Below are 249,816 nucleotides of genomic sequence, written 5' to 3' on the forward strand. Positions count from 1 at the left end.
TGGCTTGTACATTGAGTAAAAACAGTAAATCAGGGAGAAAAAAATTTAATCTGATGCGGCACAAAAACTAAAAATGCATATAAGCCAAAGTTTTTACTAATCTTTGACATGCCCAAGACCAATGTGAAAAAAATCCCAATCACTTTTTATATTAAAAAGCAGTAATTTGGTGTGTTTCCCCAAATCGTTGACATCACGTATGAACTTGGCAATTAAAGAGTTAAAATCATAGAATTTTTATAAACATTTGGACTGAAGTTGATTAACAGATTTATGCAAATAATTGAAAACATAAACTTATTTTTTTGTACACAAACAACATGAAAGGGTAGAACATTTGAACAATGCACATAGGTTAAAATGTAATTTTAACTCTGTTTAGTCTGTTTTTTATTCAGAATCGTTTGGTGTGCGATGACACACAGCCCTCTATTGCTTAGTTGATCTGTCGCATGTGCAGCTTTTTTCAAAATTCACCCATACCTAACAAATGGTTCACACAATCCCAACAGGAGAAAACATGACAGTATTCGTAATTAGACGTGCATGTTTTTTGCTTCATAAATCACTTTTAAACAAGCACACTGAGTTAAGAATCATGACAGTGATATAAAGATTAGACCTGAAATTAAGGTGAGACCAAGCCAATTGCTTTGGCTCGGTTACTCGCTTTCAGTATCTACATTAGCACGCTGAAACATCTTAAAACCGTTCATCTTTAAAAGATGTGTAAACCATACAAGCTGTAAAAAAAGGCAAGTATAATGATATAAGTGTAGGACTTTCCCGTCAACCCAAAAAAAACAGCTTTTAACATGTTATAACAAGACACAGAGGCCTTATTATCTACTTACATCTCAAAGCCTTATATGACAAATCTATAAAGCATGTCAAATATAAAAATATCAGAGTATTTGACCCTCCCAAATATTTAGTAAAACATAATTGGAAAATAACTTGTATGAGAACGCCAAAAACAGACTTGCTTTTCAGGTTTCCTTGACTCTTAACTGATGACACACCTTGTGTGCGCATGCAGAAATACTCTGTAATTGACCACTTAAGGTTCATACGCAGTGTTGTTGTTACCCTGCCCAGATACAATTCACCCTGTGCTCACCATAACCGAAACTTCACAGGACTGATACTCATCCGGTACTTATTTCTACTCTTTAATTACATGTGCATCTTGCTTATACTGTATAAATACATGCACTGTCAGGAAAAATGGTCAAAATATGTACCCCAGCTGTTACTGGGGTGGTACCCTTTCAAAAAGTACAGCTTTGGACCTAAAGTGTTCATATTAGTACCTCATATTGATACCTCAATTGTACATATCTGTGCAAATGTATACTGACAGCTGGGGTACATATTTTGACCATTTTTTCTGACAATGTGTGGTTGTAGTGTTTGATCTTTAGGAGTGTGTAATGTTTACAGAATTTAGTCAATTTTTAATTAATTAAAAGCATAAACATTAAAGTTACATTAAATTATATAAAATGCATAACAAATGCTTAACGTTGGCATTAGAACATGTACTGTATTCATATCAGTTATTGTTATATTGTATGCATTCGGCAGCTTGCAGTTGAACCCATTGGCACTGTAGGCACTATGCTTCACCACTTGAGCTACAGTAACACTTAAAGGATGAGATCATGTATGTCTGCTGCTATATATTGCTATATATATAGGGGAGTGTGTCTGTACTGCCTTAAATGTATATAATTATCACACACTTACAAACATCAGACAACAACCAGAGGCACTGTGATCTATCCACTGTAATGCACCTGAGTAACTTGTTTTTAGTTTATCATCTAATTGTGATGAGGTCGTATGCTCTTCTGTATGTGTATGCATTGAATCATGACTAATATACATGTATGTGTATGTACTTACTGAATGATGACTGATGGGTGTGCATTGAAAAGTCTTGCTTTAATGTAAGCTACATGGCTAATAAGTGTTGCAGTGTAATGGATGAGACAATCTTTAATCTTGTTCGAAAGGCTGAACTATTAGAAGTTCGTCTTGTATATTTACTGGATCAATCCTTAATCCCACCAGGAGGCAGATAAAGGCCCCTTCAGACAGCTCTTTATTTCATCTTTTTGACCATCCTCATGATTCACCCGCTTATGGTCGCTTTCATACTGTACCCAAGCAAATCATTTCAAATGTTTGAAAGGGCAGCAGGCAGCTAGTGTTATTTTTACCAAGCTATTTGAGGTTTTGGGTGAGTTCGTTTTAATTTCAGTGGTCAGTGAAGTCATTGAATGAATCTGTCATGGCTCCTGTCTTCACCATGCACTGCTCTAAAGACTGATGTAATGAACCCAGCATTCATATGATCTCCCACTAGAGAGAGACATTCAGCAGAAGTGATGCTGCTCATTTTTAATGTATGCCATTGAAGTGTTCCTGTGAGCATCTATCTGTCTGTCTGTATGTCTGTCTTTCTGTCGATTGGTCAATTTTCTCTCTGTTTGTATCTCTCTTAATCTATCTATATATCTGTCTGTCTGTCTGTCTGTCTATCTTACCATCTATCGATTTTCTCTCTGTCTGTATATCTCTTTTCCGTCCTTCTGTATATCAACCTTCCATCTATCTGTCTGTCTGTCGCTTTTCTCTCTGTCTGTAAATTTCTTTTGCCGTCTGTCTATCTACCTTTCTGTCTATCTATCTGTGTGTATGTCTTTCTGCCAGTCTGTCTGTCTGTCTGTCGATTTTCTGGATATGTCTTTATCCTTTATCCTTTTTATCCTTCTCTATATCACCCTTCTATCTATCTGTCGATTTTCTCTCTGTCTGTATATCTCTTTTGCTGTCTATCTATCTATCTGTCTGTCTGTCTGTCTGTCTATCTATCTATTTATCTAACTGTCTGTTGATTTTCTCTGTCTGTATACGTCTTTTTTATCCTTCTGTATATCACCCTTCTATCTGTCTGTTTGTCTGTCTGTCGATTTTCTCTCTGTCTGTATATCTCTATTTGCATCCTTCTGTATATCACCTATCTGTCTGTCTGTCTGTCTGTCCGTCTGTCCGTCCGTCCGTCCGTCTGTATCTATTTTTTCCATCCTTCTTCATATCACCCTTCTATCTATCTATCTATCTGTCTGTCGATTTTCTCTGTCTGTATATCTCTTTTTTATCCTTCTGTATATCAAACTTCCATCTATCTGTCTGTCTGTCGCTTTTCTCTCTGTCTGTAAATCTCTTTTGCCGTCTGTCTATCTATCTGTCTGTCTGTCTGTCTGTTGATTTTCTCTGTCTGTATATCTCTTTTTCCATCTTTCTGTATATAACCCTTCTATCTATCTATCTGTCTCTCTGTCGATTTTCTCTGTCTGTATATCTCTTTTTTATCCTTCTGTATATCAAACTTCCATCTATCTGTCTGTCTGTCGCTTTTCTCTCTGTCTGTAAATCTCTTTTGCCGTCTGTCTATCTATCTGTCTGTCTGTCTGTCTGTTGATTTTCTCTGTCTGTATATCTCTTTTTCCATCTTTCTGTATATAACCCTTCTATCTATCTATCTGTCTGTCTGTCGATTTTCTCTGTCTGTATATCCCTTTTTTATCCTTCTGTATATCAAACTTCCATCTATCTGTCTGTCTGTCGCTTTTCTCTCTGTCTGTAAATCTCTTTTGCCGTCTGTCTATCTACCTGTCTGTCTGTCTGTCTGTTGATTTTCTCTGTCTGTATATCTCTTTTTCCATCTTTCTGTATATAACCCTTCTATCTATCTGTCTGTCTGTCTGTCTATTGATTTTCTCTGTCTGTATATCTCTTTTTATCCTTCTGTATATCAAACTTCCATCTATCTGTCTGTCTGTCTGTCTGTCGCTTTTCTCTCTGTCTGTATATGTCTTTTGCTGTCTATCTATCTATCTATCTATCTATCTATCTATCTATCTATCTATCTATCTATCTATCTATCTATCTATCTATCTATCTGTCTATCTAACTGTCTGTCTGTCTGTCTGTCGCTTTTCTCTCTGTCTGTATATCTCTTTTGCTGTCTGTCTATCTATCTATCTATCTATCTATCTATCTATCTATCTATCTATCTATCTAACTGTCAGTCGATTTTCTCTGTCTGTATACGTCTTTTTTATCCTTCTGCATATCACCTTTCTATCTATCTGTTTGTCTGTCTGTCGATTTTCTCTCTGTCTGTATATCTCTATTTGCATCCTTCTGTATATCACCTATCTATCTGTCTGTCTGTCCGCCCGTCCGTCTATATCTATTTTTTCCATCCTTCTTCATATCACCCTTCTATCTATCTATCTATCTGTCTGTCTGTCGATTTTTTTCTGTCTGTATATCTCTTTTTTATCCTTCTGTGTATCAAACTTCCATCTATCTGTCTGTCTGTCGCTTTTCTCTCTGTCTGTATATCTCTTTTGCTGTCTATCTATCTATCTATCTATCTATCTATCTATCTATCTATCTATCTATCTATCTATCTATCGCTTTTTTCTTGGTGTGTAAATATATTTTGCTGTCCGTCTATAAGTCTATGTATCTATCTGTCTGTCTATTTTCTCTCTGTATATTTCTTTTTCCATCCTTACCATCCTTCTATCTATCTATCTATCTATCTATCTATCTATCTATCTATCTATCTATCTATCTATCTATCTATCTATCTATCTATCTATCTATCTATCTATCTATCTATCTATCTACCATCCTTCTATCTATCTATCTATCTATCTATCTATCTATCTATCTATCTATCTATCTATCTATCTATCTATCTATCTATCTATCGCTTTTTTCTTTGTGTGTAAATATATTTTGCTGTCCGTCTATAAGTCTATGTATCTATCTGTTTGTCTATTTTCTCTGTATATTTTCCATCCTTACCATCCTTCTATCTATCTATCTATCTATCTATCTATCTATCTATCTATCTATCTATCTATCTATCTATCTATCTATCTATCTATCTATCTATACATAATTTTTGTTCTGTGTCTGTCTGTCTTTCTTTCTGTCGTCTTCTCTATCTATTTCTCCATCTAGAGTATATTAACATTGGGCAAATACCACTAAGTTAATAGTATTCAAATCTTGTTTTCCCAACTCTCTGTGTTCTCACACACACCTATTAAATTTTTGGCCGGCACACAAAGCGCGCAACAGGTATATACCCCATGCACGGGGCAGGTTGAATCTATTGCCCCGATTTCCTGTCACATGATCTGAAATAGGATCCCTACTTTCTTTGCTATCTTCTGTGTGTCTGGGGGCAGCGCTGATCTGCCAGAAGTTCAGACGCTTTTAACGCGACGCTCGTCTACGTTACATTACATTCAACTCTCCACTGCTTCAGACTGCACTGAGAACAGCTCACCTGCGAGAAAAGAAGAAGAGAGGACAACCGAAGTCAAGACAAGAGAAGGAGATCTCCTACAGAACACTACAGAAGAGAGAGATGGATCCTTGGAGAATCGCAGCTTTGCTCCTCGCCTGTCTCACCGCGTCAACTTCTTACGAGTTGGATACGGGTTAGTTTGCAACTTTCATGACTTGTGATAGTCTGCATGCTTACTGCTGTAACACTTAGGACACATTACACCGTTTCATTGTTGCATTGCATCGTCGCGCAGTGTTATATTGTAGCGCGCATCGCGATTACACGGAGTCCCGAGACGAGCATCGGCTTGCACTGTGTTTCTGTCACCTTTTCTCGCCTTGTCTTGCGTTTTGTTTAATGAGCCACACCATCTATTTGACCATAAATAGTTGAAAAAGATATATTTAATATGAAGTTTAGTTGCGTTTTGCTGTTTCTCTCTTGCTTATACCGGACAGGTAGCCTATCACGTTCACAAGTATTGCAACATTTACCACAATTTCAGATAAACACCATGTTGCAACAGTTAATGTTTCTATTATTACTGTTGTAAAAACATTTTGGACGACAGTGTTGGCTATTAAGTTACTAATGTTTTCTTTTATTAACAATAATTAACAAATTCATTTAGTTTACGGTTTTAGCCAAAATAAAACAGTCTATAAAACAGTTTTGACGAAAACTGTTGGTCGCGTTATACCGCAAGGGATCTGTACCTGTTCACAGAGCATGTGTGTCTGAACTGAAGTTCAGTTTTACAACGCTATATCCCTTATCGATATTTAGTTTACTGATATGCAATTTATAGTGTAATTCATGTTTTATTACACATCTCCTTCAACTTTTTTGTTGCGAGAATGCTACAGATTTACAGCACGTTCTCATAGTGATGAGCAATACGGTTCGTCTTTTAGGTTTAGACAGCTAATCCTCTTGTCTTTTATTGGCATCTCGTGTTCTGTCTATCTGATATAGCCTAACATAGAGCAGGCTAGTTGAAAGCCAAATGACAGATTATGTTCGTGCAGAAACCACGAATCTGGAAGCATTTATGGCGCGTTTGAAGCTGGCTATCTCTGTCCACGCGGTGAACTTGAAATCTTTTAGTAGCTGCAGACACCATTCTACTTTAGACTCACTTTACTTATTTATGTTACTCTACATTTAGTCATCATAGCTACGTAACGTGCATTAAAGATCTAAATTTTACCGCCATGCGTATACCCTGGGCCTGGGATTGAACCCATGCCTTTGCGTTGCTTACGCAATGCTCTGCACGAACTCCTCAACACGTCAAGTACCACACAATGAACAGTATTTGGTCTCTAAACGTAATCTAACCCAAATCAATGTTAATTAAATTGCGACCAAAAAAATGAAAGTTCATACATCGTTTGACCCACAACGTTTCAGCAACAGCAGGCAAACGCGCTCCTGACGTCAGCAGCACCCAGTCAATCAAGTGTCTTTAAATCAAAGAAGCTCGCTGTAGCCTACTTTGAACTAAAAGTATGTTTTTATTATTGGCAAAATAGTATTCAAGTACTGGTACCTATGTAACTAAAGTTATATTTTTGATTAGAAGTACATTTTTATTGTTAACAGTCACATACATCAAAAAACAGCTGCTTGCATTTAAGCTTTTCTTATTTCAGTATTTCCTATGTAGTTTAATTCAGTAAAGCATCACTTATTTTATGTATTTATTCATTGTACCATTTCTAAACCCCTCACAATGCATTGTGGGTAATAAGTCATGGGTGCTTATTTCAACATACTACCAGACAGCATACGACTCCAGAGCTGCTGACTTTGGCGCGGATCCGGCCCGTACTCGTCTGCTGTCTGGGTACGATTTGGGACAGGTTTCAGAGACGTTTTAGGATGGATAGTAAGCAGAAAAAGGTGCATACGCTGTCTACACAAAGAATGTGTCAGTGGCGTTGATTGTAATAGGAGCTTTCAAGTTTGTCGATTCGCTAGCGTAAGCTGTCATTTGTGCCGTATTTCAAGTCTCAAAAGCAAATCCCCTGTGCTCTCTTTCAAATTTTGTTTCTTAATTATAGCCTTTGATTTAAATGACGGGTTGGGATATCTGAGTGATGCATAAGCGCTGTCATCTCTACCCATGTATTAGCATTATTTAAGCATGCTTACCAGAATATCACAGCTTAGGTTTGTGACAAAATTGTGACTTGTTCTGACAGGTGTAGTGTTTTGTAAAATCATGGGAGGGCATGAGGTTTGAAGTCACCTCAAGACCTTTTGTTAATCTCAGAATAACATTCATGTCAAAGAAATGTGTCTCCTTCCTAACCCAAATCTTAACCATGGCCCCTATATAACCATAAATAGACTGATGAGAATGGTATACAATCCCTAAACGTAGTCCTAAATGTAAGATTGATTCCAAACCTAATCCAACAATCTGATTAGTTGATTTAAAAACATGCCAGATTTGGTAAAATTGCTCAACTTTATTTAGTACATGGCTCACTGGATTTGGCATTGCAAATCTATAAAAGGTCTACCAAAATCTGCTGAATTTATCCACCCGTTTTTTAGGATCTTGAAAACCCTTTCATGTTACGGCTTTGAATTGGTTTTGCAGACAGACCAATATTTTTTTTTACATTTGTTTTTATGGATAAGTTGGAGCAGGTAGTAAAGGGAAAGCGGCCATCAAGTGTCCAGAATAAAGCAGATGGGAACTCCTACAATAGTTTTTCAAAAGAATTACAGACAAGACTTCATGAAGCTGCTTGAGAAAATGCCCAGATTCTGCAGAGCTGTAATCTAGACGGAGGGTGGCTGCTTTGAAGAACCTAAAATATCCAATTTCATTTGTTGTACATTTTGTGGTCACTACATAATTTCCAAAGTTCCAGTTGTGCTTGTTTTTTAGTTCGATGACTTTATTATTATTAGCCTATATAAAATTGAAAAACTAACGAACAGTAGGGGTGAGAATCGTTTGGACCTTTATGATTTGATTCATGATTTGAATGGATTCTTGATGAACTAATTAGCATATTTGTGACATTACATCGCATTTGAGCTGAAAGTTAGACTAGTGTTGAAACTTTTGGTACAAACTTTTGTTAATCTTGTAGTTTAAAATTAGTCAAACGGGGCTAGATGTATTTGTTTTTTTCTTTCTCTACTGCTCGTGTAAGCTCAACTGTAGGTTCGTGTGTGGTTTGCGCTCACTAAACTATCCGTGTGCTGCACTGCCCCTGCAGTTGACTTCCGGGTCATGTTTTGGGTCACGTTATCATTTGTAAACGAACTTTTAAAAATTGTTTTTTTGACATTAGGAATTCAGAATTGTCCACATCCGCATCAACAAGGTTAGCCAATAGCCAGAACGATGAACAAACATAGACCGGAAGTTTACTTCGGGCCAGGTGCGTAACCGTGACAATGCGTGTGTGTCAGATGAAACCGTCTATACTAGTTATATACAAATATATGTGTGTATGGTTCTCAATCTTGTTCACTTAAAGGCCACAATTATTGTCCACAACAATATTTGAAGGCCTCTCACTTAGGGCTGCCTAACGATTATTCGCGACTAATCGTTTGCAGAATAAAAGTTTTTGTTTACATAATATATGTGGGTGTACTGTGTATAATAATTATGTTTAAATACAAACACATTAAAGAAATATTTGCATGAGTATATAAAATGTTATATTTAATTTATATTATATATAAATATAAATATTTATATAAATATATATATATTTTTTTTTATTATACATCCATGTGTATTTATTTATTCATACATAATTATTATATACAGTTCACCCACATATATTATGTAAACAAAAACTTTTATTCTGCAAACGATTAGTCACAAATAATCGTTAGGCAGCTCTACCCCCACTCACAATTTATACCAAATAAAAGTACTAGAGCTTGACAGACATTCATTACGAATAACCAAACACTAAATAATAACTTATTTTTTTGTTGCTTTATCTTATTATAATTCTTGTTTTGTCCGATTTTGAGTCATCTTGAGGAGCCCTTGATAGTTTGTTGAGCCCCCCAGTGGACCCTGACCCGTTGGTTGAGAAACACTGCAGTCCTTCTTTATCTTCTGCTTTTCTGTAAATGAGTTATTGATATCTGATTAGTGAAAAGCACCTGTTGCTCTTCTCTATGTCTGATGAGATGCGGGAATTGAAACGTGTGAATGATGAAGCCTGCAGCAAACTCACTTTGCAGGATAAATGGAGCTCTGAAATGTTTGAGAGAGAAGGCATGGCTGGCATCTCTCATTTTTCATTAAGTAAGAGAAACGCAATATTGCTGTCCTTTCAAAACCTTCTGTTTTTGATATTGCATGAATTTGCTTCATCTTTAAACCAGTTGTACCATCACCTTTACCAGTTACACATTTGGCAGACCTGTTTATCCAAAGCAACTTACTCTACAAGCGTGTTCAATCTATACATCTTATCAGAATGTGTGTTCCCTGGGAAACAAACTCATGTCCTCGAGCTCACGGATGGTAAAGTGGTTTTTGGGTTCCAGAATTAACATTTAAACATGAACTTTTATTTGGCCGAGGCTTTTATCCAAAGTGACTTACAGTGCATTCAAGTAAAAATTTTTCATCAGTATGTGTGTTCCCTGGGGTTTGAACCCATGACCTTTGTGCTGCTAACTCACTGTAGCTGTTGTGAATGGTTGCCAGGCGGCACTAGGAACTGTTTATGATGTAATGTTTATTTCTGTTATGGATTTAAAAAGTTGTATTAACATTTTTCTAGTTAAAGGTAGACCTGACGATTCTTGTTTTGGTGCATTTGTCTATGAAAACAGAATGACTGGAATGATTTTGGCAAAAGGGCGAACAGACTTCAAAGCATCAGTCATTTTGCTTAAGTTATTAAATCCACGTCATGCCTTGTCTTTCGCAGAATCGTAGAGTTATCTGAAATTAGATCTCTGATCAAAACACAGCGTTTTAAGTTATTTTTAGTCTTGAGTGTGAGTGATAACTTACAACAGCGTTTAATCCAGAGACTCTCAAATGAATCCGTGTATTTGTTAAATTATTATCTTATACATATTAGCTGGATTTAACCTCTCCGATGTTTCCTAATTTCTTTATGGGATGTAGTTAAGGAGCCGTTTTCACCTTATCTAGGGCTGTCACGATTTTGAAATTTGGCTGACGGTTAATTGTTTAATAAATTGTGACAATTAATTGCCTGTTTATTGCTTTGACATTTAATTCTCATACATTTTTTGTTTACGAAAAAATTCATAGATAGTTAGAATTATTTAAATGAAATCTTTTGCAAGGTTTATCCGGCAGTAAATATTTACACACATAACACATTTTTAAAAGTCATCTGATACTGTCTCATTTATACAGGCGCTGCAGCTCCCCCTTGTGTTTTTTAGAGAAATGTGCAATCATCGCGGTGATCTGAAATCATTGCGATGAGGTCAAACAATTGCGATGAGACGGTTATTTAATCATTGTGACAGCCCTAATCTTATCTGACCCCTAAAAATGACTAATGCACTCAAAAATGTATTCAGTCATATCAAATAATATTTTTTGACTCAACTAAAGGCGATTAATATAGATGTTGTCACATGACTCGGATTGCTTAGGTTACCTGACAACACAGTTTTCACAGCACGGGCGAAGATGGAGCAAACCTTTTAGCTGACTTTCAAAATACCGGTTTATATTTCATAAAAACATGCATCAACAAAGTTCGTCACCCTGAGCATCCATCACAGGAAGTGACATCACTGCCAGTCAACCCATGGATAAGTGAGTGTGGTAGAACCGCACAGCATCATGCATCTGTCACCACATCGTGCGGCGCATCAGAGGATGGGGGTGTATTTGCCTCCTGGAGGTTTGTTGCCGGATGTGTTTGACAGATCCTTCATCTGCCTCCACACCAAGCCATTGCCTTTTCTCCTCTTCTCCTCCATCTCCATTATTTCTTCACATTGTCTTTTCTTTTTTCAGCCTCGTCTTGTGTTTTTTGGAAAGCAGCGCCTGCACTGTGTCAAGTGTCTTCCCTCAAAGCGGTTTTGACAGTGAAGTATGGGTTGGGAGGGAAACAGTAGCCAGGTGGTCGGAAACGTGGGCAAGGAAAGAACTTTTGTGTACTTCTTTGTCCGCTCCACCACTTCCTTTTTAATTCTTTCATTCTGTATATACCTGTTGACAAAGTGCTGGCGCGTTCGATTCATTCGGAGTCCATGACTGTGCAGAGACTATTGCAAAAAGGGATTATTTATTTTCTTAGGCATTATAGTTTTGTTTTGCTTTTGTTTGTCTTTGTTGAGCCGCCACATAAATGCTGTCGAGAGCGTTTTGAAGCATCGACCCGTTTTTCTTGTGAAACTTGCTTGTCTTGGCATGTTTACGTTAATGTAAGGCTTTGAATGCACAGTATGTATAGTCCTGCAAACTCATTTCAATAGTTTATAAATACATCCTGCTTATTGTATAGAAAAACATTAATCAAACTCATTTGCTTTTTGTTACGACCAATCGCAAATAAAGTGTACAGTTATCTTATAGAATAGCGTAGAATATATATCACACTTTACAAAAAGGTTTTATTTGTTGACATTAGTAAATGCATTAGAAAACTAACAATGAAGAATATAGTTATTCAGCATTTATTAATCTTTGTTAATGTTATTTAGTGCCAAAAAAAAAAAAATGTTTATGTTAGTTCGTTGTGCATTAACTAATGTTAACAGCAGCCATGTTTTGTTATAGACAAAGTCGAAATACTTAGAAAAATAAAGCAAAATTTGCTGTTTGTTTCCATTTAAATGGTCTTTTTTGATAAAATGGTGTACGTGATGACATCACGAATTATGAAAATGAATGGTCGCATACGTTTTAGTGTATATCGCAAAAAACTAAACCTCTGACCTTAGGTTTAGTTTAAAAATAAACATATCAAAAAAGAAAGTGTCCAACTTGTTAGATGCTGTTGTGCACTTTGAAGGTTGCACGTGATGATGTGACATATCATTTATTTGCGTTAAAGCTATTTTTTCTTTCAACAAAACGTGTTACAAATCTAGTTTTTTTTTTGTGTGACATTTGAGGTATTGACATTACATTTATGCGCTAAACTTAATTGTAAAATCATTTTCTCGACATTTGCCAAATTTAATCGATAATAAGCACTTCCACCAGCTATATCGGTAAACTTTTTGATGCGCTAAAACTTAACACAAATAAAGTCTTGAATGGAAACATGGCTAGTTACAAGCTATTTTGTCAACAAAACGTGTTAACAAACTAGTTTTTTAGCGACATTTGAGGTGTTGACATTGCATTTATTCGCTAAACTTAATGGTAAAATAATTTTCTTAACATTTGCCAATTTTTATCAATAATAAAAATCTCCATAAGCTTTATCGCTAAACTTTTTGATGCACTACAACTTTTTGATGCGTTAAAACTTTATTTGGAAATAAAGCCTTGGATGGAAAGATGGCTAGTTAAGCTATTTTTTCAACAAAATGTTTTACCAAACTAGTTTTTTAGCAACATTTGAGGTATCAACATTGCATTTATGCGCTAAACTTAAATGTAAAACCATTTTCCTCAACATTTGCAAAATAAATCGATTATAAGCATTTCCATCAGCTATATCGGTAAACGTTTTGATGCGCTAAAACTTAACGCAAATAAAGTCTTGAATGGAAACATGGCTAGTTACAAGCTATTTTGTCAACAAAACGTGTTGACATTGCATTTATTTGCTAAATTTAAATGTAAAATAATTTTCTTAACATTTGCTAAATTTAATTGACAATAAGCATTTCCATTAGCTTTATCGCTTAACTTTTTGATGCGCTAAAACTTTTTTAGGAAATAATGCCTTGGATGAAAACATGGCTAGTTACAAGCTATTTTTCAACCAAACGTGTTACCCAACTAGTTTTTTAGCGACATTTCAGTTATCAACATTGCATCAAATAATTTTGTCAACATTTGCTAAATTGAATCGATAATAAGCATATCGCTATATCGCTAAACATTTTGAGGCGTTAAAAATTTTGTATGCGCTTAAACTTTTTGATAAGCTAAAACTTTTTTTGGAAATAAAGCCTTGGATGGAAACATGGATAGTTACAAGCTATTTTTTAAACAAAACATGTTACCAAACTTTTTTTGGTGACATTTTAGGTATCGACATTGCATTTATGCATTAACCTGAAATGTAAAATCATTTTGTCATCATTTAGTAAGTTTAATTGATAATAAGCATTTCCATCAGCTAAATCACTAAACTTTTTGATGCGCTAAAACTTTTTTCAGACATAAAGCCTTGGATGGAAACATGGCTAGTTGCAAGATATTTCTTAAACAAAACGTGTTACCAAATAGTTTTTTAAGCGACATTTGAGGTATCGACATTGCGTTCATGCAATAAACTTAAATGTTAAATCTTTTTGTTGACATTTGCAAAAAGTAGTTTCCTTCAGCTATATCAGTAAACTTTTTGATGAGCTTAAACTTTTTCTGCAAATAAAGCTTGGATGGAAACATGGCTAGTTACAACTTTTGATGTAAATATGTTTTAGTAAATGCTTCATGTAATGCATTAACTAATATAAACAAATATGACATTATTGTAAAGTGTGTACTTTTTACTAGCATGTTGCATTTAATTTGTTAAATCGAAGAAATTGTGATGTGAAATGCATTCATATTAGAATGCTTTAAATGTTTCGGCAAATATAAGCTCATTCTGAAACATTTTTGAGATCTCGTCTGAAAAGGGGTGTCACATGATTCCAGGGTTTTTTCTTAGGAGACAAATCCGAGAAGCAGGTGAAATACAATATGCAGAATTCCCCTCTTTAATATACTTTAATCTCACTTCTGTGTAGGAGAACCAAACGACACTTAATTGACAGTTTTCGTTTCTAAGGGATGTTTTGAAAGTTCGGTGATGACTTTTGCAGCTAAACCTCCCATTGCTTCTCATCCTGCCTGAGCTCTGTGTTCAAATATTTTCATTAACACATGATGTGTAGTTGAGTGAGAGTCAGAAACTGGGATTGATAGGTCAAACCACACAGTCTCCGCGCCTATCCAGAGGAGCAGTACGGCCTGTATTCCTCTGTGTCACCCTTAGTTACAGAGGCATCTTTGTGTTCCATGTTTCTCGGTGGTTGGTTCTGGATCGGATCAGCTGGGTGGGTAATTACAGCCTGTTGTGTGTAAATGTGAGGATATGCTGGCAGGAAATGGGTGGAAGGATTTCTGGGAAATGTAGGGACCAAAGGAATGCCTGTGCCCTCTGAGGCGCTCTGATGTGGGTATTTTTGTCACTAAATTAGAAGAAGAACTCTCGGCTAACCACCTCTTCGCCGCGAACGCAGATAGATGTATATTAGCTGTTTTGATTTATTTATCCATGTTCAACTTTGGCTTAACTTAAGTTTGAAAATGTCATCACGAATGCTGTCAAACATGTCAAAAACCGTCTGTTTCTAACTAACCGAAAGGCTTGTGTTTCATATCACATCAATTTTTTACTCCAAATCTAATAATGTCTGCAGAGGCTGGGTAAAACACATTAAATAACATCTTTTGTATGAAAACTAATTTCTTTAAGGTATGTGTGAGTGTACACACTGTCTTGTGGTTAGGCAGTATGATTCACAATCACTTATGCATTAACATCCTTTCATACATTCAAATCAAATCGTATTAATAATACTAAAAGCAGATACATTGAGTGATGGTTTCCATGTATGGAAATGACGTCATTATGCATTAGGTCAAATAAAAAGTCTGCTTTACATTTCAAATGGAATGTGGGCGTACACAAAAGATTTATGACATCATCTGTGCTTCTCTTTCTGCATCCTTTGATGTTACACCCTGGGTCAAAGGTCAAGCCTAAGGATAGTTAGGTCCTATACCTGTTGCCTGCTCAAACCCACTTAAACCAGTTCACCTTTTTTCCTTTATTTGTGTATTAGCCAAGCATCAATATTATTATTTCTCATATTTGTCATACTATTCGCTTGTTTTTTCTTTCTTTTGTATGTGTTCCTGGAGCTCAACCGGCTCAATTGCATTTGCATTGCCAAAGGTCATGGGCTTGATCCCAGCGAACACACATACAGTACTGATAAAACGTATAGCTTGTAAGTCGCTTTGGATAAAATCATCTGCCACATGCATATGTAAGATTTAAACACAAGTCCCAATCATCCCTAGTGTTAATCATCTGCGACATCAGGGCACCCAAATCGTTTTTTGCATTCATATTCAATCTGCAAGTAGGACAAAGGGCAAACCCGTTCTCAAATCTGCATTTTCATCTCTCGAGCACACTGCACAGCAGTCCTTGTGTTTTGCTAAAGCTATATCTGACACTGTTATTTTCTGGGAAATATGCAATGGTCAGTGAAAGACAGTGGGAGAGAGATTGAGATCTGCCTCTTAACCACCATCGCTACATCCCACGTGCTGAGATATGTCAGATGCCCGGTTCAGAAAAATATCCATATTTATAAACATAGATTTGGAATGGGCTTTTATGAAGTTGGCGAGAGGCGGATACCTCAGTCTCCTCCCATGCTGCAGTTTTCAGTCTGTGGCAGTTTATTCTGGCCGAAATGCCATCCACTCCTCAACTTCCTGTCGACCTCTGTTTGGTGTCTTGTGGAGTCTGTACAGGTCAAAGGGTCGTCCTCCTGTCTGGCAGGGGTGCAGGTCAGAATGGTCGACCTGTTGTCCAACGACTATTGCCGTGATTTATTTCGATTCGTATTTATTTTTGTAGGATACATTTTAAGCAGCATGTTCATGAAGACTGGACACCATGCTGTGCTTTAGTTAGCTAGCTGGATCAGTAACTGGCTGTTGGATGGACAGCATGCTAAAAACGTCCTTCTGGAAAAGAATAAATATGATATTTTATTTATGCTTGCAACCAGTGATGAGGGATAGGGTCTAGTCTTCCCACAGCCATGCGAGGACAAGCGGATTTAAATAATGAATGGATGGATTATAGTGATTATTATTGAGTAATTTGTAAAAGCTATAAACTATAAAGCTATGAAAAGTACATTAAAATTTGTATGTACTGTATGAAGAGTTTGGCGTCAAAACGCAATAAATATATTTAGGTAAAAATGTGTTTTCTATACCAAGACAGTGACAAGATGAAAACCACTATTTTCTGTTAAAAACTTTCACTTAGCATCTTTAGGTTATAATAACATAATAAAATTCAAATGTATAATTTGATTTTTTAAATGTATTATTTAAAAGAGGAACTATATTGTATGGCGGAACAACACTTTTGGGAGTACTTCGACTCGGCGCAGTAACACTCTCCCTCTCCCATTATGAGAGGGAGAAGGGGAGCGGACTTTCAGGCGAGTCGAAGTACTCCCAAAAGTGCTATTACGCCATAAAATATAGTTCCTCTTTTAAATCCGCTTAGAAAAGCGCTACGTTTTATTTTGTCCCACCAAACTTGCTCGTATAACTACTCGTCTTAAATAGGAAAAACGTTGATGTGTTTGGTCACTTCTAACTTTATCTCTGTTTGATACCATTGAATGAATGGGGCTAAGCTAAATGCTATCGAAGTGTCGCAGCGCGCTCCAGTGCTTACGTGCACGCACACAGATAATAGAGGGATGTATCAACAATTCTTAGTTAAGGTAATAACATAGTTTAATATTGAAAATGAGTAGACTATTCCTTTAAGTAAAGATCATGTTCCATAAAGATATTTTGTAAATTACCTGCCGTAAATATATAAAAATGTATTAATCATTAATGTGTGTTGCTAAGGACTTCATCACCCCCAAAAAAATCCCGTTTGCAATCTCACTGTGCCCTAAGAAGCAATGCAATAATTTTTAACAAATCAGTTATATCCAACCTCATTGGTTTGTGCATGTCTCGTAACTAAATGTCATGACCTCATGATGACTCAGTAAGGGTTAAGCTTATTGACCCTATTCTTTAAAATATCATCTTTGTGCTCCCAGAAAACAAAAATCGGGGTGAGAAAATTATGGCAGAAATTCAATTTTGGGGTATTTTTTCCTGATTCATAAAATGCTTTTCGAAGTTCTCCGCATCCCTACTCCCGACTTGACCTCTTGGCACAGCACGTCTTCCTTTGAAAATTCACATCAGTGCACACAGACACACGCATAAAACAGCACGTATGGGTTCGATTACGCCTCTCATTGTTTTTCTTTGTGAAGTGTCGTGTTCCTGTGAGAATTTCAGTGGCTTACTGTTGTTTAATCAATAATATCAGTCAGTCTTAAGCTGTCAGGGAATGATGGCTCAGTGGCTGCAGTACGATAAACCCGAGTGCTGAAGTGAGCAGTTCCTGTCACCTTCTGAATGAACTGATAACACCTGACAGCAGTGATATCTGTGTGAAAAGCACGAGTGGGAAAGAAAACAACACAGAGCAAGGCCTCACAAAGACTCTTGGGATTGTCGTATCAGCCGAACTCAAAGGGACAGACATTGAAACATCAGGCTGTCAGGCAGTCACTGCTGTGTTGGGAAGCGTGTGTGGGAGCGTGGTATTTCATATACTCCTGTGATCATTTTTGAGTGCACTTTTTCACAAAGGAAAGGATGGAAACTATAAGGAAAATAATGCTTGAGGTTGCAATTGTGCTTACAGGTAAAGATTGCATTAATGATCCTTTCAGATACACCTTATGTAAATGTTTAAGGAGTAGACAACACCACAGGGTTCCTGGTGAAATTCCTGCTTCCTGTTCAATGAGTGAATCAAGGTTATACTCCACAAATGAGCGTTCAATGTGTAACTTTTATAAGGATCTCTTGACAGAAATGTAATTTAATATATATAACTATATTATCACTGGTGTATAAAGACCTTACATAATGAACTGTATTGTTTTTATTACCTTAGAATGAGCCGTTTTTATCTCCATACAACTCGGGTCCCCTTAAATTCGCATTTCGCATCACCATGTTTCTACAGTAGCCCTAAACGGACAGACTGCTTTATAGATAGCATTTTGTCACAACGTTGTCTCAGACGATGTCATGTTTGTCCTGTGCCGCTAAAAATCTACACAGTGGACCTTTAAAATCTCTATTTCTATTAGATATCAGTGAGATTAAATGGGGAACAAATGGAAACTTTTGCTTAAAGGGACAATTCACAGAAAAATAAAAATTCTGTCATTATTTATTCACCGTCGTGTTCTTCTAAACCTGTGTGAGTTCATGTTGAACACAAAAGGAGATATTTTGATAAACCTATTGACTTCCATAGTAGGAAAAACAAACACTATGAAAGTCAATGGTGCCTACCATCATTTATCAAAATATTTTCTTTTGTATTTAGAAACTCAAACAGGTTTAACAACTTAAGAGTAAGTAAATTAAACATATTCATTTTTGGATGAACTATCCCTTTAAAGAGCACCATTTATCCGATTCACGATTTTACTTTGGTGTGTAAGTGTGTATTAGTACATGTTAACAATATGCAAAAGGTACAAATCCCAAAGTAAACAATGACGCGAGTTATCGTCTCCAACGTAAATCTCTTTTCTTGGACTACAACAAACACAAGGATTGTAGGCAATAGTTTACTTTCTGGGATTGGTGATGTAGACAAGACCGACATTATCATAATTCCTCCCGCTTCAGACTCACAGCCTGTAAGTGAACTCCTGTTAGCATTGCATTGTGACCGAATCTTTCAAACATGGTAAGGAGCGTCACATTTCCTGCTGATGTCAGAGTATTCACGCCAATCACAACTTACAGATTAGCTGGCCAATCAGTGCGTTTCAGGAAGAGAGTGAAATCTGGAGCTACAAAAATGTAAATACGGTATGTGGAAAATAGCTTGTTTTTTAACCATAATCACATTGAATTATACCAAATACACAAAATAACGTTGTTTTTAGCAATGAAATGGGTGCCCTTTAAGTCTTCTGCATCTCAGAAAAGACCCAGAAACTTCACAAATTTCTCCATTAGAGTTCAGAAGAAATCTCAAGAATGACACAAACCGAGATCAGAGTTTGCCAAGTTTGCAATCGAAAATGAATTCAACCCAAATCCAGATTATTTTACTATGCAATCCACATCCATTTCACAGCTCCATATTTTTGTATTTTAACATTTGTCTCACATTAACATTGTACTTCAGTTCTAGGAAAAATCTGATACTTAAACGAAACACAACTCAGAAATCCATCAGGTCTTTTGAGATATGACAGAGCACTAAAGTTTTTCTCAGTGATTTTCACTAAAAATGTCATGAAGCTGATCCATAAACAATGACGTTAATGGAAAATGAAGTTTAGCAAAGATCAGGATCTTTCAAAGTCTTTAGGGTGTAAGTGCACTAAACTTAAAAACACAAGATCTGCTTCACAACTTTTTCGTTTATTATTTCCCATGCCTCTTCCTTTCTTTTCTCATCAGTCTTTCACCACGTATGCCTCGCTTCCATGGATCGCTGCGATTTTCATCTGCAGACACTTGCGCCTGTGCAATATTCACAAGCTTCTTTGCTTCTCCTTGACATTTGCAAATGCCTGCGGTCGGTGCATGTCACATTGAGTTGTGCTTATTTCACTCTTTCGTTCACGTTCTTCCTTTTACTTTTCTCCATGTATAAGCCTCGCATGCAGACAGAAGCGGATTCTTATCGGGTGGCAAGCAATTGGCGTATAATCGAAATTCTAAGCCGACTCTATTTGCATAGAAAACACCAGACAATCCCTCTAGGAAAAATGCAAAACAGCATACGAAAACATATGAGATAATGACTTCTAAACAAATATTGATTTGTTTAGGCTAAATTCAAAAACATATCTAATGTTGCCGAATTGCTTCGACACAAAACCGCCACCAGCATGCAAACATCTGTCTGTACGCTCGAGGCCATGAGCAGAGTAACCTATGCTGCTGTCCCAGGCAAATGATCTTTAAAAGCAACAGTGTTTTATAATAGCTTATCCCCATGGGGCAGAATAAAATTAAAGACTATTCTAGACGATTCTTTAAATGTCTTAACAAGGCTTTTTATTGTGTCTGGCTGCGTAATGGAATTATATGGAGTGTACTTTTTAAATGCAGGTAAACTTAATAAGGACTCCAAGAGGATACTGCGGGATGATTAAATCTGATAAACTTAAATCTGAGATTAGCTTAAGCCAGGACTAAGCCTTAGTTTAATAAGGAAATATAACTAGTTTTAACAAACATGCCTGACTAAAAACATTACTTGTGTGCATTTTCAGTTTGGACAGCTCTTACATTTATTTTAGTCTAGGACTAGTCTGATCCCTGTCCGGGAAACGGCCCCTCAGTCTTTGGATGATATTTTATAAAGACGGTGTTTACTGTGTAGAATGATGATAGTGATTTATTATAGCTGCTATCCAACTAAACTCCCTTTGCACCTCTATCACCATCTCTGCTTGAAACCAAACATTTTCTTTCAAGAGTTTTGTCTTTACCTGGTTTAACCTCAAATAACATGCCGAGTTAAAGTCAAATTGAAATTATCCATGAAATCTTCCCCGTGGTGAGTTGAGGTGAAGCCCCATATAGTTAGTTTTTTATGTGTATGCGAACGCACGTGCGGAGTCTAATGCGCACAGCCTTGCAAAGCATAGTTTATTTGAATTGTACGTCTACATAGACGTTCGATGCATGCACATTTTGACAAAAAGCAATGCATCTCCTGGCCTACATAATGCATTCAACTGTACGCATGGTTACACAAAATCCGGCGGTGTGCGTACAGTACATACGTCATGCGCACGGTACGCAGACCCTGGTATATGCGTAAAAAGGAAGCTATACTTCTAGCTTTAGGTAGAGAGACAATTTTGAACACTGATTTATATGTGCTTACTCATAATGATTTTTGTTGATTTTTAACCAAAAAAGTTACAGAATAATAAATAACCTGCAATTTTGTGTTTTCAACAGAGATGGCGCAAAAGTTATTTTTGAAAAGCGAATTTGCAGCTTTAAGGCCGGTGACACACTGGATGCGTGGCGTATCTGTTGCGTGTCAGTTGCGTGGCGGCTGCGTCGCGTTTTCTGTGTCTGTACATACCAGAAGCATGCCTGACTCTGCGCTGACGCGTTGCTGTTGCTATAGGTGACATATATTTTGGCTGGAAACGCTTCCAAGACGCTTGCGTGTGGCGTGAAAAATAGGCGTCGGTTCTATTTCTAGCAAGCACGCGTGTCTCATGCAGGCAGTCTGCAAGCTCTAACCTGTTAACATGGAAGCCGAATTAAAAACGGACACGCCACGCAGCAGAGACGCTTACACCACGCATCCAGTGTGTCACCAGCCTAAGGCGGTACGCGGTAAGTGGCAAAATCGCCGCGCGGCTTCAGCTTTTCTCTTGTATTGGAAGCGTTTTGTGCAGCATTTAGTGCAAATATGTTTATCTTCAACGGCGCCTGTCATGAAGTACCATGTCCGGAGAAGGAATAGGATTTTGGGTGCACGAGCAAGGCGTGTGGACCAACTCCGCTTCACCTCTGTAACCGCCCCCGTTTTGCTGCTTTCCGCACGTCTCTTATTGAAAAATAACTTAACACTCGCGGTTGCCGCGTACCGTGTGAAACAGCCTTTAAAGGGACACTTTTTTTAAATAGTCTCATTTTCCAGCTCCCCGAGAGAGAAACATTTGATTTTTACCATTTGAAAAACATTCAGCCGATCTCTGGGTCTGGCGCTAGCACTTTTAGCATAGCTTAGCATAATCAATTGAATCTGATTAGACCATTAGCATTGCAATAAAAATAACCAAATAATTTGTATTCTTAGATCTTCTTCATAAGAGTTAAGTTTTAAATATGGAAAATATCAAAAAAAAAATTGTATTTTTGAGCGCAATGCTAATAGTCTAATCAGATTCAATGGATTATGCTAAGCTATTCTAAAAGTTGTACCGCCAGACCCGGAGATCAGCTGAATGGATTTCAAAACCGTAAATGAATCAAATGTTCAACTCTAGGGGAGCTGGAAAATGAGATTTGTTTGTTTTTAAAGTGGAGTGTCCCTTTAAGTTGCGTGCACCAGCAAAACAGTAAAGGAATAATAAACCGCAAAATTTTATTTATTAAAAAATCATATTTTTCTAAAACATTTTAATACATAAAAATGTATGCCAATACACTTGATACACAACTTTTTTGAGTGATAATGGCAGTAATTCACAATATTGCGTAATTCATTGAAAATATATTGTGAATATTCCCAGTAATTATACTGACCAGCTCTATATTCTGCCAGTTGTGCAACAGCTGGTGTGGTGTTCCTGTAGAGCCCTTGATCTGTAGGAAGTCATCTGACATTCCCACATCTCTGTAGACCAAATCTAAATCTCTTTAAAAAAGGCAAACTTGTACTTATGTGGTGTTTGGTACAGCTCTGATTTTAAGAGCCATAACCAATAACATAATAGTAGGATATTGAATTGCCACAGAGAGGCATGTGACCTGTCCTGTGAACTTCCTCACTTTTAGACCAGCGTTGTCTTTGGTTCTTCACCGCTGGCCAGCGCGTTCTAAAGGAAGACAAATGAGGGAGGAAGAAAAGGCAGAAAATAAAACGGTTTTCCCCGAATCCACTCGCTCGAGTGCCCAGAAAGGCTTTTGTGGCTGAGGAGCAAATTGTCACCTTCTCTTTTCTTTTGGCGGGAAAGTGTGACATGGAACAACAGGAAGATCATTGTGGAGGGTCAGATACTTGTGGCTCGCGTGAAATAACTTGGTGTGTTGCAATTCGAGCAGACGCACAATTAAATGAGATTGACACGGCTCAGAAACTTTCAAGCGTGTTTCATTAAGTTTAGCTTTCGAGGAGTTAAATTCAGTTTGAATATACTAAAGTACTACAATAATCACAAAAGGATGTCCGAGCAACTTATGCAAAAACAACTTATATTTGGAAATGCGTATCATAATTCCCCATTCATTTTGTGCATGGACAGAAATTCACCCTGACCACTCCTTTTGTGGTTCGCATGTAGAAATAACGTGTTGAAATGATCCCAAAACGAAATTTTTGGGTGAGCTATTACTATACCCGAGACAGCCTTGTGGGTTCCTATTATTGTTTGCCCGTGAATATTGAAATGAGTGAGGTTCAGTGTCTGGTTATCTTATCTGGAGTTTGGTTTAGGCTTTTTCTCTGTGTGTTAGGGATGAATGAGGTCTATTCAAGCATGCACCCATAGAGGCCTTCCTTAGGTCCAATTCAAGCAGGTCACTTATAGTGCCATGTAACTAGATCTCCAAGTTCTCAATAGATTCCTGAAACCGATCCCGTTCTCATGGAGGACACAAGGATGCCCTGGTCTTTCTTTCTCACGCTTTCTCTCTCTCGCTTGCTGTCTCTCTCTCCCATCTGTTTCTCCACTCTTTCTGAACCAGGTTTTACCGTCAGACAGCAGTAGAAAGGAAAGAGATGCTGGTGATTGTGTGTCTTGTAAGTCAGCTTTTGTTTGTTTCAGATTGTTTTTTCCTTTCACCGAGGGCTGATACACGTTTCATACTGTGTAGGGCTGCTGTAAGTGGACCTGACCTGCGGTAATAGAGAATAAAAGCAATATCAGGAGTTCATCGGTCCAACAAAAAGAAAGAAGAGGACAAAATGGTGAAATAAAAATCAACATAGCAAAGAACAATGTAGACTTGTGTGCAAGAGCTCAAAAAAAAAAAAAAATGATATATTGTGCAACGAATAAAAAAGCATGCAAAATACTTTGTAAATGCAATTTAAAGAGGACATTTTTCATAAGACTTTTTTAAAAAGTTCAAAAAATCGTTGGTGTTCCCAAGTTACAAAATACCATATAGATATAATTTAGTATAGCATGCTAATATTACCACTTTGTAGGTGTGAGCAAAAATGAACAGTTTTTGGGTGTGTCCTTTAAAATGCAAATGAGCTGATCTCGGCACTAAATGGCAGTGTCGTGGTTGGATAGTGCAGATTAAGGGATGTATTATCCCCTTCTGACATCACAAGGGGAGCCAAAATTCAATTATTTATTTTTTCACATGCTTGCAGAGAATGGTTTACCAAAATTAAGTTACTTGGTTGATACATTTTTTAGGTTGATACAAGCACTGGGGACCCAATTATAGCACTTAAACATGGAAAAAGTCAGATTCTCATGATTTAAATGAATTTCATATTTGATAATATACATAAATGTTTGAATCTATAACTAAATGTAATGTTTTCCATCAGTTTTACATGTATGTCTTTGCAAGGCACTTTAATCCACAGCAACGTTCATTTGCATTTAAGCCATACATTTTTACGTTTTACGTCGTACCACAATATCCTGGCAACACCCTAGCATCATGGCAATGTTTTGCTGCACAAAATCTAGTTTCACTTATTTATTTCTCCATTCCTGAACTTTCTGGTATGAAGCATCTGCTAAACGAGGAACTGTAACCGATGAAGCTCATATCTGTTCTCAGAGCAGCTCTTAGAGACGGCCTTGCATTTTATAGCCTGCGTGAGACATTGGACACAGATGGTACAGATGGTAGATGTTTGTGCAACACGCATGTATGCGCTGATTCCCTCCTGAGGCCAAAGGCGTGAGATTATTGACTTTTTTGGGGTAATGTCTGTACCTGCAGTATGTGGTAACCACTCATCTGCTTTTTACAGAGCCCCATACTACATCCAGTGTAATTAGTTTTAATGAAACCACATGGCTCGCAGCGATTTTCAAACATGTTGGAAAATTAAAACTGAATGAAATGAAATGAAGTATTTCGCCTCGAACCTCCCTGTGCCATGTTTAATTGAAGCTTGAGTTGAGTACGTTAAACACCCCGGAGAACTGACATTCGCTTTAAAGTTTACTGCTGCCGACATTATCAAGAAAATGTTTTTATTTACTTTCATCCTGCGTAATGCTACAAATTGTGTTCTTATGTTGTATAAACATGTTTGAAAATCCATAAATTTCAACATTGCCCAAAACCTCATTGAGTGCGTTTACATGCACAGTCTTACGCTGATTGTGCTTAATAAACTAATAACGTGTGGGGTCATGTAAACGTATCATCTTTTATTGGGGAAAGCTTAAACGGCAGTTTTGTTCATGTGCACATGTCTCCGCTTGTGAAAGATAAAAGTAAATGCAAAGTATAGCTGCATTCAGACTAGCAGTAGCAGCGATGCAATCTCATTGATTTTTTAAATTATGAGTGACTTTTGGGAGAGACTACCAATGAGAATGAAGCAGTGGAGTTCAAGTCATTCGTCTCTCCTCAGTTACTGGAGTGGACGATGCTCGTTTTTTATGACAACCAGATTTAGAAATGCCTCTTTTAAAAGAGACGAGTGACACACAGCGACAAAGTCGCTTATATTGTGAATGTACCCTAATGCATAAATATCTTTGCTCGACTCAAGGAGCTCATGTTACATTTACAGGTTCTGCAGAAATGAGAAGAGATATAACAGTATAGTTTAATACAGCTTTCTTGTGGGCTTTTTGAATGACACTATGTACTATAGGCGGTGACATCACTGCCTGCGAAAAACCTGACAAATGTCCAAATCCAATGTAAACGCTGTTTTCTGCATGGACGATTTATTGATTTGCATGTTTATGCATTATATTTTTTGATAGTTATCCGCTTATTCTGCACATGTAAACACACTCATTCTCAGTTGGCTTCCTATTTGAGGTAATTGGTTCTTAAATGGTAGTCCTAGGGCCCTATTTTAACGATCTGAAACGCAAGTGTGAAGCGCAAAACGCAAGTGACTTTGTGGGCGGATCTTGGTCGCTGTTGCTATTTTCCCGGCGGGAGAAATAATTCTTGCGCCAGGCGCAAATTAATAAGGGGTTGGTCTGAAGTAGGTTCATTATTCATAGGTGTGTTTGGGCGTAACGTTAAATAAACCAATCAGAACGTCATCCAACATTCCCTTTAAACGCAAGGGCGCAAGTTCCATGGCGGGTTGATATTATTATGACGGATTTACCAGGCGTACGCCAGGAGCGGTTCACAGCCGAGGAGACCGACGTTCTTGTAAGAGCAGTCAAAGACAGAGAAGTTGTTTTGTATGGGGATGGGAGAAACCCGCCCAAATCAGCGTAGGTTAAACAGGCGTGGGAGGAAATAGCCACAATTGTCTCATCAGCTGGCATCCCCACCACGTTGCGCCAAGCGCTACAATGATGTCAGGAGACGGGAAATCCCAAGCTTGCCAGCATAAATCGGGCACGCCGTGTAACGGGAGGTGGATCTGCCTCTACACAGACGCCAGCAGAGGACATCGCTGCGTCCACCCTCACCGCTGAAAGGGTTTGGGGGCTTTGAGATCGGACCCAAGAAACGCAAGCAAGGTCCAACCCCAAAGTACTCTTACAAATCAAGTTCATATACATTAAGGTTTCTTATGAAAACATTTTAATTATTATTTACATGAAATAAACGTAATACAGCCACACAACAAACTTATGAAAATATTTTAATCGTTATTTGCATGAGAATTTTTTTACGCAGCCACACAATAAATCAAAACTATCACCACAATGCTCACCACAATGAATTCCCTTATCTCATGTGTTAATATTTTTTATTGTAACAATTTATGATTTGCAAAAATAACTGTTGCATCTGTGTAGATTAGAAAAGCAAAGTGTGTGCGCGTTGTGCACGCTATACATTATGGTCAAGCATGTGCCCTTAAAATAGAATAATGAACAACGCGGCACTGACTTTAGACTAGTTTTTTTCTGGTCAGTGGCGCAATTGTTTTTTGAAACTGGAAAATAGCATCAGGGATGGTTTGCGCTGGAACACGCCTCCTTTTTGCGCTGAACCGCCCAGGGAGCGCAAGTTCATTCCCTAGTTTGCCGACGTGCGTTTGTGCAGGGAAAATCCCGCTGTGCGCCGGTGCAAATACGAATGATACATGCGTCACTGACAAAGTTAATTGCACTGGGTGCAAGATAGGGTCCCTAAAATGAGTTTCAGGTCTTCTTTAAAAAGAGTTTTGGACAGAGGAGAAATCTTTTGAAAAGTAAGAAAATGCATCCGTAATTAGGGGTGCACCGAATTTTCGGCAACCAAAATTATTTAGTCGGAAATAGCAAAAAAACTACTTTTCGGTGTTTGGATGAACAAGTGAAAAGGTTGAATAAATTTTACAGATCATTGAGGTCTTTTATGACACGATCAAATGTAACCAGCGCAGAGTGAGAGACGCGCAAATGCAGCATGTTGGTAAAAGCATTATAAAGTGTCAAAGAAAGACGCGAAAACATACAGCACTACAAATTTTATTTACATTTAAAATCAAGACATCCTGAACACCATGCAGCTTATGAGAAAGACAAGGTGAGGGCATTCCTTGTTATTTGACTGAGAACGAAAGACTTTAACTCTTCATCTCATGTCATAGATCGATGAAGAGCATCGGCAGTATGTAAAGTAAAACCAGTAAAGTCCTACAATTACAAACACACTAAACAGGAAATAAAAAGTTTATTACTAATAAGCTTTTTGTTAGACCGCTTTATTAAGTACTTTTCGCTTTGTCATCTCCAGTCAATTTTGCTACCGTCTTTCTTTCCCTTTAACCGTGCACGCTGGCACACATCAGCTGCTCAACATACAATGCAGTGCTGCATAAGCGTTGTTATAGGTTTATTAAGGCAGAGTAATGAATAGGTTATTTGCATTTTGAGCGGGAATAGAAGATCAGATTAATAACCGTTTAGCCAAGACTCATTTATGTAGTCGAATGTAAATGGAAAATTATATTCGGCTGTACCCAAGAATTTGTCTTTCGGTGCATCCCTATCCTTAATCTTTTAATGACAATGGCAAGATTCAAGATTTAAGTAATTATTCTAATACAGTTGAGTTGTTAAGCTTAGGCATGTAGCTTAACTAGAAGAGCAACACAAACGCCATGTGTTCGTTTCCCAGAGAAAGCATGGAATGATAAAAAGCATATCCCGCATGCACTGGACATTGCTTTGAATAAAAGTGTCTGCCAAGTGCACTAATGTAAATGAAGCAAAACTAGCTGACTGTGTATCTCTTTTATGTTGAAAACCTCTATGTAGAAGCTCATTATGGCTAATAAACAAGACGGAGAAACTAAACCCCGTACAGAGATTAAAAAAGCACCATCCATTATAAATGGACACAATTTGTAGACGTGTACTATAGTATTTTTAAAAGAATATTGGAGTAGCATGTATAGCAAATACCAAGAAGTGGATATGGTCATTATTAAGTACCATATGCATTACAGTGAAGTACCATGGTGTTACCATTGGATACCATTTGTGTACCAATCCCAGACAGCAGACAACTCTGGGCCAGATCTGCACCAGAGCTGCTGATCCAGTGTGGATTCGGTCCAGAGGTGTCTGCTGTCTGGGATATGCATAAAAGGTTTTCGAAATATGAATTTTAAATTAGTGTAAATGAGTGTCTGAAGACCATGAAAACACAGCACTCATTTGTCACCAATGCAATCTCATGGCAATTCGTATGTGTTTTATGAGGTGGCTAATTCGTATCAATTTGTACCACACTTGTACGATTGATTTAACCATTGATTATACGTATATGTTCTTCCCGAAGGAAAGAAATTCATTGGAGGCCAGATGAGGAAATAGTGCTGTATTTCAGTATTGTGAATTAGACAGTTGTTTGTGCTAAGGTAACATGAGACAGAAACTGTGCTGTGTTTGTGGTCTGTAATCACTGTTTCTCAGTATCAGAAAGGCTAACATTGCACACACATGCCCTTCAATGCACCCGCCACATGTCTGCCTGCCTTAAACCGCATATAATTAACATTCTTGCCATACCAATAAACCTGAGCAAAAACAGGGCGATCCAAAACAGGTGTGAGTTAGTGTGTGCGCATGTAATGATACACAGCGTACCTTAAGAGGTGTCTCGGACAGGTGAGACCAAACTTTGATCTGACTCTGTTCTGGACGAAAACGGAGCTTGATCTATCGAATACATCAGTACTCTTAAATAATGGTATCTTTTAGAGATCTTTGCAACAATGCCAATTTTGGTTCTACAAAAATAAAATAAAAATCTAATATAAAAGTAATCTGTAGAACTTTTTGCACTACAAACAAGCTTTTGGGCAACATACAGTAAAGGTTTCGTGGATGTTAAAATTTCTTTATGGAACCATTGAGCATAAACCCAGAGTATCCCTCGCGTACACGTAAAAATTTACCAATCCATACAGCAAAAATAAATTTCTCTGGCCAAAAATATTTTAAAATATATGCTTAATACATTTTGTGAAAAAGTAAAGCTTAATTAAATATATTTTTGAATTTGAAGTTAAAATATTCGCATTTACTTCAAAATGTATTTCAGGGGCAACAAATACATTTCTAATTTTACAACCCATACAGCAGAAAATGTTATAGCATTTGTTTAAAATGAATAAGTATGTATGAAATATAAAATTATAAGTATTTTTGCAGTTGGAAATAGAAAATAGATAAAAAATGTACTTTTCAAACCTGTTATTTGTAACGTACAAAGTTTTTCTTCCAATGTGATATAAATATAAATATATATGTATGTGTGTGTGTGTGTGTGTGTGTGTGTGTGTGTGTGTGTGTGTGTGTGTGTGTGTGTGTGTGTGTGTGTGTGTGTGTGTGTGTGTGTGTGTGTGTGTGTGTGTGTGTGTGTGTGTGTGTTTCAAATATATTTCAAAATATACAAAAAATATTGGTGAAAAATAATTTTTTGTAAACATATTTGAAAATATATTTTTTTGCCGTATGAGATACTTCGGCCTTAATGGTTTGTACACATCAGAAGCAAATTAAATTAGATTACATACAAAGTTAATATAAAGACACAAATAAACATGAATTCGCACAGGGTGATGCCTGAATGGCCGCTATTCGCCTCAAATGTGTCTTCTCAGAAGTTGAATAACAAAAAATAAGCACGTAAGCCAATAAGAAAAGAAAATGTTTGGTTTGGTTCAAAAGGAGTTATATAATCGAAAATTCTATTTTTTTCTTAATATTTTGATATAGAAGATATTAATATACAGTTCTGTGTAAACTCCCTCCAGGTCCAAAAATACTTTTTATTTGAATAAAAACCAGCTTGTTTTGAATTCCTTTGATTTCTAATGTCAGAATTTAACCCAAAGTTATTTTCTTCATAAAGCAACTTATAAAGGCGGGCCAGCAGACTTTAAGGATAGTAGCTAAAGTTTCAGTCTGATTCGCAAAGAGGCTTTTATCAACAATTTGCAGTGCAACTGGATCTGAAGAAAGTGTTTACATAGAAGTCTTAAAGGCACAGCAGCCACAAACTATTTAATCCTGAGGGTCAGAATGAGGGTATGAAAATCTAAAACAGTTTTTGGTGTAAGAAACGTTGGCTAAGATTTTGAGTGAATCTTAAAGTTATAAGGGACCCCTTTAAAACTTCCCAAAGACTAGAATCATTAAACTGGAAAGCGTAGGTTCTGAAATTCCCAGACAACTTGATCTGAGTTTTTTTTTTTTTTTTGGGTTGTAATGCTTAAAATAATCCAGGCTCTATGGCGGATATCCGTCGAGGGGTCTTGGTGTAAGGGAGCGGGTGCAAATGACACTAACATGATGTGGTCCTGGGGGAACAATGAGCTCTACTGTCCTGACAAATCCTACGGCGTGACTGCCGTCTGCAGCCTAAAACTGCTCTCTTTATTCCACTCCGGTAAATGAATGGCAATGAAGATGATGCTGAAAAGAGAGGAATGCTGTGGGAAGAAGCAAATTCATGCCTGTTTTCCTCCCTCATTGCTTGTATCGCTCTGTGTATACCAGCTTCGTAGGAGTCGTTTTACGAAAACATGCTTTTATACAATAAGAATACACCCACATGCGCCACTCGCTTTGTCATTACGGAAAGTAAACCGTTGGGTTCATTTTCATGTTCAATGTTGATGTATGCAGATGCCGACCCCTAGTACGTGCACAAAACACGGCGACCATAGAATCTGTGTCAGTTTGGGACGTTGGGGCTGTTACTCTCTACACCCTTTGGTAATGTTGACAAGTCAGACGGCATATTTCAGCTCTCCGGTGAACATTAGTACAGTCTCGCACACCCTACACATGTCTTAGATTCCCATGTGTTTATATGCTGGCTCATTTGGCAGTTACGCTTGTACTTCAAAGGCTGACTTGCGTCTCGGAAAGGAAACATGACCCTTGTGTGTGCGCTATCTCTTTGTTTTGCTGTTAATTTTATGAGCGCTGACTTTGTGACCCCTTTCATAACAAAAGGACATGTAAATTAAACTGGCTGTTACCTCACAAGCTTAACTCACTTTGGAGGGAAAATGAGGGCACTTGAAGAGAGAAAAACAATAACATTATTGCCTTTCTTTCTCTATCTGACTTTTTTGTGTATGGGCAAGAGAGTTATGATGTTTATCAATTCTGATGTATCTGACAAAAAACATTAATGTACCTTTTGGATCAACTATTTATTGTACCACTTAAGCTATAAGAAGTACCATGGTAATATTAGTGTGTTTTGGGGCACTGGGAGGCTATATAAATACCATGGTATTTGAATATGACAATTATTCAGTAGTGGACAGAATAATAAAAAATTTATAGCACTGTCAGAAAGAAATATCCGAAAATGGTCCCAAGCTGTCAGTGTGGCAGTACCATTTAAAATATGGTTCATTTTTGCGCCTTTAAGGTACTAACATGCACCTTTTGTTACCAAAACATACCTCTGAGGTACTGTTATGAATTCTGCTGTGCAAAGGTGGACTTTTTTGGAAAGGTATTGCCCCAGTGAAAGCTAGGAACCATTGTTTGACCAATTTTGGGTATGCACGTGACGTTATTATGTTATTTGATGATTCCCATATGTATTGCTTTAATAGGAAACAGTGGCGGCTGGTGACTGCTCTTCCGAGGGGTGCAAATTCAAAATATGTGTTCAGAGTGTCATGTGTGTTGCACGTGTTTTCAAAATATGTGTTTGTTGCGTCATTGTCAAAATAAGTGCCTGCTGCACACGCGTCAAAACCGTTTATGATAAAAGAGACGCTCACGTTCACAAAATACACGCAAGACACTCACTTAAGGTAAATTCTGATTATGCATGGGATTATGCGAGTAACTGGCAAATGCGAGCGTTTCTTTTATCATAAACCCTTTAGACGCGTCTGTAGCAGGGGCTTATTTTGACAAAACACGTGATGCACATAGGTTTACTCGATGTGGCGAACACATATTTTGAAATTACGAACCCCACACATGACGGGCTACATGCATATTGTGATGAACTTTGCGTCGAGCGCTCTCGAAAAATGAAGTCACCGGCCGCCACTGATAGGAGATACCACAGTACAGGTTTATATATTAAATAGTCATGTGGAACGCCAAGGCCCTTTTCCCATAAACATTTTACAGGGAATTAAATTATTAGATCCCTTTTTTGGATGGTAATGCATGCAAAGCACAATATAACTATTCATATCAAATGATGGGAAGTCTTAAATTAAAATGCCTGAGTATGTCATGAGTTGTCATGGTTCTGTATTTTTGCGTTTCTCTCTTCGTCTCTTTTATTTAAAATTATTTTGTGTATTTATTAGAATACAATGTGTTCACGTTGTTTATGGTTAAAAACACATTATTTTCCACATATTGTCAATTTTTGTAGCTCCAGATTTCTGTGTCTTCCTGAAACGCACGGATTTTGTACAAAACTGTGCCTGATTGGCCAGCTAACCTGTACGTTGTGATTGGCCTGAATACCTTTGACGTCAGCCGGAAATGTGACGCTCCTAACCATGTTTGAAAGATTCGGTCACAATGCAATGCGTGAGGAATTATGATAATGTCGGTCTTTACTACATCACCAATCCCAGGACGTAAACTGTTGCCTACAATCCGTGTGTTTGTTGTAGTCCAAGAAAAAAGATTTTACTTTGGGGTATGTACATTTTGCATATCGTTTTTTTGCATGTACAAGGAAATGTAAAATCGTGAATGGGACCATTGGTGCTCTTTAAGCAATTCTGCCCACAGATAGTCATATAGCTATGCCGCAGTATCAGCAGAATCTCTTATGGTTTACACAGTTTTACCGTTACACAATCACACTACACAGCTCTAAATGGTGATAATAATATGTTTATTTGGACATGGTAGTGCTGTGCAATTACCTGTATAAGTGTAGATGGTAATCATGCTTTTCTATTGTATACAATGATACCAAAATGGACACTTAAGTGGCTTAAAGCAGTCTGAATGTCATTGATAAATGCATTAGATATATAATACGAAGCCATATGGCATCTGTAAGAGATCTTTTCCCAGAACTAACCTCTTGCAGAGTAACCACAGGTGTAGTTCATCATATTAAGTATGGACTAATGTTCCACTGATGTTAAACAGTCACAAGTGTCTACATATTTCTTAAACAGTGTATCCATTGTTATACAAGAAATGTTTCCTCATTTGCTTAGCCTTTTTTTGTGCACATACCTGTACAGTATGTGCATGTATCTTTAAACTGAATTATGTTTGATATTTTGTGACTGTACATAATGTGCATCTGCACCATGGTACCACCGCAGTACTTTTGTTTGTTTGACTCTCCTCCATGTGTTATTCCCCCAGTGGTTAGTTTGGTTTGGGATGTTGTTAGTGGCATGTGCTAAGTTAGTCCACTGTTCCCATATTTATTTAACCTCTCGTGGTTGACTTTCACATTGCATGTGACCCTTTTGTTCCTGCGTGGGATGCAAAGATGAAAGATGGTAGGGAATTCTTGTGGATTCAGTGACAGGAAAAAAACGCTTCTAAAATGTATCCCGCTGGACGCTGCATGTGCAGATGTAGCTTTAGAGGTTCCCCGCTGCAAGAAAGGATGTCTATGCAAGAAATAAAACATTTTCACAGTGTCAGACATTTGTGTTTGTTGGCCAGCACACCGGCTAAATTCAATACCTTGCTCATATGTGTCCATACAGGAGCTTCTTCTGTTCCTGAGAAACTTCCTGGGTGGTTGAGGAACACCAAAATAGTCTTTTCCCACCTCTAATAAAGACATTTTTGATTAATTGTCACTTATGAGCAAAATTGCAACAAGTTTCATGCCTGTTGGCCACCTATGGTGTTTTTCATTCTATTTATTTAATCCTCAAAGGCAAAGCTTGGTCGCACACCGCTCATTTTTTCATTAGAGGAAACAGGATTGAATAATTCATGGTGTATTAGGAAGCGGTTACAGAAGGTTCAATCCTGTTGACCCTATAAGATTCTGTAATTCTACGGATCTCTATCAGAGTTATTTAACTGTGATGCTGCTTTAAACTCGGCTAAGGTTGTATTATTCCCGGACAGGGATTCGCTTAAACCAGAACTAGGCGTTAGTTTAATAAGGAAATATAACTAGTTTTAACAAACATGCCTGGTGTGAATTTTGAGGGAACCTAATGTTGCAAGTTGTTTTTAGTTTGGACAGCTCTTATATTTATTTTAGTCTAGGACTAGTCTAATCCCTTTTTGAGAAACCACCCGTAAATGTATTATTATTATTACAATGAATTTCATGTTAACACATTGTGAGATTATTAAAACGACAGGCTCTGTAGGAAAACTGATGATTGAAGACATTTTGATGGGTTATGCTCCACCCGAAGCTATTTGTGGTTGGTACATCCAGTTTATCCTTGCTGCAAGTAAGCCTGTATTTAATTTAGCTTGGGCTGTATTTTTTAACTTGTGTCATTTTGTTCATGGTTTCAAGGATGAGGGAATGTCACGCAACCTGTCTATATTGGTATATCAGTCTTCGTACAAATAACAAATAAATTTGCATAAAAGCGCAGTCGATGACTCTTAGGCAGGGGCGTCATGCACTATTTTTTTTTTTTAAAGGAGGACAGTGTGCTCACAGAAATATGTGCATACACAGACATTAGAAGAAATATTATAGAAAATTCACAGTCTTTTCCATGGCACTCCCACTTACATACAATCTGAGCCCCATTGCTTTCATGTAAGAACCACAAAAATAAATGTGTTGTCTAACTTTCATATCAAATACTTTGAATAATGACAAATTGGCATCATTTACGTCTGAAATGGAATTTTTTGTTTATTTACGTTCTGTTTAATGACTTAAATGACTTAATGCATTTGCACAACTATATGCTATAAAATGCTATATAATTAATGTAATTTTAAAGTCACATGATTGACTTTAAAGGTCCCGTACTTTCAGTTTTTTTGAAGCTTTGACATGTGTTCATGTTTCACGTGTAAAAAAAAACGTGGTATTTTTCACACAATTTACTTATCTGCATAGTGCTGTTTTCCCTGTCCTCAAAACGGGCTGATGTCTTCCTTGTTTTCTGGAGTCCCTCCTTCAGAAATACGTAACAAGTTCTGATTGTGTAGCTTGTTTAGTGTGTTGTGATTCGACAGCAGTTTAGCTTGCCGTTAGCTTATTCCTGTGGGCGGAGTTTAGTCGAAAACTGCTCTAGTGACGTCATTAAAGCAGGAAGTAGAGGGCTGTAGTCCAAACCGGGCGTTCGCTGTAGCCTTTGAGAGGTGAATTCTGTTAAAAAATATATCGCCTGGCAGTGAACTTTGAGATTTATCATTTTACTTGTGCTGAGTGCCAATTCGCCTACTTATACTACGACCTAAAAGTATGTAGTGTTTTTGTGAGGAAAACGTACATACTTTTGAGTGTGTAGCAAAAGAGTATGCACGTTCTGGGACATACTTCGATGACGTCATGCAACGAAAACGTAGTTGCCTAGTTACGCACACCACAACTGTTAACAATATTTCATTCATTCTTATAACTTATGTCCAATATAATTTTATTTACTATTCCTATCTTTTTTCTCATCGTTTTTTTTTTCACAATACATTTTACAACGTGTTCTACCAAGTTGAGGAGTGAAGCAGAGCGTCATTAGACCCGAACGCAGGTCGTTTGGGAGGCGGGTGGTTCTGAAGTTCATGTCAATGTGTGTAACGAAAGCTACTTATTTTAAAGTCAAAATATTTAAAGTTTATAGTATAACTATTGTTTAACGTATTGTATACTTAATTTTATACTTATGTATATAACTCAAAAATACCCAGATGAAAATGAACCATGCTTTTACTATAGTAAAAGTGTAGTAACCATGTTTCTTTCATTGGACTAATAAAGTTAACATTTGTACAGCCACCGTATTACTACCAATAAGCAAGAGGGTCAGTGTGGTCCTCCCTCCCGCACGCAATGGGTTGTGGGCAATATTACCCCTTAGAGTGTGCATTCATCTGCACTTCGAATTCTAACCGGAAATAGTAGACCATCCGGGTATCTTTGGGATACTCATTTCAACATACTACGATTTGGAACGTACTAATTCTAGTTTCGAATACTATTTAGGACGGATATTATGCGAATTGGGACTCAGCAAGGGATTATTTATGCTGTAATAGCAATATTACACACTAATTAGGGTTTAAAAAAATCAAAATTCAAAAGTTCACCTCTTGCGAGAGCATCCGTGCCCCTGTGAACACTGGCGTTGTACCAAGACGAATCTAGAAATCTACTAATATAAGGTCAAGTGGAGGTTTCGAGCAGATAGCAAAATGCAGCAGCAAATGCCCCCTTAGTTTGAATGTGCTTAGGTCAACAACAAAAGATGGGATGTGTTTTCCATGCCTTAAAATTTTTTTTTGCACATCCATTTTTAAGTATACTCAACTTGGTTTTACAAGTCATTTCAACTTAATAAATAAAGTTAAAACAACTTTAATATTTGAAGAGTTTTGTTGCAAAACGAGATAACTCAGTTTTTGTAATTTTTCAGAAATCTCGTTTTTTGGTTGTGCATTCCAATTAATATCAATTCAACTGCAGTTGGTTTGTTTTGATTTAAACCTTCATAACTTAAAAATACAGCTAAGTAGCACCATAAATCAAAATAATAACATGATAACATAATAATAAACATGTTTTGACAAAAATGTTAAAAACGGATTTATCTTGTTTTGCAACGAAACTCTTAATTTATTTATAAGCTAATTCGACTTTATTTAAGTTACAGCAATTCATCTCTAGGCAAGATAAAAAGTAAACATTGAAATGACTTGTAAAACCAAGTTGATTATACTTAAAAAAGCAAGTCCAAAAATTAGTTTTTGCTATTCTTACTACCGGTATTTACAGTTTCATACATAGTCAGTAGCATTTAACATTATTTTCTGTCCGTGGCCCTACAGTTGAACTAATAAAAGGTCATAAAGAAATGTTAATATTGTTAATATAATAATGTTAATATAAAATATTATTTTAAGAACCTTTGAAAGATTCTTTGGGAAACCAAAAATGGTTCTTGGCATCGTTGTAAAGTTCCATTTAAGCACCTCTGTTTTTATACTGTAGGTATCAGAATGGACATGTGACCCATTTTAAGGTTGTGTCCCTCTTGTTGTAACTTTTGTCAACACAGGTACATCACTTGTTCCCTTTTACTGGGAACTGCATCTGATAATAGTCATCCTCCCAAAATAAATCTGCAAGGCTTCTGTTTACAGACCCAAAGTGGTTATTTGTTCCTAAAGTTTTTCCAGTAGTTTTCTCCCGTTCGTTTTGTATGTTTACCACCTTAGGCAGACAAGTCTGGGTGAACATTTCATATGAAATGCTGGATGAGCAGATGGTTTGGCACTGTCACTTCTATACATAATAATTTTCTCCGCTTGTCCCGTAGCTCTGTCACGTTCCTCCGCTGTGCCCTGGGCTTACCAAGCTAGTTGGATTGTGAAATTGTTTTAGCCTCTGCCATTGTCTTCTCACTCCATTTAATGTGACAAAGAGTGAGACCCAGGGGATGCACGACGTCCTATTGCATTTTCACACCCTTCCATGTGCCATAGGCATCAAAACACAAAGCCCTTAAGATTTCGAATTTCGGTATGCAAATACGCTTATCCGAAGCGACGTATAGTGCATTCAAGGTTTAATTTTCATTAGCATGTGTTTTTTCCTCTGAGAATCGAACCCAAAACTTTTTTTGAGTTACAGGAACACCATATATGGTTAAAAGGTTAGTTTGGGTGGGATGGAAGTTCTGCTATTTACTCACACATTTGTTTCTTTTTCTTTTTGTCTTAGTTGCTCACATGACTACAAAGTCTGTCTCTGTATATTATAAAGATGAGAGCATCTGCTGCAAACTCAATATGGAAGCAATCAGCAGTGAATCCTTACATGCTGTATATAATAACAGGTCTAGTAGCTCGTTGCAAATAATCCATTTCTGTCCATTTATAAGACCCTCTTGTTTCGTCAGCCTCTTTGTGGGCAGTTCCTCCTTTCCTCCCAATCCGAGCTTCTTTTTCTGTCGATGCGCTCGCGTTTTTATTGAGTTTTTTTCCGCTCGCCCTTTCATGCGGCCGAGACTCTGTTTCTCATCAAGGCCTGTGATCCGACCACAACAAAGGCATGGCGATACTGGGGAAACTTAGCGGCAGAGCGGGGAACAGTCAGAGGTTCTGTTATTACGGCAAGCGAACGGGGAAAGCTCATCCTCCCAAACCTACGAGCGCACGACGTCACGTTTTTTTTCCAAATTCGGTGTTTCTTTGAATGCCGCAGCAAGCCACGCTGGGTTTTGACTACCCATTCATCTCAATGATGGGCCTTCTTATCTGGTTCTTCCTCGTCTATTCGCTGCTTCCCTACGCTGCCGCAACTTAATGATGCCTCCCGACCACATCAAGTTAAGTTGCTGCTAATTGCTACCCTTCCCGGGGCCCTTTCTTATTTCAGCCATCCCGTCTGGAAACCTTTTTTTGCAGAGGTTAGCCACAGCAGCATGATGTCTACCAGCCTGTTGGCCGGCAGCAGAGCCTTACGTCTCGTCACCGGGGCGGGGAATTTGCTCCTGAAGTGACTTTTGTTCTTGCTGTTGTGTGCCGGTGTGCATTAGGAAGCATAAAGAGGAGTAATGAGTCTTGTGCTGTGAGGATAGTGGGTATGAAGGACATCTGTGCCATTAGTAATGCATGGTTTGGCTGACTGTAACTTGGCCTAAAATTACAAAGGAAATCATGATTGCTTTGAGAGATGTGTGACTCACCGATGTGCCGTAAAGTCCCCGGGCTCCGCGCGGTGACAGAAGACATCGACCGACCTCTAATGAATAACAGCATCATCCAGATACGCATTTTTTATTGCCATCTTTTATGAAAGTCTTAATCTGTCACTGAACGTGTCTCTTATTAAAGTGATGGTTTAACATTGACTTACCCTCATGTTTTGGAAAACCCATCGTGATGTTTTATACATAATTAAAGTTACAATGAAATTAAAATGAAAAATGGTTTTGCAATATTGTGGCATTTTTTAACAAATAACTTTTTTTTTAAATAAGGTGCCTTCATAATCTTTAATCAAAAATGCCAATTTTCTTCCGGTCACGGAGTATGGCGTGAGAGCGGCGCTAGGTAAAAAATATGCAGCGATTAGCAAATAGCAACATACCTCAACTTCAACTCCAACGATCCAATTAGTTCTCGATTGACAAATTTAAGTCCCGCCCTACCTTTTCACTCAGATATACGTCACAACAGGGAAAATAAGATAATCACTACTTCCGTTACATTGTGACAAGGGACACTCCACTTTTTTTGAAAATATGCTCATTTTCCAGCTACCCTAGAGTTAAACATTTGATTTTTACCGTTTTGGAATCCATTCAGCTGATCTCCGGGTCTGGCGGTACCACTTTTAGCATAGCTTAGCATAATCAATTGAATCTGATTAGATCATTAGCATCGCGCTCAATAATGACCAAAGAGTTTTGATATTTTCTCCTATTTAAAACTTGACGTTTTTGTAGTTACATCGTATACTAAGACCGACGGAAAATTAAAAGTTGCGATTTTCAGGGCCGATATGGCTAGAAACTATTGAAACTGTTTGGTTATTTTTTAGCACGATGCTAATGGTCTAATCAGATTCAATGGATTATGCTAAGCTTTGCTAAAAGTGGTAGCGCCAGACCCAGAGATCGGCTGAATGGATTCCAAAATGATTTAAAGTTAATCGAGACAGGGTTTGTCCAAAATATATGACGGCCTGAAACAGACCCAAATTCACTGAAAGTCCTTCACAGGTCCTTTTGTGTATTACGGAGAAAGAAAAGTCATACAGATTTACAACCATGTACAGTAAGGGTGAATACATCATGGCATTTCATTTAACTTGTTGACAGACCAATACCACAATTTAATATTGAAACTATATAGGTTAGTCAGAACAAAATGGCCTTCCTAAATCCAGAAATCCTACAAAACTGATGTCACATCAGGTGTTGGTTTTGAGTCCTCTGCATGAGTTTAATTAAAACCTACATGACACCCAAAAAGCAAAGCCGGTGATTTCACGATCTAATAAGACCGGCTTTTCTTTCCTTTATTTCAGCGAGCATGACTTCCACAGTGCTGTCTGGACACTTTCCAGGTATTTTGTGGTTTTGTGTTTTCTGATTGGATACAACTGTTTCAGTTGTGCGGACAAAGCGCAGATGTCCCGTGGCCTATTAAGCTGCACCCAGTGTAAAATGGATCTTTCTGAACCAACAAAAGCCTTTCCCTTTTTAGGCAAATCAAAATGATTATCACTTAGAATTCGTTTGAAGTGGAGGTACGTTAATTGCATTTGATTATTGGCAAATTTGCGTAGGGACGTTTTGTGGTTTTTATCGTTTTTGAATTTGTTGAGTGATGGTTAGTATTCATTCCCTTAAAAACCTCAATCATTGGCACATCCAGTCACTTTTACCTGGAAAATTGAATTTAATAATCACTGTATCTCAGAATCTTCCCAGTCGCTGTAATTCAACGTGTTGACAACTTCTGTAATACTTCATTCACTATAAGGTCGGCATCCCTATAAGTAGGGCTGTAATGATTAATCGTGCAAATGCACGCTTTCTTAATGAATACATTTTAATGAATTACGGTGAAATCCCAGCACACCCAAAAGCCAGGGGGCGCTCTCGTGCAGAAACTCCATTTGTGCCACAGAAGAAGTACCATTACAAAACTATTCCAGGAAATGTCTATAAGAATATTTATATCACTATTCTTAATTTTTTTTTGTATTTTCACAATAATAAATAATATTTTGAATGACTGTGTTAAACGAGTGTTGCTTTTATAAATGCACGATATAAACGACTCAGGCTTATAATGATTTTAAGTTAATAAGGACTTCCTACTAACCAAAACGCTATAGTGCACGCACAAGCTGCGCACGAAACACAGAATCGATTTTAGACAGTTTTTTTTTATGGGACACGCTCTTTATCATTACCACCATACCTATTAGTATTATAGTATGGCATCACCCCTTTTTAACAGTATCCTGCAGCATGACTGTGAGTTGTGCTCGGGCAGACAGCCCTTACGTTTTCTTTAAAATTAAGCTCATTATTATTGATATTCTTATAATAGTAATATGAGAGACATCTTCTCATTTTGTTGGCTCCAGTAAGAAATCTCGGCGAACGATTCTTAGATCAATAATATGCAGATGGGATCAGGAGCCACTGGCTTGGTTTTGAGGGACCCCACATATGAAACCACCTCTTACCACATACCAGATTCTCATTCAAACCAGAAGTCAGTCCAAATTAAACCCTTTGAAGTCTGGCTTAGAGATACTCTTTGATGCAGTAGGCTAGTTATCCTCCTGTTTATTTTGATTCTGCATAAGGTCGTTTTTGGTTCTTTTATCTTCTATAGTATATGGTTACCATCTTTAAAAAGATGGTTTAGATGGTTTTAGAGACTGTCACAGTTATGGAATTAGTTATGAGAGGCACAGTTAGGTCATCCCGCACTCCTTTCTCATGGTGACATGATTCATACTGACACAGCACACTTGCATACATCTGACTGGTATGCTAACAGGCTTATAAACTGACAGATCAGATGCTGCGGGCAGGTCAGTATATGTTTAACAGAAAGTGAAGAGGCGTAGACCCGTGTGTTCATCATCATCACCGTAAGCACATGTCACATTTATAATGTTTATGTCTAGAGATCTGTCTGTGATATAAAGTTTCAAAATGAATTTACTATATCATAACTCTTTAGAGACGTACGAAGAGTTTGATTGTAACAATACATCTTGTGTGTCTTTCAGAGTGCTATACAGCAAACGGAGAGGACTACAGAGGTCGACAGAACCAGACCAGTCTGCAGGGAGGAAAGCCTTGTCTCTTTTGGAACGAGACTGCCCATCATTCTTACAATACCCAAAAATATCCTAATGGAGAAGGGGGTCTTGGGCCACACAACTTCTGCCGGTGAGTCAGCTAGCGCTGGAAATGATATTTATGTTGAATAGTGCATAGAAAGGTAGAAAGATTCAACAAATTTTAGAGACAACATTTTACATGTGCAATTTGGGACTTTGAGCGGCATCTAGCATTTTTTTTTATTTAAAGAGCACCAATGGTCCGATTCATGATTTTACATTTCCTTTGGTGAGTAAGTGTGTATTAGTACATGTTAACGATATGCAAACGGTACAAACCCCAATGTAAACGATAACCAACGTAAATCTCTTTTCTTGGACTACAACAAACACATGGATTGTAGGCAACAGTTTACTTCCTGTGATTGGTGATGTAGACAAGACCGACATTATCATAATTCCTCCCACTTCAGACTGTAAGTTAACTGCTGTTAGCATTGCATTGTGAGCGAATCTTTCAAACATGGTAAGGAGCGTCACATTTCTGGCTGACGTCAGAGGTATTCAGGCCAATCACAACGTACAGATTAGCTGGCCAATCAGGGACACAAAATTTTTTTGTACAAAATCAATGTGTTTCAGTAAGAGAGTGTCTGTAGCTACAAAAATATATGGTATGTGGAAAATAATGTGTTTTTTGAACCATAAACCACGCAAACACATTGTATTAAACCAAATACACAAAATAACGTTGCTTTTTAGCAATGAAATAGGTGCACTTTAAAAAATTTATTACTTTGTGCATTCTGCCTTAGTTATTAATTTTTTTTTAATAATATTTTGGACACAACCCATCTTTATGTGACAGTAATGTTTTTTCTGTATCTGCCCATTAACTTCACCTGGATTGTTTTGAATCAAAATGAATAGATTTTTAGTAATGTGAGAATTTTTCAATTCAAATGTGTTGTCTCCACACTATTATTATTATTATTATTATTATTTTCACATTTCAGATGTGTTATTCACTCTTTCCCTATTTGATTATAAAACATCTTTTATCTCTACAGTATTGCAAAAAGATAGACATTGTTCAGCCTTACCAAATGTCTGAATTCATTTCTAATGCACGTTGTTGAGAAAAGCTCGAAATGTTGCTCAAAAAAGTTGCACTGCAGCATTTGACTGTGGTCCATGTGTGCAGTTTATTTTTTCTTTCCCGCTATTATGTAGACTCAGCAGGGCTTGAAAAGTTTACTTTTGCAAAGTCGCCACAAATCCCTCCGTACCAAAATACATGTAGAGCGTCAACGTGGATGACCGATAGTCCCCTACTGCACTCAGCTAGACAGACACTTCAAATGCTAAGTTATGTTTCTAAAATTCAAAGTGTATAACATCCATACGCTTTGTTCTTTAAGGATGTGGATTTCTAGATGAATTCAAGTGGTAAATGACTCACGTAGCACCAAACCAAACATTACTGTCATAGGCCTGTTTCTGTAGTAAACAAGTTGGTCATCTGATCGATGTTTAATGACAGTTAGATTACAACATGCAGAAGTGTTTGGTTCTTCACACGAGTCGTAATATCGCAATCTGGTAATGTTTATAAAGTCTCTTTAAGAAAAATTGTCCTCTCTTTGGCAGCACTGTGTAGACTGTTTGGAGTTTAACTCATACTGTTATGTCACTCCTCAGATTTGAAGTGGATTCAAAACACAGTTTAGGGGGGTGTTAAATTTATTTCATGCATTCTGACTTATTAACACTGTTTAAGAGTTGGATTCCTCCTCCTAAACATAGGCAAAGTGTCAAAAAAGCAGCTGGACGTGTGACAGAGTATTTCTGTGCCGAGTGTACTTCGCAGTAAAAAGATTTATACGCAACAATCTTGCTTTATTTCTTTTATGGGCAATTTCAGTGCAGGAAGTACAGTGGAAGTCCTTATATGGGCACTTTTAGCGCAATAGTGCGTACGCACACAAACCAAGAGCTGACACGAAATCAACATCACTAAATAAGTGTGTTGTTGTTGTTTGTGAGGGAAATTTAAGCTTCTTTAGCTTCCCAAAGAAACCAGTCTTATGGAAACAATGTATGTAGTTTGTTTATCCGGTGTAACAGGAGTTGTGTTTGTGTGTTTATTGAACACTGGATTTCGTTAAAATAGGGTGGCCCCACAAGGTCATGAGTCACAGGCAGTAAAACTGCATCAAATGTCTGTGTTGTTTTGTAATGTAAAGAACACAAACATGTAGTGAATCATAAGTTATCTTGAGATAGTTGGATAATGTTTTGTGTGTGTATTGTCTGCTTGTGACTTGCTCCGCCCCCAAAACGCAATTATTTGAAAAGACTCTGTACAGCTGATGTGACTTTAATAAATCTGATAAAACTTTAGATATATGAAAACTTTGGCCATCTAAAGGCACATTTTCGTCATGACATGATCATTTTATTGGTCAAACACCAGGAAAAAGTTATCTGGTTAAAACTGTCTAGTTAAATACGCTATCTCTTAAAGAGCACCAATAATCTGATTCACGATTTTACATTTCCTTTGTTGTGTAAGTGTGTATTAATACATGTTAACGATAGGCAAAAGGTACAAACCCCAAAGTAAACGATGACGCGAGTTGTCTTCACCAACGTAAATCTCTTTTCTTGGACTAATACAAACACACGGATTGTAGGCAACAGTTTACTTCCTGGGATTTGTGATGTAGTAAAGACCGACATTATCATAATTCCTTCGGACTTAGCCTGCAAGTTAACTTCTGTTAGCAATGCATTGTGAGGGAATCTTTTAAACATGGTAAGGAGCGTTACATTTCCTGCTGACGTCAGAGGAATTCAGACCAAGCACAATTTACAGATTAGCTGGCCAATCAGGGATACAACGCTTTATAAATCGATGAGTTTTGTACATGAATCAATGCCTTTCAGGAAGAGAGGGAAATCAGGAGCTACAATTAACCATAAACCACGCAAACACATTATATTATACCAAAAACATAAAATAACCTTGTTTTTAGCAATAAAATAGGTGCTCTTTAAGAATAATTTTTGTTTAAAGTAAAGTAGTTTTTATGTTACTTTATGTTTGCTTGAGCCACTAGACATCATCCACGTTTTTTGAAACATGATATTGAGTAGATGATACAGTACCATCTGAGGAAGGTACATTTGAGTGTGTGTCCAGATCCAGCAGACTGTACGATATGGGAAGTGAAAGCCGGATTCATAGCGGCAGACGGAGATTAAGTGAAGAGGGAGAGCTCATGGACAGGAACACCAGTGTTGATTTTAGGCACATGGTTGTGTGGTGTTATGTCTGCTGGGTGTGTATGTAGGAATGTTTTTCTGTGTCATAACAGACTGGAGGATTTGGCTCCAGAAAATCCCGCCAGACCGGCTAATGCAATGTAGACTCTCAAACATAACACTCAGATCTTATAGGATTAATTGTTTATGGATTTACATTTCATCTGTCTGTCAGTCAATCGATTATCTTTCTGTCTTTCTTGCATTCTGTTTGTCTCTCTGTCAATTAGTCGCGTATAATCGTTTGCAGAATAAAAGTTTTTGTTCACATGTGTGTGTATAATAATTATGTATTATAATCATGAGGCAGCACTACTGTCAATTGATCATCTGTCTGGCCTATCCATCTGCCTTTCTGACTGCCTGCCTCCAAGAGGAGGAAGAGGAGACAGGTGTGTATTTTTAAAGAAATTTTATTTGAGTAGTGGTTGGTTTATTTTCCTAGTTATTTGTAAGAGAGGAATAGTATTGAAAATTTGCAAGTATGTGTGTTTCTTTAATGATGTCATAAAGTGTGTTGCCTCCCTTTGTTGGCTTGTCTTCACGCCATTTGACTTGAAAAGAGAAACTGCAGTCTTGGGATGTAGAGCGAGAAAGGGAGACAGAGAGAGAGATTGGGAGAGAAATAGAGGTGCAAGGTCCTAATAGCATTCGCATTTCATCTTTATTGTATGCAGTAAAATAGCTATGAAACATTGAGAGATGGGGCTTAGAGGAAATGCCTTATTAATCGTGAATAAAACACCAATGAATAGCAGAGAGAGTCATGGAGTGAGATCAGCAGCTCCATTGGTTTCTCTGAGATCTGAATCCCATCATGTCCTGATTTTATATCTTATAACCAGATCAATCCACTAAAAATCACTTAACCTCTACCATTAATAATACACAAATTACAAAAGTCTAAATTTATAAATCATATTGCTAGAAATACAAGTTCATGTTATTTGTTTAAGCATACATAACTACTTGACTTTTCATTTACTTTATTACAATAAGGATATTGTAGTAGGAAGAGCCGGGGCGAAAGTAACGCGGGACGAAAGTAACGAAGCGATTTTCTCCGTGCCCTGATACCATTTGCATTCCAAACTATGACAGCATCTTTAGCACACGAACCCTTGCGTTAGCACACGAACAAAAATTGCGTTATTTCCTCACCGTTTTGCACGTGTAGGTCCAGAAAGCTGTTTTCAACCATGAAAGTGCAGTAAATTCCTTAAGAGGTATTTTTTTCCTATAACGCGCTGTGTTTCCGGTTTCATGTGTTTCAATATGGATCAATCTACAGGTTATTTAGTGCTGAACTTTGCCTTCTCAGAGTTTTTCAAAATAAAAGTAAATCAGGTTTATTTTTTATTTTTAACAATTCAAGTTTGTACTTTCAGGTTACTTTTGAAACATTTGATAAAACTAAAATTTAAAATGAAAATATAATTTCATAATTTTTTACAAAGATAAATGGCAAAATATGTTTGCAGTTACATATAAACAAGGTCATAGTCATGTATATTTATTAAAAACAAGTGTAAAACAAAAATCTATCTTGTTCTGTTGTGTTACTTTTGAACCCACCTGTGAGTTACTTTCGTCCCTGTTGTCAGGTTCAAAAGTAACAATTCGCTACTTATGTTCAAAGTGAAATTATACTGAAGTCCTTTTACATTTGTTCAAAATTTCACCTGGTTTTGATAGACCAAACATTAATTTTAAAATGACTTTTTTCTGAAAAATAGTACTTTTGCCCCTGCTCTCCCCTATTGTTTTATTCTTCTTCAAACCCTTATTTATTGTGTACATATAACATCTTTGCTTCTTTTAATCATACAAACAAAACCTGAAAATTACATTAAATCAGTCAATTCCCATCACTTTAACTGGAAGCTATTTAATTTTGACTTCAAATGTTAAGTGATTGTGGTTCAAGTTATGTCTTGTGTTGCCAGATTGTGTGCCGTAATGTTTTATTTGATTACATTTTCAATTTTTCAAGACTTCAGCGTGGGTGCTGGTGACCGTTTAAGCTTTTGCACTGAATGTGTCATTATTAACTTTCAAACGCAAATTCACTGAGGTGGGCTTTGATAATTGTGCTTGTATCGGCACGCAATACCCTCAGTGAATTTGTATGTGACATAGACACAAAAGACTGTGACAGCTGAAGGAGTTTGTCTCAAAGCATCGCATGATATTTCCAAATGATTTCTTAAAACCTTTTGTAGGCGTTTCTATTCAGTCGCAAAGAGTATTTACCATGGCATTGTGTAATATGGTAAATATATATCAGTGTGTATTTACCTGCTTTATTTATACTTTCTGAGCACTTTAATGCTTGGTATTAGCATCGGTCTGTTCTTGAATCTTATTACTATAGTGCATGTTTGCCATGTTGACCGAGCAAAGAGTCTATTAGGCAAGATTTCCTTATGTGTTTGCTTTGGATACTGAAGCAGCTAAAAGTGTGGCAGGGGTCAGTGTTTAGAAAATAAAGACATTTTCAGCTTTGCCCTACTATACATTCTGCACTCTTTTGTTGTGCACAGTGTTCCGTGCCAGATTTTTTTACGTTCATCATAAATTTTGTGATTATGGTGCATGGAAAGCGGTTACAAAAGTAAAGCTTTTGAAAGTAGTCCAGACAAGAACAGCTGGTTCTTGAGAGAGAGAGGGGAAAGAGAGAGGAAAGAGAGAGAAGAGAGGGATAGAGAAAGAGCAGAATTTGCACTTTTGATGTTGAAATAAACCATAACTTTACAACATGTTGTTCTGACACTTTATTCACATTTCTGGAGTCACAAGTTCGAAAAAAATCTGTTTTTAGACAAGAAGTATTATTTTTGTCTATCTGTCTGTCTATCCATCTGTCTTTCGTCTGTCTGCCAATCATTATATCTGTCTGTCTTTCAGTCTGTCTGTCTATCTATTCTTTTGTCTTTCTTTCCGTATGTCTGTTTTTGTCTGTCCATCTGTCTGTCAATCACTCTATCTGTTTGTCTGTCTGTCTGCTTACCTATCTGTCTGTCTGACTATCCATTTGTCTGTCTTTCTGTCTATCCGTCTATCCATCCATCTTTTTGTCTGTCTTTCTGTTTGTTTGTTTGTCTGTCTGTCTATCTGTCCATAAATCAATCAATCTGTTTGTATGTATGTCTATGTGTGTGCTTATCTATCTATCTTTCCATCTGTCTGTTTTTTGTTTGACTGTCTTTCTGTTTGTCTTTCTGTCCGTCCGTGCGTCCGTCTGTCTGTCTGCCGTCTGTCTGCCAATCAATCTATCAGTTTGTCTGTCTATCTATCTGTCAATCACTTTATCTGTCTGCCTGTCTTTCTATCCATCCATCCATCCATCCGTCTGTCTGTCTTTCTGTCTGTCAATCACTATCTGCTTATCTGTCTATCTATCCGTCTATCTATCTATCCATCCATCCGTTTGTATGTCTATCTATCTGTCAATCAAATTGATGATGGCATAAATCTGTCTGTCTGTTTGTCTGTCTGTCTGCCCATCTGCCTGCCCGTCAATCTATCTGTTTGTTTGTTTGTCTTTCTATTCATGTGTGTGCCTGTCTATCTGTCTTTCCATCCCTTTGTCTGTCTGTCTTTTTGCCTTTCTTTCTGCCTGTCTTTCTATCCATCCATCTGTCTGTCTTTCTGTCTGTCAATAACCATCTGCTTGCTTGTCTGTCTATCCATGTGTGTGTGTCTATCTATCTATCTATCTATCTATCTATCTATCTATCTATCTATCTATCTATCTATCTATCTATCTATCTATCTATCAGTTTGTCTGTCTATCCATCCATCCATCTGTCTGTCTTTCTGTCCGTCAATCACTATCTGCTTGTTTGTCTGTCTATCTGTCTTTCCAACCATCCATCCATCTGTCTGTCTTTCTTTTTGTTTGCTTGTTTGCATGTCTGTCTGTCTTTCTGTTTAATATTATACTGTATAATATTTAGTTCTCCTTTTAGTTCTTTTTTTGGGGTTCTTCTTCATCATTTTTATTTTTAAGTCTATTTAAGATCATTTATTTACAGATAAGTCTGTGTTCTGTGATGCCTTATGCGGCACCTGGTTGTTTCGTTTTACCGTTTACAATCAGTATAAAGCTAAAATGACACTAATCCTACTCTTGACTCTGACTGACTCAGATTTTTTTACGGGCAGTTGTAAACCCCCTAGTCATCTCTTTTAAGAATCATAAACCTCTACCTCTCAAAGGGGTAATTCCCCATCCCATTAACCAGCCAGGACAGATGATGTCGTTGTGGTAACACATGAAAGGTGCTGTGATTCTTTGCTTTCATTTTTGGAGAGACTCGACCCCGCAGGCTTATCTGGACACACACACTTATCATCATAAAAATACACACACGTATATGCACGCACATGTCCGCACATTGCAAGGAGACCCCAAGGGTAAAGGGGGCTGTGGTTTTGTGATCAAAGCCACCTATTATATCTGGTCTGGGACTGCACCCCGGTATTCTGCATGGCAGTACTTTTCTCTCACCCTTGGGGGAAGGAGGGCAATGATTAGAGGTTTAAAACAGCAAGATGAATTAAGGTGATCGCCGAACGACCCCAGAGGCAGCCTGAATCAAACGAAGCCATATAGGAACTTGGCACAAGGTTGAAGTATGTCTATGTGTGCGCATAAACGAAAGGGGGGTAAGCGTGCAGTGTGCAAGGTCCTATAACTTACAATGTAATGTTTTCTATTCAACCTCAATTGCCCTGAAGACTTCTAAACAGGTGTCTCTCCTGTAGTGGGGAACGTATTGTTTAAACAGCAATGCAAATCATAATAAAAATCCAGTCAGAATGCAGCTCGATCGTCAAAATAACCCAGAACCCAGACCGGTTTGTTACCAGGACAGTTCTCGTTTACAGAAAAGAAAATCGAGGAAAAATGAATGATGTTTAGCCGACTCCAACCGAGGTTAAGTTTCCCCGGACACAAAAAGCAGCACATGAAAAGGCGCTTCACTCAATACACGTTCCTGTTGTGAAGAGAAGCTAGAAAGTGTTTTTGATAGGGGAAGAAAAGACCGTAGCACGCCCTTTTGATTCCTCCTTACAATGGCTGAAATCAGATAGCTGTCGCCTCGGGGTCGAGTTCGAGATTTTGCATTGTGACTCCTCAAAGACAAGAAGAATAGCTTTCCTCGCAATTATCGTCATTTGTGACGACACGGGAACCTGGCGAGTACGTGACGGGGACTCGGTTGGATTGTATGATGATGGTGAACGGTTAAACTTTATTTTGATAGGTTACTTTAGACACTACTAACTATAAGTTACTTTATCATCTATTTGTCAACTAAATCTCATTCAAGTATTAGTAGACTGTTAGGGATAGGGTTAGTAGTACTTGCAAAATTCTTTTGATGAACCATCCCAATAAATTGTCACTAGATATTAAGCAAACAGTTTACTGATACTCTATGACTGGCAAGTTAACAAGTTATTACTTATGCTGCGTAGACATCAAATGCGAAGCATCGCGTTCCTTAACTTCCGTTAACTTCATGTCATGCTAATTTTTTTCGCTTTGCGCATATTTTCAACTTGCGCAAATACGTGTTTGAGGTGAATAGTGCGTTTTCGTGGAAATTGCGTCGCCCAATTTGCGTCAATCACATTGCCACATACGAGTTCAGGTCTATTTGAGTATTTGCATTGACTTTGTATGTAATCTACATGCAAATTGTTGAATTCGCATTTGGTGTGTACGCCCCATTAGAGTTAGTAAAATATTTAAAGTGGACTAACCCTAAAAAATGCAAGGTTCCCACGGGTCCTTGAAATCCTTGAAAGTTTGTGAATCTGGGGGGAAAATTCAAGGCTCTCTGAAGTTTTTGAAAATATACATACATAGATAAATGGCATTGAAAGTGCTTGAATCTATTTTATGCAAGAAGTTTTCTGGAAAAAATCCATATTATTCCCTGTGTGGTGTAGGATCATATCAAAAATTCTAGACTTACAGCTAAACTGTTTGCTTTAAATGCTTATATCTTCTAAATGCCAATGTTGATTCATACCAAAATGCTTTTTTGCATAGTTGTGTTTGACACATGAAAACTTCTCGGGTTACGTATGTAACTGTTTGGTTCCTGAGAAGGGAACGAGACGTTGCGTCTCCCTTGCCATACTTCCTGCCTCCCAGTAAAGCCGTCTTTGGCAGTATTTCAGATTGCAATATCAGATAGCGAGTCTTTGTTGTTAAGCCTCACCATTGGTTGAATATGATATACACATTCAGACGCACTTACCCCTGGAGGGTCCCCAAAGTGTCACCGCAGTGATGCAGCGCGAGTTCCCTCAAAAGGGAAATGTAACAATGTATCTTAAAAGGTAACACGATGTAACCTTGCTCTCACTTGAAATGTCCCCCCACATTTAGTCCTTGAATTTAAGGGAATCGGATCTGGAAAGTCCTGGAAAGGTTCTTGAATTTAAAGTTAACTAAGGTGTGGGAACCCTATAAATGTGACCAAATGACACTCACGTCTTGCGGTGCATTTGTAACCAATACCCCGCTTTAAGGCATCTTAGGGTTTGGGGGAAGTTTTATAGGACACACCAGAAAGCTTAAAGGGGTTTGAAGCAGACAAAGCCAGGGGTCACTGTCTGGAACGAAACAAAAGCCTTTCCCTGGCTCCTCTCGTAGACATGAAGGTGGACATGCTCGGCTAGGCAGGGCAGGGGTGAGAGGAGGCTTAATAAAGCACATAGGTTTCTGCTGTAGGGGGAATTTTGTCCTGACTGACAACCCATGAAGAGGCTTTATCTTGTGTGACAGTTATGCCTGAAGTAAGTGATCTGGTTTTAACCGCCTGTCTCTCCGCAGGAACCCAGATGGAGATGTTCGTCCGTGGTGTTACATCTCAGATCACGAAGATGGACTCGACTGGAAATACTGTGATATCCCTACCTGTCAGAGTGAGTGTTTTAAAGAAAATTAATGGTGATGAATGATAAGGAGCATGTTCCCATTATCTTCATTTAAGTACTCTAACAACTGCATATTTTAGAAAGAAAAATAACTTTAATTGCTCCACCAGAGATCACACTGTCCCAGCATGCACGGATACTTTTGTGATGCCTGTCATCACTTGATAGTTTTGCATTCTCCACCCAAAAAACATACATAAGTGATTGTGGGTGTTTGAAATGATTTGCATGCACCTTAAACCAATAGTGATTAGATTGGTTATTCATGTGAGTTAACTTCTATTTATCTTTTTCAACATTTCTTTCAGTCCATGCAAAGTACACATTTTGTGTAATTCCTATGAATGTCCTCGGCATTGGTAGTACCAGGCCGTACCTTTTTTACCTTTATTTGGCTGAGTTTTAATGAATAAGTCTTCCTGTGCATGACTCGAGGGCGTATGTGTGTGCATGTGTATACGAGTGCAAACTCATTTACCTGTCAATCTTATTTGTTTAATCCTACTAAGCGTGTTTTCTACTGTACTGGCAGTGAACGAGAGAGAAAGTGTGTATGTAATCTGATCTGGTTGTTCTCTTCGGTTTCACACTTACTGTATCACACCCCATAAACACGCAGTATCACAGACTGGGTTGAGTGTGGACGGCGGAAATTGCATGGGGGTGTAAGATCAGTACCCACCCCATATGAGGGTTGTTTCACCCTAAAATTATCATTACGGTACATTCACACGGGGTGAAAGCGTTAACGGTTCTTATTCACTTTTAATGGGTTAGGTGATGTGCTGCTGAACTCAATTGTGGATCTGTCGCCTTCGCGTCACTGCCGTTGCTCGCGGCAGAAGTTGAACATTTCTCAACTTTTCAAGCATCAACGCGAAAATTGGCGAAAAGCCAATTAGATTGCCTTATGCAAATAACCTAGAGTGAGCCAGCCAATTACGTTTAAGCAAGACCGGAGCATGTGGTGCGGCCACTGTGATTAGCTGTCGGCCACGCTTCAGACAAGCCTTCCGTCAAGCGCTAACGCTTTCGTCCTGTGTAAATGTACTGGTTAAGTTTTTCAGTCGCTTTGGGACATTTCTCGAATCACACTTAAAATGTGCAAAATAGTGCCCAATTTGAAAAAGTGATTTTTTTTTTTAAACAATTTGTATAAACAGCACAACAGAATTCATATTTACACCTTTACTTGTTTCCCATACGCAAATGTGATCACAAAACTATGGATGAGGGCCGGAGTGGGACTCATTTTCAGCCCTGTAGTTTCATGCCTTATACCGGATCACTTTAGTTTATGACTGACTATATTAAAATAATATAATTAAATCCTCAGTAGCTTATATAATAGTGCACTGTTAGCAGCCTTGCAATTCATTGTATTTTTCAAAAATATCATTTTCAAATCAGTTTAAATACAGTAGCCTAAACCATGTTTTTTTTTTTGCCATAATCGTGCAACAAATACCATAAGGTAAACTATTTTAATATGATTAAATTAAACTTATTCAAAAAACTACTGAAAGGGAACAAATGTGTTTGTCTTTTTCTCTCTATTTCTATTGTTTGGAAACCCCTGATATAAATACACAAGCAAGATTTATCAAGTATACAGGGGAAACAGATGGGAAAATCAAAATCCTTATCTTAACTTTTTACTACTTAGATCATGAATATTGCCAAACCTTGTGTCAAAATAACAAATAAATTTTGTTTTACTTGAGAAAACATTATATTCATATGAAACTTACTTTTTTCCAATAAACTGATGAGTTTTGCATCCAATAGATTTTTGTTACTCTTGCAATAGATCTTGAATAATGACTATTTATAGGCAGATTTATTGTTACATCTATGACTTAGATTTGAAAAAGTTATGATTTGTACATTATTTTCCTTTCAGAGGCCGTTCGTATCAAGTTGAGCTCAAGTTCATTGGGAATTGTCCCGGTCCTCCCTATGGCCAAACTGGGCCTGCTATTGACTAAGAATTGAAATCGATCGAAATTAAGACACAACCTCGAACTTTAAAACTCGAATAAAAAAATGAAATCGCAATGCTGCCACGCCCCCATGTCACGTCCGGTCAGCTTGCCAAGCTTTTGTAGTGTAAACATGTGTTTGAATGTGTTCGAACAGCCACAGGAGACCGCCTTCTCTCTGCCCATTTATCTAATCTGAGGTACTGAACACAATGTTTTACGTCTTTTCTGACTTCTGCTGCGAACACACGGTGTACATCGCTATTTTTAGCCTTTTTTATTGATAAAACTAAAGCGGCTGATCTCTACAGTTTCATTTTGCAAGCGTGTGAAAGTTCTTATTTAATAAATTGCGCAGAAAATTCAGAGAAAGCTCTAACATATACATGTACAAAACACTGTGCAGCATGTTTACTTGGAGCCGATTCACACCGGATGTGTGGCGTGAGCGTCTCAGCTGCGTGGCGTGTCCGTTTTTATTTAGGCTCCCATGTTAGCAGGTTTGACCGTGCACACCATCTGCATGACACGTACGTCTCACGCGCGGCTCGAGCTGCGCCGAAAACGCGTGCATGCTAGGAATAAGGCCGACGCCTATTTTTCACGCCACACGCAAGCGTCTTGGAAGCATTTCCAGACAAAATAGAACACAAAAAGTGGTTTATATGTTAATTTGACACGACGTTGTTTGACATAAATGCAGACATGTAAATAAAAACCTATTTCCAACTATTGAATCTGTCAGCAGGCTACAGAACGAAAGTCTTTCGGTAATCAAATCAGTATGTTTAACATGAAGTACACTCTAAAAAAACAAACGGTGCTATATAGCACCAAAACAATTGCTTTGGATCGTAACGATAGAAGAACCATTTTAGTGCCATATAGCACCGGTGAAGAACCAGTGAAGCACCAGTGAAGCACCAGTGAAGCACCAGTGTAGAACCATATAGGGGCCATATAGCACCACATATGGTTCTACATAGCACTATATGGTTCTACACAGGTGTTTCACTGGTGCTTCACTGGTTCTTCACCGGTGCTATATGGCACTAAAAATGGTTCTTCTATCGTTACGATCCAAAGCAACTGTTTTGGTGCTATATAGCACCGTTTGTTTTTTAGAGTGTAGCCTATTGCAGGTAGTTTCCCTACGTCTCCCCATACGTCGAACAAGGGCGATACAAATCATACAAATCACGTCAAAAACCCTTCTGGTAAGCAAGGGCATAGAAACCGCCACGCAGCTGCCATGCAACAGACACGCCACGCATCCGGTGTGAATTAGCCCTTACAACACAAGCAGCGGACTCCAACATAATATTAGTTCACGTCCATATAAACTCGTCATAACTCCCGCTTGCGTTTAAATGACGTTCACATTTCGCATCTAAAACAATGGGAAAAACACAACCTTGCTGCTTCCCCTAATTTTTTTCTAAAACGCTTTCGATGAAAAGCCCACTGCAAAACATTTTTGACATTGAAAAACTGTCTGCAGCGCGGCCACCCCATGAAAAAAAGAGCGTGTTGCGACCGCGTCGCTTTCTATTTGAGCGTGTTTGCCATGAGGCTACATTCAAAATAACGTATTTGCACAGAAAAGATGCAAAATGTTAATTGCAGCCCCTTAAGTAGCACGGGTATATTTGTCGTGCCCAAAATACATTGCATTGCATTATTTGTTTATGCCAAAATTCATTAGGATATTATGCAAAGATATTTTGTCAATTTCCTACCCCAAATATATCAAAACCATCAAAATGTTCTCAATATTTACATTTTTTTGCACCCTCAGATTCTAACAAACATTCTGTGAAAATATAATCTTGACATTTTTAATATTAACTAAGGTCATGTCAAAGATTGAAATCAATGTAAAAAAAATCTAACTTTGTTGTCACTAATCTCATCATTACATTGAGACTTTATCCTGAATTTCACAGACAGGGTCACAATTTTTTGCAGTGGGCTTTTCTTGAGAGCTTGAGTTTATAGCACCCCTCTTTACCTGTGTGACCTCTGCTTTAATTGTCCTTTTCATCTCCACTTTAGCAAACAAGAGACCTGCTCACCAGCCAACACAAATGCACTCACTAACCTATTTCACAAAGGGCACACACGCACACATTCATCTGTATGGATGCCCTGTATTTCTGTGCCTGAAAGCTTTCCCAACAAATGCCCTTCTGGGCTAAGACTGTTCTGAATGGGCAAATTTAGGACAGCTTTTGTCACTGCCAATTTTCTTCTGTGTTAGGCTCACTGATTCGAGTCTGCTTTACCGTAAATGTGTGCATGCGCGCTCTGGTTTGTAACCCATCCGATTGTGACGCGTCCTAGATTCCCGTAAGGTCTCGGGGCATCGCCCATATCAAGTACAACCCTCCGCACGCTCCTGTTTTAGCCTGAATATGTTGGATGGCAGTGAGGTGTCCCTAAACAAGAGTGCCCACAGGGTTGGCATTGAATGCAGGGCGATTTGTTGGCCCTTTAGCTCTCGGGCAGCTGTTATGATGTAAAATCCGAAAGCAGTCGGCGCCATTGTAACCTCACAATTGACACGTGTACATACACCTGAGGCTGTTTTTCATATTTGTTACATTGTACTAAATGATCGCCGAATGAAAGAACTGAACTTGCTCCAGACTTTCTTTGGTTGTTTTGAATGATTTTTCCTTAAGGACAGTGACCTTGCATCAGGTTTCTTTTAGATGTTCATCAATTAGCTCGCAAAAACTCACAATTGTGTTTATAAGCGAGTGCACACTAATAAGCAAAACATGACAAATGTGAACTTTGTGCACTTTACTTTGGCTGAAGATCCCAAAGGATCAATCAAAAGTTATCCATAGTTATTAGTCTTATTTTGCAAGCCAAATTCAGTATGTGATGGATGTTTGTGACCCAGCTAAATTCCTTTATTTTTGTGATTTATTGTTTTCAACATAAATTCATCTTACGAAATGTAAAAAAAGGACATTTTTAAAAAATATAACCTTGATATCTTTAATATTTTTCATTCTTCAAATGTTTTGAGACATTTTCTAAAATGATGCACAGTGTCTGCCAAGTTCTTGTTTAGTGTTTGCTTTTGTAGCTATAAACATTTAATGAAAGCTTTATCTTTTGTGCCGTTTGTTTCCACCTGCAAATCTCATTAAATTAGGAATTTGTCATTACACAGGTGGATGTTATTGTACACTTACGATCAGCTGTTTCTTTGACACGTTCAGAATAACTAAAAGAAGTTTAAGGGTTTAAATATCATTATTATGCACTGCCTTGAATAACACAAAGTGAAAAGCTGAATATTAAATTATTTTTAAAGGTTGGGCGTTAAGATAATAACCTGTCTCGTAACATACCTGTGGATATTTTAAACTAAGGTCGAGTGCCAAATTATTTGTCTGGTTGTAATAGACAGGTGAACCACAAAGATGCAGATGTCTCTCTCTGTCTCTCTCTCTCTCTCTCTCATTGCTTATCATTTGTTTTGTGAACAACAGCACCTGGTAAAGGTGTGAATTTATTGTAGTGGCCCAAAATGATGTCCAACTTTAAACATCTTTGATATCTTTGCTCTTTATTGAAATATTGTATAAAAGATTATAAAGCATTAAAAATGATGAATGAAAACAGATGTGTTAAAAACAACACAATCTGTTTTATTATTGGAACAACTAAGTAAATAAATGTATTTATTTTATTACAAAAAACAGAAACATAAAAATGACACATAATTTGTTACAATTAACACATCTTTTATTATAGTGTATGTTGTATGGGGTGGGCAATACAGCCTCAAAAAAAAAGATTTTTTGCGGTAATGATATTTATGACAGTATAAAATATTCTGGAAAAGGAAAGGCATTTTCCATCCAATGAGCTCTTATTGATGACAGACTTATTTGAAGTGTAAATCCATTGTCATACGTTGGCAGAAGCAGCATTAAAATGCAATAGTAGTGACACGTTAACACAAAATGAGTCAAATGTAAACAAACTACAAAGAAGAGATAAAATGGTATAAACATTTTACATCACTTTGACACTTCCACAGATTTTCTACTGGTTTCCCATACATTCCCAACATATCCCAGTAACTTAAGTCATGAGCCAACAATTTAAAACTTTAAAAAAATGTTTTTACATGTAAGTGCACTTTTGTTCGCATAAATGTCAAATAAATAACATTGATATTAAAGGCGGGGTGCGCAATCTCTGAAAGCCAATGTTGACATTTGAAATCACCTAAAGAAACACACCCCTACCCCAATAGAATCTGGACATTCTTTTGATAGACCCACCCCACACATACGCAATACGTACTCGGCCCGACTCCCAAAGCGTTTTTCAAAAATCGTGCACCCCGCCTTTAATCATGGCATATTTGGGGTTGTAAGATAAATGTTCATCTAGTTGAAATCAAACACAAGTAAATAAATCAGATTTTCATATAAACACAGGAGAAATCAGCAAGTCATCTGTCTGTGTCTATGGTCTGTGTAAATTGGATTTACTTGATTTTCACCTCCATCATATCATAATAATCAACATCCTTTACTTCTTTTCCCAACTCAGCAGATGCTAATAGACACTTGATCACAATGTTTTGGGTGATCAAAGACACATGCTATTTTTGCGTGACCCCGGGCTGGGTTGAGAGATGAGATCTGTAGCGCTCGTGTCATTCTTCATTTGTGTCACTTCTGTCGCCCGCCCTTCGAAAACACTATAATTATTCTGTTTCTATTCCGCACGCCTCCTTCAACCTTTAATTAAGTTTGTATTTGCTCCTCTAATGCTGTGTCAACAAAAGTATTGATCTTGGACAGGCACATGATGGCGAAGTATGCTACAAGTTTACGTGTTAAAATGTGGATCATATTTCTTGCTCTCTGCGTGACGTTCAACATCTCAACAACATGTTTGTAATAACTTTGATACTTCTCCCGCGCATTGTTAATTTCATCCGCCAAATCTGCGAAAGATCCACGGGTCAGAAAAACACAATTAGAAACGCCTTTTGATACACTGTCAAAATTCCCCCAGCAGAAAATAAAAGCGTATTAATAGTCTGCTTTTTATGGAACGGTCCACAACATCAACAAATTAATTTCACCCTGATGCAGATCCAGCTGTCGTAACTGTAAAAAAAAAACTGTAAACCAAAACACATGTACGCCGGGCTGGATAACTGTGTCGGTAATGAAGGGTGGAGGCCAAAACAGGAACGCAATTTATCTGAATGTGAATTAATGACAGACAAGCAGAAAAAGGATGTGAAGGATATTTTTGAATGATTTACAAACAAATAACCAAACCTCAGCTGCTTATTATAGTCCTTTTATAGGTGTATTTAACTAAATGTAGTGTTAAAGTAGGTAATTGCTGGTGTTTTAAAACAATCCTTTACTCAAACTAAACAGCTTTTTGGGGTAAATGTGGTATAAAGTTACTGTTTTAAATACTTTCTACCCTGTCAAAGGGGTGGTACCCTTTCAAAAAGTACACCTTTGCATTTAAGTATCTCAACATTACATATTGCTACCAAATGTGTACCTAATGGTAGATATTAGGACCTTTTTACTGCCCTATTGACAGCTGGGGGCCATATTTTGACTTATTTTTTAACAGTCTACACATCTTTGTACAGTTAATTGAGTTATTGCCATTATGTTGGCCATCAGCCCTCATGCTCTAGATCAGGGGTGTCAAACTCATTTTAGGCTGAGGGCCAGATGGTAAATTACGCCATGAAGTGCGGGCCGGATAATGTTTTTAAACCTTAGTGTGCTGATAATTGTGTTAAAATTAACTTAACAAACCAATCAATTAGTTTGTTTAGCAAGAAAACTAGAGAAACACACAGCTCTGTGAAAACTACATTTCATAAGGTCACACTCATACTGTATATTATACACACAAATTTACATCTGTACAAAACCCACTGGCCTTATAGGTTGAAAAGCTTTAATTTAACTTCTTTTGCCTTAATGCCAAAATTATTTATAAACCATTCACTTTTCTTTGGAATATATTTGTAATGAGAACAATCATTTAGAAAATGAAAATGCTACAGTAGATGGGGCAGTGGCCCAAACCAAAAATGGCACTATGGGGGGTGGTACTATTATTATGGTTTTAATAAAGTATTATAAATATTATGTATTATATTACTAGCATCAACTTAGACAAGTGATTATAATGGGAAATATAATAAGAATTAAAGTGTGACAATCTGCTAAATATTCAATATGATTTACCTGCTGGCTTGATGGAGCTTTGAATCCATGTTTGCAATGTTGAACTGCTGCTAAAAGCCTCTCTTTCTGTTCTCTGTCGTTATTTTGTGAAGGCATTGGTGTTTTTTTATTTTTTGTCTACAAAGTGTGCCAACAACAGCAAATTTAGTGTTTATATTAACTTAGATCTGATCAGGAACATTAAATTGATTAGACAAGCATTGTAACGTTAATAAGAATGTGGATATTTTGTTTTTGTTAGCTTGCTAAGATGTTAGCACTTTTAGAACACTGACAGCAAATCATTACCGGAAGAAATACATAAACATACTTACAAATTACTAATTCTGCGGTTTAACAACTGATAATGTAATGAATCTACCTGTTAAAGGAACGAACTTCGGAAACTGTCGTCTTCGCTCTCCAGGCAGAGAGTGGACACAGAGATGCTGCGGAGCGGGCGAGAAAACACGAAGTGGATCACTGGAATCAGTGGATCTTTAGCGGAGCGGTAACAATAAAACGGCAAGATTTTTGGGCACCGTGTTTAGTCTATGTTCCGCGTTTTGCTGCTTTCTGCAAGTCTCTCATATTAAAAACGAACTAGACACCCGCCTAAAAGGGTTTTTAAAATATGTATTTAATATTTAATAATACTGTATAAATCATCACGCGGGCCGGATTGGACACCTTTGCGGGCCGTATCCGGCCCGCGGGCCGCATGTTTGACACCCCTGCTCTAGATGTTTAAAGTCACATAAATTGTAGGCAATATTTTACATGACATTTACATTTATTCATTCAGCCAACACTTTTTGTCTTAGGTCCCAACAATAAGTGTAGTCTGCAGGAGTTAAAGCTAGGGAAAGATGAGCAATATATTTTTTTAAATCAAAGTTTGACAGTGGAAAGTTTGGGTGTTTTGGAAAACACTGAGAAGTTTGGAGAAGATGAATAATTTGACTGTTGGATTTGTTTTTGCTCACATACGATGACGCAAAACGGGCCAATCCAAGAGAGCAGGATTTATCCCCACCCACCAATAACGTTAAGAAATCCAGCTATAGGAACGCCTGAATACAGGGACTTGGCAAGAAAACGTTCAGCAAGAAGTGTGAATTTGAAGCAGTATGCTAAATGTCGACATGACAGTACACTTTCACAAATAAAGATGCTATAAATGGTTGTTTACAGCGATGCCACAAAAGAACCATTTTTGTTTCCCCTGGGATGGTACCCATTTAGGTACCTTTGAGGTTCCAATATGCACCTTTTAGGTAAAAAAAGTCTACTTTTTGATAAGAACCCTTTTCCACTACAATGAAATGCTTCTTTGGATGTTAAAGGTTCTTTATGGAACCATTTATCCAAAAATGGTTCTTCTGGAGCACCTTTATTTTTAAAGGGGTGGTTTAAAAGTATTTCATGCATTCTGACTTATTAACACAGTTATAGAGTTGTTCTTCATGCTAAATGTAGACAAAGTGTCAAAAAAGCAGTTTGGCGTGTTACAGAGTATTTCTGTGGCGAATGCAAGGGTTCGTACAAGTTTCTGAAAGTTTTTTTTTTCGATTACAGGTCTAGCTGAAGTTTCAGGGTTTTCTATACGTATCACTTATTTTTATTGGCACTTCCACCGGAAAACCCCACCCACCCGTCAATCAACATGAGACGTAGAACTTACAAACATCACATTACACGACAGCTTTGTTTCATTTCAAAACTAACAATGGCACGAAAGAAGAAGTGTGTTTTTGGATGTAGGGAGAAGTAAGCCAGCCTTATGGAAACAATGGATATAGTTTCTTATCCAGGGAAGCATATTATATAAATGATACGAACATGTAGTGAATCATAAGTTAAACAGTGTTGTATAGTGTTGCATGACTCGTACTCGCTCCTCCCGCGGTATAACTCCTCCTTCTTCATTTTTTCGTGAGTTATCGGAAAGAATCGGTAAAGCTAATCTTTCTTTTATAAATCTGATGAAACTAAAGACTCTTTGAAGATATAAAGGATCTAATACTACTCTATAGGTACTCCAGATTAACATCAGAAATGCAGAAACAGCGTGTGTTATTTGAGCTTTAAGAGTGCATACTAAAAGTTTGTTGCAGGCAGCAGTTAGAAGAATGGGTCTGTTTTATAAATCTGATGTTTGTGCTAAGTGTGGTTTTGTGTTTGTGGAGTTCACCAAATTAGACCATTGTTTTCTAGTATGTTTTGGCTTTATTGCTTTGATAAGACTTCATTAGATCAATAAGACAATGAAAGCCGTGTGGGCTTTGGCCTCTTTGATATTGCATTGAGATTCCTGCAGAGAACAATCAGTCTCAAACCCACAGATCTCTTTCATTATATTAAAGAGGACCTCATATAGATTTCCTCTGTTTTTATACCAGGCTAATGATATTTTATTTCTTAACCTAACCCTCCCACACTCTCAGAAAAAAGCTACAAGAAGTTACAAAAGTGGTACCTTTTCAAAAAAGTGCAGTTTGAGGGTGAATTTTGATACCTCAAATGCCGCTTTTCCATTGCATAGTACCCCACGTTTAGGGTCGGGTCAGCTTAATTTTGGAGGCTTTTAAACTGGGTACAGTACTTTTTTTTGTACTACCTCAGTTAGGGTTCCAAGCAAGCTGAGCTGATACTAAACCGTGATGTAAAAACACTGTTGGTCCGAGAGAATCGTCACTACCAGCGTCATCGCTACAATGCAAGATTAGCTTTACCTTCATTTGTGCGCTGCCAGGCAAGCCTGTTGTCATCTGTGCTTTGCTGTAAGTTCCCAAACTCGCTTTTAGCAGTACAAAACTCAACAGGTTGAGAATCAAGGACACCATACCAGTGTTTTTAAGGCTTGCAGTTTGTGGCGGCACATTCGTGACACGCACGTCCGCATGGACCGCATTTTTGCAACTTAAATCAGCGGAGAACGGGGTGTTTGTACAAAAACTGTCATGTGATAGAGAGGTAGTGATAAACGCGATCTATTTGTGGTGGTAAAAAATGAATGTATGAGGATGTATTGCATTCCAACAACGCTCTCACATGTATGATGTCAGTTGGCAGCACTAATACTGTATAACGACACGCCTATAATTCCTCCTACTCTGAAGTGATACTAAACTCGATGGAAAAGCTAACCAATCCAAACTAAGGTAAGCTGACCCCGACCTGACCCGTGGGGTACTATGCAATGGAAAAGCGCCAAAAGGTACATATTGGTTCCGCAAAGGTACATTCTGGTTCCTCAAAGGTACATACTGGTTCCTCCAAAGTACCAAAATGGTACATACCTGTATTGGGACCTTTTTAAAAGGTACACTGTAAAAAATTGCTGTAGTTATGCAGCTGTTGCCAGTAACTTACTGTAGATTAAAATGTATGTAACAGTTTGTTCAAAGTTAAATGAACATTAAACATTAACAAGTCTTTGTCTTAACAGAATAAAACTATAAAATAACAGCATAATGCAAAGCATTCTGGGAACCAGAAATCCTCATCAACCTTTTTTCCTTCAGATTTCGATTCCCATGCTTTTCATGAGGCTGTTTTTTTAGTTTTATTCTGTAAAGACAAAGACTTGTTATTGTTAAATGTTAATTTAACTTTGAACAAACTGTTGAAGCAAGGCCATGGAATAACCATATTTGGTTCCTTTAAAGAACCATTCAATCAATAACCATTAGAAGAACCAATACTTTCATGTGTTTTTATAATCTAAACCTTTTGTGAAACAGACAGGTTCTGCGGATGGTTCTTTATGGAACCATTCAGCCAAAAATGGCTCTTTTATGACATCATGAAGCACTGTTATTTTTAAGCCTATAGATTCAAACATGCGTTGTTTAATTTTTAAAAGGTTTTATTTAAATCATAATGGCGTTTTCTAATAAAAATGTTCCTTTTGAAATCTTAGCTATGTTTACCTTGAAATTAATGAGATCAAAGTGGACTATCTGTAATCAGCCAGAAATGAACCCTTTCAGAAAGACGAGCCGTCTCTTATTAGCAATAACAATCTTTATTATTTCATCTCGCTCGGCTATATCTCAGCACTCGGCTAAAAGTGTTCCTGGCAGAGTCTGCAGGGTGTGGCGCAGAAACGAACTTATGAATGTATTTTGGAGAAAAAAGAAACACCCACAATCCTCTGCAAAAAAGGAGGCGAAAAAGCGTACCCCAGATGTCATCTGAATTTATGTCTCTAATTACCTTATTTTAATAACACACGGAATAAAAGAAAGAACGAAAGAAAGAGAGACAGAGAGAGAGAGAGAGAGGCCCTCAGACACGCTTATCCCCACTTACTGCCAAGTGCTTTGCCAAGAACGTCTGCGTTTGATGTTGTTTTGTTTGTTATCTGGGTGTTTCTTTCCTTCTTCCCCTCTCTCGCGCTCTCTCTCTCTCTCTCTCTCTCTCTCTCGCTCTCTCTCTCTCTCAATGCTATTATGTTTTCCTCTCTGCAACACTGGACTACCCTGCTCTAGCACACTTGCGTCACCCCCGTCGAGCCCTCCAGTAATGACAGTCTGGATTTTGAAAAGCAAAGATGAGTCACTGTAGTCGGGATGATGGGCAATATGAGGTCGGGGATCATCATCGTAGCTCTGGACAATATTATAGCACTAACTCTTAAGCGAACTCAGTGTCATGTGCCACCTCTCGAGAGTTTTCGAGAACGAGCTACTGTACCTCATAAACAGACGGCTATTGGGGACATTTGAGGTTAGGGCTGGCAAGTCAAATTGAATCCATATTAAACACACACTTTGTCATATTGTGATTGATAACGCACGTTATTCCAATGAAAAAAAATGTTTGCCTTTTGTATTGTTTAATCAGTAGAGATAAGCCCTGTTAATTCGTTTAAACACCTGTCATACAGAGACGGTTTGTTTTATCATTTGCCTACGCGGTATCAGATAACATGGTTTATTTTTGTTTACATTTATGCATTTGGTGGACACTTGCATGCAAAGTGACTTACAGTGTATTCAGGATATGGGTTGCCAAGGGATCGAACCCATGATATTTGCATAATGCTTTACCAATCGAGCTACAGGAACACATTTTTTTTTTTAAATAATTTTATGCCTTTACCGTCAACCCTTACATTCTCAACTGTGTTTGATTTTATACCCAAATTCATGCTGAGAGGGCAGCCCCTTAAAAATATATTGTATGTGTGGTTGTACTTTGCATCTTTCTATTGTGTTCGCTTTTCCTGATCTGGATGGATGCCAGTCTAACACAAAACTCGCCAGCCAAGCTCTTTATAAAATCTTCACATTCCAGCGTAGACTTTGAAGTAAGTTGTTTTTCGTTTAAAGCGTGGATATTTGTAGTTACTGCCCTTGTTCGGAACATCTTTACTGCGTGAGGTGGGTTTTCGATAAGCCTTTTGAAGTTTTGTAGGTAAGTTAACTCAAAAAACATGGTGTGGTCAGGCCAGCTGTGTTGTTGAGAGAGATGTGCAGCGGTAGGAAAACCCAGTATGTGATGAGAGGTTGAAGTACACAGTGAAGTACGATCGCTCCGTCGCAGTCTTTAATCTTCCGTGATCCCGAAGAGCAAAACGTTCCGACGCTCCTGTCATTGAAGTGGTAAAGGAGCGGTCCAGAACGTTTCTTTTTCCGTTTCCACTTCTCTCCAGGCATCCGAGTGTGAGAAACGTCTTTCTGTGTGCTTTAAAAGCATAATTAGGGCTTTTGTCCTCGAAAAAATATAATTGCGCTTAGCGTTCCATTTAATTTCCATCCAGACATTCCTCACTGGCAGCAGTGGATCATCTTCAGATGAGGTCCACTCGAGCAGACCCGTGTTTGACTTAACACTCTCATGTAGACATTGTTCTGGATTTATGAGGGAGGAGGAACACACTTCAGTGCCAGTTGTGGTGTGTTTTTGTACTTTTGATTAATGAGAGGAACAGATTGTGAATTATATTGTGTCTGTTTTTAGAGACTAAAGAAAGTTGTGTGACTTTCCTCTTCAGTTTTTGCCTCTTCAGGGTCTGGATAGCAAGGTGCTTTACATTTGTTATTGCCATTATGCATTGTTGTAAAATGGGCCATGTGGTGTAATTAAAAGCATGATTTTCTTTTGATCTTTTAAAATAAAAGTTCAGTGTACTTGCACTTCAAAACATGCTGGGTTGTTTCAACTCATGGTTGGATAACATATGTGACCCTCGACCACAAAATCAGTCATAAGGATGAATTTAACAAAATAATGGTTTGTTAAAGGAATAGTCTACCCTTTTGCCATATTAAACTATGTTATTACCTCAACTTAGACGAATTAATACATATCTATCTTTTTTCAATGCGTGCACTGTACAGCGCGTCTTGAAGGTGTTAGCATTTAGCCTAGCCCCATTCATTCCTATGGTACCAAACGGGGAAGCCAGCAAACACTTCCGTGTTTTCCATATTTAAAGACTGTTACATGAGGAGTTATACCAGTAAGTATGGTGCCACAAAATAAAACTTTTTTTTGGTACCTTAGGAATGAATGGGGCTAGGCTAAATGCTAACACATTCACAACGCGCTGTACAGTGCACGCATTGAAAAAAGATAGGTATGTATTAATTCGTCTAGGTTGAGATAATAACATAGTTTAATATGGCAAAAGGGTAGACTATTCCTTTAAGCTAGGACAATATTTGGCTAAGATACAACTATTTGAAAATCTGGAATCTGAGGGTGCAAAAAATATAAATATTAAAATGGCCTTTTAAGTTCTCAATTTTTAACTCTTTCACCGCCAGCGTTTAAAAAAAAAAGTTGCCAGCCAGCGCCAGCGTTTTTCATGATTTTCACCAAAGTTTAATGCCTTCCAGAAAATGTTCTTCTTTAAATATATAAACATACAATATACCTAATGAAAGAACAGACCCTCTGCTTTCAAACAACAACAAAAAAAAAAAACGTTTCATCCTACATTCAGTGGTTCTTTTGCAATCAGCTTTTGAATATGGGTAGGTTTCTGCAAAAACACCACATTTTGAGCAAAAAGCAGAGATAATTCAATTTTTGTGACGGACTTTTCATAGAGATCCCATTCAGAGCGATCTTTAAAACAGACACGGACATGCAGCCGCTTGCCATAGGGCAATACTTCCGGGTTTAAAAAGTTGCGGAAGGGCGCCACCTGGTGGATAATAGTGGTATTGCGGAAAGACAGAAAATCTCGTCATTGGCGGGAAGCGTTTTCTCTTAATTGACGAGATATCTCATCAGTGGCGGGGAAAGAGTTAAGCAAAACACCCCTGTTTTTCAATATTTTACTATGTTCTTAGCTCAACTTGCATGAATTCATACATACCCATCTTTTTTCAATGTGTGCACTTTTAATCTTTGTATAGCGCTTTGTAATGTAAAGCTGCCTTGAAACAATTACCAATTGTGAAAAGCGCTATATAAAAAAATTTAATTGAATTGAATGTGTTAGCATTTAGCCTAGCCTCATTCATTCCTATGGTTTAAATAGGGAAAACATGGTGTTCACGTATATTTACGACACTTTAAAAATGCTGGGTTGTTTAAAGGGACACCATGAAACTTTTGGCCACTAGGGGGTGCTAGACACGTATTTTTCACTTCTAGCGCCCCTAGAGCCCACAAGCGCCGCAGCACTGTCGCAAAGGAAAGGAACTGGCCAACCTTAAAACTAAACTAAAAACTAAACATTTAAAATGCTAAACGATCAACATTTTGAGACAACAGGGAGAAACGCAGTAATGTTACAACTTTCTGATGAGGAACTCGTCGTGGCAGAAGCCATTTCTCAATCTGAAGGTTGCAGCCTCCGGATGTCGTATTTCTAATACGTCATCAAGACTGTCTTATTTCACAATATTAACAATTACAAAGTTGACTATTATACTTAGTTAATCGTAAATTGTTGCAGTATGCTTATGACTTGCGAATGTAATGCTCAGTTTACCTTAATAACCCAGGCTTGATGACGTGTGCAGCCTGCATATTTGACCTCCGGAGGCTGCAGCCTTCCAATTCAGAAACGACCAGACGTATTTCCTTGCCTTTTTCCAAACAAATATTGTTGCATCCTCTCTCTCTCCCTCGCCACCAGGATTTTCCGCAATGGCGCTCGTTATTCCTCTTTTTTGTGTGAAAATCGCTCCAAATCCAAGTAAACCGATGCGTTTAGGTCTGCCGCTTTGTAATACGTCACGCGAGTGACAGCGGAACGCAGCAAATGAGGAAGAGAGAAGAGAGAAACGCTCGGATCTGATTGGTGAATGAATAGGGTTTGGTTTTACACTGTGAGCAAGTTTGAGTGCTATAGCATCCTGGATTGTAATTTAAATATCATAGACACAGTAAAAAGAAAGGTAAATACGTGAACACAGCATCTGAATACAGGGAACTATATGCAATATAATCGCCGTAATTTATAAAGAACATCGCATTTATGTATGAATCAACAGTTCATATAAAAAATTGCCTTAAAGGGGAATCGAACCCGGGTCGCCCGTGTCATAGGTCCGTGACACTAAAGACTGTGCCACAGAGTCACATATTAGAAACTGCTCTCTACACTCCTTAAGTAGCCTCCAGCAAAATTCACGTTAAAAACAAATTGTGTGGAGGAAGTGACGTATGCCGTAAAGCAGTCGAATTTTGTAGTTTTTTTGTGTGCTCTGGTTACTACCACAAACCCTAAGTTTTAAAATACGAGTAAAAGTGATACAGACCCCGGCAGGCTATGGTAGACATGTCATTCAACCTATTTAAAGTCGATGTACTATCACAAGGGTCTTGAAAATGTATTATGAAGGTTGAAAAATTACATGGTGTCACTTTAAATTCATTGATTTAATCAATCTATGGTTGGGTAATATATGAACAATTCAATTTGCTGGTTTAAATTAACCTAGAAATGTCCATAGGTGAGCGTTAAAACAACGTAAAGGAAAACACACCTATATTTAATATTTTACTATGTTCTTACCTCAACTTAATTAGCCACCAAACACTTCAATGTTCTCCTTTACTTTGTCATTTCATGCTGTCATGAAAGGGTTAAAAATTAAACTGGTCATTATTTACTCACCCACATGTCATTCCAGACCTGTATGAATTTCGTTCTGTAACGGAGAAAACGGTTAATGCTTGCTCTTTGCTTTTTACAATGATAGTGACTCCAGCATGAGGGTGCATAAATGATGATTGATTTCTCATTTTTGGGGGTGCGCTGTCCCTTTAACGCTCACTTTCAGTAGTTTTGTTTGTTAACAAATCTGCTCAGGATCAGTTCATATGGAGATCAATTTCAATCCCTCTGCTTGTGTTTTGACTGACTGTATACATTTTTGTAATTTTACTGTCCATCAAACTTTGCATATCAAGTATTTTTGTAAAGACGCTTTAAAGTTGGGATTGACATCATTACAGAGAGACCATGTGTGTGTGTGTGCGGGTGCATCTGTGGGTGTGTGTGTGGCCCGAGTCAGTCCCAGTGTGTATCTCTTTGAAAACAAAACTTTTCTTTGTATCCAGAGAGAGAAACAAGGCCTGACAAGTAGTGACTTGTGTTGAGATGGATTCTTGGAGTATTTTGGAGTAGATGTCTAAGAGGCTGCCTTTGAATCCTTATCACCAGTCTGCAATCTAACCTTTCTCTTTTTCTGTTTAACATTCACTGTCATTAAGACTTTACATGCGCACAACACATCAAAATCATCGGTTTATTTATTGGATAAAAGGCGGCCATGTGAGTTAAACCTGTATATGCGTTTTCCGGCAAACATTTACACTTTAAAATAATATTTTTTATATATTTTCTAAAGAAAATGAGAGGTCCTCTATGATTTATGCTCCCTATTTAAAACTCAGATCCCCATCAGTATAAGACAAATTTTTTCCCATAAAAGTAAGAAGTAAGAAAAATTTAATTTGTCATTCTTCTCCTTTCTCAGTTTAGATCTTGATTCTTCTTCTTTTTTTTTAGATTATTTTTTATTCAATGTACGAATTCAACTCTTTCCCTGTCTGAGTTTTTTTTTTTTTAAGTTGTCAGCCAGCGCCAGCAATTTTCTTGATTTTCACAAAAGTTTAATGCCTTCGAGAAAATGTTCTTCTTAAAATATATAAACAAACAAAAAATATCAAATGAAAGAACAGACCCTCTGCTTTCAAACAAACAATAAAATGTTTCATCCTACCTTAATTAGTTCATTTTATATCACCTCTTAAATATGGGATATACAGCTGTTTGCCCTAGGACAATATTTCCGGGTTTTATAAGTTGCGGAAGAGTGCCTGGTGGATAATAGAGGTATTGCGGAAAGCCGGAAATACATTGGCAGGGAAGGGCTTTTTCTTAATTTCTCTCAGTGGCGGGGAAATAGTTAATTTTGTACAGTTACACTGCAAAAAATGATTTTCAAGAAAACATTTTTTTAGTATTTTTGTCTTATTTTCAGTAAAAATATCTAAAAAAAAATGCAAAACGACCAAAGAAAATAAGTCTAGTTTTTAAAACAGAAATGAAAAATTTAAGTGATTTTGTGCATAAACCAGCAAAAACATTTCTTGAATTTTTCTATAGTGTTTAAGAATTTTTAAAGATTTTTTGCTTACCCCATTGTTTTGCTTGTTTTATGCACAAAATCACTTAAATTTGATATTTTTGGTTTAAAAACGAGACTTATTTTCTTGGGACGTTTTGCTCATCAAGAAAAAAGCATTTAATGTAAGAATTTTTAGATATTTTTCTAAAAACAAGACAAAAATACTAAGAAAATGTTTTCTTGAAAATCTTTTTTTTGCAGGGTAACCCTCGTGCATTGTTCAATTTATTTATTTATTTTCAATTTTTTTGCATAAATCTATTAATCAACCTCAATACTGATCAAAACTACCAAATGTTTACAAAAATGTCATGATTTTAACTCTTTAATTGGCAGCTTCATAAATGATGTCACTGATTTGGGGGGGGCACACAAAAGGGCAGATTTTCAATATAAAAAGTGATTGTGGAATGAATTTTTTTAACCCCTTTTCACAGTCTTGGGCATGTCAAAAGATTAGTTAAAACATTGGCTTTGATGCATTGTTAGTTTTTGTGCAGCATCAGATTTTACTTCTTTCTCCCTTATTTACTGTTTGTGGTTGTTTTTGCCTCATTAACTTCCATTATAACAACATTTTTTGATTGTAAAGTCATGAAAACTTATATTCATGCATTTTAGGTGGTTTGTGGTTTTTCCATTTACAAAGAGGTAAAATTTGTCATTTTTACTGTTAAACACCATGTGGCACTATTAACCCTTTTGTAGGTCTGTGCAAAAACAAAGCTTCATTTCTGGTTTGTACATTGAGTTATTTTGCAACCATTGACTTTCATAGTAGGAAAAACAAATATGATGGAATTCAATGGCTACCATCAACTGTGTGCTTTTCATCATTTATCACAATACTTACATAATATTGGTTTTCCTACTATGGAAGTCAATGGTTACAATCAATCATTTATCAAAATATCTTCTTTTGTGTTTATCAGAATAAAGAAATTCATACAGGTTTAGAACAACATGAAGATGAGAAAATGATTACAGAATTTTCATTTTTGTGTGAACTATCCCTTTTATCCTAAATATAACCCTAAGTCACGGTGATGTTAACATTCATCAACAGGACCAAACAGCTCCTCTGGGTGGCCTGAAGCAGATTGCGTCTATTATTTAGAAAATTACACGTGCACCACAAAGCGACACGGACAGTTAGACATTTTCTAAATTCCAACACCCTCATGTTTTCTTTCTCTTTCTGACCTCTCTTTCTCTCATCCTGAGACCTTTCATTTTTACAATTAACAAAATTCCCAAAATGCATCTGTGCATTCCCTTCCGATGAGGTGTAGTGTCATACAGCGCTCGTTCAGAGCTCACTGCTCACGATGTGGTACGTGTGTGTGTGCTGTTTTATTCATAGTTCATAAAACACGTTTCCAGACGATTTACCGGCAGATGGAAGTTAATGATTTGCAAATGCGTCCGTGTTACCAGATTTATTACTGACTGATGTTTCTACCCCCCAATGTTTTCTTCCAACAAAATGCTTTCACTTTTTTGCAACAAAGTCATTATTTTCTCTCTTTCTCTATTAGTGCCTGGTAATCTGGGATGTTTTAAGGACAACGGCGATCCGACACCGTTATCTGGAGGCTACCAGACCTCCACTGCACTCACAATTCAAAGCTGCATCAGTTTCTGTCGCAACCAAAGATTCAAGGTGTGAACCTTTAGGCCGATTCGGTCATTCTTGTTATTCTTTACACTGGAACTGTGATTTTGTCCTAACTTGTCTTTCGTATTTTTCAAAACAATTTAATAAAAAAATCTATACTTGTTTTAGAAGTGATCACCTGCATTTGTTTGTGGGAAAAGGAATCAATATGTATCGCATTTCGCTTGCTTTACTGATTACCCAAAGTCTCGGATTTAACCTGGCTTTAGTAAATCATGACATTCCTGATCATTCCTGAATTCTTGTGTGTTTTCCCTTTAGCTTGCCGGTATGGAATCAGGCTATGCTTGTTTCTGTGGTAACGACCTTGATTATCATCGTCACGGTGAAGCACCGAGCACAGAGTGTAACCATGTGTGTTTCGGAGACCACACCCAGCCCTGTGGAGGAGATGGTCGTGTCATAGTTTTTGACAGTAAGTTTTAAGAGTATCGCCAATGATATTGGATATAACAAGATTGGGCACTGCTATTAAGAAGAAGTCCCGCCTTCTATTGGTTTAAAGAACCAATTATAAACCAATTGGGGAGGGGCTTTGTACAAAGTTGCATGAGGCGCCACCAGTAGCCAGAGCGACCTTGAAAAATATGTTTTAAGCTTAAGAAATAAAAGTTATGGTACAGTTAATGTCAGGTTAAATTGTAGGTCAGAAATATAGAATTTAATTGTGACATTAGCAAGATAATTTCGATATATCTGTCCTTTGCAATTCAAGTAGATAGGACTTTAGTCCTGCCTGACTGAAATAACTGCATGGATGCATTGCAAACATGCCTGCCTGCCTAGTACAGCTTTTCTCATAGACCTGCATATCTCAGCTCCAACCGTAATTAAACTCCCCTCAACCAGTAAATTAAGATTTGCACTAGCTGTTTAATTACGGTTATTAACCGGTTGAAAATTATTCGTGAGTGAATTAGTCTTAATATTAATGATTTTTAATAACCCTTATCCAGCAGGCACACAAGATTGAAAGGTCATTGAAACCCAAGCACCTTTTTATTTTAATAAGCAATAAAAACTTGAATGTTACTGTGTAGATTTTGTTATTCAACAGATAGCTGAACCCATCACTCTTTACTTACAGCAAAAGTAGGAGCATGTGGAGGAAATTACTCTGCGTCCTCTGGAGTGATCTACTCCCCCGACTTCCCAGACAAATACCGAGCTGGCAGGGTCTGCTACTGGACCATTCAGGTACATTTAATGCTTTTAATATCTTAATGGAGAAAGATCTGCCAGAGCCAAACCACAGCAAGAGCGGAAATATATTTATGTGGCATAATGGCTGCCAAAAGCACTCATATCTCGGTTATTTTGATCTTCAGGTTCCTGGCGCATCCGTCATTCTGTTCAATTTCACCTTTTTTAAAATTGTGGATCAGACGGATATGGTGGAACTACTGGATGGTTATTCCAATCAGGTGGTGGCGCGATTCGACAGGCGCAATCCACCACGGGACGTCGTGAACGTCACTGGAGACTTCGTCATTGTGTACTTTTACTCGGACAGGACGAATGAAGCGCAAGGCTTTTCGGTTCTTTATCATGGTGAGGATACTTGCGTGCTTAAGCACAATTTTACATTCGTGCATTTGGCAGGCTTATAGTGCATTTCGTCTGTACATGCATGACCTTTGTGTTGCTAATGCAATGCTCTACCAGCTGAGCGACAGGCAAACAATATTGTGAAATCTAGGTTTGTCTCATAACCGAATTATGACATTGGGAGCATCATAGTTTGATTTCAATCATTGATTCCAATCTTTGACATGATGGTCGATATTCAATATATCAAGGTTATATTTTCACAGAAAGTTTTTATGTGGTCTGATTAGGGCTGGGCGATAATTCGATAACGATAATTTTACCGATATAAACTTTTTCGATAAAACAATAAGGACAGTTCGATAAGTGATCGATAATGTTTACACACTGTTGCGTGAGCGCTTCCGGATGCGGCATGCGCTCTTGGTTTACAATCACAGTGACAGTTAGACTTGAAGGAGTGGAAGATGAGGCAAGTTATTCATTTATTAGTAGAGACCTATGATTTTCGCGATGCGGATAACGCGGACGGAATCACGGAATCCAAATGCGCGGAAAAATTTTCTTGTGTGTAATGTTGGACGCACAAACAGGGTTCGTCAAACACAGCAGACACAATAGGTGCAGTATACTCATTCAGCATCCGCCTTGCGCACCCACACGTCCGCACAGCTTTAAAAGTATATTTACAGGACATTCACAAATTCAGGAAACTGAGGAAAAGCAGCAGATCCACCACTGCAGTGAATATAGTGTTTGCGTATGTGCGCTCCCACAGCAACGTGACACTCTTGACATCCATTTATCAGCGTGTATAGCTCGTATATGTATAACACACGCGTGATCACTGAACTAAGTTTTCTTTCTTGTTTAAGTGAACATAAACAGCTGTTACTCAGTATATTGAAACTTAAAGCAGTCTGTCTTGGGTCTTAAAGTGACAGTAGTCTGCTGCTTTTGTGTCAGAATTGTGTTGATTTCATAACAAATAGATTAACATTTAATACAGATGCATTAAATCAAGATTTTAGTATTTGTATTTGTCATGTTCTGAATAAAAAGTAGTTTAAAACCATTATTAACTGTCTGGTTTTTACAATTTTCATTCAGGAGCAAAAATCTGCCTTTAAATTTGACAGGAGTAAAGATTTGTTTTTATCATGATAATTATCGATATCGACTGATATGGAAAACATTTTCTCGATAATTTTTTGGGTCATATCGCCCAGCCCTAGGTCTGATTTTATATAGAAAGCATAAATCACAAAATATGACTCTAGCTGGGTTTCACAGGCATGGCCAAATATAATGAAAATGTAATAAGCAAAAACTGTATAAAATAAATATTTTAGACTTTTGTACCACAGTTTATATATATAGGTTATATATATATATAAACTGTGGTACAAAAGTCTAAAATATTTATTTTATACAGTTTTTGCTTATTACATTTTCATTATATTTGGCCATATATATATATATATATATATATATATATATATATATATATATATATATATATATATATATATATATATATATATATATATATATATATATATATATATATATATATATATATATATATGCATGTGATTGTACTTAAAGGTATACTCCAGCAACATATTAAAATTATCACATGATGTACTCACCCTCAAGCAATCCGATATATATGTCTCCATCATCTTTCAGACAAAGACATTTGGAGTTAGTTTAGTAAATGTCATTGCTCTTCTAAACTTTATAATGGTGAAAAACAGGGATCAGTGAACAACTTCTGACTTTAAACCTAAAAAGTGCATCCATCCTTTACAGACGTTATCCACACGGCTCCAAAGGGTTAATAAAGTTATAAAATATGAGTTGTTCTCATAAAATCACATTGATTACCCACTGAAGACTTTTATTAACCCCTTGGAGTCGTGTGGATTACTTCTGTAAAGGGTGAATGCACCTTTTGGGGTTTAAAGTCAGAAGTTGTTTCCTATAATCCCTGTTTTTTACCATTATAAAGCTTGGAAGAGCCAGGACATTTACTAAAATAACTCCAAATGTGTTCGTCTGAAAGAAGATAGACACACTTATCTCAGATGGCTTGAGTTTAAGTAAATCATGGGGTAATTTTGATATTTGGCTGAAGTATCCCTTTAAGTCTATTCAAAACGATCCATTAAGCATTATAAATTACTAATTGAAATTTATTTTGAATGCAAAAATGGATTTTTACCGTATTGGAATCCATTCAGCTGATCTCCTGGTCTTGTGCTACCACTTTTAGCATAGCGTAGCATAATCCATTTAATCTGATTAGATCATTAGCATCGTGCTCAAAAATAACCAAAGTGTTTCGATAATTTTCCTATTTAAAACTTGACTCTTCTGTAGTTACATTGTGTACTAAGACCGACAGAAAATTAAAAGTTGCGATTTTCTAGGCAGATATGGCTAGGAACTATACTCTCATTCTGGCGTAATAATCAAGGACTTTGCTGCTGTAACATGGCGGCAGCAGGCGCAATGATATCATGCAGTGCCCGAAAATAGTCCCCTGCTATTAAAAGATACTAATTAACTTTAAATTTTCTGTCGGCCTTAGTACACGATGAAACTACAGAAGAGTCAAGTTTAAAATAGGAAAAATATCAGAACTCTTTGGTTATTTTTACGCGATGCTAATGGTCTAACCAGATTTAATGGATTATGCTAAGCTATGCTAAAAGTGCTAGCGCCAGACCCAGAGATCAGCTGAATGGATTTCAAAAAGGTAAAAATCAAATCTTTAACTCTAGGGGAGCTGGAAAATTAGCATATTTTTAAAAAAGTGGACTGTCCCTTTAATAAAACCCATTATTACTGTAGGTGCTATCCTTTTATTCGTTAGTATAGACATGGCTTAAATAAAAATGGATTGAACCCTACTATGCAAAACACTCGATGTGCAGTGTCCTGATGTTGGTTTTAGGGCATTGAAACTAAAAGCTCATTACAATGAGGTGCAACATGTAGTGCGGGTGATTTACATCTGCAGGTGATGCTTTCTGACTTTATTCCATCTTTGCACCTGCAGCCCAGTGGCTTATGGGTAATTGATGGAGAATTTACCAGGCGGGAGAAAAAAGAGGGGTTGATCAGTATGTGCACTGTATACACATTCCCCTAATTACGGTTGCTTGGAAACATGCAGTTTTGTTCTGCTTAAAGATACATTTGATAATTCGCGGCTCTAGTCCCCATCAGGAGGCAATAACTTTCTCCGTCTTCTTAATCTGAATGCATTACAGTAACAAAAATGAGACTGATCAAAATCGATGCATCAAAATGTGGTGTCATTTCAAACACGCTCACTCAGTGTATTAATATTTATGAGATTTCCGCTGTCAGAAGCAAATATGAGTAAACACTGAACTGCTTAATAGCTTTCTCTTTGTTTTATTGCACTCGGGACGCTCTGAACAGTTTTGTCAGATCTTTACGATTGTAAGACACGCTGTCACTTTTTGTTATGTGGTTTTGGGATGCAGAGTTCAGTAACCGCAATCTGGGGAGGAATAATACAGAATGGGAAGCATCAAATGGAAAAAAATGTTTTGCTGAAAGTAAAGGTCAGCGAAACAAATTGGCTTTCACTATCCACTGAGCTTTTCCTCCTGCGGGGGGTTTGATTTAAACTCCATATACTGCTGTTATATCAGCCCTCAGTGTTGAATAACTGCGATGATGTTTTTTCGAACAAGGTGAAAAATCTCTCCCATCTCAGGGGTTCAGAGGTGCGAAAAACCACGGATGATAGCTGGAGAAAAGAGATTTTAAATACAGATATAAGCTCAGAATTGGGAAGATTCGCATGAAATATATATTTCAAAAGATATAGACAGACAGACAGACTGACACACAGATAGATAGACAGATAGATAGATATATTTTATATTTTTATGTTTTATATATATGTGATTTATACACTTTATAATAGTTTTTTTTAATAATTTGTATGTTTTATAGACAGACAGACAGACAGACAGACAGACAGACACAGACAGACAGACAGACAGACAGACAGACAGACAGACAGACAGATAGATAAAATAGATTTTTTTTTTAATGTTTTATATATATATATATATATATATATATATATATATATATATATATATATATATATATATATATGTGTGTGTGTGATTCATACACTGCAAAAAATGACATTTTTACTTAGTATTTTTGTCTTGTTTTCAGTAGAAACATCTAAAACTCTTAAATCAAGATGTATTTTCTTGATGAGCAAAATTACCTAAGAAAATAATACGACAAAAAATATACAATTTAAGTGAATTTGTGCTTAAAACAAGTAAAAACATCTGCCAATGGGGTGAGAAAATTTTACTTGAATTAAGTGTTTAAGAAAAAAGAAATCTTATTTCACAATTTTTTTTCTCACCCCATTGGCAGATAATTTTGCTTATTTTAAGGACAATTTCACTTAAATTGTATATTATTTGTCTAAAAACTAGACTTATTTACTAAGGTCATTTAGCTCATCAAGAAAAAGCATCTTTATTTAATAATTTTTAGATATTTCTACTGAAAAACAGACAAAAATATTAAGTAAGAAAGTCATTTTTTGCAGTGTAACTGTTTTTTTCCATAATTATTATATTGTGCCAAACCTGCCAGACTTTCTTTCTTTGTGAAACAAAATCAGTTTTGTTCTTTCAGGTGCCCTGATCCTTGAAATTAATGTGAATATGGATACTGTCAAGCATTGTCAATCTATGTAATGTTTTAGTTTGTGGGTGTTGGGTAGTTGTAGAGGTGTTTTGCCAGATGCACTGCTAACAAGGAAAATACTATTATTGCTATTTTATGCACAAGATTTCACATCGCAGAACTTTGCTTCTCTCCCCACAGCTTTGAGAAATCAAGGAGTCAGTCCAACTAAAGAGGATGAGGATGGTGACGAAGGACACAGCACAGTGAGGCCAAATACAGGAAGCACCACAGCAAAATCCAATACCAGTCAAAGCGGAAAATCCTCCCTCCTCTACTATGTAATCACATCAAGTCCTGCAAACATGCCAGGTCAGTGGCATGGATCGGGTCGGACCACGGGCCACAGCACCAGTATGTGTCCAGTTCTTTTCATTACGCTTCACAAACATTCAGCTTACTCTTCGCCCTCCCTTACCTTACCTCATGCTGTCATTACCAATATGACATGGAAAATATGTAACGATTCGCTTGGAAACAATGGTGATGTAACACTTTAGTTGTAATAACATTAACATTCTGCTGGAATACTATGGTTTATACAATAGCTGGGTAATATCGCAAACTAAATTTTAGCTATGGGGCGATTAAATATTTGTTTCTCAAATGCCGCTTTTCTATTGCATAGTATCCCACAGCTCAGGTCAGGTCAGTTCCCTTCATTCTTTATCTTGGTTAGCTTTTCCATCAGTTTAGTAACACTTCATAGTGGGAGAGATTATAGGCGTGTCGTTACATTTGCGCTGCCTACTGCTGTGACATCATACAAGTGAGAGCGTTGTTGGAATGCTATACGTTACGTTCCCATACATTCATTTATTTGTCAGTCCGCAACAAAAACAAAAATGATTACCACAGATAAATGTTTGCACATCGCGTTTATTACTACCTCTGTCTCACATAACACAAAAAATGTGTACAAACACCCATGGCGTCAGTCGATGCGCTCCGCTTAGCCTCATTTAAGTTGCAAAAATGCCGGGAATGTGAACATTCGCATCGCGAATGTGTGGCCACAAACAGCAAGTCTGGAAAACACTGTTATGGTGTTCCTGATTCTCAACCAGTGGATATTTTTTACCGCTAAAGGGAGTTTGGGAACTTAACTAACAAAGCACAGATGACAGCGCAAAAACGAAGTAAAGCTAATCTTGAGTTTAGCATGACGCTCGTCACGATTCTCTCAGACCAATCGGTGATCTTCAGTGTTTTCACGTCACGGTTTAGTATCAGCTAGGCTCGCTTGGAAGACGTTAAGGAAATGACTTAAACTGCAATTCATCGACTGGCCGCTAGAGGCTGGCTCCAAAAGGGAGTCAATTCCCATAGACCTCCAGGTTAAAATGCCCATCTTTAGAGCAGATCATTTCATCGGACGCACGTGATACACGTCTGGATCCGAACCTTACTTCCGGTTTCGTTTTTTTAATGGTCTGACTAGTTACTAAACTGATCTCTTGAACGAATGCCTCGTCGAAAATAACAAATGTTTTTGTTTCCTAGGTAATCTATGTGTTGTTTTTTTGCTTGTTATATAAATAAACTACATTTAAAGAACTTTGTTGTTATTTATTCTTAGCGGAGTTTACCGAAAGTTACGTGCGGACCGCGACAGCCGCTTGTTTATGTTGTTACTGCTGAAACGTTCTATATAGCTAATTTTGCCATTCATGTCAACTGTGGGGGGGTGAATTTTTTTGTAACTTTTCCATTTAAATTATATTAAGCCTGAAAGTTCTGCATAATTAAGGGCGTGGCCACTTGAGTGACCAGCCACTGCTGTCACTAGAGTCGAGCTAAGAGGGCGTGGTTTTAGCAACCAGCCACCTCAGCTTCGTCCACGTCCCGCCTCATTTTCGCATATCCGCGAGTGATGAGCGGTGACGTGTGGGCAAGACGTGTGGCGACGGCAGGCACCGCCTACTTTAAGCTTCAAAAATCAATGTGTGAAGTCACGGACACCACGTCCATATTTTTGTACAGTCTATAGGTGGGGCTAAAACAAACTATCGGGTACTACATACCGTACCCAGTTGAAACAAACAAACAAAAGTAATCCGACCCAAACCGTGGGGTACTATGCAATGAAAAAGCGCCCAAAATGTATTGGTTTGTATGTGTTTGCTATCGTTGATTTACTTTACAATCAGAGGACCACCATTCCAACCCTTACGAAAATTAACCATGTTTATTTTGGGGTAAAAATGTAGTAACCATGATTTTCTGGTGTATTGATTAGTATTAGCAAAACCATGTGTTACTACAGTAACCACAGTTTAAGTATGGTTTTTAAAAAATCATAGTTATTTTGTGGTAACTATAGTTGGTTTTTTTTTACTGTAGTAAAACCATGGTTAATTTCCGTTTGGGCAAGCAAGCAGCCTTTAAGTGAAAATGTTTATTGTAAGAAATAAAACTGTAAATATCTTGTTAAAAAGAATCAAGACATGTTTTCACACTATGAACGGTTTTGCAAGTGATAATATATCTGTACATTTGTAATTTTGTGAGTCTGTATTATTTGTACTGTTAGTAATAAATTTTATGTTTTACAGTGTGGACCATCTACGCATTAGCTGCCCTGCTAACGCTAACAGTCGTAGCCATGGTAGCAAAGCTGCTTCTGCATCTGACTGTAAAGTAAGTACACATGAAAACAAAATTTTGTTTTTAAACGCTCATTATTAGGATGTAAAGTAAAACAGCGAATGCAAAGCAGATGATTGAATATATTTAGTAGTTTATCTTTCCTATAAAGAGTTTTTATTACGTTACATTAGATGTCACCATTATCAGCAGTTTAATTTATTTTCTCCATTGTACTGTCAGTGGACATTCCCTGGAGATTTTGCATACAATTTGTTTTTTACACACTGAACTGAAGCATGCATAAAAGTTTTATTATCTGGAATTTACTCCTCCCCTCCTTTGTTTCTCAGATCACCGTCCATTCCCTCAATCAGCGGTTCGGATTCGTGCGCCCAAAGCACCACGTCTGAACCTTGGATCATCTTCTACAGACCTTCGACCATCTCTCTGTTTAAAAAGAAACTCAAGAATCATCACGGAGACCTCAGTCCTCTTGTGGGAAACTAATCTTGATGCCTCCGACCTCTACGGCTGCTACTTACTAGCCCCACGTAATGAATGCACACACTGTACGCAAATTGGGCTATGAAACGGGAACATACCGCTCCCCAATTAACTTAAAATAACCATCGCAAGTCGATTGTTGGGACCACGTACATGCGGCCAAAATGAATGGACTGAGCTTGATGCCGATGCGTTGAATCTCAATTTGCATCTCGACCAATCATGAACTGCGTGACAGGTGCACAAATAAACAGATTGATTTGATTTGCAAAGGAACGAGATGTTTTTTCGCCATGGCAGAGCAACAAATCTTTTCGGGGTGGTTTTTCGGGCTGAGACACTAAAAGACAAAACCACTGTGCCCAACCAGACCCTCTGGAGGAGAGATTCGGAGATCCCTTTCCATCCCTCTACGATCGCCTCATAGGTCACTTCTTGTTGGGGAGTACAGAACTCTTTTTTTTTTTACCAGGGTAATAGAACTGCCTGTACAGGTAAAGGATTGATGTCACAAAATGTATCGGACATTCAGGATTGAAATCACCAGGAAAAAAAATCTTGATAGTGTTGGACTGCAGCTGAGCGCCAAAGCCTGCATTTGCTACAAGATGGCCCTCTCCGACTGTCTTTTGTTATATTTGGTCTGTTGATCGTTCTGCCTTTAAGTGCCTTCAGGACTGAGAAAAGCCTTTTTTTCTTGTACGTTGTCACAATGTCTGGATGATGTAAACAAGCGTTGATCTTCCAGAGCTTTGAATTGCAAATAAGAATAAGCACTGGGTAAATGTAGTCATGTGGGTGTCATTGGGCCGTATTGTTTGTCGCGTTAAGCAAGGGACGCATTGTGAACTTTGTGTAATTCTGTGTGGGACCGATCAAACACCATTTGGTTTTCCCCCAATTCTTTCAAAACTATTTGCTCTTTCTCCCCGTTTACCTCAGATGTTGAAACACTTCTGCAGTTGGCCAAATCCATGCAGATCACGCTAAACTTCCAGGTGCGAGGAGTGAGGTCATTCCTTCAAGGAAACATGGGAATTTTGTTTGAAGCACCTGCAAAACTATTAGTCAGAAGATTACAGAAGAATCATTTTGTACTCAATGTGCTCATGTTACTGTACATTTTAGAGATAGGGTCATTTTAATGTTCGCTGGAGTACATTTGGTAACTAAACAGACAGAAAATGGGCCATCAGCTTTAAATAATTTGTGGGTCATTATTACCGCACTTGCCGACTAAACAATTTAAAGGGCCAGTGCACTCAAAATCAAAAATTGGTCATTATGTTGTTTCGAAGATGCATACTTTTTTAAATCTAGTACACAGCCTTTTTCCATGCAATGCCATTCCTGTCAATAACCAAAATGTCTTTTCCATCGAAAATTTACACTATTTGAAACAACAGTAGGGATAGTCATTTTATTTTGGGTTGAAATATTCCTAAAGTCTCTACATTATGCACTTTAACTTATTACTGAAGTACTTATCTTGTGTAATGTTTTATGAACAACCAAAAGCATTTGTACTCAAAATATTTTATTTCAACATACCCCTTCATCAAAGCAAATTGTGAAATACTGTTTAACGATCTGTAGTAAGACCTCAGTTGAGCAAGCCACCCACCCAACGTGTCAAGTTCCTGTTCTTCCTCAGTCCAAATGTGTTTGGCTGACCTGATGCTGTATTTGGGTTGCGTTCTCATATGCACTCTGTGTTAATTACCGCTTAAATACTTCATAACCAAAGTTCTGCCCATGCATAATAAAGTGTCACCCTTCACAGATGAGAGAGAGAGAGGCTGTCAAATCACAGAGAGAGACAAATCCAAAGTGACATTAAACTTCAAACAAGTTCATTTATGTCTGGAAAGACCGGTGAATAATACAGAATCCATGCAGGCATCCTAAAATACAGCGAGGCCTGAATGCACTTTTAGCAGTGGAAAAAAAGTGTCACATTTTTCTGTGGTTTATTAAAACGTCATTGGGCTTTCCTTCGGAGAAACCACGATAGGTTTTTGGGGAGAGAATACTTCCAGGGATAATGAAAAGATGTTTTCATGGAATTGTAAATAAAATAGTGAGAATTTTAATTTATACCATAAATTATTGTTACTTTGGAAGTAAAATGGGATATATTCTATCTTTTGTATAAGTACCTTTGTAGTTTTTATTTAATGTGTCCTGAGTGCAAAAATAAATATGCATGTTTCTAATGCTGGTTGTGTCTGATTGTTTTTAAGGAATTGTCACTATTGCCATTTTTAATCATGAAAACTGCAGAGAGAGAGAAAGAGAATTTACAATGCAAATCAGATCCTTCAGGGCACTCCAACATTTGCTTGCGAGATGACCGTAGTATCTGCAGCATTTCATTAAACAGACGACGTATGCAAACAAACATGCATTAGAAATCTATACAGACCTCCAAAGAACCAACATCTGCTGTAGACTTGAAAAGAAGAAAGCAAAGGAAGGAAGAAATTCGGCTCTGATGTTTTCTGTGTTGCTGTACAGCTTATCAGATAAAATGACTACCAGACGCAGAGTGGATGCACAAACAAAGCCTGTAATACAGGCCCCATGTGTAACCCATTAACCCTTCTGTGTGTGTTTGTGCGTGTGGATGTGTGTGTACTGCCCACCTGCAGATGTTCATGAAACTTGAGGTGAGCACAATCACAATCTGAATTATGTAATATTAATAAATGAGTTTAATATGATTAATAAAAGTAATATAACCAAAAATGCTTATTATTAAGGGAGTTCCAAGACTAATAAATGAATCTGAATGAATCTCCATAAACCAGTCAGCCTTTACTCATTAAGTAACCACATATGATAAAAAGCAACAAGCTGATTATCATTAATTTACAATATGACAGAAGTAATTTATAATATGATCAATATACAAAAAAGTATATAAAAAAGTTACACTATAAGTAAGAAGACCTGCAAGGTTGTATTATAAATCCTAGAGTGACCCCTGCTGGTGGGGCTTGCTAAATGCACACTTGTGTGTTAGAAAAGGCTAGTTCCCTTACGAAAATTAACCATGATTTTACTATAGTAAAAATACTTTAGTAAAACATAGTTTTACTTATAGTAATCAATAAACCAAAAACATGGTTACTAGCAACACTTTTAACACAAAACATTTTCGTAAGGGATAGAGAGTTAATATTTAAAATAGAAGTAGTCGACGTTAAATTCACAAGGAAATCTACAGAAAGTATGGCATATAACTGGTTTTGATAAGACTTGAAAGTAACAATGATGTGAAAACTACTCAAATTTTGGGCAATTCTTGGTGTGGCAAAAGACAGGTAGAAATTGTAAAAATGCTTGTTTGTTTTCTTTTAATAAAATTTTTTGTTTTGCATTTAAAATTAGTTTAATATGCTATCCATTAAAGCTGAAACTTAATAACATTTTTAATTTTAAATAATTTTCTGTTGTGTTAATATATGAATTTTGTTCTCTTTATTGCATATTTGAAGTACTGTAAAAGACAGTAACACCAAAGACAAATTAGCCTAAATCCAGTAGCCTATTTTCTAAAATGAGGGCTGCATGATGATTTCAAGATCAGGGGACATTTAGGAAATATTAATAACTATGAATTTATCCAAATTTTGATTAAAATATCTCAAATTTGCAAGTTATAAACACAATACCAAAGAAACTAATAAAGTCCCAGACAGCACGTTCAGTCTTACCAACGTTGGCAATTGGAGGGCACCAGCGGCAAAGTATCGGCGTGTGGCATGAAATTGTTAGAAATTTTGCTAACTTTAAGAAAATTAATTATAAAGAAAGCACTCACCATGTACCTCTCAGATCAACCAGCACCATGACCTTTACACACAGGGAGTAGTCCAAATAGATTTCCTTTTCTTAAAGAGGCGACATCCATTGCTGTAAGAGAGCACAATAATTTTGTCTTAAATATTACAAAATATATCTATTTTAAAACAATTTAATAAAATTGTAAATGTTAAATAAAATCTTTATTCACAATATAACCACTTCATTTGTGTTAAAAATGTAATATTGTTGCAATTACAATCCATGATACCTCTCTGAGGTATGGCGGGAACACGAATGCAATCTCTCAAACGCAATTAAATATGTATTTTAAAATAAAAAGTTTAATAGTTAATAGTGTACAAATTGTGTTTATCCTACAGAATACAAACATAGAAACATTTTATAATTTAATTTAAACACGCAATCTACGAATTTAATGAAACTCTTAATTTAAATTCATTCATGTCGAGTGAGCCATTAATATTTGGCCCGTGCGCGCGCAGTTCTCTTTAAATAATAAAAGTCAGAATACGAGATTATTGTGCACAGTTAAAACTGATTATTTGGCTAAAATATAGCGGAAATCTAAATATTATTCAGTAAAATTTGTAAAAAACAAAAAAAAAACTAAACTTAACACTATAAAATAACATAAGTACTTAAAATAATAAGTGCCATTACAAGTGATTTTTGCAATATAAAAATGAGCCAGATATTGAAATAAGTACACACATCTCTTTACGTGTCAGATTAATGCGCTATATAATGTGACATAATAATTATCTGTATGTTTTGACAAATTATTAGCTAGAAAACTTTTTCTCACAACGCAAAGTTTGTAGTCCATTTAAGACGTGCGAAAACTACAACGCGTCGCATAGTTATGACACACTGCTTTCGCAACGGAACTTGAGCGCAACATGGCTGCCTCCGTGAGGACACTTGCCCTCAGAGCTCTCTGTGAATCCAGACGAAATATTAATCGTGTTTCAGGGAGTCGAATTAAACATTCGTGTTGTGGTGCTTGGTTTACACTATGTCGCGGGTACAGTGATGGATCAGAAGGGAAAAGTACACACTTTGGTTTCGAAACAGTGCCAGAGGAGGAGAAAGCAGACAGAGGTAAGTTAAAATCACTTTCAATCAGTGGTTCAAATACATCAGTTTATATGGCTATGCTTACTATAACAGTCAAAAGTCTTACTCTTTATAGTACGAGGCAGACTTCAGCTCTCGATTCAAGCATTTTCAATTAAGCTCGACAGACATCCAAGATAGTATGCAGTCTACAGTTTTATTGTTTTATGTGTGCATTATATACTTTTACTTATGTTTTCTACTTATAAACTTTGAGCAATTGTGTATGCATAAATTAAATTGTCTAATTTCATACCTCGTTTCTGTATAGCTCAGTGCAGTAACATTGCATTAACAGTGGCTTAAGGTTTAAACTCGGGGAACACGTATACTAATAAAAATGAATATTTTTTTAATGCACTGTAAGTTGCTTTGGATAAAGGCGGCTGATAAATGCAAATCTCACACTTTTATACCTCCTTCATTTTTCCCAGTGTATAAAGTGTTTGAAAGTGTGGCCAAGAAGTATGACGTGATGAATGATGCCATGAGTTTGGGAATACACCGCCTTTGGAAAGACTCGCTGTTGCACGCGATGAACCCTCAGCCTGGACTACGGCTACTAGACACTGCTGGTGGCACTGGTACATCACAAATTTGGATTTTTCAAACACACAACATCCCTTTATGAACAAGCATGCATACTATATTTAGGTTGATATATAATCAAGCATGCAAGGCTGACACTAAATTGCATTGGCATCTAATTCATCTGCTGCTGAATCACAACCATGCTGATACAAATCTAAAAAGACATTACTATCTGTGTTGTGCTTCAGGTGACATCTCTTTCCGCTTCCTGGAATACACGCGTTCAATGTATGAACACCAACAGCGGCAAAAAGTTCGATCCAGTCAGACGCCGTCATGGAGGGACATCGCTGAACATTATGCATCAAACAAGTCAGGCCTTCCACAATCCCGGGCGGTGGTGTGTGATATCAACAAAGAAATGCTTAAAGTTGGTAAACAGAGGGCAGAGAAAGCAGGAATCGGCACAGGTACAGTCACCTATAACCTAAACCCAGCTTTTATTGAGAAATGCGCAGGTTACGGTCTCATCATCAGCTTTTGCAGATCTTTCGTGGGTCGTGGGTGATGCAGAAGAGCTCCCATTTGATGACAATCAGTTTGATTTATACACTATTGCATTTGGTATCAGAAATGTCACGCACATAGAGCAGGTAAAGACACTACATGACATTACAAGTACAAGTACAAGTATTTGACCCTGCACCACAAAACTAGTCATAAGTCGCACAGGTTTATTAAGTATTGCTCTTATGAAGATGTTTTATAAATTTACTACAATAATATATATAAAAAATGTATTTATCATTATTAATATGTGTTGCTAAAGACTTCATTTGGACAACTTTAAAGACGATTTTCTCAATATTAGATTTTTTGCACCCTAAGATTTCAGTTTTTTAAATAGTTGCATCTCGGTATCAACGGAAAGCTTATTTATTCAGATGGTGTATAAATCTCAATTTCAATAATGACCCTTATGACCAGTTTTGTGATCCAGGGTCACATTTCTTTAGGCTCATTGTAAACATAATGATTGAATTTTTGTTACGGTCTGTAGGCCCTGCAAGAAGCGCAACGTGTCCTTAAACCGGGCGGACGATTCTTGTGTCTTGAATTCAGCAAAGTGTCCAACCCTGTGCTTGCAAGGTTACTACATGCATTTAGAAACGGATTAGTCAATTTTCTTTAAAAAAAATCCAGATAATTTACTCACCACCATGTCATCCAAAATGTTGATGCATTTCTTTGTTCAGTCGAGAAGGAATTATGTTTTTTGGGGAAAACATTCCAGGATTTTTCTCATTTTAATGGACCCCAACACTTATTAGTTTTAATGCAGTTTAAAATTGCAGTTTCAAAGGACTCTAAACGATCCCAAACGAGGCATAAGGGTCTTATCTAGCGAAACGATTGTCATTTTTGGCAAAAGGGTCTTATCTAGCGAAACGATTGTCATTTTTGGCAAGAACAATAAAAAATATGCACTTTTAAACCACAACTTCTCGTCTTCCTCAGGTCCTGTGACGCGCTAGCGCGACCTCACGTAATATGTCGTCATGTCAAGAGGTCACAGATGACATATGCGAAACTACGCCCCAGACTAATTAATGTCTTTGTGTCAGTTTATTGTTTAAAATGGTCCCCAAAGGTGCGTTTCATATATGTAACACGTGACTTTTCCACGTCATTATGCAATTACGTGAGGTCGCACAGACGGAGGAAGACGAGAAGTTGTGGTTTAAAAGTGCATTTTTTTTCTTGACAAAAATGAAACTCGTTTCACTAGATAAAACCCTTATGCTTCGTTTGAGATCGTTTAGAGTCCTTTGAAACTGCAATTTTAAACTGCATCAAAACTAATAAGTGTTGGGGTCCATTAAAGTCCATTAAAATGAGAAAAATTGAATGTTTTCTAAAAAAATCTCGACTGAACAAACAAAGACATCAACATTTTGGGTGACATGGTGGTGAGTAAATTATCAGGATTTTTTTTTTTTTTTTAAATTGACGAATCCTTTAATTGATTTAGATATATCTGACTGTCATGTTAGCCATCTTAAAAATACTTAAAATATATTAACCTATTCAATCGTCTTTTTGCAGGCTTTACGATGCATATAGTTTTCAGATGATCCCTGTGTTGGGGGAAGTGATCGCAGGAGACTGGAAGTCATATCAGTATCTGGTGGAAAGCATCAGAAAATTTCCAGACCAGGTAACAAATCTATGGTTTGGTGTTGGACATAAGTGTTCTTGAAATTCTACAGTATTATAATATATGCTAATACAATGAACATTTTTAAGTATATATACAGTGTTTATAAGAAGATTAACTGTGTGTCTTCCACAGGAAACATTTAAGGAAATGATCGAGGATGCTGGCTTCTTCTGTGTCCAGTACTTCAACTTGACAGGAGGAATTGTTGCTATTCATTCAGGCTTCAAGCTCTGAGTGTCTGCCTCATTTCGAAATTCTTTAAATGAACTCTGACAAGAGACAAATGCTGTTCTTCAAGCAACAAGAGTGTTTAAAACAGGGCATCTGACAAAACCGTGCGGGTCAGTGTGTCACTTGGCTGATGTATGTATGTCCTGTTTCCTATATGGATACACTTTTCACTATGTGAAGTGAAAAATCAGTCAAAATGTTTGAAATTTGGGTTTGATTCAGTACATGCAATGCAGAAAACAGCCTACTCTTTTAATGTCTTATTTAAAGACACTGGGCAGTGTGGTTTGGTTCTTGGCATTGGAGAAGCGCACATTGACATTAATAAATTAAAATGATTTTTGTTGGCCACTACATAATGCTGTTGATGAATAGTGAATTCATAATGACCCATCAATTCCCAGTTGATCCCAAAGATGATTTAGAATTGAGAAGCTTAGATGCAAAAGCCGCTAAACGCAATCTCCGTCAAAAATGAGATCATGTATTAAAGGGCACCTATTGTCCGATTCAGGATTTTACATTTCCTCCACGCATACGCATTTTTGATAAATGATCGTACGATCAAATCATAGACTGTAAAAAAAGATGGACGACGCCTGTTCGCTCCCTTCCATTGGTGAAAAGTGAAGCCGCCAGTGTCCCGATATGGCGCAGACATCTTGGGTCTTGAGTCTGCGCAGTAATGATTTTGGGACCAGTCATGCGCAGTAGTGAGCAGGAAGTAAAGCTGCGAAATCAAAACCCGCTCTCGCAGAATGCGCATATCACACGATATCACAGCTGTCAATCATGACGTGACACCACCATTTTTATATCATTAAATAACTAACTAAACACAAACTTATTTTAAAAACAAACATTTGAATTTACATCAGTGTGATTAAAAACTACAATAAATGACAGAAACCAGGTTCGGAAAAAAGATAATTGAAGTGTAATTAATTTTTTAGTTGGTCTCAAGTCCCATTGAATAACATGGGGAGGCGGGGTTTATGACCTATACTGGGACCAGTCACTGGGGGGCGATCGAGACGTTTTGGCTTCACTTTTCAGGGCTTGTGCGGCACGCTTGGATCAAATGTAGTATGGTGTCTATGCAGCATTCAATGGAGTTACAAAAATGTATTTGGAAAATAATGTTTTTTTTTTAAATAAACCATGCGAACACACATTGTATTCTACCAAATACACAAAATAACATTGTTTTAGCAATAAAATGGGTGCCCTTTCAACAAATGCTCTTGGCGCGTATTATACGTTCATCAAATACTTTGCTTAAAAATCTGTTTAATCCTGGCCTTGGGTTTTGCATCTGAACTCTTTTATCCCTTATGCTTCGCTATTGATATAAACAAGTATGTTTGAGCAATTTTTTCAAATGTTTTACTGTTCTGTACTGTCTTTCTGAAGGGAAAATACTAGTATAGTCAGTATTACACAACAGTATTTACTACAATTGATCAATTTACTATAGTTAATACTACAGATTATACAATATATGTTTGCAAAATGAAGTCATTACTATAAGACTACAGTATTGTATAATTTACTACACAATTTTTTTTTCATGTGGGCTAACCAAACTGATCAGAAGCCCCATTGACATCCATAGTAGGAAAAAAGAATACTATTGAAGTCAATGTGGCTTATAATCGGTTTAGTTACCAACATTCCTCAAAATCTTCCTTTGTGTTCATCAGAACAAAGACATTTACAAAGGTTTGTAACATCATGAGTTTTCATTTTTGGATGAACTATCCCTTTTAATATCTGTGTGATTGTATGATACTGGCAGGTTCCACAAACAAACCTTAAGTGTTTATTTGTAGCAGAGATGCCTGTTGATTACGTAAAAAAATATATATAGAACAAATATTTTTCGAATGATGAAGCCAGAAAGCGTTACTTTGTGCCCCGCTCTCCCCCACTTAAAGTGTATTTTAGTGCACTTTTTTTACCTGGGTTTAGCCCCTCTGATTTATTATATTTGTATTAAAGAGCTTACCAGCTCCTCAGCTCGTTACACTGGCAACTATAAATAGATAAAAAAAAAAATCACACAATATTGTTTATGAATCCCTCGATGGCCTAGGACCCAAACACTGCAGATTTCCTTATGGAAGATTGCTCGGATCATTAAGATCAAGTCAGTAAGAAATACCAAGGGTTCACTAAAAACAAGGCAAGTCGGCGTTTAGCTTTAAACCACCCGTAACTGGAACAATTTACCAGAAGTCAGATGGGCAACGTTCAGTTTTCAGACTATTAAACGCATCTGCTTAGCTGTGCATTTATTGACCACACTGTATCATTTTATTTCAGCTTTAATACATTTTACAATAAATTTTATTGCAATCATTTCTCTGAAAAGCACTTTGACTTTTTATCATTTTATACAATTTAATTACCCTGTGTATGAGATGCTACACTGCCAGATAGGGCTACCTCTACAATACTAATATTAACTCTTTAGGTGTACTTTTTAAATGGGTACCGTCCCAGTGACATCTAGGGATCATTTTTTTTCCTGACAACATATATAAATAAGCTTGCCTTGTGTTTGTGAAAGACAAATGAACTTCAAAGAAAGATTTACCCAGGGTTCCCACACCTTAGTTAACTTTTAATTCAATACCATCAAATTCAAGGACTAAATGTGGGTACAAATTTCAAGTGAGAGCAAGGTTACATCGAGTTACCTTTTAAGATACATTATTACAGTTCCCCTTCAAGGGAACTTGTGCTGTGTTACTGCGGTGACACATTGGGGAAGCCTCCAGAGGTAAGTGCGTCTGAATGTGTATATAAAATCCAACCAATGATGAGGCTTAAGGACAAAAACAGGGTGACGCGGGAGCCAGGACGTATATCGCTATCTGAAATATTGCCAAAGACGGCGTTACAGGGATGCAGGAAGTATGGCAAGGGAGACGCAGCGTCTCGTTCCCTTCTCAGGGAACAACAGTTACATACGTAACCCGAGACGTTTTCATGTGTCAAACACAATTATGCAAAAAAGCATTTTGGTATGAATCAACATTCGCATACAGAAGATATAAGCATTTAAAGCGAACAGTTTATCACGTGTGCTTATAAAGTCTAGAATTTTTGGAATATTATCCTACACTACACAGGGAATAATGTGGATGTGAATAAATTTTTTGCATAAAATAGATTCAAGCACTTTCAATGACCTGTATCTATATATATATGTATATTTTCAACAACTTCCCAGGGCCTTGAATTATTTCCTCCAGATTCACAAACTTTCAAGGACCTGTGGGAACCCTGTTTGCCGTATAACTGGAAAATGAAACTCTCAAATGAATGTGTTCACTTTAATAAAACCATATATTTTTAAGCTCTTTGTACACTTTGTTACAAAACTGCACTAAAATTTCTAAATCAGTTTTGGTCAGAGAATATTTAATCGGCTTGTGTGCAATTACCATGTATTTACAAAGTCTCTTATTAGTGATCTTGAAAAAAATTAAATGAAAACAAAAAACCTCACAGACACTCTGAACATAAGACATGGCTTAAAGATAAATATATTAGTCAATAAATATTCAGAGAACATATTTCCATTTATGAAATGTGCTGCTATACAGATACAGAAATATACACAGATCAAGCTCTAACCTTTAACATTTGTAAAATGATAATGGAGAAAATAATTATATCTTTAAAAAAATTTAAAAATATTAATTTTTGTACACATTTTCTTTTATACAATCTTAAGTGCTACAAACATACGAAACATTAAATAGTGACTCGAGTACCCCCAGAAAAAATGCTATATTTGCAGTACATATCTCTATGCAAGGCAAGAGTAGATTCTCATGTTACGGCACTGTTATAGTCTATGTATAAACAAAGTTACTTTAAAATGAACGCCCGTGTAAGCTGTATGGGTACATTTCATAGAAACAGTATAAAATACTCTGTATAAACAGAAATGCATGATGATATGATGGTGAATATCTGTAAAAGCACAGGTGCAAGTGTGTAGTGGGTAATTATTAAAGGCAATTACTTATGTTTCTGCCCTTGACACACACAAACTCTCAAAACCATTATACTTTGGTGTCTTGTTGACAAACTGTTAGCTTGTATACACACAAACACATACATACATGTATGTATGATGAACTTCAGGGGTCAAATACTAGAAGTTTTGCAACTTTAACACTAGAGTAGTCTGGAGCTAAACCTACCAGTGGTGTTGGACTGAACCCTGGAGACAAACAAAATTTTGGTGTTAAGTACATACAGCTCAGTAGTCTCCAATGATAACAACTATATGGATAAAAAACTAGGTCTTGGTCTGCACTAAAACGATTAAGGCCCTGAGAAAATCAGAAAGAGGGAGGTAAGGTTTTAACCTTGTTAAGTGTTCAATAAATTACCTCAGCACCTGTCCTGCGCTCCCTCCACATGCTCCATTTTGGTTTTGATTGAGATGTTTGATTTCATACTGCTCGCATGCATGCAATTTTATTAAAATAAGTTTAAAAAGAGCATTTAAATCGTGATGGTTAACACCTTGGAACTCAAAATTAGCCATTTCCATTTACAAACGTTTCCCTGGTCCTAGTCCGATAAAGAGAGAAGCATGCATATAATGATGCTCCGCCCTCTACGTATGACACATTACTTTTGCTGTGTAGCATGTGGAAAAAATCTAGCTTTGTACTTTCATAATTTGTTAATGCTTAAACTGTTGTCTTCTTGACAAAATTTGAAGGCCACAGGAATGAACAAGATAAGCACTCAAAAAATAAAATAAAAAAATTGTAAAATCTTGATTTGAAACTCAAACCCTTTACGATAAGTACACTCCAGAGTTTTGACAACACAACTATTACATTTATTGATTTTCAAGAGCCTGTGCTGTGTTTCAGGGCTTGCCATCAGAGCCCCGACCCATCGAAAGATGCTTTGCCGCCCCCTAGTGTGTCAGTCACGCCATTGCACTGAGGGGGAAACAGCACTCTGGTCTCTTCATCTTGTGGCTGCTGATAAGTTTGACCTCTACATTGTCCTGAGGTGTAAAACAAATCACAAGTCTCCTCAGAAGTCCTCTCCTCACTTTCTAAGGTAAGTCTAGGAGGAAGAAGACTTGTTTGTGATTCTGGACCCAAGCCTAATTCACAGTCTGTATCCTCGGGAATTATGGGTATCCGCTGCGAGAGATCGCAGCAGCCCTGTCCTATGCAGCTGTCGCTGTCCGTAGGGGCGTACTGAACGTTAACCGAACAGTCTTCGGCGTAATGATTAGTACTTCCACGATGTACGGTCATCTCCGTGTAGAAGCAGCACGGCAGTCCGTCGTAGCCAACGTGATCTGGAGAAGGCAGCTGCTCGGTGCTCACGCTATAAAAGTTCTGCAGAGACCCAAGCGCGAGAGCTTGAGATTCGACGCCCCACCTGCAATGTCCCTCCCCGTCCTGCCCTATACGTTCCAAATTTAGTTTCGGTACCTCAAAGCAGCAGCTGCACGCAACCCCTTGCTCTCCGCAATGCTTCACGGGGCTTGTTTCTGCCGCAGCGCTCTCCGAGAGTCCAGCTGAGGTAGTGCTAGTTAGTTCCCTGGTTTCGGCCGAAGAGTGGCCACTACAGCTGGGCTCCAGGCTGCAGTTGGATAGCTGGTCCCCAGAACCGTAACAAGCTCCTACGGGAGCCTGAAGACAGTCCATCGTCCCCGATACAGGGGCTGGCGAATCCTCGGCTGTGGCTGAGAACACGGTCCCTGGCTCTCCGGCGGAGCCCCGGCATGGACTCTTACTGCGGTATACGTACGGGTCGTAATCGCTGCTCAGCGAGCTACGAAACGTCGAACAGCTTCCGTACACGCCCTGGTTGCTAACTTCTGTGCAATCTAACATGGAGTCGCTCGAGGAACAGTGGCACTGACCCGAGCTACTGCTGCTGTCGCTTCCAGGACAATCCGCCAGGTAACCGCTGCACACGGAGCGATGCCCGTGGTAACAACTGAGTCCCGAAGTGCTTCCCGAGTCCCCTAAGCGAGAAGAGGAAGCTGGTGCCATGTGCACCACGGCTGGATACAAAAGTCCAGGTTGGTAAGGTCGATTGTGACCTTTGTGAAGTCCGTTACCGGGCTGACCTTCAGGCTGTGGAAATGTCAAGCCCTGAAAGTAATAGTGCTGGTACATAGTCTCGTACTGCGAAAAGCAGGCGGCACGGGAAAAGTTACGTCCGTGGAATTTGGGCCGTTTAAAAGTTTGTGGGTAACCGGGGGCACGATGCTCCAGACCACAATGGTGAGGGTTTAGACTGTGGTCTAGGTGGAGGGCGGGGTATCCCCGTATGAAGGAGGACTGGGATGGATAGAGGCTCTGCTCAGGGTGCTGGTCCACTGTTAGAACAGTGATGGGGTTTCCATGGGGATCCATAGTGGTACGGGTAGGGTAGGCCGTCACCTGTCCGGCTCGGTGCACCCTTCCTGGGTAATGAACGGGGAGGATGACTCGCTGCTGACGGCTATGCACTGGGTTTCCAGGATCGAGACAAACAGCACCCGGATTTCCCTTTTTTTGCTCTGGGTAGGAAACCAAAACGAAGATTAGAAGCAAAACAAACTCTGGAGCATTAAAGGGATACTCCAGCCAAATATCAAAATTACCCCATGATTTTGGACTTATGTTATTGCTCTTCCAAGCTTTATAATGGTATAAAAACAGGGATCAGGGAACAACTTCTGACTTTAAACCACAAAAAAAAAATGCATTCTAACCCATTGGAGCCGTGTGGATTATCTCTGTGAAGGATGAATGCACTTTTTGGCCTTTAAAGTCAGAAGTTTTTCCCTGATCGGTTTTCTCCCATTATAAGCTTGGAAAAGCAAGGACATTTACTAATTTAACCCACATGTTTTTGTCTGAAAGATGATGGACATATGTATCTCGGATTGCTTGAGGATGAGTACATCATAGGGTAATTCTGATATTTGGCGCTTTATATCACATTAAAGAAAAATGAACTATGAGATTTGATACTCACCAATGATGTTGTGTCTGCAGTGTGGGCAAGTGTGATTCTGCAGAAGCCAAGGGTCCACACATTTCTTATGAAAGCGGTGCGCACAGGGGATCACCCTCAACTCCTGTATGTATGGAGCAGAAAACGGATAGGTTAAAAATGTAACATTTGTGTGGGCTTTACATATAACAGGGACATACAGGCTTTTTATAGAATGCAAAGACATAAGGGGTGAGTAAATGACATCAGACTGTTTTTATTTGTGACCCTGTCTTTGAAATTCAGGCTAGTCTCATCAAACTTTGATGCAGATCACCAAAAAATTCTTTGGCTGGGATTTCACAGATGGGCCACATTTGGCTTAACTGCTCCTTTTCAAAGCATCCATGCAAACTGTAGATGGCGCCACAGCTTTAGCACATCTGTTCTTAGGGGGCTAAAAAATATGTATATGGAAATAACAGCACTTTTCCAAAAGATATAGTGTTTTGACTCGGGATAGCTTAAAATGACCCCCTTCCATCAGTCTTGACCGGAGATGAAGGATCTCAAATTCGACAACTTGCAACATTCCCAAACCTTTCCATGAGATCTTTGAGTCAGAACGCTCAAGTTAATGGATCTTACCCACCAAAAGTCATTCTTGGTCCCCAAGCATGACTCACATCCCCCCCTCCTTCCGGCCTGCTTTTGTTGCTTTTCATCATCACAGAAAAAGCCTTTGATGCCATTGAGTCTTTTATATTGCCACTTCCTGTGAGCTTCCCAGACGCCTTGATTTCTTTGTGTGCCTTTTTTGTTAGCATGACACACAACCACAGAGGCGAATAAAAAAAGCTGCACCCGACGACGCGAGTCTTCAACTTCAAGAATTCCAAGACAAAGGCTTTAAGAGGCCAAGAACCCGATAATTTATCAACCAAAATAATTAAGCTACAAACCATGACTAAGTTTACGAGGTAGTGCTTAGGTACAGTTAGTCTGTTAAAATTTAAGCAAATATGTGACCATGGACCACAAAACCAGTCGTAAGTAGCATGGGCATATTTGTAATAGCCAACAAGACATTGTATGGATACATTTTTTTTTTTTTAAATCATTAGGATATTAAGTAAATTTACTACCAAAAATATATGAAAAATGTATTTATCATTAGTAATATGTGTTGCTATGGATTTCATTTGGACAACTTTAAAGGCGTTTTTCTTAATATTTAGATTTTTTTATCCCTCAGATTCCAGATTTTCAAAATAGTTACATCCTTTTTATTAAGCGTTCAGGTGATGATAAATGTCAATTTCAAAAAATTGACCCTTATGACTGGTTTTGTGGTCCAGGGTCACATATTGGGTTAAATAATCACACATGCTAATAAAAAAAATGTATAGCTTAAAGTCGCAATGGATAAAAACGTCTGCCAAATACATAAAAGTAGATGCAAATGATGCAAGTAAATGTGATTGGTTGGAAAAAGTGCAATACTCTGCTAAATTTCACTTGTTGTCTCCATAAACAAAGCTTTGGCATTTTTCTGAACATTATTACCTCGCCATCAATGTATTTCTCGAGGCAAATGGCACAGTCTGATGTGGAACTGCTGCTCAGGGAGTCTGAAGCTCCACAGCTGGTCTCGCGCTGACCTTTGACCTTAGCCTTGAACTTGCGTGTCTCCATCTTCTCCAGGGCCTGGATAGCCATCCGGTTCATGGAGCTCTGGATAGAGGAGACAAAAGGCAAGTCAGAAAAGCCGGCAACAAATGAAAAAGCAATAAGGTGAAGGCTATTGAACTGAGACGTATGACCTCACCTGGCTGCGTCTTTGCTTGAGTTTAATCTTGATGAGAAGGATGAGGCAGACCAGAGAAACCACAACGAAAAACGCCAGGAAGATTCCCATGTCAAAATACTCCGTGGGCTGCACAAGACACGAGAATGAAAACTCTGGCACAACAGAATTACAAGATAATGTGTATGTTGGAAAAATCAATCATTTAAATGACCAATGATGCACACAAAACATTGATGCATTATGGCATTTTATACCACGGGCTGTCATATGCTTTATTCTGATTGGTTGAGAAATGTTCCACAGATATGCATTATTTTTTGATAAACGCACATCTCACCTGTCAAATGTCTTAAAATAACCACCAGAGGAATTATTTGATTTTTGTCCTTTGAATTATTCGAAATTAATGCACACCCGTAACTCCTCTTCGCGTTGTGCCGCGTTACCACCTTGGGTGTGCATTATTTTCAAATAATTCAATGGCTCGTCATCAATTATTCCTTAAGTAGCACAGAACATGACAAAGTCAAATTGATTTTTGTTCATGACCACAATTTCCCGTTTTCGTGTTACAAAGCACGTCTTTTAATCTAATCAGTAGGAAGTATCTTTTCAGCTTAAACTATCAATGCTGAGTGACACCAAATTGGTAAAGGGGAAACTGGTGAACACAAATCAATAGATTTAAAGGGGCCATGACATGAAAATCTGACTTTTTCCATGTTTAAGTGCTATGATTGGGTCCCTAGTGATGCTATCAACCTAGAAAATTTGAAAAAGATCAACCCAGTAACTTAGTTTTGGTAAACCATTCTCTACAAGCACATGACAAAATAGGTCGTTGAAATTTGGCTCTCCTTATGATGTCATAAGGAGCTCTTATTATAATAATCCAACCCCTTAATCCAACCACAGCACTGCCATTTAGTGCAGAGAGAAAATAATTCACAGAACAATTGAGTTTCAATTTCAACAAACCACCATCATTGTGATCAGTGTTTGCACTTGATCTGCACATGTGCATTTTAGAGGACACACCCAAAACGGCAAATTTTTGCACACACCTACAAAATGGCAATTTTAACATACTATAATAAATTATTTATATGGTATTTTGAGCTAAAACTTCACCCATGTGCTCTGGGGACACCAAAGATGTATTTGACATCTTAAAAAAGTCTTGTGACATGGGCCCTTTAAATGTCACAAAAATCTGTGAGACTGGGAATAGGTGACTTGCAAATTCTTATTTTTTCAACATCTGCTTATGTATGCTTTAATGTACGTAAAAGATAAACTCACTCTTGGTGGACGATGTTGGATTCTGGCTCGTGCAACTTTCTGCTTGTTTACGATATTCATGAGTTTAACCGCATCTGCTCCTTTGACGTAGACCACCGGCCTTTTCAGAGGGTCTTCTGAAAGTTGGTTGAGCTGGAAAATGGAAATTAAAACATATTTTAAAAAGGCAAAGAGAGAAAATCGCAGAATTCTTTAAAAAGCTTTTACCTGTTTGATTATCTAATGGAAATTTAACTTTGTATGGAAAGTAGTTAGTACACTTAAGCTGTACTTCCCTGCTGAAAAAAACAATTAAACCATTATGGTTTCCATTAAAATACCAATAGGAACCATTAGCTTTTACCATTAAAACCAATACACTGTAGTGTGTTTTGGGCCATATTTCGTTAGAACCAAAAAAATTCTAATAAAATGGTTTTATTGTTTTTTTCAGCAGGGTTTAAAGGTGCCAAAGAATCCACAGAATTAATGTTAAATTGTAATTTGATATTTACATAGAAGGTATGTAACTTTATTAAGTGCAAAAATGATCCAGAAACGTTTTCAAATGTCCATTTACAACCCTAGGATTTGTCCTTTGAATTAAATGGTCTATTTTTGCCCTATTTGGAAGGATCATGAATAATAATAATAATAAAATGTTTGAGCTTGTTTCAGGCGGATTTTTTTTTTATTGTTTGGAGATTGTTAATGGATGTTTCTCAGTGCTAAGTTTGTGGGTTTTTTTAGTATGGACTTGCAAAACGTCAATAGTCAATAGTAGAACTTCAGCCTAAACGCTAGCATATAGCATTAACTAGCATATAGCGCTAACTTAGCAGTCACAACTTTGTTTTAGAATTTCACAACTTTGTAATTAATTTAATGTTGGGGTGTACATCTCTACTGTGATGTCACAGTCAGTGTTATTTTGAGATTGGCCTGTTTTCCAGCAGTCTTTTGGGTGCACAAGTTTTACATAAAAATTAGGAAACAAACGCGTTTAAGGCTCACAATATATCATTACCACGTACAGAGCTCTTATTATTCATCTATGCCTAGGTAAATACAGTTCTATGGCAAACAGTATCAAACACTTAAAGGACAAGTTCGGTATTTTAGACTTAAAGCCCTGTTTTCAGATTGTTTATGGTGAAATAGAATGGTTTTGACTGAAATTTCGACATTTTCGGCTGCCCTGAGAATTTTCGCGTGTTTGTGTTTCAGCTCAGACATCTATAATGGATTTAATGGTGCACTGGAACAATCCTTCCTAAAATGCATTAAACTTTCGTTTACAAAGACGTGAAACTCACCGAGTGGTCAGGGGTGTTCACTGGTATGCTCACACAAAAATCGCTCCAAAAGACGCATTCCAACAGGTTTTATCGTAGTTTTTACCAGCCCCATGGACTTGTATTAGATGTCCTGTGAGGTACGGTATTACTCCGCGCCGGGAACTTTGCTCTATTCTTGCAATAGGCAAAGGCGGATTAGCGCCACCACCTGGGCTGGAGTGTTTATTATTCAAGCTCTAAGCGGAAGAATATACGGGTGTGAGGCGTTTGGAAAAATAGGTCCACAAGTTAACAACGAATGCTAAAACAGCTGTTGGAAAGCATCTTTTGCAGCGATTTTTGTGTGAGCATATCAGTGAACACCCCTGACCACTCGGTGAGTTTCACATCTTTGTAAACGAAAGTTTAATGCATTTTAGGAAGGATTGTTCCAGTGCACCATTAAACCCATTGCAGAGGTCTGAGCTGAAACACAAACACGCGAAAATTCTCAGGGCACCCGCAAATGTCGAAATTTCAGTCAAAACCATTCTATTTCACCATAAACAATCTGAAAACAGGGCTTTAAGTCTAAAATACCGAACTTGTCCATTAAACTCGTACAACATTGAAAACGTTTACATGCATCCTACAAGCAATTATAATTACATTTAGGAAATATTGCTATTACACTTCTCATCTCATGTAAAAACAATACTTCGGTAAAAATAACGTGATTAAGCTCATTAAGTATAATTGTATAAAAAAATGCCATATGCAGATTTTAATCACGATACACAGCCATTTAAATAAAATTGAATCACATCTGTACCAAACTAACTGAAGTGCGCATATGTTTTTGTCACACAACTTTCGCGAATTTGTAGTAATATACATTTTTTTTTACTCAATCAACATGACTCGATGTCGGCAGTCTTGCCTTCATCAAGAAACAGCGCAATATAGCATATAAAACCATTACAGGCAATGATCTTCATCACAGCACTGAATAACAAAATACGCCCATACGAACACGTTTGTCATTTTACATAAATACATTTTAACAGTGGCTGGTAATACATCTATATGAAAGTTCATAATTTGTGCAGTGCATCAGGCTATGTGAATAATAACAACCACAGTTATTAATGAAAAATCAGAATATAAAAACTGCAAGTAAACAGGAGTGAACTGGTTTGCTGGAGTCATGTGATTATTGGAAGTAATCACATTATTGGTGTATATGTAAACTTATAACACTTCTCGTTGAATGCTTGAATCTGATTGGCCAATTGTGACATTTGCCTATTTGTTATTTACAGATAACAACCGATTAAAACTAATAACACATGGGAACACAGATGCTGCAAATCATTTTGACAGGTACAGTTTAATATTGCACTAAAATGAGATATAAATATGTATTAAAAGCATACAGCTTGTTTGTGACATTTGAACGTTTATCTTAAAACAAAAAGTAAATGGGTTTTCCTCCTAGAAAGAATAAAATGTTCCGAAGTGAAACATATAGTGAAACAACCAACTGCCTATACATTATCCCTTACCTAGACAATGTAATGATGCTGTCAATCTGTTGTAATGATAAATTCATATATTTATTAAATAAATTACCGAAAACTAAAGTTAACTTAAGTAATATTTTGTACATTTTTATTTGTCAAACTGTTTAGATTTACACAAACTGAATGACACAAACCAGGGTTTTAAACCGCTACAAATTCATATTTTGCTATCATTTTGTTTCGCAAAAACTAGAAACCTCACGAAGTAAAATAAATGCAACCGCTAGTTATAAAAGTTGAAAGGCAGTAAAATCCTGCTAACAACAGGGCTGTAGAGATGCACACCAAAAAACACGTAATTATTTGAATGAATAACCATATTTCAATCCGCCAGATCAACGTGGACCTGGTTGGCAGGGAAAAAAAAGTCTCCACGACAACATACACCCAATGTGAAAAAGCAACCTATAGAGGCCAGACGTGGAAATTGTGGTTGGGTTTTTCTACATCGAGGGGGAAAGTAGTAGTAAACCAATTGCATGTTGCGAATGCGGACGCTCAATTTAGCCTGGTAGCTCCTCAGACTGCAGCTTCGGTCTGTAATTTGAAAAACCTGAGGGAAATACCAGAGATATTCAAGCCTCTATTTCTCCCGCTGTCGTCATGTCTCATATGTGAAATATGGTAACTGAAAGAGTCTCGTTTTACCCCTCTTATTTTTCGGGGCTTTCATGTGAAGATACATATAGTTTCCAGATTTTGCTAGGTTTGCAAAATTACACATTAATTGTCATTTGTGCATGTTTATCATTTTCATTGACTGCTCATCCATTTTTTTGTCCACCAGGACAAAATGGAGCACATATACTGAGGTTTCGCAGCTGTCTTGTCTTTATCTTTTTCGAAAGAGTAAACGTCTATTCCAAACTTGGTTAAGAGTAAGAAGGGTAGCATGATGGTGGCAAAGACTTTTGCTTTGACTCTCTGCCCCATGATTACCGAACTCTCCTCGTCCTCCCCAAAGCCTCAAGGCTTTAAACTGTAATCTATGCGGCTGAGGCGGCAGAATGAGTCTGGACAGAGGCGCAGGCTCTGGAATGCAAAGCCACGACTCCTTTCATGTGGTCGTACAGAAGCTCTTTTATCTCATCTGTACACCGTTTACAACTGAACGAGCGAGAGGAGAAAAGAACGGCAAGTCTGGGCCTGGCGAGGACGTGGAAAATACCACAGTAAAAGGGAGGGAAGTGAAAAAAGACCCTTGCTTTCTAAAGGCAGAGACAAAGAAAAGGACTTCCACACACAGCACACTTATCCACAGAGGGTGGTGAGAACAGATGCTGTAAATCCATTAGGCAAATGAAAGTAAATGGTTGCTGATGATAGACTAAAGCAAATCCGATTTGCCTTTTCTTTAGTTGAAAAGTAAAAGAACTTAAAGGGATAGTTCACTGAAAATTCTGTCATCATTTACTTACCCTCAAGTTGTCCCAAATTTCTTTTGTAAAATAAAGATGGAAATGTTAATAAATCTGGGGCACCACTTACTTCCATAGTATAATTGTCTTCAACTCAATGGAAGTCAATGGTGCCCCAGATCTGCTTGGTTAAGGGCTCGTAATAGTTGCGCGTAGGTCCTACGCCGTGACGGTACACGGTTCCGTGTCGGTTTTCATTTATACTTTTGCGTCGTCGTCCGCGTCAACGTGCAAACACATGCGCAGACCGCTGGTAGGCTCAAAGAAGAAGCAGCTTGGCAAGTCATGAAAAAGAAACAGCAACTTGTTGTGTATGATTTAAGAAGGTGAGCAATGAACTTGGCCCATCTTTGCTTTCACCGTCGCAAACGAAAATACGTAGGCCGAAGTTTTTTAACCTGACGGGAGGGGTTCTGGTGGAACAATCACAGCGCTTGCCAGTGATGGGAATAACGGCGTTATAAGTAATTGGCGTTAGTAACTGCGTTCTTTTTTTCAGTAACGAGTAATCAAATAAATTACTGTTTCCCCCGTTATAACGCCGTTATCGTTACTGACATTAAAATGCTGCGCGTTACTAAAATTGATCTCACTGTAGTGATTTTCAGCCGCGTATGCTCACTCTCTCAGCCAAACACTGTTTTTCTCTTGTGTGTGTTGTGAGAAACATAACGGATGATGATTGGCTTAATTTCCATCAGTAGCCAACCAAAGGCAGAGTTCACAAAAAGGCCCACCCACATGCGCAGTCCGAGTCCGAGGAGCGAGCAGCAGTGTTAAAAAGTCTGAGCAACTTGGTCACTTTGTCGCTAGATTTAGCAACTTTCTATCACTTTAGTGACGTTATAGGACAAATCTAGCTATCTTTTCTGGCGTGGTTGGAGACTTTTGTAGACTGACATGAAAATACGCGTCGTTTTCTCTTCTCAACGAGCAGCGGTGCTGCTGCTGACTGTGCCCCATCTCAAAGCACTGACATGCAGCCCGGTCATCGCGCATCAATCACTCCGAAAACACCGGCGACAGGGCGATGCCAAGTACAACAAGCTCAAAGGTAGCGGTCGCAAGTACGAAGTATAAAGCACTACTTTTCCATTGTTGAGGTGAAAGGCAAGAATGTTTGTGTGCAACTTATGCCCATGAAGAAAAAAGTCTCTCCACGTCTGTGGCAAGTAATTCTGATCTAATAAAGCACCTCACATCATCACATGCTGCCACAAAATTAGTGATTTCTCTTTAGTGTCCATTTTAGTCATTTAACATATTTAATTTTGTAAGGGGCATTCAAGTTATTTGAAATATAAAATTTTTTTAAAGTAACGTGGCAATTACTTTTCCTGGTAATTAATTACTTTTATAATAATGTAACGCAGTTACTAACTCAGTTACTATTTGTGAGAAGTAATTAGTAACTATAACTAATTACTTTTTTAAAGTAACGTTCCCAACACTGGCGCTTGCGGTCCGCGTAGAACTGACGCGCTGTTAAAAATTTGGCAAGGTGCACGTCAGGCTACGGATATGGCGTAGAGCTTACGCACGACTATAAATCGGCTTTAGAAACACGTTTGGAACAAGTAAATGACAGAATTTGCATTTTACTGTGAACTATCCCTTTAATTTCTGGTAAAAATTATTCAAGTAGTGAGAGATGGCACTAGTGCAACTAAAAGTACAAGATTAAAATGTGGTATCCTAAATAAGTGTTTAAATGGTATGCTTGAATAGAGCTAACAATTAGTTTTGACTTCATTTTTAATGAAATATGTACACTTGTATCGTTTCTTTAGCTTAACTAGTAGGACGATAGTAGCACAAATGGTTATGTGTTCAATCGTGACAACATCTGTTACATCACTAATGATACTGACAATCCCATCACCCACCTGGTCGATGGCATCTGGATTCTCTGAGACGTCAAAGATGACAGCCGTGGCTCCTCTCTGAACGGCTCTCTTTGCCTGCAAGACAAACAACAAACTTAAAAATTAATTTAATTTGACTTGAGGTAAACACTGGCTATGCAATGCTTAAAATGAACAAAACATAGTAATCACAGCAGTTATGGGAAAGACAACAAATCATAAAACAAGAAACCGTGAGACCGCAGACTAGAAATGCCTTAAACGTGGGCCGATCAGCGGGGAGCGACATTGTGTTCCACATCAAAGCATTTCTTAAATTAAAAGATCCAGATTTATTTGAAAGCAGGCTGTTTTTAAAGGCAGACCGCTCCTTCCTTGAGGCCTAAGTAAATATTTCCACATCATGTGAAACGTCACGTCTCACTCCCAACCAACAGAGGTCGCTGTAAGACTTCAGCTGGACAGAGCTCACGTGTGTCAGCGTGCACGGCTCTCGTTTTTCTTGCGCCTAATTGTTCATTTGTTTGTTTGTTTTAAGAAACGATCAAGGATATTGTAAGCCAAAATCGCATTTTGCTTACACAGTGACGGCTGGGTCCGTTCCAGCTCCACTCATGCACAAGAGGACAGACCGAAACCAACAAGGAAAATAAAAAAAGATCAAAGCCACAATGCACTGTGCTATAACTGTTATCAGAGAAGCAAAGAGATGGCAAAACTCCAAACCCAAGGCATTCTGGGTACTATGAGATACAAGGTCTTTCCACATGGCCTGTGTGCTTATCCAGTGACTGTGACTGCCCAACAACAATGCATGTTGCATTGAATTTTAAGCTAAATCCTTTTTGTATGGGGTCCAATGAGTTCAGAATTTAAGTAGTTATATTTTATTTAGTATAGTCTTGTAATGCAAGAAAAGAAATTGCTAAAAATCATTAGGATGTTATGTAAAGATCACATTCCATGAAGAAATTTAGTACGTTCCCTACCGTAATTATATATCAAAACTTTTATTTTGAGTGGATGACAACTTTAAAAATCGATTTTCTCAATATTTAGTTTTTGCACCATCAGATTCCAGATTTTCAAATAGTTGCATTTCGGGCCAAATGTTGTCATATGCTAACAAATCATACATCAATGGAAAGCTTATTTATTAGTTTAGTTAGTTTGAATAAAAGATGTTCAAATCTCAATTTTTAGTAATTGTTGAAATTAACATTAACAAAGACTAATAAATGGTGTGCAGTTCATTATTAGATCATGTTAACTAATGTAGTTAACTAATGTTAACTAATGAACCTTATTGCAAAGTGTTACCAATAAAACTTTATAAACATTAAAAGCGTTGACGCTTTTAGACGTAATGTCAGAATCTCACTGTTTTGCACAAGTTTTATTTTTGGCTGAAATCGCAACACATAGTAAAGGTTATGCAAATTCCATTCAAATGTCAACCTTTTCATGAAGTTAAATTTTTACCCAAAGTTTTCAACCATACTGATATTTTTGTGTAAATATTTGGTGGTTTATATACCCATGCTCTGTTAAAGTTATTATACAATTTATTATTTTCCATAGTTAAGTAGTGGCAAATTTCTGACTTGTCACATCCATAGCGCTGTATTCTTCATAAATGTTTTTTGAAGAGTCATCCCTTCTTGATTTTTTTATTTGCTTTTAGTTTTTGCATTTAACTGTCTCCCAAAAATGTATCCATAACGCATTTATATTTTCCATATCTAAAATAGCATGAGTATAAACATTATTATATAGATATTTTTCTGATGTCTGTACTCTATCATCAGGGGTTTGGGAAAATATAAACAGATGGTTCAATAGATTGTCCGAGAATGCATTTATTACTAAATGATTTTGGTTTATTATGTTTTGACTGCAAATGTCCCATCCAGAACACTTGGATTTGCCAATGTGCTAAATAAATAAAAAAATCTCAAGCAAAAACTAAGAGGGTAAATAAAAAAACATGTCTCTATTTCTGACATCACCTGACCACAGTATTTGCAAAAGGAAGCAAAGCTGGAAGAAGTCTTTACAATGAAGACCCCTGGGATGCAATCACAGGTCTAATAGTTGTGATATCATGCATTTGGACTGCGGTATATACAGGGTCTCAAAACGCACCGTAGCAATTGAGTAACATCTGTTTCTGAGACACACATTGCAGACTGTGTGCTAGCATACTGCGCACCGTTTATACTGTGTATTGCCTATTAGTAGTATGCAGTATGTAACTTATTTCATGTAGTATGCTACACTGTTGTCACATTACATCATGTCTAATTCCATAAGTGTTCAGTTATCATGAAAAAAGTACACTGTAAAAAAAAACTTTGCTGCCTTAAAATGTTTTGTTAAATCAACTCAGATTTACAAGTCATGTCAACAGAAATTAGTTGTCACAACTTATAAAACATAGTTGAGAAAAGTCAACTTAAATGTATAAGTTATAACAACTCACCTGTAGTTATAACAACTCATCTCTAGTCAATATAAATAATAGTAAGTTGAAATGACTTGTAAATCCGAGTTGATTCAACAAAAAATTTTAAGGCAGCAAAGTAATTTTTACAGTGTACAAAAGTTGTCGACAGGGCAGACTTTTTCAAAAAAGTGCACCTTTGTACCTCAAATCTGTACCTAAATGCAGAGTTCCCACACCTTAGTTAACTTTAAATTTCCCTTTCGAGGGAACTTGCGCTGCGTTACTTTGGTGACACTTTGGGGACGACTCCAGGGGTAAGTGCGTCTGAATATCAAATTTAACCAATGGTGAGGCTTAATGACAAAATAGGGTGACACGGGAGCCAGAAAGAATATCGCTATCTAAAATATTGTCAAAAACGTCATTACAGGGATGCAGGAAGTATGGCAAGGGAGACGCAGCGTCTCGTTCCCTTCTCATGGAGCAACAGTTACATACATAAACAGAGACGTTTTCATTTGTCAAACACAATTATGCAAAAAGGATTTTGGTATGAATCAACATTCGCATACAGAAGATATAAGCATTTAAAGCGAACAGTTTAGCACGTGTGCTTAAAAAGTCTAGAATTTTTATGATATTATCCTACACTACACAGGGAATAATATGGATTTTTTTCCAGAAACTTCATTCCTCAAATAGATTCAAGCACTTTCAATTACCTGTATCTATGTATGTATATTTTCACAAACATCCCAGTGCCCTGAATTTTTCCCCCAGATTTACAAACTTTCAAGGATTTCAAGGACCCATGGGAACCTTTTCAAAGGATAACATGCAAGTGACAGCTTTTGTACCTTCTTTCTGACAGTGTGAGGAAAAAAACGGCATGTAAAATGGCAAATGATGAGTCAAAAGCGCGCTATTCCGAAAAATAACCGCAACTGTTTATGCCCGTACTGCCGGGTTCATCAGCCCACATCTGTCCAAACGTTCAAAGCATTTCTGAGAAACAATGAGTTTCATCTGCCGGCGTTTATACCAACTCAGTCATTTCCACCTCTGACAGTTCATTACGATCCCACAAGAAAAGCTCATTTTACTGGAGCTGTTGTGGTCTAATAAATCTGTACCACATTGTGTCCCCATCCCACACTGTAACATTCCTCAGCTGTACTCATTAGTAAAAAAAAAAAAGATGCAAAATGACAAAATAACCTCCCGAAAAAGGCCCTAAACTTCAAAACACAAATGTGACAAGATAAACATTTTAAAAGACGAGTGCCAAATTCGCTTCTGCATTATTTTATCCCACACAAAGAGCCATAATTCATTCAATATACGGAATATTATCATATGAAACCTGTAATTTACTTTTAAACGTGAATATGCTCAGCAAATACTGGAATGAGGAGGAAATCTGAGAACCTAAAATAATTCATTATACCCAGCATGAGGAAATACTTCAAAAGACGTAAGCCAAGAGGAACTTAATGACTGTTTATGTCTTGTCAACGTTTAGATTCACACTACCGTTTAGCGGATTGACTGATCCAAAGGAATGCGGAAATAGTCTCTCTCTCTCTCTCTCTCTCTTGTTTGCTCCACATCGATCTACTTGAAACACTTCAGTGGTGTTTCGCCTCCTTTGAAGATGGCAATTTTGGTTAAATATTAATAACGCTTGATAAAAGAGCTTTAGTAGGGAAATGAGAGTTTGGAAGGGGGGGTCACAAAGGAAGGCGAGCAGGAGCAATACAGAGATTGAAAGAGAGAGAGAGAGAGAGAGAGAGAGAGAGAGAGAGAGAGAGTGAGAGAGAGAGAGAGAGAGAGAGAGAGAGAGAGCACGTGTGGAGGCGCTAAATCTTCTTTGAACAAGCTGTGCATTGAACAAGCTCTGTAATGTAGAAACATGCCTCTCGATGGAAAAATAAAAAGCCCAAAGACCACCATGCAACCCCCCACACCCCCTTCAGGTGTCCCACCTTCGGCACAGACCCCACCCACCAGTCGAACATGTCGACGCCCCTCCCTGCGCCACCCATGTTGTGCTACAGACAAACTGAAATCCAGAAGCATCTTTATAGTTAGAAAATATACATAAATGTGCTTTTGGATGCTGCAGTTACAATTCTGGGGATAAATAAGATAGCAACATGTGCATCTGGTGCTTATACGTTTGCAAGACATCTCTAGTCCATTTGTAGTCTCTTTAAGCAATCACCTCTGTATCATCAGGCTATTTTGAATATTTCAGCAAACTTGCTCGCTCTGCAAACTGCTTTAATTAAAGTCATTAAGTCCTCAGAAAGCAAAGCTCTGCCATTACGCCGTAATTTCAGGTTGCCTTCTGGCCTATGGGTTTCCTCAAAGATAAAGGCATACTTTCCTCATTTAGAGTTTACTTAAATGTGGTGAGAATTTTTTTTATCCCCATTCATTTTCTCAGGACGTGCCAAGACGTCACTTACGCAGGTCAGAAATTCTTGGAGGGAAAAGGAGCAAAAGATATAAAACCAGCATCTAATGCAGGGAAGTACAAAGCAGGAATGATCGATTTCTCACAATCTGTGGAGATCTATGCACCTTCAAGTTTAACTGCGTGACCACATCACCCAACCATAAACCATAAATAGATAAAAACGTGTAGGTTTATTTCTGATGTTGACTTACAACAGTGTGCAGGTGTAAACGCAAACTGTCCGAAAGATAAAAGACATAAAAGAGTCGATAAACACATTAAAACATGACGCAATTGTTGTTTTTCTACAGACATTATGTGTGTACATGAGATTTTAAGAAAACCTAGTCTTTTACACTTGCAGATAGTAAGGCAACAGTCACTTGTCAATACATGTCCATGTATGAATTTGGCAGACGCTTTTATTTAATGTGACAAACAGTGAAATTAAGGTATAAAGTGTGTGTGTGTGTGTGTGTGTGTGTGTGTGTGTGTGTGTGTGTGTGTGTGTGTGTGTGTGTGTGTGTGTGTGTGTGTGTGTGTGTTCAAACCTGTGACCTTGGCTTTGCGTGTGCCATGCTAACCAGTTGAGCTATAAGAACTATAGTACATATACATACACAAACACAACATATTTTAAACACATATGTAATGCTATGTTCACACCAGCCGCGGTAGAGGCGTCAATCCAGAGTGATTTCTATGTTAAAGGTTAGTACATTTTTTTTTTTTTTTAAATCCAGATAATTTACTGACCACCATGTCATCCAAAATGTTGATTTCTTTCTTTGATCAAATCGAGAACAAATAAATTTTTTAAAACATTCCAGGATTTTTCTCATTTTAATGGACTTTAATGGACCCCAACACGTAACAGTTTTAATGCGGTTTAAAATTGCAGTTTCAACAGAGTTTCAAAGGACTCTAAATGATCTCAAACGAGGCATAAGGGTCTTATCTAGCGAAACGATTGTCATTTTTGACAAGAAAAATAAAAAATATGCATTTTTAAACAACAACTTCTCGTCTATCTCCGGTCCTGCGTAGTGACGTAGAAAAGTCACGTGTTACATATAAACGCACATTTGCGGACCATTTTAAACAATAAACTGACACAAAGACATTAATTATTATCATTCGACATACAACAACGCCGGAACGGTCATCTTTCTCCACACTTGTAAACACTGGGGCGTAGTTTCGCATACGTCATTCGTGACCTCTTGACGTGATGAAGTATTGCGCGAGGTTGCGCTGACGCATCACAGGACCAGAGATAGACGAGAAGTTGTGGTTTAAAAGTGCATATTTTTAATTTTCTTGTCAAACATGACACTCGTTTCGCTAGATAAGACCCTTATGCCTCATTTGGGATTGTTTAGAGTCCTTTGAAACACCATTAAAAAAAACTGTTAAGTGTTGAGTTAAGTGTTAAGTGATGGGGTCCATTAAAGTCCATTAAAATGAGAAAAATCCTGGAATGTTTTCCTCAAACATAATTTCTTCTCGACTAAACAAAGGAAGACATTAACATTTTGGATGAAATGGTGGTGAGTAAATTATCTGGATTTTTTTAAAGAAAATTGACAAATTTTTGACGCTTTTTCACGCCCATCTGGAGGTCTCGCGGGGCTAATGAGGCATTTAGTGCGGCACAATAGACATAAATCTGCCTCTTTCGCACGTCTAGATCGCAGCAAACGCGCAAGCTGAAAAATCGAAACTTTGCTAAAAAAAAAATTGCGCTGTGTTAACCAATCAGGAGCTTGCTCTAGTAGTGACATGATTACAGGAAGCGAGTTGAGTCACAGAAGCCCCTCCCATGACGTGGATTTCTGCGTGAATATCTCGAATGACTAGAATTTCACGCGTGGCTTTCATGCACGAATGCCAGTAAACTCAAAATGTTCAAGCGTCCAACTACGTGCGAATAGCGCGTTTTTACCGCCTCTACCGTGTTTGGTTTGAATCCAGCATAATAAAATGCATTTCTTGGAAGCTACATAAATGGCTCACACAAAACTTGCAAAACAAGCTTTTCACCTTAAACAGACACAGAGCTTTACTCTTACTGTTTAATATTTGTCTTTGGGACAAAAGAGTCTATTAAAGCAGCAGTGCCTGCTTTTTACAGCGACCGTCAGGACGTGTTACAATTTAAAACTATTTTTATGAGCGAAAAAAATGTTTATAAAGCTTGTTAAAGTCATGTTGCTACACAAATAACAGCATAAACCCAAGTCTACACTTCCTTCAGGAACACTGCCTGAAAATACACAACATACTCTGCAAGAGATTAAGACGTATACAAGATCTTATTTCACTGTTTGATTTTATTTAAATTTTTGTGTTGAATAGAAACCTGCCGTCATGTAACCATACTATGCACTTACTAAAGTTACTGAGGCTTTTGAAAAAACATTTTTGAAGTAAAACTGCAATCGTCATCTAATCTTCCTATACATGTTTTTAGACTGAATGAGTAATGCTCTCTTTTGTGTACTGTATGGCTTATATGAATGCAAACTGTAAGATTAAGTTCAGGGTGGTTCAATGACTTTTGTTTGACGAAGGGCTAATTTCTAAAATAGGCAATGTCTCTTAAAGGGATAAAGTTTATGCACTCCCAAAGGCTTTTATCCTCTGAATCCATGAAGACTATCATTGAGAAGTCTAATCTAGCTTTTGGTTAAATGCAGACTCAAAAACACCACTGTCAGTCATCACAGATTATTTAAATCGCTTTAAAAAAACAAAAACCCTAGCTGAATGGAAATTAATGCGTTATAAATCCAGGTTTGAGGTAAAGGCTTCCGTAACTTTAAAGTTCACGATAAAAAGTGATTTATACTTTTGCGTAGGTGGAACGCCGTAGCCTCTACGCCATAGGCTACACGTCAGTTTTCATTTATACTTCTGCGTCGTCGTTCACGTCAATGCGCAATTACACGACAGGGTACGTGCAGCCTACAAAGTAGGTCCTATGCAGAGCTTAAATCGTACTTAAAGGGATAGTTTACTGAAAATCATCATTTCAAACATTTATACATTTCTTTGTTCTACTAAACAAAACAAAAAAAGATATTTTGAAAAATGCTTGTAACCAAACAAATCCAGGGCACCATTGACTTCCATAGTTGGAGTAAATACTACTATGTAAGTGAATGGTGCCCCTGATTATTATTTTCAAAATATCTTCATTTGTGTTCAGCAGAACAAAGACATTTATACAAGTTTGAAACAACTTGAGGGCAAGTTCATGATAACAAAATTTTCATTTTTGGGTGAACTTCCCCTTTAAAGGGATAGTTTGGCCAAAAATGATATTAAACCCATGATTTACTCACCCCCAAGCTGTCCGAGTTGCATATGTCCACCGTTTTTCAGACAAACACATTTTCGGATATTTTAGAAAATGTTTTAGATCTTTCAGTTGATTAAATGTAATGTTACGGGGTCCACCCATAGTCCACGACCTTCAAGTCCAAAAAAGTGCGCCCATCCTTCACAAATTAAATCCAAACGGCTCCAGGTCTTCTGAGGGTAATCCACGCGGTGTTGTTGTAGAAATATCCATATTTAATACTTTAATAACATAAATAACTACCTTCCGGTAGCGCCGCCATCTTATACATGTCCGCATTCAGGATGAGAGCTTACGCAGCCTACGGAGGCTACTCTGCTGCTGCTCTGTGCCCCCGCCCTCCGAATTTGTCATACGTCACTAAGAAAAATGCGTACACTACGCTAATACTCTCTCCTGAATACAGAGGAGTCTAAGATGGCGGCGCTACCGGAAGGTAGTTATTTACGTTAATAAAGTTTTAAATATGGCTATTTCTACAACAACACCGCGCGGATTACCCTCAGAAGACCTTTGTTTGTCATCCTGGAGCCGTTTGGATTTAATTTGTGAAGGATGGACGCACTTTTTTTGGACTTGAAGGTCGTGGACCCCGTAACATTATATTTAATCAACTGAAAGATCTAAAACATTTTCTAAAATATCCGAAAATGTGTTTGTCTGAAAAACGATGGACATATGCAACTCGGACAGCTTGGGGGTGAGTAAATCATGGGTTTAATATCATTTTTGGCCGAACTATCCCTTTAAAGCTAGAAAACAAAAGTACACGCTCCTATGGTTATTTTGAAGTATTTTCTCTATAGCCAATAGAAAAAAGTTAAGTAAACTGACATCATTTTATGTCATCACTGGTTATTTTATCGAAAACAGATTCTGATTTTGGCTTGGTTCGTGGACGCGGTGACCCAAAGGAGATGGCAGATTCATTGGAGGCTCCGTTGAGTAGTGCAGAACTAATACAAGATCATTTCAGGGAAGGCACCAGGAGACCTCGGACAGCAGGTCAGCTTCTTGTTTAGACCTGTTTTGAGACCAGTTTTTGTTGGGAGCAATAACAGTTTAATAATTGTAAAGGCAAGGTACACACAGAGGTACAGAACTAAATAGCTTTATAATGACAATGCCTTAGAGCCAACGTTTAAGGTTGCGGTTTCACAATGGAAGAACAAGGCCAAAATATACTGCTCATAAATCTTTTTTTATTTTACACAAAATTACTGAAGGAAGACCCCATCACATATAACAATGAATGATCTCTCTACTATTTGCAATCACACATTTTGAAGTCTTCATGCAAACAATGCATTCACTATGCTATGTTCCCACAAAATCGACCCCACAACGTTTACGCCGCTAACTCACTGCTCTACCAACTAAGCTACAGATGGTTTTCCTGCCACCAATCCAATGTTACAAGTGTATTAGCTATAGTGAATAAAAAAAGGATTTTTACATAAATTGTGTTGATTTATAGAAAAGCGACGTCTACAAGAGCAAAGATTGACAGTGAAGATGATGATGTTGTCACAGAAACACTACATTATTTCTTCATCAAACAGAATGAATTCCAGCTTAGTTTCCCAACTATGGCGTCAACTTCCTGAGGGGTCGTAAAAATTGCCCTTTTCTCTATTTATCATTCTCAAGACCGCTGCCCCCCCTCCTTCCTTTCCGTTCACTTAAAGATCAGTCAAAAAACGCAGCCACTAATTTAAAGCCCATCGGCTTCCCGCTAACTCCGGCGACTCAAATCCCGCGCCTCAGGATGGACAACTGCTAATTAAATTTCCCCCTGTTTTTTTTCCTCTCTTCCTGCCGTAGTTTTGGGTGTATGTCTTGTTTTTTTACCGGTTTTCCAGCCTTAAGCATACACAAGAAAAGTAAACAATGCTTTCTTTTCTCTTCTTCCTTCTCTCCACATCAAATCGGAGGATTTTACAAGATGTCCAAAATAGGCATGAGGATTTAACAGAATCAACGGCGAAAAAAACTGTCTCCTTACCTCATCCCGATTCACAAGTTTATAAGTTAAGCTGTTGGGAAGTGTCAATTTGACATCATTTGATTTCAAGCACATAAGTACGCAAATTTACTTGCAATGTTATGTTTTAAACAGATATGGTGATATAGGAACCCATTCTCACCAGAAAGCGTACAAATGACACGCAGTGTGATTATTGTGCAATAGATACGCCAAATTCCGATTTTGCGTGCATATGATACGCCAGTCCTTCCCATTCACTTATATGGCGAATCGTTTCGTGACGTTTTATTTATTGTTTTCTCATTTGTGTTCTGTTTTTTTTTACCATTTTCGCTTGGGTTTAGGGTTAGAACAACTTTTTGTTATATAAAAATGACATCCTAACCCAAACCCCAACTCTAACCCCAACTCCAAGCGACCATGGCTTAAATATAGATAAAAACTTAGAGAAACCTGTATATTAAATAACCTGCTTAAACAAATGTGAAATCTAACCCTAAACCCAAGCGAAAATGGTTTAAAAAACAGAAAACAAATGAGAAAACAATAAATAAAACGTCACGAAACGATTCGCCATATAAGTGAATGGGAAGGACTGGCGTATCATATGCACGCAAAATCGGAATTTGGCATATCTATTGCATGATAATGCGTGTCATTTGTACGCATCTTGGTGAGAAAGGGTAGGATATAGAGACTAAAATTATGCATTGCAGCTCTAAGTAGTAGATGAATACTGAATCTAGCTAATAAATCAATTTAGCACAATTTTAACTTGAGCTGAAAATAATTTCAAGTCTTATTTCATGAACTGACACACTTTCAAAGCATCTAAAATGACCAAAAAAATTAAATAGCAGGGTCTGAAAAGCTCTTAATATTATATCTTAAAGCCCAACTTATGCTTTTAACTGTATAAAAGAACGTAAACATAACTCTGTTTAAGCTAAGCAATGTTCATAAGAAACAATAGCTGTGTTTCCATTACCTTTTAAGTTGCACAAATTTACTTTGGGAAAGAAAATTCCAATGGAAACACGTAAATTTCACAAAATTTCGCAAAGTTATTATGCTCGTATGAGGTGTTTTTCAGGCAATTTGGAAAAGGTGCATTTCGCAAAACGGCAATAGAAACAATTTATTCACATTTTCATGGTCACCTGATGCAAGTCACATAATTATTATTTGAATATGACGCGGTTTGTACTTAAACCTCCCAGAAATGCCTCATTACGTGTAGGGCTGCACGATTAATCGTATTTTTATCATGATAACGATATGTGCGCCCCGCGATTAGTTAAAGACAATCGTCGTGATTAATCAGTAAAGACAAAGCACAAAGCAGACGGTCTAGAATCAAGCAATGTGTTTGCTTGATATGGGTGGAGTCAGAGTAAACGGAGAGGATAATGAGTATAAGGAGTTATTTTTGCTATTTCTGCCGAATTTTTTTGCAAAATCTATGCAGAATTTTGCGGAATGATTTTAAATGTTTTAAAAAGAGAATGGGAGCTGTGAATATTACAAAACAATAAAATATTTTATAATATATAACATATATATAGCCTAATATTATATACATGGCTGTAAATTGTAATAAAAATACTGAAGTGAATAGAAGTTCTTCACTTAGAGAATAATCGTGATTTCTAATCGTGATCAAAAGTTTGAACAAAACAATCGTGATCATCATTTTTCCTGGAATCGTGCAGCCCTAATTACGTGTTTGCTTTCCTTGCCAATAATGTTTGTATAACACTCCTATATCTTTTTTTATTTAAAATAATGTACTATTAACTCCAAGAGGTAAACATTGAGCTATACCACTGAGCTATAGAGGAACAAAAAAATGATAAATGCTCTTGCTAGTATACAGTGCAGGAGCATCCAGCTCTTTTACCAATTAAGTCATTATTAAGAAAACTGTGCTGTAAATTCCCCATCAATGATTACTCAAAAATAAAGTTTACATTTAATAAGGGTAGCAGAGCACGAGGCAAACAAACACACACACTTATGTTAACTCTAATAAGGTTAAAGCTGGAGATGGAGGTTCTGCACGCACTGCCTTAAGACAACCTGACATAAAGAGCCGCCCAGGGTCACAGAGAGTTTAAAGCGGTGTCCCACAGAGGTCAGCATCTAAACTACCTTCACATTTGCCAGAAATGTATAACAAAACCAGCTGACAAAGAAAAAAATAAATAAGGAAGCAATATACAACCAGACATTATCGTTAATCTTCAAATGGACAACATAAAAAAAACAGGAAAAAATTATAAAAATAAAATTAGAATCCAAACAGACATAATATTTAAGAGGTCTGACACATAATAGAAATTAAATGAACTTGGAGGCATCCACACGTTATCATTATTTACCATGAAATTCCATCTGAATACTTAATAAAGTAGTTATCATGTTGTGACTATTGTAATGTGTCAAATAGAAGTATGGGTAGTGATGGTCATTTAGAATTTTTTCATTATCAACAACCGAAGGTCGTTAATGGATCATTAACCGTTATCCAATAATATTAGAATGTTCAATTATACTTACATTTTTTAATTAAATGTAAATTAATTAAATTATGTGTTAAAATTTTAACCATTAGTATTAATTGATCAACATTCTTACTAACCGTTAAGCAGTTAATTATGTTCGTCAATAATCTGTACTAGGCCAGTTTCAACGTATAGACGGTTTCAGCAGTAACAACATAAACATTCCGCTTTCGTGGTCAACACGTAACGTTTCGTTAAAATCTGCCATGAATAAATAACAACATAGTACTTTAAACGTTGTTTATTTATATAACAAGCAAAATAAACAACACGTAGATTACATAGGAAACCAAAACATTTTCTATTTTCGACAAGGTATTTGTTCAAGAGTTCAGTTTAGCAACTAGTCAGACCATTAAAATAACTAAAACCGGAAGTAAAGTTCGGACTAGACGCGTATTGCGTTACCGCACGCGCGTCCGATGAAACCGTCTATACTGATGTCATAAAGAGTCAAGGTTTCAAAACCACTAACATTTTCTGTTATATGGTTTCCAATGTATGAGCTTTGTTTATACAAAATAATTTTTTATCATTAAATCATGTAATTGATTTGATGTTTACATTTATATACATTTCAAAAAGAACATTTTGTAGGCCTTATTTTTATCTGCCATTCATGTTGTATGTTGTCCAAAAAAATTTTTTATTGTGTCCAGTTAAAAATAGTTGTTAGTATATGCAGACATTTAAAAATAACAATTTTAGTGTCGCAATATCGCAACACTGTAAAACAGTGGTAGTTTTGCTTAAGATTATCAAACAGAGAAAATTTCATACCGGCCAATGCCTAATTTGTGCTACAGAAAATTTGTCAAATGGAGGAGGTCTGGACATGAGGTATTAAGCACGGTAGACGCAATTCTGCCTCATTCGCGTATCTAGTTCGTGCGAATGGTGCGGATTGAGCTTTGCCCCGAAAAACTTTCTATTTTGGTGGAAAAACGTGCCGCCTTAACCAATCAGGAGCTTGCTCTAGTAGTGACGTGATTACAGAAAGCGAGCGGAGTCGCAGAAGCCCCTCCCATGATGCGACTTTTCACATGAATGTCTTGATTAATAGAATTTCACACGCAAATGAAGTAAGTTAACTCAAAATGTTCAAGCGGCAAACTAGACGCGAATTTGCCACCTCAAACGCAGCTGGTGTGAACCCACGGTTAGGCCATCCTTGATAAAATTAAAGTGGCTGCACTCCTCCTCTTTCAAGATATTAGAGATACTATCACCTATTCATGTTATGGCAACTGCATCACCGCTGTAAAACATTTGGAAAAGTACCAAATTTAGGGGTAATTTGTTCATGATACCCAATGCAGAATCGCCAATGATGTTAGAAAAGTGAATCTGAAAAATATCAAAAATCACAATATACATATATTGAACATAAATGTGTGTATATGTGTGCTATCGTAAGTTCTAAAACTAAATAAGTCATGTAAAAAAAAAATAAACAAAATGCAAGCAGCCACATTCATCCATACATTTGGCAGATGCTTGTACCCAAAGCAACTTACAGTGCATTCAAGGTATATATTTATCAATGTGGGTTCACTGGAAATCGAACACAAACGTTTTATCGCTGCTGAAGTGATGCTCTATCAATTAAGCATTTAAATGCAAGTTTATGAAGAGTATAAAGGCAAAGTGAAGTCATCAGATCAGAGCTGCTTATGAGGACCATTGAACGTGAATGACTTTAATTAAAGGAGCCTTCATACCTCTCTAATCTAACCTTCCATTGAAGTGGCTCTCTGTGTGTGTGGGATATATTTGAGCTAGGATTCAAGTGTGTGTGTGTGTTGTGTGTCAACGAGGGAGACACACTGTGTGTGTGCGTCTGTGTCTTTGTAATGAGATCTGCATTTGGCGAGCCGCGTTTCTCCCCGGGCAAACAGAACAGCAGGTTTAGACTCGGCCTGTAAGGCCACAGCGGCTTTCCAAGACTTGGATTAACCCTTGCAGTGACATTCAGCAGAAGATCTGAATGGCGTGGGGCTGCACTTTGATACTAGTAAAAGAAACAAGGCATCTTTTTTCACTGAATGACTGAATGACTGAATATTCTCACACGTTCATTCTGTTTTTCCTCTGCATCTCATTCATTCACTTCTCTTCTGTATGAGAAAGCATGAGGGATAGATCTTCTCCCGTTTCCTGATGCATTGTTCCTTCTGCTCCAGAGAGTTGTAATTCAACCACCCACAAGCCCTCCCTGCGCTCACACGTCTCGCACTTTAACAACCGTATCTTTACCCGACACACAAACCGGTGGCTTTGTGCACCTGAGGCTACCAGGTGTGCTAGCCGGTCTCAGTTTCCTACCTCCAGTTCTCCCACTTCCATACGCAAGACGAATCACATACGAGATCATCTCGAATGTTGCTCCTGAGGTGAACGATGAGCGAGTGATGAAACAGAACCACCAAATCTTGGTTCTCCAAAGCACCTTTTAGTCTTAAATGAACCATTGAATGTCCTAAAAGAACATTAAGCGTGTATATCCGAACATTCATCGGGTTATTTTGCATCTCCCTCTTGTGGCGTACTGTAGGCCCATCTCAATTTTCACTCTGCACTTCTCAATACTCATTTATACCCCCCAAAGTCCTCAACTTCCTCTCAATTAGCAGGTGTGCTAAAACTTTCTTCCCTCTTTCTCTCTTTCTTAGCCCTCCATGTCACTCACAGCTGACCACCTTACCCAACCCCTCTTCACATACACACAGATACCACCCCCTCCGGAGTATAAAAGAGTCTTAAAACTCTGGGATGGAACTTAATCCATGAAAGAAAAAGCGAACAAGAAAAAAAGCCCGCCAAGGGGCTCGGCCCATCCCAGCATGGCACGGCTTTCAAAGAGAAACACACACATACTATTACTGCGTCTGGCAGACACAACATTACACGCTCCGTTCGCATTCTTTCATTTCAGCTCACCGCGACACCCTAAAGAGACGTGCTTATGTATTCCGCAAGTTTCGTTTGGAAAATCACTCTTTCGAATTTCACACGTGATTCGTGAAGATTTTGATTTTAGTTCAGTTGTAAACACAACAAGAAAATACTTTTTGTGAGGCTTCTTTGAACCACACTAGAAGCCTACTCACACCATGAAAAATAAATATAAGTATATAAAGATAAAGTTTTACATTTTGCTCTAAATTTAGGAAAACCGCAGTCCACAACACAACTTTCATGATAAAGATACCAGGTAATCATGTTGGGATTTTTTCTGAGAAATATATATTTATTTATTTTAGATAACAAGCCATAAAACTTTGACAACCAATCAAAATCCACTCAAATTTTACATTTAACGTATAAAACTGCAGCACAAGCACAAGACATACACAATGTTAACAAAGCTAATATTAGTTCTTAAACAAGTTTTTTGTGATTGTTGCGGGCAAAATCCTTGATCTTGCGGCATGTTTTCTTAGAAAATGCGATGGAATATGCGGGATATTCATGTAATTTTATGCAATAGAATTGTGGAAAGTTGCAAAAATTGCGGGAACTTTCAAAAACTGTTTGCAGCTTTTCAGTGATGTTCACATCACATAATCAAATCACTTCATATCCAGTGTTGGGAAAAGTTATTTTTAAAAGTAATGCATTACAATATTTAGTTACTCCCAAAAATATTAACTAATTGAGTTACTCAGTTACTTTTCATGGAAAGTAATGCTTACGTTACTTTTTAGTCTTCTGCTTTACTTTTTCTTGGCTGAGGTTTGATCTCTTTCAGGCCTTGCAGGTGTTTTTTATGACTGAAAAGTTTTGCATTCAAAAATTGCATATTTCATCACAAAAATGTCGAGCTCTGGCCTGCCGCCTTAGTTTTTGACTCAAACTGTTCCCACACAGGCGTGTACGCATAGAGTGCATAATGTGACTACGTTTAGTTTAATTCAGTCCATAATTTTTTTAATAAAAATTAATTAAACAAAAAAAGTAACTTGCATTACTTTTTTGAAAAAGTAACTCAAATATTAATGGGTACATTTAAAAAGTAATGCGTTACTTTACTCGTTACTTCAGACAAGTAATATTATTATGTAATGCACGTTACTTGTAATGCGTTACCCCCAACAATGTTCATAAACGTTCCCATGGCAACAGGGAACATGGCTTCGCTTGTCTGGAGTAAATGCTAAATTTTTCAAGTTCTGCTAAGATATATGTGATGTTTGCTACGAAAATGCAGGAATTATGAAATCATGCAAGCCTGCATATTTTGCGCATGAAAATCTGCAATTTATGCTGCGAAAGTCCAGCGTATTTGAAAAAAATGCAGGCACTTATAAATATGCAGACTTTGGCTGATTATGCGTTGAATCATGCGATCGCATAATCGCGTTTTTCTGGAGGGAATTGTAATATATTTTTCTTTTTAATTATCGTTCTTGGTGTAAACCGGCCTTTAGACACTTTATTCATAATTTATAACATAAATGCGGAGGTGGGAGGTGGCGCTTTGGTCCGCAACGCTCTGCTGATCGCGCGCACGTCTCCACAAACGGTCTCTGTGCGTTGTGCTCGGTGCAGGGAGTGCTCATGGGAGTTGTAGTTTCCCAGTGTCGAATTGCGCATTGGTTATAATTTTGCATAACGTTTAAGAAAACTACAATAAAAAATTTATATTCAACCAGCCAAAGTGGCTAGTGGGACTGGCTGTCTTACCCGCCACAGCCGAAATCTACCCGCATTTGGCGGGTGTTAATGTCAAGCCCTGATCAGGTATATATAAATACACACAAATTCATGTATAATTTTAAGAAAAAAATTGTATTAAGTATTCATATTTATATATAAGAAAAATTATATATAAATATAAAAATGTATATACACTTACCTCGTAAATTAAGAGAAAAACATTTCCTGCCGATAACGCTTTCCTGACGAGTTTTGTGCAAAAATTTATTTAATCAATTTTAAACTCCTGTATGTTGTGATTTTCATTCTAAATCTGATCTCTAACAAAATTCCTTTACAAAAACGTAATTATTTCAGCTTTTTGCACAAAATTTTTTATTTTTGAAGATACCCATATTTAAGAGGTTATAAAAAGAGAAAAAATGAAGATAGGATAAAACTTTTTTTTACCTGTTTTGTTTGTTTGAGAGCAGAGGGTCTGTTCTTTCATTTGATATATTTGTGTGTTTATATATTTATACAATATTTTGTGGCATTTTGTGAAACTTTTGTGAAGATCACAAAAAATGCTGGCTGGCAATTTTTTTAAAGGCTGGAGGGGAAAGAGTTAAATATATACATGCATATGCGTGAATTTATATATACATAATTATTATACACAGTAAACATACATGATGTAAAGTAAAGCTTTTATTCTGCAAATGATTAGTTGCGATTAGTTGTTATGCAGCCCTATTAAGCATATTAAATTAAGACTTAAAACAAATGAAGAGTTTCGTTGCAAAACGAGATAACTCCGTTTTTAAAAATTTTGTCAAAAGATGTTTATTATTATGTTACATTATTATTTTGATTTATGGTGCTACATAGCTGTATTTTTTAAGTTATGAAGGTTTAAATCAAAACAAACCAACTGCAGTTGAATTGATATTAATTGGAATGCACAACCAGAAAACGAGATTTCTGAAAAAAAAAATGGAGTTATCTCGTTTTGCAATGAAACTCTTGAAATACAAATCGGATTCGATAACGTCCCCACACTATATGCAAATATTATAAAAATACAGATGATTTCACTTCTGTGATGATCCTAAAGACTAAAACAGTATGAAAATTCACAACACCACCCTCCCATCTGGATTGTGGGTCTTTCAAACACCTGTATGCTAGTGCTAGTTCATGTTTGGAAAATTAAAAACAAGTAAACAAGTACTGCCTGAGATACCTTCACGGTAACTTATCCATAATCTCTCTCTCTCTCTAACTTCCCTGTTCTTTCTCTATTACCCTCTCTTACCCCCTCCTGTCCTCAAGCTCTTGTCTTAAGCTCCCTGGGTTTCTTTTCTTCTCTTTTTAAATAGAGAGCCAGGACTGTGAAGTCTAATAATGGTCATTTTGCCTCCCATTGAAGGCTGGGTAATTCTGCCAGGCTTCAGTTCACTTTGAAACACATGACACAGGGAGCTTCCCAGTGGCCATGGCAACTCACTCAGTGGGTTCCAAAGCCATGATTTCATACTCGCGGAGGGACGAAGAACCCGCCGACCAATGGAAAGAGGCTCCGCCCAGTGGGAGAGAACCTTTGACACCAAGCAAAGGAAAACCCAGTGAGATAATATCAGCAAGTTGAGGCATACACAAACATAAAAGAGAAACCCCAGAGCTAGGGCCCCATCAGAGCTCAGCGCTTCAAAAACGCCAACCGTCCCCCTTTACCCCTCCTGGTGCTTCTGCATATGTGTTTATAATTAAAACTAAATGTGTGGTTTTCATTAAAGTTAAGGCGTTTTTCATCCTTTAAATCAAAACAAACAAAAACATGGAAAATTTTACAAAACGCATGTATACGCAATTCTTTTTTAACACGAACGTAACAATGAACAATTTTATTTCCATTATTACACTTGGTTAAACGACCTGGAATCTGTACTTTTTTCTCTATATCGCCATCTTTGTTTGAAACATAGAACTGCAGGTTACTTTACATACTCATCTTTACGTGGGTTGAAATCAAATGTCGTAAAACTAACATTTCGTAACTTAATTTTGTATCATTATTATAAGCTAACCATTTCAAATCGAAGTAAATAAGGAGACTTTGTATTTATCTATACAAAGGTATTGTACACAGTTCACACACATGATGTAAACAAAAAAAGTCTGTTATAGATTAATTGCGATTAATTGTTATGCATCCCTAGTTCATGTATAAAATTATTGTAAAGTGTTACAAAAAAACTGATAGTCATCTCAAGTATTTGACAAGTTGGCTCATTCGTATGAATGTGTACAAAGTGAATCGTACAAAAACATACGATTATCAAAAACAATAACGAAACCTCCTAACCCCAACGTCACAGGGGCAAAAGCAAATCATACGAAATTAATACGAAATAGCACCCTCGTACACTACGTACGAATTGCCATGAAAAATAGTACGAGTTCAACTTGAAGTATCCAGACATAAGCTTCCACTTTGACAACATGTTTTAACTCTTGTCTTATAGTCTCGACTCTTAAGGTGACCGTACAGTCAGGCAGCAGGTGGGTGGAGGAGCTACAAGCGGCTTCTGGCCCACATCAGGATTTCACTTCTCTCCAACTATTACAGCTCACACACACCACATGTTTCAGCTCATAAAAGAGTTCATCAAACGGCGACATGTGAGGAAACGCACGTGTGCATGGATCTACACCTGCTAGTTAAACACTTTCTCTCAAACATGTTCACAAATTTATAACAGAAAACCAAGGACTAGCCCTGGTCAGATTGTCTTCCTAACCCTAAATTCTGTGGTGGTACAATATGGTATAGTTATTTATAGAATTTGATATATACAACAATACCTAACATTATTGCATCACATAACATTTATTACAATTACATTACACATGCAATAAGCTTTAAGCTTTAATTGGAGTAGGGGAGTGCGGGGCACAACCTAACGCTTTTTTGGTTTTGGCTCAATAATTCAAAAAATATTTGAGTTTGATTAATTATATTTTTACACAAGCAACACACACATCTTTGCTACAAATTAACATTTTAAGTTAGTTTCTAGTACTTACCATTCTTGGACAATTACACCAAACGTGACAGAAGTGCAAACGTTACAACTTACCCCATAGGTGGGGTTAATTGTATAAGGCAGGGGGTTAGTTGTAACACTTGCTAAAAATTAAGTTTGCAGGCAAATATTACAATACTATTTTGTCTACTTGAAGTGGATATTGTTTATATATCGGTCTATAATATACATGTATCTACACTGTATTCATTCATCCAGCCCTTTTCTAACAATAGTTCAATTATGGATACAAAAGTCTAAATATGTGAGAAAAAGCAGCACAATTATAACAATTTTTTTTTTATATGTGACCCAGTCTGTAATAACCATATTACGGTTTCAAAAATACAATTCTGAGATAATGAGCACCAAAGTCTGATTTTAGCCATTCATTTCATTATGATTTCAATCTTTGACGTGACCTTATTCAATCAATATTAAAGATATGAACAAAAATAAATTTGAGACATGATTTTTGATAAGATAGGCACATTTATTTGGTTGGCAGCAAGCAATCATTCGTGTTTAAAATAAATGGCAAGAATTACGCTAACATGAGTGGTTTTCATATCGTAAGTGTTACAATTAACCCCGCTGGGTCAAAATATTTTCAAGCCCACCAAAAAAAGTTGCTAAGAGCTGCAGACATTTTTCAAAACGATGCTATGTTTTAGTCAACAAGACACTGATTAACTCTTTCCCCGCCATTGACGAGATATCTCGTCAATTAAGAGAAAACGCTTCCCCGCCAATGACGAGATTTTCCGTCTTTCCGCAATACCGCTATTATCCACCAGGTGGCGCCCTTCCGCAACTTTTTAAAACCGGAAGTATTGCCCTATGGCAAGCTGCTGCATGTCCGTGTCTGTTTTAAAGATCGCTCTGGATGGGATCTCTATGAAAAGTCCGTCACAAAAATTGAATTATTTTTGCTTTTTGCTCAAAATATGGTGTTTTTGCAAAAACCTACCCATATTCAAAAGCTGATTGCAAAAGAACCACTAAAGGTAGGATGAAACGTTTTTTTTTTTTTTTTAAAGCAGAGGGTCTGTTCTTTCATTTGGTATATTGTATGTTTATTTATTTAAAGAAGAACATTTTCTGGAAGGCATTAAACTTTGGTGAAAATCATGAAAAACGCTGGCGCTGGCTGGCAACTTTTTTTTAAAACGCTGGCAGTGAAAGAGTTAATATGACATAGCATTGGATTTGGTATCTTACACACCTAACTTAGAAACTGAGAAAAAATATATATGATGAAAAAACTGTACTTGCATGCCACCAAAACACTCATTCATCAATAACTGAAAACATTATACATTTCCAATAATTTGCAGGAGATCCGTCTTTTGGCAGCATGAAAAAAATACCTGAAAATCAAAACTTTCAACCTCGTGCAACAATGTAAACAGTCCGTGTTACAACTAACCCCACGTTAGTTTTTGCCCCGCGCACCCCTATATCACACCGGTACAATATCCTGGTAATAGTTTCAAGCATACCATGGTACATGTTGGAACAAACATGGTAAACCGTGGTACTACTTCCACTTTTTCATAAGTGAACAAGAAAATGTACATTTTGAGGCCATATCCACACACACACACACACACAATTCTGTGTGGACTGATGCAATGGGAGGACTCAGTATGTGGTCAGATGAAAGAACAGAACCCCTTCATCAGCTTTGCATGTGTCAGAACAGAGCACTGTTTGAAAGAGAGGATATCATGCTGGCAAAGAGACAAAAAAGGCAGAAAGAGAGACCAACAAACAGATCAAGACCTACAATGGAGCAGGGACCTGCTGGGAAAGCATAAAGTATATTCACCAAAGAAACAAACAAAACCTCCTCGCTTCACATGATACTGCAATAAGAGATCAAAGAGTTTAATAGCACTGTGCATTTTGGCTCAATCTTCAGTGATTAACATGTGCACCTTGCAATGTTACATGAATAAATCATTATGGAACCAAAGGTGCCCAATAAGCTTTCCAAAATTAGGAGATGTATCTGGTCATGTCATTAACATGGGACCTAGCATAAGCATCACATCCTATAACCTTCTAGTCCCCAACGGCCCCTGAGAAACCCAATGCTCATGGTAGTGGACTGTGCAAAGTCATAACCAGCTTTGTATTTGGTACAACATTGGAATGAGTCTAATGTAGATGAGAATGGAGGGAGAAAAGAGGAAGCAGGAAAGGTGGGAGGTGAGCAGAACGATGGCTCTCAGTGGACAGAGACAGGAAATAGAGGAAGAAACTGTGTACATACATGTGTCAGCGGGGCAGATCCGTCAAGACCTTACACAAATCAGAGAAGCCCACATGACCTTCTCACTAACACACACAAACCGAGCGGGGTCAAACAAACCTATGCCAGTTCACACTTACAGCATATGCACTAAATACTGAAAGAAAGAGACAAAATTCAACCACTAAGTGATTTTAACGTACATACATTGTAAAAAGCATGCTCTAACAAAGTATGTACAACTGTAGGTACAGATGAAAAGCAAAAAGAGTAAACAAAGGAGAGAAATAAAAATGGCACATGGGTGGCACAGCAGGGATGGACTGGCACAAGCAGGTCAAGGGGAAACTGGTGGCACTGGGCAGACACTGGTGCCCAGCTGAGCAAGAGTTTATATCAGAGCCCCGATTATGACAGCAGACCCTCCAATTATAGCACTGGCACAAAAGAAGCAAATTATGTTTTTCCATCTCATTACTATGAAAGGAAAAAAGCTGGAATGTGTTTACCCCGATCCCCTAATTTGAACTTTCCGTAAAACACGTTGAGCAATATTACGATAAATTTTCAGACAATGCTTTTGTGTTTTGCTTTATGCTAAGCTGAAACTTCAACTGAGGTAGGTTTGCACATCAAAGAACTGTTTGCATACTTTAAACTACATCCATTTATGTTCATTGCCAAATCTATTAACAGCAAAGCAACATATCAAAGCGGCATATTGTGCTTGTGATACTGGTAAGAGGCTAATAACAGATCAAGAACACACATCTAGGATCAATAACAAAGTGCATGCGAATTCATGCTAGTTAAAAAAAGATGTTAATGAAAACCAAAAACTGAATGTGCGATTTTATCTCAACATTAATAGAGTTTCAAAACATGAGTATTAAAGGGATAGTTCACCCAAAAATAATGTCATTAATGACTCACCCTCATGTCGTTCCAAACTCAGTTTAAGATGTTTTATATTTAATCCGAGAGCTTGTTGACCCTTCATTGAAAATCTATGTACGGTATACTGTCCATGCCCAGAAAGGTAATAAAAACATCATCAAAGTAGTCCATGTAACATCAGTGGGTCAGTTAGAATGTCTTGAAGCATCGAAAATACATTTTGGTCCGAAAAAAAAAAATTACGACTTTATTCAACATTGTCTTCTCTTCTGCGCCTGTTGCAAAGTGCATGCGCGAGACTAAAGTCACATGACTGCAGTGACGTGGATGACGTGTTATGCTCAGACATGTTTGCAAAGAGTTTTTTCCCCAAACTTATAGCGTGTCTCCCTCAGACTGTAAATGAAGCCCGGGTCTACAAAAACAAAACAAAACAACAGCTGGGGCGCACCACATAACACGTCAGCCGTGTTGTACGTCATTTGCGTCACCGTAAACCATACACAGATTTTCAATGAAGGGTCAACAAGCTCTCTGACTAAATATAAAACATCTTAAACTTTGTTTCGAAGATGAACTGAGGTCTTTTGAGTTTGGAATGACATGAGGGTAGGTCATTAATGACATCATTTTCATTTTTGGGTAAATTATTACTTTAATAAGTTTCCTTAAGTAAATAAAAGCTCAGCCAATTTAAAAAATCCTTATTAAATTTTAACCAAAACCATGCTGAAAACATCCCTACATCATTTTTGGTTTAAAACTGAGAATTATGACATCATAGAAACATGGTCATGTGACAAAATCTGGGTCATATATGATGCTAGCTCTTGCACAAACCCTATGCAACAAGAGTTATGACCAAACTTCCAATGCAACTTTTTCTAACAATGAATCGCGTTATATCGGCAAAGACGATTATGAACAGACCTCTGAACAGATAAGTAAACAAAAAAGCACTCATTCATGATATCCTTACCTTTCCCAGTACAGTGAGGCAGCTGGGGTCCAACTCGGGTTGTTCCAGTTTGACCACGCCCACCCAACCATATTCATACAAGTCCTCTTCATCGTTGTTGTTACACAGGCCCAAAGGGTGCATCTGCAAGACAAAGAAAAACCACAAAAGTTTAATGCCTCAGTCCAAATTGAATCCACAATAACACAGGTACGCGCCCATACCCAACCCATCCCCAATTTATTATCGGAAATCACTGCAAAAAAAGTAAATTAGGCAAACTTAGTCACCATGATGAGCAATGTTTTGGCAAAGGTAAAGCAGTGTGAAGGTGATCATTTAAAATCATGTCAACATCTTTGACATATTCCCTAAAGGATAAACACTAAAGAGTCACCCTTCAATATACTACACAAGTGGGCACCTTTACATAACAGGTAATAACTTTTACTCATGTTATTGCACCATAGCTCCACTTCCTTTGACTAACTGCCCCACATTGAAGGGCCAACACCCACACCCTAGAAAAGATCTGAAACTCCAAAAGCAAGGAACGGGCAAATAAAACTGCCAGAGAGGAAAAAAACTGTTGTGGGAAACTTTATCTGATATCATGAAGATCCTCCTGGTTTGTGCCAACTCCCTATCAGTCTTTGAGATGAAAGTGTGAAGTTGCATTTGATATGTTGAAAACTGACAACATGCACAAGATAAAACCCTCTTAAAAAGAGAAAACTAGGTTAAAGATTATCAAATGATTACATAACTATTCAACACAGCCACACATTGTTTGAGGATAGATCTTTATTAGTTTATTGGTACTATTAGCTTTATTAGAGAGTTATTACACAGAAATATTGCAGGATGTTTTATTAAATGACTCAAACATTAGTCGTTCGAGTGGTTAGCTTTGAAAGCACAATGAAGATAAAGGCTGAAATATATTTTTGAGGAGATATAAAAGTACAACTAATTAAATACCTTTGTATTAGAATATATGTCTGACACCTATGAGCTTCTGGGTAAAACATTTAGGAAAAGTCCCTCCAAATGGAAACAAATTGGATTAACCCTATGAAAAGCTGATTATCATCTTAACTCGGGCATCAAAAGCCACGTCAGGTCCCAAGAGACCATGGATTCGGCATTTATGTTTGCAAAACTGATGTGATGTTTTATCCCACTAGACTGACAATATAGCTGCTTCATACTGGTTTGCATTGTATTAAAGAGGCTTTTGTAGGTTTGTCTCCGAGTTGGGGGTGACCTCTGTTGCCTGTTCAATAATTCTGGATTTGAGAAACTGTGCTTAAATGATCTCTTCAGTGCCTTGCATATCAATTGTGCTAATAGCAAATGTGCTATCTTGGGAAAGTCTGAAATAGTACACAAGTTTAAAAATCTTTTACAATCTGTTGCAAAAACATTTGTTTGCCTACTCTCGACTAGATGTAATATATCTGCCTTAAGCATTTTTTTACGTGTACATGAACGTATGCGCACGGTCGAACAAACAGATTTGCAAAGCATAGTTTAGTTTATTTGACAGACGTCCGACGCATGTGCAACAAAATGCAATGCATCTCCTGGGTACATACTCCAATTTCCTGTATGCACAAACATGTGAAATTTGAGAAGTTGATGATGAGGCCAGCAGAAAAATATTTCAATAAAGGACCAATAAGGAACATAAAAACTGAGATTTCAACTACACCTGTGATCATGTGCACACCGCAAATTGCATTTTACAATGCACATGCACACAATACTTGTTAAAGCAAGCACACACATAATCATTCCCCCAAAATCTGCCCAGGAAGATTTCCCAGGAGGCGCCTACAACTGGCTACAGGGCAGGTTGCACACATTTCTGTGGCCCTGTGTCCTCTACTGCAGTGGTTCTCAAACTGGGGGCCGCGAAAAGGTGACGGGGGGCCCCAGTTTTATGACATTTTATAAAATACATTAATTTATCATGAATTCTGTGTTATTAAACCTAAAAAAATAAGGCTACTTACCAACATCACTACTTTGTATAACTTAATTTGTTTTGTTTAATTAAAATGTTACATTTAAGAAGTTTTTTGTCATAATTTTTTTTGGGGGGGCCGCAAAGGAATTGCACCATAGACAAAGGGGGCAACAAGCAGAAAAAGTTTGAGAACCACTGCTCTACTGAAATTTCTTTCCTATGGTGTGGCCATCTCTTCTTAAAAGAAACTTTTACTTAAATATTAAGGTTTCAAAAGTCTTATCACTCATCCTCATGCCATGCCAGCTGTATATGACTTCCTTCCAACCATCATACATTCATCATTAAAGCAATCCAAACGAATCTCACAGGCTGAGATTGTAGGTTTCATCATGAGACACGTAATAACCAATAAGATTCAAAGTTATCAACTTGACACCATATCTGAATTTACAGCACTGATTTCTATGTTTAAGGGCGGTTAACATTTAGGTGAGGAATCAGCAAGTCTGTTATTAGAAACCGGGTGTACTTTATGACCCAGGAGTAAGTTGCACGACACCTGCGCTCACAGCAATCGCAAAAGAAACAAAGTAGAGAGGAGCTATAAACTCATCAGATTACATAATTTAATGGAAAAATTTATATAAAAGATGAATCTGTCTGTCTAAAGAAATATTAAGTAAACATGTGTCAATACAACTAGATTTTCCTAAATTTCAAGATTTTTGGAATTTAAATTCAATCAAGCACTGCATCACAAATACATGGAAGCTAGTGTTGGGCCATTTTGAGAAATAATTTACTCATGTCTTTATTTGTTTATTTTATACTCATTTATGACAAGCTACTTGATTGGCGGACAAAAAAAGCTGATTTACTTTAATGGCAACACTGACACGACCGCAACTTCACTTCTTAAAACTGATGTCATTAATCCGAGCGTGTCAATAAAGTCCAGGTGCTCTGAAAAATTCTAGCATGCCAGGAAGCAGGAACAACACACTCACTGGTTTTAAACCCTTGCGCACCTAACAACCTCTCTAGTGCAGGGATTCCCAAAGTGTGGTGCGCGACTAAGATGGCGGCGCTACCGGAAAGTATTTATTTTCGCTTATAAAGTTTTAAATATGGATATTTCTCCAACAACACTGCGCGGATTACCCTCAGAAGACCTTTGTTTACCCATCCTGGAGCCGTTTGGATTTAATTTGTGAAGGATGGACGCACTTTTTTTGGACTTGAAGGTCGTGGACCCCGTAACATTACATTTAATCAACTGAAAGATCTAAAACATTTTCTAAAATATCCGAAAATGTGTTTGTCTGAAAAACGATAGACATATGCAACTCGGACAGCTTGGGGGTGAGTAAATCATGGGTTTAATATCATTTTTGGCCGAACTATCCTTTTAATGTAAAACTATGATTATAATAAAAATAACTATCGCCAACTATCGTCATGAAAGCCCGTTATCGGCAATATGTCTGACGATCTGCGATACACAATGTTGGTGTGGTTAACCTTTGCTCAAGTAGTGTGCATGACAACAACAACAACAATCTAGGGGTGGGGAATACAGCCTCAAAATTATATCATGATATTTTAGAATTTTTGCGGTAATGATATTTATGACGTTCTAAAAAATTATGGAAAAGGAGGGCATTTTCCATCCAATGAGCTGTCATTGATGACTACCTAATTTGAAGTTTAAATCCAATGTCATAAGGTGGCAGAAGCAGCATTAAAGTGCAGTAGTAGTGACACAATCACACAGCATGAGTCAAATATAAACAAAGTACAAACTTGAAGTGAAATGGTATAAAAAAAATTCACAGATTTTCAGTAATTTTCACAGATCCCAGTAACTTAAGTCATTAGCTAACAATTTAAAATTTAAATATTCAAATTATTTTACATGTATGTGCACTTTTGTTCGCATAAACATCAAATAAATAAAATTAACATTAATCATGGCACATTTGGGGTCATGAGAAATGTGAATCCAGTTCAGATAAAACACAAGTGAATAAATAAGATTTTCATATAAACACAGGAGAAATCAGCAAGTCATCTGTCTGTGTCTATGGTCTGTATGGTGTGAGAAATCGGGTGTACTTTAGGACCCAGTAGCTGGAGATGCCCTCGCGCCTCTCGCTAAACAAACAAACAGGGTAAAACGGAGCTTTAAACTCATCAGATCACATAATTTAATGGAAAATGAATAGAAAAGATTGATCGGTCAGATTTAATTATCCAGTAAACGTGCGTCAGTACAACTAGAATGTAAACATTTGTGAACATCTTTGGCCGCACATCACCCGCTGCTAGTCTCTCTGCATTAGAGAACGTAAATGCGACAAACGTCATTGCATCGCTATATCATGATATGACATTTTTTATATCATGTTAAAAATGATACCGGTATTATAATGAACGGTATGATATGGCACACCCCTACAACAAGCTATCGTCCGGTGATGTGTACGCAAATATATTTTTCTTTTTTATTATATAGTAGTAGTAGTAGTATACTTTATTGTCCTCGAAAGGAAAATTGTTTTGGACTACAAATTGCTGCATTACCTAAATATAAACTAAATACAATAGACAAGTAAAAGGATAAAAAAAAAAACAATTTGTTAAACAGACACACAGATACAGGTACAAAAGAGTTCTAATATCATTCTTAAAGAGTTCTTATTTTTTTTCACAAATGTATTGTTTTACATCCTAAAACATAACCCACTGGAGTCATTTGGATTACTGGATTTTTAGGATGTCTTAATCATACATCTAAAAAGGTGATACATAATTCACATTCACATACAATAATTTTACATTTGACTTCTTCCTTTTCACCCCTAATGTCGCCCGATATCATTCGAGTTGGTGCAGCAACACAATCAGCGAGAGCATTTCCTATAAATACCAAACATTTCAAATTGTCGGGCACAATTTATTTATCCTTTGATCATTGAAACATGTTACATACCCTTAATATAGTACATGTAAAAGAAAATTATCTAATGAAGATACACACAGCCTTTCAATCATTCCTTTAAATTTGTTTGATGCATTAAATGCATTTGGTAAAACTTGTCAGGGTTTCAAAGCAGCATGTGTGTATGTGTTTCTGTGTCTGCTTGCTGCCAAATCATAATGCAAGAGGAGGCCAGCTTTAACTTTAAAATCAGTTTACACGCTTGGTATCTTTCAATGCATGAAACGCCAGTATAGATTGTGCAAGTACTCAACATTTCTGACAATCTAGTGGATTGGTGGAGACATGTATTTCTGGAGGGGTTGCAATTCAATCTAAAAGCAACAAGTTAATAGTTTCCTTCGTCTGAAATGCCTTCCATGAGAAGGGAGACCCAGGAGCCATTACTGAACTGCAATCCTATAATTACAGAAGCCGAAATGCTTCAAAACGAGATGATAAATGATTGCATGCATAATAAATTACAAAGTAGCATTATAAAAACAAACTATATGAACTTTATGGTATTGTACGTTTCAAATCAACTATAAAAAAACAGTTGACCCCAAGTCTGCAGCACCAAAGGACACTAAACAGAGCTCGTCTAAAATCAAACCGCCAGATAGTGGCCTAAATGTTCTGAAAACACAGAGCTCTTATCATTAAAGCTGACCTAAAGTTGTTGATACACACAGAGCAAGCCTTCATGGATCATGGCTGCGGTCCAGTAGTACAGAACACAGAACAGATGAGCCACAAGCATGGCATTTAGGTCAAGGCTAGTATCAATTTCACCCACAACAATCAAAATGCCCAGCTAGCACTGCTATCAAAAACCACTTCATATCCCACTATAAAACCACTTCAATCTGCTTCGGATGCATGCGACAATTCTTTTTCCCTGCTTATTCATTTACGACCTTCGATAACTGAAGATAAAAGCAACTTTACCGCAGCTATAATTTGACATGGAACAAATATATGAAGGCAGCAAGTCCATCGACTTCAAGCTGTGAAAATCGTCTTCTGTGCACCACAAACAGGGGCAAATTCAAAACTCCTTTCTCATGCTGCTGATCTCACCAACCCATACCCCCCCGTTCCACAGTTCTGACCCTGTGCCTGTCACCCAGCCCCACCCCCCCGCTACGGGAGTACGGAATGGTTCCTGGAATAACAGACCATCCTGCCAGGAGAGGTGGGGGAATGTTTGATCAAAGCCACAAGTGGGCTACAAATCCCCCACCCTCCTTCCCGGGCCCGCGGCCACTTAGAGAAACTCTGTGCTTGGCCGGAGCTCTCAGGGCAGCTTTTCAAACAAGGCCAAGAGCCTTTCAAACAAGCAAGAGTGCTGAGAGCACTACAGTCATGGGCCGCACTGAGCCGAGCTAGCGAATGCCATGTGCACGGCTGTTGGCTTCCCAATCGGTTGTAGTTTATTGGTGGACGGAGATTTCCAACACAGTTTTGGAAAAGGCACCAAAGTCATAGTGATCAATGAAACATCAGCGGATTAAACGTATAGCTGAAAGTCACTTTGGATAAAACATCTGTTAAATGTATAAAATCTTTTATGAAAAATACCATCAAAAATCCTAGACTATGCATTTCAGTCCATCAGGTCTCCAAAAATGCAAGTTCTCCATGGTCCTGAAAAGAGACAGAAAGCATTTCACGCCAGAATCTGAAGCTTAACGCCATCCAATACCAACATAGCCACACCCCCTGGCGTTGACCAGAAGGTCAGATACTTAAACCGGACTTTATTCTCTCGTACCAGTCGATCCATCTCAGCTGTTACATATCTACAACATTTCCTCATCTGTAAAACTGGAAGGCCCTCTTGTAATAAAATGCCCGCACATAGTGGATAGAGCTTTGCATCAGGTAAACATGGCAACCCAGCCAATTTCCTTTTGGCGCTGGTCGCCTGAACTCCCACCTACTATCCAAACAGAGGATGTACTCGCAGACTCCAACACTATTTTGGTTTGTCTATCAGAAGAGTGTGAAATACTGAAAGGGACAGATGCCTACAGCTTCTGCCCAGTCTGCCCCGGTCTATTTATCTTTCTCCTCCTCTCTGCCTTTCATCCTCCAGCCATAAAGCTGTCGGACATTTATAATCTCACATGCCGGTTCAATGCGTGTCTCATCTGCAAGTGCAGCAGTAATGCAGTTTCACGTTTACACGCTCCTTGCAGAATCTACATTTACGTTCATGCATTTGGCAGATGCTTTTATCCAAAGCGACTTGTTGCGCATTTTGACTGTCTGTGTTGCCTTTGGTTCGAACCCATGACCTCTGCGTTGATAATGCAATCCTCGACCAACTCACCTTAGGAAACCAGATACTTTGCAATGTGACTGTCATGGGTTCTATTCACATGTACTGACAAAAATGTACAGATTGAATGAAATGCAAGTTGCTTTGGATCAAAGCAAACAATTGTATATATTCTGCAAGGGGTGTGCGAACCTACGGGCACAAAGTCAGAACATGCAAGTCAAAAATATTTCAATATGCAATTTAAAAAGTGGAGGAGGAGAGGTGGAGGATCTTGGCGGTTTGATTGCTTGTGTCTTCTCGTTTCCCAAGTTCTGGAAATAACTTCAAAGGGAATCGCAGCCTTGAAGAGAGCACAGATAGAGTTACAGTGTGGCAGCTGGAGAAGCATTGCAGGTGGGGCATGCGCTCTGACGGTGTAATATTATCTTATAAAGGGAGACTGGGCCCTTTTTCAAAGGAGGCGACTTCCTCTCCTTTGTGGTCGTGACAAAAACGATGGTACGACAGTTGCAAAAGTCACCTCTGGCCAACAAAGCCCCTGACAACTTGTGCTCAGGAACCATATATTAAAGCACATACCGTGAAAGCGGTGACATCATAAGGCACCAACCACAAGCATCTTTGGCTTGAGGTATAAAGAACAGGTTCCCTAACATCCTGCCAAGTCCAACCGTGCCTTTTCTTTTTGCATGGTGAAAACAACCACATCTCTGTACAACCGTGAGTCCTGGCCTCGCAGTCGCCCCGAAAACCATCAGCGCAGTGTTCCCTTGGTGACAACGTAAGCAAACAAGAAGTGCAATTTAGACCATAGCGAACACTTAATATCATGTCAATACTGAAATATGCATTATCAAGCCCCTCGGGTGAACGGCTTTAGCAGAAGGGAAATGACTGGAGGGTCTATAAACAGACTGCGAGTAGAGATTGAAACCGTCAATGGTTTGAAGAAGTTCCATTACAAGTCAAGCACTCAAAATACAACACCACAACAGCAGAAACATGGAAACCAAAAGGTTATGGTAGTGTGCTAGTGATGTAAAATCAGTGATTGAAATCAAACTTTACGAATTGTAACGAACTGCATTCAATAAACAACATATCCTGTATTTGTCTATTTTACAGCAAACTATAGCGTATCACATTGGATAACAATGAGCATGGATTGGCGTAGCCCGCTTTGGGTACAAAGTGAAAAATATTATCTCCCTTATCGATATCCAACTGAACGACAGGACACATGATGTTGGGAACGAACAAAATAATCATTTTCACAATGTAGATCATTGCACCAAACAACAAAACTTTATCAGCTCACTGCCACTATAATGAATCTGCCTTTAAGCATCATATCACATGATTTGTGACATCAACATGCACACTTGGCGCCTGTCACACTCCAACCTTTAGGCGCAAAACAACAAGCATTCATCAAGGGTTAACCGGACATGATTTATGAACATGGCAGGCAAAAGTGCAAGCCAGAATACCAGCAGAACTGCTCTTGAAGTTCAAGAGGCGGGTAAATCTGTGCCCGGGAGGATTGTAGTCATCAACACCTAACCTTACTGATGCCTTTGAAGTACCTCCCTCCCTTTGAACGTCCCGGCAAAGAGGAATGCCTGCGCAGGGCACTTGGAAAGCCCCCAGAGTTGTGGAATGTGAAGCAAGCCGCTGCCCAGCCTGCTGGAATGCGATTAGAGCGCTGGAACGGACCGGGGCTCCCGAGCCAAGGAATGGCTGCCATCACCAATGGCAAAGCACCGACCTCCGTATTACAAAAATATTTCATAGAGAAAAGCAGTTAGATGCACTGGATGAGAAAAGTGCTTGGGACAGAAGAGACAAAGTGGGAAAATGCCAAAGAATAAGAACCAGCATACGAGCTGAGAAAATGCTAAGAACTTGAATACCATAATGATGTTGGAATAAATGCACATTGACATTGGAGAAAAGTGTTATATGCAAAACAATAATGCTTTGTAAAAGTGTGTAAAAGCAATTCAATTCAAATCAAATATATTTAAAAGCTGAAAAGTATATAATTAAAATGCATGCTTCACATTCTTTCTCAATAAAGAAAGCATCACTGTCTCGCTAGTCTCTGAATCGCCTTAAAACTTGACTAGATATAACTTTTTGGAATAGTGAAATTATTTAGGTATTGCAAACCATCGTTATATGCATATTGCGATATGCACATCTGTGATATTTCTATGTAACTTGCAGCTCTAGAATCTTTGGTATAATTGTGCAGAAGGTGGCTGCAGACCATCGAAGATAAATTACAAGTAGGGTTGCTTAATGATTAATCGTGATTAATCTATTGCAGAATAAAGGTTTTTATTTACATCATATATGGTTGTACTGTGAACTGTGATAATTATGTATATATAAATATACACACATGCATGGGCAAAAGAGACGGATTAAAAACACCAAATGTAAACAGGAATGTGTGTCTCTCTCATCCACTTATAATCCAATCGACCAAAGCGCGTCTTAATACAAGGTGTTAAAATATTGTGAAGAAACGGCGTGATTGCCGCCACATGAACTGAGATACTGACTGAAGTGAAGGGGGTAGGGATTAGCTGGTGTCACTACAGTGAGCGACCTGGGTCGCCATTAGCAACCAATAGAGCGCGCTCTGCTGCACAAACAAGTACTTACATCTTTCAAAAGCATTTAATGTGTTCTGTAAGAAACGTTCATATCGGCTGCATATCTGCGGCTTATACGCTGATACAGATATATCTAAAACAGGCTCATGTCGGCCGATAAAATCGGCAAAACGATAAATCGGTCGGGCTCTACATATTACTTACCCATGCATTAAAATAAATACATTGCCATCTTCAAGTGTTTGTTTTTAGGGGGAAAAACCTGGATGCGTACTGTACATGTGGTCTGAACAATACTATTTATATACGCGTTCTCTCTCACACACATACTACACATCGAACTTAACGTCTTACCACTCTACAAAGTGCTTGGCTATTGACTCGGCTTTTAAAAAGGTAGAAAGTAAAGCTGGAGATGACTGGGCTGATCCGGAGAGCTCTTGCTTTAAAGGTCAGCAATGTATAGGCAGTCTTTATCATGCTCTACTGCATCCCTTCACTTGCATGCAATGGCACTTGCATGATGCATGATGAACAAAACATGAGGATTGAACTCCGTAAACATGCACTGTGATAACAACTATCAATGCTGTGCTAGAAAACAGCAACACATTGCGTTCTATTCTCAATCACGACTGCAGCGATGCACGTCAGAATGGGTTCTGGCTCGTGCTTTTTCAACCTGTTTTCAAAGAAAGCAAAAACAGAGTTTCCCAAGAGACAAACCAGTCAAAATACCCACCCTTTCCCTGACAACCTCACACATGCATAACTCGACCGCAAGCTTTACCCTCCACCCCTCTACACACACATAAAGCCTGGCTCGGCCGCAATGCAACTGACTGAGGTCATTCAGCACGCCATCAAAGGGAGGATCGCAACAAGTGGCTCCTGTGCCAATGCCACCTGTCAATCACAAAAATGGGTGGAGTATCCCTCAGCCAATCCCTGGCAGATCCTTTAAAGCTTACTCTAGCCTCTGGACTCGCTCGGTCTCAAGTTGCAAAGATAAATGCTAGTTGAATGATAGGATTCAAGAATGCGCGGCCATGGAAAACGATACACTTCAGAAGCCAAGTGTGTATTCGGCACCTCCGCGGAATCATTTACTCAAGCATTCCCTCTGGCACATCCGAGGGTACGCTCCGGTTTATGCTAACCAGCCCCGCTATGCCAATAACTTAGATCGAGTTTCTGTTGCCTTAGCTTTGTTTTCTTTTGGAAGGTCTAACAGAGGTTACCTTTCCCGAAGAAAACTCTTTATTTCCAGGTCACAGCCTACGGTCTGATTATCCACACAGGGATAGAGTAAAGAGCACGGAGCATTTTGAGTCAACATGTGGATTGAATTGAAAGTCACGCCCAATTTCATTATGCTTGCATTCAAAGTATGCGAGGACATAAGGCAATAATCTTTTAATGAGGCATGACTTGCAGAGTACAGTTTCTAGAATTTCCATAAATCTCCAGAGCACTGGATCCTGATACCAACAGCCTTTTACCCTTCCTCAATGGATCTCTCTGACGAGAAGGCCCTATTAGTGTTGTTGAGTTTTTTCCACTTCCTCTGCCTTCATGCTCAAAGGAAACGCAATTCCAGAAACTGGCTTGGCTCGACGATATTCCAGAGGTACTAAAAGCATAAAAACAAAGTCAAGCCGTTTCCTGGGGTTATGAGTGCATGACAAGGAAAGGCAGGTAGTTTTTGGGAACAGCCAAGGCTTCTGGTATATTCCTTACGGGAGAACTTTGGATGCGAAACATAGGAGTACCGGAAGCTATTTGGAAACACTTCAAAACAAAAATTACTGCATCAATGCCATGGGTGGAAAAAACCAAAGTAGCTCAAAGGGGAAAATAAGCTCTCATACAGTAGAGAGAAAAATATCAGCTTTCATTACAAAATGCAGTATTTTACAATCTTAAGAAACATTTTAAAAGTAAACTAACAATTTCATGTTGGTAAATTAAATTCAAGAGGTTTGACATTTCAATAAACCTCTTTCCATGTTTCTGCAATAAAATTGTCAAACCAAAACTTATGTAAAACACTGTACTTATCAGTTTTTGTGTCCAAAATGTCTTTTTCCATTCTGTTATTCACACGAGTGCATACAAAGATCGGCTAAGACAAGTCTCTCTGTTCTAACACAGTCACAAGATTTCTCAATGAGAAAAGAGATTTGTGCAAAATAAAACCATGTCCATGCCGAGTTCAGCCCCACTGAGTCAATCTCAGAGTTCACGGCTTGCGCACACCCATCCTACCCACAAGTCCCTTGTTCAGAGGCAGCACATGTTCTTTGATACTCGACTATAAGGAATCTGTAGGCGTTGCATTCAGTACAAAAGAAACCTGCCAAGCTGAGAGAACAAAAAAAAGAGAGACCATGAGCAAGTGCCAAATCCGGGATTTCTCCTCTCTTCAACCCCCCCAACCCTTTTCACCAGTTTCCCTACCTCCCCCACACCAAACACCAGTAAACTACTGAATCAGAAAACTTCACTCCTCCCAATGTTTCCACTAGAGCGACTGTCTTATGGGCTTCCTCTCCGAGTGCAATGTGAATCTGATCTGAACTGGCAAAGATGAGAAACTACCTATGAAATATTTAAGATGGCCATATTTGGCTGTTAGCGATGAAGGGATTCAGGGTGGTTAGGAAGAAGTGAAGGTGGGGGAGTGTGGGGCCCTTGAAGATTTTCTTAAACCCATTACATCAGCTTTTTTCTGCTTCACGGCTTCAGAGGCCAAGGCTTTTGTGAAGCCAGAAAATGACCTAAATTGACACTCATTTGGTTGCGGTGGGTTGCCTGTGGTTGAAGGTTTTTGTATCCAAAAGCCAGAACAGTTGGAACTTTTTCGGGCCACAAAATCTCAAATGTTTTGTGGTTTTGTGTTTGTGCAGATGGATCAAACCTTAAGGGGGATGTTGCAGGTCTGTTGAACAATTCAGGCAGAATTGAATTCTGTCAAAAACAAACCAAGGATGATTTTTTTCTCTCAAAGAAACAGCTAAACACAACTTGCAAAGACATAATGGTCTACATAGATCATTACTTTAAAACTATTTTGTGCCAAATGTGATCAAATAGAAAGGGGGGGGATTTGATTTCCAAAAGTTACAGTATGTTCACAGTACATTAAACTGTTTCTTCTTTAGAGACAGAGGAAAATTTGATTCAACATGACACGGCCCATTAATGCAAATAAATAAAACCCTGAAAAAACACCATGAAAGAGACCATTTAAACAAACACCTAAACCTCTGTTTTCCATGTGCCAACAAATCCCAGACCTTCATTCCATCTCTGCTGCAGCTGCCCGGGCGGTCAGCCTCTGCTATCAGTCTTAAGCAGCATTATGGAAACATTGTTGAGGAATGGGATGAATGGTATGGCTTTGATCTCTGGCCGTTGACCTGGCAGGCCCTGGTCCCTCCTCCATGCATGCGGCGGCCCACATCAAAACCCTTTGCCGGCGGAGATCAGCTGTGCGGCCAGACCTAATCCCTGCACGAATTTATTCAGCCATCTCAACGACTCGCATTACGCTTTTTAATTAGGAGGGAGTCATTCCTTCAGCATCACACCCGGCATGACTGCTCACCCTGTGTGGACCTCTAAGTCCCTGTGAACTTAAGTCAAATATAAGATTTCACCTCAGGGCGACTTTAGAGATTTCTTCTTTGACTCATTTTTAATAGACTGAGAATCCTACAAAGGCTGCAATGGATACAATGGTCTCTTGCATTGATATTTTTTAAAATTAAAATTTTGAATGCTTTTGCCAGCAATAAACTACATGAGAATGGTCTCAAATGGCAGAAAAAAAGACAGATTCAATAACATTTCACCTGGTAAAAGCCATGGTGGTTCCAATTAATGCGGTTCCAAAGAAAGTTTTAATAACATAATCTGGTCACTTGACAAGTGATATGTAAAACCATCAAGCAACTGTTTTCTCAAGTTGCCAGCCGGGGCTATACAAGAAAAGAAAAAGTTAATTCCTCTCAAACAGAGCTTTTCAATGTATTTGGCATATCGCAACATGAATCCACATAACACAATAACGCAATGTCCTGAATTCGTAAATGTTTCACAAGGTGACTAATTTGTATAAAGTCGTAAGAAAAAAAAAGACAATAATGAAGCCCCACCATAAATCTAACAGTCACTTGCGTGAAAGCAGATAGTACTAAATGTATGAATGAGATCATATGACTTCATGCAAATTAGCTACCTCGTAAAATAGTAACGAAATTATGTTGATGCAACTGGAAATTAGACACTTCATGCCCTTCAAGGGCACACAGTTGTGCATCACAACTTTTGATTTCCCCTTTATAAGACTCTGGTGGCTTCTTCAACTACTACAGAGACTTCTGCATCTCTTTTAGTGCCGCCTTTTACCCTTGGAGCAAAGCTGTATCGGCAGCTATTTGCAGCAACAGGCATCTGTTCCAACACAAGCCTCTATTCACAGGGCCAGCATCCATCAAAGGACGCGAAGGGGGGTCCCATCCTGTCCTACCCATCCAGCAGCACAGCAAAAAATACATATATCAAAGGCCTCTACAACACCCGAGGCCAGTCATTTCAGAGGACGCCGGATGAAGCGGCCAGTGCCAAAGTGACCATATCAAAAGCCCCCGGGGCACTTAACCGCCCCCTACAGTGATCAAACAGGGACGATCCCCAGAGAGAGTGTGGGACCTATGACGAATGAAAGAAAGACTGATAGAGAGACCAGAATTAAGAGAAAGAGAGAGAGAGAGCACATAGAAAACAAATGAAGCCCTGGGACAAGAAACAGACCCAAGGCAAACAGTGAGGGGTAGAACACAAAGAGAGCGGTTGCCTGGGAGAGAAGAGCTTGCAGCCGAAACTATGTCCAGATCAAGCCGCCTGCCGCTGGGCAGACCCAAGTGAGGTGAGCCCTTACTGTGCCCTGGAGGTCGAAGAGAACAAAGGAGTAAAAACACTGGAAAAACAGCTGGCCGGGACAGATCATAAATGAATAAGGAGAAAGACATGAAAAGAAAGATCAAAAAGGGTGAGCGAAAAGAGCGAGCAAGAGGGAAATAAAAGGAGGAAATGTTTAAGAAATAGTTTATGAAACAACGCAGCTTCCCTTAAAGGTGAAGTGCGTCATTTTGGCGCCGCTAGCGTCACCAAACAAAACTAATAATGGAAAAATAATGGTTGCCAACAGTTTTTAATTGGGCAACAAAGAGACAAACAAACAAACATTCTGCAATTCTGTTTAGTCCCACTAGTTGCACAAAAACGAATTGACCAAAATAAATTACATGCAAATGAAACTCCAAGCTTCTCAAACTTTACTTAAAAATAGTGGCATACATATTAAGCTTACAAATTTGTGTAAAAAGGTACACAAGTAATCAAATTCCGATATACAAAATTTAAAAAGCAAAAAATAAAGTATGCGTATTAAGTTAATAAGCTGCTTTAATGCAAAAAAAAGAAAAAAAACCTGGAATAACTAGCAACACCCCCAATGATTTCAATAAACATTTTGTCATGATTGATCTTTAGATGGCCAACACTGGTCAAAAAAAAACAATATGGTGGCAGTCTGATTTGTGCTTATTTTCTGTGATGCAAATAAATGAATAAAGTGAAGCTCAGCCACATCCATGCCTCCTTTCTGGCGAACTAAGTAAACTCCATTAACGGGAAGTAGATGTCAGAATTAAACACACCAACACTCTTCAAACTAAGAGAATAAACAGCTAAAACCACAACAACACACGCATAATTGCACATAAACCCAAATCCAAGAGTTTCTAAAGATGCTAGCAAGAGCAAAAGGACAAATAGTGCGGTCTACAAATGAGCATAAAGTCTACCTTAACCACCATCTACAACCTCTACGGTTTCTTCAAGAAACAGAGCTATTATTCTTAAGGCCCGAAGAAGAAGGTCTTGTGGGGTTAGCGGTGGGCTGGACATGGTTGGTCAGCTGAATTCCACCCAACATTTGTGTAACAGCAATGAGAGCGGGCTACACAAACAGCGCTTTGTTAGGACCTAGAATGCTACAGAAGCCTCTGGCAAAGGTAAGCAAAGTATTTCTGCTTGGCAAACACAGAGAGCACAGTGAGGTCTAGGACGACGAAGAGCTTCAAACGTTCAAGAGTTAAACATCAATCTTGTCAACAATGCTCTTATACATCCACGCTCACGGAACACAGGAAGGGCCGTTTTCTAAAGGTGAGCTAATGGTCAACTACCACTAATGGTGACATTGCTGGTAAATGGGGTTTTTAACTTTTAAGCCAATTAACTGGTTGTAATGAGCAACTCTGCCTCTTAATTTTAAAGCTGTGTGAGGCATATATAAAGTCATTACGTTCAATTTGTAAACAAATCATTCTTTTTGAACCCATCCTTCGTAATATGTTAGTCAAAACTAATTGCGGAGCTTTTGTGACTCATTGATAACTAAATATAGTTTAATATTAAAGAGAATAGTGAAGTTCACACCACAACTATAACAACAAAGATACAATGAACAATATTGTTGGGATTACTTTGTGTATTACTTTGGGATTACTTTTTCTCCTCAGTTATGTCTTTAAAACAAGATACATCTACAAAACTAGTGCAAGTAAAAACAATTTCCATGCATAAAGCTTGCGTCATCTTACATCATATTGGTTTTCACGTAAAGTACAGATGTTTAGATATTTTATTGGAAAACAACAGAAAAACTGACTAATAAAGTGCGTCTACCAGTTACTGAAAAATAGCTCCAGTTTACAAACATGACTCAGTTTTCCCTACACTCTGATCAACCATCTGTCTCTCACATTTACAAACACCTTCCGACATCTCAACCCCAACCCCACCCAGGCCTTGATAATAATCATATCTGACAAATGTTTGTATTTGGCCTTTGGATTTCTTTGCTTGCCTAGGTAAGCAATGCTGTATGAGAGCTCAGGAAGAGATATACACAAAACCTTCTTATTGTTGGTGATCTACAGGAGTTTTTAAAATGGGGTCCGCGAACCCCCAGTGGGCCTCCACAAGGTTCTAGGGGTTCCCCACAGAAAGTTTCAGAGAAAGACAAAATGTGTTGCAAATTACACTTGATCTACATTTTAGGTTATGGGTTCCTTACAAAAGGTTCATCATATTGGGGGTCCTTGGCATCATAAAGTTTGAAAGCCCCGTATCTAAGAAACTGGATGGTTACAGAAACACCAGCTGTACGAATACCAGAACTTAGAGGTGGAGAGGCGTCTCATACTTCCTCAGTAATGCTTAAAGACTATGTCCTTGTTGAAAAGACCAGGATGAATTCCCAAACTAGCGTGTTTGCATGTTAGTGCTGGTTTATCTGATAGACCAACAAAACACACCAGATTGTATGGCTGGTTAGTAAGTTAGTAAACAAACACCAACACACCATGCTGACAATTTCAGATCATAAGTACCAAAGTTAAACAAGTAAAATAAATCCCGGTAGAATCGGATAAAACAAATTAATAAGAGTATTCGAAAAAACAGGCTCGGATTAATCTACTATCAAAATGTTCAGTGCAGCCCTGGTATCAACCCAAAGTTTCCTCTCTCCATTTGGCCATCAGTTTATCAGAGCTCATCTCCGGCATGCCGAGAGGGGCACATACCATTCACCATAGCCCATCCTGTGAGCTCTCTCGCTGACAAGCGCGGCCTTCACAGCCGCTTTGATGTGCTGATGGTTCGGTGGCTCGCTCTGCAGCCGTTGATAGCATCAGAGCAAGCCTCTCTTGGGCCCGTGTGCCACGCTATGATAATAAGAGGGTTGATAAGAGGAAATACAAGCTGTGATGAGGAACACATCGAGCTGGATGCCAAGCTGACAAATAGGAGACAGCAAAAGTTTTAGATCTTTCTTTGGATCTCTCTAGAATAAATAGTCCACTTACAACATACCTAATTCAAGGACAAACCTGACACACCTACCCAAGGGCATAATTGTGCTCAGGACTCACAGATAGTGGGGTTCGAACCAGCAGCCGTCCGGCTATCAAATCTGAGCTTTAACCACTAAAACAGACCAGGCATAGCAAAGACAGACACGGTTAACCCACTTAAGACCATGCCAAAATGAGTTAAAGAGAACCCTACTTTAAACAAATTACATTAAAAGTCTTATACTTTTAAAGGGATACAGAGGTAACCTGACTCTGCAATGTGGTCACAAAAAAGCAAGAAAATTCCTCTTGGTGGTGAAACCGGGTCAGTACAGTCTTTTCCTCTAATAATTTTGGGCAAAATGTGGATCTATGCAAAACCCCAAGAAACACTGCCAAACTCACAATGTGACTTCAAATGATTTCAAAGATTGAACCTTTAAGATCTCAAATTCAATTACAAAGTGGAGTTAGTATGCAAACAATTTAATATGATAAAACAATGCTTGTGCGTTGCATTAAAAAATAATGCTTACATCTTTGAGGCTGTTTACACTTGGCATTAACATGCGTTTTCGTCGATCGGATCACAAGTGGACGTTAATGCCAACGGTAATGTAAACGGTGTTCAAAACGTTTTGAACGCGTCCACTTTCGACCACTTTCAACCACATCCAGAGGTAGTCGAAACCACTTTCGATCGGATCGCTTTGGAGCTGCGGAACGCAATGTGGTTGAATGTGTTCGGACAGCCACACGCGACCGCCTTCTCTCCGCCCATTTATCTAATCTAATGAGGTATTAAAACACAAATTTTACGTCTTTTTTTGACTTCTGGCGTGAACATATGGTGAACAGCGCTATTTTTAGCCTTTCATTGATAAAACTACTGCGGGTGTTCTCCGTAGTTTCGTTTTGAAATCGTAAAAGTTGCGCGATCCTATTTCATCAATTGCGATGAAAATTCAGAGAAAGCTGCAACATATAAACGTACAAAACACTGTGCAGCATGTATACTTGCTAAACAAGCAGCGGACTTCGACATAATATTAGTTTGCGTCCATATAAACTCATAATTACTCCCGCTCGCGTTTGAATGACAGCAGAGAGACTCGCCCACCGTCTCACAGACCACCCCCTCACAGTATTCAGGACAGAAGCGTTCGAAAGTGAACAAAAGAGACGGATTTAAATACCAGGTGTAAACGTAATGTGTCTCTCTTGTCCACTTGTGATCCGATCGATGAAAACACATCTTAATACAATTCCCAACACTACTATTAAAGGAAAACACCACTGTTTTTCAATATTTAACTATGTTGATAACCTTAACTTAGATGAATTAATACATACATATCTTTTTTCAATGTGTGCACTTTTAATCTTTGTACAGCGCCTCTTGAATGCGTTAGCATTTAGCCTAGCCCCATTCATTCCTATGGCTCCAAACAAAAGTTTTATTTTGTGCCACCATACTTACACGTGTAACTACTCATGTAACAGTCTTTAAATAGGGAAAATATGGAAGTGTTTGGTGACTTCTAAATTCATCCCTGTTTCAGGGAAATTCATCGTCCATTTCAGAATAACCGGACAGTTCAACCACACAGTTTAAGAAGCGGATAAATCTAAACCAGGCAATAAAGCTTTAAAATGACATCACATGAAATAATAAAAACACATCTTTATGTTTTTTTTTTTTTTTTTTTTGCCCATTTTGCCTTTATTTGTTAGACAGTAATTAGAGAGATGACAGGAAAGTACAGGGTGGAGAGAGGGGCATGTGATCAGCAAAGGACCTCTAGCCGGGATTCGAACTCGGGTCGCTGGAAGTACATCTGCACCATATGTCGGAGCACTGTCCACTACACCATCTGCTCCGACAAAAATCAGCTCCCACATAATTAGGGTTTCAAAATTCTGGGAATTTTGGAAACTTTCAATGGAAATTCAACAGAAATTTCATAGGAATTGTGGCACACTAATGAAGATAAGTCAGATGCTAAGGAAGCTAGTGTTTGTATTAGGGATGCACCGAATCCAGGATTCGGATTCGGCCGAATACTGGGCTTTTTGACGGGGTTCGGCCGAATCCTAGATTTTTTTCCACCGAACCGAATCCTAGGCTTGCTGGTCGACGTCACACGGCCGTTGATTACACACATCGGGTGCTGACGTGGAGATAAGCTTTTTCTTTCGGTGAGTCTTAGGGGCGGTTCACATTTCGTGGGCGCACCTGGAAAAACGAGCGTGCCGCACCGCATCGCTTTCATTATGCATAGGCTTCTGGTAATTGTCAAAATAGTTTTTCCCACTTGTCATCCTGGCATAATGTTGCCTATCCTTTTTTTTACAGTTAAAATTAAATAAAATGAAATTAAAAATACACTGCTGTGGACGTTGTTTACTTCATTAATGTGTTTTACTGTGTTAATGGAATAAGGATGCGAGTCTGGATCTGGATTCGGTGCATCCCTAGTTTGTATGATCGTTAATCCCAACTTGAAATATTTCCTGATCTTTGCAACACTATACAAAACCTAATCCCACCAGACTAGGGTTAAGACCCTCACCAGGTTGTATGGCAACATGAATGACTGCCCTTAAAGCTGTGCTCCTATCCTGACCGTCTCAAATTATCAAGGTGAATACTGACTCCACATGTGTGGTCTCCATCAGTATCCCAAGGCCTGAAGGGATCTCACCCCCAATATAGAGCGCCAAACAATAAATAAAATATAGGGGTAAAAGTCCTGGCAACATAAGCTGTAAAGAGCTTTAAATACATATACAGAGTCACAGGCACCAAAAAGGAACCAGCGAGGGGAATTTTTATAACCTTTAGAAACTGTTGTATCAACAAACAGCTGCTCACTAAAGCAAAGATGTCCTGCAAGGGCCTTTTGTATCGAAACTCCAGCTCTTATTATACTAGCGGCACAGTGAACACTTGCGTCTCATCCTTCAATCTGCTTCTATTCTTATATACACAAGCCATCTGGGAACAACAAAAAGGTTGTATTTTGTTAACATTAGTAAATGCATTAAATAGCATGCATGACTAACACAATGAGCAATATAGTTAATCAGCATGTATTAATCTTAATGTTAGTTAATGTCTATACAATTGTTCATTGTGTATTAACTAATGTTTAGAGTTACAACTTTTGATAAAAAAAAATTATAGTAAATGCTGAAATTCACATGAACTAAGATCAATAAATGCTTTAGATGTATTGTTCATTGTTGGTTCATGCTTGCTAATGCATTACCATAAGCGTCAATAAATTATCAGGGAAACAATCTGGTCGTCTGTTTGAGCGTTCCCGTTTTCCTTGCGCATACTTCAAAGAGCACGCATGCACGCAGATGAGCACACGCACACAATGCTGTTCCTGTATAAACTTTACAAAGCACAGAGTCAACTGTTCCACCTGTTGTGTACTTTAGGAACGCCCAGTGGATTAACCGAATCTGATAAAAACTTCACACTAAAGTTTCTTTATTCTGTTGAAAACTTTCATCAAATGCCAGTATGTGGTGTGGCACAAGCAGAAGATGGAGACCGAGCATGACGATGACAGCAATAGAGAGCGAGAAAATCGATCTAAAACATAAACAGGATTTATGTTATAAAATGAGATGAACCCTGAATGCCCTGGGCTCCAAAATTAGACTTAAAACATCTCTTTGCTCGGCATCCAGCGAACACCTCCACCTTTATTTGTGCAGGGGTGGATTTCGCTGCAGGCTTGCAATTACATCACCAGCCGTTTGTGGTGCAGTTTTATCAGTCAGGCAATGCTCAGCCAGCTCTTTGAAGAGCCCGCCAGGGGCCTTTGATCTGAGCGCGCTCAGTGGCCTCCCAGCCCGGCCGATCCTATCAGCTCAGGCGGCACATTTGTGCTCAACCCAGAACCAGATTCCAAAGCCTCTTCTTTCTCTCAGGTCTGACTGGTTATGGGAAATGAGGTAAAAGGAGAGGGAAGGGCCTCAATGGAGACTGTAAATCTAATGAAAGTGAATGCAGAACAGCTCTACAAAACCACATTAATTGACAAGGTGTTGAAATTCATCTCAACTTAACGTGGGTTGGTTGGGGGGGTAGTAAGAGCAAAAATGTTTTACCTTTCCTAAACAAATACAACTTTAAAAAGATATTATGTTAACTACTATGTTAATAACAAGACAGTGACTAGACTACATTAAAGGATTGGTTCACTAAAAACAATGACTTAATTTTAGAATTAGAGAGAAGATTTATCTCGCCGTAACGTTGGTAACTAATTATGCTTCAGTGTCTGTCCAGTTAAGGTCCGTTTACATTATAACAATAACTATGAAAAAAAATTGTTTTGAAAATCGTTTTATATTATAGAGAATAGCAGAGTTCACACCACAACTATAATGCTGCGTTACTCGCTCTAGATTACTCGCGGGATTTAAAGGGGACAGATAATGAAAAACCATTTTTACCTTGTCTTTGTCGAATAATGGTAGTCTACCTGCATTCACGAACATATAAAAAGTGCTAGACATGCTAAACATCTCAGCCTCATAGAAATTCCTCTTTTAGAAATGTCAGCCAGAAAACGGCCCAATCTGAAAAACTGATGCTTATGACATCACAGGCATCTCACTGCCCCTCCACTTTAAAATAATTGGCTACATTTTTTGAGTGGCAGCAAGGTCAGCCAATCAGTAATGAGATTGCAAGTTAAGCCAGTAGGGGGAGCCAAATAGGTGCAAAACCACTTGTTTAAAATCCCCCACCCTAATAGAGATATCTGAGAGAGGTTTTTAGGAAGCTTCTAAGGCATTACAGACCCAAACAAAAAAAATGTATCTACATGTCACTAGGGATGCTCCGATCGATCGGCCGCCGATCGGTATCGGCCGATAATGGCATTAAATGACTCGATCGGTGCTCGCTAAATCTGCCGATCTCATAAACCGATCTTTCTGTTTACTTTTGTCATCAAAAGGATCCTGAATGCGGCTGCAATTAAAGACATGTTTTTTACGTAGCGAGAGCATTTTTACAACCTGTTGCTCATGTGCAGCGTGCAGATTTGTATGTCTCTCTTTGCCTTTACAGAGATATGCGTATTTTCTATGCGGACGCGCTCCGGTCAACAGCGCGAGGCGTCTTCACATCCCCATCAAACAGCATATACAACACATATCTATCACAGACAATTGCATCCTCACGCCAAAAGTTTATTATTTGCATGCGTTTTAAAGTTTTGAGCGTTTAAACTTTTATTTCCCTCACAGCTGCTTGTCTGCGTTCAGCCGCCGCCCACACACAGCACCCTGTCATCAGTGCACGTGAACAGAGCGATCTCTCTCTCATGTTTTAAAGCTGCAGTAACCTAATTCATCTCTCAAAAAAATCACTCTCTGCTCTTGACTAAAGAACTTTTATACTTCATACGAATGCATGTATATTTAATTAATACAGTAAAGACTGTGAAGTGTTTTATTTTCAGTAATTTTAGGAGACATAAGCCTTTTTAAAGCCATATTAAATTTCTCTTTGCAGAATAAATATTTGTTGTGCTTATTTATTTGAGTCTCTATTAAAAAAATAATATACCCAATTACTGCAAGTAATATAACAAAGGCAACATCCGTGGTATTATTTTATCTATAAAAATGTAACAGTTACAGTCATCAAAGAGCTTGCATATCAGCTTTTTAAAAATCGGTATCGGAATCGGTATCGGCCGATCACGAAGATTACAAATCGGTGATCGGTATCGGCTGCAAAAATCTTGATCGGAGCATCCCTACATGTCACATCACAGAACAAGGATAAATACCCAGTTCAATCATTCTGTGTCACCTTTAACTTTGTGTGATGCAAATTTTTCACTAAAGTCGCATATTTTCAACATGGGCGAAGACGTGTTTGAGGCGAATAGCGCATGTTTGCGCGGCAAACATGCCACCCCTATCGTGTCATTCACATTGCCCAAGGACGCATCTTTGCATTGACTTTGTATGTAATCTACTAGCGGAAATCCTTGAACTCCAGTTTGGTGTGTATGCCCCATAACAATTAAGATACGATGAACAATATCGTTGGGATCACTTTCTGAGCGTGTTTTTGCACTATTGCTGTGAAATTCACTACGTAATGCTTTTTCCTCACACACTGGCTATGCCAAAAGGTAAGATATTATTACACAATAGGGTTATAACGGTATACCGGTATGACGGTATACCATGATATTAACATGCACGATTATCATACCGTAAACATTTGCTTAATACCGGTTTTGGAAAAAATTATAATAAAGGAGATCTCACCTGTGCTTCTGCGCATATATACTTCATTTCACATGACTGCTAGACACCACTCATATAGCTTTTCTCTGTACAGCAGAGAAAATTTCAGAGCCAAAGAACACAAAATCTAACCTCTATCCCCCGCTGAGAAAAAGTTAAAATCTGCATTATGGGAATACTTTGGGTATCCCAAAAATGAGCATGTGTTGTTCTTAAAGATGGATATCCAGTTTGCAAGAAATGTGGACGAAGAGTGGCTGCAAAAGCAGAAAATACGTCGAACATGTGCTACCACATTCGCAAACACATCCCTCTGTGCAGATAAAGGTGTGTTTTGTTTATAATTTAAAGCAGTATTATTTCCGTGATGCAGAGGGAATCCCAAAATCTAGTCATAAAAATCGGCCATAAATCGGAAACGGATGTGTGTTTAATTTTCGGCCGATCTGTTTTCGGACACAAAGCTGTTATATCTTTGTGTCTTCAGAAAAGTCTTGATGGCATTTTCTTGTCGTTTAATCTCACTATAATGCCTGATAAAGCGTTGTTTATAAGAGCACATGTCTGTTTTGTTTACATGTGAACGCTGGTAACCTCTCGCTCTCCGTCTCATTCTCTTAAAACACTAAAGCACATGTAAGTGATTTATATTACAAGTCAATTTTAAGTTGATTATACATAGACGAAATCTAAAGAGAAATAACTTATTTCTTATTTTGTTCAAATAAATGATGCAGCATTATTTACTTTTTTTTCAAAAGTTTTTTTTTGATATCTGTTTTCATACATTTAAGGGTCATTATAGCCGATGATTACAATACTACTTCTAATTTTATAACATATACCGTGAAACTACGAACACCGTGATAGTTTCTGAGACGATTATCATACCGTGAAAATTTCATACCGATACAACCCTATTACACAACTGTTTAGAGTTACACGAAACGCAGCATTTGAAGACAATTGTTGGTTACCTGCTGTGTAAATGCAACAAGAACAGCATATTTACATATTCAGTGACATGTAAACAATTGCAAAAGTTTCTATTACAAGAAATATCCAATATTAGGTAATGCCATTAAAGGCAAGGGCTTTGCGCGAGTGCCATGCATGTGAGTGAATTAGCATAAAGTTATCGTTATCATGTGGATGCCCATATATTTATTGTTGTAGTTATTGTTATAATGTGAACATTATACACGGCAAAAAAAATATTTTCAAAACATTTTCTTAGTGTTTTGACTTGTTTTCAGTAAAAATATCAAAAAATTGTTAGATTAAGATGCTTTTTCTTGATAAGCAGAACAACTCAAGAAAATAAGTCTAGTTTTAGACCAAAATATAAAATTTAAGTGATTTTGTGCATAAAACAAGCAAAAAAAAATCTGACAATGGGGTAAGCAAATTTTTCTTGAATTTTCTTTTGCATTAAGTGTTTAAGAAAAATAAAGATTTTTTTGCTTACCCCATTGGCAGATTTTTTGCTTGTTTGCACAAAATCACTTAAACTTTATATTTTTGGTCTTAAAACTAGATTTATTTTCTTGGGTTGTTCTGCTCATCTAAGAAAATACTAAGAAATGTTTCTCTTGAAAATCATTTTTTGCAGTGTAACACTATATCATTTTATATATATTATAACACTATGGGGTGGTTTCCCGGACAGGGATTAGCTTTATCCAGGACTAGACCTTAGTTTAATTAGGATAGTTTTAACAAACATGCCTTACTAAAAACATTACTTATGTGCAACGATGTAAAACAATGGGCACTGATGTATTTTAAGATATGTCAGAGCAAGTTGTTTTCAGTTTGGACAGCTCTTACATTTATTTTAGTCTAGGACTAGTCTAATTCCTGTCTGGGAAACCGCCCCTATAACATTTTTATATACAACTATGGGACCCAAAATGTTGAAGTTCCAAAAAACACATACGTCAATTATAAATGTAATCCAAACAACGCTAGCATGTTAAAAATGTCTTCTATATTAAGACAATATTAAATATTACACATGCCAAAACAAGCATGAAATTTAAAAATAGCTACACATCAACTTCAAAATCTCATTGGTTCTTCCAATTATCTCATGACGAATTAGATAGATGTATAATTTTTGAGCTTTCTGTATGTACATACACTGTAAAAACTGAACGTTAGACCTACTTAAAAATATTACTTCAATTTGTAACACATGAAAAGTTACACTTTTTCACTTAAAGTGAAAAAATGTATTTGAAAAAACACCAATTAAAATAATTTTTTTAAGTTAATCCCAATTTCACTTTTTACAGTGTAATATATAATAAATACCGACGGACATAAAATAAAACTTTGTTCGTGTTCAACAGACTCATGACATGACTCATGTGTAAATTATGAATAAATATGAGACAATTATATTATTTTTCGTTAAACCATTTCTTAAAACTACCTCACACATAATAACCCCCTTTCAAACAAACAACATTTAAGACCTTGCTGTTCAAGTCTACACTGGAGCAAATGGGCTCGCACTGTTAACCTCAAACGAGTGTGTGCAAAGTGACAAATCTATGTCCCTAACCTAGAAAAATATCAATGAGTGTATATGGGGAGGGCTGGGGGGTCCTGGAACCCCAGTGTAGATAAATCAACCTCCTATACAGAGGATAGAGCAGTTGGAGATCACAGGAACATTAAACAAAAAGACAACTTCGCCGCTTGAACTGGACAAGCTAATCTTTCAAAGATGTAAGCCGCTATACCAAAGGGACAGCGAGTATCTCATTAAAAGGGAGCCAAGAGACAGTTGTCAGCCATTGAGGTCTATTTCAGAAGGCACAGAGAAGCAACGCCTTGGATTCGGCGTGTACATCCATTTGTCTATGACAAAATAAACACCTGGTGTCTATGTGAAACAACAGGGGAGCAATTATACAGAAGCTATTTGGAGTGCACAAAGAGGCTAGAACAATAGGTGATACATCATGTTAAAACAATGAAAGAAGAGATTTTGTTAATATAACAAACATAAATAAACAAGTACCTCTATAAGCCAAGTAGGTTAACACAATTTCAAACTAAACTATTACATTTTCAATTTGCAAAAAATTTAATATGAAGTCAGATTACAAAATAGATTACGGCAGAGGAAACATAACAGCCAAGGTTAGTAATCAGTGTTTTTTATAAACTAGGTGTATTCTTGTGTAAATCTTACACTACATCTTACGTAATGCTGTGTGTACCGCGGTATACTTTGAACCCAATGTTCTTGAACCCAGGAAGGAGGCAGCGCGAATGATAAGGAAAGATGTGGTCTTAAACCTCGAGAACTTCATTACTTGGTAAATATTAGAATACTACTCAGCTTTGATTTTTTTGGCAATCAGTTGTAAGTGGACTCAGACTTGAGCTGATAACCGAAGATAAGGTTTTCTTTGGCAGACTATAGGGTTCACCCTAAGGAATGGAGGAAGTCAAAAAGCAATTAGAAACAAAATGGGGTAGACAAACCCATACATCCTGGACACAATACCTATTACTCATAATTCTCAGACAGTGCCCCTAAACATCAAAAATAAATTGGTAAAAAAATAAACAGTTAAACTTGGGGAAGCCCATTTACCCAAAATCTTTAGGAATGATAGATGTTAGTGTTAGCCAATATGCCCCATATTGAGATCCTCCTATCATCAGCCTGTGAGATCTTCAACACATGATATTATCTGGAGGTGAAGCAATAGTTTACTCATTTTATGTATTTGTAATTTTTTACTAATTTATGACAAGGCACTTGATTGGTGTACAAAAAATGCTGATTTACACTAAGGGCAACATAGTCACGGCCACAAGCGAAGGGCACTTTTCCTGTCGTCACCTTCAGCTTGGAACTGCTGTGCAGGTCCGTACTAGCAACATCACCTAGCGATTTTATATGACTAGTCTAGTCTAAACCATCCATCACCTACTATAAAGTGTTAAATGGTGTAAAAGAATAAGGTTTTTACCACATCATGATTTGAAATCCTACTCATAATGAAGACTTTCATCAAGCTAAGTTTAAAGGGAACATTTCACAAGGCTTTTTTAAGATGTGGTTCCCCAGAGAACATATGTGAAATTCTAGCTCAAAATACCATATAGATACTTTATTATAGCATGTTAAAATTGCCACTTTGTAGGTTTGAGCAAAATGTGCCATTTTGGGTGTGTCCTTTTAAATGCAAATGAGTTGATCTCTGCACTAAATGGCAGTGCTGTGGTTGGATAGTGCAGTTTAAGGGGCGGTATTATCCCCTTCTGACATCACAAGGGGAGCCAAATTTCAGTGACCTATGTTTTTTATAGGGATGCACCAAATATTCGACCACCGAAAATTATCGGCCAAAAGCCGAAAATGCTCTTTTGGGCCATTTTCGGCCGAAAATTTTCGGTGGCCGAAAGACTTTTATCACCGAAACAATATGGCCGAAATGTTGTGATGACGCAAACAGAAACCGCGACCTGCACGTGCTTGTCTGAAGCAACATGTATGCGGCATGGATGTATTTAACTGCAAAAAGGTGCTAAAGTACGCACAGAGGCACCTGCGGTTGTGTCCGGTCCAGACGTGATCATCACAGTGAGTACGCCCTTCAAAGATCATAACTCTTGATGTGTAAACTTTAGAGAGAGTCGCGCAAATGTGTCTCATACTGTATAGTGCATTAACATACATGTGCCGAATAAAGCAATGAAAAACAACGTAACGTTTTTATGCTGCGCTGTTTGGGATTCGCCTTCGTTCTCTGTGTGTGCGCGCGCGCGCGTTTAAGTGCCCTCAATAGTGCACACACGAGTGAGACGCAAACAAGCGAACGTAAAATCTTTCTGTTATTTACAGGGCACATATAAACAAAATTATCTCCAAAGTATTATTTTTCTAAAAAAACATTTGTTTATGTCTTAAGTGTATGTATAGATTACAGTCATAAACCAGTCTCTGCTTATTTAAAGAGACAGTAACCTCAATTAACCTACTTTAGTCTAACAAAGAGACAAATAGCTCTAAAAATAATAATAGATTTAATTTATACAATAAAGACAGTGTTATGACTCATTTAATTCGATTTCGGTACATAATGCTAATGTTAGCCCTTATTAATGTGCAGCTTTGTTCTTTTTTATAAATGTTTGTAATTCTTTATTTGTTATTAGATTTTCCCTACCCCCTTTTTGCTGATCTGAAAAATAATTCGATCCGTGCCTCAAAAACTGTAATGTGATCTGAACCGTGAGTTTTGTGATCTGTCACACACCCCTAGTAAAGTTAGTACACAGTGATAGCCATAAATGCATTTGTACTAATAATTGGCATAATAATTTATTTCGGTGTTTCGGTTTTTCGGCCTTGGTTTCCTCATTTTCGGTTTCGGCCAAGAATTTTCATTTCGGTGCATCCCTAGTTTTTTACATGCATGCAGAGAATGGTTAACCAAAACGAAGTTACTGGGTTGTTCTTTTTCACATTTTCTAGGTTGATAGAAGCACTGGCGACCCAATTATAGCACTTAAACATGGAAAAAGTCTGATTTTCATGATATGCCCCCTTTAAGTATTAAGCCTGATTTATACTTCTGCATCAACAGAAATATGTTGTAGCTACGTTGTAGGCAGTCCACAGCACTGCGTTACCTGACGTGCACCTCTGAAAAAATACAATTCTGCACGGACCACAATTGATGTCATGGGTTTTATCAGACCACTCCCTCAGGTGGAGTCAAAATGCAGTTGAGGAGTGATTTTGAACAAAGCTGTGCATTTACTGGATCGCTGCTGATGCTTCTACAACAAGGTACACAACAATCTGCTGCTTCTTTGGTTTATGCCTTGATACTGTAGGTTACACCAGTAACATGCCGTAGACACTGCCTACTAGCGGTCTGCATGTGTAATTGCACAGCGATGCAAAAAAATGCGTAGAGGCTACTGTGTAGGTCCGACACTGTATAAGTATAACTCAGCCTTAAATTTTTTAATCAAATCTCTCAATAAATTGAAGCATCAACTGAGAGACCAAAGTGGTAAGGGAAGATGTGAGCAAGTACAGAGTGATAGATAGAACCAGGGAAGGGGAAACTTCAAATCAAAGCTAACTGGTTAAGCAGATGGGTAGAGAGACATAGCATGTCAAAGCATCCAATGACGTGAGACAACGACGAAACAGTCGGACATAGAGAGGGAAAGATTGACAGCGAGAGATTGCAACAATGGGGTTGCATTTTGGGGATTCAGTCGTTCGTCAACACATTCCTGAAAGACAACAAAGCACCGTTGAGCCGCTTTTTGGGAGAGCTTTGCCTTTTAACAAACCTTCGCCACACCAACGTTGTCAGAGGGTAAGACTTACTAAAGTGAATAATGATGTCATGCGATATTTTACCCGTTACTGTAACTCAAAAAAGTTTTGCATTAACAGCACAAAATGTTTTGGGGTTCGATTCCCAGGGAAACAAGTAGACATGCAAAATAAATGTAAGTTTTCGCAACTCTCTGAGATATGGATACTGCATACACCGTTATCACGATAACAAACAATTTCCCTGACATATCGTGCATACCTACCTTGAATGCACTTTAAGTCGCTCTGGATGAAAGTATCTTCAAAATGCATAAATGTGATGTTTATTAACAACTTATTTGACCCGGCTTGGTGGTAAAAGTACTCCATACTCCAAAAGCCATAGGTTTCATTCAGGGTAAGGGTTTTCTGAGGGGTAAACAAATCAACTAAAATATTGAGTTGTGATAAGTCAATCAATCTTTATCATTCACCATCATCAGGACCATGTGCCAGTATCTGCAATTCAAGTAAACCTGTGATAGAGGTTCGAGGGCAAATGTGTGACATCTCACATGCCTTTGCAGTGACAACTGCTCACAAGAAACACAAGAGCATCCATTCGTAGACCATTTTTAAAATGGATCCAGTGACATACTGACTACTGTCTGAATGTTTTATTCAATTCCATCTAAACTATTTGACTCTTAAGAAAACAAACAATGTTTTTCTTCAAATGCGTCAGAGTGAGGCAGACGGCGGTGAAAGAAGAAAGCGAAAGACAAAAACAGTTTCATCTTTTCTACTCCCGAAAGAAAGAGAAAAAAACAGCCTCAAATTACTTTGGCGAGGCCATGAAAGGCCCACGGGTTGGTGGTTGAGTAGATAGGTCTTAAAATACAGCTGCTACCACAAAACCAATAAATGGAAAAAAGTCGTAGGGCGGTTTTAACCTTTTAAACCCATGGTTGTTGAATATTGCTACTGTTGCTGTGGACAGGGAGGGGCCGGCTTGTTTTCGGGTGTCCGCTGTCTCGTGGAGGCCCGTTCTGGACACCCATGGTTTCAATCTGTGGGAAAAGTGTGCTGAATCTCGGGCCAAACCAAGCTCTCATTATAGTCCCAATTTAAGCACAAATACATTGAACTTTGAGGAATGGCTCTCGGTATCAATCAAGCCACAGGACTTTAATTTGGGACAATTATTTTTTTATCTTGTAAAATCCTATCACGTAGCTATGTATCAAAGATGGACCCGAACCTCTTATTTACAACACAGGAAATTTTGGCAAATCAGGAATAATAGACTTTCATAAGAGACGTAAAATGTTAAGTGGCGTGTTTATGCTTCAAAAATGATGAGCTTATCAGAATCAGTCATCTCCTCCTCAGGACCATGAATAAAAAAATTGACTTTTCTCTGGATTGAACTGTGACTCTAATATGGTCGCCACCCTATTTTAAAACAGTGTCACTCTTTTTTCTCTCTCTCTTTTGTTGATCAAAGTCAGATGTGCTGAATGTTTGAAAATAAGGGAATGACAATTTGCATGGCGACAAATGAAAAGCAAAGAATGACTTCAGTACAGCAAAAAATTGTAAAAGAAAATACCATACAATGCATAAGACACAAAACATTTTTTGGACAGCCAGCTGCTGCTACAACACTAGAGTTGTGCATGAAACATTGTGGAGAGACGATCATTCACACAACAGCGTGAAAATAACACGCCAAGACCTGCACCGCCAGCGTTCACACACATCATTTAATATCATTGTTTATATAAGGGACTTTCAGCAGAAACATTCGTGAACTTACACACACACACAATGATGCTCTGAGTTATGATGGTAGATGAGAGATAAAGCCAAACTGGTCTGTTGGCACCAAGTGCAGTTAGTGTAAAGACAGTCATTATATCTCTGAGAAATGAAAGGTACATCTATGACAAGTTGTTATTTATGATAACTAATCTACAAAAGAAGAGATCTTTGTTGTTTTAAAGGGCTTAACAATAAAGACCTGCATAGGGTATGAATAAAATATATAAGCTTACATAAAGCATTAAAGCTATACACCTAATTTGATGACACCTTTAAAATCATACAGAACGCAGATACGTCTTACTCTGATTTTGCTTCATGAACAGATTAGGGATGTTAACCGATGACCGTTTGACCGTATCAACGTTAACCGGTCAAAGTTGTCGGTTGTCGGTTAAAAAAATTGATCCGTACATTAGGCTATTATAGACAGGGGACTAAACCCTACTACAGTTAGTCATTAGTTAGTCATCATTTTGTGTGAAGTGAACAAATCCCTCACACTCAGTTTTTAATAACTGGTCTGTTTGTACTTTATAAACCAATAAAAAAACATTTGGCGCGAGGTCACTGCGTTTGGTTTCGCATGCTCACAAGGTTTGCGAAAAGTAAATGCTACAAGCTATTTTTTTTTAAATTCCTTTATTCGAATGGTAAATAAAATCCAGCAATAAAATAATTAAAATTAAAGTCTCTCCTGGTTGTGTTCCAAATTATTAACATTTATGTCTTTTAGGCTAACAGTAAAGTGCAGAGTAAGTTTTAGGAAACCCTGCGTAACTTAACTGGGTTTCTTACAATGTTGTTCATGTGCACGTCTCTGCGCATAAAAGATAAATGGTTCAAACTGAAGTAAACAAAAAGTAACGCATAAAAGTCTGCTCTTGATGCAGTTGGTGAGAAACTGCAATTTACGGGTTCTGCAGACACATTTCCCACCAGCTTTTCAGATGACTATGTGGACTACAGGGGTTGGCTATAAACTGATAGGTATGATAAACCAGTAAAAGCTTGTCAACAAGTAGAGATTTTAGACTATCGTCTCTTTCGAGGTTACGCACTCGCATCAAGTGGCTGTGCGCGTTGTCACCAAAAAAACATAACGTTTATACACGCATTTAAACACCTAATTTTTAAAGAGCAACTATCGTTCGATTCACAATTTTACATTTCTTTTGGTGTCTAAGTGTGTATTAGTACATGTTAACGATATGCAAAAGGTACATACCCCAAAGTAAATGACACGAGTTATCGTTTCCAACGTTAATCTCTTTTCTTGGACTACAACAAACACATGGATTGTAGGCAACAGTTTACTTCCCTGGCCTTTTGACGTGGACAAGCCCGACATTATCATAATTCTTCCCACTTTGACTCATAGCCTGTAGCCACAACCTGGTGTGACCGAATCTTTCAAACATGGTAAGGAGTAGGCTTGGGCGGTAATACGGTAATATGGTATACCGCGGGATCTAAAAATAGCAAAGGTATCAGTTTCTATACCGCCATACCGGCATAAAAAAAAAACCATGCACTTATATAGCAGACAAGGATTAAATATTAAATTAGGCGTGGCGAAAACGAAACATTTTCTTCACAGAGCCAACCGATTAGTTTAAAATATGTTACGCTGTTTGAAATAACAGCCATTTCGAGCTGCGCCTGCAATTTCGCAACCCTGTCGCATCTCTCTGCTGCTCTGCCTCCGGCTCATGCGAAACATGATTCCTGCAAACGCGTCGCAGAGGAGCTTGTATGCTGCTTGTATGTAATCGGAGGACAAATGACTCATTAGTTTCGAAATGGTTTGGGTACAAGGTGATCGCGTGCAAAATAAAGGCGTTTGTCTAGCAATAGAAGCTCATTTGAAACATTGCCGCGGCTTATTAGAAAATGACAGCTCCGAAGAGACGCCGCTTAAGTTTGAGGTAGTGCTAAAAATAATAAAGAAAGATGATGATCCTCACCACCTTATCAGTTAGCACTGAAATGTAGATGTAATGTAATTCCAAATCTAAGCCCATTTTATGCGGAATGTTGCTAATAGACTACAACACAATAAAACCAATGAATTAAACAGGCACCTTCAGTAAGAATGCGTAAAAGACGCACCACCAACCAAGGCAGGTCTAACTCACTCTGTGCCTTCTAATAACGACTAGAACAACTCTTTTGTATAATTATTATTACTTTTTTATTTTTCAAAAAGACAAGTGTCACTGTCAACTTCTGTTAAGTGCAACATGGACGATGCAATGCTCTGCTGATGCGAGCCGCGAGAAAGCCCTTGTCTGTTTTAGAAAGAATGCAGCAAAGATATTTAATGCTAATGTATAAGTTTCATTCATTTATGATGAGGTCCGTCCGTTCTAGTTAACAATGCAATGCAAGCGAACGCGCCGTGTCGGCGCCTCCATGTCACGGTTATTATATTGTCTATTTGCTTTTTATTTATTAAATACATGCAACTGGTTGATGAAACATTTATTAAAATTAAGACACAATTTATACAAAACGAAATTCACTTTAAAGAAAGGCTTTCTACAAAGCAAAACCTAATTACGTGGTAAAAATGTCTAATGATTTACAAAAACAAAACTTAATCTGCACTTTACTGTTAAAAGACGTAAATGTTAATAATTTGAATACAACCAGGAAAGACTTTCGTTTTAATTATTTTATTGCTGGATTTTACAAAAAATATTTTTATTTTATATGCTGGAATATGCAGAAATATAAGTTAACAGAAGGAGGACTTTCTTTATTTCATTAAAATATGCAGAAAATAGGTTTAAATGTTCAGCAATTTTCTTCAAGGCTGAGACTGTAGCTTTGATTAAATTTTAGCTTGATGCAATGTGAGTGCACGAAACCAAACGCCGTGACCTCGCGCCAGAACCCAAACGCCGTGACCTTGCGCCAAATGTTTTTATTGGTTTATAAGTACAAACAGGTTATGAAAAATTGAGTGTAAGGGATTTGTTCATTTCACACAAAAAGATCCTGGAAATTGGAATGAGATGGCTAACTGTAGTAGCGTCTAGTCCACTGTCTATAATAGCCTAGAGATCACTTTTTAACCGACAACTGGTTAATTCTGTTTGACCTTTGTATTTAACTTTTTTATAAACTGCTAGTTGTTGCTAATAAAAGTTGTTAATATTGTTGTGCATGTTATTTTGTCATTGTTTCAGTATTAGTGTTTGGTATTCAGTTTCTGAAGGGTTTAGGCACAAGCCAACATTATGGTGACGCTGTCTAAGCCTTACGTCATAATTTTATAATTATTCACGGTAAAACCGTATACCGGGGTAAAATAGGGAGGCGGTTTGATGGTATCAAAATTTGGATACCGCCCAAGCCTAGTAAGGAGCGTCACATTTCCGGCTGATGTCAGAGGTATTCAGGCCAATCACAACGTACAGATTACCTGGCAAATCAGGGACACAGCGCTTTTCAGATCGGTGAGTTTTGTACAAAATCAGAGCGTTTAAGGAAAGCAGGATATCTGGAGCAAAAATGTACATTATGTGGAAAATAATAATTACCAAAAAACACAAACATATTGTATTATACCAAATAGACAAAATAACAAGTATCCTTATAAATACGACCATTTAGATCGTAAAAGAAAATAAACAGCTGTCAAAGAAAATGCATGTGTACAGTATAAAAACATTATTAAAAGAAATCTGTACAGTGATACATATCGTTATGATGATATAAAACGAATCCTATCGTGATACAAGATTTTGGTCATATCACCCACCCTTAACAGGCGGTGACGTCACTGCCTGCAAGAAACCCGACAAATCTCCAAATCATGTCCAGTAAACAGTTTTCTGCATAGTCGCTTTATTATTTTGCATGTGTTCAAGTTTTGGTAGATATCCACTTATTTTGTGCACGTAAACACACTCACTGTCCACAAAAATTTCGAACCATTTCGACTTTTCCCTTCAAGAGCATCTCAAGTCACTCCTGCAATTTTGACAAAATCCTCTCTATGGAAGCTAGACAGACAAAGCGACATAAAAACATTTAAATTGACACAATTCTACATTAATGTTCAGTATTAAAAAGCCTATATTTTAATTAGCAAAGAACAATAACACACATATAACAACAGGACTGGTCCTAGAGTAAGTGGCCATTCAAAAGGATCCAAACCATAAATCAGTCCTCAAAATATTTTGCTACGATAATCGGCAAGTTAACTGTATAGGACAGCCAAGATCAGTCTTTCTCAATTACTGCATTCAATGGCCTCCGACCTCAAAATTCTAGCCTTTGACCAAAATAATCTCCAAAACAATTCATGTAAAAAATGCATGATCAAAAACGAAACCAGCAGCCAGTCTAGAAATTGGAACGTAACATTATATTCAACACACCATCACACAACACAGCAAAGCCTTTCCAAAGGAAAAGCCACAGCTACGCTACTTAAGAATTATTTCAAGAGACACTGATTTTCAAGCTATTATGAGGCAAAATTGAAGCAAATCGACGCTCTAGCCAAGATTAACATTGGTTTTGTGTATTAGCCAAGAAAGTCACTTTGCTCCCTGTCCCATAAGGTAGAGAACGTAACAAATTTACTTAATTTGTTAGTTTTGGCCTATTTGCTTCTATGGGCCCTCCTTCACACTCAAGGAAAAACTGACAAGGATGTACCAGAGCAAAATTTTAAGTGTAGTACACCTAACCATGTCAATGCAGTAGGTAGTGTAGTGTCATGACAATCAGACAAGGATCAACTGGATTTTCAACACCCAAAACCAAACCTTACCAATTTCAGGTTCAAACACAATTTATACACATTTCTGTTGGATAGGGGATTAACATATAATCTCATTTGTGCCAAACTTCGAAACCTCTTTTCTGATCAAACGTATTAAACTTCATACTCATCATAGGTCAGTAGGTTTAACTATAATTATTAGGTCAAAACTATTTGCATATCTTGGCCACCATTCAAAGCAACATCAAATTAACACAAAACATTAAAGTAAATACATGACTTAGTATTTGGGAAATTAGAGAGAGCAAATGATCTTAAACATCGTGCGCACAATGATTATAGCTTTTGGGTGGATATTTCACGAACGCAACCCCAACAGGAAGTCCAACTTGGCCTCTGAGACAAAAGCCATGTTTGAAACTATGGCCAACCTCAAAGGCCTCTCAACATAAAGCTGAGGTTCGACATCTCAGCATGGTTCAAAGACCGGGCCAAATGGCCCGTGATAAATGGATGTATGGCCAGTCTAAATATCTAAACCACTAAATCTCTCATTTCAGCCCATAAAGAGAAAGCGATCTTCACAGCAGTCCCTGAAAAATGATGATCACCACTTGCCGTTTTGAAGAATACGATACTCACTAATCCTATACATGGGAACATTCTAACATTACTAAGCATACAATCGTAAACATATATAGCAGCGAACGTTGTGGGACAGACACGCAGCAGACCTGAGAGTAAAATAAGCCTATGTTTTTCTGAACAAAAACCACAGCATGGAATGTAAAAGAAACGTTGTCTGAACCGAAATAGCAGAAGCCTGTGAAAGATAAAACATTATCGAATGCCAAAACAACACTTTAGCGTTAATAAAATTGATAAAACACTCGATATGAAAGAAAAAAGCTACAAACGACATCTATACAGATTTAAAGGCATGCATGCAAAAAACGTTTGCTTTGATCTTCAGTGAGATCACTGCATCCCTAAACCATGCAAATATGCCGTTTTCATATTACAGTCAATATTCAAAGCTTCTTTTAACTTCTGCCATTAGAGTTTAATGCTATGCAAGTGTTACATAGATAGATTATTCCTCATGGCGTTAAATTCATTAATGCAATATTGGTGCCAACTTTAAAGAAAAGGTGGAAGAAGAGCAAACTTTCAACAAATCATGAAGTGCTAAAAAATTCTTATGGTTTTCATTACAAATATCATTATGAAACATCAGCTACTTACTATTAAAACTATTATAAACTTCCTTTATGTGGTGTATGCCAGTAAAATGCACTGATCTGCCAGATAATAAACCCAAACACATTACCAGTAGAAACCCATACAGACCATTATAGTTCCATTAAAACCAATACAATTCCCATTATACCCATTACATCCTTGGGGATATCTGTGATGGTTTCTATAGATAATACAAAGCTATTCTAATTGCACATAACAAACCACAGAGATGATGTACGTCATAAACAATGCCACTTTATCAGAATACTAACTAGGTACACCCCAAACATCTACTGGCACAGGTGGAGATATCATTAAAACAGCATTATGCAACAATAACAGTTTCTCAGCCTTTAATCGACTTCAAAACTTTTATGCATACTTTCCGCATACTATAAGTAAGTAGATCACCATTGAGGCTTCATTTGACATTTTATTAATGCAAAAGCTCTATTAGGAAATTATGTATATACATTAGACATATCTATATATACCTGTAACACAAAGTTCAGTAAGACCGACTTTGTTTCTGCATGCTCTCACAATTCTGCAACATGCATCACCACTAATGCAACTCGTGCAACAAAGTTGCTTTTCGCAAGTACGTTTGCATGTTTGGATTTTGCAAACACAAGAGGCCATTTTGCGACCGCGTACCCCCTTCAAAGGGGAGAAAAACCAAAGTTGCGATTGCACCGCACAGAAATGAATTCAGACACGCGGTCAGTCCGTCAGGTCCTCGCGCTAGCGCACTTAATAGGTATAGGGACATACTTGCACGATTTCGCCCTCTGCGCTGATAGTGGCTCCGGCTCGGGAGAAGCGTCCCTGCAGACCTGTCGTGTACGTCGTATAATCACCATTTGGGCTCGATTCAAAAAGCACAACTTCCACAAAGGCAGTATCCTTGGCCAGGACGCTTCCCAGGACCCAAAACCACAACAAGACCACCGAATCAGCACCACGACCGAACCCAGTTCTCGGTAAAATCATCATCTTGCCGGCTGGATCGGCGCCGATCGGAACATAATTTCCAAGCGTCTTCGAAAAAGTCTCGATTCAGGAATCAGACTCCAGAGAGCGTTAGCTCTCTAAAAACGCGAAAACGGGGAATTTTTTTGAAGCGCAATGTGCGTGGCGAAATGAGAATAACGATCATTAATCGACAAGAAAAGTTTGCCCTTGAAACAAATATCGTGGCTTATTTCAACATTGCAGGACTGTCGCGTTGCCCGCGCGCTCGCTTGTGCCTAGCTGGCTCGCGCTCTCTCTACGGAGCGGCTCGCCTTTGATCTGGGAACACGTGATTCATTATTTTTTTTCTCCGTAAAGGGTTAACTCCGCCCATCGATATTCCCTACCACGCCCACCGATCTTCTGAACCCTGCTGGATCTTTAAGGAGGAGCCAAGGTTTACTAGTGATTCACACGCAGAAATGTCAACGCGCGGTTATAACTTTTAAGTTAATTGCTACGATTGTCCAATCATTTATGTTACGTTCACAAAACATTGTTGTTATTTCTGCTGGGAGGTCAATACACGATTCATTTTAGGCGAAAGTGAGGGAACTAGTTGAACTTTGTGTGAACTACCTTAAAGAGTATTTCAAACCTTCTCAAAACAATTTAGCGTACACTCGGGTTAATTTCACTTGTGTCAACAGTAATGGGGCTCATTTCATGCACTTAACATTTGTCAGAGTAAAAAGAGTTCACCGGAAATCGTACAATATATGCATTATATATAACAAACGTTTTGAGTCAAGTTAACCCATTATATCTCAATGTTAAGTTTTACATTAATTCTGGGTTCTCAGAGTAATGTCCTATAGTGTGTTGTGTGTGTAAATAAATTATATAAAAAATATATAATATATAATTTTACTTATACACTTACAGTATATAGTAAATCTAGAAAGACTAAAAGTGATAATTGAAATTTTTTTAAGCAGACATTTATATACACAAACCCATGTTTTTAAGTAAAATTTTAATTTTTGTTTCATTCTGTCAACTACTAACCACATTTATGCCAAATTCTTAATAAAAGTAATGTTTTTATTTGAATTTATTTACTGAAAATTAAAATGTGGAAAAAAGATGCAGTTTAGAGATGAAGTTTAAATTAATTTCTCTTTTTCAAAATTGCTAATGTTTTAACATGTATTTTTGGAAAAATTCATGCTCATAGTTTTTTGCTGTTGGGTGACTTTATGTCACTCCCAAGGTTTGCTTTAGTTGAAATTCAACAAAGACTTCTAGAAATTATGATTAAAAAAAACTGGGGTGGTCTTTTAATTTTTGCTGCGGCATTATATATAGGCTATATATATATAGATATAGATATATAGATATAGATAGATAAATAGATAGATAGATAGATAGATAGATAGATAGATAGATAGATAGATAGATAGATAGATAGATAGATAGATAGATAGATAGATAGATAGATAGATAGATAGATAAATGATAGATAGATAGACACATCTATACATACATACATACATAAAACTTCACCGTAAATTGTTTTGGATAAATGTGTCTATCAAATGTAAATATAACACATACTTTATTTTCACATGCTAAACTTTTCTGAATTTTCTGATATAGATTTGATTGATTTTGCCTGATGTGTTTTCTGGTGACTCTAAAGTAAAGATACGCTTGCTGAATCTTTTAGCTAAATCTTAATGATCCAACAAAGGTTGAAACTTCAATCATTTTTAAAAAAAAAACTTCAGTCTGTTGTACACTCAGTATTGGTTGCATTTAAAGTTGCTATATTGTGTTTACTTTTTAGTCTTCAGAGTTTTTGGGACTTAAACACAAAGACCGTAAAGTCAATTTCAACAGAAAAGAGGGTTAACTTTTTTTAGTCAGGACTTCTTGATTAACAAAATCACCCCAGGCACACAAAATAAAAGTTGAAAGGTTTGATATTGCCTTTCATTTGCATGAGTAATGAGTCCCTTTGGTTTAGTTAAATGCTCCCTCAATACTTCAAAAATAAAAGAAACTTTGAAGTATTTAAAGATTTGACCTTGGACTGACAGCAAAGTGCCCTTGTTGTAATCACTTTGGACTGGACATATTTCATCTGAGAAAGCTCGGGTTTACATTTAAGATCTGTTTATTTTCCCAAGCATCTCTTGGTGATGTGCATTATGAAAGCAAACTTTGGCAAGAGGACCATTTAACAAATCTTGGAAAAGCAAAAGGGCTGGAGTTTGTTTTTTATTATTAATGTAGAAAACAGATGATAAGCTAAGTATTGTTTGAGATCATGAGAGATCCTTTTTTATCTCATGCCAAAACAGAAATCCTGAAGGTTTACTACAGAGTAACATTCGGACAAAATATTTAAAGAGATGTTTTTAAAACTAAGACTGCAAAAACATTACATATTAGTGTGCAGCAAAATTATAAATTTTCCTTCTGCAGATAAAAGCTGATGGACATATGGCACACACTATTATACACTTATCATAATCAATAATTGATGCATGTGTGTTTCGCATTTGCGTGTGTTGCTGTAAATGCCTGGTTTAATAAATTGTACTGTGGTGTACGCTTGAATACACATTATTATAAGAATCAGTGAGTATGAACTGACATTTGCATGCAATACTAAAAACAATTGCAATTGGCTTCAGAGCTGTTGTGAAGACATTGACTTTATGAAAACCAACTGCACAGCTCCTCAAGGTCAGGAATGCATCAGGACGAAACAACGGATCCCAAAATGGCCAACATATGTTCTGCTTCAAAGCAGGAAAGCCTGAAAGATATTGCAGAGTCCCAAAGAGGCTGTTTTGCCTAAAGCATGGCAATTATTCACAGACAAAGTTTCAGATAGTGATGTCACTGAAGCTGGACATTAATGATGATGAAGATGAGGAGAAGAAGGGCACTCCATCTGGTCTCGAAGAAGATCCTCAGCTGTAAGTCATAAAACTACCACAAATGAGGAAAACCAGCATCATCGGATTTCCATTCTGCTTTGAGCTCCATGGCTTGCATGCACAGTCACTTTAATAATGTCTTTATAATAATGTTGCATCACTTTCAAATTTCTGTGTGCAAGGTGAAGTATCTCTTTAAAAACGTATAGGTGTTTGAGTTAAGTGGGTGAAATGTTAAACAATCATAATACTTCATGTTTTTATATCCCCAGTGTCATTTTGTGAAATTGTATGCAGCCCCTTAGGGTTGATAAACAAAAAACCTCCACTGTTTTCATTGTCACGAGACAAGCCAAAGTCCTTTGATAATTCATAATACATTACAACTCTTTGTTCTGGAAAAAAGGGATGTGTGTTTACTGTCAACTCAAGAGTGAACATAAAATATGGATGATTACTTAAAGCAAAACACAAACACCAGTACTGAACAGAATTTCCCAAGCTTTGAATCATGTGGGTCATATGACTAACGTGTAAATTGACTTATCATGTGTGTAGTAGCAACATTTCTCTATAAGACTAAGTTATAAAAATATAACTATCAATTAGGCCATTTTAGACGGTTTTAATACGGTAACCCAACCTTACTACCTTAAAATCTGACTTTTTCAATATATAAGTGCTATAATTGGGTCCTCAGTGGTTCTATCAACCTAGAAAATTTGAGAAAGATCAACTCAGTAACTTAGTTTTGGTAAACCATTCCCTGCAAGCATAGTTGATTGAAATTTGGCTCCCCTTGTGATGTCAGAAGGGGATAATACCGCCCCTAAATCTGCACTATCCAACCACGCCACTGCGATTTAGTGCAAAGATCGGCTGATTTGCATTTAAAAGGACACACCCAACACCACTCACACCTACAAAGGGGCAATTTTAACATGTTATTATAAATTATCTCTATGGTATTTAGAGCTAAAACTTCACATACGTACTCTGGGGACACCAAATATTTATTTGACATCTTAGAAAAAGTGTTGTGAAATATGCCCTTTAAGGTTGTTGCAATGTTGTGCAAAAACACTAATCAATGGAGAAACACTGTCATTGTTTGTGGTAAACATGGTGTAGGTGTTGTGTTTGTGTGTGTATTGAATATTTCACGTTTATGCATTCATATCCAACCATATTTTGTGTTTCCTGGTGTTAAACCTATGACCTTTTGCACTGTGAATACTCTAACTAAGCCAATAACCTCATGAATATATGAAATATATATATAATAATAGAAATAATAATTTATTTAATTAATAATGTATTTGTGAGTGAATGTAAAGACACTTTTTATAAATAAAAAATCTTCAATGCATTCACAAGAGTAGCCAAGGTATTAAGCGTCTGTGTTCGTGTAACTCAGTGGAGCTCTGCCCTCTGGTGGTGTTTAGAAGAACTACGTGCTTTATTGTCAATGCTACAAGCTGAACACCTGTGGATCAGGCTTTGAGTGAGCTGTGCCATGCATTGTTAGTAATGTTTTTAAAGCAGATGCCTGGGTATGAGTACAATTGCTTTACAATTTGCTTACTGATCAGCACAAATAAGGCCATCCATAAATCCTTGATGTCCTTGATGTGCTGCACTCAACTCTCAGTCAGTTTGTAATGATCACGATTTGAATTATTTAGAGATTTACTATACAGTTAAATGCCTAGAGCATCTACAGATTTGGTAGCCTTACTCCTCCTAAAAACAAAAGAAAATATAACAGGAATTCTAATGGATTTTATTTAATTGTTATAATGGGAACTAATTGGTTTTAATGGGAACTGCAGAGAGTATTTTTGTTATAGTCTCTTTACTGGTAATGTATTGGTTCTATTGGTTAGATGATCCTATCTGGTGAAAAGGAACCAACAGGGAATCATTAAATCCTACGGGAATAAGACCCAAAACTAACTACATAAACACTATATATTTTTTGTTGTTTTAATGGTATAAGTCTGATAGTGCATGATAGATTTGTCATGTTTTTTCAGCAGGGACGAATCAAAGCATCTCATTTTCACACAGTTTCACACAGTTTAAAAAAAAAACATCTCAGTTGTTGGTGTCCAGAAGACTGGTAATTGCTTTATGTAATAATAGACTGCAATGTTGTGAGCGAAGGGCCTCCTCATCGTCTCCTTTCTTCATTAGAGGATCACGTCACCAGGACTCCATCAAAAGAGCGATTCACAGCGGGGACATCTGATTTACAAGCACTGTTCCCAGAGCATTGTGTGTATCGTACACATACAAAATGGCTTCTCCGGTATTTATAGTAACCCAAACTCCCATTATGGATGAAAGCATTTAGTGTGTGTTGAAAATTGACTCTCAGATTAAAGTGTTTTTGCTGTAGTGCATTAAACAATTTTAAATTTCAAAATGTCATCATTATATTAAAAATCATTATATTTGTATAGGTTTATTATTATTTATATGTTTTTAAACCAACAGCCTTATTGCCAGTGGCGGCCGGTGACTTATTTTTCGAGGGCGCACGATGCGAATGTATTTAGCCCGTCATATTTGTGGTTCATCATGTCAAAATATGTATTCGGTGCATCATGTGAACCATGTGCATCATGCAGCTTGTCAAAATAAAGTAAATAAAGCATAAATAAAGGGTTTATGATAAAAGTGACACTCGCGTTTGCCAGATACTCGCTTAATCTCATGTGTAATCAGATAGTGTTAAGTGAGTATCTTGTGAGTATTTTGTGAGGTTTTTTTCAGAAACTTTTTCGTCGCGTGTGCAGCAGGCACGTACTTTGACAAGACGCATAATGCGGTTTACATGACGCAACAAACACATATTTTAAAGCTCCAGCTTTTTGTGTTTTTGCAGCTTTGATTGTGTTTACAGTGCGCAATATAACATGTGTTCACATTTCACGTGTAAAAAAGCGGTATTTTTCACACAATTTACTTATTTGTATACCGCTGTTTTCACTTTCCTCAAAACAGGCTGATGTCTTTCTTGTTCTATGAAGTCCCTCCTTCAGAAATACGTAACGAGTTTTGATTGTGTTTAGTGTGTTTCAACAGCAGCTTAGCTTGCCGTTAGCCAGGGGCGTAGCAAGCTTTTTAAAAGTGTGGGGGATGGATGTATATCATTTTAAATTTGATATAAACGCACCAGAAACACGCGTATGTGCACCTGGGATGGAATTAAGCACCACCCATGACACAAACACACCCTCTCTTCCTTCATAGACCTCTTTCACAAACTGTAACATTCATTTTTCATTGCTCACCTGTGAAACTTTCTGTGTCTCTCTCTCTTTAAACTGATGCCTCCAGCAACCTCATCTCCTAAACAAGGTGATAAAGGAATAAGGCTGTGGTACTAGCAAACCTTATTGAAACTTGAAAAGTAATATATTAAATTAATGCAAAAATATATAATGGTAATAGGCTACTGTTGTTTAATGTCAACATTTATCAACGTCCAGCTTTCAACTTCACTTACAGGATTTCTCTTGAAAAAGGTGTCCATCTTCTCCTGCCTCTTTCTTTTCTGTATCTTATTGATACTGCGTGACAAAAAGATAATGGCAAGCTTGATAGTGACATAGGTCTGACAGGACTGTGACTGCAAAATTTTGCTACTTGTGCCCTGAAAAGCTTTTTCTCTGGTGGTCTAAATGATGTAACAATTTACCGTTTTTACATTTAAATAATATAGGCTACACTTTTCTTTCATTGTTTGCATAAGTTACCTGTTGAAGAACTATGTCATAATTTCTCATTTTTTTCTCCTCAACAAGTACAATCATACACAACAGGTAGTATTAACAAAGTATTCAGCTAATCAACAAACAATGCTCAAAATATCAAATCGATTGCAATTTGTCCCTCATCCTCGTCAATTCCCTGCCTTCTTCATCACAGGTTATACATTGCATGCCACATTGTCTACATGACCGAATTTAGCCAGCTGCTGAACAATAACCCAATTAGCATTAGTCCCAAACACATATCAAGCTTATTCAAAAACCTCAAAAGCATAGAGTTGATTAAAGTGTTTAATAAAGTTTTTTAAACACTCATTCAAAGTAGCCTACCTGAAAAAGGGAGATGTAAATAAACAAAGTTCCCGCCCCCTCAGCGCGAGCTGACTGATCAATCTAACCCACCAAGAGAGGCGGGACTTAAGGCAGAACAGCCAATCATCAGCCGGTAACACTCAAAGCCGGCGTCATGTTTGAGAGGGGAGGGGGAGAGAATGCAGCGCAGCGCAGCAGACAGAGAGCGGCCAGAGAAACGGAGGAGCGACTTTAATAAGGCGTTCTTGCAAAACTGCATAAAAAGTGTGGGTGTTGAACCCTCTCACCGGGAAAAGTGTGGGTGTTAAAACACCCACATCCCCCACGGGTGCGACGCCCCTGCCGTTAGCTTAGCTGGCGACTGACGTAGTCCTGTGGGCGGAGTTTAGTCAAAAACTGTTCTACTGACTAGGGCTGTCACAATAGGCTTGTTTGAGATGAGCAAATTCTGCGCAGAATCGATCACCGGTGATCAGCGCAAGATGCATTCCGGTTAGAAAAGTGTCCGACTTACGTCCGACTTGCTCTGATGTCACACTGACGTGTACAAAATAACTCTCGCGATGGAGAGGCGGGCTCGTCGGATTCTACAGCCGAGCGCAGTTGCTCTCCACCGACTGCGTTGACGAAAAGCACGATGGGAAAAGACTTGCTGACGACACAGCTTAATGCTGATTTGCCCGGGAATGTCAGCTGATGACTTTTTAATTCTAAAAACTCCACTTCCTGTAGTAGTTTTTATATTTATTCAACTTGTTCGTGACTTATGACATTGATATTATTCATAAATTCCTTTAAACTTTTGTAATGGTGTTGTATTATTTGTACAGTGTGCTGTTTATATTTCACACAGAAACGAATTTGTATTACGTCTAGACTTAGATTACATCCCAACATTTACTAAGAAGCCTTTTCCAATAATGAACAGTTCAGCTTTGTGATTCTCCTTATAAACATCTTAATGTAAATGCATTTGTTGGTATTTCAGTTGCATCTATTTAATCCGCGATAAAATACGCGAACGCGATCTCTTCCATTGCTGACGTTTACCGCGGTCAAGCCAGCCGCTGTTCGAAAATACATGGTCAAGCCAGCCGCATTTCAAATTAAGCGTGTGCGCCTATTACTATACATACGGTAATTTCAAGAAAAGCAGAAAGAACGCGCTTTTCAGAGCGCTTGGTTTCGTTTCCTCTCGCTCGCTTTCTCTCTCTCTCTCTTGCTCTCTCTCTCTCTCTCTCTCTCTTTGTCTCTTTCTTTCTTTCTTTCTTTCTCTCTCTCTCTCTGTCTGTCTCTCTTTCTCTTTCTCTTTCTCTTTCTTTCTTTCTTTCTTTCTCTGTTTTTTTCTCTTTCTTTCTCTCTTTCTGTCGTTCTCTCTCTGTCAATTTTCAATTTAAAGAACTTTATTGGCATGATTGTGTCACTTACTATATTGCCAAAGCATTATACATAAAACAAGAAACATACAGTAACACAATATTAACAAACATTAAGGTGCAATTAAGCTAAGGTGCTGGGTGATGGATGAAGTACTACTGCAAATAAAATAAAATAGAATCAGAGGATATTTGCAATATAAAGTAGACTTTGAAATATAAACATATGAAGTATACAAATGTACATTTATGGAGGCACATGAGAGGTAAAATAAAAGTAATGTACAAGATCAGGGCTGTAGATTATTTCTGATGGTGTGTAACTGATTAATGAATTTAGCAGCAGCTGACGGGTGTCTGTCTTCCCCCAGTAACATCTTCATTTGATCTGAATCTGAAGAGCTATGAAACTCTGCTATGAGCTTTGAGATTTTGTCTCTCTCTGTCCCTTTCTCTCTGTCTCTCTCTCTCTCTCTCTCTCTCTCTTTCTTTCTCTCTCTATCTCTCTTTCTTTCTTTCTTTCTTTCTCTCTGTCTCTCTCTCTTTCTCTCTTTCTTTTTTCTCTTACTTTCTTCTCTCTTTCTTTTTCTCTTTCTTTTTCTCTTTCTTTCTCTCTTTTTGTCTTTCTCTCTTACTCTCTCTCTCTCTCTCTCTCTCTCTCTCTCTCTCTCTCTCTCTTCCTTTCTTTCTCTTTCTGTCTCTCTTTCTGTCTTACAGTATAAACACTTAATTTAAATAAAGTATAAAAAAAACTATGATCTGTTTTTGAAAGGGACGTCCCATACAGTATGCATAGCTCATATTTAAGCATTTCACTGCACCATTTTGGACATATATACCATCACTCCACTTCAAAGGCCTATAAACACTTCATTTCAAAAGAGTAGAAAAAAAGGATGATCTGTTTTTTAAGGGGACGTCCCATACAGTATGCATACCTCATATTTAACCATTTCACTGCACCATTTTCGAAATATATACCATCACTCCACTTCAGAGGCCTATAAACACTTCATTTCAAAAGAGTAGAAAAAAAGGATGATCTGTTTTTTAAGGGGACGTCCCATACAGTATGCATTCCTCATATTTAACCATTTCACTGCACCATTTTGGACATATATACCATCACTCCACTTCAAAGGCCTATAAACACTTCATTTCAAAAGAGTAGAAAAAAATTATGATCTGTTTTTGAAGGGGACATCCCATACAGTGTGCATACCTTATATTTAACCATTTCACTGCACCATTTTCAAAATATATACCATCACTCCACTTTAAAGGCCTATAAACACTTCATTTCAAAAGAGTAGAAAAAAAGGATGATCTGTTTTTTAAGGGGACGTCCCATACAGTATGCACACCTCATATTTAACCATTTCACTGCACCATTTTGGACATATATACCATCACTCCACTTCAAAGGCCTATAAACACTTCATTTCAAAAGAGTAGAAAAAAAGGATGATCTGTTTTTTAAGGGGACGTCCCATAAAGTATGCATACCTCATATTTAACCATTTCACTGCACCATTTTCGAAATATATACCATCACTCGACTTATTTTCGAAATATATACCATCACTCGACTTCAGAGGCCTATAAACACTTCATTTCAAAAGAGTAGAAAAAAAGGATGATCTGTTTTTTAAGGGGACGTCCCATACAGTATGCATACCTCATATTTAACCATTTCACTGCACCATTTTCGAAATATATACCATCACTCCACTTCAGAGGCCTATAAACACTTCATTTCAAAAGAGTAGAAAAAAAGGATGATCTGTTTGTGAAGGGGACGTCCCATACAGTATGCATACTTCATATTTAACCATTTCACTGCATCATTTTGGAAATATATACCATCACTCCACTGCAAAGGCCTATAAACACTTCATTTCAAAAGAGTAGAAAAAAAGGATGATCTGTTTGTGAAGGGGACGTCCCATACAGTATGCATACCTTATATTTAACCATTTCACTGCATCATTTTGGAAATATATACCATCACTCCACTTCAAAGGCCTAGAAACACTTCATTTCAAAAGAGTAGAAAAAAAGGATGATCTGATTTTGAAGGGGATGTCCCATACACTATGCACACCTCATATTTAACCATTTCACTGCACCATTTTGGACATATATACCATCACTCCACTTCAGAGGCCTATAAACACTTCATTTCAAAAGAGTAGAATAAAAGGATGATCTGTTTTTTAAAGGGACGTCCCATACAGTATGCATACCTCATATTTAACCATTTCACCGCACCATTTTCGAAATATATACCATCACTCCACTTCAGAGGCCTATAAACACTTCATTTCAAAAGAGTAGAAAAAAAAGGATGATCTGTTTTTTAAGGGGACGTCCCATACAGTATGCATACCTCATATTTAACCATTTCACTGCACCATTTTCGAAATATATACCATCACTCCACTTCAAAGGCCTATAAACACGTCATTTCAAAAGAGTAGAAAAAAAGGATGATCTGTTTTTGAAGGGGACATCCCATACAGTATGCATACCTTATATTTAACCATTTCACTGCACCATTTTGGACATACTGTATATACCATCACTCCACTTCAAAGGCCTATAAACACTTCATTTCAAAAGAGTAGAAAAAAATGATGATCTGTTTTTGAAGGGGACATCCCATACAGTATGCATACCTCATATTTAACCATTTCACTGCACCATTTTCGAAATATATACCATCACTCCACTTCAGAGGCCTATAAACACTTCATTTCAAAAGAGTAGAAAAAAGGATGATCTGTTTGTGAAGGGGACGTCCCATACAGTATGCATACCTTATATTTAACCATTTCACTGCATCATTTTGGAAATATATACCATCACTCCACTTCAAAGGCCTATAAACACTTCATTTCAAAAGAGTAGAAAAAAAGGATGATCTGTTTGTGAAGGGGACGTCCCATAGAGTATGCATACTTCATATTTAACCATTTCACTGCATCATTTTGGAAATATATACCATCACTCCACTTCAAAGGCCTATAAACACTTCATTTCAAAAGAGTAGAAAAAAAGGACGATCTGTTTGTGAAGGGGACATCCCATATAGTATGCATACCTTATATTTAACCATTTCACTGCATCATTTTGGAAATATATACCATCACTCCACTTCAAAGGCCTATAAACACTTCATTTCAAAAGAGTAGAAAAAAAGGATGATCTGTTTTTAAAGGGGACGTCCCATACAGTATGCACACCTCATATTTAACCATTTCAATGCACCGTTTTGGACATACTGTATATACCATCACTCCACTTCAAAGGCCTATAAACACTTCATTTCAAAAGAGTAGAAAAAATGATGATCTGTTTTTGAAGGGGACGTCCCATACAGTATGCATACCTCATATTTAACCATTTCACTGCACCATTTTCGAAATATATACCATCACTCCACTTCAGAGGCCTATAAACACTTCATTTCAAAAGAGTAGAAAAAAAGGATGATCTGTTTGTGAAGGGGACGTCCCATAGAGTATGCATACTTCATATTTAACCATTTCACTGCACCATTTTGGACATACTGTATATACCATCACTCCACTTCAAAGGCCTATAAACACTTCATTTCAAAATTGTAGAAAAAAAGGATGATCTGTTTTTTAAGGGGACGTCCCATACAGTATGCATACTTCATATTTAACCATTTCACTGCACCATTTTGGACATACTGTATATACCATCACTCCACTTCAAAGGCCTATAAACACTTCATTTCAAAAGAGTAGAAAAAAAGGATGATCTGTTTTTTAAGGGGACGTCCCATACAGTATGCATACCTCATATTTAACCATTTCACTGCACCATTTTCGAAATATATACCATCACTCCACTTCAGAGGCCTATAAACACTTCATTTCAAAAGAGTAGAAAAAAAGGATGATCTGTTTTTTAAGGGGACGTCCCATACAGTATGCATACCTCATATTTAACCATTTCACTGCACCATTTTCGAAATATATACCATCACTCCACTTCAGAGGCCTATAAACACTTCATTTCAAAAGAGTAGAAAAAAAGGATGATCTGTTTGTGAAGGGGACATCCCATACAGTATGCATACTTCATATTTAACCATTTCACTGCACCATTTTGGACATACTGTATATACCATCACTCCACTTCAAAGGCCTATAAACACTTCATTTCAAAATTGTAGAAAAAAAGGATGATCTGTTTTTTAAGGGGACGTCCCTTACAGTATGCATACCAATGGTGCAGTGAAATTATTAAATATGAAGTATGCATACTGTATGGGACGTCTTCTTGAAAAACAGATCATATTTTTTTCTACTCTTTTGAAGTGAAGTGTTTATAGGCCTTTGAAGTGGAGTGATGGTATATACAGTATGTCCAAAATGGTGCAGTGAAATGGTTAAATATAAGGTATGCATACTGTATGGGACGTCCCCTTCACAAACAGATCATCTTTTTTTTCTACTCTTTTGAAATGAAGTGTTTATAGGCCTTTGAATTGGAGTGATGGTATATACAGTATGTCCAAAACGGTGCATTGAAATGGTTAAATATGAGGTGTGCATACTGTATGGGACGTCCCCTTTAAAAACAGATCATCCTTTTTTTCTACTCTTTTGAAATGAAGTGTTTATAGGCCTTTGAAGTGGAGTGATGGTATATATTTCCAAAATGATGCAGTGAAATGGTTAAATATGAAGTATGCATACTCTATGGGACGTCCCCTTCACAAAAAGATCATCCTTTTTTTCTACTCTTTTGAAATGAAGTGTTTATAGGCCTTTGAAGTGGAGTGATGGTATATATTTCGAAAATGGTGCAGTGAAATGGTTAAATATGAGGTATGCATACTGTATGGGATGTCCCCTTCAAAAACAGATCAACATTTTTTTCTACTCTTTTGAAATGAAGTGTTTATAGGCCTTTGAAGTGGAGTGATGGTATATACAGTATGTCCAAAATGGTGCAGTGAAATGGTTAAATATAAGGTATGCATACTGTATGGGATGTCCCCTTCAAAAACAGATCATCCTTTTTTTCTACTCTTTTGAAATGAAGTGTTTATAGGCCTCTGAAGTGGAGTGATGGTATATATGTCCAAAATGGTGCAGTGAAATGGTTAAATATGAGGTGTGCATACTGTATGGGACATGCCCTTCAAAAACAGATCATCCTTTTTTTCTACTCTTTTGAAATGAAGTGTTTCTAGGCCTTTGAAGTGGAGTGATGGTATATATTTCCAAAATGATGCAGTGAAATGGTTAAATATAAGGTATGCATACTGTATGGGACGTCCCCTTCACAAACAGATCATCCTTTTTTCTACTCTTTTGAAATGAAGTGTTTATAGGCCTTTGCAGTGGAGTGATGGTATATATTTCCAAAATGATGCAGTGAAATGGTTAAATATGAAGTATGCATACTGTATGGGACGTCCCCTTCACAAACAGATCATCCTTTTTTTCTACTCTTTTGAAATGAAGTGTTTATAGGCCTCTGAAGTGGAGTGATGGTATATATGTCCAAAATGGTGCAGTGAAATGGTTAAATATGAGGTGTGCATACTGTATGGGACATCCCCTTCAAAAACAGATCATCCTTTTTTTTACTCTTTTGAAATGAAGTGTTTCTAGGCCTTTGAAGTGGAGTGATGGTATATATTTCCAAAATGATGCAGTGAAATGGTTAAATATAAGGTATGCATACTGTATGGGACGTCCCCTTCACAAACAGATCATCCTTTTTTTCTACTTTTTTGAAATGAAGTGTTTATAGGCCTTTGCAGTGGAGTGATGGTATATATTTCCAAAATGATGCAGTGAAATGGTTAAATATGAAGTATGCATACTGTATGGGACGTCCCCTTCACAAACAGATCATCCTTTTTTTCTACTCTTTTGAAATGAAGTGTTTATAGGCCTCTGAAGTGGAGTGATGGTATATATTTCGAAAATGGTGCAGTGAAATGGTTAAATATGAGGTATGCATACTGTATGGGACGTCCCCTTAAAAAACAGATCATCCTTTTTTTCTACTCTTTTGAAATGAAGTGTTTTTAGGCCATTGAAGTGGAGTGTTGGTATATACAGTATGTCCAAAATGGTGCAGTGAAATGGTTAAATATGAAGTATGCATACTGTATGGGACGTCCCCTTCACAAACAGATCATCCTTTTTTTCTACTCTTTTGAAATGAAGTGTTTATAGGCCTTTGAAATGGAGTGATGGTATATATGTCCAAAATGGTGCAGTGAAATGGTTAAATATGAAGTATGCATACTGTATGGGATGTCCCCTTCACAAACAGATCATCCTTTTTTTCTACTCTTTTGAAATGAAGTGTTTATGGCCTCTGAAGTGGAGTGATGGTATATATTTCGAAAATGGTGCAGTGAAATGGTTAAATATGAGGTATGCATCCTCTATGGGATGTCCCCTTAAAAAACAGATCATCCTTTTTTTCTACTCTTTTGAAATGAAGTGTTTTTAGGCCATTGAAGTGGAGTGTTGGTATATACAGTATGTCCAAAATGGTGCAGTGAAATGGTTAAATATGAAGTATGCATACTGTATGGGACGTCCCCTTCACAAACAGATCATCCTTTTTTTCTACTCTTTTGAAATGAAGTGTTTATAGGCCTTTGAAATGGAGTGATGGTATATATGTCCAAAATGGTGCAGTGAAATGGTTAAATATGAAGTATGCATACTGTATGGGATGTCCCCTTCACAAACAGATCATCCTTTTTTTCTACTCTTTTGAAATGAAGTGTTTATGGCCTCTGAAGTGGAGTGATGGTATATATTTCGAAAATGGTGCAGTGAAATGGTTAAATATGAGGTATGCATCCTCTATGGGATGTCCCCTTAAAAAACAGATCATCCTTTTTTTCTACTCTTTTGAAATGAAGTGTTTATAGGCCTTTAAAGTGGAGTGATGGTATATATTTCGAAAATGGTGCAGTGAAATGGTTAAATATAAGGTATGCACACTGTATGGGATGTCCCCTTCAAAAACAGATCATAATTTTTTTCTACTCTTTTGAAATGAAGTGTTTATAGGCCTTTGAAGTGGAGTGATGGTATATTTGTCCAAAATGGTGCAGTGAAATGGTTAAATATGAGGTATGCATACTGTATGGGACGTCCCCTTAAAAAACAGATCATCCTTTTTTTCTACTCTTTTGAAATGAAGTGCTTATAGGGCTCTGAAGTGGAGTGATGGTATATATTTCGAAAATGGTGCAGTGAAATGGTTAAATATGAGGTATGCATACTGTATGGGACGTCCCCTTAAAAAACAGATCATCCTTTTTTTCTACTCTTTTGAAATGAAGTGTTTATAGGCCTTTGAAGTGGAGTGATGGTATATATGTCCAAAATGGTGCAGTGAAATGGTTAAATATGAGGTATGCATACTGTATGGGACGTCCCCTTAAAAAACAGATCATCCTTTTTTTCTACTCTTTTGAAATGAAGTGTTTATAGGCCTTTGAAGTGGAGTGATGGTCTATATGTCCAAAATGGTGCAGTGAAATGGTTAAATATGAGGTATGCGTACTGTATGGGACGTCCCCTTAAAAAACAGATCATCCTTTTTATCTACTCTTTTGAAATGAAATGTTTATAGGCCTCTGAAGTGGAGTGATGGTATATATTTCGAAAATGATGCAGTGAAATGGTTAAATATGAGCTATGCATACTGTATGGGACGTCCCCTTCAAAAACAGATCATAGTTTTTTTTATACTTTATTTAAATTAAGTGTTTATACTGTAAGACAGAAAGAGAGACAGAAAGAGAAAGAAAGGAAGAGAGAGAGAGAGAGAGAGAGAGAGAGAGAGTAAGAGAGAAAGACAAAAAGAGAGAAAGAAAGAGAAAAAGAAAGAGAGAAAAAAGAAAGAAAAAGAAAGTAAGAGAAAAAAGAAAGAGAGAAAGAGAGAGAGACAGAGAGAGAGAAAGAAAGAAAGAAAGAAAGAAAGAGAGATAGAGAAAGAAAGAGAGAGAGAGAGACAGAGAGAAAGGGACAGAGAGAGACAAAATCTCAAAGCTCATACCAGAGTTTCATAGCTCTTCAGATTCAGATCAAATGAAGATGTTACTGGGGGAAGATAGACACCCGTCAGCTGCTGCTAAATTCATTCATCAGTTACACACCATCAGAAATAATCTACAGCCCTGATCTTGTACAGTACTTTTATTTTACCTCTCATGTGCCTCCATAAATGTACATTTGTATACTTCATATGTTTATATTTCAAAGTCTACTTTATATTGCAAATATTCTCTGATTCCATTTTATTTTATTTGCAGTACTACTTCATCCATCACCCAGCACCTTAGCTTAATTGCACCTTAATGTTTGTTAATATTGTGTTACTGTATGTTTCTTGTTTTATGTATAATGCTTTTGCAATATAGTAAGTGACACAATCATGCCAATAAAGTTCTTTAAATTGAAAATTGACAGAGAGAGAACGACAGAAAGAGAGAAAGAAAGAAAGAAAGAGACAAAGAGAGAGAGAGAGAGAGAGAGAGAGAGAGAGCGCGAGAGAGAGAGAGAGAAAGCGAGCGAGAGGAAACGAAACCAAGCGCTCTGAAAAGCGCGTTCTTTCTGCTTTTCTTGAAATTACCGTATGTATAGTAATAGACGCACACACGTAATTTGAAATGCGGCTGGCTTGACCATGTATTTTCGAACAGCGGCTGGCTTGACCGCGGTTGACGTTTGCAGTCAACAACACTGCGAGATTCATGAAGCGTCCGGCTTGCCTCCACTTTTTTTACTCCTCCCCTCACTGCAGCCGGCTACTCTCGCCTATATTTCAGGCGAGGCAAGCTGCATCTCAAACAAGCCTAAAGATTAAATAATCATCTCATCGCGATTGTTTGACCTCATCACAATGATTTCAGATCACCGCAATGATTGCACATCTCTTTAAAAAACACAAGGGGGAGCTGCAGCATGTGTATAAATGAGACCTTATCAGATGCCGCTTCTTAACTGACAGTGTAACGCGAATTTTCAGTTTTTGAAAGATATATTGATTAAATGATTACTTTTAAATATGTGTTATGTGTATTTATATTTACTGCCAGAAGATTTAATTTAAATTATCATAATAATGTGTGAAAATGATTTAATGAACAAAAAAATATGAGAATTAAATGTCAAAAAAAAAACCTGAACATTTATTGTCATGGTTGTCAAAGCCCTAAACAGGCAATTAATCGTCATAAGCGTCACAATTTATTAGACAATTAACCGTTAGCCAAATTTCATAATCGTGACAGCCCTACTACTGACGTCATTAAAGCAGGAAGTAGAGGGCTGTAGTCCAAACTTGCCGTTCGCTGTATGCTTTGAAAGGCGAAATCTGTTAAACAAAATATATCGTCTGGCAGAACTCTGAGCTTTATCATTGTACAGGTATTATTTATGCCATAGCAACATTACACAATAACTAGAGTTAAAAAAATGGGATCAGGAAGAATGTGACCTTTAAAAATGACGAGCAACACAGATGACACCCCGAACAAACAAATATTTTGAATTCTCACCCCTCGGAGGAGAAGTCACCGGCCGCCACTTACTATTGCAGAAAACTTGGAAGATTGAAAAAAAATGTTATGGTATAAACTTTATAGCAATTACAGAGTACGCAGAGAGGATGGTCTACTGAAGAAACAATGAGTAGAATTTATTTAATTTTTATTTTGCACAACTATAATTAAATTATATTTCACACATATGGAAATTAAGAAAATTACACTATAAAAATGTGATATTTACTTAAAAATATTATGTATTATATTATATTATTATTATTATTATTATATTATATTATATTATATTATATTATACACTGAAAAAAATATTCATTGAATTTAATCATTTTTTTAAGGTAAGTGGTTGCAATCAATTTATTTAAGCTACATTTAAACAAAAAGATTAGTAAAGTAAAATAAAATATAAAACTTTTGTTTAAATGTAGCTTAAATAAATTTATTGCAACCACTTACCTTAAAAAAAATGATTAAATTCAATGAATATTTTTTTCAGTGTATAATATAATATAATATAATATAATATAATATAATACAATGAAAAAAATGATTCAATTACATTGTATGGTATTATAAAATGTATAGCAATTACAGAGTATGCAGAGAGGATGGTCTACTGAAGAAACAATGAGTAGAATTTATTTAATTTTTATTTTGCACAACTATAATTAAATTATATTTCACACATATGGAAATTAAGAAAATTACACTATAAAAATGTGATATTTACTTAAAAATATTATGTATATGTTTTTAAGTAATTTTAAAGGATTACCTCTTAAAGAATTAATCCTATAAAATGACATATTTATATTATTATATTATATCACATTATATCATATTATATTATATTATTATATTATATTATATTATATTATATTATATTATATTATATTATATTATATTATATTATATTATATTATATTATACACTGAAAAAAATATTAATTGAATATAATCATTTTTTTTAAGGTAAGTGGTTGCAATCAATTTATTTAAGCTACATTTAAACAAAAAGTTAGTAAAGTAAAATAAAATATAAAACTTTTGTTTAAATGTAGCTTAAATAAATTGATTGCAACCACTTACCTTATAAAAATTTATTAAATTCAATGAAACATTTTTTTCATTGTATTATATTATATAATATTATATAATATAATATAATATTATATTATATTATATTATATTATATTATTTGGATTATACATGATAAAATTAAGTTATTTATATACTCAATAATGTGTTCATTTAGAATTTATGATATTTTTAAGTAAAATTTAGTTTAAAAACAAAAATTAAGTTTTTTTAATTGAGTTTACTCATTTTATTTTGTTAAATACACTAAGGTAATAATATTTTTTTTACAGTGATCCTATATACAGAATCACTTTATTTGAAATTAAATATTTGAAAGTATCCTAGCTGAAACCCAAAAAAATAGACAGAGGGAAAAAGTGTGGATCAGAAAGAGTCAGATCTTGTGATCTTTTCTGATCTTACAGCAACTGACATGTTTTTAGGTTAGGGTGAACATAAAAGCCACGAAAACTTTGAAATTAAAACAAAGTAGAGGGAGAGAGACGGACTTACAAATGAGCAAAAACACAAGCAATTGATCACTAAGGAGCAAACAACATTTGAATCTACAGCCAGAATCACAGCACCACGTGAAAGTTGATGTAGATAATTGTCAAGCTTTAGGCGAACGAGACTTTACGAATTCTGGAAGCTCTTTTGGGTTGAAACAAAACATATGTTGACCATTTCCGAATCTGCTACTTCTTCCTTAGGCTGTAAGGAAATTCACAACACATTAAAAAGTATGAATAAGAATAAGTTTTTTTTTTTTATAAAAAAAGTAATGTAGTGGGGGAAAAAGAGTACATACACAGTAAATATGTAATTACTATAGGTCTTGCTCAACATACAAGTGGTTTGTTAAAGGAATAGTTCACTGTGTTAACATTTACTCACATCATGTAAACTGGTATTTATTTGTCTTTTGCAAAAGAAAGACTAAATGATAAAAACATTGTCATTTTCGGCTGAGCCATTCCTTTAATAATTGTGTTCTTGGGTAAGCAAGGGTAACTTCTGCTACCCTTACTGAAGGGTAACTTCTGCTACTTTTTCATGAATGAATCAATGACAAATCATCCATAAAACAAAACTCTTTAGCCCTGCTAAACATTGTCATAAGAAGCTTAAAGCATTAAACTACATGTCTGTATATTGTTTTAAATCTGGTAGAAAACACAAACTGGCTCCACCACCAGAGGGCACAAAGCACTGAAAACTGGGTCAGTTTTTTTTAGGACCCTGTAAAGGGGCCATGACAACTTTTTTAAGATGTAAAATAAGTCTTTGGTGTCCCCAGAGTGTCTATTATAGCATGATAAAGTTGCCGTTTTGGGGTGAATCCTTTAAAATGTATAAATGAGCTGATGAAACGCAAACACTAATGGTAATGATGGTGGTTTGTTGAAATTAAAAACTCAATTGTGCTGTCAATGATTTTTCTCTCTCTCTCTTTCTCTCTGCACTAAATGGCAGTGCCGTGGTTGGAGAATGCAGATTAAGGGGCGGTATCATTTTAATAAGCCTCGCTACCTACATCACAAAACAGGCTGAATTACCTATTTTTTCACATGGTTGCAGGTAGTGTCTCGAGTCCGGTCTCGAGACCGCTTTCTGGTTTCTCGGACTTGTCTTGGACTTGTTACTTCAAAGACTCGGTCTTGACTTGATCTCGGACCACAGTGAAAGGAGGAGGACTCGTAATGCATTTTTTTAAGATCTTATTAAAAAACCACACAACACAAAACAATAATAATAAAATGCAATGTTGACGGGCATTATTTGAAAATGACATCCCATGGTGCAATGTTAAGATACTGCCATCATAGCCGTTTATTTATCTCTAGACAAATAGGCAGAAGATGATGCATGTGGTAGGGATTTCTTTAATAAAAGTAAAAGCATAGTCCATATTAAGATGTTAAAGCTGCTTCTCTAAACATTTCCCAATCTAGCTTAGTCTGTAGGCCTAATTGTTGATTATTAACTGGGGTGATATTAAATCATGAATATGAAAACTGACATGTTTTTATGGTCTTGGTCTCGACTCGGTCTCGACTCCTAAAGGACTTAGTCTCGACTCAGACTTGCTTCCTCAAAGACTCGGTCTTGACTCGGACTGTATTTGAAAACCAACAGACTCGGTCTCAACCCTTCAAAGACTCTGACTTGACTCGGCATAGGTGGTCTCGTCCCAATTACTACTTGCAGGGAATGGTTTACAAAACAAAGTTGCTGGGTTGTTCTTTTTCACGTTTTCTAAGTTGTCCCCTTTAAGTACAAATTGGACTTTGAGTTAAAAGTCATTTTCTTTAAGATATCATGTTTACATAGGTGGGACGCTTGGCATTACATATTTAAAACAATAAATTCATAGTCTAACCTACACCAATCTTGACAAACTATGGTTGGAAAGCTCTAAGAATTTAGTTTTTATATTTCAACACCATTTTGCAAACAAAGTGAAGTAGTAAGAGTCCTTTTCTAAAATGTGCCGAGGGCCAACAGGTGGGTCCAAGGTGTTATTACATATTTGTTTGTAAATATCCTAAAAACCTGAAATAATCTTGACAAACTATATATTGTTGGAAAGCTCAAGGCATGTAGTTTTCATATTTCAAAGCCATTTGATGATAGAAGTTGTATAGTGACAGTCATTTTGATAATTGTCACTGACCCCGTATGAATTCGTATATACATAATTCTAATAATTTTCAAAAGAATCTATGAATCTTCAAAAATCTTGACAAACTACATATCATTGGAAAGCTTTAAGAATTTAGTTTTCATATTTCAACATCTTTTTGCATAAATAACAATGCAGTGACAGTCATTTATTAATTTATATTATAAAGATCATGCATTTTTTTGTGATTTTAACTTGAAATTTGGTTCAGAAATATACTTATGTCTTTATTGTTGTCATGTTTTGGGAGTAAAAATCATACATTTTTTTATGACTTTTAAATCTGAAATACATACTTTATTGCATTATTTTTATTATTTAAAATAAATGTAAACTGGTAGAACTATTTTCTAATTTAAAGGACAAGTTCGGTATTTTAGACTTAAAGCCCTGTTTTCAGATTGTTTTTGGTGAAATAGAACGGTTTTGACTGAAATTTCGACATTTGCGGCTGCCCTAAGAATTTTTGGGTGTTTCTCATCTCACACCCCTACAATGGGTTTAATGGTGCACTGGAACAATCCTTCCTAAAATGCATTAAACTTTCGTTTACAAAGACGTGAAACTCACCGAGTGGTCAGGGGTGTTCACTGATATGCTCACACAAAAATCGCTGCAAAAGACGCATTTCAACAGGTTTTATCGTAGTTTTTACCAACTCCATTGACTTGTATTAGATGTCCTGTGAGGTACGGTATTACTCCGCGCCGGGAACTTTGTTTCTATTCTTGCAATTGGCAATGGCGGATTAGCGCCACCACCTGGGCTGGAGTGTCTATTATTCAAGCTCTAAGCGGAAGAATGTACGGGTGTGAGGCGTTTGGAAAAATAGGTCCACAAGTTAACAACGAATGCTAAAACAGCTGTTGGAAAGCATCTTTTGCAGCGATTTTTGTGTGAGCATATCAGTGAACACCCCTGACCACTCGGTGAGTTTCACGTCTTTGTAAACAAAAGTTTCATGCATTTAGGGAAGGATTGTTCCAGTGCACCATTAAACCCATTGTAGAGGTGAAACACACACACGCGGAAATTCTCAGGGCAGCCGAAAATGTCGAAATTTCAGTCAAAACCATTCTATTTCACCATAAACAATCTGAAAACAGGGCTTTAAGTCTAAAATACCGAACTTGTCCTTTAATATTCCCAACTTCAAGCACTTCAGTTAAAAACTTTAAAGTGTCTTCATAAAAAAGAGACCAAGATTTTACTTTTAGACCAAAAAATGCCAGAGTTATAGTAATTTTAAGGTGCATATCACAGTTAAAGGGTTATGTTATACATTTTGTATTCCATGTCTGGCCATGACTCGGAATGAGAAAGTAACAAATAATACAGACCACATCTGTTGTAGGACACTTTATTTAAATACTTAAAGATTTATTTTAATTTTGACATCATTTACAGTAAACACTATTCAGTAACAGCTAGCTTTTAGATGCTGTTCACCATTTTTTTTGTTTTAAATAAAGGTTCCAACATTTTAATCACGGCTTAACTTTAATGCAGTTCACCTTAATTATTCAACAGTGAAAAATACACTTTCAAAGTACAAATATTCAATAAAGCCTCTAATATAAAATAAGATCTGAAAAACTTAATTTATAATAATCATAAAATACTTTTTCAAAACATTGTGGTTTAAATGTATTTTATGTAAAACTACCTGTCAAGTTACTAACTAACACTTTCATAAACAAAGTGTGATTCCTTTATTCTCTGCCAGATGGCAGTAATGTGTCTGTGTCTACTTACTGTTGCCTTGATCAATGTGGAAGATATGTGTGTGAACATAACATATAACATGACATAAATATTATTTATAATTATTTAAATGTATGCATTATACAGGTAGTTTTATCCAAAGTGACTTACAGTTCATTACAAGAGTTTTTTCACTATGTGTGCTCCTTAGGTTGAACCCATGACCTTTTGCCCTGCTAATGCAATACACCAGTGAGGTAAGTAGGAGCATTATATAGTACATGGGCATTACTATATTGTATAAATATATTAATTTATATATTTATATAACATAAGATAAATGTGATCAATATAACCTTAGCCATTTTAAGAGATATTTTTATTGATTTTTAGGAGCATCTTTCACTAATAGGGGAAAACAATCTTAAGCATCATAAGAAAAGAGGCAACAAACTACATCAATGATGGGTTTATATATGGTAAGGTCAAATACAGATATTTTGTATTTGGGTTTGTTCATATTTTACACAAAAAAGGTTGAAAAAACCCAGAATTTTTAGTGAATTTATCATTTCTACTCAAGTTTTTATTGCAAGTGCAAGGCAACTTAGTGCATGACAAAACAACTACTCTATTATAAAAAATAAATGTAACCATGTACAAAGTAACCATGGTGACATTCAGAGCATGCAGCACTAGACCGAATTTACATTTAATAGTGAAAATGCATCATGCATGCCAGAACAAATCAGTAACCAAATACCAGTTTCTATTACAACTGTAAAACAACAACTGACAGCTCATTTTTAACATTGTTTTATTATTTGGTTTCAAGTGCAATACACAGTTCTCCCAGAAATTTACCCACCTACACTGTAAGAAAAAAATACTCCCCCTATAGCTGTCACAGAGGGAGTACCAAATTTCAAAGAGTACATCTTTGCACCTAAGAAGTTCATATTAGTACCTCAGAAGTACCAAATGTATACATATCTGTACTGTACAAAATGCTATTGCTTTGACTGTGGGTAGTTAAAGGGAATTTGTTGTTGGGGTCGATGGTGTTGTTGTTGTTTTTATAGTCAAACAGGGGATGGAGGTGTGTGATGGATAAACAACAAAGACCCTCCACTGTCAGCCATTCTACAAACAAAGCACAGCTTATCCTACCAGTAGCAGTCTGGTACAGACAACACAACAGCAAACTGACAATAAGCAAGATCCCGCTCGGGCAATTTACACAACAAACTTACGGAATAAAAGACACCATCTCTCATATGTCCTTCACAGTCTGTCTCTACTTACTTTCAGTTTTATTTTATGATTCCTTTGGTATGGTTATATGCATTTAGAGATGCATTTTTTTTGCATCAGTGTTTTTTTGCACCACAGTTCCCTGAAATTTAGTTGTTTTAACTGAGCTATAAGAACATAAAACATTATATGCAGTAGACTCAATTTTTGATCTGTGTCTAGGGCTTTTAATAATTCAAAAGGCTGTATTAGTATCAATATATATCCCTTATATTGATTTTTAGATGCAAGCAATTGCTACAAAAAAATGTAGACAAAGCTAAATGTTTCATAATTGTATTAAACAAGTTATTTCAATAACAGCTAAAAGACAGTTTTTAGTTAAGACCAAATTACATTTTTGTTTGTCTTTACTACCTTAGGATATTTTGTCGGTATTTGAAACACATGCAAATGCTGATAATCTTTTGTTCAGATATAATACAAATAGACATCCATTACCCCACACTGTTGGGTTGTTGGGTCATGACTGCATCACTCTAGACGTTTCACAACTGGTTAAACAAACGTTACTTTGGTTAGACTTATGTGCAAGATTGCAAAGATTGTGATGTGGCTGCAAGAGTTTATTAGAGTCCCCAACTTTATAGTCATATTTTTCTGGACCTTTGAAATTAAGTTCTGCAAACATTTTCCCATCCCTGTGTCAATCCCAACCTTTATAAGTTTTTTTTTCTATTGAACACAAAAATTAAAATGTTTGAACAATTTTTTATGAGTTTTTCCCTCAAAATAGGCACACATGGATAAAGGTGGGGAGAAAATGAATGACATTATTAAATATTATATATTTTTTCTACGTTTTTTAAAGATATTGTGTGTAGATTTTAGCAACATCTAGTGGCCAGATTGTGAACTGCAACCGCTCAGTCCACCGCTCACAGTAGCTGCCACACACTGTACAAAGTAAATGTTGGGTGTAACTTGAAAAATTACTTCAACTTGTACACTTTTTTTTAAACTTAAATTCCTAAGCTTGACATTTTTGTGTACCAACTGAAGTAATTTTTTTTAAGTAGATCCGACTTTCACTTTTTACAGTGCAAGACAAACATGTTGTCGTTTGAGACAACAACTATAGCAATTTGTCCGTTTAGGACTACTGTTGAAACATGGTGGGGCAAAACTTCTTTGCAAGGGGACATGCGGTGTATGTAGATAAAAACGTCTCATTCTAAAATAATAAAAACAGTACAGTTCATTATGGAAGGTCTTTATACACCACTGAAATAGAGTTATGTATATTATTAGGGCTGTCAAAAGATTAATCACGATTAATCGCATACAAAATAAAAGTTTGTTTTTGCATAATATATATTTATGCATTGTGTGTAATCATTTTGTATACATAAATGCACACACATGCATATATATATATATATATATATATATATATATATATATATATATATATATATATATATATATATATATATATATATATATATATATATATATATATATATATATATATATTCAGAAACATTTACATGTATATAAATATTCATTTACATTTTAATATATAATATATAAATAAAAAATATACATATAAACAACATTTTTCTTAAATGTGTGTATTCATAGATGATAATTACACACAATACACACACAAATATATTATGCGCAAACAAACTTTTATTTTGTATGCAATTAATCGCTATTAATCTTTTGACAGCCCTATATTTTATATTGCATTTCTGACAATAAACCCACCTAAAAACAAATGCAAATATTTTCTACGTCCAGAAGTGGGTGGGAAAGGAACAGACGGTTCACAAACACACAGTAATGTGTAATCTCAGGTTGGGTAAATATCGTCTTGGGACTAAACCAGCTGGATTCTGTACTCTCTCTCTGTGTGTGTGTGTGTGTGTGAACGGGTGTGACTTTAATCACCCCATTATTATCCCTCAAACACTCCCAAAACAATAGGTAAAAAGCCACAGACGCTCCCACCCTAAATGCGGTGTCCCTGCTAATTCTGCAGTCTTGAGTTGCAAGTGATAGAGAGCATAAGCAAAAGTCCATGTGTATACATAACTATAAACAATCTATACATGTTAAATTAGTTACTCTTGTTTTCCATTTGGCCCTTTACTTCAGTACACACAACAGACAGCAGGTTTACGAATAAATCTGACTTCAGCAGCATTCAGAAACACTTATAGCTTTTGAAAAACTGCTTATTATTTGCCGTAAGCTTTAATCTCTTTCATGAGGAATGTGATTCAAACATTATCAGATAAATGGCCAAAAAAAAAAAAATAGTGCTAATATGCAGTGTTCAAATTATGTCAAAGATTATGGGGGTCTTGTAAGCTAAGCCCCCCCCCCCCCCTTTCGAAATATACCAAAAAATGGCCAGAAAATATATTTGCTAAAATACATTAGAAATATGTTTACATAAATTAATTTTTCATCAATATATTTTTTGGCCATTAAAAATATATATTTTAAAGTATTTATATTCACATTGCACTAGAAGAGAAACTTTCTTACAAACATGTAAACGTTAAAGGTTTGAAAAGATCAAAAGTATTCAACTGTGAAAATATATTTTATAAACTTTAATATTTTGTTCAGGAAAAAATAGTTTTGCTGTATGGGTTATAAAATTAGATATATTTTATAAATTATTGATATATGAAGGTTAAAACAAAATAAATTGTGAAATTTAGAAATATATTTCTTTCTTTCTTTCTTTCTTTCTTTCTTCTTTACGCCATTCCACCATCTATTCATGGCGATAACTGGTTAATCCATACACAAGTTGGGGAAAGGACAATTTGGCATCTCCAATTTGCCTAACTTGCATGTTTTTGGCCTGTGGGAGGAAACCAGAGTACCCAGAGAACTGCGTAAATTCCTCCAGAAAACAGTGTAAGGCGCACTTGAGAATTTACATTTATTTTAGAGAGACATATTTTGGATTAGTTTATTCCGAAACTGGGGCAAATAATGGAGAGTATTGCTTTGTGGCAGCGCAGTACAAGAATTTAAAGTTCACGTAGTATTTTAATAAAAACCAGGGGACCCCCCAATAAATATATTTTTGTGCCTTATAGGGGTCCCTAGGAGTCCGGGACCACCCCAGCCCCCCATCAATTCGAACACTGCTAATATGTACCATTAAGGTAAAGATGTGTATACAATATGTACCTCTGAGGTACTATGAACTCTTTAGGTGCCCCAGTGATATTATAGATATTCAGCAATGTTAAGAGGTGAATGTGGTAGGGAACATGCACTTAACATTTATTAGATGTCACAGCAAAAAACGTTTCCTGTATTGTAGCAGTCCTATGCAAACCAAGTGAGATTCTAAAGTAACTGAAATAGTGTTATGGGAATTTCAGAGGCTAAGCATTGTTGTATTTTTAGGCTCGAAACTGCAGTCAAGCACACAAGCGCCTTGGTGAATAAATTGTAATGCTAATTAATGATAATTAGGTTGGCAGCATTGGCACTGCATTTAAATTTCCTCAGCGGTCAGTTTAACTCACAAACTATTGGCAAACTTTACGAATGTCACAACAACTTTGCCGTGAGTCAGTTTTTACTGAAATTGGTGGTCGGTTTCATCATCCTCTGGGTTATCTGCCAACTCACATGTTATTTCATATCTAACAACTTACTCTGCCCAAACCCAGCATGTTCCTTAATCGCAGATGAAAATGAATCAGCCATGAAAATTCAGGGAAACCAGGCAAGTTAAGGGACTCACCACTGACACTTTGCAAGTAATATGTAATTGAAATGACAATGTGACAGATTTGTGGTCTTGGGTTTATCTGTGGACTTTCTGGACAGACTAAAAACACATAAGATGGAAAGTGAATGTAATCAACTGAAACATGTATGTTTAAGATGTTACAGTCTGCAGGGCTATCGGGTTAATCCCATGATATTAGAGAGGTGGATGAGGTCACAGTTTCTTTATCACCATTATAGTGCACTTAACCTGAGCCTGCTTCACATGGGACTGTCCCAGCTATTGGTGTACTACAGAGGGAAACTAGTAGAGAAACTATTTGCTGCATGAAAGTAACTAAGTACGGAAGTTAATGTTTCATTTCCCTATTTCTGTTTGACACTACAAACATAGGCCTACACCCTAACAAAATAGCACAATACAATACCAAAGAATACAGACGTTATGTTTCTGGGGAGAAAATTGTTAGAATTTTATGTTTTAGATTATAACAATAAGGTATAAGGTATTTCTCACAATAATGTATTTTGTTTCACAAAAGGTTCTTTTTGGTGGGGTGGGCCCCCCTTGGGGTGCACGAGATGGTGCCAGGGGGCTCCAGTTTTATTTTATTATAAATGTAATCATAAATTTAAAATCATAAAAATTAACCCATCCTCAAGTCATCCTCGATGTACACAATTAATATTTATATTAAAAAATGTCCTTGCTCTTCCAAGCTTTATAATGATAGTAAACAAGGACCAGGGAACAACTTTTGACTTTGAAGCCCCCCAAAATGCATCAATCCTTCACAGATGTATTCCCTCACATGGCCCCAGGCAATTAATAAAGGTTTTCTGAGGGTAACTGATGTGATTTTGTAAGAAAAATATTGATTTTTAAAACTTAAAAATATAATAACTAGCTTCCGGGCCAATGCTCATTTTTGGCATCTTGTATGGCATGGTCGGGTTTAATCGAGTTTCTATGCCACAAGGGTTTAAATCATTTTCAAAAGCCATAAAACACGGCTGATGGAGAAAAACATTATGATCGAATTTGACTACCACATTGTTATGGTTGGTGTCTTTAAAAACAAAGAAGCAGAATTTCTGTGTAATAATATGCGATTGCACGAGTGTATATGAATGTCAATGTATCTTGTTTGTTGTAGTCCTGTGATGTATTTATATTAATTATGATTTTCTATTATGATGTTGGTTTCTTTGTAATGTAAAGGACCCCCTCGAAAATGAGATGGTTCATCTCAAGGGGTTATACTTAAAAAATAAACAATATATTGAGCTAAGTTTTATTTTTCAAACAAGTATAAGGGTTGGATGCATATATTAGGGGACATCATGCGCAAATGAAAGGCCTGTACATTCTTTGTCACTATTTCATTATTTAATAATTTTTATTATATTAATTTCCGTATTTTCTAATCCGTAACCCTCAAACCTTTATATTTTCATGCAAAGCATTAAAATCTTTTTTGGCCAAAAAAACCCAATAGTGCTATATTCTACATCTAGATTTACAATGTTGATTGAACGGCTCGTAGGGTGTAAGGTAAATAGCCACTGTTTGCTCTCCACACGGACCCATATTAATGAATTAAGGTGTCAGACTTCACATTCAACAACTGTAACCCAGGGCTACACCTTAAATACACAATTCCTCCACTAACAGGATGAGACCAACTGTAGATCGTATACCATTTTTATGCCATCTACAAATGCATTAGGTAGGGAATGTCACCTCAATTTTAAACCCAATCATATACTCTGAAAAAAAGTAGCTGTGAAAGGTTCTTCACTGTGATGTCATAGAAGAACCTTTTTTTGGTTCCGCAAAGAACCTTTTAGTATGCTTATTTTTTTCCTTACTTATTATAGTCTGTACAACCCTTATCCACTGCAAAGAAAGTTTCTGTCAATGGTAAAGGAACCATACAGCCAAACCACACAAAGAACATTTTAGGAAACTTTATTTATGTATGCAGATTTTATGTAAAAGTATTTTCCAAACATTCTATTGACTTTATGCAAATTTATGTTGCCCAACCAGCAAACCTTTTTCCCTACACTTTCAGGAGGGATTTTTAGGACATGAAAAGTTTCTCCTTTATTCAGCTACTCTTTTGAACACATACCCACATCTCCCCTCAAGTAAATGTTTGACAATAAGCCTGTTACAACTGAAGCCAAAATAAAATACTTCAAATAGTACAGATCAGAATACACAAGCAACAAAGATGAATGGGGTTTTGACCCATTGATGCTGTTTCCTAAAAAATGAGACGATTAAGAGGAGTTTTCTGATGCAATCACTTGTAATAGTCAGATAGTGAAATTCAAGTGATTTCTTTGCAATTCACTACACTTTGCATTTGCATATACCCATTAGCAGATCTTTTATATCCAAAGTGATTTACAAATGAGAAAGCATTTGACATTTTGTCTAAGGAGCCAACAATAGTTTACATCTAGAAAAAGATGAACAATATAATAGGCCAACAACTATACTGCAGTTTAACCGTTTTTATTAATGCATGGACTTTTGAGACAATAGTGCAATGGTCCTTGATGCCACTTCCCCAAAAAACCAAAAATATTTAAAATAATAATAATAATAATAATAATAATCTCCAAAAGACACACTAAAGGGAAAAAGACCAAATTTAAAGGGATTCAAACTCAAAATGTTGCAGTGAATTTCTGCAATAGATTTCGTTTTTAATTTATTAAGGTTATTAATTTTTTGTCTTATTATCTCACTTGTTGACAAACAAAAATGTGGCCCTCCATATAACTCGAAACTTGCATCAGATATTTTGACCAAGGAGGAAAAACCGACGTCATGTGACGTCAGCGCGCCCTATAGCCAATCGCGTCGCACCACGACGATAGAAAAAGAACGCGACCGCTTCCACTTCTTCAATATTCAGAGATCGTAAGGGGGAAGTTACACGGGAATTAAGGCGATTTTTCGGACATTTTTCCACCCCTGAACAGGATCTTCGCTCAGATCTTGACACAGAAAAGCATAAAGTATGGTTGTGGTAACAGCAGGCGTCGGAGGGGCACACAAAGTCCTTCTGATATCGGGAAAACAAAGCGCTTCGGCCGGTGCGACGCAGAGCGGATTCAGCCGTTCCATATCTGTCATGCTATCGAACCAGGCCTCCTCTGATTCGGACTCCAACAACTCCGGACCACCAATGCGTAAGAGGCAGAGACTCACACATCTGAGCCCAGAAGAGAAAGCACTTCGAAGGTAAGGGGATCTAATATAATCCAGTCCGTGTTAACAGATTTAGTAACGAGTGATTTCACCTGGATGGCCATTAACGTTTTTACCTTAAGTGTTTTATTTACGCACAAACATTTCGACACGTCATTAAAACAAACGATAGAAATGAACCCAATGACACGTCCATATGGAAAATCTGAATCCAAGCCAAGATCCGTGAGCTTTGCCGGTCAGTTCCTCCCCCTCTGAATCATATATCCACATATGCTTGCGTGGCAGGGCTGTGGCCAGGACTGCGCATGCGCAGATTCCTTCTCAGTTTGACGTGCCAAAATGCTGGACCGTTTAAGATTAAACAAATAAGCATTTACATATGTAAATTCGTAAACCTGAAAAAATACATTTAAAGTTTACCTCAGATTTGTTTAGCATGTTTGCAAAGCAGATTTACAAACAACACATAAAAGGCACAGAGACATAAAAACTGTATAGAAATGAGAAAATGATGTAAGAGGTGCTGCATATTTCTGCAAAGTCTTTGACAATAGGAGTTGTTGTTGTTTTTTACCGAAAATGGATTGTTAATAGCAATGCTTTTATTTCTAGGAAACTGAAGAACAGAGTTGCTGCACAGACAGCAAGAGACAGAAAAAAGGCAAAGATGGGAGAGTTGGAGCAGCAGGTCTTGGAGCTGGAGCTCGAGGTACTACGATGATATTGTTGATTATCATCTACCTACCATATCAACTTAGAATATTTTTTTTGAACAAGGATTTTAAGTGCCTTTTCCCCCTCAACAGAATCAGAAACTTGACCTTGAGAACACATTGTTGCGAGAGAAGATGAGTGATCTTCTAAGTGAGAATGAAGAGCTAAGACAGAGACTAGGGTTGGATACCCTGGAAACAAAAGATGAGGTAAACCAGTCTGCTTGTCGCATCAACAGCTCAGTTGGCTAATAAATAGATAAGGACGGTTGATTCCTCACCTAATAATGAATAGAGCAGTGAAAAGTTACATTTTGACATTCACTTTAGTTTTTAAATAAAGCCTACGGGTGCATCTTCCTAACACTCTCGCTCCCTTTTAGGTTGAGGAGATGGAGTCCAAAGTGAGCGATTTGGGTTTGGTGACCGGGTCTTCTGAGTCCGCAGCACTCAGGCTACGTGTGCCTCCGCAGCAGGTGCAGGCCCAGCAGTTACCAAATCTGAAGACTTCACCATGGATACTCACAGCCCTGACCCTACAGATGATGAGGTGAATATGAGTGTGGATGAAACGTTCCTTGTTTAGGCTAAAACTGAGCTGAATTGGTCAACAACAAATTGTGTTTAATCTAATTTTTCCACATTTCCTTTCTTCTGCAGTCTGATCTCTTGCTTGGTATTCTTGACATCCTGGACCCAGATCTCTTCCTCAAGAATGGGATCCCAGATGCTCAGGAAGCTCAGCAGCCACTGCTGGATGGGGGTGCCGGAGAGCAAATACCTGCCTCCCCGTCTGCATCTTTGGGGACCGCACCAGTTAAGCTGGAAGCCCTTAATGAACTGATCCACTTTGACCACATTTACACGAAACCCGCCGAAGTGGCGTGCGAGGAGAGCATTTGCGAAGTAAAAGACGAGGAGATTACAGACACCATCGCTTTTTCCGCAGACGATGAAGAAATTGAAGTCCAAACGGTTTCCGTTAAAGACGAACCGGAGGAAGTGGTCATCCCAGAGACGGATGAGAATCCGAATGTGGTTGATGACTTCCTGTCTGACGTCTCTTCCTTCAACGACTACGAGAAGGTTTCGTACCTGACAGATGCATACAGTGACTCTGGATGCGAGAGATCTCCATCCCCTTTCAGCAACATCTCATCCCCTCTCTGCCCTGAGAGCTCTTGGGAGGACATGTTTGCTTCCGAACTCTTTCCCCAACTGATCAGTGTCTAAAATAAATTGCGTACAAAAATTCGCTTGCCTTTGCTCTTATCAGTGTATGTGCCACGTGCTTCATAATGATGTACAAAAGAGTATAAATCCCTCTTAGACCAAAGGCGTTGCTTTAGGGCTTCTGTTGTAATACTGCAGGTCTGTATTGTATGGTTTTGAGCGCAAAGACTTTTTTATTTTGTAGCGGTTCGAAGTACAATTCAAGAGCAACTCAGTATTTTTGTTGGGGAAAGAGAATGGGGGGGGGGGGGTAATTGTTTTAAATGGAAAACTATTTATTTGTTTATCTCTCTCTTTCAGAGTCTTCTGTATCATAATCTGTCTTTTTCGGACTAATTAATGCTTCATGTACAACCTAATTTTATTGTAAATGCTCTCCTCGATCATATTGCATTAAAAATTTTGCATTGCACAACACGACTCTGTCTGTGACTGTAGGGAGTGGATTTTGAAGGCATGCCAAAGCTTAAGCATCTGCTTCTTTCGACATGTGCAACTTTCTTTAAAGAGACACTCCACTTAAAAAAAAAATCGGCCCATTTTCCATCTCTCCTCGAGTTAAACAATTGATTTTACCGTTTTGGAATCCTTTCAGATGATCTCTGGGTCTGGCGGTACCAATTTTAGCATAGCTTAGCGTAATTCATTGAATCTGATTAGCTATTAAAAGTTACCAAGGGACTATTTTCGGGTGCAGCTTAATATCGTTAATAAAATATTGGAACTCTTTGGTCATTTATGAGCGTGATGCTAATGGTCCAATCGGATTCAATGGATTATGCTAAGCAATGCTAAAAGGTATGGCAGCAAAGTCCATGATTATTACGTCGGAATGAGAGTATAGTTCCTAGCCGCATCGGCCTAGAAAATCGCAACTTTTAATTTTCCATCGTTCTTGGTACATGATGTAACTACAGAAGTGTCAAGTTTAAAAAAAATAAAATCTCGAAACACTCTGGTCATTTTTGAGTGCGATGCTAATGGTCTAATCAGATTCAATGGATTGTGCTAAGCTATGCTAAAAGTGGTACCACCAGATCCGGAGATCGGCTGAATTTATACCAAAATGGTTACTGGCATCAGTTTAACTGTAGGGGAGCTGAAAATTAAGCCTATTTTCGAAAAAGGTGGACTGTCCCTTTAAAGTGTACAAGAGCTTCACTATAAACATGTAAAGTTTAAAGGAACAGGAATTGTCTGTATTCGATAAAGTCTGCTCTCCTCGATCTAAATAGATGTGCTTTACACGGAGCGCTTATCCATATTATGGTACTACAGAAATTTATCGGTAGTCCTAGAACCACAATCTCTGGTATTTCTGGTACCAAGTCAAACTGCCCTTGGGACTTTGCCATCTGCTTTTTGTATTTTTTTCAATTGGTGATAAGAATTAACGATAAGGTAAACGATTACACAACATTTATCAAGTCAAAACCGCTTTCTATTTGAACTCTCGCTGAGGCACGCAAATAGGGCTTCTGTTTTTACGAGAAATTTCTGTTGCAATATTTCCTGAGTTCCCGTTTCAGTGGAAAGTAGGATGGTTGTGGTGTGATGCATGTGGAGGTTTGCGTCGACAGGATCTTGTAGGATGGTTTACACCTACAGGGCTAATTTAGTCAATGATGGGTGGAGGCCAAATATAGGGGGAGACGTATTAAAACCCTCGGGGGGTTAAATTCCAAGCAACGCCTCTCTTTCAAAATGATACAAGATGCTTCTTTTGAACAAAGACTACAATGTTTAGTGCTGTGACCTTGTTCTGTTTGATACCTTTGAATATCCACCAACAGATAAACATGACGGTAGTTTATGTGGCAGACTTTCTTTTGAAGTCAAACTTTCCCTTCTGTACACCTCAGTTTCTTTGTAAAACCACATTGTGGTACATCTCACTTCGTATGCTTGACACTTTTAAAAGGATGTGTTATTTTTTTTACACATTTTTTGTGTTATACTATTTAACACATTAAGGTGGTTTAGATTAATCCAATTCTAGGCCTTAGTTATATTAATACATTTAAGTCATTTTTACAAACAAACCTTACAAAAACCAATACTGGTGTGCATCAAAACAAAGACACTGATATATGTTATGTCAGTACAAGGTGTTTTGAATTATTAGGGCAGCTCAAACATGCATTTTATTCTGGGACTAACTTAAGCCCTGTCTGGGAAACCGCCCCATTATGTCAAAGGCTTAGCTAAAGCCAGAACTAGGACTTGGTTAAACTTAAGATGTTTTTTAAGCATGCCTTAGAAAAGCACGCTACTGGTGTGCATCTTGAGACAAATCAATGGCACTGGCATATTTTAAGATCTGTCGGTGCAAGTTATTTTCAGTTGAAACAGATCAAACATGTGTTTTAGTCTAAGACTTGCCTTAATGTGATAGTTTACCCAAAATCTAAATTGACCCTGTATCAATTTCTTTGTTTTGCTGAACGCAAATTAAGATATTTGTAATTAAGCAGGAAACAAAAGCACCATTGACTTCCATATTTGGAAAGAAAAATTCTATGGAAGTCAATGGTGCTCAAAAACGAAATATCTTACTGTGTGTTCAGCAGAACAAATACATTTATATGGGTTTGAAACAACATGAGGGTGAGTAAATGATGACAGAATTTTCATTTTTAGGTGAAATACTCCTTTATCCTCAGGGATATGTGTCATTTTGTGTTAAAATAAATAAAAGATGACAAATTGTGTTAAAAGTAACAATGATAACACAGAGATGTGTCTATTTTGGGACCATGCATTTAGTGTGTCTTCCCAAAAATAACACTGTTTTTTAACACATCTGTTTTTAGAGTGCATGTCAGAAGATGCTTGTGACGTTTACAGAGGTAGAAGTTTGCAGCAAATGACGTAGATTTTTGGGCGTTGTCTTGGGTTAACTAATGAAACCTTTTGAAAGAACGAGAAGACAATGGAATATATATGCCGTTGTCACTTGCCATCCAGGTTAAAGTCTCATAATCTAAATTTGAGATTTGGACCATCAAAGTTTATATACTGATTTCCCTTTTGATCTTAGTCAGTAAGGATCTTACTCCAATATTGAAGATATCAATGTTATATTTTCACAAAATGTTTGATTATTTCATCTAAAAAACTACTTTGGGTTTACAAAGAATGGGTCACATTTATTCTTCGCCAAGTGGCATGAGATTATTATTAATGATCTCATTGTGGATCTAGTGGAAATGGCAAAGTTCATGCTTATACTATGTTCTTCAAGCTCTTAAAATGGCACCGTCATCTTGTGGGCGATTAGGATAAACCCTACAGTAACTCTAAGCTTACAAGTATCAGCAAAGCTATATGGAGCCCAGCAGCTGATGGACATTGGGTGGGAAATACCCACAAATACCACTTGTCTCAGTTTCAGGGACTGTCCAAACATCTGACTTCAAGCATTACATGCGCATGGCTACAGTTTTGAAAAATTGTTCATCTTTCCTTCCCACTGCACATTTTATGATGTTTCCTGTTTTACCGGTAGAGCATTGTGTTAGCGGCACAAAGGTCATGGGATCAATTCAGGGAACACAGTTAATAACACAAATGTACCATGAATGCACTGTAAGTCGCTTGGGTTAGGATCTACCCTAGCCCTAAATTTGAAATGTAAAGGTCTCAAAGCCATTTTCACACAAAGATTACGGAAAATATACGGAAAATGCGTCCATGATTTTTGTGGGATCGTTTGATATTTGGTTCATTCACACGGCCAATGATTTTCCGGAATCTGACATATTTAAAGTCCTGAAGTTTGCTAATTATCCGTGATTTCTCTCTCTAGAAGAGAAATCTTTTGCATCTTTGTTTTAATGACAAGATCAAAAGGAGCGAGTGATGCGCTGTTCTGTCATGCTGGTGAATGATCTCAGCTTCATAGCGGATAGTGACGAGCTCATTGATCTCTGCTTCAGTCCGGTTTGCGTTTAAACGCAGATCGGCGTTTAAATCCCTGTGTGCGATGGCACACCCATTACAGCATCTTGTTCACATCTGCGTCTTGATCACACAGAATGCTTTCCTTGAATATTATAAACGCGTTACTAGGTCCTTTTTGCAGGAGCGACACCAAAACATTTACGGAACGTGTTTGTGTTCACACAAAAGCCTCTCTGCCAATTTTACGGAAATTTTCTGGGACCAAAGTGCTGTTTAAATGGGGTTTAAGTGTTGTAGTACTCGAGATTTGTGTTAATAGTCTTTGGTAAGCTAATAAATAATAAGCGAAATGATAAGCGATAAATGGGGGATTGTCCATAAAGAAATCTGGCAACAAATTAATACAAAGGCCTACAATATCTATCTACAAGAATTCCATCCATTTTTTTGATGATCTTGACTGTCTTTGGTCTTGGCCTTGGCCCCTCAAAGTCATGGTCTTGGTTTAAGTGGTCTCGACTACAACACTGATCTCTCTTATTTAACATACCTGAATGATCTCCTTTGTATATAAGTAGTAGTATTGATGAAATTCGGTCATGTGACCTTTTACGTCATGCCACCATCTTGAGGACCTACCGAGTACCAGTAGGCTACTGACAAGCATTGGCTTGTCTTGCTACAATTTACGGATTTCTTATCTTTTACTGTCTATGATTCTTACGGATACAGTAAATGGCTATGGAAGACAACATGTCGCACCTCGACTGTTATGAAAAGGAACGCTACTTTAAAAAAATTTATCTTGGTTAGGGTGTGATGCCTACTCAATCCCTGATGCGTTCTTCCAGCCGCTGTTAAACTACCACTATTTTACAACATAAGAAGGCGCGACACAACATGAAACTTTGCTCGAAGTATCACCTGGATCTCTACACATGAACGCGAGTATTGAGAACATTGTTTGTTTACACAGAGTTTACTAAAAAGAAAAGTTTTGTACAACTGACTTTGGCTGTTATGGTGTCCGCTCGTCATCTCTGCCAGACGTAAAAAATCGATTTCCGAATGCGAATGAATGAATCTCATATGAGGCTCCTTTTTCACCTAGAAGGTTAATATTGTTTGTCACTTGCAACCTAACAACGAATTATCCGTGCATTTATATGGAACTATGCTTTAGGAGTTATCAATCTTTACTCTCCTCCCTCCTTACGTTGCATTCGCAGATCGATACATCTTGACTGGGTAGATGGCGGCGAGCGGATGCCAAATCAACCAAAGTCAGTTGTTCAAAACCTTATTTTTAGTAAACTCTGTGTTCACAAACAATGTTCTCAATGCTGTGTTCACGTGTAGAGACACAGGTGATACTTCGAGCAAAGTATGATGTTGTGTCGAGCCTTCCTAGTGTTGTAAGGCGTAGCTTCTAGTTCTTTTGCGACCACTTCAGGTACGCAAAATAGCGGAAGACAAGTGAGTGACGTCAGCTGAAACGCTTCTATACTCCATCTCGTGTAGTAATTGTGTTTTCAATGAAGCTATGGCCTGTGCCCTCAGCTGATCTAATTGAACTACAAATTTTCTTGTTGTTGTTGTAGAAGTGCATACAACTGAATGCAGACGAAGTGCAAGGGCAACTCATTTCCAACCACTCAGTACCAACTCATTGGTGTCATTAAACATATAAACTCAATTTTAACATTGTCAGTAGGCTTCAACTTTGAAGGAAACTAAATCTATCTACAACAATGTGTTGTACTTGACCCATTACTAAACACCGAGCTCACCGAACAACATTACCTAAGTAATAACGGCCTGTAATTCCTGTTCAGGTGTGTGTCGTTTCTGGTTTCAGACTGACTGAATGCATTTGCAAGACTAGAAATACAAGCTGACAATGACGTTAAGACAAAACTAAACACACCTTTTTGGTTGACTTGTCTGTGTTCCATGTTGTACTTCCTGTTGAAACAGGAAGTTGTTGGTGGTTTTTCAATTAATTTCATGAAAGTTTTCAAAAAATCTTTTTACACTTTTCTGTATCTCACTTGGAAAACTCCAAAAGATCAAGCATCAAGGCTCACAAGCAACAGTTACTTAAAACAGTTCTGGTGTAAAAATACTATATGTGTACTGTGACATATGAGTAAGTGAACACTGTCCATATCTGCAGGATCAAGCAGATGGCCAAAAGTGGAAGCACGACTTACATTAGGATCATTTGTTTTATAAAAATGAAGAAGTAATATGACAAAATATCCTCAAGTGGTTGTGACAGCATGCTGTTTTTAATAGATAGAGGGAGAGAAATGAATAAAACCATATTCTGCTGTTGACATGGTTTAACTTCCTGCAGATGTGGTGCAAAAATATTTTATCACCTCCAAACTATCAGCCATTTCCTTTGTATAGAAAGTGCATGAGATTGCATCATGCAGAGGCAACAACAAGTTTTTTTTAATGACGCCTAAGTAATGATCAAGTCATTTCTATACATATGATGCAGTGCTCACAAGCAGACAGCATGAGCAGTAGGATAAACAAGATACGGAAATAATACACATTCCCTATATTATCATAACATTAAAGCAGCTAGATTTCTACAATCACATTTAAAGTACAGGCAAATTGACACATTAACTTGTGCTGGTAGTTGTCATTAGATGAAGACAATGAATATTATGCAACTGACCTTAATTTATGTACTGACTTTATATATCTTATAGACTTATATACTGACCTTAAAAGAATTTTCTCTGGACTGTTAGACTAGAAAGCTTAAGGAAGTAGGAAGAAATATTACACAAAATCATTCGTTTCTGGTAAAGATTATAAACCAGGTTTTTCTAGTTAAGCACGCCTGTGTGGTTGTAAATTAGATGAGAAAAACACACAGCCACTCTAAACATCATTTTTTTTTTGCAACTGTTATTTAAGCTATGCTGGGTTGTTTTAACCCATTGTTGGGTCAAATATAAGCATGTTCTGGGTTAATTTAACCCAATGGCTGGGTTTGTCCGTTTTTGACCCAAGCTTGTTTGAAAAGAACCCAAGACATACAGTATTTGCATCTTGCAACTTGGTTTTGAAAGTCAGTTCAACCTACTATTTCTTCCTCTAAGTTTTGACTTGTGATAAGTTGACATAACTTTAAAAAACAAGTAGAAATTGTTACTTTAACTTAATTTGTTAAGTTAAAGTAACATAAAAATACATTATATGCTGATTTGACATCAATGCTGCATTTTTTACAGCATGTGCATACTTTAGCAACATAGTTAATGAATTGAAATACATTTACATTCTGTGTTTTTAATGTTGCATAACTAATGGCCATAAGCATAGACTAAATTTAAGACAGTTGAGTTTTTAATATTAGTTTATGTAATAAGGGCAAGGTTAAAGTGATCTCAGTGTGTATGTCACATCACCCCTGTCTGTGACCCAGGACATCATTCAGTGAGGTCAAGATCAATGAAGTAAACATTTTAAATGTCATAATGACTGCATGAGGAATGTTGTCTGTCGGAACTTTCAAATATTGAAAAAATTCCTAAAGCTGTAATTGTTTTTAAAGAATTTAAGAACTATTATAAACAGAAAAATAAATATATTTATAATAAATATATAAAATAAATACTTAAATCAGTTTTACTCTGATGATTTAAATTGACCATTACATTTGGTTTTATTTTTTATTTTAAATTTAATCTTTTGGTCCATCGAAGAAGCCAGTTAAACATAACTTAAATAACACTTATGCATGTCGAGAATACATTTAGGTCATGTTTCAAAATCATTACATTTTGTGTCAATAACATGAAGCCCATTTTAATGGACCACTAAGGTTTGCATAATTTGGAACATATTTCCCATTACATAATTGATGTATACGATAATCTTCTTTAATCCATTTTTGATTTTAGGGTGAATACAGTGTCAGAAAAAGTGGTCAAATTATGTACCACAGCTGTCAGCAAGTTATAACACTGTAAAAAATTTTACTTCGTGATCAACAAACAAACAAAAACAAAATAATACTTTTGATGGCATTGATAAACCTGTGGTGGTTTTCTGTGGCGGGGAAGAAACGTAAGCCACTTGGGCGACAAAAAAGCCGGCTGTTGCTTGTTCTCACACGACAGCATCAAACTTCTGTCATGCCAACACATTGACCCCAGGGGATCTTATGAAAAACTTTCCATTATTTTATTCGAAGTCAATGAAAATCGAGCAGGACCAAAACAATTTACAGCTGATCGCTGTCAAAAAAGTTCAGGACAGTGTTATTAATATGACAAAGTAAGTGTTTTGATTAATGTTTTGATTTTTAATCAGTGTAGTAAACTAAATGAATATAACATGGCAAAGATAAATGCAAATGTATATATTGGTTCAATAGATTTATTGCATTTTGAAAAAAAAACATATTTATTGCATTTTGCGGAAATATCAATTAGTTTTTATAATAAATCTTTGAAAATGTAATTATGGATTACATTTTTTTAATGTTGTTATAACCTAAAGATGCTATGTGAAAGTTTATAACAGAAAATAGTGATTTTCATCTTGTCACTTTCTTGGTATCGAAAACAAATGTTTACCGAAATTAGTCAAAATGAATTTATTGCGTTTTGGAATATATCTTTGGTTTTGCTTTTGTATTGCAAAATAAGTTTGTGAGTCAAACACACAAAACAATAATTATGACAAGTGTTTACTGTATATTTGTCCTGATATCCATTTAGAAGGCAATATGCACTGAATGTAAACTTCAAGGTCAAAGTCCATTCGTAGTTTCTTTTAATGTCAGGTGACCTACGATAATAAGGTACATTGGTGGAATTGCCAGGGTGCTGCTGGTAATTGAAAAGTAAATATTGAATTTTCCTTCGGATGATTATTGACGTTGTGATAAGGCGCAAGGCCAATCTACACTTCCCAGCATTTAGCCTACACATAGACAAACAACTAAAAGTGAAACATGCACACACTCTTTATGTCTTTATTTATGCAACGTTACTTTCAAACAACACTATTTTAGTATTCTTTTCAGATGGCAACCTCCGGCATTTACGTTCAGGTGCTTGGCAGATGTGATTACTCATGTATGTAACTACAGCTGCTAGACACTTAACTGCAGCGTCTGTTTACACCAAATAAAACCAAACAGCCCCTGTGAGGACAGTTTAATGTTATCCTCCGAAAGAGTTTTGAGAGGGGTACAGATGTGTTCTGGACCCAGACGCTAAAGCATTTTAGAAAAATTCAGCTCTACTCCCCCGGGTGAGCTTTGACCCCTCAAAAGTTCAGAGTTCCTCTCGCTAAGAGGAAAAAACAGGACTGCTTATCGTGTCGGATAAGAAATTTAGCTGAAGATCTAAAACTCTCTTGCTTTTAAATGGCAAATGAAATCATAGAACCAGATATCAGACATTTGGTTTATTTGTCAAATATACCAGAAACTCTAAAAAACCGTACTATTACATGTTTAGAAATTCCTAAAGTGACACAATCATTTGCTCAATACAGCCTGACTGTATTATTGATTTCCACATTACTGAGCAACACAATCTAAGAGAAGAAACAAATGAATGCCTGTCACGGGTGACTGGAGAACAGAGCACGGCTGGTAAAAACATCCTTGGGTTTGTCCCACCATGACACATAATTCAAATGTGCAGTTAAACAAACTTTAAAACATCACACAGAAAAGCTAAGATAAAATCTTATGTGAGAAAGAGGACAATAACATGATGGAGACAAGGACAGTAACATGATAGAAACAAAGACAGTAACATGAAGGAGACAAACTATGTGAATCTCATTTAATCCTTAAAATGCATTTCTTGAACATAGTTCACACCAAAACTAAAAGAAAAGAAAGAAAATGGAGCTTTTTAAGATGAAAAAACAACTAAACACATTGCCCCCCAAACTATTTTAGTTTGCAAAAAGCATTACTACAGTAATGTATATTTATTAAATTCAATAGCACTTTTCACATTGCATACCATTTCAAGCTTGTAAAATGACAGAAAAAAAACTGTATTTTTGTATTAAGGAAAATGTCTGTAATTTATTGTGCTGTTATTTTCCAGCCCCAAAGCTGTCGGAATTTTACCTTTTTTTTACTGATTTTTTTTACAGTGTACTTTACAGAAAATGCATGTTTATGCTAGACAATAAAGTTGTTAGCTAGTATAAATTATAGTGTTTACATTTGAGGAAATTAATAAAAAAAATGCTGGGTTATTTTCAACCTAGCATTGGGTCAAAAATTAGACAAACCCAATCCACTGGGTTGTAATTAAATGTATGCTGGGTTGCTTTAACCCATTGTTCTGGTTTAATTTAACCCAACGGCTGGATTCGTCCATGTATGACCCAATGCTGGGTTGAAAATAACCCAGCATTTTTAGTAGAAATAAATTCAACAAAGTAATTATATATGGCATATATGCTCATTTTAATTTAGAAATGATAAACTTTCTATATTATTCCAGTATCACTGTATTACAGTAATACTGGATGATACGATTACCACATGTCATTAATGAGAATTTTAGATGTTTAATAGTTTTAAAGGGGACATACAATGAAAATCTTACATTTTTCATATTTAAGTGCTATAATTGTGTCCCCAGTGCTTCTATCAACCAAGAAAATGTAAAAAGATCAGTTTTGCTTAACCATTCTCTGCAAGCATGTGAAAAATTAGGCCATTGAAATTTGGCTCCCCTTATGATGTCAGAAGGGGATCTTATTATAATAATACCACCCTTTAATCTGCACTTCCCAATCACAGCACTGCCATTTAGTGCAGAGAGAAAGTGAGAGAGAGAAAATAATTCAAAGCACAATTGAGTTTCAATTTCAACAAACCACCATCATTGTGATCAGTTTTTGCATTTCATCAGCTCATTTGCATTTTAAAGGACACACCCAAAACGCCAAATTTTTGCTCACACCTACAAAAGTGACAAATTTAACATGCTATAATAAATGATCTATATGTTTTTTAAACTAAAACTTCACATATGTTCTCTGGGGACACCAAAAATTAATTTTACATCTTAAAAAAGTCCTGTGGAATGTCCCCTTTAAATAATATTAGGCTTTGGTAAACAAATTCAGTACGTTTTTGAGTTACAGAAAATGAGATATATGACTCCAAAATGTTATGGAAAACAGCTAGCGAAAAGCACCGCGAATGGTCAATTGTTATCCTCTTGGTGGTCTGTGGTTGGTTGAGTCTGCATTGTAACCATGAATCGTACTCGGCCTTGGGCATCTTTTCTACATTCTCTCTCACAATCTCTAAATGAGAGAGAAAGAGGCAGAAAGATAAAAGAGCACTCCTCATAATTACAACCCACTCGCATCCTAACCTCCCAGTTACTGACAATACCTTATTACCCAACTGGATAATCCATCATTATACGGCTCAAATGATGGCTTTTTACCAGCAGCCTGTCTGGACGTGGCTTTAAGGAGTCAGCATAGTTTTGGCAGTTACAATTAAATGAGATAAATAGCTCTGAGAGTTGCCAAACCTGAAATCTAAAACATCGATAATTACAGACACATTAGTATGTAGATTGAAAGAAACTAAGCCGAAGGTACACAATTTTTTTTACTTTGTTCAACGTCCACAAAACACAAAATATGTGGACTGCTCTTAGTTGTCTTATAGGGTTATTGCTGACCAAGCTGATCATGGGGTTACCAATTAACACTCACTATAATATCTCAGTAACATGTAGGCTATTCTCTACGGTGGCCCTGAAGTGCAAACCACAACAACAAATTACTAAACAACAACAAATTAAAAAAACACTACAACAAATTAAAAAACACCACAACAAATTAAAAAACACCACAACAAATTAAAAAACACTTCAGCAAATAAAAAAACACTACAGCAAATTAATTTGTAGTTGTGTTTTTAATTTGTTGTAATGTTTTTTAATTTTTAGTTGTGTTTTTTAATTTGCTGTAGTGTTTTTTTTAACTTGCTGTTGTGATTTTTATTTTGTATTTGTTTCTAATTTTGTTGTAGTGTTTTTTAATTTGCTGTAGCGGTTTTTAATTTGCTGTAGTGTTTTTTAAATTTGTTTTTGTTTTTTAATTTGTTGCAGTGTTTTTTAAATTTGTTGTGCTGTTTTTTTAATTTGTTGTTGTTGTTTAGTAATTTGTTGTTGTGGTTTGCACTTCAGGGCCACCGTAGTACTTTCACATTAATTGGTCAAAACTCAAACTTCATTCACACAGCACTTTGGTCCCAGAAAACTTCTGTATAATTGGCAGAGAGCCTGAGACACGTTCCGTAAATGTTTTGGGATCGCTCCCATAAAGGGGACCTACTAACATTGCCTAACATTTATTTTTGTGTGAAAAAAATGCCGTAAGGGGAGTGCCGCATTGCCATCGCAACATAAAGTTATAGTTCAGCTCTTTGACAAGGGGGAATTAAATGAATATTGAAATGAGGAGAAATGTCTGCAAACTGGACTGAAACAGAGATCCAGGAGCTCCTTACTATCCACGTCAATCTGAGATCATTCACCAGCATGTGAAGCACGTCACATGCTCCTTACGACCTTATCATAAACAAAGATGAATGCGCGTGATTTCACGAGAGAGAAATGATGGATTATAAGCAAACTTTAGATGCTGCGGAAAGTGCAGGACTTTAAATACGTCATGTGTCTTTATGGGATCTTTACAGCATTTTTTTTTTTTTTTCTTAAGATGAGGGGAGACGGCGAGCATTAACATAATATAACATTATATACATTAATTGTACAAAGCAATGTTAGCTCAGTGTTGTCGTTGATGCACTTTAGCTATGATTTGAACTAAGGTTATTTTGCTTGTTATCAGAAATAATCTAGTAGTTTAAAAAGTTTTTATTGATTCTTTGTGAAAGTCTATCGAAGTTAAGTTTGGGCCACCAAAGATGTATGTTTATGTTGCTGCCGCTGAAACCATCCATAATAGAGCTGCCATTTTTTTTTTAAATAATCCTCAGCTACCTTGTAAATATTAGGTGATGTATTTATGCCTGACAAGATCATTATTAAACTGATGAAAGGCCACCTATAGTGCCGTGTAGATAGGTGTCTTGCCAAACAAAACTGGAGTTAATCTGTCAGAGACTACAAAACAGAAACAGTAGATAACAGCAGCTGACAGCTAGTAAAAAACACTATTCATGCCTGTCATTCACCTTTAATCTCTTGTTCTGTTAGTGATAATAGTATATGCACTTACACATATAGACTTACACGGGCTTGTCTCTAAACTTCATGGGGTCTAAAGCAAACATTTTTGTTAAGGTTCTCCTTTAAATCACACAGGCGTCCTATCAGAGTCACCACGTGTGCAGTTTATTACCTTACCCACTTTATTTCACTTAAAAACGTTTCATGCATTTTAGCTGTACACTTATGTGATCGCATTTTGGGGGCCTGAAAATGCAAACTTTTAAAAAACGTTCAGATTTTGAAAATAATGTCAAATAAAAAAGAATGAATTTGTGTAAATTGGTTACGCTGTGCGCATGCATATTATAAGTTTTTGACATTGTGTGACATTGCCAACTACTGTTTTTATTCGGTTTTTAAGGATCCATGTAAACAAGGGTCATTTTGACAACATTGTTGTCTGTACATTTCAAAAGTGCATGTAGTACATTGTTGTCATGTAAACCTACCTTAAAGGGATAGTTCACCCCAAAAATGATCATCCTCAAGTTGTCCTGTATACACAAAGGAAGATATTTGTAATCAAGCAGGAAACAGGAGCACCATTGACTTCCATAGTAGGAAATAAAAATACTATGGAAGTCAGTGCTGCCCAAAAACAGTTTGGCTACAAACATTTCTCGAAATATCTTCCTTTGTGTTCAGCAGAACAAAGAAATTAAGGCAGAATTGATGACAAAATTTTCATTTTAGGGTGAACTGTCCCTTTAAGACATTTAGAAAGTATCCACATAATTTGTGACTTCATTTAAACTGTATATTTTTTGCCTTAACCTAACAAACTATTTTAAGTGAACTATTTAGCTTAAGATGTCTATTTGTGCTATCTTGCTTTAACACAAATTCCACTTGGAATGATTTTTTTGTTTAAATAGAAAGATTTTATTCATTCATTTTATTTGAAAAGTTTAACTAAATTTAAATCAGTAGGAAATGACAGTGTCAGAATCACATTGTATACAGTAATTGTATAGTAAGTGTGTACCTCTATAGCTACACACAGGTCTGGACAGCAGAGCTCCCATATCTGGAGGGAGTTTAGGACCCTGAGGAAGCATTGTGGATGGACCCGCATTGTAAGGCCTTCTGTAAATCGACTTAACTTCTCCAGCAAACATGCGGCCCTCCCGTCTAAGGAGGGTTTGATGGGGTTCAGGCTACTGAGCAATCCTAAAAGCCTTCAACACACGCACACCCACAGACACACACACACAAGGAGTGTGTTAGCGTAATGTTATTATAAACACCAGCATACACACTCTTGTACATCTGCAAACGTTCGTTGGATAAGGTGGTTTACTGAGTCCTGTAGGGTCATTAACGTTAATATTTAGCAAACACACGTAAGCGGTTTAGGATCAATGTTTTCAAGAGCACTGAAACTGATGTAGACCACCGAACATCCACTTAACACGGACCACTGGGTGCTGTATGGATCTTCTGAACAGACCGCATAAGTCACTTTTGACTCATGGGCTGTTGCCGTAGAGACCGCAGAGGTTAAAGAGGTCGCCTCACAAGGGATTTGTCCACGGGACATAATTACAAAGAGACCAATATCCCTGGACCCCAAATTCACACCTCTTTCTATAAAGAGAGACAAGAGAAATTGTATCGCAGATTTTTCTTCTTTTAATGTGGTTTTAATGATTACATTTTTTTATTTTGTTTAGGCTCTCTACTATGTCACTTTATATTTTCACTAGCATCAATAAAAACAGATATACATGTACAGTACATCTCAACATGAAAAATAAGGAAATAACTCACAAAGCATCAACTCTTCTTTTTTGTAATCAAAAAATGCTTTTATCTCATTCAATATGGCTTCCTTCATGCACGAGCTCCATCTCACAGGGAAACTTATTGTATAACTAAAAATAATAGAAAAATAATATCATGTAAAAAAAAACATATGTTTATATTGTACAATATTGAAGACACTAAACTAAACAATGCACAATAATAATGCACAAAACATGGGGATGAATCTGGAAAGTTTAGGGGTTTTTACATTTGGGGCTACATCCTGCACGCTTTTGTACGCATGTAGGAAATAGTGTCAAATTTAAAAAAGCTTGTTTTATTCCCATGATGCAAACATTTATTGCATCATTAATGGAGAAGGCCGCTTTACACTATACATATATGGATATTTCCCACACCTAACTGGTTAACCTTAGCATAGACTTAGCATAGGCTCATGACTGCTCATCCGAGGGGTGCAAATTCAAAATAAGTGTTCGGAGTGTCAAGTGTATTGCTTGCGTTTTCAAAATGTGTGTTTGTTGCATCATGTGAACCATGTGCATCACGTGTTTTGTCCAAATAAGTGCCTGCTGCACACGCGTCAAAACCGTTTCTGATAAAAGAGACGCTCACGTTCACAAAATACAAGCAAAGCACTCCCTTAACAGTAAACTCTGATTATGCATGAGATTATGTATCTTGCAAACGCGAGCGTCTGTTTTATTACGGTATAAACCCTTAAGATGCGTCTGCAGCAGGCACCGTCAAGACACGTGATGCACATAGGATCTCTCGACACGCAGAACACATATTTTGAAAAAAGGAACCACACACAACGGGCTACATACATGTTGTGACGAACTTCGCATCAAGCGCTCTCGAAAAAAAAACTGGTAGATAAAAATTAACATTACATTCAAGTTTTAAGCCAAAGCCTCTTACAAAAGCATAGGGAGGCAATAATATAAAAGTGCTATAGATTACAAAGTTTTAACCTTTTCATTTTGTGATGATGAGTTTTTGATAAACTCAGTTCATTGCACAACCAGTCGGCTAATTCATTCATGATCTGTACTTCACTTCGGTGACCCAGTTGTATCTGGGTCATACTACACCCCAAACTAAAATCTAAAAATTTATGAGCAATTCCACTTGAACATGATAAAATAGGGTTACAGAGTTTAGATTCATTTCATTTGTCTTTTCATAGGTAGTTTGTTATATGCTAAGAAAAAGTCAGACACACCTCTTAATGCTTTAAGACTTTGTCTTATTGGCCTTGTTGTGCTCTCTTTCAGGATGGACTTTGGCTGATACATTACTATATAATAACAGGGACATACATTCATGTAAAAGTTCACAATTATCACACATGACAGTAGCCTGGCGTCATCACCTTCTCACATGATCATCATATTCTCATTATATTCACATTACATTCTCAAAGGTGATCTTTTAACCTGTCTGGGGTCAAAGTGAGTACTCTTCATGGCCAAACTTCTAAATGTAACACTTTTAAATAACCAATTAGAATGAAACATCATAGGTACAGTAGGGCTGGGCCAATACCACTTTTTCATGTCTGATACCGATGCAGATATCGTGCATCTGTCGATACCGATTCAATATCATCTTTATCGCCCTTTTAATGAATAAATTTGCAAATAACAAATTTTTTAGCCCTACAAAAAGCATCATGCTTGAACAGAGCAACAGAACTCAAATGTTTTACTGTGCAACAAATGACACTGCAAATTCAAGACTCAATGAAACGTTGTGCAATAATGCTGCTTCATTTTTTTATGTTTCAAACAGACTAGTAGCAACATTTTTAATAAGTCCGCACAAAAATTAAAAATTAAATTTAAGGTTCAACTTTGGACAATTTAAAGCAATTTTGCAACTGTATGTAAATTAATGTTGTTTAGCAAGTCGCATTTTAAGCTGCCATGATGACAGTAAAGTTTAGGTTTGTGTTGGTATCGGATCCGATTTCCGACTTCTACAATATTCGATCCAGCCATTTTCACCAATATTGGACTAATATTGATACTGAATATCAGATCGGACCACCCCTAATTATAGGCTATGAGACCTTTTAATATCTTAATCCTAGACATCATCAATGAGAATAAAAATAAAAGATTTGCTTGCATCTTATGAGATAAAGATCCAGAAATCATCACAATCTGAGCTTGGATGTGTCAAGTCTGCAAAAAGTCAATATTATTGAAGATTATTTCAATATGTACTCAAACATTTCTCATCAAATTTACCCAAAAACCAGATTATTAAACTACATTAATTTCATACTCCTACTGCATTTTAACAAACGTAAATCTTTTAGTTCATGTAAATGTTTCACAAGCAACAAATAGAAATACAAGACGGCTAATACCAGTATTCAAAACACTCCAGATTTAAGCATTTTGTTAAAATGACAATATCTATATCTTAATAATATCATTGCACTGTCCAAATCCACCTTGTTTACAATAATAAAGGACCACATGCACAGTAAAAAAAAAAGGTTTAAACTGTACCTTCTCTGTCACTGGGGTGGTTCTCTCAAAGGTTCAATTTTGTACATTTATGGGTATACAACACATTAAAATGTTATAACTTTTGGGTAGAATATTATACCTTATTATGTACCTTTAAGGGTTAATTTTGTACCAGTTAAATGTTAGAGGTACAAAACATTTGACTGTACCTTTAAATAGATCCTTAAGGTGTAATTTACCTCAAAAAGTACATCATTGGATAGAGCGGCCATTCCCAAACTGTGGTCCATGGACCACTAGTGGTTCGTGAGGGTACTGCAGGTGGTCCCTGTAAAGGCAAAATAAAATATAAAATAATATATTTTTTTAGGAAAAATATATTTTTTTGAGAATATGTTTTAAAAGTCTGCTGTACTGATGTGATGACCAGTTATAGTTGTAGTGCTAGTAAGCCTATTTATAGGTGCAGATAAATTCAGGACTTTGTGTAGACATATTTTATAATGAGTATTATGAGGTGGTCCGCTAAAATTCTTGATTACGTGGTACACACACACAAAAAGTATGAAAACCACGTGACGTCACATTTGGCGAAAATGACTGCGGTTACGCCCACTGAGTGGTGGCAGAATGAGTGCAAAGTGTGAAGACAGCGAAAACACGGGGAAAACGCGTCTAAATGGGAAAAAGCTGTTGTGCGAGAGACTGTAGTACTAACAGATTTAACTAGAATTCGGAGCTATCGTTTTACAGACGGCCAAAAACACCGAAAGGAGAAGTAAATTGATCGTTAACGTCCAAAGACCACAGGTGGGTTGACAAGTTGTTAGGGTCACTATCAAGCAGAAGTTTTACTTTCTACTTTAAAGTATTTCTTCAAGTATTTGTATTTTAAACGTGTTTTTCTTTGGAAAACATACATTGCAAAGCATATTATCATAATTTTTACTCTATTACATTTCATAAAATGTACAAGTTTTTATTTTACATTTAATATTTAAGTACATGAACGTACTTTTACTCAAGTAAAATTACACAATTTTAATGTAATTACGTATAAAAAATTTTTTAATATGCAATATTAAAGAATACACAGTATGATTCTATGCTTTAGAATTTAGTGAAGTAATTTTTTTCCTACGACAAACACTCTTATAAAGCACAGATGATTGGAAAATGTAATTAATGTAGCTAAGTATTGTTCACCTCTTTTCAATTTAAGCTGATAATAGTCAATTTTACTCATTTTGTTGAACGTTTGCCACTCAACAGGGCGTGCTTCGGCATGGTTACGTGGAAAAGTGACGTCAATGCATACTCTCTATTATGTTTAGTCCAGTGCACGTGTAAATGATCTAAGTGCGCCCTCTACTGGTCTACAGATATATAACACTGTAATTCTGATTCTTTACAGACCTCATTTACCAACAGCTGACAGAAACAAACATTCAGGCTCTATATCCAACTAATAACCATTCAAACAGATCTATTACTATCGATATATCTTCCTCAAATACTACACTTCATTAACCGACACAATACACATCAATCTTGTATGTGAGGATGGAGTTTTATTGCATAAAAATAAACTAGGTTCATAGACGAAGATGAAAAGAGGCATAACTCATAAAATAGATTGCTTCATAAATACAAACTATAACGTCATTTGTGTTCCCAATCTATTAATAAATTGGGAGATTAGTTACATTTATATAAGCTGTAATAATAAATAATAAATGCTACGTAAAATCTTTCCATCAGTGATTATGTTTCAAATACATTCTCAGTATGCTTTTATCTTTATGCAATTAAACTGGAAACAATATAGATATCTATACAGTCCAGCTCTTAGATTTTTCCCCTAAATCTTCAGGATTATCCATGTGCTTGATTAACTGTCAGGACGATAAAACGTCTTAATCATAAAATAAACAGTAGCCTAATAACTGGGCAAAAACAAAGGCGCTCCAAAGCTTTAGTCAGGACTCATTATTCTTTGATCTTCTCTGTCTGATGGATTTTAGCTTATTATCTTCAGGCAAAAATGGAGGACACCTATAGTGTCTGTTAGGCCCCTATCACGAGATGGGGCCCCAAATCACCACAGGGGCAGAAAACAGTAAAAATGTGATACACAGTGGAGGCTTACATCTTAAAACCCAGTGTAGGGGTTCAAAGGGATGTAAGATTCTTACAAAATGGCTTTTTTTCAAAAATGAGATTTTCAACAGTGTGCGGCGATATACACGACAATTGTGAAAGTGTCTTGATGGATATTTTTCGTCTGTTTTTGTCCTGAGAGCACAGCACAGCACTGAAGTGCATGATAATGATAATAATGACACGGACTGTTGCCATGACAATGTGCTTCATGTGATTGTGTCAGCAGGGTAAGTGTCAGCGAGATGGGAAACAGATAACGCTCATCATTCGGCCCAAACCTTCTAGAAACAAGGCACTGCAGAAACTCACTTATAGGGTGCGAATCGGTCAGCGTGTGTCTGCGTGAATTTCACGGCCTCCTCCTATGTGTACCCATGGCAGCAGGCTCACTTTTTACATTTAAAAAAAAAATATGAAGGAGAAATAATGTGCACTCTCAGAAATAAAGGTACAAAACCTGTCACTGGGGCGGTACACAGTCAAAATTATCCATTTGTATGCAAAAAATCTAGGATATTAAATGGGACATATGATATGGGTATACAATCACAGGAGGTAAAAAACATTAAAAGCAATATTGATTCGCTTACAACATAAGTGGGAGTGTTTGGGGCGCACAGTCCTGCGCCCCAGGGCGGATCCGAAACCAGCCACTCAGAGCTCAGCCTCAGGTCACATGTTTTTACCCTTTTTCCTGACCTACATAGACACTCATTAGGGGTGTGCCCCAGACACACAAACATGACACACACACAACGAACTCAGTTTTGATTTTTAATTGTTTTAAATAAATTACAACATGACAAACAGTGAAATAGTACAACTAAATGATTTTATTTTGTATTAATTTGCACTATATATTTAACTTTTTGGTAACATGTTAAAGTAGCTTTCCTCTCTGGCCAGCTTCAAGGGGGCAGCGCCCCAGCGCCCCCTAGTGACCAGCCGCCACTGGACATATCATAAAAATTTGACTTTTCCATGTTTAAGTGCTATAATTGGGTCCCCAGTGCTTCTATCAATGTGAAAAAAATCAACCCAGTAACTTAGTTTTAGTAAACCATTCTCTGCAAGCATGTGAAAAATAAGTAATTGAAATTTGGCCCCACTTGTGATGTCAGAAGGGGATAATATCGCCCCTTTATCTGCACTATCCAACCACAGCACTGATTTAGGGCAGAGATCAGCTCATTTGCATTTAACAGAACACCCAAAAAAGGCACATTTTTGCTCACCCCTACAAAGTGGCAATTTTAACATGCTAGAATAAATTATTTGTGTGGTATTTTGAGCTAGAACTTCACATACATACTACAGGGACACCAACGATTTATTTTACATATTAAAAAAGTATTGTGAAATGTCCCCTTTAAGTAAAATTAAGATATTTGGTAAATTTCCTAAATATATATAAAAAATGTATTCATTAGTAATATGTGTTTCTTAGATTACAGATTTTCAATAGTTGTACTTTAGCACATGCGTCTATAATACCAGCCTCATAGTGTAATTTACTAGCATGAGGCTGTGTTACGGTTAGATTTCATATTTTAAGCATTTATTTGCATTACTTGCTCACTAAGTTTCCATTATAAACATTTGGTCCAGAAAATATTAGGATGTTCTTCATAAAAACTCCATCTTGCATGTCTAAACCATTTAGTGCATCCTGGTAAAATGAAAACCTCATGTAGATCAGAGAGAGAAGGTGAAGGTTGACCGTGGTGACCTACATTCTGACGATGGAGGATCAGAATCAGGTTCTGGTCCGCTCAAGGCATCAACATCCTCACTGAAAACAGGGTCATCACACGTGTCTTTGGGAGCCGCTGCCAATGATGTCCTGAAGAAACATGCAATGGTTTCGAAGTAAGATGCCATGACTGTTGGAAGGAGAGTACAGTAAAAAAAACTTTATTGTAAATACATTTAACATTTTATTCCAAAAATAAAAATAATTATAATATCAAGAATTTGATAAAAAAATTATATCATTATATGTTGAAAATATATACTTTATATATATTTTAACATATGAAGAATATAATCCCTTAACAAAAAGTTAAGTTACCCTAATGCACAAAAATATTTAACGTTTAATAAATAAAACATTTCATCCTATCTATATTTTTCTCTGCCTATAAATTCTTACATTTGGTTATTTTTCTTAAAAAAATTTTTTTTTTGCAAAAATTTGAAATAATTGCATTTTTATGAAGGAATTTTGTTAGAGATCAGATTCAGAACGATTATCAAAACATACACAGAGTTTAAAATCAGTAAATTACGTTTTGGCTTCAGTTTTTTCATAAATTGATTAAGTGCGCCTAGTGGATAACCGCGGTAATGCAGATTAACATAAAAATTCATCAGGAACACCTTTTTTATGCAAATGTTTTCTCTAAATTAACGAGATAACTAATCAATGGCGGGGAAATAGTTCAAGTCCCACTGTGGGGAGAATCAGGTTTTTATTGTTGTTTATATGTGGTGTAGGGTGGCCATTCGTGCCAGTTCCGCCGGACACGTCCCGAACATATTTTCGGGTTCGTTCTCCGGAAGTCGCGTTGGTCGACCGCATACGTCATCAAGGTTTAATATTTCGGGTTTAATTTCAGTAAAGCAACCATTACATTTCAAGGTAAGAATGAAACTACAATGATTGTATGTCTTAAGAAATCTTAATTTTCTAATGTATTTTAACTGAAATGTGAGAACCTCGATGACGTATGCGGTCGAGCAACGCGACTTCCGGAGAACGAACCCGAAAACATGTTCGGGACGTGTCCGGCGGAACTGGCACGAATGGCCATCCTATGTAAATTTCAGCATTAACTAATACATGTTTAAAATCAAATGTTGCAACTTCACATTAAAAAAAGATGAAATTTTTTCCTTTGGTTTCATGATCTAAACATAAAACCTTTTAGTTACCAGCTCAGATCTTTAACCACTACACCAAACTAAAAATGATTAAGGAAAATGTTTATTTGAATCAGTATGCACACTATCAGTGTCTTTGTTTTCACTCCTAATGTTTACTATGTCTTAGGAGAAAGACCATTGCACTTATCTAAACCCCACCGGCACGCTTTGAGAAAACATAACAGTTCACAGAACCTCGGCAGAACCAGAGCTACACAAACATTCCAGTGCGAAAGAGTCGATTTTGGAAAGAAAACCTTCGCCATGGCGATAAACTGCTCCCACTTGGCCTCTATAGCTTTTTCCTTATTCAGTTTCTTTATTGTGGTTTTGCTTCTTTCAGGGTCCCTGAAACATACAGAGAAAGAGAGAGAGAGAGAGAGAAGGATGGAGAGAGAGAGATAAAGAGAAAATTCTTGACATATTAATTATTTGTGCAATCTCTCTATTACGTGCTCCCCAAACCTGGAGTATTATCAAAATCATATGTCACCTTGAGAGGACAGTAGAAATTGAGGGAAGGGCAAACACAAGTGCGCAGTTCCCGCCGTTCTCTCTCTTTCTCCTCCTGGGTTGGGCTTTAATGGCTGCTGATAAAGTTTCATTATTTTTTGTAATATCTCCTCTCTGCCGTGCTGTACCGTTTCCCATAAAGCTTCACTTTATTGGAAATTGGATTCTGGGATGGTAAAAGCCCCTCCAGGCTCTTCTAGGAGCTGCTTACAATCTCTCTCTCTCTCTCTCTCTCTCTCTCTCTCTCTCTCTCTCTCTCTCTCTCTCTCTCTCTCTCTCTCTCTCTCTCTCTCTCTCGATTTGTCTTGGGCTCCCTCTCTTCAGCCATCACTAACACCTACCTGTAGCTCCAGGAGATGAAGAAATAAATTATTTTCTTTCCATGTCTATTTTTTTCTGTTTCTGACTGTCTTTTTACCTGCATCTTTCTGTCTAACTCCAATTAAACTCTGTGTAACCATTTTTTCATTGACTTTTGTATACTTTTTTATATCTTGTTTGTTTAGAATGCTGCCAAACTTTCACTTTCTTTGGCCAGTGAGTAAAAATTAGCAACCACCCAACAATCACCCACGACACCTTAGCAACTGCATACAGTAGCAATAATCTACCAATCACCTAACAATCATCAACAACACCACCACTATGAAAACCTTAGCAACCACATACCAATACACTAGCAACCATTTAACAACCTAAAACACAATCAAAGCTGCATGGCAATGTGCTAAAAACATATTGAACACCTAAGCAACTACATAGCGATACCCTAGCAACCGCCTTATAACACAGTCAAACACACATCAATACCCTAGCAACCACCTAACAATCTACGACACAGTCTATCACACAGCATTACCCTGGCAACCACCTAACAATCTATAACACAGTTGATCACACAGCAATACCTTGGCAACCGCCTAACAATCTATGACACAGACAAACACACAGCAGTAACCTAGCAACTGCCTTACAATCTACGACACAGTCGATCACACAGCATTACCCTGGCAACCACCTAACAATCTAAGACACAGTCGATCACACAGCAATACCCTGGCAACCGCCTAACAATCTATGACACAGTCGAACACACAGCAATACCTTAGCAACCGCCTAACAATCTACCACACAGTCGAACACACAGCGAACCCTGGCAACCGCCTAACACTCTACTACACAGTCTATCATACAGGAATACCCTGGCAACCACCTAACAATCTACGACATAGTCGAACACACAGCAATACCCTTGCAACCGCCTAACAATCTATGACACAGTCGAACACAGCAATAACCTAGCAACCGCCTAACAATTTACGACACAGTCGATCACACAGCACATCCCTAGCAACCGCCTAACAATCTACGACACAGTCAAACACACAGCAATACCCTAGCAACCACCTAACAATCTACAACACAGTCAATCACACATCAATACCCTAGCATCCACCTAACAACCTAAAACACAATCAAAGCTGCATGGCAATGTGCTAAAAACATATTGAACATCTAAGCAACTACATAGCAATACCCTAGCAACCGCCTTATAATCTACGACACAGTCGATCTTCCAGCAATACCCTGGCAACCGCCTAACAATCTATGCCACAGTCGAACATACAGCAGTACCCTAGCAACCACCTAACAATCTACGACACAGACGAACACACAGCAGTACCCTAGCAACCACCTAACAATCTATGACACAGTCGAACACACAGAAATACCCTGGCAACCGCCTAACAATCTACAACACAGTCGAACACACATCAATACCCTAGCAACTGCCTAACAATCTACGACACAATCGAACACACAGCAGTACCCTAGCAACCACCTAACAATCTATGACACAGTCAAACACACATCAATACCCTAGCAACCACCTAACAATCTACGACACAGTCGAACACACAGCAATACCCTAGCTATCACTTAACAACTACGACACAGTCGAACACATAGCAATGTACTGCATCTATCATAGCAATACATAAAGATGAGTCACATCCCCTACATCAGGCATATGAGATGTTGCCATCAAGAAGGAGATTTAGGCAATCTTATTTTCAAACAAATCGAGCTAGTAAGTCTTTTATACCAACTAGCATTGTATTGATGAATAAGGAGGGGTACCTGGAGGACAGCACTTTACACTAGCACTTTCTCCCTTCTGGGACTATCATGGTATGCACAATTGCACTTTGTCCTAGTTATGTAGTGGGGTTCTCTTGTCCTGATGTTTTGTATATGAGTGAGGGGTTGTTGGGGCGAGGGGAACTTTTTTGTATATTTTGTTTTGTGTTTGTTCTGTTATTTGTCTAATTGTTATTATGTATAGATGTATCAGGCATGCTTTATGGTGCAGAACAAGTTTCCGAAAGGATAAATAAATAAATCTCAATCTCAATCTCAATCTCAATAGATTGTTCATTGCAAACATAAGATCACATTATGCTCTCAAAACTAACAGTGGCAGAGCACACCTTATATTTAAGAGAAAAACAGATTCTCCAATGCTGTATAGCATTAAATACATGGTCTACAACACATTTTAAAAATGTCATAGCACACATAAAGGTTTCAAATCTAGCGTTGGTTTTGGAGAACGCTCTGGGCAAGTAATGCGTGCCCCTAAGCAGGGCAGTTCTCTGCAGGCTACCCTAGAGGGAATTATCAATGCAGAAAGTATTCTGTAAGTTGCTTTGGATGAAACAAAAGTGCCAGCTAGAAAAAATAACAGCCGACTCAAAGCTGTTTGCATTTAGTGAAACAACAGCATCTGCAGCGCAGTCTGGCTGCCACTGATCTTAGAAACCTACACCTCCTACGTCCAACTTCGGACTTTTAGAGTTTATTTGCATCTGATCCACACATTTTTGTGTCCACACAACACTACAGATGTTTAAAAGATAAGGAACCCAAGTGGATGACTTAGTAAGAGCTTTAAAAGCATTAAACGTGAATATTTGATTATAAAAAGGCGAGTTTGTGGTTTATTTAGTAACAATTAACCCAAAGGGTAACATTTTATAGTACCAGTCCATGAATCATAATGAACTAAGACCTAAATTTATTCTGACTTAAATTTGAATTAATGATGTTAAGGCGTGTCTTAATCACAAACTAATGATCATCATTACTTAATGAGTCATCATTAAAGGGATAGTTCACCTAAAATCTGTCATCATTTAATCTCCCTATCCATATATTCACCCTCAAGTTGTTACAAACCTGTATTTTAGAAATGTCTTTGTTCTACAACACAAAGGAAGATAATTGTAATTAAGCAAGAAGCAGGAGCATCATTGACTTCCATAGCAAAAAATATTGGTTTATATTTTGTAAATTTTTGGTTTATTTGTTCTGAAATATGGGGTTGGAACAAATGAGTGAGTAATTGATGACAGAATTTTTATTCTTGAGGGGAACTTTACCTTTAAGAACAAGATGACCCTTATTTTGTCTGCTTGTGTTTTCTCCTCTCTTTATACTTTCTCTTTTAGACGCTACCATTGGTCAGTATCCTTGTCACGCCCACTCGTGGGAAAGCTGCAGTCTCTCTCTACTTTTAAATACCGCTACAACCTGAACTGATGCTTGCGATTGAGTTATGGGCGGGGCCATACTCGGTGGCTTCGGTGCGTCATCAAGTCACCGTTTTAGCCCCGCCCAAATAATCCTGAAAAACTATTTAACGGTGTAATTCCAGAATTCAGATACAGGTCACATACTTTGGAACATGTTTTAGCAAAACATTTCTTAAATTTATAGTGTATTTAGAAAAACTGTTTGACTTTACCTGGTCATTAAACCAACTTTAAGGTATTTAAACATTGGTAAAATATTTGAAGAGTTTGGTTCCAAAACGCAATAAACACCATTTTTTTAAAAAAAAAGGAGTTACTGCAAGAATCAGTATTATATTAGGTCAGTATTTAAAAGTAAATTCTTAATTTTACGCAAAATCCAATATCTGCCGTGTTATTCTGTCATCTTTTCTCCCTTTTTTTGCAAAACGCTATAAATGCCACTCCTCCTTTTCCACAGAATGCAATAAATCCACTCCACAAATTACAGCGCACCATTCCGTGCAATGTCAACAAACAATATCGGCGCGTTGAGTACACGGAATCTTAGTTTTCCTCATCTACTTTGTACTTCGGGATCAACAAACAAACAAAAACAAAATAATACTTTAATAGAATTGATAAACCTGTGATGGTTTTCTGTGACGGGAAAGAAACGTAAGCCATCAACATCTAATAATTTACGCAAGAGGCACTCGGGAGACGGGTGCTTGATCTCCCGACAGCATCAAGCTTCTGTCATGCTAACACATTGACCCCAGGGGATCTTATGAAAAACTGTCCATAATTTTACTCAAAGTCAACGAAAATCGAGCAGGACCAAAACATTTTACAGCTGATCGCTGTGAAAATGTTAAGCGACGATGTCAAGTATAACCGCAGCAATGACAGTGTTCTTAATATGACAAAGTAAGTGTTTTGATTAATGTTAATGTTTATATTTTATCAGTGTATACCACTAGTCAACTAAATGAATATAAAATGGCAAAGATAAATGCACATTTATATAGGCTATTGATTCAATAGATTTATAGCATTTTGAAAAAAAATACTTGTCATGGATTTTTTATGTTTTTATAACCTAAAGATGCTATGTAAAAGTTTGTAACAGAAAATAGTGGTTTTCATCTTGTCACTTTCTTGGTATAGAAAACATGTTTTTACAGAAATTTGTCAAAATGGATTTATTGCGTTTTGGAACCAAACTCTTCATATTCACATGCACGTTTTTCACTCACCTGGCATCCCAGCAAGAAGTACCAGGTCCAATCCTTCCAGAACGTTCAGAAATCAGCCAAGTCAAACAGCCCAACTTGGCGATAAGCCCTCTATAAAAAAATTGAAAGCGATAATACAGCCATAATCTGCAAAACATTTCTATAAAGTAGAAATTGAAAACCACCCCCAGTATGCAAATGCAATTTTCCTGCAAAGTACAAAATGATGTAACATTGTCTAAATCTTGCCTTGCCCTCCTGACAGCTCACAGACACATAACAATACTGTGATACTGAAGCCATTTTGAAGATTTTTCACATTATTTTAAGAAATCTATACATATTTTATGGATGAGCCCCAGTTCTGTGCAAAGAGGGAAAAACTTAAGTGGATCGCTTTTGGGAGGAGATCTTTATGATATCGACCGAGCTGTTGTGTTGAGAGGCCTTTAATTTCCTTTATTTGTGTCTCCTGTGTGCGAACACTCTGTAGACACATTTTACGGCTGTTGTATTAGCTGCGAAACCCTTGAGAAAGCGGTAATCAAATCAAACAACACGTTAATAAATTCGGTGTTTAATCCACAGTTAAAAGATGAGAAGAAAAACCATTGATGGAAAAAAGAAAAGGAACAAGGAAACAGACAGTGAGAAAGAGAGAGATATATATTCTTTCTGTGTTTTGACCAATCTATTTCAAGCTAACAGCTCAAGGCTATCTACAGTACATATCGTATGAATGAATTCCTCTCCATTTCTTTTCGACAAAAAGCCATTGCTATGCTCTCTGCTTTTAATCCATCAACATCAAGGTTGAAATTCATAATCAGGGCTCTCAAGTGAATGAGATCCACCTACTCAATGTTGGCAGACAATAAACTTCTTGACATCACGCACCATACAATATGCCAGTACGTAAAACTGTGCTTTGTGACACGTGGGTTAAATGTTCAAGTTTGACACAATTGCCAACTGGTGGATTGGCATCACTTCAAGTGCGACCAAAGCACGTCTCAAGTTTTCATCTCTTGCTTAATGCTTTTCTGTAGTTGGGAGTTTAAAGGACTTTTATAATTTAAATTCTGTTCTTTAAACTAAGGGGGCATGTTGTCACAAAGATACATTTAAAGGACAACACCACAGTTTTTAATATTTTACTATGTTCTTACCTTACCTTAGACAAATTAATACATACCTTTCTTTTTTCAATGCATGCACTTTTAATCTTTTTACAGCCCATCGTGACTGTGTTAGCATTTAGCCTAGCCCCATTCATTCCTATGGCTCCAAACAGGGATGAATTAAGAAGCAACCAAACACTTCCATGTTTTCCCTATTTAAAGACTGTTACACGAGTAGTTACATGAGTAAGTATGGTGGCACAAAATAAAACTTTTGTTTGGAGCCATAGGAATGAATGGGACTAGGCTAAATGCTAACACAATAGGTGCTGTAAAAAGATTTAAAGTGCACGCATTGAAAAAAGATAGATATGTATTAATTAATATATGTTTTAAGCAATTCCAGCTTTATGGATGTGACATTTTAAGTCAAAAATTTAAATACAATTTTTTAGAGAAAGTTTTTAATGCTAATATATCGAACCATCAGGTTGACATTTAAAGTTGACAAGGAATTCTCATTTGTATTAAATAAATGGTATCTTTTTTCCTGAGTAATAAGTGAAAGCTTTCTGGACATGGACAATAACTGACATTAAAAAGGACAGTTTTTACTCAACTAAGTGTGACAACTTGCCCCGGTGTCCCCTACACAGGCCACTTTTGACACAGCACTGCATTTATAGTTCAGAAACTACAAAAACAACGGTTTAAAAACAGAAGTGTGCATGTGTGGCAATAGTAATCCGAATTATTTTATTATAACCCTAAAACAAAAAGCTTGTAACTGTTGGTAATTGTCTACCATAACATCTTAAACCCATAAGAGCCTGTATGAATGTTGTGTAATGCTGGGCAGGCCAATACTAATAAAATATATTGATAGCCTCTCCTCTAAAAGCTTAGATGCCATTAGACTTAACAACTTCTTCAGGTTACTAGAGGTAACTATAACATTAATGAAACAAATAAATAAAACATTCAGCATCCAAATACAGGGATAAAATGCAAATAGGTTATCAAAGAGGTAATGATGCAACAAAGATGTACTTTGACTTTGGCATGACATTTCGTTCCACCAAGAGACATCTTAAATGAGCCGTGTTTATTTTTTCAGATATTTTACAACATTAGGGCCGAGATATCCAGAGGGTAATCGCTCTATCCCGCTGGCTGAGGTTGACAGTTGAATGAGTTTTGTTTATCCGGAAGCCTTCTTGCTCGTGGTGAAAACTTGCTTGGATTACTGTGGATATTTCCAGCAGACACAGACGTAATGTTACTGTTTTCCATCTCTTTCTGCGAGGGCAACATTTTGGTGTCGGTAAATGAGCAGGTATGTGTTTATCTAAGTGTTAAGTAAGAAAATAGGCCGATATGTGTCAGTATTCCAACCAGCTGTGTGGAAAAAGTGACACTCGATTGTCTGAAATTCTGGAATCACAAATAACTTTTGCAAGTCTGCATTAACTTTGGTCTTGCTTGCAGCTCTTCTTTTTGTGCCATGTTACATGCAAGTGTTTTGTGCCATGTAAGTGTAAATGTAAGGGCTGTACAAATTATTTTACAGGCATAATCCGGAAGTTAAAATAAAAATATAGATGCGTATGGATGCATTTAAACAGCTACCTTAAACAAAACTTAGAGTATATAATCCTGCAAACCTGATGGGTAGTGCATTGTTTTAGCAGTGGAAAAGGTTGTGGGTTTGATTCCCAGTGAACACACAAACTGATCAAATGTATAGATTCAATGAATTATGCTATGCTAAAAGTGGTAGCGACAGACCCGGAGATGAGCTGAATGGATTCAAAAACTGTAAGAATTAAATGTTTAACTCTAGGGGAGCTGGAAAATTAGCATATTTTCATTTTCTTTTAAAGATCGGATGAGGGACCCATAGATACCTTCGCCTTGGGCCCCCAATTTGCTAAATCCTCAATTTGCTAAATCCTCAACTGTGGGTAACATACTTATGCCGCAATAGTTAGCCTGTCTGGAAACGGATTTAAACCAAATCTCTGTGTGACACTGGCATTACATGTAAACAGCTCCTACGCTAATAGGATTTTGTTTCTCTCTCCCTGTCTCGTCCTCGACCTCGAGGACAATGAGACAAACAGAACCAGTTCCGGTAAATGTGAAGGTCTACTGGCCGTCCTTCAACGTGATACCCAGCTGATGCCTGACCAATGACCACCGGCAGAACCTGCTTAATCTCCTTATATATATATATCCCAAGGGTTTTTCCCTCCTAGGACTTTTCCCCTGGCTAAAAGTCAGGAGGTTTTTCTCCTAGGGGTTTTTTCAACAGGGGAGTCAGCCGTCATTGGCTTAACTTAACACCCTCTTCTATACGTTATATTATTAATACGCTCGCTTATAATGTTGATTCATAGCCGCAGCAAATTTTTCTGCTTATGCTATCTATATTATGTTATGCTATCTGTCGATTTTCTGTGTTTTTCCCTGCTTCTATTAATGTAAAGCTGCTTTGAAACAAATACCAATTGTGAAAAGTGCTATATAAATAAAATTGAATAGAATTGAATTGAATATTTTCAAAAAAAGTGGAATGTCCCTTTAAAGACACTCTCAGGTTTTTCCCAAAATGGGATAAAATAAAATATAGGCCTAATGCTTGAGTGACAAAAGGAATAACAGGTCGAGTGGTCTTACTCTGGTAGCTGGTGAGGCTAAGCTGAGGTCAGTGATCTGTAGATGGGTGTAAATGGACGAATGCCTTTCCTCCTGTTGCATATAATCTCTGAAGAGGACCATGCCGCAGCGTCACACCACCTAACAAAACAGCTGTGTTTGTCTGAGATGTGTTTACATCCAAGTGCTCAGTCATAGTTAAAAACACAATGTTTCAATAAAAGTCAACATCATGGCAGAATCCATCTGTCTATGATAGTCATGCAGCTGTTGGTTGCATATGGATAGAAGTGTGGGATCAGATAGATGTGACAAATTTTAATACAATGACTCTTGAAGGGAAAAAGCTGACAATTTTTTTCTTGTATTTTTTTATTTAAGCTACATTTAAACAAAAATAAAAAATAAAAAAATAGAAAAATAATATAATAACAATTTGTTTAAATGTAGCTTAAATAAATTGATTGCAACCACTTACCTTTAAAAAATTAGTAAATTGAATTAATCATTTTTTTCAGTGCTCTGTGGAACACAAACAAATATTTTTTTACCCTGTAATTTATAAGTCTATACAACGACATGTCCATCTGAAATCACGCCCACTCACAGGAAAGCTGCATCTCTTTTAAAGGATAATTCACTTTCATAATATGTCTTTGTTTGTTTAGTCGAAAAGAAAATACGTTTTTGGAGGAAAACATTCCAGGACCTCAACAGTTTACAGTTTCAGTGCAGCTTCAAAGGTCTCTAACCGATCCTGAATGAGGCATAAGGGTCTTGTCTAGTGAAACAATCATCATTTTTGCAAAAACAATGCACTAGCCATGTGATGCGCCAGCGCGACCTTACGTATTACATAATCACGTCGAAAGGTCACGCATTACATATGTGAAACGCACAAGCTTGCGGACATAAATTAGTATCATTCCACATACAGCAAGGTCAGAACGGGCCTCTTTCTCCAGACTTGTAAACACTGGAGCAGTAGTTTTGCATACATCATGTGTGACCTTTCGACGTGATTATGTAATACATAAGGTCACCAGTGGCGACCTTTTACATACACCAGTGGCCCTTTTTCGAGGGCGCACAATGCGAATCTATTGTATTTATCTATTGAACACAATGTATTTGGCTCGTCATGTCAAAATATGTGTTCGGTGCATCATAAGTGTAAACTTATGTGAATCCTACATCATTTCAAACTACGTGTCCGTCTGCTGCAGTTGCTTCGAAGGGTTTATGATAAAAAGACGGTCACATTTACCAGATACTTGCTTAATCTCATGTGTAATCAGAGTTTAGTGTTAAGTTAGTGTCTTGCGAGTATTTTCTTTTATCAACAACCCTTTTGATGCATGTGCAGCAGGCACGTATTTTGACAAGATGCATGATGCACATGGTTCACATGACGCAATGAACACATATTTTGAATTTGCGCCCCTCAGAAGGGAAGTCACCGTTTGCCACTGAAGGTCATGCTAGCACATCACACAGCTAGTGCAAGATAAGAAGTTTTTTTTTATTTTTGTGAAAATGACAATTGTTTTGCTAGATAAGACCCTTATACCTCAGTTGGGATCATTTAGAGCTCTTTGAAGCTGCATTGAAACATGATTTTTTAACTGTATTGAAACTGTTGAGGTCCACCATTATATATAGAAAAATTATGGAATGTTTTCAATTTCTTCTCGACTGAACAAAGAAAGTCATAAACATTTTGGATGACATGGGATGACATTTTTGAAAGAAAGTGGAATATTCCTTTAACTTTCAAATACTGCTTAAACCTGAATGGATGCTCACGATTGTGTTAGGGGCGGGGCCAGGCTCGGTGGCTGCAGTGCATCATCGAGCCACTGTTTTAGCCACACCCAAATAATCCTGAACACAGAAATCTGGGGAAACTGTTTAACAGTCTCCACAATTCAGTAGTTCACAGTCTTTGTAATGTGTTTGAGCAATAAAAAAAATCTCTGAAATGACTTTAGACAGACTTCAAATGAAACAAAGATTAAAACAAAAAAACAAGTAAATAAATAAACCCACCCTGCACTAACTTTTACATTGTATTTCACGAAGAAAAAAAAATGTTGTGTGGCTCCTTTTTTCAAAATATGTGTTCTGCGTGTCGAGTGATCATATGTGCATCACGTGTCTTGTCAAAATAAGTGCCTGCTACAGATGCATCTAAAGGGTTTATGATAAAAGTGACGCTAGCGTCAGTGGCGTGTTTACCCACCACGCAAACCACGCAATTGCTTGGGGACCCACGGGCTTGGGGGGCCCCCTACTGTCCACAAGCGGTTAACTTATTTAATGATTTTTTATTTAATGATTGCAGAGTTATAAAAAGTCTGCGTGGTAAGCATTCCGCTTTTTTCTTATTTTTTTTTAAGATCACACACTGAAGTTGCAGTACTGTATTAATTACATCATTTTAAATACATCCTATAAGGAATTTGCCAGCAAAGGATATATCTGAGATAGGCTTAAAAATATTTTTCTGTACAAAAGGGAGGCCTTTTGGAAAAAGTTTGGAAACCACTGCGGTAAAACCAAGACCTTTATGTTTTTGACAGATAATGATTCTTTATTCTTTTGAATAAGACAATGGGCACTATTTGTATTTTTAAACCAAGAATTTTTTTCTTAATGTTGGGGCATGGGGGGCCCCAGGTCCTTGGACTTTGCTTAGGGCCCCCAAAATGGTAAACACGCCACTGGCTAGCGTGTGGTAGATACTCGCATAATCTCATGCGTAATCAGAGTTTAGTGTTAAGAGAGTGTTTTGCGTGTATTTTGTGAATGTGATGTCTCTTTTATCATAAACGGATTTGATGCGTGTGCAGCAGGCACTAATTTTGACAAAACACGTGATGCACACAGGATCTCTCGATGCGCAAAACACATATTTTGAAAAAAGGAATCACACTCATGACACTACGAACACTTATTTTGAATTAGCGCCCCTCGGATGAGCAGTCACGAGCCGCCATTGGTAGATATATTTCAAAATACAATTCACAATACAATCACTTTCCCTGTTTAAATGACCAGCTTACATAAGCATGCATTTTTAACCCAGCCCAGGTTGGTTTGTGCTGGTTTTGGTGCTAGTGTAGTAATCATCATAGCTTGTAAAATGTTGTCGAGCAGTTATTTCAACATGTTTGTAAAGAGGAAAAGTGAAAAATGACGATAGCTATTGTCCCTTATGTTGGCTTCTGAAAAGAAATGAGCATGTATATTTCAGCACAATCGTCTATGGCCATGCTGTCATAAATGTCAACCATTTAGTGATGCACAACAAAAGAAAGGGCGAGAGAGAAAGAGAAAGAGAGGGAGAGAGAGAGAGAAAGAGAGAGAGAGAGAGAGAGAGAGAGAGAGAGAGAGAGAGAGAGAGAGAGAGAGAGAGAGAGAGAGAGAGAGAGAGAGAGAGAGCCCTCTAGCCTGTGTTGAGATTGTATTAAATTCCCTGACAAACAAAATGCCATCGGTGAGGTCGGCCAAGGTTTTAACCATAGCCGCTGGCCGGGACACAGACGGGATATGGATAAGAGAGAATGAAGAGAAAATAAGAGTTTATACAACACATATTTGATTGTGTAAATTATTACTTATGTAGCAATTTATTTTTTCTGCTTTAAATTTAATTTGCTGTGCGCCAGTGTTTACAAAGAAAATTGAATTTAATATTACAATTAAATGCCAGTACTGGCTTCAGTATTTTATTATTCCCTGCTCTCCTTTTTTGATTAATTCATTTTGTTGGTTGATTTGATCGATGGTCTTAATGTGACACATACAAAATTAAAAGACAGTCTTCTGCCTAGGCAGTATGATCATAAATTTAAGGTTTTCTTATGTTTGATAAGTTTTAAATTGCTATGCAGGTGTATGGTGGTTTTATTGCTGGTAGTCCCAACTGGCCCTTAATATTGTGTTTGAAATTGATATGTAACAGTCCCACAGATTTAACTTGTCAACATGTGACAAGCATGCCTCTATGGGATAACTATATGGTAGTATTAATTTAACTGACCACAAAAAGTTATACAAAAATGTCCAACTATCTTGAATGATACTGTATGTAAGGGATAATGTAGGCAGCAGTTTGAATTCACAAAAAATATAAGCCCGACAGTGTGATCAGGACCCGACGTGCAGCACAAGGTCTTGTACTGAATTGCTTGTACAATATCCCGCTATTTAAGGAACATTACAGAAACACCTATTTCTTGCTAAAAACCGTATTTTGTGTATTGGGTATAATACAATGTGTTTGCATGGTTAAAAACCACATTTTTGTAGCTCCATTTCCCTCTCTTCCTGAAATGCACGGATTTTGTACAAAACTCATTGATTAAAGCTCTGTGTCCCTGATTGGCCAGCTTATCTGTACATTGTGATCAGTGCCGGCCCGAGGCTCTTAGGGGCCCTAAGCAGAATTTGTTTGGGGGCCCCCCTCTCACCAATTTTTTTTATTAAAAAATAAAGAAATTACAAACATTTATAAAAAGAACAAAGTTGCACATTAAGTAATTAGGTACAGAAATCAAATCAAATGAATCATAACACTGTCTTTATTGTATGAATTAAATATAATTATAATTTTTTAGAGCTACAGAAGGGATTTTCTCTTTATCTTGGATTGTTTGATTAACATTAATGACACAGACTTATAGGTTAATTGAGGTTACTGTCTCTTTAAGAGAAGCCCGGACCTGGTTTCTGCCTAATCTATACATAAACCTAAGACATAAACAAATGTTTTTATTGAAAAAAGTACACTGTGGAGAGTTTATGTTCGCTTGCTTTCTGAAACGCGTCTCTATGTGTGCACTACTGAGTGCCCTTAAACGTGCGCGTGCACACACAGACGGAGAACGAATTACAAACGGTGCAGCATAAAAATGTTACGTTGTTTTTCAGTGCTCTATTCCTCAAATGTATGATGTGGCTTATCATTTATTAAAGTTACGCACACTTGCACGCCGGCGCGAATTTGCAATGCATGTAAGGTGTCTATATTGCACATGACTCAAACACTAGCACTGCAGACACACAGCAGATGTGTGCGAATCAGATTTTTTTGTCTTTAATTATTAATTCGTATTCATTCATTCATTAATTTTACTTGTTTAAGTTATTTAATTGTTAAAAAAACGATTACGGGGCCCCCTGGTGGCCATGTGGCCCCAAGCAGCCGCTTAGTTTGCTTATGCACGAGCCGGCCCTGATTGTGATTGGCCTGAATACCTCTGATGCCGGAAATGTGACACTCCTGACCATGTTCGGTCACAGTGCAATGCTAACAGGAGTTAACTTATAGCTGTGAGTCCAAACGGGAGGAATTATGTTGGAGACGTTTACTTTGGGGTTTGTATCTTTTGCATATTGTTAACATGTACTAATACACACTTACACACCAAAGGAAATGAAATATCATGAATCGGACCATAGGTACTCTTTAATATTGGTTTGAAATATTTTATGAGCTAATTTTTAATGAATGCAGACCATTCGCAAGGAAAATTTGTTTATTTTTGGTTTTAAGATGAGACAAGACGTTCAAATATCACAAACACGCTATTTGGTTTAATCATTCGTAAATAAAACGTCAAATATGTTATTATTTATTTTTGTGTAATATTAAACTTAAACTGATCAAAATGATTCGCAGCATCCTGGTTACCTTGTGTTTTTAACGGTTGTTATCTGTGAATAACAAATCTGCAAATATTGCAACTGGCCAATAAGAATCAAGCATTCCAACGAGTCGTATAATACATTTAAATATTGTTCTGGATTTCTTCCAGCTCCTTTATGCATTCAAAAATGTATTAAACAGTGAATAGGTAGGTACAATTAAAATTTATAAAGTCATAAAATACATTTAAAGCACATTTCTGGAAAACGTTTAAACTTTGTATAATAAGTATATAAATACAGGCAGCATGAGTGGATGGTGCCCACTTGGCTAAACTGCACATTGATTCACACACAAACAATACCATTACTGCACAGTATGAGTCCTTACCTTGTGCGGCGTAAGTGTTTGCAAAGAACATTGTCCTCGCTTTTCCAAGACCGGGTGGCAATTTCTGAGAAAAAAGTGATTATATCAGCAAATGCTTTTTCCAAACATGTTTAAAACAAATACAAAATAAGCAAATAGCCTCACTAAAATGATAAGTTAACATAACCTAACTAACACAAGCGCTATTCTCAGAATGTGACGTTCCATGTAAAACTTGCACCGTTTCACACAATCAAACCACCGATTTTAATTAACACGTTTGTTTGCGCCCATGTCGTCTGCTGTCTCATACTTTTCACTCAGCTGCAGAAAGAGGACAAGCATGTGGAGATATAATCATTGGGTACGTGCGAGAGAGCTGCTGCTGATAAAGCCTCACACTTCACTTTCCTGCGAAGAATGTAGAGGGGTTTCGTGATCCAGATCATCATTAACTTCAGAGATCTCCCCCTTTGGTGCCTATTAAAAAAAACACCCACAAGTCACTTGAGGATTTTACCACAGTCACAGTTGCATAGGAATGAGAAAAGAGTCATGTGGCAGTACGGCCCACAGAGTTCACGTATCGCACGTTTGCTTGTGATAAAAATGAGCAAATGAGACAGGTTTAAATCTGGATTGTGTGATGTCCTGACCACATTCATCTTTTTAGTTTCAGGTCTATTCAAATTGATTTATATAGCGCTTTTTAACAATGTTGTATGGTTTTAGCTTTAAGTAAAAAATAAACAGAATAGAAATGGCCTTTTAAAAAAAGAGAAGATGATTTAAGAACAGGTATGTAACACACATAGAAAAATTGCAGTTATATCGTGAACAAGGGTGTAATTATCTCCAAATATGAAAAAAAAATGCTATTAATTATAGCTAAGCATTACACGCTGAAAAAGTGTAGTTGGATCCTTTAAATAAAAGTTATATAAAGGGGTGTTTAAAAATTACCACATGCAATCCGAGAGAAATACTTCCCATCCCCTTTCAGACGAACACATTTGGAGTTATTTTAGTAAATGTCCTTGCTCTTCCATGCTTTATAATGGTAGAAAACAAGTGTGTATTTATTTATTTATATAATTATGCAAAACTTGCATTGGCCTTATGCAAATCCTTGCTTAGTTTAGGATTTGTAAAATTGTAAATTCTGTTAAAGTGATACATCGTAATAATACTATGTTATAATATTACTTTTCTGTAGTAACGAGTAAAGTAATGCATTACTTTATAAATGTACACATTAATATTTGAGTTACTTTTTTAAGTAATGCAAGTTACTTTTCAGTTTTATTAATACGATTTAAAAAAAACAATGTACTGCATTAAACTGAATGCATTAACGTAGAATTACACAATCTATGCGTGAACAGTTTCAGTCAGAAACAGAGATGGCAGACCAGAGCTTAACATTTTTGCGATGGAAATATGCAATTTCTGAATGCAGAACTTCTCAGTCATAAAAAAATACCTGCAAAGAAAAAGGTAACGTAAAAGTAATGCAAAAGTAACTCAATAGTAATGCAAAAGTAACGCAATAGAAACTTAAAAGTAACGCAAAAGTAACTTAAAAGTAACGCAAAAGTAACTTAAAAGTAATGTAAGCAATAATTTCCATGAAAAGTAACTAAGTAACACAATTAGTTACTTTTTTGGGGAGTAACTGAATATTGTAATGCATAACTTTTAAAAGGAACTTTCCCCAAAACTGGTAACAAATGCTCACTACACAAAAAACTGGCAAATCGGGTGAGTTCAAGATGGCATCGTTATCGGAATCTAGTTATTATAGTTAATATTATAATTATAATTATTTTTTTAAATCGCATTGTTTACCCGCAGAAGACTTTTATTAACCCATTGGAGCCGTGTGGATTACTTCTGTGAAGGATGGTTGCATTTTTTGGGGGTTTAAAGTCAGATGTTGTTACCTGAACCCTGTTCACGACCGTTATAAGCTTGGAAAAGCAAAAAAATTTACCAAAATAACTCCAAATGTGTTCATCTGAAAGATGATAAGTATCTTGGATGGCTTGACGGTGAGTAAATCATGTAATAATTTTAATATTTGGTTGGAGTATTGCTTTAAAAGAAATTACAATTTTACAAATCCTAAACTAAGCAAGGATTTGCATAAGGCCAATGCAAGTTTGGATAATTATATAAATTATTATTATTTAAATTAATAAATTATGTATATATATATATTAGGGATGGGACGGTATGAAAATTTCATATCATGATTATAGTGACCAGGGCCGCCTTAACCTAATGTGAGGCCCCGGGGCTAAGAGGTTTTGTAGGCCCCCCTTCCCCTCGATTTATAGTCTATTTTTTTTTTGTGTGTAATATCTAGGTAATCTACATCACAAAATGCATTAGTTTCTTTCGAGACATACAACTGTGAGTTTTCCCTCTTTGAGCCAGAAAACACCATAATATTGTTATTAACATATCACTGAGCCCACTTGAGCATAAACACAAGACACTTTATTTAACAACCACACACAGCAACATGTGGTGATAATAAAACCAAAATGTGTGAAAGTATATATGTTTATAAGCTTTATATTTATATAGTTTTTGGAATATACAAATTTGCAGAAAATTGCCACTCATACTTAAATGCTCACCACAGTTTTAAAAATATAATAAATTAAAGTTAGTTTTAAAGTAAAAATGCATTAATGATAACAAAAGATAAGTCTTTATAGACAGAATCTTGTTAAATGCATTAATGATAACAAAAGATAAGTCTTTATAGACAGAATCTTGGTTTTTAATCAGTTATTTATTTTGTAGGCTATTGAAGATATAGTATGCATTGTATTTAGTATTTATGCATACATAAGCATGTAAAACGACCAAGTATGAATATGCACAAGACAGACAGGGAACATACCTGTATATAAGATCTTTAGATAATGAGATTATAATGGTGCTATCAGGGGATGATCATTTGAGATGGTCTTGTCGCTCTTTACTTTCTTAGACTTGCACCTTTACCGTTGCGTCTCTTTCTCGTCTTTCTAAACCAACAGATGTATGTACTGTGAGCTAACGTCGCGTCAAACATCGCTCCAGCTGCGCACGCGTCACTGATATAAACGCGAGTAAACTTAAACTTTATAACAACTAACAGCATTATGTGCGGGAACTCCTTTCTTAATTTAGCGGCACAGTTTATTGTGCACTTTTGGAGAGACTTCTGCATGCCAGAGACTCAGACAGCTGCACGAGCACAGAGAGAGCGAACGAGCGAGCGCGCGCACGAAAGAGAGAGAGACCTGCACCTCACTAGTGCTTATTATGAAATTTCAGAAATTTCTCTTTCATTTGTTGGTGGATTATTTCCTGTTTCTCTGTCATACTCAGTCTAACGTGCAGGAATGTCAAGTTGACAACGCGCACTTAATTACGCGTCGCGGAATAAAAAATATGTTACGTCTGACATTTTATTTCACGTTAAGTTACAACGGACCAATCAGCAGCCATGTAACGTTCAATTAGAGTGATTGACAGAAAACCTGACAAGTTACAAAACAATATGACCTTTTCAGCTCATCATGAACGCAAACTTGGGAGGCCCTTGAACTTGGGAGGCCCCTGGGCTTCAGCCCAGGTAAGCCCGTGCATTAAGACGGCCTTGATAGTGACCAAAGTTATCACGGTTATCAGTATTATCATGGTTTTGTTAAAATGAGATGGAAATGTTCAAAAAGAATTGATACACACACTGAAAACATTTGAACAAGTTTTATTTTTGAAAATCACAATTTAATATTTCATGTCCCTGAAATTATTTCTGTGGTAAAAAAATAAATAAATCTGTCTGTGAATGAATACAATACATTATCCCTTAAATGCCTTCTTGTGCAAAAAACTATGTTGCATGTGCGCGCCTGCGTGATTCTAATACTAATTTATTTATTTAAATAATTATAATTTATAAAATTATGCAAAACTTGCATTGGCCTTGTTAATCCTTGCTTAGTTTACGATTTGTAAAATTATAAATCCTGGTAAAGCGATACTCCAGCCATTACAATTATTCCATAATTTACTCACCGTCAAGCCATCCGAGATACTTATCATCTTTCAGATAAACACATTTGGCACACAGCTCCTTGCACACAGATCTCAGTACGTCGTCTTCTTTTAATATAAAACACCAGAGTTTCATCCTTATATTTCTGGAGCAGAAGACAGAGAGAAAAGAAAAGTGAGGAAAAAGTTTAAGAGTCAGATGCTGAAAGATTGTGTCTTCTTTCGGGCAGAGGTCTCTTCTACGGCCTCTCCCTCTCTACTGTCCTCCGTGCCCTTGTTCTCCCCCTGCTGATAGATGATCTCATTTGCAGTAAATCTGCTGGTGTTTGAGGCAGACGTGCCAGAAGAGAGAAAGAGATCCTTCTCTGTCTATCGGCTCCCTGCTTCTCTAACCGTACTGAGCTTAAAGCCACAAAATATGAACTGTATCTAAACAAGTTTAGAGGAATTGTTACGCACTTAAACCTGTTATAACAAAACCACGAACACAGTCAATAATCACAATCTAACCGATAAAATATACAGTTAATGCAAATATACACTTACACCCATATTCTCCATACAGTTTCTTTTTATTTAAACATTAGCATTGGCAAGTGTGACAAAAGGTGCACCGTAATAATCATCCTTAAACTGTTAGAGAAATACTTTAAAAGGATATGCATTAAGTACCAGTGTCTTATAAAGCTCTCTGTAGAATGCATTAAAGTGCTCCTCTACACAAACACAACTGTTGCCATATGGTGGCTTTATTGCTTGTGAGAGGTGTATACACTTTAAGACATTGCAAATAAATGGAGGCACACCACAGAAGCACAAAGGACATTTGTTTAATCTTTCCTTGGAGAATCGCTTATGGTTACTTTGTTTCAATACAACTGGAGAGTCTACAACAGCTGATTCTGCAACTGGAATTTTAAACAGGGTAACCAAATCCACATCCACACGAAACCAAAGCTTTTTCTAGCCAATCTTTAATTCTCATTCTAAAAACAAAATCCTTAAACACGGCGTATCAAGAAATGCATACACACGAAACCACTGAAACCGACTTAAAAAAATGTAGTGTACATGCCAGACCAGTATTTGGTGCTGTAATTCTGCCACAAAGATATGCTAAAAATGAAGAAAAAACAATAAATTCTGTCATGTAACTTTAACTACAATAATGATAATGAAAATGTCTAGTACTAATGTACATTCCCATAATGCATTAGGCTTTCTGCATATTAACATCCAACGCGTAACTGTATACAATAGTGACAGAAAGTGATGCCGCTGCTTTGGCTCATTTCACAGATGTAATTGTGTTTCAAATGGCAGCCTCTGTGTCTCATTCACCACATCTGTGTTGGTTATTTAAAACCATTGGGGATACTGCAGAGTTTCATAAATACAGATCAACATTTATTGTTATACTGTAGCTACAGACCCTAATGGAGCAGTCTGAAGAGATGCCGCAAAAAGCATGAAGTGGATAAAGGTGATGCCCGAATTATAACAGGTAAGTCTGTCAACATTATGAATTAGCTTTGTATCCACACTCTAAAAATGCTGGGTTGCTTCAACTCATGGTTACGTATGTGGACAAAAAAGTCAAATATTTTACATTAAAAATGCTGAATCAAGCAAACATCCTGACTTGTAATCCATGGTTAGGGTGAAATATGTAAATTTTCTAAGTTAAAGACAGTATTTCATTTGATCCAGAAACATTTTTAGATATGCTAGTTAAAAGTCTCCTCACATCCTGATAGCAATCACTGTGTTAAGTTGTTTAATGTATGTGTGGAAATGTATGTCATCTTTGAAAGGCGTAGGATCAAAAAATGTTCAACCAATCATAGATCTCGGTCCGAACGGACGTTGCCTTTTTTGTCCCTCATCCCTAAGCGTAATTTGAATGCCACCGTGCAGCTTTTTCACGCAGACACCATACGTCATCGGCGCATTCATGTGCGCTAATCTCCTGTCTGTAAACAGAGGGAGAACGGCAAACTTTTCTGCTGAATTGACAACCTGCACAGCAGCCACAAAACGAAAGACATCTTTTATAACAACAACAGCAAAAACCGCCTGGATCAGCAAAGAACAAAAACCCAAATTATTATCGGCAGAGGTGTAAAAAGTACTCAAAAATGTTACTCAAGTGAAAGTACAAGTACTGAGTGTAAATTTTACTCAATTAAAAGTAAAAGTATCTGGCCAGAATCATACTTGAGTAAAAGTAAAAAAGTGCCACATTAAAATTGTACTTGAGTATTAAAAAAGTAAAAGTAACAGGAAAAATTTAAACTAGAGATTCTTGTTTAAGCTTTTAATCTCTAAAAACATGAAGTGAATGCACCACATACAAGGTTTTATCCTGCTTTACAACTGTTTGTATTTAATTGTATTTAATTATCAAACTATAAAACAACCTAATTTCAGAATGCAAAGTCGTGAAACCTCGAATTTAACTAAAGCAGAAGCTGATTTTCAAAATTGAGTATCAAGCATCTCACGTCATTGCGCATAGAAACAGTGCAGATAATCCAGAAAATGGCAAAACCCTACAGGATGCACAGATCGGATCTAAACAGTTGTGATACACAATGTCAGACATGCATCAAAATCAGATTTGGACTGACAGTGTGAACAAGTCTTAGTCTTGATAAAGAGGCTGCAAATAGCAGGGAACGTGAGCAGAGACTTCCTGGTGTCTGAAACTCTTTGCTGGCTTAATGTGTTGTCGGTTTCAAAGAAGCGAAAAAATCTTCATCCGACAAGCCCACTCGGGAGTCTCTAGCCCTTTCCCGGGCCGAGATATGGCCAACCCTTCCCGGATTTTTCCTTAGCTCAGGCACCTTAAGTCCAGGGGTTCGGCCTTCGGGTCCCTTATCCTACCCAATAGGGCCTTTCCAACAAGCCACCCACGAGTCTCTAGCCCTTTCCCCGGCCGAGATACGGTGATCCTTTCCCCGATTTTCCCACGGCTGTAGCTCGGGCACCTTAAGTCCCCTTGGATATAAGCGACCCAAAGGCATCCAAGCTACAATCGTGGGAAAATCAGGGGAATGACCGCTGTATCTCAGCCGGGGAAAGGGTTAGAGCGTCAGGGTTGGCTCGTTGGAAAGGTCCTCTCAGGTAGGAAAAGGGACGCCAAGGGCAAATGCCTCGGACTTAAGGCGACCGAGCCACGGACGTTTGAAATTCAGGAGACCCTCGGCCGCAGAAAGGGTTAGCGAGTCGGGGTTGGCTCATTGAAAAGGCCCTCTTGGGTAGGATAAGGGACCCGAAAAGCAAAAGCCCCAGACTTAAGGTGCCTGAGCTACGACCATATGAATTTCAGGGAGTGGCACGCTGTATCTCGGCCAAGGAAAATAAATAACATTTAAATTAAACTGGCCGTCAGCACAATTCAATTGGTTTGGTAAGAGTTAGGGAAAATAGAATAAAGTGATCTCTAAAAAAAAAGTACTTTTTGACTGTAAATAAAAATGTAAGGAGTAAAAAGTACTTTTTTTCTTTAAAAATGTAATTAAGT

At 37.2% G+C, this 249,816-nt stretch overlaps 4 protein-coding genes across 5 annotated transcripts; 3 read left to right on the top strand and 1 right to left on the bottom strand.

Moving 5' to 3' along the window:
* Positions 1-5,187: 5,187 nt before the first annotated feature.
* On the top strand, positions 5,188-85,151 carry kremen1 (kringle containing transmembrane protein 1). 2 transcript variants are annotated; one of them, XM_065250844.1, is made up of 10 exons: positions 5,188-5,534; positions 42,675-42,837; positions 52,912-53,003; positions 73,391-73,515; positions 73,792-73,945; positions 74,618-74,727; positions 74,859-75,081; positions 79,984-80,154; positions 82,398-82,482; positions 82,782-85,151. In XM_065250844.1, exons 1-10 carry the CDS (start codon positions 5,462-5,464, stop codon positions 82,936-82,938), a joined length of 1,353 nt encoding a protein of 450 aa, XP_065106916.1. In that variant the 5' UTR covers positions 5,188-5,461; the 3' UTR covers positions 82,939-85,151. The 2 variants fall into 2 exon arrangements, with proteins under 2 accessions (XP_065106916.1, XP_065106915.1); XM_065250843.2 differs by having other exon boundaries at positions 5,191-5,534; positions 79,984-80,196.
* A 2,497-nt stretch (positions 85,152-87,648) lies between these two features.
* coq5 (coenzyme Q5, methyltransferase) lies at positions 87,649-93,210 on the top strand. Its single transcript, XM_065250846.1, has 7 exons — positions 87,649-87,867; positions 88,317-88,466; positions 88,662-88,883; positions 88,960-89,066; positions 89,474-89,562; positions 90,520-90,631; positions 90,767-93,210. Exons 1-7 carry the CDS (start codon positions 87,666-87,668, stop codon positions 90,866-90,868), a joined length of 984 nt encoding a protein of 327 aa, XP_065106918.1. The 5' UTR covers positions 87,649-87,665; the 3' UTR covers positions 90,869-93,210.
* Positions 93,211-93,302: 92 nt separating this feature from the next.
* On the bottom strand, positions 93,303-171,709 carry znrf3 (zinc and ring finger 3). The gene is made up of 8 exons (XM_065250845.2): positions 170,730-171,709; positions 131,766-131,888; positions 107,105-107,179; positions 100,962-101,093; positions 99,678-99,785; positions 99,416-99,583; positions 97,892-97,994; positions 93,303-97,430 (listed from the first exon to the last, which is right to left on the bottom strand). Exons 1-8 carry the CDS (start codon positions 170,949-170,951, stop codon positions 95,782-95,784), a joined length of 2,580 nt encoding a protein of 859 aa, XP_065106917.1. The 5' UTR covers positions 170,952-171,709; the 3' UTR covers positions 93,303-95,781.
* Positions 171,710-202,301: 30,592 nt separating this feature from the next.
* xbp1 (X-box binding protein 1) lies at positions 202,302-205,003 on the top strand. Its single transcript, XM_065250847.2, is given in 6 exon segments — positions 202,302-202,672; positions 203,255-203,351; positions 203,449-203,565; positions 203,739-203,795; positions 203,798-203,905; positions 204,016-205,003. Coding segments are annotated over 6 exon segments (1,176 nt in total). The 5' UTR covers positions 202,302-202,448; the 3' UTR covers positions 204,589-205,003.
* The last annotated feature ends 44,813 nt before the right edge of the window (positions 205,004-249,816 follow it).

This window comes from Paramisgurnus dabryanus, chromosome 5 (assembly GCF_030506205.2).
Source record: "Paramisgurnus dabryanus chromosome 5, PD_genome_1.1, whole genome shotgun sequence".
Lineage (NCBI taxonomy): Eukaryota > Metazoa > Chordata > Actinopteri > Cypriniformes > Cobitidae > Paramisgurnus > Paramisgurnus dabryanus.

Coding starts and splice junctions, on each gene's coding strand:
- kremen1 (XM_065250843.2), top strand. CDS start 5,462: ATGGATCCTTGGAGAATCGCAGCTTTGCTCCTCGCCTGTCTCACCGCG. Junction 74,728..74,858: donor TCTGCTACTGGACCATTCAG/GTACATTTAATG, acceptor TTTGATCTTCAG/GTTCCTGGCGCATCCGTCAT. Junction 82,483..82,781: donor CTTCTGCATCTGACTGTAAA/GTAAGTACACAT, acceptor TTTGTTTCTCAG/ATCACCGTCCATTCCCTCAA.
- coq5 (XM_065250846.1), top strand. CDS start 87,666: ATGGCTGCCTCCGTGAGGACACTTGCCCTCAGAGCTCTCTGTGAATCC. Junction 88,467..88,661: donor AGACACTGCTGGTGGCACTG/GTACATCACAAA, acceptor GTTGTGCTTCAG/GTGACATCTCTTTCCGCTTC. Junction 88,884..88,959: donor GAAAGCAGGAATCGGCACAG/GTACAGTCACCT, acceptor CAGCTTTTGCAG/ATCTTTCGTGGGTCGTGGGT.
- znrf3 (XM_065250845.2), bottom strand. CDS start 170,951: ATGATGATTTTACCGAGAACTGGGTTCGGTCGTGGTGCTGATTCGGTG. Junction 131,889..170,729: donor CAGAGGGCGAAATCGTGCAA/GTATGTCCCTAT, acceptor TTTGTCTTGCAG/ATGCACCCTTTGGGCCTGTG. Junction 99,584..99,677: donor TCAAGCAAAGACGCAGCCAG/GTGAGGTCATAC, acceptor TCCTCTATCCAG/AGCTCCATGAACCGGATGGC.